The following is a 277,259-nucleotide window of genomic DNA, read 5'->3' on the forward strand; positions in this document are numbered from 1 at the left end:
CATTGAAGCTTGATGGGAGTGGGCAACCCTCTGGTCCATCAGAGCCCCCACACCTTTTTGAAAAGTTCTGGATCTGCCACTGAGATTTGCAGGTTTTCTTAGTAAAGATACCTTAAAATATCACAAACTGTGTGCTTTCCAGACCATAGTTTACATTTTTTTTTCATATTTTGCCGTGTCAAAATGACCTAAATTTAAAGGACAGTTTATAGACCCAAAAATGGTATATCACATTCTACACATCAAGATTTTAGCAGGAAAGACTGCCGTTTGAGTTTTTAACCATTTTGACTTTTTAATTTGATCTACTCCACTAATTAAAGTCGTTGAAGTAGAATATTTATTGGTTGTAAATATGGAATCTTATTCAGTGGCAAAGGAAATAGACACTGACAAGTCTTAGATAACATTTTATATAGTTTTGAATTTTTCTTCGTCAGTTGACTAAAATTAGATGGAGGTGTGTTCTAATTTCTAACAGAGGAGCAATCAACCTATATCAATATGTGCATGAAGCAAATTGATAGTTGCTAGATACTGAATGATTATATCCACAATAAAGGTTTAACCTGTGCATATATACTTAAAACAAGATAAAAAAAAGTCTGTCTTTTTCAGGACTTCTGAATCCAATCATGTAGTATGGAATGTTATTGAGATATGGTTTGGGTGGATGGATGGTCATGAAGGACCTGTAGTACAAAGTATATCACTGGATTTAGCTCTTTGTCTAAGTGTATTATTAAAGTACTTTGCTTTGAGCTCAGTTCATTGTTATGCAATTCATTCTTTGTGAAATTAAGATTTGACAGACAACTCTAATGGACAAGGATTTGTCAAAGTAGTATCATCTCTATGTACAATGTAAGTATTCAGGAGATAAAAGCATTCTATTTTGATTTGAACCATACATTTTATAAAAAAAAGTGGGAACAAATTTACCGGACAATGCTACTCCCACTACTAGCAATATGATGCTAGGTTGTTTTAATACATCTGTATTACCTGCTGATGACTCGGCCCTGAGTGTAAATGGTCCTTCAATTAGGAGGGAAAAAAATTATAAGGCCTATCCAGTCTAATCGATTTCTAAAACTATACTTCATTGCACATGTTCAACATTTTTATACAACCACAAAAAATTTGGGGTCGTAAATTGGTATCCTGTCCGAAAGATGGATGGTTTCTTGATAATAACTTTATTATAAGTAAATAGAAATCAACAAAATTATAACACAACGTTTATAACCACAAAAGGAAGCTTGGGATTGATTTTGGGGGTTATGGTCCCTAAGGTTTAGGAATAAGGGGTACAAAGGTGCCCAAAACAAGCCTTAATCTAGTGTCGGTTTAAAAAGTTGTGTATAAGTATTTCAATTGTTCTGAAATTGTACCACAATGTTTAATACCATAAGTAGAAGGTTCGGATATATTGTGTGGGTTATGGGACAAACAGTCTAATAATTACGGACCAAAAACAAACATTTTTGTAAATTCAAGACCCTTAATTGGAGTTTGTCCAGAATGGTTGTTAAATTACCTAATACCAATGCTTTATGAAATCTTCTTTGAAAATTGGAGTTATCTTTCTTTGTTCAGACAACTTAAATCAATTATACAATATACAATGCAATATTCACTTTATTACCAACTGATAAATTAAAGCAGTCATTAATAACCATTCAGTGATTGAACACACTTTCTAGGGTATGCCCTTTTACAAATGGAAAAATTATACATTTTTTTAGTTTCTGATCTCTTAACTGAAGTTTGTCTCCTCTAAATGTTTCTCATTTCAGAAATTAAAAAGAAAATTTCTTCAGATATTTTTGTTTGAAAGGATTAATATTCAACAGCATAGTGAATTGCTCCTAACCCAAAAGCAAAAAAATATTTTAAGTTCATTAGACCACATTCATTCTGTGTCAGAAACCTAAGCTGTGTCATCTATTTAATCACAATCCAAACTCAGAGCTGTTTCCAGCTTGAATGTTGTGTCAATACTAGCCCCAACTGTTCAGGCTTCGACCTCTGCAGTCATATAAAGCTGGGCTCTGCGGAGCATCTGGTCCATTCATTTGTTTATTTTTCAATTTGTGTGAATTAACATAGTTACAGTAAATGCTAATTACTGCACTTTCATACCACAACAAATATTGTATTGGTACATGTATCACTCAAATGTGTATCCATATAACAAAAATAATGAAAAGGAATAATTTTGCATTACCTTTTGAATACTATGACTTTTTAGATATGTAGACATATTAAGACTCATTAGTAGATGTTGATAATATTGGCTTAAAATGCTTGAAATTCTCTCAGATTACTTTTGGAGCAGTTATGAGTTTTGAAATTAGAAAGATCATATCATATGCAACAAGTGTACTTAGGTTCAAGTTGATTGGACTTCAGCTTCATCAAAAAATACTTTGACCAAAAACTTTAACCTGAAACTCCCACTTTCATTTTCTATGTTCAATAGACCATGAAATTGGGGTCAAAAGTCTAATTTGGCTTTAAAATTAGAAAGATCATATCATAATGAACATGTGTACTAAGTTTCGAGTTGATTGGACTTCAGCTTCATCAAAAACTACCTTGACCAAAAACTTTAACCTAAAGCGGGACAAATGAACGAACGTACCCACAGACCAGAAAACATAATGCCCATCTACTATAGTAGGTGGGGGCATACAAAATTTAATAAATAACACTCATAATGCTCAGATTGGTTGTCATCGTGCAACATAGTTAATAACACCATATAGAAAAAACATAGAACTCATTTTGTCATAAGACACTGTCAAACATCCATACATACTATCCACACTCATCTGTGTCCACACTTGTATTCTTCTATAATAAAAGAGCAGTTTAATGGTGCTGTTCTTTTAGTAAAGCCACGTTGTAATGGATTTTGATATTTTATAATGTCAGGATTAATTTTGATCTTTAAAACAGCCTCAATGAGTTTGGATAATGTTGGAGTAATTGTTATTCCACGATAATTTTTACTGTCTTTACAACTTCCTTTATTCTTAAAGAGCGGAATTACTATCCCCAATTTCTGTTGGTATATAACAAAGTCTAAAAGTACTATCCAAGAGTTCTTTAAGGTGATAAATAAGAGATTGTCCTCCATATAATAAGTTTTCAGTTGAAACTCCAAATATATCTGGTGATTTATTTAAATTTAATAACTTCAAAGCTTCTACTATTTCATTTTCAGTAATACTTTGGTGCTGAAACATAGCTCTACAAATGTCAATTATATCAATATATTCTTTTTCGATCTTTTGTTGATATTTGTTATCAAAATGTTCATGAATAGAATTTTTTGTTACATTTTCAATATGATGTTTCCATCCACTTAGAATGTTGTTTTCTGTACTATACACTGTGTCTCCTACAGATAGTTCATCTATATGATTACTTAATCTTCCCCTCTGTTTTTTAATAAGTCTATAAAATGAATTTTTGTTTTTGATATTTGCTTCCATTATTTTTTCTCTTTCATCGATTCTATTCATCGCAACTGCCTTGCGACAGTGTTTACGTAAATTATAAGTAAATTATAACTGTATAGGCCTACTCTTGTTAATTACCATTTCTTGGAGCACACAACTGTCGGGGTTCAAATCTGACTGTCAAACCAAACATATTATGCAATTCTGTTCCATCTTTATGAAATAAGTTCCACAATTTACCTGAAATTCTTCTGGGCGTTGTGAGACTTTCAAGTGTTCGGAACTTCCTTATCTGCTGAAATAAATTCGTTTTCTCCCTTACTTTACTGGGGATATTAACAAAATAGAAAAGGTACAAAGAAGGGCTGTTAGATATGTCACTAACCGACACAGAAACACCTCAAGTGTTAGTGACATGCTAGATCATTTAAAATGGAGAGACCTTGCTAACAGAAGAACAGATGCACGCTTGGTCATGTTCTATAAAATTACATATCATCTCATTGCTATCACAAAAACACAGATTAATTCAACCGCTCAGACAGTCCAGGAACATGCACACACTCTCATACCAAATTCCATCCTGCAGAACACAAATAAGACAACAATCATTTTTCCCACGCACAATTAAAATCTGGAACAGCCTTCCCCTGAGTATTGTGATGAGCGACTCTATAGAGTCGTTCAAAGTAGCCGTCTCAAACTACACCTACAGCCCATAAATTCATCATGTGTAAATAGTTTTATCTTAATATTTTAAAAATGATGAATTAAAAATATGCACTACCACTTTGTAAAAAAAATATTTGTTTTGTTTATTATCACAAATTTGTTATATTTCACTGTATATATGTCTTCACAAAGCAATGCGCAGGACAAGTGACGTAAACTTCAACGTGTTGAAGGCGGTCATTACATAGTAGAAGTAGAAGTAGAAGAATTATCATGTTCCGCTGGTTATATAAGCTATTACGCCATTGTACGTTTAAACATTTAATATGATAAAATACTAGTTCTTTTTCCTTCAGGTGCCCGTTGTAGAGCTACATAACTGTTGTTGTCTCTTTCATGCCTTAATATAGGTCCTATCCTTGTCCACCGTCGCCTTCTGATTTCAGAACCGATGTTTCTGGTGTTAGCAATTTCATTTACTGTTTTGTTTGTTTTTTGCCATCTTAATTTTAGGAACTTTCTTAGGCATTGGTGTTCTACAGTATTTAGTTTCTCTTTTTCAATGTTTGTTAGTTTCCATGTTTCGCATCCATACAATAATACAGGTCTTACTAATGATTTATATAGGTGTATTTTTGTTTTTTGACCAATTCCTCTTAAATACCATATATTTCTAAGGCGATGGAATGGCCCTCTTGCTTTCTGTATTCTGTTCTCGATGTCACAACTTCCTCCTCCCTCTTTGTCCACGACTGCTCCAAGGTATGTTAACTTGTCTACATCTTCTACTTTCTGGTCATATAATGTTATCAACTCTTTACTCTTTGTTTGCTTGGATCTCAGAGTTTTACACTTTTTGGGGTTAAGTTTCATTCCAACTCTTTCAGCTTCAGTTGCTAATTTCTGTGTTTTTTCAGCAAGGTCGCTTAATTTTTAGGAAAGAAGTGCAATGTCGTCAGCAAAGTCCAGATCTTCTAGAACAGTATTAAAGTTGTGGTGTTAAGCAAATGTTTAATTACCGGCCAAACTGACACTAATGAGTCAGAAAAAGAAGAATCAGAAAGAAAATATAGCTAGTAAAGACAACGTGACTAGTAATTTAATTAAAAGACATGTAGTGACAAAAGACAAAATCAAGTGTATTTGGAAAATGTGCCATGAAAATTTAGTATTAGTATAACACCCATGTCAGAAAACCAGGAGAAATGCCGCATAAAACACAAATAAATATGACTATGAATATATAGTAAAAAAACAATTCAAACGAGAAAAACGAACAGCCTGATTTATAAACAATAAACCGTAAAAACATATAATATTAAATGGTATGAATTACAACAACAAATGACAACCACTGAATAGTTCACATTGAACTCCTTTGGGCTAGCCTGTCTGATTAGTACATCATTTGTTAGATAAGAACGTATTTATCAGCCTTAAATTAATTTTCCTTAAAATCGATTTGGACATCGTTCATTTAAGAAGAAATCTATTTCATTTTGCCTTTACGATTTGTTCGATGCTGAACCCAGATAGCATTCATTCAATTAATTCTTTCTCTTGTGATAAAAAGTAATAAATTGTTAAGAAGATATAATTTACTTTAATCCTTCACACTGGATGTAATTGAATGAAGTCTTTTCTGCACACAAGACTGCTATAAAATATCCTTTACACATCAAAAATATTTCCTGTCTCTGCAATGCTACTATGTATTTTTAATTTTTATTCAACAATAATTCTTCTAAAAATCTCTAAAATATTTCTACAGTCTTTAAGCAGTTTAATTTATGGCTTCTTCTTTGGAAAAACTGTGTAGAGATCATACAAAATTCTTGTTTATTACTAAGACCATTCCACAATATCTCATCTACGAACCCAAGCAATATATACAGTGCATAACATATATACAAACTACATAGTAAATACATATTGAACAAGCTATACAGTAGTTAATATGTGAACCAACTAAAACGAATAATATGTAAACAAGTTATACAAAAAAAACAGAACATAGAAATTAAAAATTAAGTAACACGAATCCCATCAAAAATGGGAGTGATCTTAGGTGCTCTGGAAGGATAATCACATCCTGTATTACATGTGGTACCCGTCGTGTTGCTCATGCTAGGATAAATTTGGTATATTACATTCAGGGAAAAGTGGAGGGGATTGTGGAACATGTCCTTCGTCATCTGTAAAACAGACAACCAACTTGTGATGGCGTTCGTAAAATTAACGAAAGATGATTTCAACTTCACCACTTGGAACTCTCGGTTTCATAGCTTCCTTGTGAACAGCTACCTTCTATCATAGAAATAATGATAGAAAATATAAGCCCGCGAATACCGTATCAACTAAGAGATATATAATCCGTTTGCAGGTGCTGCTGGAATGATGCCACATAAACATGGAAAGTTCACAATTTAGAAGCTGAAATGATCTACTAGTATTTAGTCATTTTAACGTGTTTTTTCCATTGGAACCTCAAAGTCAATTTCTAGATGTAAGTCAAAATATAAGACAGACAACTGTATCTGTTTATCCTAATCTTAAGTTTGATAGGATACTAGTAGATACTAGTAGATGCGTTCATCATAGTCACTAAATTTTTATTTATTTAGTGAAAGAACATTTATATAGCGGAAAGTGGAGATAAACAATACTGCTTACTTCATTTCTTTGTTCATAATAATTTCCAGTCTGAAGTCAGTCCCATATGAATAATGGAACGCAAGAAGAGAGCACTGTTCAATAGTTATAAAACAATGAAGAAATCGGAAACTGAGGGAACACAACAAAAAACAACGACACAACGGCACAACAGAAACACTGCAAACTAACCATCATGGCCGACATGTTTAAAAATAGAACATAGGGTTAAAATGCAGTTTTTGGCTTATCTCTCTGAAACTAAAGCATTTACAGCAAATCTGACAGATGGCAAAAATGTTCATGGGATATGAATTCATCTGCCCTGAAATTTTCAGACGAATCCGACAAGTTGTTGGGTTGCTACCCCTGATCGAGTTAGTAATTTTACGGAAATTTTGCAGTTTTATGTCATTATCTTAGATATCATTTTAATATTTTAATTACTTAATACTATTCATTACGATTCTAACCTTATCATAAATGACTTCCAAAGCATCAATAAATATAGGTGAGCGACACAGGCTCTCGAGAGCCTCTGGTTTTAGCTAGCCAAACCTCCTGCTAATATTATCTAATATGACAATGTTAAAAATACTGCTAGAATGACAACACTACGTTACATACAAATACAAGAATACTCAGCACACATACACGAATAAATAATATACCGGTAATAGTTTATTATAACATGAAAAACACAGAATAACGAAGGACACCTCCCTCGAATTTACGATAACACGCAAGGACACCCAATACGCTAATTAGCTATATATAAACTGCGCTTCACATGAAGACTGCGCTTTACATGAATGAATCAACGTGAAAAAGTAAATTTCCAAAAAATGAAATGTTTTATTTCAAGATGTTTAATTAGGATATAGATTGAAATGGTGATGAAGGGAATTTTAAACGACCAGGACTAGCACATTGAGCTCGTGGCTAGAGGCGATTGTTGAGTATTAAACAGGTGAAATTTAGGCGCCATTTTGGTTGGCGATCATCTTGGTTTATGTGAGTTGTTTTGGTTTGATTGTTTACTATTTTGATGTTTCTTTGCAGTATGGCCTCCACAACGGCTACTTTCAGTGCAAGGTTGATCAGCTAGGCAGTTCACTAACTACGACGATGTGTTGCTGGTGAATGAATTATTGACTCAGTAGTAGATATAACTGCATATCGCACTAAAATACGATACAAATAGATCTCGGACGTCTGTACAGTATATGACATCCACTCATCCATAATCATGGGTTTCAGAGTTTCGTCGCTGACGATGATTTACTGTTCAGGAGCCTCTATTAAACTAGTTTGTCGTTGAACTATCTGATCAGCATAACCTATTGTAGTAACGGATAATCATGAACTGATCCAGCATGTCCTTAAAACTGTAAGGACTGACACGATGGTAATGGTGTTATATTATGTTCTTTCTAATCACAAGACATATATCAAGAGGGTCTCAAGCGCCTGAATCGTTCACCTGTAGTTTCTTTATTTCAATTTTTCATCAAAGTTTTTCACTTAAGTTTTTAATTTATAATTAATAAGCGTGGACACAAACCAGTGTGATATAAAACTGATATGAAAGTTACGAGCATTCTGAGAGTATTGCATAAAACATTTTTAAAACACATTTAGTAATATGAAGATCTGTCTTTGCTGAACCGTCTTTGCTGAACATTTTTACTGATCGCAGTGTCACCCTATTTATCTATTATTCAACCGTTATGTTCTATTTAAGCCACAGTGACCATTTGTTTCTTGACGTTCAAGAAAATAAAACATATAATGCATTCTAATTAACCTCGGGTTCATTTAACCCAAGTTTGGCTCATTTTGCTTCAATAGTTTCAGAGAAGATTGCTGAAAGAAACAAAAATGATGAACAAATTATATAAAGTTACCTTTAAAGATCGAAACACCTTAAGGGGTCAATTGACAATTTTGAATTATACTGAACATTTTTACTGTTTACAGTTTATCTTTATTTATAATATTATTCAAGATAATAACCAAAGTAAACAAAGTCACGTTGTTGACCCAAATAATGACCCGTAAGGCGAGGTCACTATGTGTAAAAGCTGCATGCATTTTTAACTTGAAAACACTGTGTAATATAATTTGCTATAATATCGTTACATTAAACATTAAAGATACTGTGTATCTATTTATTGTGATAAAATGTAAACAATATTCAATATGTTTTCATGTAGGATCATTACCTATAATAAAACAGTGGGAACTACGTAGAAAGTATAATAAATTTATAGTTAAAAGTACGTCAAATCTACCGATAATTATTCACCTGTTGAATATTGAAGTAAATACGCGTGAACTAGTAGAAGAAAGCACAAAATCGATAATTGACACTATAAATAGATGGGGGTTCCCCAATCATACTCTTACCTTTAAATAAAATAATAATGGCTGATCAAAAACTACACATCTGTACAGTCAATGCTAAGGGACTTCAGCAAACTGAAAAGAGAAAACGACTAATTGAATGGACAAAACAACAAAAATGTGATATTCTTCTAATACAAGAAACACACTTTACAGACAACTTAGAAGAATCTTTAAAAAAAGAGTTTGAAGGTGAATTATTTTTCAGTAATGGTCAGAGCAATGCTAGAGGGGTATCAATATGGTTAAAGAGTAGGCTTAACTACAAATTTATCGACTATTATAAAGATAAAGACGGAAGACTTCTTCTGATAAATATAGAAATTGACGAAAGCATACTTACAATTGCAAACGTTTATGCACCAAATAATAATAAGTTAAGAAACACTTTTTTTAAAACAGTCAAAACTTTTATTGATAAATATAGTCTTGGACAACTGATAATAGGAGGAGATTTTAACGATATTTTGTCTGAAAAAGATACAAAAAATAAAAATAGAAGAACAAAATTTGATAAACCAGTCTGCGGACTAAAAACTTTAATTAAATCTTTTAAATTAACAGATATATGGCGTGAAAAAAACAGAGATAAAACTCAGTTCACCTGGTGTAAAAGAAATAAAACAGAGGCCACAAGAATTGATTACCTGCTTGTCAGTACTGAAATTAAAAAAAATTGCTCCTCTTGTGATATCAGACCAATTGTTATTCAATACACTGACCATAATAGTGTATCTTTAAAATTACATATATCAAGAAATAACAAAGGACGTGGATACTGGAAATTAAACAGTAACATCTTAAACGATGAAATCTACTTAAAAATAATAAACAATCTCATTAACAACTATAAAATCAAAGCATTTAATTCAAAAAATCTAGCTCTTTTATGGGATACTTTTAAAATAGAGGTTCGAGACTGTACAATTCAGTTCTGTAAATTGAAAGCGTTAAACAAAAAAGATTCAATCAATGTATTAGAAAATCAACTTATACAACTTAACAATGAAATTCATAAAACTAATATCAGAGTTAATGAAACAAATACCTACTTGATTGATAAAATAGAGAAAGTAGAACAAGAGTTAGGAAATTTATACAATGCAAAAGTAAAAGGCAATCAAATTAGATCAAGGGTAAAATGGATTGAAGAGGGAGAAAAAAATACTTCTTACTTCTTAGGTCTTGAAAAAGCCAGGCAGTGCAAAAAAACCATCACTAGATTGTATGATGTAAACAATAATATAATTACTAATCAAGAAAAAATACTTAACCTTGAAGTTAACTATTACAAAAATTTATATTCCTCTACTAAACCAGATAAGGAAGATACCATAAAGTACTTTAACGATATTAAAAAATGTCCAAAATTAAGTGAAAGTGAAAGTGATATATGTGAAGGAAAAATTACAGTGCAGGAATGCACAGATGCAATATTCAAAATGAAACTAAATAAAGCTCCTGGTCTAGATGGACTTAATGTTGAATTTTACAGAAAATTTTGGGAAAAAATAAAAGATTTTATTGTATCAGTATTCAACTTTTGCCATAAAAAAGGAGAACTGTCAACTTCACAAAAAATCGGAGCAATATCATTAATATATAAAAAAGAAGATCCACTTTCTCTAAATAATTATCGTCCAATAACTCTGTTAAATTATGATGTAAAATTGTTAGCTTATGCACTTGCTCAAAGATTAAAACAAGTTTTACCAAAAATAATTCATACTGACCAAAAAGGTTATATAAAAAATAGATACATAGGTTTCAATATTAGACAAATACAAGATATAATTGATTACTCAGAGAAATTTAAAGTAGATGGAGCCATACTTTTTGTTGATTTTTCCAAGGCATTTGACTCCCTTGAATGGAACTTTATGTCAGAAACCTTAGTAAAATTTGGCTTTAAAAGTAGTTTTATAAGATGGATTCAAACAATGTACACAGACATAAAAGGTTGTATACTCAACAATGGTTGGGTGTCTAGCAGTTTTAATATTTTTCGCGGAATTCGACAAGGATGTCCAATTTCTTCGTTAGCCTTCGTATTAGTAGTTGAAATTATGGCAATTAAACTAAGACAAGATAATAATCTCAAAGGTTTAGAGGTGAAATTAGATGGTAGAAACTGCTCACTAAAAATATGTCAACTTGCAGATGATACAACACTTTTTCTGAAATCACCAAAAGATGTTAGTTTAGCAATGAACATAATTGAAACTTTTGGAAGTTTATCAGGATTAAAACTTAACAGAAATAAAACAGAAGGATTTTGGCTAGGAAAACTTAAAAATAGCAGAGATAAATTTGAAAGCATAAATTGGAAAACAGATAGCATTAAAAGTCTTGGTTTTTACTTTGGTTACAACAATCAAGACTGTCAAAAACTAAACACTGATAAACAGCTAAAAAAATGTGAAAAAATTATATCAAATTGGATGAAAAGAAATTTAACATTAATAGGTAAAATAATAGTAGTAAAATCACTAATTCTTCCAAATTTAACTTATATTGCATCAAATATGTACATCCCAAAGGAAATAATACAAAAGTTTAAAACTCTAGTATATAAATTTATATGGAATGGAAAAAAAGATAAAATTAAACGTGCAACCCTTTGTAAAGACTATTTAGAAGGAGGGTTAAAAATGATCGATATAGATTTGTATCTCAAAGCACTTCAATTACGCTGGATTTTAAAACTTAAACAAAATTCTGGTGAAAATTGGTCAATCTTACCCCAAGTTTACTTAAACAAATTTGGTAAAAACCTTTTGATATTTCAAATGAACATTAAAAATGTTAATATGTTAGACAAAAAAATATTTAAATCCCTTCCTGAGTTCTATCAGCAATTGATTAAAACTTGGATTAATGTTAAGGGGGGACAGACAAAGACCCCGCAAACATTTCTAGACATAAGAAAACAGATTTTATGGGGTAATCATAACATACAAACAAAAGGAAAACCCTTATTATTTACTAAATGGATTGAACAAAATATTTTGTATGTAAATGATATACTTGACGAAAAAGGTTATATATCAGAAAATAGAATATTAACCAAAATAATAGATAAACGTGATTGGATTCGAGAATTATCCTTATTAAAGAAAGCTATTCCAAAACATTGGCAGAATATTTTAAAGCAAGAAAGCTCATATAAAACAACAGTAAATATAAATAATTCAAAAAATCTGCAAATACTACTCAATCATAACATTCATCCAGAAATGAGTAATAAAGAAATATATTCAATACTATTTGTCCCCCATAAGCAAGAAAAACCTGTAGGTTTTCTAAAGTGGGAAAGAATCTTTGAAGAAAATATAAAAATAAAATTTAAAAGCACTCTTGATTTTATTTTTAATTACCTAGATAACAACAAATTTAAAATGTTTAAATGGAAATTGCTTCACTTCATCCTTCCATGCAATGAACTGCTAGTTCAGTGGAAAGTATTAGAAAACAATACTTGTAATTTTTGCAAAGAAATTGACAACTATAAACATTTTTTTATTACATGCCGGTATAATAATACTTACTGGCAAGAAATAAATAAGCTTTTACTTTATCTTCAAATAGATAGACACATTCTAAAGATAGAAAATTTAATAACTGGCTATAAAATTGCAGACAAAAAATATTCTGATATAAACACCCTGATTACAGTTATATTTTTCTCAATATATAAGGCACATTTTGTCTCAAACAAAAAAGAAACAAAGATAGAAATCTTTAAAATTTTTAAAAAAGAAATAAACGACATAATAAAATTAAATGCGATAAGAAACATTGAAACCGGAAAAATGTTAATAAAGACGTCAACATATTGTAACCTGTAAGTAAAAGTATTACTGGTTGACAAATTAACATATGCTAATTACCTTGGCCTAGTCTAAATATTATACCACGAGGTGCCACAAACAAACAAAATAAAGCTACGCAAATAACCTTTTGATTTGAGTTAACATAATTATTCACTTACCTATATGTGTATTTTCCTAAATAAACATGATCAAGAATGTAAGCTAGGAAAAATAAATCCATAATATCACAATATAAAAGAATATTAACAAGTTGGGCTAACTCCAATACACTATTCTCGAGACACTCCTACACACGTTACCTGTACATGTAAGAAAGTAAATACACATAATATAATAACAAAACGGCACGGCGTAGAACCGTAAATTTTTCCCGATTCATTAACAGAAACACACAATTTGATTTTTAAATGAATGAATCTATTTGTATTGATGTTTATTTATATAATGTATTATGCTTCATTGTAAAACACTAACATTAATATAATATTTTATTATATATTCTCCCTGGATGTATAATAATTGATATACAGGGATACTTAGCCTAAAGCTGTAAGCTAGGTAAATTGTTAAACAGCATTTAGTGCAATAAAGATGATCTAATTGTTTCAAAAAAAAAAAAAGATAATAACCAAATCGGCAAAATTTTCTTGAAACTATCAATTCAGGGACAATAACATAACAATCAGTATTCCAGTTTGACTGAAATTTCAGGGCAGGCATATCTTGTCCTCATGAACACTTTAGCTCATTGTCAAATTTGTTCATATACCTTAGATTTTGATGTATCAGGTATAAAAGGTCCAGTATTTTGATAACATAATCTACACTGTATTGCTGATAGAATCAGTGTGAATCTTCACACAATAGAATTATTATAACTCATAACATCAAATTCATATCTCACCGTGTAGAACTCCACATGCGGGGTGTCGGCTATTTTTGCCACGGGGTGGCAATTTCGAAGCGAAGAAAAACTATCAAAGTAAGTTCAAGTATCAAAATTTCTTTTTTTAGAATTCTTAGTATTATATAATGTATTGCACGGAAGTAACTGTAACACAATCTATTTCCTGTAAGCAGAAGCAGTCTATTTCAGTGCTCTGTTTTCTTAAACACCTCTCTCTCTAGTTTTCCGTGTTGCAGATTTTGAGGCTTCATATGTCAATTTCTGGATAAAAAAACTACTTTAGACGAACTCTCCCCGTATCATTTATGTTCGTGTTGTTTATTCTTTGGGTTTCTATGTTGTGTCATCTGTACTATTGTTTGTCTGTTTGTCTTTTTCATTTTTAGCCATGGCGTTGTCAGTTTGTTTTAGATTTATGAGTTTGACTGTCCCTTTGGTATCTTTCGTCCCTCTTTTATATAGAATTGAATTAATATCATGTAATTTAACCAAATACAATCTTCTTATTTAAAGTTGATCGGTTTTAAAACTAGTTTTTCATCAAAATATAAAGTGTCACTCGGGTTGTCAGATCTTGCATCTCAAGGATTAGAGGCTTTTGATAAAATAAAAAAAAGAATAAATTTGCATATAAATCGGTCTTCATCTGATACTCAAACAAATCTACTACTAGTATATTATGATTACAAATTACAAACTGATGGTACTTTATTTTGCCTGTTTTTTTAGTTTTATAAGACATGTGCTTTATTTTTAGGTAAAAAATAAAAAATGACTTTCCAGCTTTTGAAACAAAATATATTTTATTGAAATATTTTTGTTTCAAAAGCTGGAAAAGGATTCCCTTTCCCTTTCAGTCACTATCATAGTCAGAAAAAAGTCTCGGCTGTAGCTCAATGCGACGAAAGATGGAGGAAAATCACAGAGCAGACCTCTATAAAAGATTTGGCCGAAGCCACCAACTTTCTAATTCCATCATTGACATCACTAGGAATCCTCTCAAAAGCACTCACGCACGCCACGGAAAGCACTCTCTCCACACGAATTTGATTACTCTCTCTAATGAAACACTCACCGGCATCTTTATCATCAAATGACAATACTGCTTTAAAATATTCTCTGAAACTGACATTACCACTATGCTGGATTTCTTGATTGACAACATATTTGTTACTTTTAGAGGACGTGTTTTTCAACAGACTGTCGCCATTCCAATGAAAACCAATTGTGCCCCACTTATTTCTTTATTATTATAAGGCCTCATATATTGATAACACCTAGAAATGAAATTGACAATGAGGGTCGGTTGAAAACAAAACTTTATGACAAACGAGTATATATATTTCCAAATTGATACGATATTCCCGCGCTTGTATTTCCTATCATGCTTTCTTGATAGAGGGTTGCTGCTTACAATAAAGCTATTTAACCAAGAGTTCCAAATGGTGAAGTTGAAATCATTTTTACTTAACTTTTACCGACGCCATCACGAGTTGGTTGACCGTTATGGAATAACCGTTTCACAGATGATATCGGATATGTTTCTCACGTCGTAACTACAATCCCCTTCCCTATTTATGAATGTGACCAATCGAAATAATCTATTTACCGAGTTTGAAATAAATTGAGCAACACGAATCTCCTTTTCCTGGACTGAGATGATGAGATTTATGTCAAAATAATAACATCGGAGATGTGGTATCGGGAAACAAAGAGGTTTAGGAAAACTGCCTACAGTCTTTTTCACGGTAAATTTTTATAATTTATGGTTGGACCAAAATGTATTGGACACGTTACAGAAAATTTTTGTGTGCGCAGAATGGCCGATCCCTAAGGCTCATGAATTAATTTGGAGTTCCAAGTCCAAAGATCATATTAGCCTGCATCCCCATGGACCTTGATGTCCTAAAGTTTGACCTCTGCTTTAGATATCTTGGTTCTAACGTTGAAACATTTCATCATGTTCCAATAGAATGACATGGTTTCATTTATACGAAATGTCTTCTGTGCTCTCATTAACATAACGTGATTGTATTCCGACTACGTCACTTGCACTAGAAAGAATTGAGTTGATACAAAAATGCCATTTCCCACAAATTCTGTTACTGAAACAATGAGGAATGTAATCCACTGATCACAAACACAAATCTCAATTAACGCTAATTGTCACCTGCCATTCCTTCAAACTTTTGAACACACAATTTCTGGCGTCTTACGAGCTCTTTACAGTCTTTCAATCGTAGACCTATCACTTTAAGAGCCTCCTGTACCCTTTTACAAAAAAAAAGTTCCAAAAACTTTTCCGTACCCAATTAGTGTTTGACTAGTAAAAAGTTAGTAATAACATTCAAAATACTTATTTGGTCTTCTAGTAGTGGGTTTCTTTCCTTAAATACTATCCCATCTTCAAAAAAGAACATATCTACATCTCCTTCCTTGTCAAGTTGTCATCTACCCCTGGTTTTTGCCCGTCAGCAAATAACATAAACTCATCATTTTGTAAGTTACGTAACATATTCAATACAGCATAAAGAATGAATGAAAATTTGAATTTAAGATATCAAGGTCCATGGCGATGAAGTCTGATAGTATCGTTTGGCTTGGAACTGCAAAATTAATTTCTGCATCTTGGGGATCGGCCATTCCGCGCTCACACATGTTTTCTGTAATGTGTTCAATACTTTTTGGTCCACCCACAAATATAAAAAATAAACTTGAAAAAGTATGTAGCCAGTTTTCCAAAACCTCTTTGTTGTTACCCGATACCACATTTCCTATCTTATTCTCCTTGACAAACATATTATCGTCTCTAGGTAAAGAAAATTAGAAATATTGTCTAAAGGAAAACAAATTTTACCATTTGGATAAAAGATAGAAAATCAGTGGCCTGATTAACTTTTTTAAGATTTTGAATCGCTATTTTGAAATTGTTAGGAATGGTAGTGTCGTCGTCTTCATGTCTCCTTAAAGCTGTATCGTCATTTGGTGATAAAGATGCAGGTGAATGTTTCATTGGAGAGAGTAATCGAGGTAGTTTGGATTGAGTGCTTTCTATGGCGTGAACGAGTGCTTTTGAGGGGAACCTGGTGAATAAGTTAGATGCCAATGATGGAGTTTGACATTTGGTGGCTTCGGACAAATCTTATATGGAGGTCTACTATGTGATTTGTATCCATGTTTCGGGTTATTGAGCCACAATCGTGACTTTGGATCTGACAATGATATGGAAAAGAAATCCTTTTCCAGCTTTAAAACAAAATATTTTGAGTCATTTTTTTACTATTTAAGAAATCAAAAGTACATGTTTTATAAGCCTTAAAACAGGCAAAGAAAAGTACCGTTAGTTTTTAATGTGTTTCCATAATACAGCAGATATGTTTGAGTTAAAAAGTATCAGATGAACACCGATTTATATGAAAATCTATTCTTTTTTTTTTATCAAAAGCCTCTACCCCTTGAGATTCAAAAGCTGACACTTTATATTTTGATAAAAACTAGTTTTTAAACAGATAAATTTTAAGTGAGAAGCTGGTATTTGGTTAAATTCCATGATATGAATTCAATTCTATATAAATGATACGGGTAGAGTTCGTCTAAAGTATATTTTTATCCAGAAATTTTCATATGAAGCCTAAAAATCTGCAACACGGAAAACTAGGGAGAGGCCTATGAGAAAACAGAGCCCTGAAATCGACTGCTTTTATTTGCAGGTAATAGATTGTGATGCAGTTCCTTCCGTACAATACATTATATGGTACTAAGAATTCTAAAAAAAAAAGAAGAAATTTTGATACTTGAACTTACTTTGATAGTTTTTCTTCGCTTCGAAATTGCCACCCCATTTCAAACATATATAGCCGACACCCCACATGTGGCGTTCTACACGGTGTATCTACGATACCCATTTTTACAACAAAAGCTCTGTTAAATGAGATGGGGAAGTCATTCTTTCAATAAGTGAATAGTGATGTAAATAGTTTACACCGGACGGACGACGGACAACAGACGCCAAGTGGTGGCAAAAGCTCACCTTTCCTAAAAGAGGTGAGAAAAGGAAGAAAGGTGAGATAAAAATGAAATTTTGTTTGTTATAAGTGTTATTATTGTATTTTCTAACCATGTCGGTTTTAATTCTAAATCAAAACTGTATGAAGAAAAAACTCCTTTTTCTTTCTTGACCAGACAGCGAATAGCATAAGAACAAATTATACAGTGAATAACATATAAACAATGTATACAGTGAATTACAAGATAAACAATGTATACAGTGAATTACAAGATAAACAGTTAATAACATTTAATCTTAAGCTATATCATTAATGAAGTATATCCACTGTTATGCTATTATACTTACTTAATAAGTTATTAGTTCTGTTTTCGTATGAGGTTTCTAAGCCGTTGTTTATACTATAAATGTTTGTCTCATTATCTCATACTCATTTTAAGCCCATATTAATATAATTTGATTTTTTTACCAGTTTTGCTGATTTCCAATGCTTATTTATAAATAAATGAATTTTGAATAAATGTGATTGGAAATACTTTCTTTTCGAAGTTTATGTGCTTGAATGTATCAATCAACAAGTCGCTAAGACTTATTGTAGCTAGAAAACATGTAAATGAAATTGGTTTTTGCAGCCTATCACTTGCTCAAAGGCTAAGTGTCTGACTGTTTATTAATTTAATCGAGATTTCTATGGGCAGAAAAAATGCTCCCGCTGAAGAATACAATGTGAGAAACCATTAGAATATGGAATGAATGTGTGTAATGGATGTAATAACCTGGCTGACAATAGGTAAGAATATGTTTAAGCAATTAATAGAGAAGTCAACGCACAAAAATATGACAAATAAATTCGGATGTAAGAACTAAATTGAAGTACATTTCCGATAAAAAAAAAATGTAGTCTTATCATTAAGGAAAGATGCACAAATTTAGCAGTATAATCTTTCTATTTTGTTTTATAACGTTACAATTGCTGAGTAAAACTTTCGCTTTTAATATTGCCATATTGATTTTAATGGATACTTTGACATTTTTAAGGTTCTTTTACTTTTGATACTGCGAGTTTTGATAAACAGTGAATGTCTTTTGCAAACAATGCGCGAGTTACACAGACCTTCTGTGTGATTTATGTTTGTATTGAATGAAACAAGTTTATTCCAACTACATACGTTCTATTGAAGCATGCAGAAAGTTAGCACGTTTATAACATATGCCCACCCCTCATCTGAGCAATTAATGATGGTCCTTTTTAGCACAAAATAGATGTAATTATAGCAAAAATGTGTCCCTCGTACACGGATGCCCCCTCCGCACTATAATTTTCTATGTTAAGTGGATCGTGAAAAAAGGCATAATCTCTATTTTGGCAATAAGATTAGAAAGATCCTATCATAGGGAATATGTTTCCTAAGTATCAAATTGATTGGACTTCAACTGCATCAAAGACACCTCGACCAAAAACTTTAACCTTAAGTGGGACAGACGGACGAACGGACGGACGAACCGACGGACGCACAGACCAGAAAACATAATGCCCATACATGGGACATAAAAAGTCGTTGACAGTTTTGTGTTATACTGGTTTACTACTCTATTACAAATTTTATAAATCGGAGAGTATACCGTACTTGTTACTTATTCATGTTGACTTGCAACACTACTTCTTGATATTTGACACAGGTTAACAACTAGTCACTAGGGTTTTTTTTAAAGTCGGCAATCTTACAATATATATGAGGAATACTCTTTACCTGTGAAGATTTTTTCATAATTAAGAAACACATTTTAGCACGCTTAGCATTGTGTCATTATATTTTCAGCTCTAGAAGCAATCTGTTTCTTATACAAATTGCAAAGCTTTTCCATTTAAGAGTTTGTTTTCTGTTGGTTTATAGAAATCTAAGCCATCAAAGTATAAATTGACTTTATTGTCATATATAACGGAAACGCAGCCTACATGCAAATGCATTTTATCTTTCCATTTAGTTTTTCTAATGTTTCTTTTTTAATATCCAGATTAACTTGAAAAGAATCTGAACAGTTTTATCTACTAGAAACACAAGAAAAGGTTATCAGTAAATTTTGAGTACTAGTATTAGAAAAAGTCATATAAAAATCCATGGTTTGATTTCCTTCATACAACAGACGTTTCTGGTGTAATTCTCAACCCCTTGTGACCGAAAGGAAAGACAAAAACGAAATCAAATGCTTTGAAGCATAATACACAAAATGACATTTAAAAACTGCCATGTTCAATTTTCTTTGTGAACACCAACACAATGGCGTATGTTACCTTCGGTGAAAGATATTACTTTTAATCTATGCTACATGCACTTTTGGATATGTTATATTTGCTAGTATTTGCTAGTATATTTGTTCTATAGTTTAATGACCAAATTGATTAAAAGGATCATATTAAATTATATTTGCATCGTTTCTTTTAAGTTTATAAATTTTATAGAGGTTGCACACTTGTTAATTTCAATTATACTGTCTCAAGCTATTCAGAAACATCGAATTTACAAAATGTGAATTAAAAAATATACAGTAATATATTTTATTTTAATAGTTGTAAATTTAATGTAAATCGTGATTCTTTACTTTCATTTATTTTCGTAAAATATTCATAAATTATAGTTTTAACAATGTTGGAGAATACATGGAAGCTATTGAACTCTTGAGACAAATATCTATTCCTTTGTTTTGTAAAAAGTGTATTACGTGAAAACAGGAAAACTATAAGACTGATTAAGATGTTTACAGAGAATCGTCTTCCGGTATTTCAGGTAAATACAAAAAAATCCTGGATTTTTCCCGACACTAATGACTTTTTAAATGCGATATTTCGATTATTTTGTCACCGAATAGAAGATGATTGGAAAATAGCAAATCTTTCAAATCATTCTCCATAATTATGTACATGATAGCGGAAATTGTCCTGTGTAATTTTCGATATTTGTTTAGTACATATACGACCATATACAGATGTTACAGTGCTTTTAGAAAAGTGACAGAATATTTCTACGTTTGTCTCTGTCAAAAATAGGTGAATTTCATCTTCTAATAAATCTTTTATGTAAATAAATGAAATTAAATCTATAACAATTTTTGAGGAAGATCAACAACTTTATTTCTGAATAACTTTTCCTGCATTATAGTTGGACTAGGGTAAAGCTACCCGTTATATTTTAAATATATAGGGAAAAGCTGCTCATTATGGATTGGTTTATCCAACTAGGGTGAAGTTACCCATTATAGTTAATTGAACTAGGGAGAAGTTATTCGTTAAAGTTTATCTAACTAGGGTGAAGTTACCCGTTATAGTTTATCGAACTAGGGTGAAGTTACCCGTTAAAGTTTATCGAACTAGGGTGAACCATGGAAGTATTATATTGACAGGTGTCAATATAATACTTCCATGGGTGAACTAACCGTTATAGTTTATCGAACTAGGGTGAAGTAACCCGTTAAAGTTTATCGAATCAGGGTGAAGCTACCCGTTTAAGTTTAACGAACTAGGGTTAAATTATCCGTTACACTTTAACGCACTAGGGTCAAGTTACACGTACTAGTTTAACGAACTAGGGTGAAGCTATCCGTTCAGGTTAAATGAACTAGAATGAAGTTATCCCTTGTAGTTTGGAACTAGGGCGAATCTACCCGTTAAGTAGAACGAGCTAGTTGAAGTTATCCGTTACACTTTAACAAACTATCATGGCGTAGCCTGAGGGTGAGCTTACACGATATAGTTTTATGTTTAAGGATGCAGCTGCTTGTTATAGTTTAACAAACTAGAGTGACATTAACTAGTCAGCATTTTAGATGGACGTTACACTATCAAGATATGTTATAATCATCTGTCAGATCATGAAGAGAAATCGTTTTTTTTTGGTTTTTTTTCAAAAGTTAACCTTTGATGAATTCTTTAAGTTCTTTTAAATCATATAGCTCTTTGTACAACCTTTGCTATCCAATTATAATACAATTGTCAAGAAAATAGCTTCAGACGCACAAACTTTATTGACAGAAATTTATAAAATGTTTTGAATATCATTGTAGTGGTTTTTCTCAAAATAGTCAATGACAATTGTAGTCTTAAACATAGAAAGTGACAAATAAAAATGGTTTTAACGTTTTCTTTCCCATATAACTCTAGGGAAAATAAAGACAGACATACTAATGAGTATCAGACGATCTTATCGTATAATTAGAATGGAAGATTTCAGTAAACATACCAAACAAAGATGAGTGTATATCATCAAATTCAACACTAAATATATAGAAAGTAACTTTGTTTAATAAATAAAATAAGGGAAATAGAAAAGGAATTAAATTGACTGTATAACAGAAGTTTTTGTCTAGGTGTTGTTCCCCTGAAAATGCAACAAATCTAATGAACAGGCAAATTATCAGCTTAAGTGAAATAGGCGTTGCACTATTCTATGGTCCTATATTTTGTTCGCAACATGATTAATATTTATATTGTTTACATGTCATTGATTAGCTGACATTTGCTGATAATAAATAATTCATGAAATGAGGCTACAATCATCCATTGAACTTTTATATTAGAAAGTCCTCATAACTTGACTTGCATTGACTATGCAGTGACATTACATCTGCTTCTCACAAACCAGCGATATGTCTAGAAATATGATCATAAATTTATATGACGAAAGGTTAAAAATATAAGGCGAAAAGATATTGTTATTTTTTTACCAAAACAATATTGCAGCTACTTTTATCTTGATCTTCCCGAAAACGATAGTGATTCCTCTACCTCGAATATAAGGGTACTTGTAATTAAAAAGATATTAGGAAACACAATATTCTTCGTCTATTTAGAGCAGGTGGCACCATTCTCCTTGACTTCAAAGTTACTGATTTCTCTGCTTACCCCTGCGGGCATTTACTCAAAAAATATCATTAATAAATAAAATGCTGACGCCCGGACGAACTTGTATCCAAATTTATGATCAACACTCATAAAAACTGCTGTAAAAGCCTACAAATGTGCTACACATTTTCACATATGGTGTATGAATTGGTTTTATCATACCCCTATGAATCTTGTTTGAATATAAATATGAATTCTAAATATGCTTGACGGGTGAGCTTTACGTCGCAATTTGTTTTTCATTGCAGTAATGACAATTAGACATGTATTTACACTAAGCTGCTGGAACTGCATCGGAACTTTTTGTGAACAACAAAACACAAATGATAATACAGAAAAGAAAACATGTCAAGAAGGGGCGTCTTGTCAGGTAAGTGCATTACGAAAAGGATTCTCCAATATCATTGTTTAATTCTTTAAATCTGTAGTTCTAAGCTGCTAGTAAAATAAAATCGGACAGTCAAATGATCACAAATAAAGGCAACAGTAGTACACCGCTGTTCAGATGTCATCAATCAAAACAATCTTATAGCATTTTAATGACTGCTTGGATGTTTACACAGCTACTTTTGCATAGGTACTATGTCTGTACCAAAAATTGGTTGTACTGGAAATCTACTTCTAATGATCAGTACTATTTTGTTACTCTAAAATTCTTGTAATATTTAGGTATCTGTATTTAACAGTACTTGATTTGTACTTGAAAATTTAAGAACTACATATTTTTGGTTACAACGTTACATTTTCAGCATTTTGATAGTATGTCTATTTCAAATCTCTTAAAATTATGATTTTCAAACATGGAATATTGTGATCGCTTTTGGAATTATTTCTGAACCACAATTTTAAGTACAAATCAAGTACTGTAAAATACAGGTACGTAAATAGTACAATAATTTTAAAGTTAAGAAATAGTTCTTAAAGTCATAAGAAACCTCAAATTAAAAAAAAAAATATGCATATGTTTTTTATAACTAAATGGATAGTTTCCATTATACAACTTATGTAAATATACTTTTTTCTGAGGAAAGTTCTTTAATTTGTCCACATTTAGAAAAAGTTTACTTATTTTTAATTGCTTGCTTCCAGGAACAATTCGCCGACATATTTTCCGTATGCATAGTGACCCGAACGTAACCCTCCTCGTAAAAATCCGGTGACCACAATTCGCATGGATCTGTCATTAAAATAAACAAATATCTGATTATACACATGTTAAACACGTGCTCAATACCCATGCTTTTTGTGATTTGTTTACTATAAGGTGACAATCGGTAAAACTCGGCTTCAAAACACGGCATTTAATGAGCAGCCATATTTTTTAAATCATAACAAACAGAGAGAGAAAAAAATGACGATTATATGATATATTTGCGAAAAAAAATGATAAAATCGTGCACAGAGGACTAAGTTCATGATGTATACATGCATTGGTTCAAGAAATGGACAAACATTATTTTTCAGAACCCACTCGTTTCATATGACTTTAATATCAAAAGTAAATTTTCAGTACTACAGATTTTAAGTACAAAAATAGTACCTATGCAAAATTGGCTGTCTAACATTACAAACAAAACTATATGTATTTGATCAAAGACAAAAAGAAAGATTTATATATGACTTTTGTTCATTCATAAAATGACGACTGAAAATAGAAACTAAGTGCAACTGTTTTGCGTAGATTAAAACAAATGTCTCACTATGATCTTTAAAAATACCTGAACTTAATCTAATTATATATTAATGGATGGATTCTGAAGTATAATGTGAAGGGTAAGGCGTGCGACAACGCTAACCATACACATGCAAAATTTATAGTGTCACTGATGAGCCTTTATAGACGAAACGCACGTCTGGCGTGAACAATTTTAAGCGTGGTATCTATGATGAGTTTATTTACAACCAATGGGTCGATGCTGGTGGAGGTTTCCTCGACGTGGATATCGCCAGCCCAGTAGTCAGCACTTCTGAGTTGACATGAAATATCATTAATATGGTTATATTTATAAATTTTAACTTGAGTAATACTTTTTTTTAACATTATATCAATTCGGTAGATACCACAAGCATATTCAGTTCATTATGTCATAGATTAACATTCTACTTTTCCATTTTTCCTTCTTAAATTGTAGATGAAGAATTTTAAACCGATCAATGTGATGGGTAATATATCCATATCGAGATTGTAACAAAACGATGAATTTATTAGACCACCGATAATTTTTAGATGATAATGTTTTTTTAACCTATTATTTTTCCAGATTAGTAACTACAAAATAATGTTCATTACCGCATAAAACCGACGTATACTTGTAATCTATACCAGAAAAAAATGAATAACCGAAAGGTCAATATAACATGTTTGACGTTGGTTTCAATCTGTTTATTTAAATAAATCGACAATTATAGACGGAGGTATAGTTTGTTCTATGGACATGATTGCGCTAAGTAAGGAATATGACAGTTGTTTTGCATTCGTTCCTTTCCTTGTTTAAGTCTATCGTTTGGTTTTGTCAGTTTGAGAAGACTTCCTTCCCCCTTGATTAGTTTGCCTTGGAGTTCGGTATTTTTGTATACTTTTCTGATTAAATTTAATGAAATATTATCAGTTACCATCTATCAATTTTATAAATATAAATCATAAGGTTCGACGTTTCAGGGTGAATGGTTTAGCCCAACACAGTGTCTATAGAATGGCACGAAATCAATTAAACAACTGAATATATAACTGTGTTTTGCTTCTGTTTGAGAGATAACGACTTACAGCAGATTTCGACATAATTCATCATTAACGTTAAATGTGTCTAGATGGAGATAACCTTTATACCTACATTACTCGTAAAACACAAGTGTAATGAAATTGAACTTACATAATTAAGATTTATCATGGTATATTCAGCAATTGTCAATGTGTATAAGTATATAACATTTAGATTGATTGATTGATTGTTGGTTGCTTAACGTCCAGTGGCAAATATTTCATGCATATTCAGGACGAGAACAAGTTCACAATAAATACAATAGGTAGGTTGATACAATAGAGGCCATCTGGGATGATGGTCGGGGAAATTTGGACTGCCCCTGGAAAATGAGGGTATTTTGGATAGGGACAGAAATTTTGCCTTGCAATGCTTCCTACGGACCCCTCAAATAGTTGTTGCAAGGGTTCTTAACGTGCAAAGAACGTGGCACTCTCTTTACACGAGGCATCGGATTTAACGTCCCCCTTCTGACAGGACGTGACTGCGAACTTGATACATCCCGCACAGCTTTACGGACGCCCCACTTCGGCAAGCGTCTTACTGCCGGTCTGGATAAGACCAAGTGACCATATTTCTATACCCCAGTCACCCTTGGGGGGGGGGGGGGGATAAAATTTAGAAGATTTGCCATGATTGGACAATGGTTGCAAATAAGACAACTATCCTACAAGGTTCAAATGATGTTCAAAACAATTATAGACAACCGTACGACGTTCAACAATTAGAAAGCACATATAACGAAAAGTCGTCCTTAAAAGACCACAGCATAAAAAATATAAAATATTTTAATTGAGAAAACTATTAAACAACGACCCAACTAAAAAAAAAAGCAACCCTCCAAACAATTATGACAGACATGAACCAACGACAACCACTGAACTACATGCTCCCCAGTTGGGACAGGCACATATGATATAGTGGGGTTAAACATGATTAAAGGCACCAAACCTCCGCTAATCTTGGACATTGGGGTCATCAGGTCATTTTTAAGGAACTAAGTTTTATTTTGCAGTTGTTTATATACTTCTCTGATACTGATAAATGATTTTTAACCATACATTTACTTCTTTTGACATACAATAGTTGAATACTATTGAATATCAGTCAGAATGTATAGTAAGAAGAATGTCATTCAAAACACCAGCAGTTATCGTTTTTTTTTCTTCTCATGGGAATTATTTAATCACTAAACTATATATAAATATTTGTCAATTAAGGTATTGTTTTTTTAATTACAGAAAGTAATCTACAGGATGGAAGAATACAATTCATCAACCATTTACACATCAGTAGTGAAATCCTGCTCAGTTGGGACATGCATTCCTACAAACGAGTCAGATAACTTATATTGTGAAAAGAAGGACCGTTTATATAAAGTGTACGGTTGTTCATTCAGAACTTGTTGTGATGATAAAGATTTCTGTAACAGCGGTCATCTGAATTCACCGTATATTCAAACTATCTTCTTGACATTATTAGCATGCGTTCTCATCCATAGACTTGCTCCTTACACATGACTGTCACTCAACTTATTCTCAATAATTTTAAAATTAATTGCTCAAAATAAAATGATAACACTTGTACGTTATAGTGGTTAATTCACATAATCTATTTTTCCTGAATCTGAGCAATAATTAATAACGTACGATTATTATCAAAATCTTTGATTTGAGGATAAGGGTATCATTCAAATCACAACTGAAACTCTAAAGACGAGAAAATGACAGTTACTGTAATATGAAAACAGTAAAATTTCCTGAAAAATTCGTATTGGTCTATATTTTTCTTTCATCCTGCTAAAAAATTGAATATGAATTTCATAGTTACTAGAAAATATCATTTCAAGCATCTTAATTTTGTTACAGATGGTATTGATTACGTTGCTTTTCATCAGAGCTGCATGGAGTTGTCATCGGTTGGGGTTTTTTTTTGGGGGGGGGGGGGGGGGGGGGTGATGGAGAAGGCGCAAAATGTATAATGGCTTTACCACACATTAACTAGCTGAAACTTTTAGAGCCCAGGCAATAATGATCCCAGTCGTATTTAGAACAACGCTTTTTTTGGGTCATAAATGCTCTTCAACTTTGTATTTGTTTGGCTTTAGAACTATTTTGATCTGAGCGTCACTGATGAGTCTTATGTAGACGAAACGCGCGTCTGGCGTATTAAATTATAATCCTGTTACTTTTGATAACTTTTTTTCAACTTTTCGTTTTTAAGTATCTTTAAATTCGCAATTGATTTGACTTTGCAACTATTTTAGTTAGGGTGCTACTTTTGGCGTACCAAATAGCACCCTTTTTGCGTACCAAATCAAAAGTCTGATATCTAGATGTGCTTTACAATCACTTAGTCGATGCCAATGCTTGTGGACGTTTTATCACAGAGGTTACCACTATCACCAGCCCAGTAGCAGCACTAATTTGCTGACATGAATCATTATTGAAAGTCAAATTTATAAATTAACTGTTTATAAAACTTGGAATTGATAGAAGTACTTAAGGTTGTCTACCCCATGAATAGATTATCTTAAATGTACTTGACAAACACTTTCGGAATTGTTGGGACTGAATGCTTTACCTTTGCACTGGGACTGAATGCTTTACCTTTGCACTTTATTTGACTTTGAAAATTATTCTGATTTGAGTATCACTGTTAATCCGTCTGTAAACGAACCTGGTATCTTTGACAAGTTTCTTATAGTAAGCACTTTTGTGCTGACATGAAATGAATGCAGAGGTCGTTTTCTGTAAGTTCACTGTTTATAACATGTTGAATTACTTAGGACACCAAGATTTTTCTACTGCAGGCAAAGATAACCTTGGTGATATTTTGCAATCTTGCATACCAAATAATAAGCTTGCTACCTTTATAGATGTTTTTTTTATTTATAACTTTTGAACAGCAGTATACTAATGTTGCCTTTATGTAACATCACCGGATCAGAATATCTACAGGTGGACATTCTGTCCCACGAGGACTTTAACAGTCTGGAAGCCTTACAGCATGAAATCAATTTAGGACATTTGAACAGTTGTATACTAATGTTGACTTTATTTACATATTGGTTTTAAAATATAAAAATTTAATTTATAGACAGGAATGAATTTAGTACAATATGAACTGATACAAGCCCATGTGAGGTCTGTAATAAATTAAAACTAGATTTTTCATCAACAACATAATTTTTATTAACAAAATTATAATCAACAACAATCATTGTAAATATATATATATATTTATATACAAATATAAACAGTATAAAAAAAACATATTAAAATTCATATTGAAAGTTTGCCCAGCATCAGGTGTTACATTCTGCATGTTTATTTGCTTGTTTGATGGGATATAACACCACAAACAGTTAAATTGTAAAATTTGTGAAATGGTCTATTGACGTTGGAAACATTCTTGTTGTCACTGTAGCATAATGTGTTAGGAAGTAAATGATAAAATGATCACCTACTGATAAATAAATGTGTAATTATAGAAGGTGGGAATAAAGGGTTAATATTATTGAAATAACATCTTAGTAGGCCTTTCATTAATGCTAAATACACAAAGATCTCACAACATTACATTCAGGATCTCATTGCAATCATACCAATTTGATTATCTTTTTTTCCACATATCTATCAGTTATATTAGTTTGTGCAAGTTACAGAATATCATTAATGAATTGGCTTCTGATACAAAGATCTTTATATAATATATATTCATGACTTCTGTCATGTAAATGAGACCAAGAATGTTGTAAGATGTGCATTAAGTTAGCACTGTAAAAGGTTGAATAAATTCAATTCGAACTGAATTGAGATCAAATGTAATAATGATGTTCAATTTCAAGTTTTGGATGGCATATGTTTTATATGTTTAGCTAGTTCCTTCTGTTACCTTTGTTTTTATTGTTTATCGTACCAAAATTATAAAGTATTTTTTCCGAACTTAACAATTGCTTCCTATTACTTAATGATTTTTTATCAAAAGGTTAAGGGAGAGAACTAAAAGGAGATATTTCAGTTTAACATAAATCATGTCTGAAAATTAGATTCAACTGTAGTTTACTGATGTTCAAATCTCCTAAATAAAATTGTTAATGCAAATGGGGAACATGGGGAATATGTCAAAGAGACAACAACCTGACCAAAGAGCAGACAACCCTGTACTATGATGCAAATCATGATGAATAACAAATTTATTGCAACCTATTCAAAGATAGTCCTGTTAAAATGTTGTTCTTCGTGCAATTTGGCACTGTGGTCAATTATTTGATATCTGTCACATATTTTATGTTGCATTTTTATGACTAATGATAATAAGATACTTCCTTCATAACTACAATGTATTATTATATATGACTCTTTTTTACATTTTTATATCTGTTCCTTCATTAAAAGTTCACAATGTTAATGGAGGTTTACGTTATATTTGAATTTTCTCTTCAACCTTTTCTTTCTGTTTTGTTTTCTACATGTAATTGGCAATATGATTATCATTCTAATTATTATGACTAAAACAAATGACAAGTAACAACCTATGCTGTTCTGTTTAAGCAGTGAATTAGTCCAGGATTCTCAATCAAATCCATAAGTAGCAAAAATAACTACTGGTATACAGTTATCACATCTTTGATTTTGTCAGCCAGAAGAAGTCCTAAAAAGCAAACAATGGGTCATTACTTTTTTTAAATATTCTATTAATAATAAATCTCAAGCTTGTTCAGCTTTAACCTAGGTGTATTGAAATGGAAAACTTTTGTTCATGTATGCCACATATATCTATCTTAAAATGCATCTTTTACAAACAAAAAAATATTGTAAGTCTGATGAACAAAAAACGTCAATACCAAAGTAATCCATTTAGATCAAGTATGCCACCAGTATTAGTATGTTCTGAGGTGTAACAATACCACAGGTCATGTATTGCCTGCTACAGAAATGTATCAAGTAACTACATTTTCAATACCAAAGTGGTTTGGTTTAAGTGTAATGAAACAACAACTATCCTCTTTCTTTTAAATAATAAAGGAACATTTTAGTGTATATGAGTGGTAGCTATCATCCCTGGTCCTACACCAAAACATCAATTGAGAGGTTTCATCAAAACTGAATTATAAGACAAAGTTGATAACCTTTATTTTTCCATTGTAATTGTTGTTAATTTATGTTTCAATATTCCAGCCACACCTGCATAATGAGTTAATAATTTCCAGTTGATAAAGATAATCAAGAATTAGTCGTATCTATCAGGTAAATTGGTGTTTAAGGAAGATCCAAAAGAGGGACGAAAGATACCAAAGGGACAGTCAAACTCATAAATCTAAAACAAACTAACAACACCATGGCTAAAAATGAAAAAGACAAACAGACAAACAATAGTACACATGACACAACATAGAAAACCAAAGAATAAACAACAGGAACGCCACCAAAAAAATGACAGAATAAAACATGGACAACAGGAATGGTCATTGGTCAGAGAAATTATGAAAGCAATAATTAAAATGCATTCAAAATAAAACATATTGACAGTAAGCACTTACCTGGGGTTTTCTCTGAGCTTGTGGACTTATCATCACATTTATCAGAGAGATTTGGCACTTACCTGGGGTTTTCTCTGAGCTTGTGGACTTATCATCACATTTATCAGAGAGATTTGATCCTTGCTGTTTAATGCTGTAGTTAGACTAGATTTTAATTCAGCTGCAGTCCTGACAAAATATCCTTTGCCACCAAAAGCTTCTATCATTCTCTCATAATGAGCATCAACAGTCAAACATGATGGAGGAAGACTAAAACATTTTAAATATAAGGATACAATACTAAAATTCACTGTACAATATACATTGTACATGTTTTGGATATATTACACTTTCATGCTTTTTTCATGCATCATTGGTTGCATTATCTTTTATACATAAAAGGACAAACATTAAGGTGAAGATTCTCAAAAGATAATTGCTTATATACAATACTAGCGAGTTTTCCCCTATCAAACTGTAGTTTGTCAGCCTTATATTTATCCATTACACATCAGACATACCCTACCATATCTATTTCATTTTGAAATGTGGAAAAATTAATGCCATTTAAAAAAAATATAGATTAGACTTTGACTTCACTTATATAGCTACATAAGCCAGATTAACCATAACATTTGAAAGACATTTGTTTGGTTGTAAATGATCATTGAATTACATCAACTAAATAAAATGTGAAGACCATTTCATACACTAAGGCTACATCACTCTGATGCATTGAAGGCCCTATGCAGTGTGTGCATTATTATTGCCATTGTTCATAAAATAAGGAACACAAATACAATTTTTGTTTCTGCATTTTCAGGAAATTATCATTCTAAATATCAATGAAAGAAATTAAGAAGTGCTGCTAGTTTTTCTTTTCTTTTTGGTACTAGTATTAAACATGTATTTTATAACTTACTTTAAAGGAAGATCTGTATCCTGTAGTGATTCCCATGACTCTCCATCCAATCCATTATAAATGCCATTGTTGTTCATAATTATCATTACAACTGGCAGTTTGTATCTGAAAGTGTACTGTGTTATAAATAAACAGCTGCGCCATGAGCGCATGATACGCCCGACGTCTTGTGTGGAAGTTTTATGCAATAATCATAAATAGTTTCTGAGAAAGTTTTAAGCAATAACCATATATTGTTTTTGAGACATGGTGGGACATGTGAAACCCCCAACCCGTTTTTTTTTATACTAAAATAAAATTTTGAATCAAAAACAAAAAGTATACAGATCTTTAGATTAATATAACGAAGAAGTGTGTAAAGTTTTAAGCAATATTCATAAATTATTTTTGAGATACGGCGCGACATGTAAAAAAAACCTCCCCTGTTTAACAAAATACTCAATAACTCCAAAATAAAGTTTTGAATCATCACCAAAAAGTATACAGATCTTTAAATTAATATGACAAAGAAGTGTGTAAAGTTTTAAGCAATAATCATAAATTGTTTTTGAGATACGGCACAACATGTAAAAAAAACCTCCCCCTTTTTTACAAAATACTCAATAACTCAAAAAGGAAATTTTGAATCATCACCAAAAAGTATACAGATCTTTAGATTATTATAACAAAGACATGTGTAAAGTTTTAAGCAATAATCATAAATAGTTTTTCAGATATGGTGCGACATGTAAAAAAAACCTCCCCCTTTTTTACAAAATACTCAACAACTTAAAAATAAAATTTTGAATCATAACCAAAAAGTATACAGATATTAAGATTAATATAACTAAGAAGTGTTTAAAGTTTAAAGCCATAATCAAGAATGGTTTTTGAGATATGGTGCGACATGTGAAAAAAACACACCCCTGTTTTAGTTACAAAGTACCGTAACTCAAAAAGTTTTAATCTTATTTCACCAAAAAGTATACAGATCATTTGACCATCATAAGAAACAACTATGTTAAGTTTCATGAAATTTGGATAAGTCCTTCTCAAGTTACAGTGTGACATGTTTACGCCAGACAGACAGACGGACAGACAGACAGACAGACGGACACCAGACATTTGTTTACCATAATACGTCCCGTCAAAATTTTGACGGCCGTATAAAAATGTTGACATGAATTTGATCAAACTGCAATGAGGAATGTATTTGTGATAATGACAACAGTTACATTGCATATCATCTACATTTCCATGGTGCATTACACCCAGAAAATATTCAATTAACTTAGATTGAAACAAACCATATTAAACCCAGAAGATAACTGTAGGTGTTAGAGTTCTTACAATGGCGATTTCGATATTTACAGACTTAATTGGCATACATCCCCAAATATAATCAATTCACACTAGATTTCTAACATATCTGAGATATAACTGATGTTGACACTTGACACAAACTTTTATCCATTTTCAATGAGAAAAGTTGGATGGAGAGTCCAAGTGCTACATAATTCTATACATTTTGATACTCTATATTCACATTACCAAAATGCATATATCTTCCCAGTTAAAATAAGAATCAGTCCTGATTATGAGATATTTATCAAGTGAACTTCAAGACATTTATTTGATTGAAATCTTCTGTTAACTGAATGTATTAGAGAGCCTTGGATATCAATTTGAAACATTACTGTTAATTGCTACGGTCATTTTCTGTAATCACTGTTCATAAACCTTCACAATATCAAATGAAACACTGATGGTATTAGCAAGAGCATATCTCTTCCTAAATTATCAAGCGACCTTAACTTCAAATGATATATTACTGGTGTGATATTTTGATATTACTTTTATTGAAACTTGACCTTTGGTATGAGAAAGCTTATAATTTCAATCGGGCATCAGCATTTTCATATTTCTGTAAACCTTTAAGGCAAGGGCAATGAACATCTTTGCCTTAAAATGCAGAAAGTAGAATTGGTGAATATGTACTTACATCGAAGAAATCTTTATTTCTTACCTACAAATCGTCTCCAACTCCATCCCAGAAAATCCAAAAGCTGAGTCTCCTTGAATGGATACAACTTTTTTATTTGGGGTATGATCCTTACACCAAGCTGCTGCTGCAACAACAAATCCAAGTCCTACACCCATTGTTCCATATGATCCAGCATCTAATCTTTAAAGTTAAAATAAAGGTGTTATCAGCTAATTTAAAGCTCTAAATAGGTATCAATATCTTAACTTGAAGGAAACTGCAATTTGGAATATCAAATTTATTACATCACAATCGTTTTATAAAAACTATAGATATACATTTATAGTAAATAAGCTGGGCAAATTTCAACTTAAACATATGGAAGTTGGTATGTGACGGTTGCGGTACAATACAATGTCCTACTGGTATTTAAAAGGCTGTAAACCAATCAAGAAGCTATACAGTACACATAATGAAAGTTCAAGTGTCACATATAACTTAAACATTAACAATGAACTATAACAAATGAGATCATGGTCAGAAAAAAACCTGTCAAACAGATATAAAATTGAGAAAGGAAATGGTGAATATGTCAAAGCGACAACCACCCGACCATAGAGAAAACAACAGCCGAAGGCAACCAATGGGTCTTCAATGTAGCAAGAATTCCCGCACCCGTAGGTGTCCTTCAGCTGGCCCCTAAAATATGCATAATAGTACAGTGATAATGGACGTCATACTAAACTCCGAATTATACACAAGAAACTAAAATTTAAAATCATACAAGACTAACAAAGGCCAGAGGCTCCTGACTTGGGACAGGCGCATGTTCACTTTAAAATCCTCCCATTTGCCAAATATCATTGACATATTGTTCATAGTATCCAAGAAGCTTTGACTACACTTTGAAAACTATTGCTTGAGGTGAAGCTGAGGACAAAATTTGGTATCATAGGGACAACTAGTTTGCTATAACACTCAAAACCAGTCATTAACAATAGTTGTCGTTTGTTTATGTAATTCATACATGTTTCTTGTTTCTCGTTTGTTATACATATAAGACCGTTGGTTTTCCAGTTTGTATGGTTTTACACTAGTAATTTTGGGGCCCTTTAAAGCTTTTTGTCCGTGTGAGCCAAGGCTCCGTGTTGAAGGCCTTTCATTGACCTATAATGGTTTAATTTTATAAATTGTTATTTGGATGGAGAGTTGTCTCATTGGCGCTCACACCACATCTTTCAATAAGAAAACAACTTTATAAAAAGTTGATCTGCATACACCACTTGGAAAAACATAGTCTATCTTTTTATGTTGGGTATACTTTACGAAAACAACCCTAAGATAAATACCTGTGTCTAGGCAGACTGTTCAGTATCATGGTCCTACTGATATCCATTGTGTTAGCTCCCTCACTGACGATAATGCAGTCTTTTGGTAGTAGTGATCTTATCTAATATACAAAGTAGTAAACAAAAATATTTTTTAAGCAGATTAGTATGATAAATTCATGATTGCACAATTCTACAATATTTTTCTTTTAATAAACTCATGAACTGATGGAACTGTGTCAATCACTTGACTTTATGTAGTGAATACCACAGTGATAACACATGGTTGAAAATGTTAAATGTATAAAACTAAGAACATACATTATTTGAGAATAGCACTTTTATAAATTAACTCAAAATGTTGATATTTCTTTTGGGTTTTAATTTATAGAAAAAGAAACTTAAATAAAACAAACGAAATATTTTTGGCAATATTTAAACTGCTGAATTATTTCCTATCCAGTTATCTGTATCACATTTGGAAATCAAATGTTTCTGCTGAAAGTTGAGAAATGTAAGAATTCCAGACAATACATGGTTAAGGAGGTGTATCCTCCAATTACCATAGAAACTTAATATCAAGGAAGCCGCTGCAAAAGCATGCCATATAAAAAAAATCAAATTATTCAAATTCAATTAGTAAAGATGATAGGCAAGCCTGGTGATGGTAGGGAGTCATCAACCATAAGTCTTTAGGGAGATTATATTTCAAAAGTTTTTAAAGATAAACAGCTATCTAATTTTATATATAAACTAACCTCATCATAAGCAGCAAAGTAATTCATTGGAACAGATTTGTCATCTATCATTTGCTGAAAGAAAGAAAAAACTGTCTTGAAAAATCTGTAAATGATGCTTAAACAGAAGACATACTCATATAATACAAGTAACTTTTAACAATTGTTTGATTATTTAGTTTGGAGAAAAATATTAGGCTGTAAAACTTTATAAAAAAAAAAGCAATAATTGTATTCATGATTCAACATTAACTGAAAGGATTCATGTCATATAATGTGTGTTTTTCTATTAGTTTAAAACATATTCCACATGGTACATGTATTGTTACCTCATTTTCTACTGTATTAAAAAACTGTTATAATACAGAATATGCTTTTACTAACTCTATAGAAGTCACTCTGGTAAAGAAAAAATTATTTAGCTGTCTTAAGAGCAAGAGGTCATAGGTTCAATTGCCTGCATGTCAAGGACAAATATATAAAGTCTAGGAGTGATGATTGAATCATTTTTAACATTTTTAACAATTAATGATAGGAAAAGGTGGTGATAAGGACATAACATTTGATGCACTTCAAAGGTGTTACAATTGCAATCTCTGGCCATATTACTGACAAAAACATTACATAGCATAAACATTTTAGTTTAAAAGAGAAAAAAATGTGGCAATACTGTACCAGTAAAAAAACTTATGTTTAGTACTGAAAATAAATAAATCAACCAACTCAGAAATCTACCTTTTTTATTAGTAAATATTGTTAAATATGCACTGGTTTGCAAGGTTGTGTACCTGTACTGATTTCTGATTAGCTTGAACTTTAGAATTCAATGTTTTCCACCAAGGTGATTTGGTACTGAAAGCAAATCTTCCTGGCATTTTTCCATAAACATCATTTATCTGAAAAAAGATAAATCATTATTTTTAATCAGAATATGCTGCAGTTTAACTATTTTTGGGAGTTTTATTTCCTTTGTTTTCATATATTAAATTAAGGCAGTCAGATTAAGAGATCCTATTAAAATCAACTAAGATCAAACTTGAAAAAAATTGTAATAATTGAAAATGATAAAATCAAAATGTCAAAAAAAGAAAAGAAAATAAGAAAAGATTTTCACCCAGTTAAATGCTTGTTACCTGTTGAATTATAGCACCACAATCTCCAACAAGAGAGACAGCTGACTGTACATTGTTTCCCATCTGTTCTGCACATATGTCAATCTAAAATCATAAAACAGTCTTATTCATTCAGCCTTATATTAAAAAACAACCATCACATTATTCAAAATGTTTATTGCACTCTTACTTAGACCCAAATGTGAAATTGAACTAACTTGCTTTGTGAATATATTTACTTTTTCTATCTGTTCTACCCCGAATTGTGTTTAAGATGGTACCCAACACCTTGACTCATATTAATTTGGCTCATTTAATTTTCACAAAATTTTGACAAAATGATTACTTTGACCCTTTGACAAAAATATAAAAATTTCAAAAAATTTGAACCAACCACGTTATCAGAAAAAATTCCATGGTTATAGCAGTTTGACAAACACTTATTTTTATCATTGAGAAGCTGAATATTTCCTTAACAATACAACATGATTAAGGTCATATGATACAGTTTTGATCCCGTATTTACAGTTTGATGAAAATTTCCATATAGGCTATTTTTTGCCTGATTAAATCAAATATGTAATAAAAAATATACCTTCATACGTTACTTTTTGAGTTAAATGAGGTCGAAATTTTGTATATTTGCTCAAAATTTGGATTTGTGGCCGTATTTTCCCTTTCGAAAGAAAGACATAACTTTTTTGTTTTAAAAGATAAACAGTATATATATATATCTTTATTCTTTATTGTTAAATAATTTGTAATTTCTGTATTTTATAAGTATCCTAAAAACTTATGCATTTTTTATTCAGAAATAACTCATATACACAAATGGTCATGAATTGAGAAAAAACGTAATTTTTTGCTGTATACTTATCAACATTAAAAAAATTGCACTATTTACAGTTTTATAAAATTTGGTTCACATAATCTCCCTGCAAAAGGAAACAAAATGTCGTTTTAAAAAATAGGGGTTCATGCACTCGTTTTCAAATTAAATCAGTTTGAATGATAAAAATCAGTTGAAAAATGCATCTTTTTCGCAAAAATAACATTTTACGTAAGCAACGTCATTACCTCCCCTGTAACTGTATCGTATGCCCTTAAAATGTTTAGCTGATTTTTACAGAGTTATCTCTCTGTAGTGTTAGGTACCACCTTAAAGCATGATATAACTGTATGTATTTCATTTAAAAAACTATTTCTTTTTAGTGTTTATTTTTTTAATTAAAAAATTATATTTATTAATTTATTCTACAAGCATTTCTAGTCTAATTTTATACAATTTCAAAAAGATGTGTAGATAATAAAAAAAAATCACCTGGATAATTTTGACTTTTGGATTGAATCTTGGAGGTAGACCAAAGTGCAGAATCCAGTTAAGCCTAGCACCAAGTAACACTATTACATCAGCTTCTTGCAATGCTCTGAAAGAGACAATCAAAGAACTGTGAATTCTATTTTATTTAACATTGTTGTCTTGTACCTATTTTTGTGTCTTCTGTAATGCTACTATTATCACACTCATTGCTTGAGATGGGTTGGGTATTCAATAAACTAAGTTAACCAACCCAAATGTCTTTAAGTCTGTAATCACAGCATGATTTTTATCATATAAAAGTAGGTCATGATGAAAATTTTGATATGTAAAATGTTGGTCTTCCATTTTATGTTGCAGAGTCTATTTGATTTCTTGCCATGTTTTTTTAAAACCTTATGCAATAAGCATCCACATTCCACAAGGCCATTTTTCTTGTGAACCTCAAACCTGAAGACCAAAAAGCCATCTTCAGTGCTGCCTAAAATGTTGTCTTAATTATAATGCATTACTTTAATTGAAATATTAAGTGCAAAAAACAGCAGTGGAACTAGGAAGAATCAACACAACAATGATAAATAGTCATGTTTTCTTCTTACTTTGATCTAGCTGGAGCCACACACAGTGGATGGTCATCTGGTAGTACACCTTTACCCATTGGTGTTGGTAAGAATGGCAGTTTACATCCTTCCACTAGCTCTCTGACAGAATTTTCTGCTTGTGCATATGCAGCTCCTGTGAAGTAGATTACAACCAATAAAAGCCATGATAGTATTGGGGATAATTTCTTGAGGTTGAAAAAAATTATAAAAGTACAAAATAAACAGATTCTTCATGGAGCATGAATTGCTAGTTTAGTAAAAATATGCAATATAGATTATGAAATAAAATTGTCTAGTTTACATCTAGAAATGTTGATAGATTATTTTGTTTACAACATCTGTCTATCTACTATAGTTGCATGTCTTAAAAGACAATAGGAGAAGACCATGTCTAAAAAATAACATTTCAGGATAAAAGCATTTATAAAAGCCTATAGGAGTGATGGCCCTTTTGTACTATCATTAGCCTTTTTTTTTTTAGTGAACATGTATACTATATTTAAATATAATGTGAATGCTACTTCGTAGTAAATTATCTTAACCAAAAACTTTAATCTGAGAATGTACTATGATATAATATCAAGCAAAAGTAATATAATATTCAGTGAACCATGAAATCAATGTCAAACACAATTTTTCTTAAAATTTAAAAGTTTACATTATAATATACATGTAAACCTAGTTTCAAATTGATGTGAACAAAACTTCAGGGTGAAGTTAAAATTCATCCAATTATGTTGTTTAACAAATCTAAAAAACCCTCAGCCAATGTGATGCAAACAACAACAACCCTTTCTGAGGTATCTCTTTGTAACTTTACCTACTTTCTAATTGAACCCATGTTAAAAACATATATAGTTAGAAAATTAGTATTCCTACCTTTCCCAATAATAACAAGAGGTTTCTGGGCATAGTACAATAAATCTGCAGCATCTCTCACTTTGTCAGGGTCAGCTAAGGTCAATGGAGGTGGTGGACATACAACAAAAGGACTGAAAGATAAAAAATAGCATCAGAGTACATGTATCAGTTGTAATCATCACAGTGGAATTGCCTCAACTTCCTAGTAAAATTATGCTGCGTTATCTAATAATTTTGGTGGTGTTAAGGGTCATAAAAGAATTAATTTTAGAACATGGCAAACTTACTCAAAACAGATTTATTCTCATGTGCTACTCTTCCTATGAGTAAAAAAAGATGCTCTACAGTGTTGTGCTGTAACAACCATCTCAATCATCCATGACAAGTGAGAGAATTATGATATTTGATTAATGATTTTAAATTCAAATTTACACATTTTAAAACATTCTCCTACTTACCATTCATTATTCATTTCATGCAATTGGTTAATGAGTAATTTAACAAAAACAGGCATAAGGAAACACAATCATAATAATACTAAGAAAAGAGTTTGAGTCTATGAACTACCTTGGTATGCGTATGGTAAAGTGCTTATCTGGTGGGCAGGAAGTTGGTGATTCTCATGACAGGGGTAAGAATACTAAAGTGTTGCATTAATATTTTATCATCCAGCCCTTAGCATTCACAAGTAGGAGCAATGTCAGTTAAAATAAAATATATGGATTCACATGTCTGCCAGCAGATCACTTTATATGTGAGTTAGCTGGTTTAATTGACCTAGGATTGATGGCATTAACTGTCATTAAACAATCTTAAAAAAGAACAAAAGAGTTTTTATAAGTTGCACTTTGTAAATACAGCTGTTTCTGAAAACACGCCTCTTTTGGGGAGAAATTGAATATTCATAGAAAATTAATTTTGTTTACATACTGGTTCCCAGTTTAATATGCTCTCTGTGTTCCATATCGCAGAGACATAACTTGGGAAAGTTACCATTAAATAAACATGTGCATATTGTTTACATTGAAATCTGTGGTAACCTTTCATTCCAGGTAGGGGTAGTTAAGAAAAATAGTGTAAGTTTAAACTCTGAGAAGTTCAGGGCATATCAACGTTATATGCCGCATAGCCCTATATTATGACCTTTAAAAAAAATTGTGGTGCAAATGAACTTTCAATTCTAGGATAAGATTTTTTCAATACTTCATAGTAAAAGTGGTACAGTTTTAGCCGTAAAAGGAGTTCCTATGGGAAATTGCATTGTCAATATTTACAGAAATGCAACCTATAACTTGTCACATTTACCTGATATTTTTTTCAAGGACATTCTGATTAATCATGTTGCCTGGAAAATCTAAATACACAGGACCTGGTCTACCAAAGGTACTAAATCTCACTGCCTATAAATAATACACTATCAATGTAATTTAAGGTGGTACCTAACACTACAGGGAGATAACTCTGTAAAGTCAGCTAAATGTTATAATTATATTGTGTTGTAGAAGGAATATTAAGCTTCTCAATGATTAAAATTGGGGTTTGTCAAACTGCTATAAAACCAGTGTAATTTTTCTGACAAAACGGCTGGATCAAAATTTTTGAAATATTTATATTTTTGTTAGATTTACTTTGACAAAATATTTTGAAAATTAAACGAGCCAAATTAATTTTAGTGAAAGTGTAGGGTACCACCTTAATATTCCAACTGTTAATTAAAACAAGTCAATGTTGAACATCCATGTTTCCTACTCCATTATCTTATTTTTTTGTATCATCTTTCTACAAGGCAACTACAAAGCAGAAGCAACTTCATTTAAGAATTTATTTTTATTATCAAACTTCAAGAAGTTAATGATAGAGATATTTTGGAACTGAATTTATTTTCATAATGTTCGCATATTTAGCAGTTGAAATAACAACACCTTAACCTTTTCCCAGGAAAAAGTTTTACATGACAAGCATCTTACTTTTACCTAATACAATAAAAATCATTTACATGAAAGAAAAAAACATATACTGACCAAAATCACATTATAAAAGACTCTTCAATCTAAATTCATTGCAAGCTTAAGTTATCATCTAGCGAACATATTGCAATAATTGCTATGCTTATAGTTTAAACATAGGCTAAATTGAAAAATTGAACTCAATTCATGTTAGGTATTAATAATATAAAATTCTTATATGAAGAGTCATTTTATGGGCATTTTGGCCCCTCGACTTTCAAAATAAAAATTACTTTGAATCTATCAAATATCATCCTTCAAATGTTTTGTCACATTACGAGATATCTGTATTTCTATTTTTGAATTTTGTATTAATACATATCTGTAGAACTTCAAATTCTTACATTCAATGCCAAACTTCCAAAATCGCCTCATTTCTATAACTTTCATTTTGGTCTCTTGTGGAGAGTTGTCTCATTGGTAATCATACCACATCTTAAATATGAGACAAGGGCTTACCTTTTCAACATAGAAAGGAATTCTTCCTGTTGAATTTGGTCTTGCTGTATATTTTGAGAAAGGACGTGCAATATCAACCTACAAAAAAATTATGTCACATAATTAAAACTTCTTATGCAAAAATCAAAAATGTAGCAAATAACTTTTGGTTGAGATTTACAACAATAAGTTTTTCAGAATGTTTTTTTTTCCTCATTAAATGTGCAGACTTTTAATTAATTTATACATGCATTCCCCCCTTTGCCACAAATTAAAACATCAGAAACAAGTACAGTGGCATCCAAAATTTATGACAGTAAGGATCAACTAAGCATACTTTTAAAAGAAGATCATCAATGTATCATTTTACAAATGTTGAAAGCTTTGAGACTGTGTAGTTTTTTTTTCATGATTTTTTTTTATCTATTTTTAAAATCAATTCAAGCGCCAATTAGACACTTAAGAGTGGAAAGTTAAAATAAAAATCATAATCTATTTCTACTTTGTGGTATGTTGACATATATTCTTTACAAAAAGTATTGCAAATTTATAGCAAACAATAATGTGTGTTAATAGTACAAGTTTGCCCCAATCGCACTATCATTTGCTAGTTCAGTGGACCTTGAAATTGGGGTCATAACTCTAATTTGGCAATAAATTTAGAAAGAGCATATCATAGAGAACATGTGTACAAAGTTTCAAATTGATTGGACATCAACAACTTCATCAAAAACTACCATGACCAAAAACTTTAACCTGAAGCAGGACAGACGAACGGGTGAACAGACGCACAGACCAGAAAACATAATGCCCATAAATAAAGCATAATAAATGGAGCATAAAAAACAAATCCTGCTAATGTATTCTGAAAATGATTATACTGTTAGTTTCAGATTTTTTTTTATCTCTCTGATATATCAATTATTACTATATTTGCTGTTGTTGTTACCTGAGGACACTCCTGAAAAGCATCCATCCCTTCCTGGTCTTGTTCACTTGATCCACCAATCACAATCATTGGCCTAATACAAATGTGGTCAAAATTATTATCTCAAACATCATGCATTCGTTTTAAAAGAGACAATTTTATTGTATTTCCAACTAACAAAGCATTGTATTGATACAACCTGTGTTTTATGTCATGACTGTTTTGCACATTTTAACAAAGTTTTAACTATACATAACGAAAGTTGAATAAAATACATTAATGATTATTAACTATACCTAAAACAAATTATGAGTCAAATTGCAGATTGAAACTGCTTTATGCAATAAATTGTATCAATACTAAAATTAAAATCAAGACAACACAATGCAATAAAGGAAAATAAGTGTCCTTATTTTAATTTTTTCGTGTTTTCAATATGTAATCTTAATATTACAGAAATGTAGCATGATCAACATCAGAAGAGAATTCCACTCAAACTCATATAAATAATAGTCTTGAACTGCAGTTAGAAGTGAGTGTCTGCTCCATGTTAAAGGTGTCTATGTGACTTTCTGATGAAGAACAGCAATAATAGTGTTGTTACTTTTGGACTTTTAATTTTCATATGATCATGTTAGTGTTGTGAGTAACCATGGTTGACATATCTCCTTACAGAACTTTGATGTGTTTGGAAAATAAACAACAAAATAAATTTAAAGGAATGTCAACATTTTTTTTTCTTCTTCTAAATACAATTGACTCTTGTTATCTCAAAATATCAAAACAAGATGTCAGTCCAAAATGAGAAAAAAACACATTATATTTACTCCTGATATCTCAAAACTTCTGTTTTCTCAAATTATTTTTCAGAATCAGTTCAAGTTTAACATAGCAAAAGTTGAAAGTATATCAACTTTATTTACCAGCAGTTTTCCATAGCATTTGACATGCCAGCCAAGGCATGTACCAGTCCTGGTCCAGAGACAACCAGACAAACAGCAGGTCTAAAAGTAAATGTTAGAAATTATAGTGTCATAAAAACTGCAACAGATAATTGTATAAACTAGAAGAACAGCAAGCAAAGCTTACAAAAAAAATAAACTGGCCCAACATGAAGCAAATCCTTAAACAAAAGATAATGGAATAAAAACTAGATGTATCACTGTCAACATATTTTCATTCTGCCTAACAAATCAGTGGAAAATATATTTCAGAATATTTTTTTCATTTGGAACTTATGTTATGAAGGAACTTCTATTTTGTGAAGGTGTTAAGTAAAAATGTCTGTTCAACCAATATTTTCATCTAATTTTCAAAACCCAAAGTACAAAATGCCTGAAAAATTCAGCAGAGTGCAACCAAACTTGATATAGTAGATTCTCATTCTAAAAAAAAGCTCAAAGTGTGAAGGGCGTTAGTAAAAAGGCTGTATAACTATTCTTTAAACAAAGCAAAAATCAGCCGAGAAGTTCAATCTGTAACTCATGAAAGTAGACTAAGATACTAATAATCAGCTTAATATGTGCAGGCATGTTGAAATTAAGTCTGTATAATTGTTCATTGCAGATTGATGAAATGGTAAAATGACAGATAAGGGTTAATATGTTTTAGACTTTTTATTTGTGAAGGATTTTTATACTACATGTATTTTGAGACAAAAGTTACTATGCATATCATAAAGAATACCTACTTTCTTGTCATATAGCCAATGATTGAAGCACCATAGGATGCCTGCAAAAAATAATAAATGAGTTTTATCTTCTTTTTTTTTGTCCATTAGAAATGCTTCAACTCTACTGTACAGAATAAAGACTTTAAGAGCATGAATGCAGTTATAGTGACTATAACTAATCATAAGAGAAAAATAAACCCTTAAAAAAAATTGAAAGTGGATTAAATAAAAATCAAAAGCATCTCTAAAACTGTAACAATAGTTACTGAATACTGTGATAGTACTTTAATTTGTGGGTATCAATTTTCGTGGTTTGAGGAAAATTTATATGTTCGTGGGTTTTTAAATTCGTGGATATAAGTTTCTTAAAAATAAAAAAAAATAAATTAAAATTAAAGCCAGGTTACAAATAGTTTGGATTGAGGAAATTGCAAAGTAAACATTGATCCATGTAAATCGTAGTGATAACACTAATAAGCCCATAAAAAAGTGTTCAACAGATTAAAGACCAGTGAAGGTGTTAATTAGGCCATAAACATGTCACCTAAAGAAAACAGTAACATAAACAAATGCTACAAACGTATCTTGAATTGTCAAATAATTCTTATCAAAATCAAACCCAGCATGAATTTATAATTTCCCTTATGTACGAGAACTACCAGGATATAATGAACACTTTATCATATCAATACTGGAAATCTGACTTTCATCGATCTTAAATATTTTTGAGAGAAGTACAGTTTAGGTTATTTAAGCTTAAATGGGTATGATCATGCACATGGTTGTAGTTCTATGACTGCTATTAAAGAATTCTTAGATTTGGCGTTATTCAATATATTCTCTAGATCATATCAGTAATCAAACCTACCGATGGGGATCTTCCTATGACTTGATTTTCTCAATGGTTGTTTTATTTTGTTGGACACTTAAATTCGTGGATAAAGTCATCCACGAAAACCACGAAAATTGATACCCCACGAATAAAAGTACTTTCACAGTAGTATACAAAAAAAGTTTTTGAAGTAGAATGTGAATATCTTTAACACTCTCCAATCTTCTATCTGTGATACCTTATGTTTTGTGCAATTGATTATTTCCTCAATCTATTACCTCAAATCCACATTAGTTTAAACTTATCTATTCATCATAAAAACAAATATAAATATCATCATACAAAAATACATGTGCACATTAGTAATGGGATTCAGAAATATGCAGTACTAAGCTGAAGATATGTAAGAGTTATTATCACCATCATTAATACAGTATTAAAATCAAGAAAGGAAATGGGGAATGTGTCAAAGCGACAACAACCCAACCATAGAGCAGACAACATAATCTGTTTATGTAATTACAATACAATTAGATGTAGTGATCAAACTTTTAGCATTCTTGAAACACCATTTGCATGAAAAAAAAATCTTTGATTGATTATATACTCACTGCTTGTTCATTTCTCATCCCTATGTATCTTATTCCAACTTCCTGTGCTGCCATTGCTATTTCTGTGACAGGAATTCCAACAATTCCAAACATGTACTCAACTCCCTGCAAAAGTATATATAATATGGGGACGAAGTCCCCAATTACGGTAGAAAAATCAATAAAAAAAAAAAAAAAAAAAAAAAAATTGGGAAAATTTTCCGAATTTTTCATTGTACTAATGAACTCAAAATCGTTAACTTTTTTTTTCAGATCTAGTTCCTGTTCCGGTTTTCCCGCATTTGCGCAGAAATCTGTCTTGTTTGCATGAGACTGAAAAAAAATTATATTGATCAGTCTAGTAAAATATAAGATTGGAACTCAATAAAATTTTAATATGATAATTGTTTGATTTGAAAAAAAACAACGTTACCTGATGGAAGGGTTTCTTTTGTTTACATTGGATATGACGTCATAACTTAAAGAACGTCACAGCTAAACAACAGAACCAAAATCGGGAACGTTACGGTATTTCTGTATCCTTTATTAACATGTTTGAAGTAAAAAAAATATACATACAGACTTCGTCCCCATTCACAGGTTATGCCTGCCTCATATTAGACTGCATAAATATGTGTATTTTTCTTTGGGGGATTGAAATTATACTGATTTAACAAAGGGTTGGTACTACATATATGCTAATTTTTTTAAACATAAGCAACAACCATGGTAAACATGGTAAAATCAATAAAAATTCAAACCCTCATGATAATTTTTTGGTCTAATAAGACTAAAATGTTACCTATAGTTAAACAATCTGTTGATATTGACTAAAAAGACAAAGAAAACCAACAAACGTCGAAAATTTAACTATTAAAAGGGGGGTTCCGGGAATGGAACCCCCTTTTTTTGGACGATCAACTGGATCAATGCATTGGGATGAGGACATGTGGTTGGAACCAACCAACCCCCTTTTGTCCTGGGTGGGGCCCCCTTTTTAAAATGGCTGGATCTGCCCCTGGTGTTAAATGGTGGTCCAAAAGTTTATGTCGTCTTGCAAGGCTATTTTAATTTTTACATCGTAGAAAGGCGCCCCAGAAAAAAATTAAATATAAAATAGCCTTGCAATATGGCATAATTATTTGGACTAGTTAAATGGGTGCAATTTAAAATGATTTGGGCACTATGACTTAAACTTCATTCTAAAGCAAAACTTGCCCAAAAGGTCAAAAGATAGAACTTCATATTATCTTGTTGAGCACGCACCGTCCGGCGTCCCACATGAATACTAATTTTTAAATTGTGAACAAATCAATTAAAGGTATCCTTTTTATTCTAGAAATAATTATCATTGTGCAAACCTGAGCTTTCAGTGCAGTACAAAGTATATGAGCACCGTCCATGGTTTTCGTGTCGTCTGCCATTTTGTAAGTCACGTGGGAAAAGACAAGATCCGACTATTCACCTACAAATAAGACACATACAACAAAAACATACCCAAAATTAATTTTTGTTCATAAAGATTTTTAGACCAAATTATTAATCAATAGAACTGTTGTTATGGTTTAGGCGATGTCAATGATGTTAAACTACGCCATATAGACTTTTATAGGATTGTAGAGAAGCCCTTGATAAACTGGCTCCATTACTCTTTATGGACTTTAGTTTCAGGCATGATGGACTGCTAATCTCTAAATACCTCATGCCAGTTTAATAGATAAACTGTCCTTTATAGTGTCTCTTGGTAAATAATTAGAAAGTTCGAAAAGTAGTTATGCAGCAACCGTTCGATTTTCTGGGGGGGGGGGGTATAGGTTACTATGGGGTTTTTTCTGGAAAAAATGCTTGTTTCAAGTTTTTGGAAAAAAATAGATTGTTTTTCGCCAAAGTCGTTAAACAAATAAATTGTCGGGGAAATAATCCATAGCCCCCACCCCCCACCACCTCCCGGAAATCAAATGGTTGCTGCCTTCGGCTGATAATTATCCCAAAAGATGTATACCATGTGCAGTGTTCTATTCTAAATAGATATAGGAACTAAGGAAGATGTGATAAGAGTGCCGATGAGACAACTCTCCATCCAAGTAATAATTTATAAAAGTAAGCCATTTTAGATCAAGGTACGATCTTCAACACGGAAGACTTTTTTTTATTAATGTGATTTTATAATATATATTTTATATAGAAGATCTCTTGGCGTGACTACGGAGATGACAACACTTTGTAGTCCTCAGTGATTTTGACAAGCTTCATTACACGATGCATAGGCGGATCCAGGGGGGTGGGGGCGGGTGGGCTTGGGGTTGATTATATAGGGAATCATTGAATCATGACTGGAGCGGGCCCCACTCTTAGGTCAGTCAGCGCCCCCTGTTTGTCCCTATTTAAAACATTGTTTCAGTCTTTGAATGCTTGGTATTTTTTTCCACTTCATAATAGTTCTCGGAAAAATTGGTTGTTTGTAATTTCCACACACGGTTTGTGTAGCACTTAAATCATAATTTGTGTGTCTGTCTATTATGAACAGGACTGTTCATTATATATAAATAGTCTTGTAATTTAAATAATTACTGTTGAACTGATTTTTTTTTTGTTTTTAATTTCGGTGAGGTATAGTGTAGTAGTTTTATGGCAAAAGTCGAATATTAACATTTTCTCTAAAGCGATAAATTCGACTGATGAAAAGGGGACTTCTTCGTTGTATTCGTTCATTTTTTTTTCCATTGTCAACATTTATATGTACGGCTCTCAAATCACACCCCTTCTCAAGTGTTCATCTATTCAGTGAGAATCAGATGCAGGAATCTATCCTAAAAGATGCAGGAATATTTCCTAGAAGATGCACACATTTCTTAGGAGAAAGCCGAATGTTGAACTAGCTTTGCTCGAGATACTATTCATGTGTGTCAGTGTTCCATTTCAATTCTTCTGAAATCATAATTCCGAGGTACTATGTTGGGTTTTTTTTTATGATTGGCGGTCGCAGGAGTATGTGCTTGTTGTTGTCTAGTTTATAAAGGATAATCTTGGTTTTGATGACTACCTAGCGTTTTTTTGTGTGACATTGAAGCACATGACACACTTCGTTGGCTTGCCCGTGTTTCTAGATGAATGAAAACTTCTTGGAGTTCCAGGTAGTCGTCCATTGATATTATTGGCCGATACGATACAATAAAGAAAAAACAATTTAACTTCAAGGGATATATTTTTTTCTAAGTCAAAAATTTATTTTTTTACTTCTTAGACGCTATCAATCATATTTTCTTTCTTTCAAAATTTAATACTATATTAAGGTATGGGGGGAATCTGGATTCAGAATAGTTTTTTCTTCATCTGCTAACCCCCAAAAAATATTTGTCTTCATCAAATTGGGAATCAGAATATTTCTAAGTTAAAAATCATATCCCGGCTCCCCAAATTGTAGTTCCCCAAACCTCGTAAATAAAATGGCTGCTTTTGATTCAAACCATAGGTCTTTGATGTGACAAGAAAGAAAACAAGAATGCACACGCGCTTACGTGTAATTGTCTCGCCTTCTATACTAATCATTGATTTATGTTGATAGTTCTAAATATATAGCTTTACTACAAATATCACAAAAACTTAACATGATTCAACTTAATGAGGCAAAGTTCAGATAAACCAAACAAGAATCAAGGAATGGCATGTACACCTTACAATCATTCAAAGAACAAAAATATAGTTGACGTTTTCCTTATAGATTCTAAGAAATAGACTTAACCAAGAAGACTTAACATTGACCAATGAACAACAAATTAGGTCAAGGTCAGAATTGCCATCCCAGACAGACATACACCTTACAATCAATAATTATATATAGTACCTATGAAACAAACTTAACCATGAAAACTTAACATTGAGCAATGAACCATGAAAATGAGGTCAAGGAATACTAAGATAATACCTTACTGAAAGACATATACACATTACTACCATTCAATCGACAAAAATTAATTGACCTATTGTTTATAGTTTATGAAAAACAGACAAAATCACAAACACTTAACTTAAAACACTTCAAGCAGTGAACTGTAAAAATGAGGTCGAGGTCAAATAAAACAAGAGAGACTGACATGTACATCATTAAAATTTCCATACACCAAATATAGTTGACCTATTGCATATAGTATTTGAAAAAAAAGACCAAAAATCAAAAATTTCACTTTGCCCACTGAACTATGAAAATAAGGTCAAGGTCAGATGACACCTACCAGTTGGACATGTACACCTTACAATCATTCCATACAATAGAAATAGAAGACTGATAGTATCCGATATATGGACTTGAACACCAAAAACTTCACCTTGTTCTCTGATCCATGAAATGAGATTGAGGGGAAATGAAAACTGTCTGTTGGTATTGAGGACCTTGCAAATTACGCACATACTAAATATATTTGCCCTATTATTCATAATAAGAAAGAAATTAACCTTTCAGAAATAGTTTTTTTCAAGTGGTCACTTAACCATGAAAATGGCAAGGATAATGGACTTATGACAAACGAAAACTTCGTAACATAAGGCATCTATATACAAAAAAACAGGTCTTCAACCTTTTTTAAAAGAAGTGAACTAACGCCGACGCCGGATCATTATCCTTATATTGAGATTTTAGCGACCAAGGTAGCAGACACGGAAAAAAATCAAGAGCACTGTTATAAGGTTATTGTCATATTTCAACACTAGGTCGTCGATGTTGGTGGAGAGTTGAGTTGCTCATGCATATCCGCTTCAAATTCCATGGTTTAATGAGGTATAAGTATTTTTATTCTGTTCAAGATGGTAATGGCACAGGAAGTGGCGATCAGTATGATATAGTGGCATCTGGAATATATAATGTTTTGGCTCTACTATTCTAAGATGTTATCTTCTCAGGTGTTGCATGATTTTTTTTAATACAAATGACAAGTTCATAATGGGATTTGGTTGAGTTTTTTTTTCGTTGGTCATTTTTAAAGTTTAGAAACAGTCAACCCAGTTAACCCAGATGAGCCCAATTGTGAGACATTCACAAAGATTCAAATAGGTTGAACACACGTTCTTCTTTACATAATATAACAACTAGAACAGAGCATGTACAGTTCAGTAGATCTAACTTACAGGTAAATGTAAAATGTATTATCAAGAGCGGAATCATCGGATGCAGACCAAACTTGCCCGACATATATCCTTTATTCCTAGTTCAATCATCACTGGATAGATGTGATAAAAAGTAAGCCATCTAACTTTGGTTTGATGAGAGAACTTCATCTACACAGCAAAACGTAAAGTTTAAAGTTAAAAGCTGTCCTGCTTCTTTTCAATCTTCCCGAGACATCTCTGTGTGATGTCTGTATTTTGGGAATAATGGAACAAGTCGTTCAGAATAGGTCGTCCTATAGCAATGTCAACTGTATGTTGAAAAACATGTCCATCAAACGAAAATAAAGCACCTTGATGTATTTTATTTTAGAAGAGCCTTAAATATATTTATGTATTGCTCAAAGGCTTCAGAGAACTGTTTGTTTTGTGTCAAGTCTATAGGAAGATTAGTTCTGCATGTTACACTTATATATCAATAATTCCAGATGTGCCTTTTGCATATATACAACTGCATACCAAAAAGCTTTTGACCTATTCAATATTTTATATGGTTCCTAAACACATCATGGTTTAATCGAATCTTTAACATGGCAACTATGCAATTTTTACAAATCATTCATGTCACTATTGTATGGTAAACAGCATACACAAGTCCAACTATTTTACTACATTAAGGGGAGACAATTACCTTCATTATCCCAATAAAATGTGTTGTCACAGACCCCATTGTATGTTCGGATCAAACAAGAGTGCACAGTTTGAATGTCTTACCTGCTAAGCAGACCATCAATTTTATGTTGACAGTCTTAAAAATAAAGGTTTTACTTAAAGTATCATACAAAGACCCCTATAACCTTAGCATTTTGAAGATCTATGAGAATGAGGTGAGATAAATCCTGCAAGACAGAAATATCCACCGTACTAATTTTTGAACACCATATATAGCTGACCTCGTGCTTATGATAATCTCAAAACAAACCAAAACACAAAAACATCAACAATGAACCATGAGAATAAGGTCAAGGTCATCTTATACCTGCCAGATGCACATGCTCTTAGTACACCTTTATACAGTATACAGTTAATCCATACAACAAATATATCTGACCTAGTACTATAATTCTATAATTAAAAGTCAGTTCAACAATATCTGCCAGACTGAAGAACTTTTAATCATTCCATACAACAAATATATTTGGCCTATTGATTATAGTTCTTGAAAAACAGACCAAAGCACAAAAATGTTATATTGAACCATGAAAATGAGGTCCAGGTCAGATGAAACCTGCCAAACTGAAATGTACCCATTAGTCATTCCATTCACCACATAAAGCTGATCCACTGCTTATAGTAGAAATGGACCTTGATCACTGATCCATAAATTGAGATCAAGGTCAGGTGAACCTTATCTGGATGACATGTAGACATTGCAAGGAACCTATATATCATTTTTTTTTAAGCAGTCACTGAGACATAAAAATGAAGTCAAAGACAATGGATGTATGACATATGGAAACTTAGTATATCCATACATAATATGAAGCATCCAGGTCATTTATCTTTATGATGTCTCCACAAGAGTGCATACACTGAAATGTCTCGCCTTCTTTACTAATCATTGATATTATGTTGATAGTCCCAAGTATAAAGCTTTATTACAACTGTCACATAAACTTAACATTAACCAAGATAGCTAAACAAAGACTAGTGAACCATGAAAATGAGGTCAAGGTCAGATGAACCATGCCAGGCCAGACATGTACAGCTAACAATGCTTCCATACATTAAATATAATTGACCTATTACTTATAGTTTAAGAAAAATAGACCAAAACACAAAAACTTAACTATAACCAATGAACCATGAAAATGAGGTCAAGGTCAAATGACATCTGCCCGCTAGACATGTACATCTAACAAGAATTCCATACAACAAATATAGTAGACCTATTGAATAAAGTATAAGAAAAACAGACCAAAACACAAAAACTTTACTATAACCACTGAACCATGAAAATGAGGTCAAGGTCAGATGACACCTGCCAGTTGGACATGTACACCTCACAGTCCTTCCATACACCGAATATACTAGCCCTATTGCTTATAGTATCTGAGATATGGACTTGACCACCAAAACTTAACCTTGATCACTGATCCATGAAATGAGGTCGAAGTCAAGTGAAAACTAACTGACGGGCATGAGGACCTTGCAAGGTACGCACATACCAAATATAGTAATCCTATTACTTATAATAAGAGAGAATTCAACATTACAAAAAATCTGAATTTTTTTTTTCAAGTGGTCACTGAACCATGAAAAAGAGGTCAAGGACATTGGACATGTGACTGACGGAAACTTCGTAACATGAGGCATCTATATACAAAGTATGAACCATCCAGGTCATTCAGCTTCTAAAATATAAAGCTTCTTAGAAGTTAGCTTACGCCGCCACCGCCGGATCACTTTCCCCATGTTGAGCTTTCTGCAACAAAAGTTGCAGGCTCGACAATAAAACCATACATTGAGGACAAAAATGTTTAAAAGAAAAATATGTTAGTGCTTGACATATAGGGTGACAGACTGACACATTATACTATTAAATAACTGTAGCTGGCTGGCATATACAAAAACAAAAAGAAACTGTTCCCATTTGGAATATTCTTTCTTTATTCAGTCTTCTTTAATCATTATTTGACTCAAGACAACTCTTTTCAATTTACTCAGATACATCTCAACCCCACCCCATCCCCATTTCAAAAAGATCTTTAAACACTATTACTCTCTCAAAAAAAATTGAAGCATATCTCAATGAATGCTTGTTTTCTTGGAACTGTATTTCATCAATCTCTCTAAATATATTTGTCTTATGATTTATTGTCAGAATGAAATACAGCCTGTTTTGCTTTACTGTAATGTTTGAGTGACTTTCTTTTTAAAAACCACCAATATATTTCACTGTAAAAAAAAAATTGTACCTCTTGAAAAAATTTCAAGATATCAAATATGCTATGATAAATATTGGATCTCTTGTATTTTGAACTTTCTTTCATACTGTAAAGTGGTCTATTTTGCAGTTTAAATCTGGATTTATAGGGCCATTCTGGTTTTTAAGGTTTTTCATTCTTTGTTTTTCTTGTTTCTTATCATGATCTGCTATAAAAAAAAAATATTTTCCCCAGTAAACACATACATTTTTTGAGCTTAGGTGACAAATCCTCTTTCTGTGAAAAAAAAATATGTTGTATTTTTAATGTATCTTTTATACAGATTAAAATTAATTTATTCCCGTACATTTCATATGCAAAATGAAGAGACAACTATATGGCATAATCCCTTATAACAGATCTCAATGGATAGCAAAGTAAACTATGGGAAATTCTTAACATTTCTGTTTAATAACAACTCTTGTTCATTGTTGAAATTCATGATTTAATGTAGGTTAAACACAGAAACCATTATCATTATTTTAACCCAAAAGCCATCAGATATAAAGTAGAAACATCTACTTTGAATTCCTGGCTAAATAATATATCAAAGTAATGAGATAAACACTTTCAATATTCTTTTACATATATATTTCTTAGCAAAAAAATATGGTGGATGCAAGATCTGATTACCTCAGAAAATATGCTGTTTGCGTTAAAGAAATAATTCTAAGATTGACAAATGCTTACATCTTCATTTATATTAAAATCATTAAATGACTTATAATCTATTACCAAAAGCTTGTATCCTTTGTTTAGTAACATTTCAAGAAAAGCATTTCTTACATTGTTTAACATAGATTTACCTTAAAAGAATTAAATCAAGAGTGTGTTGAAGGGAAATAATATAATATTGAAATCCCATTGTACTATATTCCTTCAACTTCTGATGCCTGAGCTTTTTTAGTAAGAAGACTGGACATTTTGCCATACTTGTATTCTCTGTAAGACCTTTTAGAATGAAACAAGTATTCATACAGGTTCCACCTGTGTTTAGGTGTACATAAAGTCACAGTAACCATGAAACATTTCAATAAGCAATACTTTTCTGAAAAAATCTTTGGGAAGGAAATTCCTGTAAAACTAATTTCTTTTTCTCTCCTCTAAAAATGATCTCAAATAAACAGTGGAGCATTACAACTTTGTAAAATTGAACACTTTTAGTAATGTATCAAAACAATAATAACTCTTACAAATCTCCAAGTTGCATACACACAGATGTTCCTAAAATTTATTAAAACCAATCTGATTTTGTTTTGTAATTTATATAAAACCAATCTGATTTTGTTTTGTAATTTATATAAAACCAATCTGATTTTGTTTTGTAATTTATATAAAACCAATCTGATTTTATTTTGTTTTTATTTATAAGTAATAATCATCATTCAAATAAAAAAATGCTTTGTTTCATTGGTTCAAATATTTTATCCTCATATATAAATAAGGCAATTCCACATTTATTCGTGGATTTTTTTTTATATAAACAAGGTTTTTATAAAAAAAAAATGCTGATAAATGTTATGTTTCAAATTATCAAAACCTTGTTCATTACAATTGAGTCATTTTAACGAAAGTTATTTCCCTTTGTTCATGATTTAAGACTGGTAACTGTGGATGGTGACATAGATTTTCTTTGATCTCTCTGTGCCTCGTCAGCTACATGCTTTTGTATCTGTAAATAGAAATAAACAGCAGGCTTAGTATTTGATTTTTATTGTTTCAATGCCACTTTTATGCTACTTCGTGGCTGACAATTTATTTTTTTGAAGGAGGAAGCTGGAGTGCCCTGAGAAAACCACTAACCTTCCTTAGGAAAACTGATAAACCTAGTCAATTAAGATTGGAGTCTATTGCACATGCACAAGCAGGGTTGGAACTCACAACCTCATTGTAGACTTGCTAGTGATTACAGTAGTAACTACAATGTACGTAGACCACTTAGCCACTGAGTTTGATAAAGCCCTACAATAAATCATCTGACCATTTTTCTGGTATCTGTTATACTTTTCAAGATTAAATAAATTGTATGTTATCTATATGGCCAACTGTTTTGCCTTAGCAACCCTGTTTCTTGGTTTTGGGACAATGAAAAGACATCTCAAGATTCCTATTAAGACAAGCTAGGTTGAAATTGGTTGAAATTGGTTCAGTAGTTGATTGAACAGTTGCCAAGATATGACAACAGTTCACACAGTTCCAATAATACTAGACTCTGTGACAAACATAAGCATAATACAGGATGCACAAATAAGAAATTTGAGAAGACAAAGAAACTTAAATAAAGATGCATACCTGTCAACTTTTTAAAATGCCCATGGGGGTTTTGCGTGCAAGATTGCTCTTACAATCCTAAAAAACCTATAAGGGAGCATACAAATGCATCTTTGTGTTATTTTTTGGCTTCTTCATACTTTTTAATGCCTATAGTCATTGTACAATTTACTGTTTTGTTTAAAATTATGGACAAAATTGCTCTTTCAAAATTTCCATTTGGGAGCTTTCATAGGGGAAATCCCCCTAGATAGTGACAGTTGGCAGGTATGAAAGATGACACATGTACACATTTTGGCTTTTGGTATATATCCTCAGATTTTTGTTAATAGTACATTGTACTTAAGGTGGTATGGGTGTCTAAAATAAAAATGATAGAATTTGTGCATACTTTGCCAAAACGTAGTATCTATTGATATATGTTGAAATATATACATGTAATAAAATTGATAGGTCACCGCGCATTTTCTCAAACTACAGGATGCGACAAAATGACACATTTTGTAAGGATTATACAGGAAAAAACACCATTGTGTGGTTAGAAACTAAACAAAATGATAGAATTGGTAAATATGTAAGGAAAAGATAGCTTTCAGACAATGCTTTGAGAATTTTAAAAGAAAATGTAGGGTCACCGTGAGTTTTTTTCCGGCTAAAATACAAAATAGGAAAATTCCATGTAGAATCCTTCAGGAAGTGCACTATTTTAGAGTTACCTCCCCTTAAAATGGCAATTTAAAGTAAATAAAAAAACAAACAAACATAATCAACATTTGCAAAAATATTAATTTTTATAAGTTATACTCTTATAAATTGGTTCTTTTAAATGAAAATTCATATTAAATATCTGCATTCTTGCATCAAATTTTGCTAACTTAATAGAAAATCTGGACCTTTGGTTCACTGTTTTTTACAATCCAAGATGGAGAAAGACACCCATACTTCCATCATACAACTTAATGTAACCATGGTAACAAAGGTAATTTAAGTTTACTTATAATAGTTCAAATTGCTGTATAGGATTTTCATCTAATGATGCAAGTTTAGGGCATATTTTGTAGGGACTAGATTCCCATGAAACATTTATAAATTAAAAGAAAAATGTGTTTGATGACACAAATGCACCTGCTGAAGCTTTGAAAATGGAACAGACAGATGTAAGTAAAGACAGAAAAGCTTATGGTAAAAGGTTAACTCTGAATGACCCTATCTCCTCAGACAGGCCCAGTCTGCACCAAAAACTTTTTCAGCTACTAGTCCGAAGACCAATATCCTGATATTTTTCTTATTGGTCCAAACAAAGTTTTGTAAAAACTTAGTTGTCTGAAAACAATTTACTAGTCTGGGGCATCGGACTAGCGGCTAACTGTACAGACTGCAGCCCATACAAAGTTGGTACAAAATCAGAAATATTCAAGTTGTATTTGATAAATAACTTACTATTTTTCTAACATGATTGAGTACTTGACTTCCTTGTTTTCCTTGGCAATCATCTACTCCATAAGGAGGTCGTATAGTCACTTCTTCCATCACAATTATATTTTTACCTTCCCATCTCGACTCTGCCAACCTGCAATATTCTTAACATTTAAAAATATGTATATATCAAAGAATAAATAAGTAAGATAAGGTATATCAGAAGTTTCTTATCCCATATCATCAATGTAAATTCTTTAGTTAATTTCTGTATTAAATGATTTTATGATTAGGATGTATCAACAGCAAAAATCTAGAAAAGATGATAAAATAATGAATTTTGTCTAAACCCTGAATATTGATATGATAGAACAATGTTTTAAATACCAGAATATCACACTAAAATAAAAGTAGCTGCAACATTTGTCAGAGGACTGAATTACAAAAGTTTCAATAGAAATGCATAGGACATAAATGACCTACATGTAGCAGAGGAGTGTTGTGCCAATCTAATACATATGTTTAGGTTAATTTCTAAGTCTAGTAACAATGGCAATCATGTTCATTTGGACACTAACATATAATAGTATGTCAGAAATCCATTGTTTCTACCTGTGTTTGAATTTGCATATAAAACTTTTCAATCATGCACACCACAATATATACTGCTGTTCAGTTATCAGTTCTTTTAAAACCTGGACACAAACAGTCTCCAAAATGCTTGGACAACTCCTCCAGTTTCTTTACATTGATGAGACGGGTCAAGTAGGATATACGGTACTGTAGTTCCATCGGAAGAAAATAGGAGTAAATTGGTTTAAATTAGAAGTAAATCGGTTTACATGTATATATATATATTTTAACATATTAACAGGTCGACAGGTTGACAATGAAAAGGTCGACAGGTCGACAGGTTGACAATGAAAAGGTCGACAAGTGTTAGAATTTAACCAATCATAACGTGATAATTCATCTGTGGTCCGATACAGTCCTATACAGTGTATAGGTACATTGTCAACTTGTCAATTTGCCTACCAGTTATACATAACGCTATTATCAATTGGTCAACGTCTTATTAACCTGTCGACCTGTCAACCTGTTAACTATAATTTGTTTTTACATTTTTAACATTAACAATCTGTCGACTTGTCAACCTGTCAACCAATTATTTGAACGATAATATTTTTAACATTGTCAACCTGTCGACTTGTCTACTTGTCAACCTGTCAACCACTTATTTCAACCATAACATTTTTAAAATTGTCAACCTGTCGACTTGTCAACCTGTCAACCACTTATTTCAACGATAACATTTTCAAAGTTGTCAACCTGTCTTTCACTCATTAATTTTACTAGAATGAAAAATTCAAACAGTTTTACCTTTATACCATGAATACATACGCGTAGGAATTTACGGCAAAAAAAACGGAACTATAGTACCGTATATCCTACTTGAGCCGATGAGACTTACATTGATGAGACAACCATAAAAATTAAGATGAATGTTAATGACTTACGTTTTAACAATAGAGTTAAACACTTTTTGTGCTTCATCAGAAACACCAATACCAATGTAGTTAATACGTTTTCGTTTCTCTTCTTTACTTGCATTTAGTCTGTTATTCAACTGAAAATATAAGTACACTAAAATTAAACAAAATTATTGGATTGCACATACATGTATCTTTAAACATTGTTTATGCACCAGCGTGATTGAAAAAGTCCCTGCATTAGCTGTTCTCATGCAAAGCCAATGCAAGTGTGTCTTATCATGCTTATGTTGATAATAATGTCACAGTAACTAGATCATATATCAGGACAGTTAAAATATTTTGGTTCTTTAACAAGCACTCAAATGTCACTATGATAAAGTTCAGAATTTTGAACAAAATGGTTAAGTCATATAAAGTTGAACCTTTGGTGATATCAATGTCACATGCCAAATATAAAATTTTACATTACAGGGGGTGTTCTTTTAGAACTGAGTTGTTATCTTGAATAAATGTCTCTAATGGTTGAAAAATGTTTGGTGAAATGGACTGTTTTTTTTCCATTGAAGTACAAAAAATGTTTGGAAAGTGACTGCCTACTGTCATGATTGTTGTTTCATTGTTATTCATTGGATACCTTTTTCAGTGGATGTCATGGGTACAGGCCTATTGAACAACTTGTGTAAATGGTAATTGATGTACAAATTTTCTATAGGCTTGTATGTAGACTTTTGTAAATCTATAAAATCACATGCACATACCCACTAAAATACACTTTTTTTAAACCACAAAAATAAATTATTTTTGTATTTGGCCATTTCACTTTTATACTGCTAAAATAACTTGATGATTTTTTGAAGTGGCTTAATGTGCTAAATTCTCAATTTTTTTTATATTTGTTATATGTTTATTTGGTGCAATCCATTCATGATTTCACAAGCACAATACTGAGGAAATATATTTTCATTTCGATTTCTCTTCCTACAGAAATAACTTTTTCTGAGGCTGAGCTTTCAAACAGCAAGTACACAAGATATTTCTTAAAGTGTGTCCGGAGTAAAATTTTGCTTCAAGTATGTGTTTGATGAAAATATTTCAGTATACTGCAGTTTGTATATATAGCCTACTACACTGAGACTAACTACAATTATATTATTATACAGAATTCTAGCTAAATACCTTCTGTAAACTCAAGTTAGGCAGTGCAGGTGGAGGGTCATCAGATTCTTTAACAACTTTAACTTCACTACAATAATTGAGATTAACCATGCGAACATCATGGACATTGTGTTTACCGCTGGCAGCAGATGATTCTAACAAACAGTTAAGGAATATACAAGAAATGATAGTGGGTAAACAACTTAACATACATAGGATTTTTGTATTTTGTATGGTTGAAATTCAAGTTTCTTTCCAAGACAATACACAGTGGCAAGTAAATTTTTATTAAAATTCCAGTCAGATTAGTAGATATTTTTTTTAAAGTATAAACTGTGCATTCATTTATTTTCGTGGGTATCAATTTTCGTGGATTGCTGAAAACTTGCATATTCGTGGATACTTGAATACATGGTTTCGCCATTATCCATATACAAAGCCTATTGAAATTATGACATTCATCGTACATGTACATTTGAATTCGTGGTTCATCTGTACCCACGAAACTTGGTATACAACGAATAATAATGAATCCACAGTTCTCCTGGCAATATCTTTAAATTTTCCTCAACTTAAATCTTATTGCTGTTGTCAACTTGATATTGATGATGTTTGTTTTGAATAATTGTTCAACACAAAAACTTTGTCAAAGTGTGACTTTATTAGGAAACAATGAAAATATATATGTAAAGCAATATACACCATGTGCTTACCAAAATTTCACATAAAACACAAAAAAAGGGCTTGAAACAATGTGAACAGACTTTAAGTGCGAAAATTAAAGTGCTGAACATGAATGGGAGATAAGGTGTTTTTTGGCAAATGGACCCAGATAAGTAAAAAGCGGGTAACAATAAATCGTTAATAAGAACTCATTAACAACTATGTCTAAAGCTAAATAAATATTAGCAGTTGTCATTCAAATAACATCCTGATGAATATTATTACTGAATTTATATGGGAACGAAGTCCCCAATAGCAGTTGAAAATCAATAAAAAAAAAAAAAAAAAAATATGGGAAAATGTTCCAGAAATTTTCATTGTACTATTGAACTCAAAATCGTTCAAATTTTTTTATGTCATGTTTTGAATTCCAGCATCTGCACAGAAATCTACAATGTACTTCCTTGTTCCGGTCTCGTTTGTATCAAACTTTGAGTAAAATATATATTTATCAGTCTAGTATGAAATAGAAAGGAACGCAATACCAATGTCATTTTTAATAATTCCTTGTACCTGATGATAGCGTTTCTTTGTTTACATTGCATAGGACGCCATAACTTAAATAACGTCACAACTAACATCCCTAACAACTGAACAAAAATCGGAAACGTTACAGTATTTCCGTTTCTCTTTTTTAACAAATATTTAAGTTACAAAAAATAATTCATACAGACTTCGTCCCCATTTACAAATTACAGGTAATCTGGTAATGCCTGTCTCATATTATCAGCCCCATATTATCCTATTCCTAGTCTTTCAAATTACATTACAGAGGCTTTAATGTCAATTTGTAATTTCAGAATCATACAACAATCAATTTCAAACTACGTTGTGTTTTGCCACGTTAAAAGATACGGAAAGTTCGTGATGACCTATGGACGATATTTATAAACAAAACATAATTTCGCAGAAAAAAAGCGAGATCATTTCCATAACAACTCGTCATATATTGAAGGATACTGATTGCAAGCATTTTACTTTCCACATCGAAAGCTAACACTTCCCCTTGCAATTTTTGATTGTAACATGTCGTACACGACACAATACTTCCTATATTGAAGTATTCGCCCTCTTGGGCCATAATCTTCATTTTTCTGCCACCAAGATGAGTGAATATGGAGTAAATATTTTGTTTACCTTTGATTGGCTGCTAGAAATAAAAAGACTAAACTATTAGTCGAATGTCGGTCAAATATCCGGTAAACATTTCGTCAGATAATAAAAATATTTAACTTTACCTTATAAAGTTAAAAAAAATATTTTTTACTGGCTTTGACACAAATAATTTGTTTCTCTAACCCCGCCATTTTTGGGTAGCACAAATAATGGCCATGCTCAGTCCTGACAGAGTCAAAACATATAATAAAAAAAGTAAAAAAATCTTTAACCGAATAAAATTCAAAGAAAGTTGGTTACTGAGCTAGTTTAGAAAGCAATTCTGGGAAATGTACCAATATAAAATCTGGCAATACATTAACAACTTACAGAAATTTCAAAATATTTTTTATGTTTGAACCATATTTAACATTTAATTAAAAAAAAGACAGGCAAATAATTACAAGACTGTAAGAACTAGCTGCATGTCCACGTACGGTGATCTTGAAATAGAAAGAGGGAGGTATATTGGTATTAAAGCTGAAGACAGAAAGTGTAAGCTATGTAAGATCGCAGCTGAAGACGAAATACATTTTCTTTTAAAATGTCCTGTTGTAAAAAGATACCAGATAGCAAAATCTAACATTTAACTGGCTTTCTAAATTCATTCTTTTTTAAAGATTAGCTGATGAAATGAAATTTGTCAAATTGGCCGGATTCTTTCATCTGAAGATTTGTTTGTTACATCGAAATTTTAACTCATCTAATTTATTACACCCCCTTTTGAAGAACGAAAGAAAATCATCATAGAAAATGTCATTGTTGTTTGAAAAAAACGAAGGAGATATATATATGTTGTGTACAAGTTATCATTTTGTACAAAAAAATTGTACAGATTATAATTTGTATTTTGACTTTGTACAAATTGTAATTTGTAAAAAAAGTGCCTCTACAAATTACAATTTGTACAATATTTGACGAAAATTCACTTATAACTTGTACAACACTGAATTTATAATATTGATTTTGGTGGAAAAAGCATTGATACACACCACCATAAAATTGTTAATAAGTGACCATACAGTACCTCTTATGTACAAAATAAAAGCTAATGTATATTACATAAATAAGGCCGTTAGATTTCTCGTTTGAATTGTTTTACATGATTTCGGGGCCTTTTATAGCTTACTATGCGGTGTGGCCTTTGCTCATAGTTAAAGACCTATAGTTGTTAATTTCTGTGTCATTTTGGTGGAGAGTCACAGGGGCGTGTCCAGGATATTTTAAGGGGGATATAATATTGCGATGAAAATTTTTTGGACCTTTTTTGGGCTTAAAAACATAAAATAATAGTGAATTGCACTAATGTAACGGTTCCTGACTTGGAGCATGTATATTTTATAGTTAAAGTGTCAAGGGTGTGACATTTTTTATGCCGAGTTCTCTCCATTAATTGTCTATGTATATTAAAATGATTGGATGGATCTTAACAGCAGTAGACCAATAACGAGAAATTCCAAACTCAAGGGTATAAGGAGTAACCAAGATTTTATGAACGAGAGGCGTGATTACGGTTGAGGGGTCATGGGGAAGACCAGAAGCTCCTGAATTTCAACAATTTAGCATCAAATTATGAAGTAATCCCTCTATTTTTGATTAAGTTCGGGTTTCGTTGAACGACACACATGATACAAGACAAATAAACACTGAAGAATAAAGTTCTTTCGTTCTGAGTATTGCTTTAATGTGGAAATATACATATTTTTTTTTTTATTTTTTTTTACCCCCATTACGCCCTTACCTGGACCCGCCCCTAAGTCAGGCTCATTGTCAATCAAACCACATCTTCTTTTTTTTTTATAGTTCCCTTTTATCATTAATTTGAGCGGGTGAGTCACCGTGAGTGAATGATAGCATCGGGAATTCAAACCTTCGCTTGTCGATTTTCAAGGGAAAGGTCAATTATGGCAAGTGGATTCGTTTTTTTGGGCTTGTTATTTCATTACAATGGTAAAAATAAAATTTATATCTCTGACAGATGACAATAATTTTTATTATAAAGCTTCATTTTATGAGCTCCAGAGTAGTTATATAGAAGAAAAAAAAATAAAAAACAACCACACACTAAAAGTATATCCAGTGAGCTCTTAATTCAGAGACGTAGCACTCAAATTTATATTGGTACGGCAGGAAATTTTATGGGTCGCGAAGCGACTCAACCCGACTCATTGAGTGTTCCAGCTAGGCCATTTTCAGAGGGGCACCCTGTGCCCTTTTAAAAGTTTCCAGGGCGCCCTGCCTATTTTGAAGATCGATTGTATATTAATTTGTTCGTATTGATATGATACGCTAATTACTAAATTTTACCTGGGGAAAAGTTTATGGCTTTGTTTACTACCCCTACCCCAAGCTAATCAGGGCGATATCTTTTTGCGCCAAAAAGTAACTCATTTGCGCCACAACTTAATTGCGCCAATACTTCTTTTGCGCCACCTAATTTTCAAAACTATAGGTATCATTTGCGCCAATAAAATAATCCTCTAATAGCGCCAATTTTATTTATTTTTATATAACAACTAAATGATTGACTAGGTACCATCAGCAAAAAATTCCTTTGACATTGTACACAGAAAATGGCCACGCATCCTTATAAAATTAATCAACGGTTACAACTGGTGTCATAATCTGTTGTTATTGGTAATCCGTTTTTGGGTGGGTCATTAATGATCATCAACATTAATTCATTCAAATAGAACTGTTTGTATGTACATTGAACGACAAATTTATGTCACATATATATGACGTATAAAATTTTCTGACGTCAGACACTCAAATCAATTAATGCTGTTCGTAGATAGAAGATGTTTTTTTCTACGGTTAAATTGTCCCCTTTTAAAATTGTTATACGATGATGACTGATGTACCCATATTTTGACTATTTTATCAATTGTGACTGTTTATTTAATGCATCATGTAAATATAACGGAATTTGATGAGACTGTTATTTAAGTGAGAGGGTTAGCGCTATAGAACCAGGTTTAATCCACCATTTTCTACATTTGAAAATGCCTGTACCAAGTCAGGAATATGACTGTTCTTGTCTATTCGTTTTTGATGCGTTTTGTTATTTGATTTTGCCATGTATTATGGACTTTCCTAATTGATTTTTCTCTGAGTTCAGTATTTTTGTGATTTTACTTTTTACATATTGTCAAATATGTCTACATACTTCTTGCTTAAGAATATATATGTTAAGGTATTTATTTTGAGTTATGGGAAAAGTTAAAGAGGGTCTTAGTAGCAGTGTTGGTAGGGTGCCTTGGTCATCTTTTTCTGTATTCTTTATTTTTGATTCAATTTTTCACTGTTGCTATATATCCTAAAATTGTGCATTTACTGAGCACAGCTGTCTTGTGCTGTATTGCCATTAAGCACAGCAGGGGTAGAAAGGTGAAACTTGTAAAATGTGGCAGACCATAGAACTTGACAGAATGAAACAGGTCACCTTTCAAAACATACTGCATATATAAAGTTCAACTGTACCAAGCAATGATAAAAAAACTTGTGTGACAAGTTGCTTGACAAGTATTGCCTCCCGTGGTAAAAAGAAGAAAGATAGAGTTCTATATGGGCTAATGATGTTCTTGTATAACCTGTGATTCAACAAATAAACACAATGTTTGATTAATATCTTTTATTATTAAAATATGCCCTTTTCATATTATCATATCGCGCGTTAAATGCCCTTTTTCAGGATTGGCACCCTGCCCTTTTGAAATCATAGCTGGAACACTACAGTGAGTGAGTCAACGAGGCGGAAATTCGGCAGGGGTTCGGGGCCGCTCAAGGCCCCGAGAAATTTTGGGATAAATGGTGCAAATTTTTTTTTTTGACTTTTTGTGCTCAGAAACATAAAATAGGCGTAAAATGCACTAATTAAACAGTTCCTGACGTGGGGCATGTATAAAGTTATAGTCAGTATATAAAGGGTTAAACAATTGATGCCGTATTCTCGAGATCCCTTTAAATGTCTATTCAAAATGATTTGATGGATCCAAAGCTATTTACCAATATCATTGAATATATTATACGGGATTTGTAAGTAAACATTAGACATGGAAAAACTCTCCCTAGCTAAGTCAGTCACTGAAATAGAGGTCATAACTAGTAACGGAAGAATGCGTTGCGAATTTCCGTTATTAAAATTTATTTAGAGTTTTCTAGAGATGACTTTTGTACAGATCTTTCGTCAAAGCCATAGGGTTCAACATCACCAGAAGAATATTCTTCTGATTTCGTCGAGAAAATCGTCAATAGTTCTGTCGTAGTCAAGTTCAATGTTTTAATGGATATACAAAAGTAAAAGGGCGTTTAATCGTTAAAAAAGATGCATGTTTTAATACTTTTGATGCTAAATAATTCTGTTGGAATTTTTTTTCTAATAGCATAAAAATGGACAAGATTATTATTTCAACCCAGGTACGACGGCAAAAATCAGGGCCTGATTTGTTTGTGTCTCATAAATATATGCTGTGACCCCAGCCATCGAAAATCAAAAGGGCCGTGCCTTAGATTTTTTTTATCTATCTATAATTTGCTGACTGGGGATCATTATATTCAGCAATATTTTAATGGGCTGGGGAGTGCGGGGTTAAACATGTTTTTGTAGGTTATAAATATGTTATAGCTGTGGAACGTTTTTATCATATAATTGTAAGAGAGTATTCATGGCTTGTTGCTGAGTGGAATTGTGAAAAAGAGGAGTCAAAACGTTCTTGTCTATCCTTTGTTGCTTTGAAGGCGTCACGCCTGTCATCCTCAGTCGTAATAATGTGTTACTGTAATTTGAATTTTTAAATGACTAAATGCCGTTTTTTTCGACTTATTGGTCAACTCTACGGTAGCGAATCACGACGACTTTGACATAGTCAATAATATAAGTAATACGAGCGAATTATATCTTTATAACTTAAGTAACGAATTGTCGCAAAAATATTCTAAAAGTGAACGTAATCTAAGCTGCTTTATCATTTTGCAGTCGTGTTTTTTTTAAAGTGCAAGTTAAAGAGGGGCGTTCACCATCTAAGTCCCCTCTGGATCTGTCACTGGCATACCCCGCTTTGAATTTTTTTAAAAGAAAAATGAGTGCAATTTTGTATTTCGGTTGCAGGAAATTAAGGGACTAATTTAAGACTGTCAAATATTCGCAAAATATAGTCAGAGGGTTTAAGGAACTACTACCAGACGTCAGTCAATATAGAAAATGATACTCATTTAACTTGAAATTGTGAATTGTCGAAGTTTAGAGATCTTTAGATATGGTCCATATTACAATTTTATTACGGGGACCTCAATACCCGGCGCCCACGAAAAAGAGTCTAAACACGTTTCGTAAAAAGGGCTGTCTGAAATATCAATGATAGATAGGAAAGTGTCTTCAGGTCATAAAAGACGCCTTTTCCTCATTTTGTAAAAACTGGTGTAAACAGGGAAAACATGATAAAAAATTTGTTGTTTCTTATTCAAATTTATGTATGAATGTTGTGGATATTCGAATATCAAATTTTGAAAGTAATTCAGGAAGAAATAAAAGAGTGCATATATACATGTAATAAAATTGAGAACGGGAATGTGTAAAAGTGACAACAACCCGACCACCGAACAGACAACAGCCAAAGACCACCAATGGCTTTTCAATGCAGCGAGAAAATCCCGTATCCGGACTGGCGGAGGCGTCATTCAGTTGGCCCCTAAACAAATATGTTTACTAGTTCAATGCTAATGAACGTCATACTTAACTCCGAAATAGATAAAAGCAGAGAAAATACAAAATCATACAAAAGTAACAAATGGCTACACAGCCCTTGCACGGTCGGCCCGAGCTCGCACTGGTTTTGGGCATTTAAATAATTTATCATTTTCATTGTCGGTACCCCTTTTCTTAGCTTGCTGTTTTGTGTGACCCTAGGCTCCGTGCTGAAGAGCGTATTCAATTTGACATGTTTGACCTGTAAAAATTGTTTACTTTTTACACATAATGAGACATCGATTGAGAGTTCAACTTGTCTCATTTATTGTCTACTAGTCTACCATGTCTACTACATCTCCTTTTTTCTATTGAACCAGTATTAATGATCATAAAGGTCTACCGTATAGATTGCTTATGACTCTTAAATGAGATTTTCTATCTTTGTTTGTTAAGTAAAAACCGGCCTAGGTTTTTTTAAATAAATTATAATTTTTTTAGGTACGGCAGTATCGACCGCTACGCCCCTGCCTTATCCATACCATTGTGCATAGTAGTCCACATTCTGTTTTCTAAAACGTATTATCTTTTTTAATTTTAATTTCTTGCCGGTGTATAATTTGGAGTTAAGTATGACGTCCATTATCACTGTACTAGTATATATTTTTTTAAGGGGCCAGCTGAAGGACGCTTACGCCGGTACGGGAATTTCCAATCTCATTAAAATCCAAAGTTCTGATACGCTATCCTCCACTGGAGAACGTGGAGGGTAGCGTATCAGAACATCGGATTTTAATGAGATTGGGGAGTTTCTCGCTACACTGAAGACCCATTGGTGGCCTTCGGCTGTTGTCTGTGCTAAGGTCGAGTTGTTGTCGCTTTGACACATCCCCCATTTCCTTTCTCAATTTAATATAAATAGTAATTGTAACATTCCTTTCTTGTCGTGTGCACAATTCATTTTGTATATTATGTATTATTATTTTATTCTTTGTACCAATGTGTATACAGTGGTTTTTAAAAAGAATAAATTGTTCTAAAAAAGCTTCTACTAGAATTTGAATTAAAATTGGACGCGAACATGTAGAGTGCAAACGGACCTTGGTGCGAACGTGCGAGGTGCGAACGGGTATGGTGCGAAAGTGTATTGGGCGCGAACGGACCTGATAAAATCATAGCTGACATATAAATATATGTCTCTGCTAAAAAAAAAATACACACAAGTTAACTTGAATGCTTATGCATCGTATTGTTACCTGGGCATTTTTTTACTAATATGATAGTCCCAGCTTCTACTTCTACTTCTTGTAAATTGTTTATTAATTTTGAGACTTTTTTAATTTTACATTTAAATAAGATAGATCTACACTGAACTTGAGTCGAACAAGAGACATAATTTAGTAAATCTAGATATTATGTCTCTGGTCGAATATGATAATTTTAGTCAAATCGATCACGTGAACATGAATTTGACGACAACTAAGCTTCAGTATCCTCGAACATGTTTTCCGAAAAGAAAGCAGTTCCATACGGAATGTCTTTTTAAAACTAGTATACGAAAAGCGGGAAATAATGTAAATAAAAGTTTGTTTGAAGTCCTTTGAAAGATGTGATCGTTAGCTATCTTGCATTTTAACCGTTTTAGGTTCCAAATAGTGCCAGTTTCAGCCAAGCGACCCCAAAAGATATGGATGATTCCTACTGCAGAGTAGGTCATAATATTATAGTCATACAATGCCTGTTGCAAGTGTTGGTTTTTGATTTTTTTTACCATGCTTGCTTCCTTTTAATCAGAGACACTCAGACAGTCTGTAACTAATTTAGAATAGACTGTCCCTTGCTCTGAGGTCCCTTGCAGTAAAATAACTTACTTAACGATAATATATAAGCTTTTGTCGTAAAGATTTTTAAAGGGGGGGGGGGTGTCCTAACCCAGAACAAAGGGGGTTCCAATAGGGCTCTTCACGGTTAGTTCGGCCATATTGGATAGGGGGCAGATTTTCATTATAGAGGTAAAAATGGTGTGAAGAATAAGGGAAAACATCATTAAAACAGAGCTGTTGCTTGGAAACACACATAGTATTTCCCACACTTTCATACTATTTCCACCTTCTTCCAAAAAATCTGCCCCCTATCCAATATGGCCGAACTAACCGTGAAGAGCCGTATTACATATTCCCATTCAAATGCATTGATCATCCAAAAAAAAGGGGGGGGTTCCAACCCCCAGAACCCCCCTCTGTATCCGCGCCTGAGACTAACAGTTCTCTAGCAAAACTGATCTTTGATGAAAGCAAAAATATATGCATGTGTAACAGGAGGGACGGGTACTTATGTGTCACCATCCCCTCTTGTAGGTTAAATGTCATACAAAGATTTGTTCCTCTGGGACTGAGCTCTTGCAAATGAGACCATATACAGATGTTCCGATACTTTATTAATTATTCTATATACATAAATTTATATTTTGTTAAGTAATTTACATGTTAAAGTATCATGCTAAAATAGTTTTTCACTTTCCATGACAAAAATACTTTATCAAATATTCTATATATGCATAAATTTATAAATTTTGTTGAAAAACCATGACAAAATTGATTTGAAGCACATATAAAATTATGCCAATGTCATTTTGAAAACTGTTTCCAAAATGACAAGCGCAAGCAAAATCACAGTATGATGTCATGCACTAATCCCATATGAACCTGAATTCAGTGGGATAAATTCAATTGATGGACAGATGAATCCCTTATTACCCTTGAACATTGGAATGGAATTAACAAAGTTTTGAACGAATGGGGATAAAACAGTAAAAGGCCAGTTAAAAGATTTATATGTGTGCTTTTTTTTACAAGAATATAATGCAAAAGTCCTTTCAAGCAAACTTGAACGATAAAGGAATTTGCAAACTTCATATAATTTTGATTTTAAATGTGCTGTGTGGTGGCATCTTTGATTACAGAGGTCCTAGGCATTTTTTAATGACAATTTAGCACAAGCATTCGCATACCTGCCAACTTTTGAAAATGCCCATGGGGGTTTTAGCGCGCGACAACAATTTCAAAGTTTACAATTCTTTGCGACGACTATTTTGTGTGTGCTGTTTTGTAGTCTAGAAAAGTGTCATATTTGTAAGATGAGCTTACATGCCTTTTTCTTAAGTTTATTTGCATGATTCTAGTTATTGTATCAGCATATGAACATGTAGCTGTAAGACCAGGAATTATTTTCATGTGTAAGGATACTAAATAGTTGTTGACTTTTCCAATTTAAAATTATACACAAAGAAGGACCTTTATCAGGTTAGGAACAACACCTAGGGACCCCCCCCCTCAATGTTAGAATGTTAGGACATTAAAACCCACTTTCTAAGTACAAATGAGCACACCTTCATATTATTTGAAGAAACTTTTCCAAAGAACTATACATCTTATGATCTATCTGTAATTATATGGTCAACACATGTCCAAGAATTTTGATATGTTCTTGGCCTTATATCTTCTTTATTATTCAAAATAATAGGACTCTTGATTTAGAAAAGCTGTTCCAAATATAATGTCAGAATTTCCCATTTTTAAGTTAATAAGTCAAGGGTAGTCCCTCATTTAAGGGATTCCTCATGTTAATGTGGGGGGGGGGGGGGTCCATGTGAAAAATAATGAATAGTACATTATACTTTAAATGATTGAATACATAAATAAAATTATGTTACAGCAAGTGTACATGTAATGTCAATAAATTAGTGAATAAACTACTATTTATTATCTTCATGGTAGTACTGCATCATTGAAGTTTGTCAATCAGCCATGCTTTTATTCTTATTCTGTGTAAGAACCTCCTTGCAGTTGAAAAATCATTTGCCATGTTCACGTTTTTACAATTCTGACCAACAAACAGAGGAATACAACACAAGTTCAATATCTAGCATGTTAAAATAATCTTGAGAGAAAACATTTTTCATTGGCTGATTAATTTGATCATGAGAAACACGCAATTTGATTGGCTGAACACGATTTTCCTCCATTGGACACAGTTCAAAATCGGGAACAACAATATTTTTCGTGTAGATTTTCACCAAATCGTGTTTTATAGGGTTATTCAGGATCACGATCGTGCAATCGTGACAAAGGGTAAAAATCGTGTAGTACACGCCTAAATCGTGAAAGTTGGCAGGTATGCATTCGAAACAAAACATGGCCAATTTAATTTTTCAAAAGAGGTTCTCATGAAGATTAATTTTGATGTAAATAGGAATGGAATCTCTAGATTAATTGTTCAAACAGTAAAGGATATAATTTGGATCCCATTACAACGACAATTAGAAAAAACTATGTTGTCATTAATAAGAAAAGAATGTGTAAAGCACAAATAATATTCAACATATTAATGTCAGTTGTACATGTATTCTTATATCATTTTTAGTAGTTGTTACCTATGAAAGATATTCTATTTTTAACCTTTAATATGTGTTTTGGGCATAGAGATGAAGAAAACGGTAAACAGAAAGATAGTCAGCAATACAAGTTCAGCTTAGATATGTCAAAAGAGATTTTTTTCATGGTTTATATTCTAGTCAACAATGTTGGAGAAAGTCCATTGTATACACATAGACCTACATTTTCTAGTGAGCAGCACAGACTCTTTAGAGCCGTTAGTTTAAACTCTTGCCTTGTTTTGATGTCATTGTTGACCTGCTAATACTATACAGTGTACATGTATACCATACATATTAAATTAAATTTTGCAGGAACTAACCAGTTCTCTGAAGCTGGAATTTGATACAAAGAGAAGACAGCTGCTGGAAATACAAGCTGAATTCAATAGATTGATCAAACCAAGTGAACTACAGTGAGAAAAATATTGTTATTGAAATTTAGTCTGTGTAAAAAAGTCTTCTTTGGAATTGGTATTTTAAATGTCAGAAATACAGTATATATTTTATGTGTTCTAAAATATAGATTAAAAGCAGTAGATCTTCTTTTTTTAATGGAGATAACTGCAGTAAACATGGAGTCTTCGTCTTATTAAATACTGTCTGATAATTGACTAACAGAAATTTATCTATATGTAATTACTTATATGTTCATGTATAAAGTTCAGGACCATATGAGTATTTGGACCATACATGTATGGTCATGACCATATACCGTTACTCATATGGTTCGACTATATCATAATTTAGTGATTACGATACTCTCATGTGAACTCTGTCACATTTTTCATATTAATGCCATACTTTGAATCGTTTCTGATTTAACAGTTTTTAAATCAGCATACCTTTAAAAAATGAAATCCACTCCCTTTGTTCACCTGCAGGTCTTTATTTTTGTCGTCAACATTTATAAAGCATTTTGCATTGGCATCCTCACATAAGCAGCAACATGATTTTCATCTGCTATACATGTAGTACATGTACCAGTATAATATGTAATGATTTTATAAAAAATAGTTTTTTATCCATTTAATTTCTTTTTCAGAAAAAGTGAAGCTTCTAGTGAAAAAACATCTGAAAATAAGCTGATTCTACTAAGTATTGATGAACAAATGTGTCTCCGTCATAAATTAGATAGATTGGCAATGAAATTAAAAGCTGTCAACACAGCAGGAAGTCAGGAGCATATGTAAGTATATGTATATCTGTGTGCAATCCTCTTTTTTTAGCTCACCTGGCCCAAAGGGCCAAGTGAGCTTTTCTCATCACTTTGCGTCCGGTGTCCGTCGTCGTCGTTAACTTTTACAAAAATCTTCTCCTCTGAAACTACTGGGCCAAATTAAACCAAACTTGGCCTCAATCATCATTGGGGTATCTAGTTTTAAAATTGTGTCCGGTGACCCGGTCAACCAACCCAGATGGCCGCCATGGCTAAAAATAGAACATAGGGGTAAAATGCAGTTTTTGGCTTATAACTTAAAAACCAAAGCATTTAAAGCAAATCTGACATGGGGTTAAATTGTTTATCATGTCAAGATCTATCTACACTGACAATTTCAGATGAATGGAATAACCGGTTGTTGGGTTGCTGCCACTAAATTGGTAATTTTAATGAAATTTTGCTGTTTTTGGTTATTATCTTGAATAATATTATAGATAGAGATAAACTGTAAACAGCAATAATGTTCAGCAAAGTAAGATCTACAAGTAAGTCAACAGGACCAAAATTGTCAGTTGACCCCTTAAGGAGGTATTGGCCTTTATAGTAAATTTTTAACCATTTTTCGTAAATCTTAGTTATCTTTTACAAAAATCTTCTCCTCTGAAACTACTGGGCCAAATTAAACCAAACTTGGCCTCAATCATCATTGGGGTAGTTAGTTAATAATTTGTGTCCGGTGACTTGGTCAACCAACCAAGATGGCCGCCATGGCTAAAAATAGAACATTGGGGTAAAATGCAGTTTTTGGCTTATAACTCAAAAACCAAAGCATTTAGAGCAAATCTGACATGAGTTAAATTGATTATCAGGTGAAGTTCTATCTGCCCAGTCATTTTCAGATGAATTGGACACCCTGTTGTTGGGTTGCTGCCCTGAATTCGTAATTTTAAGGAAATTTTGCTGTTTTGGTTATTATCTTGAATAATATTATAGATAGAGATTAACAGTAAACAGCAATAACGTGTAGCAAAGTAAGAGTTACAAATAAGTCAACACGACCGATATGGTCAGTTGACCCCTTTAGAAGTTACTGCCCTTTATAGTCAATTTTCAACATTTTTTATAAATTTTTGAAGATTTTTCGAAAATATTTCCACTGTTATTACTGGGCCAAGTTCATTATATATAGAGATAATTGTAGCAACAAGAATTTTCAGTGAAGTAAGATCTACAAACACATCACCATCATCAAAACACAATTTTGTTATGAATTTATCTGTGTCCATTGTTTAATATGCACATAGACCAAGGTGAGCGACACAGGCTCTTGAGAGCCTCTAGTTTAGCTCACCGGAGCTTTTCTCATCACTTGGCGTCCGTCGTCTGTCGTCCGGGGTTAATTTTTACAAAAATCTTCTCCTCTGAAACTACTGTGCCAAATTAAACAAAACTTGGCCACAATCATCATTGATGTATCTTGTTTAAAATTTATGTTTTTTGACCTGGCAAACCAACCAAGATGGCCGCCATGGCTAAAAATAAAACATAGGGGTAAAATGCAGTTTTTGGCTTATAACTCAAAAACCAAAGCATTTAGAGCAAATATGATGTGAATAAAATTGTTTATCAGGTCAAGATCTATCTGCCATGAAATTTTCAGATGAATCAGACAACCCATTGTTGGGTTGCTGCCCCTAAATTGGTAATTTTAAGGAAATTTTACTGTTTTTGGTTATTATCTTGAATATTATTATAGATGGAGATAAACTGTAAACAGCAATAATGTTCAGCAAAGTGCGATTTACAAATAAGTCAGTTGACCCCTTTAGGAGTTATTGCCCTTTATAGTCAATTTTTAACCATTTTTTGTAAATCTTAGTTAACTTTTACAAAAATCTTCTCCTCTGAAACTACTTGGCCAAATTTTACCAAATTATCTTGAATATTATTATAGATAGAGATAAAGTGTAAACAGCAATAATGTACAGCAATTTAAGACTCCAAAATAAGTCAAAATGACCAAAATGGTCAATTGACCCCCTTAGAAGTTATTGTCCTATATAATCAATTTTTAACAATTTTCATAAAATTTGTAAATTTTTACCAACATTTTCCACTGAAACTACACGGACAAGTTCATTATAGATAGAGATAATTGTAAGCAGCAAGAATGTTCAGTACAGTAAGATGTACAAACACATCACAAGCACCTAAACTCAATTTTGTCATGAACTGTCTGCTTCCTTTGTTTAATTCACATATACCAAGGTGAGGGACACATGCTTGTATTGTTTTTCGCTCATTTTCTTTGACTGATAGCAACATATTTACCATTATCTGACTAATGATAAGTTAAAATTGGACTTTGAACTAGTTTAGTCAGGAGTGGTACTTAAACAAGTGATTTCAAAATCACTTCTTTGAGTGATTTTGGCTTTGAAATATTTTTTGCACAGACTTTTCAAAATCACTGAAACAAGTTATTTGAAAATTTAAAATTTCATCACTTCAATAAGTGTTTATAACATTTTTTGGATATTTTTCCCACAAGCTTGATTTTTTTATTGGTAAAAAGACCTGAATTCCATTGAAAAAACAACTATGTACATGCAGAAATTGTCATTTGCTTGATAAGCCTGCCAGTTTTTACAGTTTATTTGAATATGCAAAAACTGAATTTGTAGATCAGGACATAACCTTAAAATAAATCATTCTAATTCTGAAGGAAACCAATCAGGTCACCTAATATTGTTGACCTTTGTCTGATAGTTAGAGTATACGTAGTTAATGCATATTTGATAACAGAACAATTCCCAATGGTACTTTTGAAGCCTTAGCGCACTTACTTACTGTCCAAGGCACTGGTGAAATTGATATCCAAAGATAAAGCGATAATTGATTTATGTAGGAAAATTATAGAAAAGTTTGTGAAAATATGGAAAATCAATGAAATTAGCATTTGAAGATCAAAGAAAACACCAAAATTACTTAAATAGGTGATAACTGAATATAAAAAAAATCACTGAAATAGGTGATAATGAAATCACTTGTTTAAGTAGCACCCCTGACTGATATAACGTGAAAATTTTGTGGAAATCTGCCCACCTATTTGGAGTTATTGCCCCTGAAATATTCATTTTAACTCTATTGGCTTTTTTTGCCCTTATTGTTACCACAGGATCAAATTGAGAATGAAAATGGTAAATGTCAAAAAGACAAAAGCCTGACACAAGAGCAAAAATCAGCCCAAAAATGGATCTTCAATGCAGAAGGTGGGTGGCTTCAGCTGGCTCCTTAACAACAATGCATACTTATTAAGGGAAAATGGACATCAATTGACAACATATAAATGAACCAAAAATCAAAATCATTATAAAGGCAGCACTTAAGATAACTTTAAAGTGTAAATTACTTAGGATGACAAGAGGAATCCACCCTGAAAGTTGAATAAAATCTAGCTTGTAATTTTGGAGTTGTTGCCCCTGAAACATTAGAAAAATATATTATTTTCAGCAGTTATTGGCATTTACATGTATCTAGATGTATCTACCCTGAAAATTGATAAAGCAAATCTTTCAAGCGGTTTTGGAGATATTGCACCTTAAATATTCATTAGGGGCATTTTTTGGGCTGATATATTTTAAACTATCTAAAAGTGCTATTTAACAAGTGTAAACTAAAAAAAATTATAAGAATGACAAGGTCTATCTACTCTTATGAAAGTTTCACAACCCTTTTTGAAGTTATTGCCCTGAAATTCGGATTTTTTACTGTTGGTTTCAGTTTTGGCTGTTCACTTACAAACTATACATGAAGGAGCTAGGTTAAACATGTTAACTGCAGAAGTAACCATTAACACAAGAGTAATTATAGTATGCATCTACTAGTCCAATTTAGCAAACTAGTGATATTTTCACACTTGATCAGTGATACAGACACAGGTATGCCTCTTGTTGAATCAGATTTAATGAGGCAGCTAAATTTATATCGTGTTTTTCAGCCATTTGAATTCTGTGCATGAGGAATTAATAGCCTTACATAGGAGGAAAGATGTGAACACTCTCAATACCAGTTATGATTTCCAGAAGCTTGCACGTTTTGTAACAGGTATAAGTACATTCAAATATTATATAAAACTTATGATGAAAAGTTATTTAATGTAAGAAGGTTTTTTTATACATCATATGAACTTTATAGGTAAAATAATGATTTGGTCCAGTTCAAAATGGTCGAAAATCAGTGTCTGCCGATGTCAAAGATGTTATTTTAATAACAATAATCACAAAAGCATAGATTTTTAGAAATGTTAGAATGCAGCATACAAAAAAGACACTATGTCAAGCTCAGATTTGGCCTGAGGTATTTTTTTTTGCAATTGGTTCATTATATACATGAATGTTAATTTATTACAGTAATTGACAAGTGAAGGGCACTAGATTTCATATGCTTTCAGAATGTTATTATTTCATGGTTTATATCCCACATTATGTAGGAATTTTATTTTGGTCCTGTCTGTCTGTTGTAGGAAAAGTTTGTTGCCTGAAAATCTCTTTTAATGTACCCCGGTATATCAAATATGATTAAAATGACTTTTTTTATCATAGGCTAATACTTTATCTTCCCAAAGTATTTGCAATCATTCTTATTGATGGTATATTCTGTTGTAAATTGTATGTAATTTAATAGTATGCTAATAATTTCAGATTTACAGTCAGACCATGAATGGAACTGTCAGCTAAAGGGAGAAATAGAAAACCAGATAAATAAAGGTAATAGGTATTGATTTCTCATAAACATATTGTATAAAAAAGAAGATGTGGTATGATTGCCAATGAGACAACTATCCACAAAAGACCCAAATGACACAAACATTAACAACTATAGGTCACCGTACCGCCTTCAACAATGAGCAAAGCCCATACTGCAAAGTCGGCTATAAAAGGCCCCGATAAGACAATGTGCTTGTATTTTGTTGTGCCTAAAGATATTGACATTTGATATTTTATAACCAATTAACTTCATCATTATAGATCCAAATTACTCTACCCCCTTGCTTTCTCCTTTTTCCTGCCCCTGATGTGTAGTTGTAGCAGGGATGGATCCAGCCATTTTAAAGGGGGGTTCCAACCACATGTCTCCATGCAAATGCATTTTTTTTTTTAATTTTAGAAATAAAAAAGGGGGTTGGAACCACCCCCCCCCCCCACCCCCCCTGGATCAGCCACGGGGTAGTATGCTCACATGGACTCTGTGATAAATCCCCAATCAAAGACTATAACATTTGTATTTGCTGCTTCTGTTCCAAGCACAGCATAAAAAAAAAGTGAGAGCAAAGACATGTTGGCTCAGGGTCAGAATAATGTTTCAGGGTGAAAACGCACACTAACTCTGTGTTTATGTAATACAAGTAGGGCTCATATTAAAAATTGTCACTAGATTTTGAAAAACTTCCCATCATTATCTGACATGGGGAGTATATATAGTGATTTGGGAGTTTGTGTGTCTATAAGTTTATTCATTCATTCATGTCTTTTATCATCCTTCTGTCCCACTTTTGTAAATGAAACTGTTTCTGAAAGGTGTGTCAGAAATTGATGAAACTTTCACAAAATTTTACTCATATCAATGTTCTTTTAATTGACTTCCACTAGGTTTAAATACATTTTATAAATTTCATTTCTCTTTAAAGTATTGCAAATAATGCAGCCTGCAAGAGTTATTAATGTGTTGAATTGTGTTATGTTGTTTGTTAACAGTCCTATAGACAAACACCAACATAACTTTGAATCATGTCTTTCCACTACTCAGTTTTCTGCGATTCCCCAATGGCCTAGTTTACAGCATACATACTTTTTAAGGTATTCATTAGTAGCCACTCATTCAGTGGAATTATGTCACTGAGACTAAAACAACTTGAAAACAATCCAGATTTTCAGCACAGAAAAGAATTGTTACCAGTGGTCCTTTATTACTGGTAGACTACTGCAGATTCATAATTGATTCATTATTATTTGTTGGATACCAATTTTCATGGATTTCAGGGGGAACAGGGGAACCACAAATTAAAACGTTCAACAAATTACAACTTTTCTATAGGAATTATGCAGACTTTGCCAAGACCAATTTCTTTGAAAATGCAAGTTTTCCTCAATCCACAAAAAAATGGCAACAAAGCAAATAAATGAATCCACAGTAACTAAATGATGTCCTATTTAGTGATAATGATACAAATTTTAAACTCTTATTTAATATATTCCAGCATATAGAAAGATTGCTAAGCAGCAAGTGTTATTGTCTAGAAGATGTAGTGAAAGTTCTGATCCAGTAGAAAAGGAAAATGCAGGACGCTTATTGGATGATTTTGTTAAACAACACATAACTTCAAAGAAGCTACCTTTCCAGGAAAGTCAGCATCAAATCAACACTCAGACACAACCAGTTTCAGAATCACATTCACATATCAGCATTCAGGAAAAGCCTTTTTATTGCAGTCAGCAACTAGGTAATGCCCAGAAGAAACTTTGTGGGGAAAACCAAGCAGAGGTAGATCAGATGAAAAATAATGTACAAGGAACTAGACCAAGGAAGATTCCTTTTAAGGAACAAAATTAACATTAATGTATAATCTTTGTCTGTCTCTCTGTCTGTAACAAGGTGTGAACACTGCTTCAAAAGTATGTTTTGCTCAAATGCTTTTATATTTTTATTGTTTTGATTTTGAAGTCAGTCCCATATATAGTCCATACAATACACAATTTAGATTTGACCATTTGTTATAAATCTGCTTGAATTATGTCTGTGAATAGATCAGTATTATATGCATTCTGCATCAAACAGAAAGTTCCAGAAATTATCAGATTGTTCTTATTACTGGTATTAAATTCATAATTTATCCAAAAAGATATTTTTAATAGTATTTTGGGTTACAATGCAGAATAAGACATTTCTTCAAATGTATAATGTGGATTCATCAATTTTTGTGGATTAAGGAAAACTTGCATTTTCTTAGATTTTTGATTTCATGGTTGTGCTTATCTCTATATAGAGCCTATAAAAAATTTGTAATTCCACGAATATTTCAATTCTATGTCAACCTTTACCCAGGAAACCCACATAAATTGGTATCCAACAAATAATAATGAATCCATAGTATGTAAAATGTTCAACACATCAGTAGGTATACTTACTGACACAGTTGTAATGTATATCTATAAAGTTAGTCATCATTTTACAAATGACTGGTGTTCTATGTACTGTATAATCCTTTTCATAATATTTATCAAATAATTCATCATCTTAATTTATTTCAAACTTGCAGTAACTTTCTAGTTTGTACTATCATAGAAGTAATATTTTAAAAAGAAATTTAATATTACTTCTATGGCATATATAGTTCAATTAGAAAATAGAATCTGTATTCATCCAAAGTAAAATTTTAAATAGTAAACTAAGGTTTTGTCTTTTTGAAACACCTTGCTTTGCTTTACATTCAAAATTTGCTTCAGTGTGCTCAGATAAAAAAAAATTATGCTTTGCAGGACTACTGTTAAATTTCAATATTGTTGCAAGCAAACACTTGATGAATGATTTTGATGTGGCAGCTACTTTTATTAGAGAGATATCCTAGTATTTAAAACATTGTTAACAAATCATATCAATATTTAGGGTTTAGATAAAATCTTTATTTTATCTTCTCTACAAATGCGGCAGCTTCTTTTATCACGAGTGATGTTCTGGTATTTAAAACATTGTTAACATTTCATATCAATATTCAGTGTTAAGATAAAATCTTTTATTTTATCTTCTCTAGATATTTGCTGTTGTTCAGCCGTCCACTCTTGAGTTTAAATAATAGCAATTTAGTTATTCCCTCTTACTCATTTTTAGCTCACCTGACCTGAAAGGTCAAGTGAGCTTTTCTCATCACTTGGCGTCCGTCGTCCGTAAACTTTTACAAAAATCTTCTCCTCTGAAACTACTGGGCCAAATTTAACCAAACTTGGCCACAATCATCCTTGGGGTATCTAGTTTAAAAAATGTGTCCTGTGACCTGGCCATCCAACCAAGATGGCCGCCATGGCTAAAAATAGAACACAGGGGTAAAATGTATATTTTGGCTTATATCTTTGAAACCAAAACATTTAGAGCAAATCTGACATGGGGAAAAATTGTTGATCAGGTCAAGATTTATCTGCCCTGAAATTTTCAGACGAATGGGACAACTTGTTGTTGGGTTGCTGCCCCTGAATTGGTTATTTTAAGGAAATTTTGCAGTTTTTGGCTATTATCTTGAATAATATTATAGATAGAGATAAACTGTAAACAGCAATAATGTTCAGCAAAGTAAGACCTACAAATAAGTCAACATGACCAAAATTGTCAGTCAACCCCTTAAGGAGTTATTGCCCTTTATAGTCAATTTTTAACAACTTTTCGTCATTTTTTGTAACTTGTACAAAAATCTTCTTCTCTGAAACTACATGGCCAAATTTAACCAAACTTGGCCACAATTATCATTGTGGTATATAGTTTAAAAAATGTGTCCGATGACCCCGCCTACCAAACAAAATGGCCGACATGGCTAAAATTAGAACATAGCGGTAAAATGCAGTTTTTGAATTATATCTTTGAAACTAAGAAATTTAGGGCAAATCTTTCAAGATTTAAATGTCCATCAGAATAAGATCTATCCCCTCACAAATTTTCAGATGAATCCGACAACTCGTTGTTGGGTTGCTGCCTTAAAATTGTTAATTTTAAGGAAATTTTGCAGTTTTTGGTTATTATCATGAATACTATTATAGAAGATAGAGATAAACTGTAAACAGCAATACTGTTCAGTAAAGTAAGATCTACAAATGAGTCAACATGATCAAAATTGTTAGAGGACCCCTTTAGGAGTTATTGCCCTTTATAGTCAATATTGAACAACTTTTCGTCATTTTTTTAACTTGTACAAAAATCTTCTTTTCTGAAACTATGGGCCAAATTTAAACAAACTTGGCCACAATCATTACAAGGGTATCTATTTAAAAAAAGTGTCTAATGACCCCACCTACCAACCAAGATGACCGACATCAGTAAATACAGTAACAGGTGAGCGACACAGGCTCTTGAGAGCCTCTAGTTTTAAAATTGTACAATTATGTTATGTATTCCTTATTTATCATCATTGAAAATAGACCTAAGAAAAATGTTTTGCCTGATAAGGAGATACTTTCAGAATTGGATGTGTTTTTTATATGGCCTAAATTGTACTTAAGATATAACTCTTTTTTCAGCTTCATTTTTATTATTTTGAAATCCTTACTTCTTTAAAAGAACATCTTTATCATGTTTAATAAGTCTGTAAGAAGTTTTTAAAATATATGGTTCAAAACATATAGGGCTATTTAAAATTATATTATATAAGGGGTTGGAAGGCTCCAAGGCACCTAAAAAATGATGGGATAGTGGAATAAAAAACACTGTTTATGTACCTACCACAGTGGACAGGGTATTAAGTGTTACCTTTGTCCTTCCGTCCATACAACCCAAACTGTTTCTGTTACTCTCTTACTTTAGTTTGCTTCAAACAAATGTTATAAAAAGTATTTAACAGTTAAATTTGTTTTCTGTGGACATGCAGTAGAATACTTCATCTTTTAGTCAATAGAAATTGCAATGGATACAAAAATTTTAGTCCCATTTTGATGTTTAATTTTTTTTTATTATATTTTATTTTTATGTGCCTTTTATATATATATAGTGCTAGTCTTAAGCTTATAACCTGCTTTACACAGGCTATTTTTAGATTGTTTCGAATGATTAATTCTTAGTGATTTGAATGATTAATTTTTAATGATTTGAATGATTGATTCTTAGTGTTTTGAATGATTATTGTGTGATTGTTAAGTTTGAATAATGAATAAATAACAAGTAGCTTTACTGTTGTTGTTTTTTCTTGCTCTGATTTTAGTTTTGTCTTGATGATGTTAAAAAGCGAGACAGGTATGTTGTTACAGACAGTGCATCAACAAGGTATTAGTTTGTTATAAGGTCAGCTTATGGGGAACCACTAGTGGTAGGTCAATGATATTTGGTATGCAGTGGGCACATCTCATTTATATGGAGAATATTTGGCCCACCACCCTCAGTCATGGTCTATTGACTTTAAAACTTTTGCTTACTGTACATGTATTTGTTGGTAATTAGATCAGTTCGTGGAGATCACTGGGAAACTACTTGCGGTAGGTCAATACAATTTTGAATCTTGATATGCAGTTGTGTTAACATTGACACATTTCATTTCCATGGACATTTCATTTTGCCAAATGAGGAACAAAGTTGAAGAGTATTGAGGACCCAAAATTCTGAAAGATTTTGCAAAATACAGCTACTGTACAGTAATCTGTTCATCAGGTCAAAAATACATTAGTATTTCAAAAATATTCAAAACAGTTTTGTAAACAGTTAATAAACAATTATGACCATACCAATGATAATTCATGTCAACACAAATGCTGACTTCTTGGGTGGTGATACCATTGTGTTTGAAACCGCCATTTTGGTTAAGACATCCTTGGTTGCTTTCTGTATTGGAATTCACTTTATTTATCCTGTCTTATCCAACACTATGACAGTAATATATTTTTTGGACGGCCACCAGTTATAGGCTTCTAGATGCTAAATAAAATAACAAAAAAAAAATCTCATTTGAATTTGTGGTTAATTTGTTAGTCATTGTTAATAAAAAATAAAATTTAAATAAGCACAGAAAAAAGGGTTTGCTAATGATAACTAAGGGAGCTCACAAGAAATTGAAATTTAACCGGAATACATGTATTTGGTTGAAATATTAGGGAAAGAGAGAGAGATCTGAGGATTGTTTGTTTTTCATGTGAAAGGGAAAGAGATAGATCTAAGGATTGTTTGTTTTTCATGTGAAAGGGAAAGAGATAGATCTGAGGATTGTTTGTTTTTCATGTGAAAGGGAAAGAGATAGATCTGAGGATTGTTTGTTTTTCATGTGAAAGGGAAAGAGATAGATCTGAGGATGGTATGTTTTTCATGTGCAAGGGAAAGAGATAGATCTGAGGATTGTTTGTTTTTCATGTGAAAGGGAAAGAGAGAGATCTGAGGATGGTATGTTTTTCATGTGAAAGGGAAAGAGATAGATCTGAGGATTGTTTGTTTGTCATGTGAAAGGGAAAGAGATAGATCTGAGGATTGTTTGTTTTTCATGTGAAAGGGAAAGAGAGAGATCTGAGGATGGTATGTTTTTCATGTGAAAGGGAAAGAGATAGATCTGAGGATTGTTTGTTTGTCATGTGAAAGGGAAAGAGATAGATCTGAGGATGGTATGTTTTTCAGGTGAAAGGGAAAGAGATAGATCTGAGGATGGTATGTTTTTTATGTGAAAGGGAAGAGAGAGAGATCTGAGGATTGTTTGTTTTTCATGTGAAAGGGAAAGAGATAGATCTAAGGATTGTTTGTTTTTCATGTGAAAGGGAAAGAGATAGATCTGAGGATGGTATGTTTTTCATGTGAAAGGGAAAGAGATAGATCTGAGGATTGTTTGTTTGTCATGTGAAAGGGAAAGAGATAGATCTGAGGATGGTATGTTTTTCAGGTGAAAGGGAAAGAGATAGATCTGAGGATGGTATGTTTTTTATGTGAAAGGGAAAGAGATAGATCTGAGGATTGTTTGTTTGTCATGTGAAAGGGAAAGAGATAGATCTGAGGATGGTATGTTTTTCATGTGAAAGGGAAAGAGATAGATCTTAGGATTGTTTGTTTGTCATGTGAAAGGGAAAGAGATAGATCTGAGGATTGTTTGTTTTTCATGTGAAAGATAAAGATAACAATAACTGCAAACCAGCTTTGTCCTTTCATTAGCAACATGACAGGTGCCTCATATGGAGCAGGGTCTGATTACTTTGCAAAGCAACCGAGATCACCCCAGTTTAGTTCTGACAACTTTTCATGAAGCAAATGCTTGAGATTTGGCCAAAATTGTAAAGATCAAAGACAAAAAAAACAAAAGATCAAAAGAAAATGCCGCCAAAAAATCATAAAAATGCATGAGTGGATTTGATGCTGATCAGTCTTTATTTTTCTATGTTGTGTTTTGAACCTTACATACTTTTTTCTCCTCAAATATTAGGGTTAGACAGGGTGATAACCTAAGCAACCACCAACATTCGTGTTGGGTCAAATTTAGGTAGCCTAGCAATACTCAGTCTGTATCATTTGTCCTCTGATGATAAATTAATTTGATTATTGAATAATGAGGTAATATCATTAAATTGTATGTTACAAACTTTATTTGCAAAGAGAGAGGAAATATTAAAACAGTTAACATAGTTCATAAGGTACCAGTCTTGTATTACAACTCCAGTTCCTGGTGCATGTCAAAACATGGAGGGAAACAAAATAGTGCATTTTTTTCTTAACTCAATTTTTTCTGTTGGATTATAGGTTTATGCTGAATTGAAACATATATATAGACCTTAAAAAAATCTTGCATCTTTTAGGGGATATCAATCCAGGAGAGTGGAAGGATATCATGTTTACTGGAAGTGGTTCGGCCTAGTAAAAACAGCAAACAGAAAGAAGAAAAATAAATGATTTGACTTCAGGTTTACACAACTTTTTATTTTTCGTGACATGACCCACTTTTTTATTCTCAATTAAATCACAATTTCACATTAGAACCTTCATTATGTGAACATGAAATAAATTCTATGAAGCATTTTTAATTTTTAGTTTCAAAGATCAGCTGTTTTGCATGTAAGCTTGGCGCAGCCAATTTATACAAGACTGCAACCACTGAACTAGTATATATTTGTTTAGGGGCCAGCTGAAGGACGACTCCGGGTACGGGAATTTCTCGCTACATTCATGATTGAAGAACTGTTGGTGACCTTCTGCTGTTGTTTTTTTTTTATGGTCGGGTTGTTGTCTCTTTGACACATTCCCCATTTCCATTCTCATTTTTTATCAAAACTATTTAACTCATTCATTCATAAAGTTCCCAATGCTAGTGTGGAGTATGAGTTGTCTTCCCTACTACTGGTAGAGATTGCTAGTGTGGAGTATGAGTTGTCTTCCCTTCTACTGGTAGAGATGCACAAGTTACCTAAGCTAGTGTGCAGTATGAGTTCTCTTCTCTACACTAGTAGAACGATTTCAGTCTGAAACGGTCATTTTGGTCTGATCACATCTTGATTGACTGAATTTACCGCTAGAGAAAATCGTCCAGACTTTTTAGACCGTTTAAGACTCCGTTACGATCGATAGTCTCATCAGGTAAATCAGTCCGTTAAGGCATGTCAAGATTATCAAGACCGAATCTCCTAGCGAGCTGTTAAGATCCGTTACGACAGTGTCAGACCGAAACAGACCATGGATACAAAATTACGTTAAGATGTTGTCAGACCGTGTTTAGTCGTGTTCCGATTTTATTAATTTGGACAGAAAACGGGTAAAACTTTCCCAGTGTTTATCAGGGGTTGCTCCCCTTTTAAGAATAAAATTTAAATTAAAAAGAAGACGGTTTATGTTAACTGAAAGTCTGCCATGTTTTAATTAAGTAAAGAAAATAATCAATTCTAATTCATACCTTTTCCTATTTAATTATTTAACATTTTCTATATTAAAAAAAAAAACATAAATGGTTCAAAGTCATACTGCTGCGCAAACGGTGGTGAATTGAGTTTAAAATCAACAGATTGCCGAAATTATATTTAATAATTATTCATTGAATATAAACATCAAAAACTTTATATTTAATGGTTTACAAGTGATTGTAAATAAATATTTATGCAAATACAGACTGGTGCCGTTGGGGAAAATGTGTCAACTTGACGTTACAGATAATTTGTATACCCTTAAAAATTTCGGATGTCGGGATTAATACTTGAAAACGTAATCTAAATATGTTTAATTTATTAAATTGTTGATGTTACTTTTCTTTAATATTGTAAATAATATGCTTTATCATTTAACTTTTCATGTTTTCTATATAAATTTCATTTATTAAAGTTATTGTAAACTTAAGACAGGGAAAAACAGTACTATGTATGTCTTTTGTCGTTTTCTGTTTATTGTTCATTTTTGCCAGACTTGTGCGTTTGATTTCCATTTTTTTTTTATTGTGTCTATAATCCAAAAGCCATTTATAACTTTCTTACATACCAGATTTAGAGGCGTTCATTAAAAAATAAAGGTTTAATATTATTGCAAAAGTATGTGAATTATTGACGTTCCGAAAACACAAGTCGCTATATTAAATGCTTGTGAATCTCCGTTACATGTGGTGCGCTTTTATTCAAATACCTTTCTGTTACATAATAAAGTGTAAAAACAGTTATTGGAATCCAGCTGAAAAAAGGGAAAACGAATAGTGACTATCTAACTTATTTTTAAAATATCGAATACACAAATAAATCTCTAACCATCAACGCTTGCAATTTGTTTTACTGACAGGTGTCTGCTGGCATTCGATTGGATATCAGTTTTATGTAGGCGTAACAATTCATCACACTTATCCAATCAGCTGGCTTGTGTGCGATCTCATAAGGTCCACATAGTTTAGTTTTTTATACATGTACTGGTAGCGGTAAAAATTACTCGTGCAGAATATACATATACTATGAAACTAACAATATCCTGTCCAAAAATTATTTACGTGACACCATATTATACCAAATAACTATTTAAAAACTAAGACAGCATACATAAAAAATATTATCATTCATAACAATTACTATTTAAAAGTTAAAAATATTTTACTATTAGTATCATGGTCCCAACAATTTAAAAAATATTATAAAAGGACGTTGTTGCAATGGTGTGACAGGGACTTTACGGTGCGTCTAAAAACAACCTTGGCCGCCGTGGTGCACTAAGCTCTCGAAACTGCACTAAGACCATGATGGAACACTATAGCGAACTTTCTATACTTATGAAATGTCCATGTGTGGAAAAGAGATCTTACCATACACTGTACGGACATGTAGACTTATTCACTAGCTGTGATATACAGCAAAAGATTTAGCAAGGATAGCAAAGATACAAAAATTACGATTTTAATAATGCTAGAAATTAAAAGGAAAGTATACGGAATTCGCCAAAAAAAAACAACGTATTTTAGAATCACGAAATAATCGAAATCGAATTTAGATTAGATTTGTGATCGTTGGAATTTATTAAGACTGTTTAAAATATCGATCTCTTTATAACTATCTTGTTTAGATCGAAATTAATGAGGTTCATAATATCATATATCTATATCATATAGCAAAACTATAAATAGTGAAAAGAATTCTATGCTAGCTTCATGTATACATAAGAGTAATTTGCATATATTAGGGTTGGCCGAAACTCACCTGGTTGGTCAATCAGTTGTTGATATCGAAGGTTACACGTGGTTTGGACATAACCGTAAACATATACACGTGCGTGCAAGAACGGGATCGGGAGGTGTTGGTGTATTAATACGAAACGATGTTTTAGTGAATTATAATGTTGATAAAGTGAGCGATTCTGTTGATGGGATTTTATGGATACGTTTCTCCGAAAAAAACAACCCGGACTCGTCCTTTTATACATGTGTAATATATTTGCCTCCAGAAAACTCCGCACGATCGGTGAATATTTATGAATTTTTAGACTCGCTTTCTTCCGATATATATACAATCCCGAATGGAAGCCCATTTTATTTGTTTGGAGATTGGAACAGTCGAGTATCCGATATGCCTGATTTTATAGAAGGGATAGATATTTTACCCGAGCGCAATGTTGTTGATTTCACAAACAACAGTTATGGAGACATTGTCTGTGAGTTTTTGAGTAATGTGAATTGCTGTATTTTAAACGGAAGGAACTTTTTAAGCAATGATTATACATTTATATCTACTAGAGGAACATCTGTCGTTGATTACTGCATAGTGCCATATGAATATTTGAATAAATTTGTAGATTTCGAAGTTATTAGAGCTCAAACTCTTGTTAATAGTACTTTTACCACAGGAGCGTACGACCCAAAACATATTCCTGATCACTCATTGATATGCTGGACATTTAATACTTTAGTTTATGATGATCAATTTATGGTTCGTCATGCTCAGTCGACCGATAACGAAACAATTGAACATGTGAAATTTGATACACGAAATGTGCCAAATGATTGGTTAACAGATGTTGAAGTAGTATCTAAGTTAAATCAACTCATACTTGATCTTGAATATTCAGAAAACAATCAATTAGAAATAGACAATAAATACGACGAGCTTGTTAATGTTATCATAGTCAAGATGAAATGAACTCCAAACTAGAAAAGCGGAAGGTGTATTGCGCGGATGGTATCAGTAATAAGAGAAGGAAGATGAAGAAGCCTTGGTGGAATGACAACCTTACAGTACTATGGAATGAAGTGTGTGCAGCTGAACGTATTTGGCGTAAAAATCCTAATTGTACCGAAAGGAAAAGTGCACGTCATGTATTTGTGAAGAAACGTAAAACTTTTGACAAAAACTGCCAACAAGCGAAAAGACAATACTGGTATCGTAGTCAAGAAGAACTTTGTGCCGTCCAAAATGGTAACCCCCGGGAGTTCTGGAAGAAAATAGGAAGAATTGGTGTTGGGAATGAAAGACAGAAGAACATTCCGATGGAAGTGTTACACGATGACGGTTCAATTTGTACTGATACTGATGTAGTTTTGAATAAATGGAAAATTTCTTTTGATAATTTACTGAATTGTAAAGATAAAGATAACTTGCCTAATGAAAGTATAACAAATAATAATTCAGATGATTTTTTAGATTGTGAAATTACTATTGACGAAGTTTTAAATGTATTGATTAAAGCAAAAAATGGCAAAGCGCCAGGTATTGATTTGATACCTATAGAATTATATAGAAATGATTTACTTTTAAATGTTTTACATAATTTATTTAATAAGTGTTTTAAATTTGGTAAAATCCCCTCCATGTGGAGTAAAGGGATAATAACACCTATACCTAAGTGTTCTACAACAGACACTAGGGATCCTTTTTCATATCGGGGCATTACATTGTCACCATGTAGCTATAAATTATTTTGTAGCATTTTAAATAATAGAATAGTAACTCGGTTAGAAACTAAAAATATTTTACACGATACGGATTTCGGGGGGGTAGAAGTACTATTGACCATTTGAGTACGCTAACATCGATTATTGAAACCAGAAAATTACGAAAATTATCTACGTTTACAGTGTTTGTAGATTTTAAAAAGGCATATGACACAGTTAATAGAAATTTATTGTTTAATGATCTTAATGATCTTGGTATAAGTAAACATTTTTTGTGTGTTATTAAAGCTATTTATTCTCAAGTTGAATGTGCTATTAAATTAAATGGGCATATGACTGAATGGTTTAGTGTAAATTCAGGCCTAAAACAAGGCTGTGTTTTGTCGCCAATTTTATTCAATATTTTTATAAACAGCTTAGTTACAAATATTAAAGCATTAGATATTGGTATTGATATTGATGGTGAAAAAGTTGGCATTTTGTTATATGCAGACGACATTGTACTGATTGCAGAGAATGAAAGCGATTTGCAATTACTCTTAGATGTTTTAAATATATGGTGTAAAAATAAGTTATTAAATGTTAATCACGAGAAAACTAAAATTGTACACTTTAGAAATCCTTCTGTACAGCAGACAACAACAGTGTTTTTATTTAATGATAAGCAGATATGTATTGTACAAAGCTATCAATATCTGGGTTTACTATTAACTGAATTTTTAAATTATGATGTAATGGCTAAAGCTGTAGCCAAATCAGCAAACAGGGCATTAAGTTTGATTATTGTAAAGAGTAAGGCCCATGGAGGTTTCCAGTACAGTACATTTACTAAATTATTTGATAGCCTGGTCTGGCCAGTAATAAGTTATGGTGCAGCCATTTGGGGCACCAGAGATTTTTCATGTATAAATGCTGTCCAGAACAGAGCTATCAGGTCTTTTATGGGTGTGGGTAAATATACCCCAAACGATGCAATTCAAGGGGATATGGGCTGGAGACCTCCAAGTGTTAAGCAGTGGACTTGTGTTTTTCGACACTGGGCTAGATGTAACATAATGTGCACAGATAGATTAAATTATAGAATTTTTAAATGGTGTTATAGAAATGCTCTTAATAAGAGAAGAAATTGGTGTTTTAGGATTATGTCTAAGTTTAAAGAATGTAATTTAGATTTGTATACTGATTTAAATAATGTACTGTGTAAACAAAATATTATGCAGATAGAAGAATTTTTACTTGATAAGTTTATAGAAAATTGGCAAAATAGAATATTAACACAAGATGTTGGTAAAAAATTGCGGACTTATAAATTGTTTAAAGACAGTTATGGTAGTGAATTATATTTATCTAAAACATTATCTTATAGATATAGAAGTGCTTTTGCTAAATTTAGATGCGGAGTAGCTCCGTTGAGAATTGAAACAGGGCGGTATGAAAATAAAAATGTAGACGAAAGAGTGTGTTTTATGTGTCATGATAACATAGAAGATGAAAAACATGTAATACTATCATGTCCTTTATATGCAGATTTGCGCTTTTGTTTATATATCAAATCTAAACTATGTGAAAAAGATAAAAATGAGTGGGTTGAAAAATTGTTTAATGACAGAAATCAATGTAATGGTAATAAATTACGTATTTATAGAGAGTATAAACATGTTTTAGAATTTAGTTCTTATGTAAAATTAGTTCGTAACAGGCAGCATAGACGTGTTTTGTCAAATTTTAGAAGTGGCTGTTTACCACTGGCAGTTGAAACGGGTAGATACACCAAGCCAAAAATTCCTTTAAATGAGCGCACTTGTATATATTGTACAGAAAATTGTGTAGAAGATGAAAAACATTTTTTATTAGGCTGCGATTTTTATGCAGATTTAAGATATGATTTAATGAAAAAATCTGGTGATATTTGTGATTCTTTTAACGATCTTGATTTACAGGAAAAATTTATTTTTTTAATGTCAAATGATGCTATTCAACCATTTTTAGCTAAAACTTTATATCAAATGTTTTATCGAAGAAGGTATTGTGTATAGTTATATTTTAGTACATTAGTTTTAATTGTTTTATAATATATGTGATATTTTTAAAGTGTCTCATAAGTCAGTAATTTGGCTGGGTACCAATATTTTAATTGTAATATTTAATAATTTTTAATTGCATATTATGTAATTATATATATTCATTGTGTTTTATATTGGTATGTGACACTATAATAAATTATTCTGATTCTGATTCTGATTCTGATATATAGCGAAGCTATGAAATATAATGTAGATTTTAATGATTTGTCTGATGATGATAAATTTGTTTATTTATTTAAAAACATTAATTGTTATGATATGGTTGCCAAAACCTGCTTTGATATTTTAAGTAGAAGAAATACCTTTTTATATTCTTAAAATGAAATGATTTTAATAATCGTATGTATTTTAACTATTTTTATATATAGAAATGGTTTTATAGTCTCTCATAATTCTTAATAGAATGGTACTTGTAATTTATATTTGTGTATTGTCTATTTTATATTGTGTATATACTCTGTATGTACTGTATATTTATGTATTGCAAGTAGTGAGACTTTAATAAAATATTGAATCTGAATCTGAATCTATATATATATAAGTATGTGGTACAGTTCACACCTATTAACGTATATATTAGTATTGAATTGGTCTATACTCATGCAAATAACCCTTTCAATTATAAATACTTATAAACTGATTTTTAAGTAATCAAACGAAACACATACTACATGAGATGTGGGATATATTTCAATTTGACAGCAACTAAACGACAAAAAAACATAGATGATTCAAGAGCGCATGTTTAGTCTTCAACAAGAAACAGGTGTCTATGCAAAAGGTCACGGTCTGAATCGTCATAAGTTTGTATAAAATTTGTAAATACAATAAATAAAAACAATTATATGAAAGAGTCTTAACAACTTAATATTCATTATTTACACAAGTTCGAATGATCTAAATAATTTACATTGTTTTTATCGTTAGAGACACGTTTGTAAAGCTCATTTTCTGTTCTCTTAATTTTTTTACGGTCTTCTCTTTTTTCATTTATAACCCACAAAAGATGCTCAACCTTTCATTCTGACAGCGTGAAAGACCAGAACCAAGGTAACACACTTATATAAGTCAATGTACACACAATGTTTTCACAAACCGGTAATTTCTTCGCCAAGGGATATGAATTTGACATTTAAAGTCCCTCAACAGCTTTACAATACCCGACCGTGTCACTTCCGCGTATATTGTAGATGGAACGGATAATATACACAATGAATTTCATACACCAGATCAAGGACGTATAACTTACATACGTCCATGACCAGATATACTAATACAGGGGAATTTTACCTTTTTGGAGGACTCCGAAAAGGTGGTGCATTGCATGTGCGCTAATTTTGAACAAAAGTCCAAATTTTTATTTGGGGTACGTCTGAACACCACTAATGACCTCCTTAGTGCACTCAGGACATACAATGTGCACTCAGGATCCTTTATATTCATCCTATTTGCACACGGGGCGGGATGGGTGAATATATTCATTACACGCTGCTTATTTAAGAGTTTAAAAGCTTTTTTTTTATATAAGATGACCGATAGTGCTGTCTCAATTCAGAGATTGAACATTAAAAAACATGATTCAGTTTGTATATAGTCAGAGACATATAATACAAGAGATTGGCAACTCGGCGAAATCCCGTGATTTCACTCGGCCAGATTTAAATCTCGCGAGATTTCTGTGGTTAATAGAGTCTTTATCAAAGTATTAAAGGTACTCGAAGAAATGGTGAAGTTGAAGCATGAATTGACTGTTTCAGTGTTAAATTTGGGAGCGTCTAAACACCACCTAGGCCGCCTTGGTGCACTAAGCTCATAAAACTGCACTAAGCCCATGATGGGATGGTGCTATGGATAAAATAAACATACCATCGGACGTAGTTTTTCATGAAGATAATGTATCTGAATTTCTTAGTCATTAAAAATTGTAGTTAAGTTGTAATTGGATTTTTTCTGTCATCAAAGGTTTTGTCCGACGGCACGTGCCAGTAATTAACCAGGTAATAAAATCAGTGATCCATGAAGAAATAAAGAAACATAACAATTACACGGCTTATATATAATTACACCTTCTAATCTTGTTTGTCGTGTTATATATTGTGTTAATTAGAAAGTGCACAATGAACGAGTATTTTCATAAAAACATTAAATAAGAGTCTTCCCAGTGCAGAAATAATCAAATCAAATCAAATCAAATAATGTTATTGTCATATAAATCCACTGGGGTAAAGCTGATGACCGTAACTGCATTCACGGTCATCCCAAGATGTCGGATGAAAAATTAGGTCAGTATCTGTATTGTCTGTTTAAGTGTTTTTAAAGCATTTTCTTTACAAAGCATACATTGGTACGATGTAAATGTATAAAAGAATCACACGGAAATCACATATTGCTACCGAGAAATGTGTATGAAACAGGAAATTGGAATTGTAAAAATCGCTAGGATGACCGTAAATCGTAAGTAAAATATTTTCAAGATGACCGTAACATAAAACAAGGATGACCGTGATTGGTAAATAGATGACCGTAATTTGTAAAGGATGACCGTAATTTATAAAGGATGACCATCGATTCTAACAGATATCCGTATTTGTATTACCTTTTTTGTATCAAATTATTAATTGTGTTGGTATAAAACGTATGTGTAAGACTGCATTATCCTATAGGTAGAAGAAAATAAGACTTGCTTCAAATACATAGTTCACCAACTGTATTAAATCGTATCCGAATGAAAGCCTGAGAATCTTGCTAGCTTTAAACATGAGGGTTGAATTGTTCAACAATTTTTACATTTCTAAATCTATCTGATGTACAATGTATATAGTACTGAAAAAAATCTAAATTATACAAGTGAAAACCAAAAAATAAATTTAGAAGAACTAACTATAGCATTCAAAAGATGTTCCTCCAATTTTAAAGTCAGTGGCGATTATGTCCAAGAAGGGTGTCCAAATGAATTAAAAATGAACTTTATTAGGTCGTTAGTTTTCTCGTTTGAATTTATTTTACATTGTTATGTAGGGGGTCTTTTATACTGACTTTATATGCGGTATGTACTTTGCTCATTGTTGAAGACTGTCCGGTGACCTATAGTTGTTGATTTCTGTGTCATTTTGGTCTCCAGTGGAGAATTGTCTTTTGGAGAGTTGTCTAATTGGCAATTATACCACATCTTTTATTATATTTATGAACTATTACCAAATATTGAAGCAAAACTAAAAGAGATAGGGCGATACGAAGACTTCATTTCCTTATTGAAATCCTTATCTAATGGAATATTTACTGAACATATTGCTTTTCATTTGTTACGGATTGTTTAATCTCAGTCAAACCAACTGAATGCGGAATAAATTTTGCAGTTCCATCGGATCCGGTGTTGTCAATGGACTGTTTGTATATTTCAAGGCAGATGTTAAGATTTTAATCTGATTCCGCTGGATAATCTTATGCTTAATCAATGTGTTTTTTTCTTTAACTTTTCGTCGCATCGCTGTCAATTTGTATTATATTCTTCCCTACACAGTTTGGAGTTATACAAGGAGATGACACAAGTCCTAACCTGTTTAAGATTTTCATCAATGACCTTCCCAGCTAATCGGAAAAATCTCTAGACCATGTAAATATTAATAGGCATATTATCTCTAAATCCTTAAAAACTAGTACTGTATGCATGTTTTTGAGCATGCTATTAAGCTCATTCCTCTATATGAAGTGAAATTTAGAGCTCATTCAATCCCTTGATAGCAAAATTCAGATATGGAAAACAACTAATTTGCATGGATAAACGGGCGCATTTCATTTGCGCCAATTTTTAAAAAATCAAACCTTTCATTTGCGCCACAAGGTTATATATCATTTGCGCCAAAAAAAAAACCTTCATTTGCGCCATTTTACAGGTATGACAGGTAATATAATGGAGAAGTTAAATATTATTTACGATTTATTTTGTTTTTTGTTTGTACATAACTCCCCCTGGATATATATATGTGTGAGTTCATACTCAGTTCTAATACAAAACTGAGAGTCACTAAGGTTATAATTATATATATAGTGTTCACATGACCAGTCCAGTGTAAGGTGTCAAGATGGACATAGTCAAATCTGAGACAAACAGAGGAAAGAATTCTGTGATATTTGATGACCACATATATACTTCTGCTTCTGCCAGGTAATGACCACAATCAACGGACTGATTATACTGCCATGGTTTGGTGCGCATATTCGACCACCCCCCGGTGGAAGAGCGTTCTAATCCCGGATGGTTCTTGGAAAGAATGAGTGTTTTCGGTAAATACAGGATGCTGATGGTACTTGGAAGGATTTATTATGCATGTTTCGTGTCATTTTTTTCGGTGGTGTAAGACGACCTTCCTTTGACATGGCCACTTTGTTGTTTTCTATTTTGTATAGCATTGTGAGTCTCGCTTCCTTTCTTCTTTGTTCTAGAGATGTCCATTTCAGATGTTTTAGCAACAAGTTAACGCTGGAGTGGTTATGATGTTTGTTAGACACGTAGCGAGCTCCTCTTCTTTGTACCATCTCAAGTCTATCTGTCTCTGTCTTAAGGTATGGATCCCATACTGGACTGTCATATTCAACAATTGGACGTACCAATGTTTTATAGGCATTCTCCTTAACTGTAGTTGATCCTATATTCAAATTTCTTTTTAGGAAACCAATTGTTCGGTTTGCTTTATTGCATATATTATTTACGTGGTCGTTAAATCTGAGTTCGGATGTAAATGTGCAGCCTAAATATTTTGCACTGCTGACTGACTCAAGAATATGACCATGTAGACTGTATGAAGTCGCAATTCTCTTGTTTTTCCTGCTGATGGTGAGAACATTGCATTTGTCAGGGTGGAATGACATTTTCCATTTTGATTCCCATATTCCAAGTTTGTCCAGATCTTGTTGTAAATCATGTGAATCTTTGTCTGATGATATCGTAAGGTACGCTATTGTGTCGTCTGCAAATAGTCGGACTGTGGATTTAATTCCATTTGGCATGTCGTTAATGTAGAACAGGAATAATGACGGCCCCATTATTATAGGTTATACATATAGACTTTGAACAAGCCATGCATAATGTTATTTTGCGAATGTTGCCAGGATCGAAAATCGATTGCTGTAGATTTCACCTTGGCCAAAATTGGTGGCGGAAAATTCAAGATCTTGGATTAAGTACCGAGTACAAGGAAAAGACCTGCGAAATTGGTAAATGGTTATCATCATTTTTTGGGTTACCATATCTACCCCCAGCTGATCAAATTGAAAACTGCTTCGTAGATGACATCATGACTGAATCCCCAACTGATAGCAGATGCATAAAGGTTGCAGTCTTGTAATTGACTGCTCCATAGGCTTACATGTTAAACAGCTGATCTTTGAAAATAAAAAAATAAAAGATGCTACATAGAAAAAAAAATCATGTTCATATCATGTATGTACTAATGTGAAATTGTGATTTAATCGAAAAAAAAGGGGGTGTTGCCACGAAGAATAAAAAGTTACGCAATCCTGAAGTCAAAACATTGTTTTTCTACTTTCTGTTTGCTATTTTTACTAGGCCGCACCACTGCCAGTAAACATGATATCCTTCCACTTTCCTGGATTGAAATCCCCAAAAGATGCAAGATTTTTTTTAAAGTCTATATATATCTTTCAATTCAGCATAAACCTATAATCAAACAGAAAAAATTGAGTTCAGAAAAAAATTCAGAAAAAAATGCACTATTTTGTTTCCCTCCATGTTTTGACATGCACCGGAAATTGGAGTTGTAATACAAGACTGGTACCTAAAATTTGCTGACTATGTTTTGGAAACTTATATAAGCCCGGAATCTAGATATTCACTGTCATTTTGGGCTGCTACACCCACTGCTGATTTCAAACGAACCAACAATGGACCGGAGTCTTTTCTGTTTTTATCAAGGTTTTAACATTACTTTCATGATTTTACCAAGGTTTTATTCAGGTTTTAACATTACTTGTATGATTTTATCGAGGTTTTAGCATAACTTGTATGATTTTATGATAACTGATTTCTGAGGAATATGTTTCTTCATCATTAAAAGACTTTTTGAAAATTTTTATGTTTTATACTATTATTTATAAAAAAGAAGATGTGGTATGATTGCCAATGAGACAACTGTCCACAAAAGATACCTGTATTTCTGAGGAATATGTTTCTTCATTTTTAAAAGACTTTTTGAAAAAAAAATATGTTTTATACTATTATTACCTGTATTTACCTGTATTTACCTGTACTTACCTGTAATATTGGCGCAAATGAAAGATTAAGTTTTTGGCGCAAATGAAATATGGTTTGTGGCGCAAATGAAAGATTTTTTTGGCGCAAATGAAATGCCAATTGGCGCAAATGAAAAGCACCGGGATAAACTGTATTCAAATTTAACTTGTGAAAAGCTACACAGTAAATTTTGTAAATTCATTCTGGTCGGCACAAACAAAAACACAAATTGTGCAGCCTTATTTTAACTTGGTCAGTTTCCACTTTACCTAAGTGAGGTTTATATTGAATTATTGGCTTAGACTAAAAAATAAGAATAATTTCCTTTATTACAAGATGCATACCAGCATTCAAATCTCTATATTCTCAGTATAAATCGTCATGGTATAGCTTTCTCCAACACATTTTAAAAACTCTTCCTGGTTTTGCAAATCTAAACGATGGGAAAAATATTTCAAATAATACCATCAGAAAAATATTGAAAGAGACGTGCATACAAATTTTGGAAGGATCAACTGACCTAGAAATCAGAAGGAGAGCTCCGCACTTATGTGAAAGTTAAGGATATTTATGGTTTCGACAAGTATCTATATAAATATCATAACAAAATTTTAGCGTAGGAGATCATTAACGAAATTGAAGGTGTCATCTCACCATTTGCAGATTAAAATAGAACGATACTAGGGAACTCCTCCAAACCTTAGACCGTATGTCAGCAATGTTATTCTGGTAATATTGAAAATGAAGTTCATTTTCTCTTTTATTGCACAAAATATAACGAAGACAGACACTATTTATATCACATCTGAATCATGTTCCAATTTCATTAACTTAAATTCCTAAGAGAAATTGCTACGGCTGCTGTCTTGTGAGAACTCAACTGTATGAAAAGAGTTGTGTATATTCCTGGTTAAACACTGCAAATAGCAGATTTATATTCCATGTTTCGCAAAATTAGTTCTTGTTGTTATTTAAAAAAAACATTATTTAAGTGACAGGATTCAGTTTCTCTATTTATTTTTGTTCATCTGCTTCTGACACGAGGAGGATTGCTGTTATTGTCTATCGCAATCAACAGTATATCCTACAGCACCGTCCCTTGAATTGGTGTCTCCTATACAGATGAACAAATTTATTGTCATTTGTCTATAATAATATCTGTCACTTTATATAATTTTCAATGTTTGTTGCATGTACTTTCATTATTGGTAATTCAATGTATAAATGCCCGCTTTGGGACCCTGATTGGAAAAATAAAATATTTGATTGGTATTCAAATTTTAACGTTGTTATTAATAAATAATTTAATTTTGGATGTAACGCGTCTTTTGATTGGTTGACGTTATTTTGTTGTGAGCCCATAGACATAATTTAGTCATGTGTCCGTAAGTCATCAACGTTTTTTCATGGTTTACTATGGTTTAAAATGGAATTTAGAATTAAATTTTAAGAAAAGACTGTATTTTTTTTCTGTCTTTTCGAAATAACATAAAAAAATGTGATGCACACTGTTAGATAACCCGCTACGCGCGTTATTCAGTGTGCACCAATTTTTTTATGTTATTTTAAGAGAAAAGTGTCTGTCGTCCTCTATCTCATTACAGAATTTGCAATATCTCTGATCTCAAGGTTATGTTTTAGGTAAAATTCTTGTTTCAAGTTTATCTTAATATTTTGTATATGAAAATTTAATTACTTGCATTTAAGTCCTTCATCTTTTTTCTAATAGTTATTAAAAAAGACACTGCAATTAACTTTAATTTGCTTTTTTATGTTATTTAATGCTGTACCTGTATTTAGTACAGTTGTTATTATTTCTGTATAAATATCTAATTATGTTAAAATATCAGTAAGGTAAGTATTCCATGTGTATAAAAATGGACCAATGAATATGGGAAGAGGAAGAACTTTTTGTTTTAAAATTCTATGGAAAGGTTCACGTGATTTATTTATTCAGGAAACCGGAAATTGTTTAAGAAAAATATTGCTTTTCCCTATATATTCAATGTAATTTAGTACCCTATCGGAACCTTTCAAAAATGGCTTTTTCTTGAAAACGAAGTCGATGACATTTTTTTTTTTACATTTTCTGATATATATTTTCAATATTTAATTGAGTTCTTAATTCGAAAAAAATCTATTGACTGGTCATGTACTGATTCTTGACCTTAAAAACATACATACTAGTATACAGAAAGTACCTTAAGCATTTTGTGAAAATATCTCTCTAAAAAGGGCCGGATTCAGATTCAATATTTTATTAAAGTCTGTACACTTGTAATATAATCATTTTAATAAAAACATTGAATAAAACAGCAATTTTGTAAATTAAAATACAAGTGCCATCCTATAAAGAATTATGAGAGACTATAGAAATTACTCTATAATTATCATTTAAGGTTGATGTATTGCGCGACCTTTATTTGCTTTTATCTTCGTCATTCCATCTCTGGACAGTGGCGGATAGTTGTCTTATTGGCAATCATAACTATCTATGTATATGAAATATAAATTTAATAATTACCTCTTGCAAAATTTCAAGTGGTCCATCATACTTGTTGAAAATGGGTTGCATTAAACCCCAATGACGCCACATTTAACTCTAATATTTGAAATAAGTCTGTATTAATTTAGATCTATTCGTGCAATTATTGAAACACTAAATGGGGAAGAATAAAAGAAAAGAAATAGACTACAATATACTCCGCTTCGAGTAAAAGCGAATTTCTATTATTTTTACTATTATTTACTCATTAGTAAAGAAGCCTCACATACATGGGACTGAAGTTTGAAAATAATGTTAATTTCAAGACATCCAAGATATCATAGTTTCACGGAATATGTTTTAATATGTAGGAACATCGGGTAAAAAAGGAAAAACCAGTACTGAAATTTTATAAAGTGTTTAGGTGTTTAGGAAAGTGTTTCAGAAGTGTTTAGATGCCATTTAATGTTTAGCTTTATGATAACATTCACTGATAATAACCCTGAAACACGTTTAAATTCTAAACACGTTTAGGTTTTTATGTGTTTAGATAAATATCCGTTTAGATTCTAAACGCTTTCCTAAACACGTTTAGACCTAAACGTGTTGTAGATCCGTTTCAAATCTAAACGCTGTTTTTACAGTGTATTAAAGCTACCGTTTAATCTATCTTTGAATTCAATTAGACATGTTACGAAAAGGTATATTCACGACGCTGATGTTGACAAATTACATTTTAAATGTGGGGTTGTGTCAAAACACAAAAAAGATTACCTGTGTATACATTGAATATATATATATGATTTAAAACCTGAATTTATCCTTTTGGAGGAAATTCCGTATGGAACGAATATTCAATAACATTTTTACCATAAGAAATATGAGAAATAGATAGCAATTCAAAAATGAGAGAGGGGGAGGGGGCGTTCATGTAAATGCAGTAGATGTACGGGGCAAAGGAGACACGGGGTACATACGTGTGTGAATTCTTCGGCGAGCCCTTAACAGATCTTTCACAAAATCTGGTATTATACTACTCGTGAATAAGTTTCTTACGGTAATTTTAATAAAGTTATGAAAATAAAAAAAGGGGTGTATGCATTCCGATCCACTTGTTTACTACCTATTTTTTTATTTAACGGGGTCTATTTTAAAACACCTTAAACAGGATTGTGTTTTACAATTTCAACTTAAAACATGTTGCATTATAGTTTTAGGAAATTTTCTTGCGATCATATAGCGTCGAATACATGTATTTTCCCCTTTATTTCCTTACAACTTTGTCTTACAGCTCAATTTGTATTTTCTTTATAAGGGGTTTGTGATTTATTAATTGTTGCTTTACATCCAGTGTCAAATATTTCATGCATGTTCAGAACGGTAAGAGGTTTGTGTAATACATGCCCCACTACTCACCAGTTGACCATCCCTGCAGCGTTACAAGAATGGTTTGCATGATAGCATAATGACTTTGCATTTACACTTTAACACCACTTTATGCAGATATTTTGTATTTATAAATTCCTGAAACGTTTTGTGGAAATTCGACAACCGTTTCATTAAAAAATGACGATAGTAAAATCAACACCGATGACCGATTGGTCTTTTCTCTTTTAAGATAACAATGCTAGGGGTTCTCTAAAATATTTATATGGCGTTTTTATATCAAATCTGTTGGATGTGTATCTATTACTAATCTACAGAGGTACCTTTTTCAGGGAGGGGGAGGGGACAAGGATTCAATTTAAAAAAAGGAGTTTCGAGATTTAAAAAAGTGGCAGAATGAGCAACTTCACACAAGATAGGCAGGATGGCAATTCATGTCAAATAAGGCTGAACAAGCTAATAAAAAGTCCGGATAGAATAGGGCGATAAACAGGCAGGACATATAACAAAAATGTTAAAGCTTTTCATAGGCCTGTCCTAAGATCTCCTAAGTCAGGGGCCTGTAGTTCAGTGTTGATCGTTAGCTACTGTCTGTCATATGTGTTCCTCGAAAATGTTTACCCCTACAGACGCCACCAACTTGGAAGCTTACCCACGAATAGACAGGGCCGTAGCGTAATGGAGGCAAATGAGGCAAATGCCTCACTTTTGAAACGACGACCAAACTTTTAAAGTGTCATTTTTTTTTTAATTATATATTTTACATTATTAATATGCGAGTTTCGGGTTTCAAATTATCTACCAGAACACTTCTACATACAATATCTCAAATCTGCAGCAGCGATTGCAGCTTTAATTATTATAGCGATGACGGTAAAAATAATAAATGTTCCGAATACAATTCAAAATATAAAGATTGAAACAAATCTTAATGCCGTTACAAAACTGGTTGAAGATGGATTCTTTAAAGAGGCAAAATATGAAAAAGGTAACTCATGATTATAAACACTCCCTATTAGTATAGTCTATACTAATAGGGAGTGTTTATAATCATGAGTTAGTATGCTGGCTTAATACTTTCCTTGGTTTATTTTTAAATCGATAACGCTAGTAATTAATCTTTACACCGTAAAATAATTCATTGGCCAAAAATATAATAATTATTCATAATTAATTTAAACAAAATCATGAAGCGCCTTTTCTATGGAAGTCTTTAATGTATAAGGCAATTTTTGATTTTGATTTATCTTTAATAAAAGTATGAAATATATTTTCGGTATTGTTTGAAAATATTTTTTTCGTGTTTCTTTTTCTGTTAATGATCAGCATATATTGTCTGATTGTATGCAACCGTGTTCCATTGATTCTAGTGCGGTAGGTCGTGGGTTCGAACCCCGGTAGGTCAAACCAATGACTTAAAAATTGATAGAATAATGTGTCCAGGTATAGGTCTTCCAGCAGAATAATGTGTCCAGGTAGGTCTTCCAGCGGAGTGTTTACAGATAACTTGGCATCACTTGTGACATGAGAACGTCAAAAATCCGGTTAAGTAACAATGTTGGTCTATTTTTTCTCTGTACCTATTCTTATGGTTAATGATTATGTATAATAAATATATTCTTATTGATGTTCGTCTTTTAGAAGCTTATAACTTGCTGTTGGACATACATATATATCCATATATAAATATACAACTCGTCTAAACATCAACCCAACAATGTTAGATCTACATGTAAATTTGCTTTCGCAAGCCAAGGTGGTCGTGCGGTCTAGCGGGACGGCTGCAGTCCAGGCGATTTGGTGTCACGATATCACAGTAGCATGGGTTTGAATACCGGCGAGGGAAGAACCAAAAATTTGCGAAAGCAAATTAACAGATCTAACATTGTTGGGTTGATGCTAAGACGAGTTGTATAAACATTATGTACACAGCCATGTATCACCATCATTCATGGCGATCCGATGGATACATCTGTTGTAGAGTTGTACAAACAACAAATGGAAGTTTTTAACGACCTTGACTGGCTATACAGCCCTTGCACGGTCGGTTATAGAGTTGTCACTGACTCAGACGTACATATATATATATATATACTTTTTCACTTTTTTGGTCTTTTTGAAATGTTGTTTGTGCTGTTTTTAGACCCTTTTACAACGAAATTTGTTTAACATGCACACGTATAAAAATTGCGGTTTTTATCCAACGCAATCAAAGGTTTGAACGTAGTTTTCAATTTAGACTCTTATATATATATATATATATATACATAAGAACGTGTGTTGAAGCTTTTCGATAGTACAGGTCACAGGAGAGTTTTAGTTGACCAACAGAGATTAACTTTAATATTGAAACTTGATTTGTTACTTACTAGGCTAGTTAAAAAAAAAACGCATTTCTGTAATATTTTTATATTTTTTATTATGGATGGTTATGCTGGAAAAAGTTTCTCCCGTTTCAGGCACCCGAACCACCCTAAAAAAAAAGCCCAAAAATTTTTCGCCTCGCTTCGCTCGGCGAATTGCCTCACTTTAAATGGACATGCCCTACGGCCTTGATAGAAAGTAGAAAGTGGAAAAAAATGAATGTTCTACATCAGCGTGTCGAACACGCTATAAAGCACTAAAAAAACTTTCAGTCATTGGAAGCTTACGACGACACCCGAGAGAGAAAAATCAGTCAGACTATAGAGCTCTGTGTATGATTAGTGGAGCGACATAATGAACTGTTTCAGGGACTGTTATATAACAATAAAGCTAATATCTATTTAGCTTAATATGTATATAATATCAATCTATAATCGAATGAACTTGTTTACCTCTCAGGTCCCCTTTTTCTAGCCCACCCACTCCTGCACGAATACACTTTTCATGTCTTATGATAGCCAGAAATGATATCACAAACACAATTACCATCATAGGATGTTACATTATGATGTTCTAGATAAATGTGATTAGAATTTACCAAGACGCACAAGATTTAAAGTTTACCTGTTTAAATTATAATCAATGTTTTGACACCGTCCCTCAATTTAAAGTCTAATTTGTCAACCCCAGCGTCGAGAATATACCTTTTCGTAACATGTCTATTAAAAACAAATTCACATTTTTTACACCCTGATGTAACCGTACTTTCAAAGCGTAGTCATCCGTATCAATAAATTGTTTAATATCAAAATTGAAGTGCATGACTATTATTAACGTCTGGGATGAATGTGAGAAATCTCTATTGATGGGAATAAACAAAATTTAGCTGAATTTGTATTATTCAAATTAGTGAAAAGGCAAGCTAGTGTGTGTGTTTAAAATGATATTGTTGGAATGGATTTATAACATGAAAAATGTGTGTAACCGATTTAACGTTTACTTGGACTGCGAATTTGAACATAATATATTTGTGAAATCACATTCTACAAGATGACATATTTTGTAAGTACTTTAACCTTTGATTCTAATAATTCTAATACTAGTATCTTTGAATTGCATTTTATAGCTGACTATGGGCTTTGCTCATTGTTGACGGCCGTACGGTGACATATAGTTGTAAATGTCTGTGTCATTTTGGTCTCTTGTGGACAGTTGTCTCATTCGCAATCATACCACATCTTCTCTTTTATATTTATAAAGCTATAACTTAAAACTGTCATGTGTACATGTTTCAGGCTCGTGCCGCTGAAAGAGGTCTCCTTTCAAGTTTGAAAATATGTTAATAGGTTGGAAAAACTATCAGAAATATATATATGCACTTATAAATTAAATGATGAAATGATGTAAAGCAAGACTTTAGTTAGCGTGCTTGCTTTTTTTTTTTTATTGTACAATCATTTTGATAACACCGAATTTAATTCAAATATAATAATTATATAAATACAGGTTAAACTATGCCGATACATATTGTAAAGATGTCAACCTTATTAACAAAGTTTGTATAAACAATTATACAAAAAAAAGCAAGCACGTAAACCAAAGTTTTGCTTTGCGTGCATTAGGAAACTAGCTGTAAAGCCTTAATTTAGCCGACTTGCTCAAACAATAGATAAAGTAAGAGACAGATTTGATCAAATTTAACATACGGAGGAAAGTTTGGGTTTAAACACTTTAAATAAATTCAATAGAAATTTCGTTTATTTCAAATGTATTCCATTTAATTTCTTATAAATCGTATAGGGTTCTTTATCCTTGTTTTTTTTATCCATTTCCATGACACTTCACTACTAATTACGTACATCTTGATATAAATTGAATCTTTGGTTTTCCCGTTTAAAAGGTTTTACACTGGGGCCCTTTATAACTTGCTGTTTGGTGTCAGCCAAGACTCCATGTTGAAGACCGTATTTTGACTTATTTTTATTATATACTATTATAAATTGTGACTCGGATGGAGAGTTGTCTCATTGTCACATACGACATCTTATCTATCTATGGCTCAAATCGAAACGAGACGGGACAAAAAGGGATAAAAACACCCTTTTTTAATATATTTATAATGGGCTTAATATGAGTCAGAAAAGAGTAGAATAGTGGGTCGCGTTGGGGTATAAGCGTGACGCTGAATTGCCGATTTTTTTTGTAAGCGTGACACGTGACAGTTAAATGATTGTGACAGGACACGGAAAAATTCAAAAAATGAGAACTGCATAGTATAAGCGGGATACGGGAATCTGACAAAGCAGTAAGTGGGATCAGGTATCAGACCCCCCCTAAATGATACCCCAGAATAAGATATTTATTTATCTTCATCATATTGTTACACTCATGCCTTCAATAACAAATGTATCCCATGCATGCATTTTCATATTTTGGGTCCCTTTTTCAAGTTTGCGGTCTCCAAATTTATAGACAAAAGTCCTTATGGATATTTGTGGTTCTTTGACATGCTGAATCTAACCGTGTATCCAGTTTAGGGATTTTTTGCCAAGTTGTCGAAATAGCCCACATAGAGGTCCAAAGGGTCTAAGATCATCAAACATGAATTGTAGCATGCATGTCGTGTACAATTACCCAAATGTGCATTGCTTGACCTCTGTGGTAGTATCCACTCGCGGATTTAGAAATTTTCATAAGTAGGGCCCAATAACTGCCTAAGAGGGGGCCCGGCCCGCTCCAGTGATTCTATAAAAGTAACCAAATGTTTTCCCAAAAAGGGGTAACCTCCTAGGCCTGTCTCCCCTAAATCCTCCTCTGGTATCGAGCTGTGCATTACGGATCATTTTTTTGTATCAAGGGTGCTCTACGTCACGTACCAATGCAAACAAAAAAGTTCGCCCACACACCTTACATTTCATGTTTTAATGACTGTGGATAATTTATGTCACATACCGTTTCACCTTATACAGTAAAAATCATGCAAACAACAATCGAGTCAAAAACATTTATTCTACCAAAAACTGTCTTTTTTCAGAATATGGAAATTAAAACAGTTGAGGGTACAACTGGGAAAGTTAATCTTTTATAAGCTTTTCTGTCACTATTGCGTTTTAAGATGCACATTTCTCTGTTCGCAATGCAAGTGAATGTATTGCGTGGAAGATAACGTCCTCAAATGTTCTCGTCTCTATTTTACACAGACTGCACTGAAACTCCGCAATATTAATCTTTGACTTAAAAATAATACAGAAATATCTTTTAATTATTTTTTTTTAATCAAGGTAAAAACGTAATTTGAAGAATACAATATGACATTTTGAGAAGCGTTTTTGTTACAAGTGTGAAAAGCTATATATTTGATAAAGAATGAATGAGGAGTTTGTATTTCAATTTGAAAATACATTTATCATAAATTCTAAAGTCTTCAACTAAGTGTATTCATTTGTTTCAAGTGCATTTATCACATAATTCTACAATAAAAATTCCTCGCATCTTCGAAAATTCCACATCAGAAATGATTGCACTAACAGTGATAATTCATCGCATCTATAGTTAAAATGGATCGCTTTCAATAATCGATATAATATATTTTATACGTATATCGAAATGTGTTCATACCAATTGTACCGCTTAATACCAAACCCGCGTAACCTTAAAAATTAGGACAGAACACTATCAAAACATTACAGTTTTGTTCATTACAGATATTTTATCATATCCACGGTTGAATGCACAATACCCCCACCAAGAGAACCGTCTATTGTCTGTTAGAGGAGGGACGACAGCATAGATGTCGTGTGCAAAAATAATAATCACTTGGTACGGTCAGAGACATATATACACATATATATGTGTATATATGTCTCTGGTACGGTTTTAGCTTGCATATTGCAATTTTGAATAGTATAGATCGATTCGTGTTTTAAAATCAAATAAACGCTAAGTACTGCATTCCTAGATATCAGAGCTATGCAAATTCTGTAATGAGATTGAGGACGAAAAACACTTCTGTCTCAAATGCTCTAAATATAACTTTTATAGAAAAAAAATATATTTTAACTCAACGAAAATCAATTCGGAGTGGAAAAACACTGCTAAAGATGACACATTTAAACTTAGAATATTACTAAACCCCACATCTCACAGTCAATCAAAAATACAGTTTCCTTAATATGAATCATTAGAACTGAGGACGGGAGACCCAAAACAATAATTTGAACTGCTTCATTTTGTATTTTAATATTGTACTGTTTATACTGTATTCTTTTGTATATATGTTATGTTTGTCAGAGATCAGGTTTTTTTTTTATTTATATGACAATAAAAGTATTTGATTAAAAAAATACAAGGCAAACGTTTTGTTAATATTTCGTTAGACATCATTGAAATATATAACAATTTTAAAGAATATTATTCATACACACAAAAGTCATTATATTAAAATTGAGAATGGAAATGGGGAATGTGTCAAAGAGACAACAACCTGACCATAGAGAAGATGTATATATGTTATGTTTGTCAGAGATCATTTTTTTTTATTTATATGACAATAAAAGTATTTGATTAAAAAAATACAAGGCAAACGTTTTGTTAATATTTCGTTAGAAATCATTGAAATATATAACAATTATAAAGAATATTATTCATATTATTCATACACACAAAAGTCTATGAAAATGAGTGTTATTTGTGCAAAGGTCGACTTCGTTCTCTATTTCTATTTTTGTGTGTGAATAATTAGTACAATACAACTGTTTTTGTGTCAAATACAGGTGGGTACGAAATAATAGCTTAAAACCTTTCAAACTATTCCAGTAATCTCTCCATGCCGTATGGCATAGGTTATGATTAGCCCTCGGGGAAAACAGTCAAATGTTGGGATAATTATGACAAGTACGTGTATTCCCGACAAACAATGAAATTACCACATTCGTTTATTACGTGTACATGAATGCATTTTGTATAACCATTTAATCTGTATCTATATATATATAGTATAACTGTATAAATCACCCATGCAGGAACATATTTATAAATAGTTAAGATTTACTGTTACCAGATTTACCTTTTGTATTTCTTGACACGTGTGTTGTGAGGTTGATTTATTTTGAATAACTAAATAGATAAAAAAAATTAACGAATAATATTACATAATTGTAGATAATACAATATTTGGCTGTATGACATTATAAGTAATAACACGGGCCATGCTTGTAAAAACTGTGTGATAGTGGTTAGTTCGTATAATAAGTCAACGTTCGGTATAAGTCAGGGACTCTCTGTTTTACACAAGGAATGGTGAAAACTAAAGACATCCAAAACCTTTGATTTTAAAAAGTTAACATGGAACTATTTTATTGCCAATCAGCCAATTATTGTACAACAAAATAATATTTTTGACTCATTGGCACTCATACAACAAAGTAAAACTTCTTATAAGCGTGATTTTTTAATCAGCGTGCGCCACTCGGCACGTGACCAACGGCTTAATGCAAATTCCCAATCATCACAATAAAAAGGGTGAAACAGCTTGTATACTTTGAGCTTTCAAACTAAATGGTAACCCTAACCCCCAACATAGAATGGTTCAAATTTTGAGTTGAAGCCGTTAGACTGCTCTATAATTTGATATAATTTGTCTCGGTGGATCCAGGGGGGGGAAGGGGTTCCGGGGGTTGGACCCCCTTTTTGGCCGATCAATGCATTGGAATAGAGCATATACTTGGACCACCCCCCCCCCCCCTTTACTCTGGGTTGGGACCCCCCTTTTTTAAAATGGCTAAATCCGCGCCTAATTGCAGTACACTGCACTGTGAGTATTTGTTAGATAATCACGCGCGATTTTATCATTTAAAGCTTCACGAAATAACTAAAATCAGTTTATTTGTACTCGTAACAAAAAGGAGAAAATATTGGGCTGCCTCTCTTCAATTGTGTCTAGTTACCAAAGTAAAATCAAAATTTATAATTCTCTGACAATGCACATGGTGATATATTGTATATGTCATTCCAACACTTACACTTGTTCTTTTATTTGTGTGGCTATTTAATGACCATGTTAATTCAAAGCTTGGATTTGCATCCTTCATTTCCCAGTACTCTAGAATTTCTACATACATATCACAGTAAATAATTAAAGTTGTGTGTTAAACGTCAATGCGAAAGCAAAAATTCCATAAAACAATTTAGAGGGCACAATTGTTTCTTTCGTCTGACAGCAGGTATACACCACAGTTATCGTAAATTATAAAAACATATATAAAAAAAAACATTATTTATTTTAACACAAAACAGAGAAAAGAACTGATAAGTGCGGGTAATCCATGCGCCTTTCCTCCCTGATGTTTCGATATTTTAAAAGATAATTATTCTTTTATCCATTTTAACACGTGAAAACTACACCAGTGAGTTCCATGTATGTCACAAACTTACAGCTGGTCCTGAATATGCATGAAGTATTTGCCACTGAACTTTAAACAACCAACAATCAATCACACTACAACTTATAGTATATATAGTTGTGAAATACAAAATGTTTATTATAATTATACAATTAGCCAAATAAATTGAATACAATGATACACACTACTTTATATAACTGACACAATTTAAAGGAATACTCTCTAAACTATACAAGTAGAGAAGCGAAAAGTTTCTTTTGAATAGTAAACAAACTTCCAAACAGTACATGTTTTTAATGGTTTTCCCTGCGGCGCTCAAATATTTTGCATGGTCTTTTAGTGTTTAGACATATATGACATTTTAAGAACCATTAACGTGTAATAGATTCAAATTCGTTATTTTGCTCAAGATAAGAAAAACAAAGACATGTATATTAAAAACTGACGGTCAGACATCACTATTTAAATACGTGTATACACAAATTCATTAATTCTTTATTAACGTTTAGCCCTACGACACCTTTTTATTAAGAATGATGATGAAAGTAATTGTAAAATATAATAGGCATGTTCTTTCTTACGTTATGGATCATTGATTTTGTTACCTATTGACCCGGTTGATTTCTAGCACGTGCCATTGAACTCGACCATTTTAACTAACACAGATTTTTTTTTTAAATTAACGCCATTCATATATACTAAGTACTATATACATATTATATGAATTAGAAAATAAATATTATAAGGATACAACATTGTTTGAATGAACATTTTTATACGGTGATACTTTAACAAGGTCCCGACAAAGACTGAATGCAGTATCATGATCAGCTTTCGGGATCCGGGAAGTCTTTTATTTTTAATTCCCGGATGTCGAGAATATTTTTTTCCAAGTTTAATAGAGAAACTCGCACGAAAAAAAATAAACATAAAAAAAGCAACAGATTCACGGTAAACTATGACATATATCAACAGATAGCGAATTCAAGCAACTGTAATACATAAAACAAAAATATGCATGTGTTAATTTGCCTCCGTTGCATTTCTGTGGATTGTCTCATTGGCAATCATACCACATCTCCTTATTTTTTTTAGGTTACGTTTACAATTTTCCGTTACTATTTAATCTTCAAATACGAAAAACATTTTCACCGGTGTTCACAACATTTTAAGGTTAAATTTATGGCATACATTTTGGTGTGTATACAATAAACATACGTCCTTGCATTTAATTATCAATATATATTTATATAAACTTATATTTATTATAAAATAAACAACATATATAGAAGAATAATTTATTAGTTATTCCTCAACAAAACAAGAAAAGAAATAAAAAATCAACAGAAGATTTAATCTTTATTTTTTTTTTTTAATTAATCAAAATATACTTCAAATAATAATATTAAAATACATCTATATATATTAATCTAAAATGCATTATCGAGTAGAAGGGGCGCAACTCGTGGTATCAAACCGGTATACTGAACGGATCCAAACAGGGTCTGAACATTTTGAACGTAATTTTGTATCCATGGTCTGTTTTGGTCTGACACGGTCTTAACGGGTCTAAACAGCCCGCTAGACGATTGAGTCTTTTCCGTCTTGACATGCCTTAACGAACTGATTTACCTGATGAGGCTATCGATCTGAATGGTGACTTAACGATCTTAAATATCTAGACGATTTTCTCTAGCGGTAAATCCAGTCAATCAAGATGTGATCAGACCAAAATGACCGTTTCAGACTGAAATCGTGCTACTAGTGCTACTACTGGTAGAGATGCACATGTTAAAAATGCTAGTGCGGAGTATGAGTTGTCTTCCCTACTACTGGTAGAGATGCACATGTTAAAAATGCTAGTGTGGAATATGAGTTGTCTCTCCTACTACTGGTAGAGATGCACAAGTTACCAATGATATCGTGCAGTATGAGTTATCTTCCCTACTACTGGTAGAGATGCACAAGTTACCAATGCTAGTGCAGAGTATGAGTTATCTTCCCTACTACTGGTAGAGATGCACAAGTTACCAATGCTAGTGTGGAGTATGAGTTGTCTTCCCTTCTACTGGTAGAGATACACAAGTTACCAATGCTAGTGTGGAGTATGAGTTGTCTCTCCTACTACTGGTAGAGATGCACAAGTTACCAATGCTAGTGTGCAGTATGAGTTATCTTCCCTACTACTGGTAGAGATGCACAAGTTACCAATGCTAGTGTGGAGTATGAGTTGTCTCTCCTACTACTGGTAGAGATGCTTAAGTTACCAATGCTAGTGTGCAGTATGAATTGTCTTCCCTACTACTGGTAGAGATGCACATGTTAAAAATGCTAGTGCGGCGTATGAGTTGTCTCTCCTACTACTGGTAGAGATGCAAAAGTTACCAATGCTAGTGTTTTAGTATGAGTTGTCTTCCCTACTACTGGTAGAGATGCACAAGTTACCAATGCTAGTGTGGAGTATGAGTTGTCTTCCCTACTACTGGTAGAGATGCACATGTTAAAAATGCTAGTGTGGAGTATGAGTTGTCTCTCCTACTACTGGTAGAGATGCACAAGTTACAAATGCTAGTGTGGAGTATGAGTTGTCTTCCCTACTACTGGTAGAGATGCACAAGTTACTAATGCTAGTGTGGAGTATGAGTTGTCTTCCCTACTACTGGTAGAGATGCACATGTTAAAAATGCTAGTGTGGAGTATGAGTTGTCTCTCCTACTACTGTTAGAGATGCACAAGTTACCAATGCTAGTGTGCAGTATGAGTTCTCTTCCCTTCTACTGGTAGAGATGCACAAGTTACCAATGCTAGTGTGGAGAATGAGTTGTCTCTCCTACTACTGGTAGAGATGCTTAAGTTACCAATGCTAGTGTGGAGTATGAGTTGTCTTCCCTACTACTGGTAGAGATGCACATGTTAAAAATGCTAGTGTGGAGTATGAGTTGTCTCTCCTACTACTGGTAGAGATGCACAAGTTACCAATGCTAGTGTGCAGTATGAGTTCTCTTCCCTTCTACTGGTAGAGATGCACAAGTTACCAATGCTAGTGTGGAGTATGAGTTGTCTCTCCTACAACTGGTAGAGATTGCTAGTGTGGAGTATGAGTTATCTTCCCTACTACTAGTAGAGATGCACAAGTTACCAATGCTAGTGTGGCGTGAGAGTTGTCTCTCCTACTACTGGTAGAGATGTACAAGTTACCAATGCTAGTGTGGAGTGAGAGTTGTCTTCCCTTCTACTGGTAGAGATATTCAAGTTACCAATGCTAGTGCGGAGTATGAGTTGTCTCTCCTACTACTGGTAGAGATGCACAAGTATCCAATGATATCGTGTAGTATGAGTTCTCTTCCCTTCTACTGGTAGAGATGCACAAGTTACCAATGCTAGTGTGGAGTGAGAGTTGTCTTCCCTTCTACTGGTAGAGATATTCAAGTTACCAATGCTAGTGCGGAGTATGAGTTGTCTCTCCTACTACTGGTAGAGATGCACAAGTTACCAATGATATCGTGCAGTATGAGTTCTCTTCCCTTCTACTGGTAGAGATGCACAAGTTACCAATGCTAGTGTGGAGTATGAGTTGTCTCTCCTACTCCTGGTAGAGATGCACAAGTATCCAATGATCAGTATGAGTTGTCTTCCCTACTACTGGTAGAGATGCACAAGTTACCAATGCTAGTGTGGAGAATGAGTTGTCTCTCCTACTCCTGATAGAGATGCACAAGTATCCAATGATCAGTATGAGTTATCTTCCCTACTACTGGTAGAGATGCACAAGTTACCAATGCTAGTGTGGAGTATGAGTTGTCTTCCCTACTACTGGTAGAGATGCACAAGTTACCAATGCTAGTGTGGAGTATGAGTTGTCCCCCCTACTACTGGTAGAGATGCACAAGTTAACAATGCTAGTGTGCAGTATGAGTTGTCTTCCCTACTACTGGTAGAGATGATCAAGTTACCAATGCTAGTGTGGAGTATGAGTTGTCTTCCCTTCTACTGGTAGAGATGCACAAGTTACCAATGCTAGTGTGGAGTATGAGTTGTCTCTCCTACTACTGGTAGAGATTGCTAGTGTGGAGTATGAGTTGTCTCTCCTACTACTGGTAGAGATGCACAAGTTACCAATGCTAGTGTGGAGTATGAGTTATCTTCCCTACTACTGGTAGAGATGCACAAGTTACCAATGCTAGTGTGGGGTATGAGTTGTCTCTCCTACTACTGGTAGAGATGCACAAGTTACCAATGCTAGTGTGCAGTATGAGTTGTCTCTCCTTCTACTGGTAGAGATGCACAAGTTACCAATGCTAGTGTGCAGTATGAGTTGTCTCTCCTTCTACTGGTAGAGATTGCTAGTGTGGAGTATGAGTTGTCTCTCCTACTACTGGTAGAGATGCACAAGTTACCAATGATATCGTGCAGTATGAGTTGTCTTCCCTACTACTGGTAGAGATGCTCAAGTTACCAATGCTAGTGCAGAGTATGAGTTATCTTCCCTACTACTGGTAGAGATGCACAAGTTACCAATGATATCGTGCAGTATGAGTTGTCTTCCCTACTACTGGTAGAGATGCACAAGTTACCAATGATATCGTGCAGTATGAGTTGTCTTCCCTACTACTGGTAGAGATGCTCAAGTTACCAATGCTAGTGCAGAGTATGAGTTATCTTCCCTACTACTGGTAGAGATGCACAAGTTACCTATGCTAGTGTGGAGTATGAGTTGTCTTCCCTTCTACTGGTAGAGATACACAAGTTACCAATGCTAGTGTGGAGTATGAGTTGTCTCTCCTACTACTGGTAGAGATGCACAAGTTACCAATGCTAGTGTGCAGTATGAGTTATCTTCCCTACTACTGGTAGAGATGCACAAGTTACCAATGCTAGTGTGGAGTATGAGTTGTCTCTCCTACTACTGGTAGAGATGCTTAAGTTACCAATGCTAGTGTGCAGTATGAATTGTCTTCCCTACTACTGGTAGAGATGCACATGTTAAAAATGCTAGTGCGGCGTATGAGTTGTCTCTCCTACTACTGGTAGAGATGCAAAAGTTACCAATGCTAGTGTTTTAGTATGAGTTGTCTTCCCTACTACTGGTAGAGATGCACAAGTTACCAATGCTAGTGTGGAGTATGAGTTGTCTTCCCTACTACTGGTAGAGATGCACATGTTAAAAATGCTAGTGTGGAGTATGAGTTGTCTCTCCTACTACTGGTAGAGATGCACAAGTTACAAATGCTAGTGTGGAGTATGAGTTGTCTTCCCTACTACTGGTAGAGATGCACAAGTTACTAATGCTAGTGTGGAGTATGAGTTGTCTTCCCTACTACTGGTAGAGATGCACATGTTAAAAATGCTAGTGTGGAGTATGAGTTGTCTCTCCTACTACTGTTAGAGATGCACAAGTTACCAATGCTAGTGTGCAGTATGAGTTCTCTTCCCTTCTACTGGTAGAGATGCACAAGTTACCAATGCTAGTGTGGAGAATGAGTTGTCTCTCCTACTACTGGTAGAGATGCTTAAGTTACCAATGCTAGTGTGGAGTATGAGTTGTCTTCCCTACTACTGGTAGAGATGCACATGTAAAAAATGCTAGTGTGGAGTATGAGTTGTCTCTCCTACTACTGGTAGAGATGCACAAGTTACCAATGCTAGTGTGCAGTATGAGTTCTCTTCCCTTCTACTGGTAGAGATGCACAAGTTACCAATGCTAGTGTGGAGTATGAGTTGTCTCTCCTACAACTGGTAGAGATTGCTAGTGTGGAGTATGAGTTATCTTCCCTACTACTAGTAGAGATGCACAAGTTACCAATGCTAGTGTGGCGTGAGAGTTGTCTCTCCTACTACTGGTAGAGATGTACAAGTTACCAATGCTAGTGTGGAGTGAGAGTTGTCTTCCCTTCTACTGGTAGAGATATTCAAGTTACCAATGCTAGTGCGGAGTATGAGTTGTCTCTCCTACTACTGGTAGAGATGCACAAGTATCCAATGATATCGTGTAGTATGAGTTCTCTTCCCTTCTACTGGTAGAGATGCACAAGTTACCAATGCTAGTGTGGAGTGAGAGTTGTCTTCCCTTCTACTGGTAGAGATATTCAAGTTACCAATGCTAGTGCGGAGTATGAGTTGTCTCTCCTACTACTGGTAGAGATGCACAAGTTACCAATGATATCGTGCAGTATGAGTTCTCTTCCCTTCTACTGGTAGAGATGCACAAGTTACCAATGCTAGTGTGGAGTATGAGTTGTCTCTCCTACTCCTGGTAGAGATGCACAAGTATCCAATGATCAGTATGAGTTGTCTTCCCTACTACTGGTAGAGATGCACAAGTTACCAATGCTAGTGTGGAGAATGAGTTGTCTCTCCTACTCCTGATAGAGATGCACAAGTATCCAATGATCAGTATGAGTTATCTTCCCTACTACTGGTAGAGATGCACAAGTTACCAATGCTAGTGTGGAGTATGAGTTGTCTTCCCTACTACTGGTAGAGATGCACAAGTTACCAATGCTAGTGTGGAGTATGAGTTGTCCCCCCTACTACTGGTAGAGATGCACAAGTTAACAATGCTAGTGTGCAGTATGAGTTGTCTTCCCTACTACTGGTAGAGATGATCAAGTTACCAATGCTAGTGTGGAGTATGAGTTGTCTTCCCTTCTACTGGTAGAGATGCACAAGTTACCAATGCTAGTGTGGAGTATGAGTTGTCTCTCCTACTACTGGTAGAGATTGCTAGTGTGGAGTATGAGTTGTCTCTCCTACTACTGGTAGAGATGCACAAGTTACCAATGCTAGTGTGGAGTATGAGTTATCTTCCCTACTACTGGCAGAGATGCACAAGTTACCAATGCTAGTGTGGGGTATGAGTTGTCTCTCCTACTACTGGTAGAGATGCACAAGTTACCAATGCTAGTGTGCAGTATGAGTTGTCTCTCCTTCTACTGGTAGAGATGCACAAGTTACCAATGCTAGTGTGCAGTATGAGTTGTCTCTCCTTCTACTGGTAGAGATTGCTAGTGTGGAGTATGAGTTGTCTCTCCTACTACTGGTAGAGATGCACAAGTTACCAATGATATCGTGCAGTATGAGTTGTCTTCCCTACTACTGGTAGAGATGCTCAAGTTACCAATGCTAGTGCAGAGTATGAGTTATCTTCCCTACTACTGGTAGAGATGCACAAGTTACCAATGATATCGTGCAGTATGAGTTGTCTTCCCTACTACTGGTAGAGATGCACAAGTTACCAATGATATCGTGCAGTATGAGTTGTCTTCCCTACTACTGGTAGAGATGCTCAAGTTACCAATGCTAGTGCAGAGTATGAGTTATCTTCCCTACTACTGGTAGAGATGCACAAGTTACCTATGCTAGAGTGGAGTATGAGTTGTCTCTCCTTCTACTGGTAGAGATTGCTAGTGTGGAGTATGAGTTGTCTCTCCTACTACTGGTAGAGATGCACAAGTTACCAATGATATCGTGCAGTATGAGTTGTCTTCCCTACTACTGGTAAAGATGCCCAAGTTACCAATGCTAGTGCAGAGTATGAGTTATCTTCCCTACTACTGGTAGAGATGCACAAGTTACCAATGCTAGTGTGGAGTATGAGTTGTCTCTCCTTCTACTGGTAGAGATGCACATATTTGAAGATAACATTGGTTTGTAGTATTTCTACTCCATCATCTTTAATATTCAATCATAGAACAAAATATTTTGATTATTTATAAATTTGATCATGCTTATTGATTATTCTGCTCTATTCAAGGCACCGCGAACGGCGTAATGAAATATGTATACATCTACATCTCCCTTCATACTCCGCTTAGGTCAAGATGAATGTTCAGTTAACTTAGATGATTCTTTGATGAGATCACAAGCGTAGTTTTAATTAAATCTTTAGACTTCATTACATTAAATGTTACGATAAAGATCTGGCTAAAGTGGTCATTATTGAAATCGCAGGTCAAATATATTTTATTATTAATGGCATCCTCTATAGATCTTAAAAACTGCGGCGATGTCTCTACACAAAGATATACATCATTTGTCAATTATACATACACATTTACAAGAGGCATGAAGAGGCAGACCATATAAAATCTTAACAATGAAGAACTAATAATGTGAACTGTATATTGAACATACTGACCGCAATACAAGTACAGTGTATTAATATTCCGGATTAGACACAAGTGGCACATGGTTGTATACAGTTAATCCCTGTGGTGTGTATTGCCGTGATTCAGTTTGTGGTTTACTTATATCTGAAACAATACATGCATATGGTAGTCTCAACTTTCATTCATTTTTAAAAAGGATACGTAAAACGCACTTTGGAGAGAAAGTTCATCAATATATGTATGTAAAAAGCTTTTAGACTTAGAGATAGATCATAATCATTTTAGGGAAATGCTAAATTCGATTCACGATATAATAGAAAAGTAATCCTCTAAACTTGCCAAGAAGATTGGAGGTAAAACACAAACACACATAATATATATGCAACTAACGAAGATATTTCTGGGCTTCTGCGGGTACCTTGTCTGAAATAGGCGTTTTGCATAATTATCCAGTACATATATAGTGAAACAAAACACTCTTTCATATAGATTTTCTATAGTGACCTATATTTTGTAAGAACAATGAAACGTACGAGTCTATTTGAATACGGCGTAACGAGAATATTCGATGACGACATTCTATTATCGATGGCACTTAAATATGCAAAATTATTCACGGTATCATATATTAGCAATGACAGCATTGTATTTTGTGATACATGTTTCAAATGAAACAACTTTGCTACATAACAATCAGATTTTTGCCCTCTTTTTAGAAAAATATGTTATAAAAACTAGTAATGAAGTTACTATAAAAAAATTGCCAAAGACAGCTTACAGATTTTTTTTAATTTCTCCTTTAACATGTTTAAAGTCATATGAAATAATGTAAAAATATGTAAAAGTTGAATAAATTTTATATACTTGAACGGCTAGGTGTACGTGACTTTCTAGCAAAAGAAACTCACTTTTATTATCAAAATCTTCATAAATTATATACTGCTATTGAATAACTGTCTTTTCGTACACTGATTCGTTTCATATTACTTTAATTTTGATTTAAGTTATGATGTATATCAGTCTATACCTCATAGCATGCGAAGCGTATAACACATTTATTTGATTGTCACTCATATATGCATTTGAAACGGTGCATTCATGATGAAATACTTTAGACTCCATTTGTAAAAAATCTGTAGAGCATAGAATTTTGATTGTTTTTTTTTTTATTTATTTTTTATTTTAATGATTTCATATGAATTATGTAGATTAAAATATTTTTCACTTCAAACAGTAACGTAAAACATCATCAGAATTAGTAACGGATGTTTAGTTAAGTACAAGCTAAAAAGAAGCCAAGGTAAAGTGTTTATCTTTTTTTCACAATAACTTATTCAATTGAAGGAACCGTCGGAAAACAGTTTTAAATATGTAAATGATTGATATACTTTTTCACTTTATATATTATGTTTCTCAGCTTCATTTATTTTAGGGGGCAGCTACATCTATGATAAATGCATAGACATTTTTTGAATTGCCACTCCTAGCGTTGTCATTGTACCACTCTGGTTACTTTATATTTATGTAGTATTTGTATAACATCTAATCAGCATTTTATTAAAACCAACTGTCCCTACGAGTATAGATACACGCACTTCATTTGTTTACCCTTTAAGAAACTTGTGTTCTATGGAACCTACACTATATTATAGTTCGTGACATATGAAGGCAAAAACGTGTTAATGACCATACGAAATTTTATACAACGTATAAATAGATTATTGTTAAAGGCGTTTATCTCCGAAAGGCAGGGGCCTCGGGTGGCCGAGTGGTTTAAAGTAGTTATACTGTAATCCCTCGCTAGTCAACACTGAGGTTACTTCGAAACCTGCTCGTGCTATCGACTCCAAGCCGGCTTAATTTGCTAGGATTGTCAGTTTTCATAACGGTTTTCTCCGGACACCCCTGCTTCCTCCATCAATAAAAAACTGGCCGCCGGGAAAAATAAAAAATAAAGCAGTGCTTAGAAGTGGCATTATACCATCAAATATGTTTCCCGATTTTAAAAGCTTCTCTCCACAATTAACCACTGTTGTTTTTCTAAGAAATATAAGGAAAATTCAAATTATTCCTGATCGTCGTAAACTGTAAATGTTATGGGACTCGATCTAACATGCATTGACCAAGAATGTGTGAGCAATTTCAAAACTGAAATGATGAGAGCGTGACTTTGAAATGACATTTTTTGATTGACCGAAACGTAGTGCATTTGAAACATTTCGAAGTTCAAATAAATAACGAAGTAAAAGAAAACCAATTGGCAAAGGGTCCAAAAGATTATGCCACATCTGTTAAAAGTCATATATGAATGCATGGAGGTAAACAAATCTACGTTTTCTAAACAAGAAAATATCTTATATATAAAGAAATTGTATGAATTGTATAATTGTAAACTGATGAATTAGTATATCATAAGTATAACTAGAGGCTCTAAAGACTCTGTGTTTAGAGCTCGAGTGTCGCTCACTTTGGTTTATGTGCATATTAAACAAAGGACACGCACGAATGCATGACTATATTGCGTTTTGATGATGGTGATGAGTTTGTAGATCTCAAGTTACTTTACTGCACATTCTTGCTGCTTACAATTATCTCTATCTATAATTGGCCAAAATGTTTTGCTAAAATTTAACAATTTTACGAAAATTATTAAAAAATGTCTGTAAAGGGCATTAACTTCTTAAGGGCATACGATACAGTTACAACCGGGCTGAAGTACGGTCACTATTCACTATTCACTATTCAAAATTCATGAATAGTGAACTGTGGTGGTTTTTTTTGCACTATTCACTATTCAAGTTTATGAAATTGAATAAATTTAGTATCAAACTATGACATATCGGGAAAAGATGCATATTTTGACTGATTTTTATCATTCAAACTGATTTAATTTGAAAACGAGTACATGGACCCCTATTTTTCAAATGACATTTTGTTTCATTTTGCAGGGAGATTATGTGACCCAAATTTTATAAAACTGTAAATAGCACATTTTTTTAATTTTGATAAACATGCAGCAAAAAATGACGTTTTTTCCTCTATTCATGAACATTTGATAAATATGAGTTATTTCTGAAAAAAAAAATTGCAGAATTTTTAATGATACTTATAAAAAACAGACATCACCGATTATTTAACAAAAAAACAATTTGTGTTTATCTTTTAAAACAAAAAAGTTATGTCTTTCTTTCGAAAAAGAAAATACGGTCACAAATCTGAATTTTGAACAAATATACAAAATTTCGACCTCATTTTACTCAAAAAGTAGCACATCATAAGGTATATTTTTAATTACATATGTAATTTAATCAGGTAAAAAATAGCCTATATGCAAATTTTCATCAACTTGTAAATACAGGTTCAAAACTGTATCGTATGCCTTTAAGGGGTCAATTGACCATTTTGGTCATGTTGACTTATTTGTAGATCTTACTTTGCTGTACAACAATACTGTTTACAGGTTTTTTTCTATCTGTAATAATATTGAGGATAATAAAAAAAGAAACTAATGGATTTTATTTAAATGTCGTTTTCAGGGGTACCAACCCAATAACGGATTGCCTGATTTGTCTGAAAATTAAAGAGCATTTATGAACAATTTTACCCCGTCAGATTTGCTCTATATGCTTTAATTGGGTTCAGAGATATGAGCAAAAACTGCATTTTACCCTTCTGTACATGTTTAGCCATGTCGGCCATCTTGGTTATCGGACAGGGTGATCAGACACATTTTTAGTGATGATTGTGGCAAAGTTTGGTTAAATTTAATCTAGCTGTTTCAGAGGAGAAGAGTTTTGTATAAGTTAACAGACGACGATGGACGACGGCCCCATGTGATGAGTAAAGCCCTTTGGGCTAAGCAAACTAAAAAAAGAAGATGTGGTATTAATGTCAATGAGACAACTCTCCACAAGGGCACACATGACACAGAAATTAACAACTATAGGTCACCGTACGTCCTTCAACAATGAGCAGAACCCATACCGCATAGTCCCCTATAAAAGGCCCCGAAATGACAAATGTAACACAATGTAAACGTAAAACGAGAAAACTTACGGCCTAATTTTAATACGTACACAAATGAAAGCGAAACAAATCTGTAACACGTCAACAAAACGAAAACCGCTGAAAACTCCTGACTTGGGACAGGTTCATACCTACAGAATGTTGCAGAGTTAATCATGTGAGTGGGATCAGAATCAGTTTTCAGAAGTATAGAACTGAAATTAATCAACATCAGTATGTTGCACGGTCAAAATAATTCGATTTCATCAGAATATACAGGCTTTTGTACTGATAATTGTTCAAAATGCTTTACATGTGATATTCAAATTCAAGTAGGCTTAAACAACTTTTGTGAATAACAGAAGTACAAGGGGATACTCATTTCTTTTGACCGACACTAAAGAAGTTTAAGACACCTTTTGGGTCTTTTAAACAGGTTTGATTTTTACTTATGAGCACACAACAGGCATTTGTTTAGGAAAACAACCCATCTTATATACCTATATGACGTGGTGTTTTTTTTCAGAGACAAGTGTTTGTGTATGATTATCTAATAATACAGATCATGTCCTCAGCATTCCAATAGAACCACATTTGATAAAATTGCTTACAAGGTATACAATTTCCAAATTTATAGTGTTGAATATATTTTCGAATGTCCGAAGTAGGAGGAGTGACAGTTGTGGATTAACTTTTGGTTAAGATTCTGCCTCTAATTATATATATTAAAATTATAGCCTCGATTTATCGCTGCGTGTCTTGTGTTTCTACCTAACGGTTGCATATATATATGTGTGTGTATTCTGACAGATTATTTATTTTCAACTGCTGATAAGGCTGGCTGATTTATATTGTTACTTTTGTCAGAAGTCCATTGGACATCTCCTTTGTACAGGATATTTTTTAATACTAGGAATTCATTAAAATATCGTACAATTCTTGCAGTTTTCAGTGTTAAAGCGTGACACGACTCTTTTAGAAACTCTGAAAAATACGCCAGTAGAATACAGAATCAATATACTCATATAAAATAAAACAAACCAACGAAGTGAGCACTGCTATATAGCGCACATACAGTGTATTACTAGGTGTATTATTTTTAAGATAACAGATCAAAAGAGGTATTTTCCTTAAAAAATTGCACACACCGATTAGAAAATTGTTTACATGCAAACATATCATTGAACAACTGGGGATTATTCTTGCGGTCAACATGACATGCATCATGATGCATATTATATTATGATTTGAAATGGTTTGTAAATATTTATGGCGTTAAATATGTCTTTTATTTGGATTATACACAGTCGTGTAATCGTAAAGGTAAATGAATATTTTTATATGCACATGTCACACAAAGATATGAGATAAAAGTCTATACCTATTTGCTTATTACGTACCGTTACTTGTGTGATGGTCTCTGAAATAAAATTAACTGTTTCTTCATATAGATATATATACCAAAAGAATAACTTAATAGGTTGCTAGGTATTCCGATTCGAAGGAGTAACCAACTACAAATTTAATGATGTTTACTGAAAAATAAAAACCATGACCATCGCCATTTTTTACAGAATACTGTATTTACCACTTCATATATTGAAGGTATCAATTGTTCATCAATTTGTAGACTTTTATTCAAATAAACAGTTACATCACCATGGTCGAATAATCTGTGGAGAGTATATACTTGATATATATGGAACTTTTTTTAGGGGGGGGGGTACTATTACCGTATATCACCCGATGTTTTCTTTTAGAAAATCGGTTAGAAAAGGCTCGACTCGTCATATCAAAATTGAGATTCAATGACATAGAACCATAGTAACCCTATTTCGTAGCAAAGATGTCACTGAGATTCGTATATGTCTTCAATTATGCAAACAGCAACGGTCCATTAAAAGCTTCGACAATCTTCAATATACTGCCAACATTTAACTCCCTCGGGCAAAATTGACCTTCTTACATACTGAAACTGAGATTATAGTAGTTTCAGACTGAAAGAAAAAGTCACACTTATGACAAAATTGTGGAAATGCAAGGACGGATCCAGAACTTTTTATAAGGGTGGACCCAAATGACTGACCTAATGGGGGACCAACTTCAGTGATTCCATATATAACAAAACACATTTTCCAACAAAAGGGGAACTCGGGTCAACAGCCCCCTCCTTGGATCAGCCTATGAAATGAAAGTGTGATGAGTCTATTTCTGTATGTACTTGAAACATTATTTATACAGAATGTGCAATGAAATTTGTTTAACATTTAACTTAACAGAAGCTTTTATTAGTATTAAGTAGTAAATTTTTTCAATATTTTTTGGTATTTAATTTTTAACAGTTTACCACACATACATGTATGATGTTAAGCGTAACAGTTTCAGAAGTTGTTTACAAAATGACACATCAAATATGCTCGGTTTAACACATCGATGCATTTGAAACGTTGCCCGGTATTTAATTATTAATAATAATCTTATTATAATTTGATGATGAGTACAGGACTGTATAAACTCTAATAGAGATAATTTTGAATTTCTAACCCTTAGAAAACTTGCTGATACATTTATGCAGGATAAAGTATTTTTCACTTTTCTTCAGATTTATGTAACTAAAGCAAAGTGTTATACATTTTCAATAAATACTTCGAAACAACTATTAAACATCCATTCAATTGAATCTAGATTAAAATGAAGGAACTATCTGAAAACAGTCTAAAGTTTACTTACGTTCAATTTATGAATTATTTTCCCCAACTTATGAAGAACATTATAATATTTAAAATCAACCATGCTTATATCCCCTCATATTTTTTTTTAATTCTATGAGTAATATAACCATGTATTGCTTATGGATTTTGTATTTACTATTAATATATCATATTTATATTTGGAGGTTTTGGGCTCCACATAATACATCACAAGTCTTGACGTCTTACATGCACTGACTGCATCTAACGCAGATAATATAATTCATCTTAATGTTCAACCTGGTCTGTTTCAGTTATTATGAAAACTAACTAGATTCTGTTTTCCAATTTATGTCGGCAAAGGAGTTGAATAATATGTAAAACCAGTGGCGGATCTATGGGGTTCCGGGGGTTGGAACACCCCCTTTTCAATACGATCAATGCATTTGAATGGGGACTCATGAATGGAATATAAAAAAGAAGATGTGGTATATATGATTGCCAATGAGACAAATCTCTACAAGAGATCAAATGACACAGAAATTAACAGCTATAGGTCATCGTACGGCTTTCAACAATGAGCAAAGCCTACACCACATAGTCAGCTATAAAAGGCCCTGACATGACAAATGTAAAACAATTCAAACGAGAAAACTAACGGTATAATGTATGTACAAAAAATGAACGAAAAACAGATATATAGCACATCAACAAACGACAACCACTGAATTACAGGCTCCTGGGTAGGGACAGGCACATACATACATAAAGTGGCGGGGTTAAACATGTTAGCAGGATCTAAACCCACTCCTAACATTGGACAGGGGTGTAACAGTACACCATAAGAACGAATTATAAAAATCAGCTGAAAAAGGCTTAACCTATATATCAGATGGACACAAATAGAAATACATCTAACAAAAAAACAGTGGACGTGGGAACCCCCTTTTATAAATGTCTGGATCCGCACGTGGTATGATTGATAATGTTACAACTTTTCAACAGAGACCAAATGACATGGAAGTTTAAAACAGCTATTTAAAGTCACCGTATGGCCTTTAAGATCTTGAACAATGAGCAAACCCCATATCGCATGAAATACTATAAAAGGCCCTAGCTGATATGAAAAATGTTAGACAACTTAAATAAGAAAATGATAACGGACTGATTTATATACAAAACAATAAACGAAACATAGATGCGATATTCAGTATGATAACGGCACGAATTGTTCAAATAGCATATTCTGTCATTATTTAATGGAAATTCATTTGGTCAAGCTAGGTGACCTCTCCACTCAATTGAGTCACATTCTAAGACAAAAGTTTTGTTTTTTGTAGTCTATATTGAAAACATTCATATGGCAGTTGGTGTTATAACCATCATAGACGAATTTGAATTAGAGACGCTGTCATTATGAATAGGCCATAATTAAGTTTGCACATATGTTAATAATTAGGGAATGATATCCCTCTCTACATGATAAGATCGAGGTCAACTCTCAAGTAACCTCTTGATTGGTTTTATTCAACAATTGATTTTGTATTCAGATATCTGACATATCAGTTACATGGTTTGTAGACGTAGGGATGATTGAAACGAGGATTGAAAGTTCCTATATATCTGGCAATTTTGATAAATTAAGTTTAAAATATTAGAAGATGAAACGATAGGAGTTTCTTAAATGTGAGTATGAATGTTCATCCCGTAAACATGTTTTGAAATTATGCAACATTTAGACGATTTCATTCAGAAATCCCGTACACATGTGCTTCAGTTCAATTATGTTTCTCTTTGGTTTCAATTCTTGCAAGGAGGTTATATAACCTCATTGATTCTACTAACAAAATGACAATAGACATAAATTGTCGATCTTAGAGTAATCGCTGCATGTTATCTGTTTTTTTCTCATAATTAATTGAATATTCTATACATATTTTCGAACATCCTGGCACTTTAAATTTCTAGGAGGTGAAATTCTCGGGAATTTTTAATTCCAATTTAAAAGCAAACGGTAAAAGATATCACAAAGATTTTAAAAACACATGTCTAATATGATAAGGAGATTTGAAAAAAACCGATCTCAAATTTAATTTTAATGATTCAACAAAAAATAAATTGAGTTTTAAGTTTGTGTACCTATATATGGTAAAACCCGAGGATTTGTCACCGCTTCAACTCCAATATTCAAATAGATAAACACAATCTAATTATCTGATTGGTCAATCTTCAGCTGTGATGCAAACACGAAATTATGTATAGACTTATTCGATATTAATGTTATCTTATTTTTTACAAGAGAACGAATTTGGGAATTATAACCATACAAAAATACAAAAGGACCAACGGAAAATCACTGTCTAAAAAATGGTAAAACCAAATAGGGGAAAATGATCTCGATTGTTGCAATTGTTTGTATTTAGAGTTCTTGATTGAATCGGAAATATCTATGTATATTATAAAGTGTTATTATAGATGTATACACCTTATATCTATGGTATTCACTATGTCTTCAGCAAAAAATATTGTTTGTTTGTTTCAGAATCCAGCTATTAAAGCGATTTGTATAAGTAACCGGTCAAGTTAATACTGCGGCCTGCATACATGGTATATAAGTGATTGAAGATAGTTGTAACTCATCCTTTAAAGAATAGTTGTATTGTATTGTAAGTAAAAAATAGGACAATCCCAACAATATTGAGATCACGTTTTACACACATTCTTAAAAAAAACATGTAATCCTACAATTTTATTGGATCGAAAATTCAATTTGTTTTTAAAGATTTACGTAAATGAATATAACTATCCCTTTCTTCATATGTATATTGAGATAGATGAGTAATATTTAACCATAAAATTTGATTTAAATGCATCCAACCTAGCAAACAGTTATATGTCTTATTTTATTTATAAATCGAAAGCTGATTATCTATGCTTCTAGTAGACGAATCGTACCGTGTAATTTCCTTCAAATCAAAATCAAAGATCAAGGGCGGATTTTTGTTTTATTCTTCGTCTGATCAATAAGAATAAGATAAACGTATAAGACGAGAGGTAAGCAGTCACTAACCAAACTATTTATAATGTGTTCTAAATAAACAGCACATGTTTAAAGAATTCCAGGGAAAATGATTTCTATATACTTTATAAGGCAATGCAAGAGGAATATTATAAGAATAACTTGATATATAAATAATAATCTCTTCTAAAAAGGATGAAGAAAAACAAAACTTGACAGTATTTATATCATTTATAACAAAGAGCCTTTTGAAAACTGTCCCTTGCTCTAAAGTTAATAGGTCAATTTTACACCTGACATATTTGGTTATTTTGTTATATATAGCCGCCGGTGCTGTATACATGTAAACAAAGTGTACGTCTATAAATATAAATACACGTTTCACCTGTTTACTCTTTGTAGATAACCTTGCACCTGAAGAAGTAAAAATGGTGAGTTTTTTTATATAAATATATAGTTTTAGGGAAAAGGGGGCCCATGAAACATACATTATCTCACTTGTTGAAATTGGTCAGTACGAAACCTGTAACTGAGCAATGTATAATAAAATAAGACGACAACAAAATTTATACGTAGGTACAGTTGGACTTCAGAGGGTTTTTTATGACGGTTTTCAGTACTTTTCGGTACATGACTTGTATTGTAAACAATGCTGTACAAATTCATGGGCATATAGCATGTATAGGGAGAGTATTCTGTGCACGTTATACTAAACAAGTTACATTAGACATATACATGATCGAATTACCTTTGAACATTTTAAAAGAAACGTTTGAATATAAATAATCCACTTGGATTCTCTTTTATCGATGTAACATTTAAATATTTCTTTGATAAAGAAAGATATGTGCTATGAAAAAAACATAATTCTTTACTTTTAATCTTCTTTGCTTTTATGGATATTTTGATGCACAGGGATATATGTAGGTGTAGAGACAGTTACTGTTGTTGAAAAGATCTATTGAGATGACTCAGCTGGAACATATCACTGATGTTCCTAAATTTGTTCTATTCGATTTTCTTGTTTAAAACCCGTGACCGAAATCGCAAATTACAAATCCATACTATTTTATTTCTTTAGATTTTTTATGTTGTAGGTATACGTTTCCGTTTTAATACTTTAAATTAATTTCGTTTAAATGGTACATATATAATTAGAGGTGGCGATCTAGGGAAATCTATGGTCAAAATAATCAAAGGTAGGTTGTAAAACGTCGATTTTTTTTTTCGACAACTATATAACAGATTGATTGATACACACAACCCCCTCCCCCAACACAAAAAAAAACGATGACGGTATATGATTACTTTATATCTTTAAAATGAAAGTTTATGTATCAACAATTGACTTATAGTTGTATAAGAAAAATCTATATATTTGAAATTGGAAATTTTATGATTTAAAGATAAATTCGGAACTTTTTCGCCGATTTTATGTGCTTTCTATTTTTGACGACATTTTTGGCACTGTTTATCAAGATTTTGCAGTTCTGAAACATCTGGACATCGCGACATGTATTTTATCAGTGACTGTCCAAATTGTAGCTTTTTAAGTAAAAATCCTGCATGTTTCCTGTTCATAATTCGTCTCACCAATTGGAATATAGTAGTGTAATGTTTTTTTGTCGAGCCTTCGACTTTTGTCGAAAAAGCGAGACTAAGCGATCCAACATTCTGTCGTCGTCGTTGTTGTCGTCGTCGGCGGCGGCGTCCACAAATATTCGGCACTCTGTGGTTAAAGTTTTTGAAATTTTAATAACTTTCTTAAACTATGCTGGATTACTTCCAAAAGTGGACAGAAGCTTGTTTATGATCATAAGATAGTATCCAGAAGTACATTTTGTAAAAATAAAATTCCATTTTTTCCGTATTTACCTATAAATGGACTTAGTTTTTTTGTGGGGAAACATTACATTCACTCTGTGGTTAAAGTTTTTAAAATTTTAAGAACTTTCTTAAACTATCCTGGGTTTGTACCAAACTTGGACAGAAGCTTGTTTATGATCATAAGATAGTATCCAGAAGTAAATTTCGTAAAAATAAAATTCCATTTTTTCCGTATTTTACTGATAAATGGACTTTGTTTTTCTGCGGGGAAACGTTACATTCACTCTGTGGTTAAAGTTTTTAAAATTTTAATTACTTTCTTAAAATATCCTGGGTTTGTACCAAACTTGGACAGAAGCTTGTTTATGATCAAAAGATAATATACAGAAGTTTTTGTGAAAAAATAAATCCGTTTTTTCCGTATTTTACTTTAAAATGGACTTAAATTTTCTACCAGGAAACAACACATTCACTCTGTGGTTAAATTTTTTTAAAAACTAATAACTTTCTTATACTACTTTTAATTTGTACCAAACTTAGACAGAAGCTTGGTAATGATCAAAAGCTAGTATTTAGAAGGAAATTTTGTTAATATTTTGTACCTGTGTATCTGTATTTTACTTATAAATGGACTTTCTTCCAGTTAACATTACATACAGTATGCAGTTAAAGTTTTTAAACATTTATTAGATTCATAAACTATCCTGGATTTTTACCAAACTATGACAGAAGCTTCTTACAATCAAAAGATAGTATCAAGAGAATAATTTTTATTGAATTTTTTCCTCATTTTTGTTGAGCCTGTGATTTTCAGCAAAAGTAGGCGAGACACTGGGTTCCGCGGAACCCTTACAATTTTTTTATCGTAACATATAAAAGCATAAGTCTTAAAATGTTGTTTTTTTAACGCTAAAATGTGTTTTTTTTTTGTATTTTGAAGTCGGTCGTAGAGAAAGTAGAATTGCAGATCCAACCAAATGACAGTAAAGAACAGGATGTGACCGTGGTTGACAGCTATAAACCAGTGTATGGCGTAGAAGATGTTCCACCATGGTATCTCTGTATATTATTAGGATTCCAGGTTTGTAGTGCAGTTAGTTTAATAATAAACGGTAATCCGTATATATAGGTCAAAACAAATAATAACACCGAACAATTCTTGTTTCTTACAAATATATTATATATTTATACTTCATACAGGTTCTTTTCAAGAAAAAAAGAAAAGAATCTAGCATTACGATTTTTAAATCAGCTTTAATTGATGATAACCTCGAAATGTCATTACTCGAAGTTTGATAACTTTTGATAGCATCGAACCAAACGTATTATTAACTTAAAATACCACAGTTACAGTTTAGTCTGCTTTTCATTCCTGAACTGACAGTGATGGTTTGGTGTAGACCTAAATTTACAACACATTTTCCCATTATGAATTTTCCATTTCTGTGTATCAGCATTCCTGGATTTATGATATTCCAGGTCTGGCGGTTTTTATCATGACTTCTATTATGGAGGGATACTGCATACAAACAAGAGGCGGAATAGTATAACAGAATAATTGAAAACGAACTGACAATGTCATGGCAAAACCATAAAACTACTAAAAGACAGATAACAGTGTAAGAAACACAACATAGAATACTAAAACTGAGCAACACAAATTTGACTAAAAATCGGATGAATTTCAGGTGATCCGGAAGTGTATGCAGATCTTGCTCCAAATGTGACACATGTCAAGGACCAAATGCGTCAAGGGCTCCTAATGTATACAATATAGTCTTCCCTTTGCTTTTACGTGTTTTGTTTTTAATTTTAGTTAATTTATATGTTTTGGGGTTTAGTGTGACGTCAATTTTCATCGAACTAGTGCACATTTTGCAAAGGGGCCAGCTGAAGCCCGCCTCCGGGTGTGGCATTCTAGCTGTGTTGAGGACCCATTGGTTGTCTTCAACTGTTTGGCTTGGTTGTTGTATTTTTTTTTTTAAATTCACCATCTCCATTTTCATTTTTAATTTCATTTACATACATTATCATGATTTGTTTGATAAATATTGATGACACAGATGGATGCTACTTATCACCATATTTTCAGTTGAAATGTTTACCGTCCAAGAGCGCCTAAGTTCACTCCATATATCTGAAAGAGTTATCAGTGCTAAATCAGTAGTTGTCTATGTACTGTCTTGTCATGATAGTTTCCATGTAGTCGTTTTTCGTTATGGCCATAGTGATGCCGGTATTTCACAACAAGTGTTTCATTGCTTCCTTTGCATCTTCTCTCGTTGGTTACATATCTCTTTAGTCATATATTAATCATAATCCCATTTCCTCCCTAACATTATTTGTCTGTTATTTTACCAGGAATCGACCATACTCACTTATATTATAATAATAAAGCCATATTCATTTTCAGCACTACTTAACAGCTTTTGGATCAACTATAACAGTTCCATTTGTTCTGTATCAAGCATTATGTATCGGTGAAGACGGTGTTGGACTCAGTCAGCTTATCAATACGATATTCTTTATGTCTGGGTTGAGTACCCTCTTACAAACCACATTTGGTATAAGGCAAGTATCCGTATGCGATTTGACTTTCTCATTATAAGATCTTATAACATTCCTTTGCATTTGCTCTGTGAATATCAAATATGTATTCCACGATGGAAGCTGATTTTTTGTGCTTTCTCTGCATGGACCTTTATACAATTCAGTAATGGATTCCTTTATATACAAATGTTAAATGCAAACATGTTTATCGTAATATTATTTCCGTCTATTCCTTTGCTTATTGTGTTATATTGGTCTTTTCCTCAAAATCCTGAATTCTCCACCGCCAAAAAAAATTAGATCTATAAACTGAATGTTGTTACCAAAGCCACTCAAGTACGACTCACTGGCTGGTGAATAGGGTGAATAGTACTGCATAGACATTTACAGTAAAGCAGCCAGTAGAAGTAAATATTAAGCGATATACATATGTATAAGATAAATCAAATAAGCAAATCGAATAAGGACAAATCGAAGATAGTGACAATGATAGTTGCTGCATAATTTCATTGAACGAGGAAGGCTCACTTCGTCGCAACGCTTTTTCACACCATGTCCAAATTCTCCCTAATTAAATACATACTCAAAAAAGTACTTGAATAGTACCTGCAATTTACAGTGTAAAAGCTTCCAATGTGTACTTTGAGATATTTCAAAATAATAGTATGTGTAGATGCAACAGGAGTATATCAGTGTTCATAAGTCATAAATCGATTGAGAGAAAACAAAGCCGGGTTACAAACTAAGACTGAGGAAAACACATCAACTATAAGAGGAAAACAGAAAAACAACAGGAACACTTGAGTGAACAAAATCAAAAGACGACTACATAAAAACGAACTAGTTGAATGTAGAAATCAAGTTTTTTGTCTGACGTTTCAACGACAAACGTCACATGAAATCCAAAATTTTCAAGACAATGATTGGAAAGGCAATTTTATAATTTTTTGGACATCAAACGATAAGAAATAACAGATTATACAAACCAAAACCATAAAAGACAGCATCAAAAATAAATACATGAATTTGGATGTACGACATACATGTCATTTTGGGGAATAAGACGATCATAGTTTTGAAAGGCAATTTTATAATTATTTGGACACCTCACTATAATACGTAACAAATTATTTAACCGAAACCATAACGGAAATATAAATAAAAGATAAATACATGAATGTAACTATATAAGTAAACTTCAAAGGACTCACATGTGGCATGTGACTTCAATTTTAATAAACTTTGGTAATGTAGAATTTCTATGATTAAGGTCTTCTTTGGTTCCCCGAAATTATAAAAAGATAATAACATTCTTTAAAAAAAATCATGTGAATTCTATTATTATTATTCAATTAAAGATAAAATCTGAACACTTATTGGCACTCACACCACATCTTCCTATATCTACTCAGAGGGACGTAATGTAATTTGTAATGTTATTGTGAAGTCATTAACAAATGGAAATTGACATAAAAATGTCATCTAATATGCGCTTATGCAGAAATTTAACTTCTACATACTACATCTTTGTTGTAAGTTCATTTTAGATGTAATAATGTTTTCATATTTTCACATTTCATATTAATATGTAAACATATAGTATATCAAAGTTTTTATCAATTTACAGGTTGCCTATAATTCAGGGAGCTACATTTGCGTTTTTGGCTCCCACCACAGCTATACTTGAACAAATGGGAGAATGCTCTATGATAAAAGGTGACAGGCATTATTTAATTGGAAGAACACATACCTTATGATAAAATACTGAATGGTGTTAAAATATTTATTTTCCAAATATTCACAGTCATGGAAAAAAAATCACGAAATCAACACACAGACACAAGTGCTTGAATGACACAATCTAAATCACTTTGAATCAAGACAAACATCGAATAAATTGAAAAATCTCCCGCAAAATTGTTTTAATTTTCCTAAATAAAAATGCCTTCCGAAAAATAAATGGCGAAAGGAAGAGAAAATACTTCTGATACTGTCGTTTTGATTAGAAAGTAATATTATTATCCAAAGCATACCTTTTGTTAAATTCCGGCTTGTCAATAAAGATCAATAAATACTTCTACAGTAAATACATATATATTTGTGATGATACTTTTTATCAAATTTAAGAAAATCACAATGATAACTTTTATCTATGAATGAAGTAACTTAATAATAAGCTACACTGTATATATCATTGGATCCCCAAGGGTGACTGGGGTATAGAAATATGGTCACTTGGTCTTCTCCCGACCGGCAGTATAACGCTTGCCGAAGTGGGGCGTCCGTTTGGCTGTGCGGGATGTATCAAGTTCGCAGTCACGTCCGGTCAGAAGGGGGACGTTAAATCCGATGCCTCGTGTAAAGAGAGTGCCACGCTCTTTGCACATTAAGAACCCTTACAACAACTCTTTGAGGGGTCCGTAGGTGGCCTGTTGCAAGGCAAAATTTCTGTCTCTATCCAATATACCCTCATTTTCCAGTGGCAGTCCAAATTTCTCAGACCAACGTCCTCTATTATAACAACCTACCTATTGTATTAATTGTTAACTTGTTCTCGTCCTGAATATGCATGAAATATTTGCTACTGGACGTTAAGCAACCAACAATCAATCAATCAATGTATATATCATTGGTGACATCGGTATATTTTGAAAAAAACGTATTTTTTATACAGTGCCGCGTAAAGTATACTCACTATCGTTATAAGACATTGGCGGAAAATTCCACGCTCAGTTGATGTTAAAATATAAAAGTATCGGAGAACTAGCCTATTTAAAAATCGCTAACAAGTAGATGCATGGTACAACTCTATGAAGGCCACAGTGGTATACCGTTGTTCAAAATTGAAATCGATTGAGAGATCACAAATCTGGGTTAAAAACTAAAACCGAGGGAAACAACGAAACAACGGAAACACTGAAGTGCAACAAAAACAAACAACTGTGCAACGAACTATTATATAACAACATTCATATTAGGAATTTTAACATAATACCAAACACTTCCGAAATAAAGAAACTGTAATAAAGCTTCCACTTGATTGTCAAGATCATTCGATCATACCCCCACTTTTTATTGGTGTGCGTTTTTTTGGGATCTATGTAAATTAAGTTAAAGAAACCACTTTTACTGCTCAAGATACGAATATGAGATTAAGACGTTTTCTGCCATTCAAAGCACTACCATATTAAGTTCACGATGGATGACATGTGCACTCTGGTGGACTATTGCCACGCGATCATACAACGTTTCCTTAGATCAATCTACATATCACTTTACATGATTCTATATATCAACAATTAACACGGATAGTATTAAACAAACGATACTTTTTTTTGTTGTGTATCCGTTTATTGTTATCTGAGTAACCGTCTGTACTTAAATTACCTTTGTTATTGCTTGTCCATACTCAAATAAAGGATGTTTGTTTTAGACAACAACGTGACCATAGCTGTTGGTAGTGATGAGCACAGAGAAATCTGGCATGGGCGATTGAGAGAAGTATGTCTTTTGATTATTTTATGATTTCTATATAATTAAATTGTCTTTTGCTTTATAATAATTGTGTTGGATAGTTTTATTGTCGAGCCTGCAACTTTGTTGCAGAAAGCTCGACATAGGGATAGTGATCCGGCGGCGGCGGCGTTAGCTCACTTCTTAAATGCTTTATATTTCAGAAGGTGGAAGACTTGGGTGCTTCAAACTTTGCATATAGATGCTTCATGTTACGAAGTTTCCGTCAGTCACATGTCCAATGTCCTTGACCTCATTTTCATGGTTCAGTGACCACTTGAAAAAAAAGTTCAGATTTTTTGTAATGTTGAATTCTCTCTTATTATAAGTAATAGGATAACTATATTTGATATGTGCGTACCTTGCAAGGTCCTCATGTCTGTCAGACAGTTTTCACTTGACCTCGATCTCATTTCATGGATCAGTGAACAAGGTTAAGTTTTGGTGGTCAAGTCCATATCTCAGATACTATAAGCAATAGGGCTTGTATATTCGGTGTATGAAAGGACTGTAAGGTGTACATGTCTAACTGGCAGGTGTCATCTGACCTTGACCTCATTTTCATGGTTCAGTGGTTATAGTTAAGTTTTTGTGTTTTGGTGTGTTTTTCTCATACTAAATGCAACAGGTCTACTATATTTGTTGTATGGAATGATTGTAAGGTGTACATGTCTAGCGGTCAGATGTTATGTGACCTTGACCTCATTTTCATGGTTCAGTGGTCAAAGTGAAGTTTTTGAGTTTTGGTCTTTTATCTAATAGTATATGCCATAGGTCAACTATATTTGGTGTATGGAAATATTTGATGATCTTTATGTCAGTCGTGCAGGTTTTATTTGACCGTGACATCATTTTCACGGTTCATTGCACAGTGTTAAGTTTTTCGTGTTTTGGTCTATTTTTCTTCAACTATAAGTAATAGGTCAACTATATATGTTGTATAGAAGCATTGTTAGCTGTACATGTCTGCCTGGCTTGGTTCATCTGACCTTGACCTCAATTTCAAGGTTCATTGGTCTTTGTTTAGTTATCTTGATTAATGTTAAGTTTATGTGACAGTTGTAATAAAGCTTTATACTTAGGACTACCAACATAATATCAATGATTAGTACAGAAGGCGAGACATTACAGCGTGTGCACTTTTGTTTTATTTTATCTCTTGAAATTTCTAGTTTCTTTAACTCTTGGAAAATTTAAGATCTCAGCTAGTTTTTTTTTTTTTGTAACCAAGTCTTCATAGACTTAAGGTAATCCTGTAAACTGCCGCCATCCCAGAATACTCAAGATTGTTTATCTTTAGATAAGTCTAGAAAAAAATCATCGCCATCACGAATGCATTATTATTTTTATGTTAATTTACTATTTCCTTATTTTTTTATCATTTTAGCACAACGTATAGCATGATTTAATAAATCATAGATAACAAACCGTTTTAAAATTTTCAGGTTCAGGGTGCTATAATGATTGCCTCTTTGACACAAATTATAATTGGTTTCAGTGGAGTCATGGGTCTTTTACTACCTCATATTGGTCCTTTGGCCATTGCTCCAACCATTAGTTTGATCGGATTAGCATTATTTCCAGCAGCATATGACTTTGCCTCCACTCAGTGGTACATTGCTCTTACGTGAGTACTTTATTTAAACTGTTAAACCTAAGATAAATTACTCAGTCTTGTGTTTCATTGAAAATACCTTAACTGCAATTTCAGTTATGATTTCAGATCATTGGTAGCAAAAATGTTTTGTAAGATATTTTTTAATAAAAAAAAAATTATATTATCCTTCATTAATGCCGTTTTACGTTACAGGACGGTATTTTTCATAACCCTGTTTTCCCAGTACTTGCAGAATGTTAGTATTCCTATCTTTAACTATAACAGACAAAATGGTTGTAAGAAGCAAAAACTGTTCATCTTCAAACTATTTCCGGTAAGTAACTTCCATCATATGAAATAATCATCTTTGTGCATTACTGTCATTAGAGAAATCAAACTTTAATAATGGTTATATAACTAATACATGTATATTTTGATTTATGAACATACTTCTTTAAAATTTTTGGAAGTATTTGGATGATAAAATTGCCCAGCTGATAGTATGGTAACCTTTTGGAAACTTGAGATGCTTTTAGATTTAAAGTAAAAGTCATTGTTTCGCATTTTTTTTTATCAGGGTTACATTTTTGTTCAATTGCTGACAATTTAAACAATACATAAATAAAGGCAACAGTAGTATACCGTTGTTCAAAACTCTTAAATCCATGGACAAAAAACAAAATCGGGGTAACAAACTAAAACCGAGGGAAACGCATTAAATATGAGAGGAGAACAACGACACAACACCGAAACGCAACACACACAGAAACGGACCAAGCATCAGGCAAAATCCCACGAGAATAACAAATATAACATCTAAACCAAATACATGAATTTGGGATAAACAAGTACTGTGCCACGTCTTATCTTAATATCTCAAAAAAAGAGAAAACAAACGACACAACATTAAAATGCAACACACACAGAAACGAACAATAGTATAACAATGGCCACCTTCCTGACTTGGTACAGGACATTTTTAAAGGGGAGTAAAAATGGTGGGTTGAACCTGGTTTTGTGGCATGCCAAACCTCGCAAACACAAATATTTTTCTAAAATAAGATACATGAAAATATAAGGATTTCCCAAATGACTTGGTAATTATGTTTATATTATGGAGATATATTATGCTGCAGTTTTCAGTACATTTTTAAAAATTCACATATTATTTTCATCATTAGTCAATATCTGGTATCCAAGAAAAAATATAAGCAGCTTCAATGTGAGTGTTTATAGCTTCGTTGTTGAATTTTTATCATTTCGTTTGCACTTGGCATTTTTCTTTTCTTTTTTCTTTCGTTCGTTGTGCTCTTAATAACTCCGTCGTACGTTTTGAAACAAAAAATGTTACTAACGATGCCCAAAAATATCACTTGTAACTCCCAGCTTTGCTTCATACGCTTTCACTTTGGTTTAATTTTCTTATATCTCAATTGTTTGTACATTATATCATTATTTTAGAATTTTATTGCAACAGCAGTGTACCAATTCTCAAACTTAGTAATTCCTTCAGGAAAATACAAATTAAGATATAATAAAAAGAAAAAAAATCAGGGATACTAATAAATTCTGAAAATAACGAGACCAGGTTCGTCGACAACGTAAGCTTCTCTTGCTTATATTTTTTGCAAGAAATTGATGGTAAATGAAAACCTTCAGGCTTGATCAAAAGTACTTTCTCAAATCAGAAAAGTAAAGGCATGCTACAATACTTTTATTGAATTTGTCTATCTTGAAAAATCCCTCCATGTACATTTTGAAAGTTGAAGTAAAACATTGTGAACTTTATAAACAAATATGTAAGAAGTAATGCAAAAAAATGAATTTAATATTACATAAATAAAGCCACATAAAAAGATACATGGCTGGAGAGAATAGTGAAATATGGTTGAAGGGCATTTCCCCCTTATACAGTCATTAGTCTCTGAACTGTGAACACGCTTTAATATCTTTTTATTGCGATAAATCTGGCCTCACAACTTTTTTGAACTTTTGGTCCTTGGCGATCTTCAACTTTTTAGTCGGTCTGGCTTTTACAATTTTTACATCTGAGCGTAGTTTTGTGTGGACGTAGCGCGCGTCTGGAGTATAAACATATTTTGTAACTTATTACATTTTGATAGCTATTATTCGTTTGTTTCTTTGTCTTTTATTTTCTCCCATTTATCTGATTATTTATTGTAACCCTGTCGTGTAATGTTGTTATTTTAATGTTATAATTAACACTGCCATTAAAGCGAGAGGTTTGGCATGCCACAAAACCAGGTTTAACCCACCATTTTTTTTCTCATAAAATGCCCTGTACCAAGTGAGGAAAATGGCCATTGTTACATTATAGTTCGTTTCTATGTGCGTTACGTTTCGGTGTTGTGTCTCTGTTTTGTCGTTGTTCTCTTACATTTGATACAATTCCCTCAGTTTTAGTTTGTATAAACCCCGATTTTATTTTTTTCTCTATTGATTTATGAATTTTAAACAGCTGTATACTACTGGTACCTTTATTTGTTGAGAAGAAGAAGTCAACACAATTATAATACAAAAATACGAAAAAATAAACAAATTGTTTATAAAACAAACCATATTCGGTTCCTAGGAAGGGTACACCTTTCATTTTCAGTCATAGTTAATACAAAAACAACCAAAAATGTGCTAACAAACAATACTAACTGGCATTTATGACATACAAGCGCGTGATGCATACAATATTCGTTCGAAATTTGACAAGACATGCCTCACTACTTAAAGCAGTTGCATTATGTTTTGTTCGTTGATATGCAAATTCTGCTACTAAGCCCATCGCAAACTCTTGATTCCATTTTCACCACAATTCTAGGAGCAAGGTCATAATGGCATTTCAATATGATTTCATATAATAATGTTAGTTTTCGAAAATAATTATGTTTTGAAGTAATTAACTTGTATATTCCTTTTCACTCTTCTAGTTCGGTTTCTCTTGTTTTGTTGCTATGGTTTTTTTTTACATCTAAACCCGACAATTCCGTTTACTCCTTTTATTAATATATAAATAATAACGGTTATACGTTTTTTAAAACCAGTTACTATTATTTTATGTTCAGGTGTTGTTGGCCATGCTCCTTTCTTGGTTATTGTGTTACATTTTGACAGTGACAAATGTTCTAACTGATGATGTGAACGGATGGGGATACTTAGCTCGAACAGATACTAATCCTGGTGTCCTTTCAGATGCACAATGGTTTAGATTCCCTTATCCAGGTAAATAAATGAATGAATTGGCATGATCGAAAATATAGTTATTTATTGCATATTCAATGTGCGCAATGAATATACAACTACAAATCCGGTAAATAGTCTAATTCTATAAATTTGATTCACTTATGAAGAAAGTGAACATTTTTGAACATGTCCTTTAACATGATTTAGATGATTCATTTACGGGATAACCTCCAATGTCGATATCACCACTTTTGGTTATAGCTTTTTAAATCATATTTTAAAACTTTTACTCAAAAATTATGATGTTTATTTAGGCCAATGGGGAACTCCAACGGCTAGTGTTGCAGGAGTATTTGGAATGCTTGCTGGTGTATTGGCATCTATGATAGAATCAGTAGGAGACTATTATGCATGTGCAAAGATATCAGGCGCACGACCACCACCAGTGCATGCAATAAATAGAGGTAAACATTTCACATATCAATGGTGTTGACTACTTAAACACCTTTAACGTTTTTTAGCATATATCAGTTAATAAATGTTTTATATATAAATTTTATCAGTGTCATGTTCTAAAATCTTTTCAGAAATATTATTTCAAAAACTTACGTTTGTGCTGAGTTTTTGTATGAACACTTTTACAGTTGTCTTTTGACTAAATGAGACAATTTCATTTAATCCACCATTTTCTATATTTGAAAATGCCTGTACCAAGTCAGGAAAGTGACAGTTCTTGTCTATTCGTTTTTGATGCGTTTTTGTTATTTGATTTTGCCATTTGATTATGGACTTTCCGTATTGATTTTCCTCTGAGTTCAGTATTTTTGTGATTTTACTTTTTCCATAAGAATGGCATTTAGTTTTTTTCGGTTTTAAGCTTTAAAATTGTCTTTCGCCTTGACAGAAAATCGTGAATTCTGCATATTTCTAGAAATCGTTGACCTGATAGGATGGGGGTAAAGTGCATGAAGGTGTCTCCTTTTTCCAAATTCATAGAATGGAATATTAAATTGTTACTTGTGTAGAACCAGTATGCTATAGCTTTATGATCAGAGTTTTTCAAACAAATGTATTCCCTAATTTTGCGAAAAAAACCTTTGTGAAGAGCAAACATGCCTTGTTGAAGTTACAGTTTGATATTAAGTGCAATAGCACAATGGATAAGTATGTGTTTTCCTTGTGAGTAAGTTCAACAAAAAATAACAAACAGTCATGTATTTTAGGTATTGGCATGGAAGGAATAGCCTGTGTATTAGCAGGTGCTTGGGGATCTGGTAATGGAACTACGTCATATAGTGAGAATATAGGAGCAATTGGCATTACAAAGGTAAGAATTGTCTTAGAAGATTTCTGTATAATTTGTAATTTATGAATTTTAAGTAAAACGTATTTTATCTAGTGCATATGCTTAAAACAAAATTGAAACGTTAAGGTAGATTTTTAACGAATCTCTAATAGATTGACAGTATAAGTAAATTAACAAACCTCCAAGTCACGTTAAAAGATGTATATGTGCAAATTCCAATACTGTTATTTAAATACTAAAGTCCTAAACTAAATGTTTAAAGGATTATCAACAATTGTACATGATATGAAAATGTGATTTTGCGCTACATATTACTGGTTAAAAAAGTCTGCAATAATTTTAACAACTTAACGTGAGTTTGTAAAAAAAAATGTTGAAGGACCCAACATGAATTAATTTATTGTTGAAATAAACTATACAATAACATTTTATAGCTCTTCTCAAAGGAGACATTGAACATTTGGAATAAGTTTTAAAAAATCTAAATTTAGGTAACTTTCTACTCACTCACTAGTGTCTGAGCAGTTGATGAACCAGGGGTATGTCAAAGGTACTTGTACTTCCCGTCATTGTGTTATTGTAGTATGGTAAAATTTTGTATTCTTGTCTTTCTTTTTTGCTAATTTTCTTTGTCTATATGCCTTCTTGTTTATCTTTGTTGAAATATTTGCTTGTTTTTAAAATTGATTAGGATGATAACACAATGTTGACTGTTGTACTCCAATTTTTGACATTTTAAGCTATTATGTCTGTTTGTTTTGTTCGCACATTGGTAATCTAATGGACTTTTATGCGACTGTCACACAAGTGAGAGGTTAAGCTAGCTATAATATAACAAGGTTTTATCTATCATTTTCTACATAAGAAAATGCCTGTACCACGTCAGGAATATGACAGTTGTTATCCATTCGTTTGATGTGTTTGAGCATTTTATTCTGCAATTTGCTTATTGAATTTTATTTTAGAATAGTCGGAGCTCGGTATTTTTGTTATTTTACTTTTTGTCATGTGTATAATAAGGTTGTCATGTTGTTCAGTGTATAACAAGGTCGTCATGTTTTTCATACCTTAAAACAACACACATGAAACTGTTATACTATGAATTTTGTAAGTAAAGATTATAAGAAATTTTACAAATGGCCCTTGATTAAAGTTAATTCGAGTGAAATTGGCAATACGTCATTTATTAGACGCTTCTGATAAAGCGCATTAGGAAGCCTGATATATATATATATATCTTTTTATCTTTTGATAGGTAGGAAGCAGGAGAGTTGTCCAAGTAGGTGGAATAATTATGATTTTGTTGGGATGCCTTGGGAAATTTGGAGCATTGTTTGTAACTATTCCCAAGCCTGTTGTAGGGGGAATGTTTCTTGTTATGTTTGGTAAGTATTTACAATGGAAGAAAATTATATATGAATGATTTATTTATAAACTCAGTTAAAAGAAATCAATAAAGGTTAAAGAAATGTTGTTCAGTGCTTTTGAGTTAGTTTTTTTTCATGACTATAAAATGCAATACAAATGTAATGGTAATCATATATTTATATTATGTGTAGCACGAATACAGTACTTCTTTAAATTCTCTACTTCAAATGGACTCAGTCTAGCATCACATTTGTCTACATTTTTCAATTCTGTGAAATATTTTAACTAAACATGAATATTTTCCTTAACACAGGTATGATTACAGCTGTTGGTCTGTCTAACTTACAGTATGTCGACATGAGATCTTCAAGAAACATATTTATCTTGGGAGTTTCCTTATTTTTTGGATTATGCTTTCCATCATGGATGTCCGCAAACCAAGATAAGATTAACACAGGTAACACTTGTAGTACAGTACATTTTGTGACAGATAAACCAGAAAAATACATCCAAGTATGGCAAAATAATATTTAACATGTCATAAGATAATATAAGGAAATGACTAAGTCCTGTGATGTTTTGAATGTGTCTTAAGTAAGCATGAATCCTAGAATTTTAAGGTAGAACATAAAAATATGTGTCAAATTTGTCATCATTAAAAAAGGCGTCCTTATCTAAATAACACTTAGCAAAGCCAAACAGTAAAAACACACACATAGTTGCATTACTAAAAGTGTATTGAACAACTGAAAAATGCCTTTTTTCTTTGCCCTTAATTCTGGAACTAAGGAGTTGTTCAATTCGTAATGACTTTGTGTAACATATGATATTCAACCTTAATAGTATATTCACTGTAACTTTCAAGAGGATCATAAGTTTAGTATTTATGAAATTAATTATCATTTTTGGCTGGGATGATGCAACAGGAGATTGTAATATTACTTTTTAAAGACTATACAAAATGAAAGTGAATGATTCATTCCAACATTTATATTATCTATTAATTACTATCTTCAGGTAGTGAAATCTTTGACCAAATATTAGCAGTTTTACTTAGTACAAGTATGTTTGTTGGTGGGGTTGTTGGTTTTGTGTTGGACGTAACAATTCCAGGTAATATAATTTAGTTTATAAGCTATACATTTATAAGATCGTTTTCCTTAATTCTTCACTGACTTGAACCACCTCTGTGGTATGCTGATAGTGTGTTCGCTACAAGTGCGAAGGGCATGGGTTCAAGACCCGGTGGGGTCAAACCAAAGGCTTTAAAATTGTTACATGGTTCTTCGTCGCTAAGCTTTCGGTTGAAAGGCGTTAAAGCAAAAATTGGTCGGAAAGAAGCCATAAACTATTATCTTGTAAACTTAAGCACGGAAAGGGTCTGGCTCACCTTTTCCGGTACGTTTTTCTGAGAAAAAAAAATCCACTGCATACATTATAAACGTTAAAAAAAAAAGAGTTAAATCACAAAAATACTAAACTGAACAAGACTGAAATTCAAAACGGTAAGTCCCTAATCAAATTGCAAAATAAACTGATAAAACAAATCAAACGTTACACTTTTACATGATCTATTTCAATCAGGATTTCGCCCAATGCCAAATATCTGAAATCCTAGGATGTATAAGAAACTAGACTATTGAAGAGGTGTATAACCAAAAAGGACTTAAAAATATAAATATAGCTATCTAGGGTCAACTTTGTCTGATGGAGTTTTTTTTATAATTATTTAAATAACTGTAATGGACTTGTTATTTATCATGTCAATACGGTCTACAGAACTTATTACTAGTATACTTTTGATGGAATTTTATGTTACTGTCATACAAGTGAGAGGTTAAGCTACCTATAAAAACTATTTTTTTCCATCACTTTTTTTCATTTGAAAATGCCTGTTCCAAGTCAGGAATATGACAGTTGTTATCCATTCATTAAATGTGTTTGAGCTTTTGATTTTGCCATTTGATTAGGGATTTTTCATTATTAAAATTTCTCGACGTTCGGTATTTTGATATTTTCCTTTTTACTAGGTTTCATATTCCACCATGTTCCTTATACTAATGTCAAAATATATGTCTGATTATTAAACATATCTGTTTATTGTATGTGGCTATTCTATTTTATATTGAAAGGAACATGGGAAAAAATGTTTTGGTTAAAAATGGTAATGAATTAATGAAGTAAAAAATATATGGCCGATTTTGCCATTCTTGCAAAATTCAAAATATGTGTACTGGATATTAATGTAATACGAACATAAACCAAATGACTACATGATTATCCAAAATCGATTTCTATTGATTGATATTAAAATCAAATTATTTGGAAAATCAAATCTATAGTATCAATTACTGAAAAGTGATTTTAAGTTCATAATACGCAAATTATTAACAAATATTATATTTCACTGCTCTATCAAAGGCCAAAATAGCAGTCAAAGACTGACACAATTCAATGAAAATACCTGCATCATGTGTATGAGCGGAAACAATTAACCTGGTATCAGTTACAAACAAATTAATTTGGCAGTTTCGAAAAAGATCTTTATTTTTTTTCTTTTAGGTACAGTTGAAGAAAGAGGAATCCATAAGATGAGAAAGCATGATGTTGATGTAGATGATTCGAAACGTGACCCAACATACGATCTTCCTTTTATTCAACCATTTTTGGATAAAATCTCATTTCTGAGACACTTACCATTCTGTCCAACATATACACCTTTACAATGCAACTGTCGCAAAAACAATTTAAAGAAGGAAAAGATTGAAACTCAAACAGACGGCATAGATAATGTCACATGTGAAAAACTTTGATTAAGTTTTTATCTCTATTTTAAAATTCAAATCATGCTGATGGACAATACTGGTTTAAGGCTGAATATTCGATTAGAAAACAAAAGCTATGTATAGTTAGAGAAAAGGCAAAGAAGAGGATACGATAAGGATCTTACTTGCATTTTATTTTACTGCATTGTTACGAGGTGAAACATTTGCATGTGTGACTATTCTAAAGTTGAAACGATGCAAATCTAAACCAAATACATAAAGTGTAAGTTCCACGATTTTATGAATTAATTGTTTTGGCGATTTTTGCATGATTTTGCAAATATAATAATGGGAGCGAAAGTCAATTATTTAGTATAGTTTGATCAATTGTAACAGCATCTATTTTTGTAAATATTATATTACTTGCTATGGTTAGTAACTCAACAAATATGTAATCAAATTATTGATAAGTATCCTTATGTTGATTCCGTTGTTGTACCTTGGTTGTGAAATACCAGGAAGTAAAATAAGGTTCTAAATTCATCCATCACTTCGAAAACTGTCATCAACGTGTTTATAATGAGCATAACGTATTAAAGATGTATTTAACTTTTATTTTATATGCATGATAACATATCACTAATAAACTATATCATCAAAACTATATTTAGATATATTATATACATTCTGTATACATATCTATACTATTAAACAAGAAGACCTCATTTTGGGTGTCGCTTCTCTTCTTTCCACAATAAATTAATCAACACGCCTCTGTGTCCTATAGGTACAGTGCATAGTGCCATTTGTCATCCATTCATATGAATATTCAGATTGAGTTATTTTTGGAGAAAAACGAGAAAAAAGGCATCCGGATATTGTCCAGTCATTGGACGAAATTTTAAGTCAGATTAGACTTCCGGTTTGCGTTTTTCTGTATACTTTGAACATACATATACAAAGAATGGATCGATTAGTAAACTTAGAATTGAAAGATAATACAGGCTATATTTATATAGTAATGAATGTTCATAATAACAGATAATCGCTAAAAATATTCATGTGAACTTTTGATACCTTTTCTGAAATTCTCCAGTCATTTAAAATCAATTACAAAATTCATTGATTACAAAAAAAAAATGATGTGGTATGATGGCCATGTTGAGACAACTCTCCACAATTAAGAGACCAATATGACACAGATATTAACAACTATAGGTTACCGTACGACCTTCAACAACGAGCAAAGCCCATACCGAATATATACACAGCTTTAAAAGGCCCCGAACTGACAATGTAAAACAATCCAAAGCAGAAAACTAGCGGCCTTATTCATGTACAAAAAATGAACGATAAACAAATATGTAACACATAAACAAACAACAACCACTGAATTACAGGCTCCTTACTTGAATGTTCATAACATACTTAATGTATGTTCATATTGAAATTGATAGTAAACCAAAAAATGGGAATATTGGAAATAAAGGAGGAGGGATAAAAAAAAGCATTTTCCTGTCCCCAATAACCTATGACTCATGATACTTTTGCTGAAATTCTCCAGTCATTCAGTATTTTACAAAATTCTTTCAACAACGCGTATTTACATACTTTAAACTACGTTCTGAATGCCCGCGATTTCGCGGGTGTGTTCTAGTATATTTGAAAATAACATAAAAAAAAGCAAATTTAAATACACCAGATGCGCAGTTCGACAATTTATGTCGCTTCAGTGACACTCGTGGCCAAATGATATGACTATTCAATATCAAACCAAATAGGATAAAACTAATAGCCAAATCCTGACAAGAAATTCGAGACTTCCACGAAGGAGATTTGTTACTTCTAAATTTGGTACCTCAATGTTATTTTTAATGTTTCCTAGATTGCATATTTGTACATTATTAGTATAATGCTGTTTGGTCGACTCATATTACCTTCAGCGTTAGATTTAGTTTTATAATAGAGCCTTTAGGCAAAAACCTCAAGTGCAAAATGTTTTTAAATGCTTGAATAAAATGAACATTCGACAATCAAAATCAAAAAATAACGTACTGACTGCAGTAACTTAGAATATAGATCCCACAAGACCCTACAACAAATCGTCCAGTGATCTCAGTTCAGGCTCTCCAATTTGATTCCAAGTGTGTTTCCAATCAGACAGTATTTTGCGGTTTTAAAACGTTTGCTTATCTCATTCCTTATCCTGAAATACTGCACGTCTTATACGCCTAAGTACAAATTATATATCTCGCATTGAATAGATTTTCAAGGGATTGTACTTCCTATTATGATTTCCTTGATAGAGGGTTGCTGCTCTCAAAGAAGATATAAAACCAAGAGTTCCATGTGTCGAAGTTGAAATCATCTCTTTTGTTAATTTCATGGAAGCAATCATAAGTTAGTTGACCCTTATGCAATATCTGTTTCACAGTTCTATGTTCTAATTTTCGTAATCCCAACCCCGTTCCCTAGCTTGATCCTGAACGTGACCTATTTGATAAAACTTATCGCCGGGCTTTAATGTGCATGTGCAACTCTGGTATTTCGTCATACACGTTCCCTTCTTGCATTTGTGTAAAATATGAAAATGAGTTACAGAACATATTATTGATTATAAATAAAAAGAACTAAACTACTCAAAATCAGCACAATGGGGTTTAAAGACAAACAACAAACAATGTTAATTGTGTTCATTCATATCACAATAATTGTAGTTTTACTTCTTTTTGGTTCTTCTTGCGTCAACATTAACGAACTTGTACCCTCGATTCTTGTTTGCATCTCTCCTTCTTCAACATCTGCATCGTGTAGACATGTTCTTGCCGTTTCTAGTAACATTTTATACTTAACATCTTCTCTAGCAGTAACAAGCATTTCAACATTGTAAGACACATCAAGCTTTTGTAAATATGGAAGAGATTTTGTTGCAACTTCTACCATTTTTTTCAAAGTGTCAAAGTCATTGATTTTGTTCCGATCCAAAATAATTGTTCGTAGAGATGGACATTTCGCAATCCCATCTATCAAATCGGCTGCACCTTTCGGTCCGATGTTATTTGAGCGTAGCATGAGAGACTGAAGCCTTGGTAATGATGACATTGACTGGCCAATTGCAGTTGCATGTTTATCTTGCAATTCGTTTGCCTGTAAAATTATTTCAGTGAGCTCAGTAAAATCTGACAGTACTTTCTGATTATCGAAGATGCTTGTGTTACCGATGCCACACTGCCATAGACCTAAATATTCGATTGACTTTGCACAGGACTTCAACATGTCTACAAATACTTCACTAACTTCATCTGATTCATCAACCGGAACTGCAACGGCTCCTGTTCCTATCTGTCGATGTACTATCCCAACTTCGTTTTTACCGAATTCGAAATGATTCAAATGTCTGCTTTCTTTGATTAACCTGAAGAACTTTATAGCGCCTTTTTGACTTACATTGTTACATCGAATATTTATTTTTTTCAACGGTTTACTTTGTAGGGCATTTGCTAGATCCTCAGTACCGTCATCCCCTAATCCACAATAACACACATTGATTATCTCAAGGAAATGCAAACCTTCAACTAACATTGAGAGAATCAATCCACCATTAGGACCAAAATTGTTTTCGTGAATTCTCAAGGCTCTGATGCCAGTGTTATTCAGCAATGACTGGCATAAAGTTTTAAGTCCTACATCAGTTAAATCATTTTTTGAAACGTCTATGCTTCTCAGTTTCCTCAACTGTGCAAGCTCTGGTTTCATTGCCGCCATACCTTCATCCCCTAACTCGCAGTTGCGCATTTCCAACATCTCAAGACTTGTTAGGTTCCTTAAACCCAATTCTTTGTTATAATCAATTTTTCTTGTAAAAAGTTTATTATCATTTAGAATCAGCTGAGTGATATTACTTGACATAAGAGCTTTGCATAACGGGTAAGCTTGTAAAACATCAATTCCAGTTTCAGACAGATTCAGTTCATTGACGTCTAGTCCATTTATAAATGCATTCTGCAGTGATACAATATCTGCGTCTCTCACCGGAACAGAAGTAAAATCCATCATTAACGGACCGACCGGTTTGAAAGTGCTTCTTGTAGAATATTCGGACTTTTTGCTAGACGACTTATCCTCAGACTCATCCTTAGATGGCACGGACCCAGTAATGCCATTGACGTCATGACAGACGACACGATAGCTGACAACAAACACTTGTCTAAAGTGTTCATGTGTTAGTGACAATTTTGTTGATTTTCTTTCAATTCTTGCTGGATCTATACAGATTTCTCCTTTAAGTTCTCCCGATCCATGCAAGTTGATTCCTTGTGCTATGGCTAACATGAAAGGCATGGTAGTGTCTGTATACTCAGGTAAACAGATGCGGTTTGCAATGATTTTGTTATCATTAAACCAGAATATTTCAATTTTATCAATATCTCTGGATGTCTTATTCAAAGTAATTGTTGGAAATTTATTAATAACCTTACCACCTGTGTTTTCTGATGCATGTTTGACAGGCTCTGAATTGGATTTCTTGATTATGCTTGCCTTTTCTGGTGCGTACAGTAATGTTTTGAATGTGGTTCCTTCCCTCATGATACGGTTAAGGAGATATACCGTTTCCTTCTCTAGCTCAAAATTGAGACAATCCAAATTTCCAAATGACTCATGATGTATCTTGTCACATAAAAGTAGCTTGTAGAACATGTATTCAAAAATAGCTGAATGCGTCAAATCGTCGTTTTCAGCCAGGCTTGATATTCGGTATGGTTCCAAAAGTGCCCCTGCAATTATAGGGAACATCTCTATTTTTGACAACTTCAACCATGTAACATTCTGATTGCTTTCAGTAATAATTTGACTTACAAGCTTAACAGCAAGGTAAGTCATAACTAGCGTACTGTTGAATCTAATTCTGTTGGAAATTACCATCAAATAGTTCAAACAAGTCTTCCATTCAGCTTTATCAAAGCTAATACGCTGATCTTCTACCAGAAGTTCCACATTGTCGCCATTATAAGTAAATTGACATTCATAATTGTCAGTGCAGCCAAGAATGTATGCCAGATTATATACCTTAAGGTTTCCTAAATCACTCTTGAACTCGGTTTCTAACTTGTCAATAATTGACTGATAAAAAAGCTGCACCGCCTCAAATGCACCTAACTTCGCCAGCTGTACTAAATATTCAGGTATGGAATCTCGAACAAATGGATCATCGAACATTTGAAGCATTCTAGAAGATAACATTCTTTGGTATTCTCTCAGTGCTTTGTTTTTGTCGTGTTGTGTTTGAAAAGAACTGCCTGTCCCATGAAGAATGACAGATTCCATTGTATTTCTTGGTCCCAATGGTGCTGGAAAAAAATAAAAATATGTTAGCAAACGCAAACTAAGAACAACTTCCTCTCTAAAAGGTCATGAATGTAGAAACTTAAATGCAACTTTAAAATAAGATGCCATATTCTAGCGTATTTAACAGAAAACTATAGGTCTAGATCCTTAATGCAATGTGTGAGTTTTTGAGAGAAAAATGTAATTCATATTTAGGACCTGAAAAGATATTCTGATTGCTTTCAGTAATAATTTGACTTACATGCTTAGCTGTTGAATCTAATTCAAAATGGTCACGCTGAAGTGCGATGGTTACATTGTGACGTTTACCTGTTGATATTTACGCTGAAGTGCGATGGTGGTTACGCAATAGTGCGATGGCCAACTTAAGACTTTGAGTAAAAGCAAAATGCACCTGGGCTGTTGTAATAAAATAACACCATTAATATTTGGCTGCTAGCCTCTTATTTGGAAGATGTTTTGATTTCTGTTTAGACCAAACCAAAGACTTAAATTTTTGTTTTAATCTAATTTTCCAAGTCTCCAATTATTCTTTTAACACGCAAAAGTATGGAATAAGGTGTCTCATTTACTAAAATATTATGATAAAACTTAGTAATTGCTCACATTCTTCTTCAATTTATATTTACATGTTGTACCTTGAATGTCGGAATGGTATCCACGAAGTAATAATACCGACAAGTAAATTTATTCTTTACTAATAACGAAGCTTGTCAATTATTTCACGAAAAAAAAGATGAGGATGATAAATTGGGAAGTACACGTAGGGTTTAGTCAGGTTAGTTTCTGTCTGACATGTTAAACATGTAAACATGTAAAACGAAAATATATCGGGTATAAATCAACATTGTATGAACTTGATATAGCAAATTCATTGAAACTTTGCAAATACTATCATATTTTTTTTTTAACTTTAAATTGCCCACATAAAATCATGTGACGCTTACCATAAGATAAATAAAGATTAATATTTAGATTAGTATACTGTATTTATCGTAAAAAAAGTCTGTGACATAATTCAGAATACTGGTTAGCCCATTTGGTGACCAAGTTCATCTTTCAGCCGCTTTGCTGCCTCAAATGTTTTAACCTATTTATTTAACCTCAATATGTAATGCTTAAAACTGTTCGGGACTTGAATTGTTTGTTTCTTTCTTCTTTCCTTACTTTTCTTTGTTGGCATGAAACCTTCATCTACAAAACCTTATTTTCCTGCCTGCGAATTCATGTTGTATTTTGAAAACGTAATATTATTCAAACGTCATACACAAAACCATCGGACTTCAGCGAAAGGACCATCGTACTTCGGCGCGGACCATCGCACTTCAGCGTGGCCATCGTACTTCAGCGTCCCCATCGCACCTCCGAGTCCTACATAATGTTAAAAGTTGATGTGTTATATCTAATTTTACAACTGTGTTAACATAAACAGAATATTTTTTGTTTGAATGGTTTTTTTTTTTTCGCTTTATAAGGAAATATCTCAGATAATGTTACTTGTTAAATGCGTTCTTTATTTTCTGAAAACATATTTAGAATAATTTTGCATTTTCTTTTGCTTAACCGATATTTGTACAAATTTGAAAAAAAGAATATATAAACTATATTTTGACTTATTACTAACATATTATATTGCTTTTAAGTTCATCTTTCTATCTTGACGGGCTGTTTTTTTTTAACAAGATTAAAACAGTAGCTAAATGATTCAAATGGTCAACGATTATTAAACTGCAATAATGAAAATCTGAAAACATTAAAGCTGTATAGAATTTCAGGAAAATTTAAAAAAAAAATCAGAATAAAGAAAACCTCATGAATAAAGAAGGGAGATGTTATATAGTGTCATATATGATAACTTACTATTGTTATTTCAAATCCATTGTAACAAAGTTTTATAAGTTCTTTATTTCCCTAAAACAATCACTGCTAAAAAAAAATTAAAGGGCTTGAAATAAAAAAAAAAAAAGTAGTACACCGATGTTCAAAAGTCATTAATCGATTGAGATAAAACATATTCGGGTTACAAAGTAAAACCGATGGAAAGACATCAACTATAAGGAAAACAAATAACAACAGGAACACTGAGACGTAGCAAAAACAAACGCCAACATACATAGAAACGAACCATTTGATAACAGCTGCCATATTCCTGACTTGGTACATGACATTTAAAAAATAAGGGTCGGTTGTACCTGGTCTTGTGGCTAGCCAAACCTCCAACTTATATTACCATGTTAAAAAAAATTACTAAAATGACAACATAACAGCACTATTAATACAAGCAAAAACACACATCACAGAAAAACGCACAAACAATAGAGATAATGGTCGACACAACCGCAGAACAACGACAGACACCAATTGACATCACAAACAGTGACGCACTTAGAAACTACATTTTGGCTAATTATTGAAATATTGTATCGATTTAAAGATTGACCTCCCTCTACCCTTATGGACTGAATTCAAATAGCTTGACAAACATCTTCAATATCACAAGCTTTCGAATATATGCAAAGGAAGCTTGTTGCTAAACTATGGACACTGAGGTTTTCCTAGCATTAGGATAACGTATGACCATGTCGAACTGCGATTTGAGTTGAATTTATTCGGAAATCATTCCGTATGTTGTTAAAAGTAACCTCGAACATTCGTATCCACTGCATTTAAATAGTAGAATAGAATACGACTTTGAGCATTCGATGTTATCTTACCATTTTTGTGAGTCAGAATATCACGTACAAATATGTAGTCACTTTCTTTGATATAAACTTGAATTTGAAAGTCCTCATCTGACAGTTCTATGCCGTTACTTTGTGCCTCTATAATCATCTGTTGGCGCCTCTGTTGTGTAAGAATATCTCGTGCTAAAGCCGATACGAGTCCTCCTGAGTGATATAAATTCCAGAAAGCATCTAATTTCTCTACTGTCTCGATCCTGAACGATAAAACAATACATTTGTGGAGTATTTCGTCTATGTCTGCAATCATTTCTTTTGCCAAACTCCTTATCTCTGGAATGTCGTCTCTAGTTTCAATCGTATCAAACAATTTGCCATACAACTTTAATATCACACGCTTTCGAAGATCAGCAGTTGGTTCTTGTTGCTGACCGGTGGGCGGTAATTCCTTTGGCTACAATGTAGTAATTGATTCTTTTTTTAAAATAATGAAAACAGTGTTGTATAAGCCTAAATTATATCAAGATCTAAAAATGTTTTAATGTGACTGGTCCGTTAGAATTTCCTACTTGGAAAACAAATTTTCTTGTGTTTATTTCCTATGTAAAAAACATTTTTTTTTAAATTAGTTTCAGATTTTGTAATAATCAATTCAATAATTTTAGGCAAATTCGTATAATGAGACATAGACCGTGTATTACATACAATGGTTTAAGTTGAATTATCCTTGAAAATGAAAATCATTCCGCATCCACATAAAGCTATTGTTGATGGTCAATAAAGATGAAATACTTATACCAGACACATTAAAAGGGTAAAATATGATTCTTTGTGAAAGTGAAATAACCCCATAAAAGTAACCATAAGTTAAAACTTCAAACTTAATATTCCGTTCGTTCCATATAGGAAAACAGAATGGTTATTTTGAAGCCAATAAGTTATATTTGACAATATTCGATATTGTATATGCTTTTTATTAATATTTATTCTTCGTGGCATTTCACTTGCTGTTCGGTATATCTTTCTAATCTTTATTTATTTCATTCCACATGGGTAAACAATTTGGCTTCTTAAATGGTTTCAATAGAAAAAAGCACAAATATTAAAATAAAAGGCACAACATATTTAGATTTCAATTATCCCTTCACTTCTCACTTTTCTCATTATGAAGGTATCTTACTTAAGGTACTATTTGTTGTCTGTTTGTCTCTTTCATTTTTAGCCATGGCGTTGTCAATTTATTTTCGATTTATGACTTTGACTGTCCTCCTGGTATCTTTCGCCCTACTTTTAAGCAATCAAGATGAATTAATAGCACACATATCACAGCTGGTTTTTGTGACATTGTTGAATTTTCAATATTTTGCTAATACTTGACTTATAACTTGACATAAAGCAATACATTTGCGGATTATTTTCTCTTTCATTTTTGTGACGATTTGATCTTCGTAAATAAAGGCAACAGTAGTATACCGCTGTTCAAAACTCATAAATCCATTGACAAAAAGCAAAACCGAGGGAAACGCATTAAGGGGGCTCGCGGGTCTAAATCATTTTTTTTATTTAATATAAGATTTCGCTATATTTTTCTATAAATGAACTTTATCTTATATCTAATAGAAAAATAAAATAAAAAGATGGGGTCACCGTCCATTTACTCTCACAATCTGCTTTCGAAAGAAGTATACATTTTTGTAAAAGTACTTATTTTCTGTTGAACTGATAGGAGAAAAAGAGTTAATATCGAAATAAAAAAAGGAACTAAATTACAGAAATCGATAAAATTTTACAATTATTTAGTTTATGTACAGCTTATTCGAAAACAACAATAAAAAATATAGGTCACCGATGAGTTAAAAAAAATATTTCAATTTTAATGCCAAAGAAAGGCATTTTTGCACCAAAGGGAGATAATTTAGAGCTTTTTCAATGATATCTACATTTTAAAAATCACCTGGGGCGAACACGAATTAATTTTTTGGAATAATTTTTGTACCATATGATAAAGTAACAACTACTAAAGGTAATCAATAAAATTTGTAGTGAAAAATAAATGTTTATTTTTTTCTGAAAATCTTATACCCGCGAGCCTCCTTAAATATAACAGGAGAACAACGACATAAGACTAAAATGTAACACACACAGAAACGGACCGAGCTTTAGACAAAATCCAACGAGAATAACAAAGATAACATCAAAACAAAATACTAAAGTACATGAATTTGGGATAGACAAGTACAGTGACACGTCTTATCGCAATGTGAATTTACACTAAAAAAATAAGAGAAAACAAACTACACAACGTTAAAATGTAATACACACAGAAACGAATTATAATATAACAACGGCCATATTCCTGACTTGGTACAGGGCAATTTTAAAGGATAACAAAGATAAAAAAAAAGTTGTGCCAAAAATGGCAAGGGTTTTCTGTTAATTACCAGAACATCTCTATTATTTAGAATAATTTATACTTTTCCAAACAGTAAATTTCATAAAATGACTATACAAAAGATGTACATGATAAAACTGAAGTCTTTACTAATTACAGGAAACAACTGAAATACATTACATAACCAGACATTTGAAACACAAATTATTTTAAAGCAGACACATTCGAATAAGTTTAAACCCCAACGCCAAGTGACGCCATATTTAAAACTTGCAAAAAAGAGAGAGAAAAAATGACGTAACATGAGAATGAATAAGATAGAATTAGGATTGATTTAAAATTATATATTTGAACTAAATACTGATATTGCATTCAATAACAAAGCACATTTCAATACTTATTAATAGCAAACTAAGGTAGCAATTAACTATATTATAAAGCTATGTCCGGTTTGTTTTGAATCTAACTTCAAACGTAAAATATCGTACTGATTATATACGTTAAACGAAATCAAATCTAATAAATGAAGGTAATTCATTACCTCGGGCGTCATACGTCCTTGACATTCTTGTTGCTGTTCGGTGTGCAGTAATTCAACTGGCTACAATATAGTAATTAGTGCTTTTCAAAAAAATGAAAACAGTGTTTTATCAGTCTGAAATTATATCCTTAAACTATCTAATTGACTGGTTCATTAGAACTCTTACTTGGATAACAACTAACAAGCTTCTTAAATGGTTTCAATAGAAAAAAAGCACAAATATTAAAATAAAAGGCACAACGTATTTAGATTTCAATTATCTCTTCACTTCTCACTTTTCTCATTATGAAGGTATCTTACTTAAGGTACTATTTGTTGTCTGTTTGTCTCTTTCATTTTTAGCCATGGCGTTGTCAGTTTATTTTCGATTTATGACTTTGACTGTCCCTCTGGTATCTTTCGCCCTACTTTTAAGCAATCAAGATGAATTAATAGCACACATATCACAGCTGGTTTTTGTGACATTGTTGAATTTTCAATATTTTGCTAATACTTGACATAAAGCAATACATTTGCGGATTATTTTCTCGTTCATTTTTGTGACGATTTGATCTTCCTAAATAAAGGCAACAGTAGTATACCGCTGTTCAAAACTCATAAATCCATGGACAAAAAGCAAAATCGGGGTAACAAACTAAAACCGAGGGAAACGCATTAACAAAGATAACATCAAAACAAAATACTAAAGTACATGAATTTGGGATAGACAAGTACAGTGACACGTCTTATCGCAATGTGAATTTACACTAAAAAAATAAGAGAAAACAAACTACACAACGTTAAAATGTAATACACACAGAAACGAATTATAATATAACAACGGCCATATTCCTGACTTGGTACAGGGCAATTTTAAAGGATAACAAAGATAAAAAAAAAGTTGTGCCAAAAATGGCAAGGGTTTTCTGTTAATTACCAGAACATCTCTATTATTTAGAATAATTTATACTTTTCCAAACAGTAAATTTCATAAAATGACTATACAAAAGATGTACATGATAAAACTGAAGTCTTTACTAATTACAGGAAACAACTGAAATACATTACATAACCAGACATTTGAAACACAAAAGCAGACACATCCGAATAAGATTAAACCCCAACGCCAAGTGACGCCATATTTAAAACTTGAAAAAAAGAGAGAGAAAAAATGACGTAACATGAGAATGAATAAGATAGAATTAGGATTGATTTAAAATTATATATTTGAACTAAATACTGATATTGCATTCAATAACAAAGCACATTTCAATACTTATTAATAGCAAACTAAGGTAGCAATTAACTATATTATAAAGCTATGTCCGGTTTGTTTTGAATCTAACTTCAAACGTAAAATATCGTACTGATTATATACGTTAAACGAAATCAAATCTAATAAATGAAGGTAATTCATTACCTCGGGCGTCATAGGTCCTTGAAGTTCTTGTTGCTGTTCGGTGTGCAGTAATTCAACTGGCTACAATATAGTAATTAGTGCTTTTCAAAAAAATGAAAACAGTGTTTTATCAGTCTGAAATTATATCCTTAAACTATTTAATTGACTGGTTCATTAGAACTCTTACTTTGATAACAAATTTTCTTGTGATTATTTCCTTTGGTAAAACTTCTTATTTTGAATATATAAGTTTGAAGTTTTGTAATAATCAATTCAATTATTTTAGGTAAATTTGTACAATCAGACATAAACCGTGTATTACATACAATGGTTTAAGTTGAATTATCCTTGAAAAATCAAAATCATTCCGCATCCATGCAGATAAATCTATCGTTGGCCAATAAAGATTTTTGATTCTTTTTAAAATAATGCTTACCAGTTACTGGTATATAAAAGACTGTTGCAAACCCTATACAAACTGGAAGCTATAATTTCGGATATTGCAAGTCACCGACTTTTCAAGCCAGTCCGCGTTGGAAAAGATGAAAAAGAGAAAAGATCTTTCCTTAATCTTTCCTTTGCCAACAAAGGTCTCGATGGCATCAACTTAGGCTATATCCTTTATAATAAATTAGTTCAATCGAAAATACCTCTGTATTTCAAAGACCAGTCTGTAGCAATCATTTCTAATACCTTTACCAATGCTATTGCAACTAAGATTTTCAATTACAAACACGTTTTGCACATTCACATATTATCTTGCTGGCCACGCTATTACCGGTGACCTCAACATTGTTATAGCACTTCTATTCGAAATGTTTTATCGAAAGGTTCGAAATATCGTGAGCCTAAATCCATCAATTGGAAATACAACTTTAAAATTTGGATGGATTCAGTCGAGGATTATGCCAGGCAATGAGCTAAGCGGGAGAAGGAAGACGTAATGGGTCTATCAATGCTAATGCTACGTCAATCTTTAAAGACCTAAATGTTGAAAACACCTATCCTACCTCCATGACAAATATGTTGTTGTCCTCGCAGATAAAGCCCCAAACAACATCGTTTTTGTGTGTAAAACTCATTACATTAACAGCTTGATAAACGATTTAGGTATTGACAATTCATATGGAAACTCAACATATACCCTCACGACACTTACTAAAGAGGAAATCCTGGATAATCAAAGGTCTGTTCTGTGTTCCTTTGGAATTTCAACCAAAGATGAAGAACTGGATCTATCATCACTGTATTGGATATCTAAACTACATAAGTGTCCTTACAAACAACGGTATATTGCTGGGTCTTCCAAGTGCTCCACGAAACCTCTTTCTAAATTATTAACATGTATTTTATCAGCAATCAAATACAGGCTTCAAAGTTATTGTGAAACTGCCTATTCTAGAAGCGGCGTGAATCAGATGTGGATACTTAAAAATTCCAAAGATCTTTTAGAGTACATACAATCTAACTCTCTGTCATCTTGTAACAGTATTAAAACATTTGACTTTTCTACTGTTAACACCAGAAGTCCACATTCCAAACTAAAAGACAAATTGAAAGAGTTGGTATTCCTTTGCTTCATAAAAAGAATGGCCAACGTAGATACAAGTATCTTGTCTTAGGGAGGGATAAATCTTACTTTGTAACGGATCACTCTAATTCAAACAAACAAAAATCTCTGAAACTGATATTACCAAGATGCTTGATTTCTTGATGGACAATATATTTGTTACGTTTGGAGGACGTGTTTTTCAACAGACTGTCGGCATTCCAATGGGAACAAACTATGCCCCTCTACTTGCCGACTTGTTTCTTTATTATTATGAAGCTGACTTCATGCATGAACTTCTTAGGAAGAATGATAAGAAGTTAGCAATATCCTTTAACTTTACTTTCCGCTATATAGGTGATGTTCTTTCACTAAATCATTCAAAATTTGGTGACTATGTGGAACGCATCTATCCCATCGAGCTAGAGATAAAGGATACTACAGATACAGTTAAGACGGCCTCATATATTGAATTACATCTAAAAATAGACAATGAGGGTCGGTTGAAAACAAAACTTTACGACAAAAGAGATGATTTCAGCTTTCCAATTGTGAACTTCCCATTTTTAAGTATCAACATTCCAGCAGCACCTGCATACGGGGTATATATCTCCCAATTGATACGATATTCCCGTGCTTGCATTTCCTATCATGATTTTCTTGGTAGAGGGTTGCTGCTTACAAGGAAGCTATTAACCCAAGAGTTCCAAATGGTGAAGTTGAAATCATCTCTTCGTACATTTTACGGACGTCACCACGAGTTTGTTGACCGTTATGGAATAACCGTTTCACAAATGATATCGGATATGTGCCTTACGTCGTAACTACAATCCCCTTCCCTTTCATGAATGTGACCCACATAATTAGACTACTTACCGGATTTTTTATCACATAAGCAACACGACGGGTGCCACATGTGGAGCAGGATCTACTTACCCTTCCGAAGCACCTGAGATCACCCCTAGTTTTTTGGTGAGGTTCGTGTTGTTTATTCTTTAGTTTTTTTTTGGTGTGTCAGGTGTGCTGTTGTTTGTTTGTCTTTTTCATTTTTAGCCTTGGCGTTGTCAGTTTGTTTTAGATTTCTGAGTTTGACTGTCCCTTTGGTATGTTTCGTCCCTCTTTTGAGCTATATTTACGAATGCTGTCCTCATACCGATGATGAAGTTTAGTAAATGTTTTGACGAATTTGTGATATTGATAGTCAACATATTACAGCTGGTTTTTGTGACATTGTTGAATTTTCAATAGTTCGTTAATGTATTTGACTTATAACTTGACATAAAGCAATACAGTACATTTGCGTATAATTTTGTTGTTCATCTTTGTGATGATTTGACCTGCGTAATTTATTTCCTCGGGTATCACACGTTCCCGAAGATCTACATTAGGTAGGTAGGTATGACAAAACTGGTTTGTGACTGTTGTATTTTCAATATTTTGTCATGAATTGACTTACAACTTGACATTTATATCATTTATTATAACAAAGATAAGTTTTTAAAACCTTTTAAACCATATAGGTGAACATCCTAAAATAATTTATATGTTAATACGTGAAAAGTTCGTGTAAATAAAAATACCAAAAAATCGGTATGATATTTCATAAGAAATTTTAATGCAATATCACTGGAATCTCTGGAATTATATGTCTCTACTCCAACCACCTTCAAACATGGTCCTCAATTGTACTTTGTTAGTATTTATTAAGACCTTGGAGATAAAATGTACTTAATTGTCTTTGTTTTCTTGGCACGTTTTTTCTATGATTAAAAATTTGGCTCTACATAGTCCCTGTTATACTATTTTATAACATTTTTTTTTAGATCAATGCAACAAAATATTTTTCCATGGGGAAGATTGACATATTGTGAAAAGAACGTTTAGAGACTGCTAGAGACAAATACGACTGTAAAAAATACTGCATTGGTAATTAACTTACCTCGTCTGTTGGTGGTAATTTAACAAGAGTTTGTTCTTCTTTTTCTCCACATCCATGTCCATTTATGCACTCTCCAATTGCACCAACTGTGACACTCAATTGAGCTGCAATTTATTATTCTACTAAATTTCAATAGTTAGATATCTTTAAGAAAGATAGCACTTTCTTAAAGGCTTTGGGTCTCCATTGTAGCTAATCTTTTTGTTAAAAAAGAACAATAAAAACAAAACACGCTTGGCGAACCTGAAGCGCTTTTCTTGATTTGCTTTCATCTGTAACGCTTTTACGCTAAATTTTTAAAGCAAAGGGTTTGTAAAACCATGAAAACGTGAGATTTATGAACAAAAGGGACATAAAAGAATGGTAAAATGAACATATGTCAATTTCAAATTTATGGTTGATGCCTTCTTACGTCATAACGCCGATGCCATTTTGTCGATTGCACTTTTTATTTAGAGATTATTTTTCTCTCAACTTCGAAAATAAATTTTGGCATGAAAAATCTTCACCAACGACCAGAATTATGCAAATTTTAGACTTTTAGTGTGCTTGTTAAGGAAAGCATTTCTCGGAAATATCTAAAAGTAAGGATACAATAAGCTACAATATAATCCGAGTTTACGATAGCCTATATCCTTTTTTCATTAGTATTGCCTTATTTATTCATTACTGTTGAATAAACTAATGACACCTTGATAATGGAAAACTTATTATAAAAGTATTTCCACACAATATTATCCGATGCATGTTCATACTATACTGACTTCATATACTTGGTCGTTATCCAATCTCTATATTTGTTATTTTGCAGTCTCTTAAATACTGGCTATATTTGTATAAAGGCCCTCTTTTGAATTTTTCAAAATTAGCATATAAGTCAAAGATGTCGATTGTACCTTCTCATGTGTACCTTCAATAAACACATTATTCAGTTTCTAAAATTCATTCGTTTTGACCATGTTGTCAGAAGGAAAACTCATATCTGTAGTGAAAAGAAAGTACACGAAAGATATGGAAATTATCTTTTCTCATGTTTGTCAGGCGAAAAGTAAAACAAACTACGCACATATTCCAAGTTAAAAAAGGAATATAAACCTGAGACTTATACAAAGTTAAATATCTCAAAACAATAACGATGATTAGACAGTTATGTAAATTAAGAATTTCTAACCACAATTTACACACTGAAAAAGGCAGATATTATAATACGCCTTTGGATCAAAGAATATGTAAATTATATATAAACATTGTATTATCGGATAACAAAATTGAAGATGAGTTTCATTTTATATGTGAATGCAACCTCTATCAAGACGTGCGGAAAAGTTTCATGATGACATTTTTAACCGGATTTTTGTGACAAAAAATGTCGGTTATTAATTTGGGGATGTACGGCGGGCGGGCGGGCGGCAATCAAATGTTGTCCGTGCATTAACTCATGAACCGTTCAACCAAAGCTTATGAAATTTTATATGTTGTAACTGACAACTAAATGAAGGTCAAGTTCAATAATGGCGATTTTGACTTTTACCGTTCAGGAGTTATGGTTCTTGAAAGATTGAAAAATGGTGTTTCCAGTCGTGTTTGACATTTTCTCATGAACCATTCAACCAAAGCTTTTGAAATTTTTATATGTTGTTACTGATGGCAAATTAGAGGTCAAGTTCAATAATGACGACTTTGACTTTTACCGTTCAGGAGTTATGGTTCTTGAAAGATTGAAAAATGGAGTTTCCAGTCGTGTCCGCGCATTTACGCATGAACTGTTCTACCTAAGCTTCCCAAATTTTAATATATTGTTACTGATGACAAAATGGAGGTCAAGTTCAATAATGGCGATTTTGACTTTTACCGTTCAGGAGTTATGGTTCTTGAAAGATTGAAAAATGGTGTTTCCAGTCGTGTCCGTGCATTTTCTCATGAACCATTCAACCAAAGCTTTTGAAATTTTTATATGTTGTTACTGATGGCAAATTAGAGGTCAAGTTTAATAATGACGACTTTGACTTTTACCGTTCAGGAGTTATGGTTCTTGAAAGATTGTGAAATGGCGTTTCCATTCACGTTGTTGTATTTACTCATGAACCATTCAATCTAAGCTTTACAAATTTTAAGATGTTGATACTGATGACAAAATGGAGGTCAAATTTGATATTGACGATTTTCACTTTCACCATTCATCAGTAATGGTTCATGTGATATTGCCAGGACACAAATAAATATAAATAAATCCGGTTTGCTGTCGTTGTGACAGCCTCTTGTTAATATTATACCATGTTTTTGTAATTTAGATAATTTTTATAAATTTAAATATTTAATGAACTGTTCGGAGACTGATGTTCTCAACAGATTTCTTTTGTATATAGACAAATGTATTTTGATTAGACATTCATCAGTGGGAATAATTGCATAATATTGAAGTGGATGTTTTGTCTTTTGTTTGTTATAAGTGCTGTTATGTTTTATTTTTGTTTTGTTTTTTATATGTGTTCATGTGTTTCAGCGATGATCCTTTTGAACTGGATTTTATACTGAATAAAATTAGTAAGTTAGTTAGTTATTTTATACAGGAGTGTGCATCTTTGCACATTGGGTCGACATTTGTTACACTTAATAATTACAGTTTTGTTTTCAGAAATCCAATAAATGAAAACAGCAAAAATTAAGGAAAAAACCACCACAGTTTTGAGTTACATGACGTTATTAAACCAACTGAGACTTGAGGAAAGGGCAAATTTACATATTGTCTTAAAAAATAGTACGTTACACCACCATTTTCCAGGTTAGGCCGGGATCGAGGATTGGGAGTCAGCAAAAAAGTTTAGCCCCGCCACATTCTGTAATTCATTGGTTGTCGTTTGTTGCTGTATATCATATTTAGTTTTCTTTCATTGTTTTATACATAAGTCATAAAGTTTTACATTTTTTTATTTCGCTGTCGTTTATAGTTGACTATGCAGTTTGATTTTGCTCATTCTTGAAGGGTGTACTTTGAAATATTGTTGTTAACGTCTGTGTCATTTTATCTCTGGCAGAGAGTTGGCAATCATACAAGATTTTCTGATTTTTATATATGTCGTGTTCAAGTTGCGATTTTGTACAGGTTATAACATGTACAAAAATATTGTACATGTTATAACTTGTATAATGCAAAAATCCAAGTTATAACATGTACAAAAGTACCTCATACATGTTATAACCTGTACCAAATATTGCTTAAAAATGGTTTTAACTTGTACAAAATCGAAAAATAAGGATATGTTTCAGTTTTCGCAACAAATGTTATTGACCTCAATAATATTTTCATAACTTTTTTATTATTCCTTCATGTTAGTGTGTTTTGTCCTTTTATGATACAGGTAATGTCCAGGGAGCGGTACTACGAAGCATTTATAAGCATTTCTAAAACTTAAAAGACAACAACCCGCCCATGGAGTAGACAACATTCAAAGGCCTCATATACATGCTTTCAAAGTAGAGGATATATATTCAAAACATCAAAATGACATTTGCCTCATGCAAAAATCTTATAGTTTATAAAAAAAAAACAATTGAGTTATAAATTTACATAAGTTATGCTGAAGGCCAAAAATGTTTAAGAGTAGATCCAAAGATATTTATAATAGATAATGAAGCGTGGTGCAATGAAAACTAATTCAGCTCTCTCTTGCATTTACAGAGTAAGCATATAAAACACTTTTTTAGTCTTTGTGTGCTTTAAAATGAGAAGGAGGAGTATTACTCAAAACTGTAAGGCATGGTTCTTAAATTTTTTGAAATTTTTTTTGTTACTAGTATCTATAGTATTTGTCATTGTGGAAATGCAAGCTTTTAGTAAATAGTGTCACACTTATTTAAGCCATGATGGACTACAAAAAACTTCAATTACACGAAAACACATTTTGCCTACATAAGTCATGAAACATATATTTCTGAAACTTTGTGATCATTGTCCTCTACAGAAAAAGACACGTTCTGGCCTATTTATTGTTGTTCTTAATGCATTGGTGAATTTAAATGTATATTTTACTTCATTAAGATTTATCTTAAATTTTGTACAAGTTAAAACCATTTTTAAGCAATATTTTGTACAGGTTATAACATGTATGAGGTACTTTTGTACATGTTATAACTTGTAGTTTTGCATTATACATGTTATAACATGTACAAATGTTTTGTACATGTTATAACCTGTACAAAATCGCAACTTGTACACGACATATATATTAGATGCGTATATGACATTTTTCTATAATTAACTAGTATTGTAATTAAAACATAGGCCTTTGCAATATGCACTAGGATGAAAATTTACATACAACATTTTCTTTCTAATTTTTCTCCAAAGTCTAATAAACCAACATCTGGAATCAGCAAAACTCGTATAAGGTGAAATAACCAATCTGGACGTCTAACAAGCCTCTGTAATAAGATTTCAGCGGCATGTATTGGTCCTCTCTGTTTCTCTACTGCTTGAACCTCTTCCTGAAATTTATACAAGTAATAATAGAATTTGTTCAGTTTTGACTTATTTATTCATTGCTGTATGAATCTGAAGACTCGAATAAACTGAGACCACTTGATAATTGAAATCTTGTACTAAAAGTATTTCAACACAATATCAACAGAGCATGTTCACACTACACTGACTTCATATACAGGAGTGTGTAGAAACAGCTCCAACAGAGTTATAAGGAGGTAAGATTAGAAATGACACTCCGTAAATTTTATTAACACCATCACAAATTGGTTGATCATTACATCGGATATAAAATTGAAAATGGAAATGGGAAATATGTCAAAGAGAAACCAACCCGCCCAATAGAGCAGATAACAACCGAAGGGTACGAACTGGTTTCCAAAGCAGCGAGAAAAGAACGTACCGGGAGGTGGGCCTCAATTGGCCCCTTAATATAAATATGAAACATGAAACATGAAAACTTAATTAAACGCCTATTTCTACATATACAATACGTATTCAATGGCGTTGTACATAAATGACATATAAAATACAAATATACAATATGTATGTACTATACCAAAAATAAAAAATATATACTGTGATACACAAGAAAAAGTCAGAAAAGTTCAAAATAATTTTCGAAATACAATGTTTTCAACCGACATTTAAAATATCCAAAGATTCAGAGTTTCTTACATTTGTACCTAGTTCATTCCACAATTTTGTCCCAATAGTACTAAAGCTTCTATCTGAAAAAGTTGTCTTTTTGTTATATGGGACTGCATAACAACCAAAAGATGACTCTGACGACCTTAATGAACGTTTCGACACTTGAGGATTTAACAATTGATCAAATATGACGGTGCATTACTTACATGACAGTTGTACATAAATGTTAAGATTTTGAATGTAATTCTGGCTTTGATCGGAAGCCAGTGTAAGACAAACAATGCCTGCTTGGCACTATCATACTTAGAACGGTTTAACACAAGTTTGGCACACATATTCTGTATACGTTGCAATTTATATAAATCAGTTTGTGAAATTCCAAAAAGTATAACATTGCAATAATCTAAATGTGATATAACCAAAGATAAGACCAAAGTTTCAGTTGCTTCTTTCCATAGATAGGATCTTATGCACTTTATTTTGTAGTAGTTCATCATTGCTGTCTTACATTTTTTAGTAATATGTTCTTTGAAGTTTAGAGTCACATCCAGAAAAGCTCCTAAGTACCGTATACATGTTTTTGATTTTATAACATCTCCACAAATGATTATTTCTTTTGTCTGACATTTAGAGAGTTGTTGTCGACTGCCAAAGAGAATAAACTCTGTTTTCGCATTGTTTATTTTTAGTTTGTTACTGTTCATCCAGGTGTTTATATGAACAGCGCAGTCTTGTAAGTCACGAATTGCATCCATCTCATTCGTTAATGTTGGCACGAAACGTTTATTAGCAGTATGGTCGTCGGCAAATCCGTACACAGTTATAGATGGTGGAATAATGTCAAATAGAGTTCCGGCGTAGACTAAATTAAGCCAGGGATCTAAGCAACTGACCTGTGGTACGCTACACTCAAGTTGTCGCTCTGATGATGTTGTAGAGCTGACATTTACACGACAGCTTCGAGGTCTCAAATAGGAATCGATCCATTTGAGTGCGGTTCCATTTACACCGTACTGATATTCGAGTACTTTTATCAAAATACTATGATATACAGTATCGAATGCTGCACTTAAATCAACGGCGATCATAGCGGTGACTTCTTGATGCTCCATCCCATCGAGTATGTCATTAACGAGTCGAAGAAGGGCCGATTCGCACGAATGGAATTGACGAGACGCAGAAATATGTACTAGTTCAGTGAAAATGGACGTCATGCTAAACTCCAAAACATAGAAATGAACTAGAAATAAATGATGCATAAATCAACAAAGATCTACTCGCATTTACTGACATGCCGGCTAGTTCTAGACCCTAATTAAACTGATTGGAAGATTATGTTTTCATCATATGGAAATCAAGGACAGTATCTCCCGTTAAGGTTCTAGTATCATACCATCATACAATATATGAGATGAACATAACACGTAGTATGCCAACAACTGATTTTAGAACACTAAGAAAATGTTTTTATTTCCAATGCAAAGATGCTAAAAGGTATTTCACATCCAATTTTTTATGAAAATATTCTTTATCAAGCACAAAGGTGTCATTATTCACCGCAGAAACTAATAAAACCTTTGAATAGACTTATTAAGAAGGGATACAGTTACGATACTGTTGTCAGGTCATTAAAGATTGCATATTTTGGCGTTAATATTGATTCACTTATAGGGTCTTTGCATCGGAACTAAACACATTTATTCAAAAACCAGTTGTTGGCATGACACGGGTTATGTTCTTCTCATATATGTTATGATGGTATGCTGTTCATATGAGGAAATCATAATCTTTCAGTCAGTTTAATTGAAGTCTGGAGCTGGCATGTCAGTTAACTGCTAGTAGTCTGTTGTTATTAATGTATTATTGTCATTTTGTTTAATTTTTTTTTGTTACATCTTCTGACATCAGATTCGGACATCTCTTGAACTGAGTTTTAATGTGCGTATTGTTATGCGTTTACTTTTCTACATTGGCTAGAGGTATAGAGGGAGGGTTGATATCTCACAAACATGTTTAACCCCGCCGCGTTTTTGCGCCTGTCCCAAGTCAGGAGCCTCTGGCCTTTGTTAGTCTTGTATTATTTTAATTTTAGTTTCTTGTGTACAATTTGGAAATTAGTATGGCATTCATTATCACTGATCTAGTATATATTTATTTAGGGGCCAGCTAAAGGACGCCTCCGGGTGCGGGAATTTCTCGCTACATTGAAGACCTGTTGGTGACCTTCTGCTGTTGATTTTTTCTATGGTCTGGTTGTTGTCTCTTTGACATATTCCCAATTTCCATTCTCAATTTTATAAATACTAGAAATGTCATTTTACCTCGTCTTAGATTATTGTTTAACATCTGTGTCGTGGTCTGCTGCGTACCGATCGTGACCTTTTACCGAACACAACTGTGATATGATCTTATATCGAGTGTCATTTGCGTTGATATACAACGTGTCTAAGGCCGTGTTCACACCAAACGCCGTGTAGAGTAAACATGTTTACAATTAGTTTAGTGTAGTGAACACTGGTTTCACATTACATTTGTTCACATCTATACACCTTGTTTAGCTACCTGTACATAAGATTTGTTCCCACTTGTAAACTATATGTCATTTAAATGTTCATTACGTATAATTCAAAATTTTTGGACAATTTATGACTCATTTATCTAGCGGTAAGGAAACAGCCATTTGACTTCATAAGAGGGGTGGGTGAGAATGGAAATATTCCGATCCCCATTTTGCATGATAAAAAAAAACAACCAAAAATGGTCATACAGATGATAAAAAAAATATTCTGAATCAAGAGTTTCCCCATACATTATAGTGTTAAATATTGAAAAAAAGTATTTGATCACCAGCATCGAAAAAAAGGAATAAAAACGTACGCGCGAAAAAAAATCTGACTCAGATACAAAAAAAATAACCCTCCCCCTTTTTTTAAGTTAAGTGGTTGCTACTTTATGAAAGCCATTTTTATAATTTGCATTAGTTTGAATATACTACAGATGATCATTTCTCGATTACGCACTAGAAAACGTTAGCTGCAGCAGCGTGTTTACAGCCGAAAAAAAAAGGATTGAGATATTAGGGATCACTACATTTTTATCTTTTCTGTTTGTTTCAAATGGTATTTCTTCTCCAAGGAGTATTTGGTAAAGGAATAGGGTAACGTTTTTTTTCAAATTTATTTTATGTGTTATTTAACGGATCTGAGATACTAGACAAACATTTCATTTACCTCACACTTTTTTTAGTCATGCAGTTATGCGTGAATCGTTGTTTGAGTAAAGACCAGTGGCGAATATTTCTGTGTACGTCAAGTCGATTCGGGAACACCTTTTCAAATGAATAAGGTAGCAACTATTTACTTCATTTTTCGGTGAGGGAGAGGGGGAGCGGGGGGATAGGGATGCGTGGGCTATTGATTTTTTTCAGGACAAATTTTGGTAACAAGTCGAAATCAATTTTAGCATTTACATAGTGGCATCTGAAGGTGAAACAAACATTATTTTTTTTCAGGGCCAAAACCTTGAAACATTTTTTGTTTCCAAATAAAATCCATAGCTCACCAACCCATCCCCTTGCCTTTATGTTTTATACTCAACTACAATAGCCCCCTCCCCGGAAAATCAATTGGTTGCTGCATTATGGGTTCGGCAATGAAGCTGCTTTGAGTCTTGATCAGGGGTTAATAAAGTACGTTATTTTTTTTTAACAAAAAAAAAATCTGTTAAATTTAGACAACAATTTCTGTAAAGAAGTTCTGTAAAGAACTATACTATTAATTATCAAAAATATCAATTTTACTCAAAAAAAGTTTCCTCCTTAAATACACGGTAAAACTAATGTCCTAAATACCTAGTTTTGTGTACACTTAACCTACACAAGGCCTACATTGACTATCGACTGTGTGTAGATAAAACATGATTTAAACTACATGTAAACATTGAGTTTTATCAATGGGAACGCAATTGTGTTTAGTTTACGTGTGAGTTACACTAACACAACACCGAATTTAGGTCAATGTGAACACGGCCTAAGTATTTGATACATCCATCATTCATGTATAATTGTATTTTTTTTTATGGTTTTGTTATGGTTTCCGCGGTTGGATAATGTTGTATGTCTAATCGTATGTAGTCCAAATAATTATTAAATAGTCTTTCAATACCATCATTGTCATGTGAATTGTTTGAACAGGTAATAGTATTATGATCTATTATGGAAAATAATAAGTTCGAGATTGCCTGTTCGTTACGTATTACTTGATTGATTTCACTTGAATGTTCGGGGTTTAACCGGTTCACTTATTTGAGACCGGTCCATCTATAGACAGGTGTGTCGGGATAAACTCATCAATGATGTGTCCAGTTATAATTCGTCCCATATCATACACTCAACTCAGTTCATTTGTAAATCCGTTTAGTGACACGGATAGGTGATTGGAAATCAATTATAGATATAACGGACACCATCCTTATCACACACATCTTTTTTTCACAGTTCATGACCATTTGATAAATATGAGTTATTTCTGCAGAAAAAATGCATAAATTTTCAGAATACTTATGAAATGCAGAAATTACAAGTTATTTAACAAAAAAAAAATTGTGTTTATCTTTTAAAACAAAAAAGTTATGGCTTTCTTTCGGAAGGAAAAATACGGTCACAAATCCGAATTTTGAGCAAATCTACAAAATTTCGATCTCATTTAACTCAAAAATAGAACATGAAGGTATATTTTTTATTACATGTTTGATTTAATCAGGTAAAAAATAGCAAATGTGCAAATTTTCACCAACTTGTAAATACGGGATCAAAACTGTATCGGATGCCTTTAAAACGTAAGCTCCGCCCGATCAGTTGAAATAACATTGGTAATAAGTTTGACACAATTTGTGCATATATTGTGGTGTCTGTCGTTGATGGAAGATGTTCTACGGTTTGCCTGTTGTGTCGACTAATATATTATTAGTTTGTGCGTTTCTCTGTGATTAGTGTTCTTGAGTGTGTATAATGCGATATATTTTTAACATTAAAACGAGGGTTAAGATGTTCTGTACCAAGTCAAGAATATGGCAGTTGTTATCAAATGAAGTCGTTTCTATATATGTTGGCGTTTGTATTTGTTGCACTTCATTGATCCTATTTTCCTTTGCTTCCCTCTTATAGTTAATAATGTGTTTTCCTCAGTTTAAGATTGTAACCTGGATTTGTTTTCTCTAAATCTATTTTTTTTTATTCTTCAACCCGGTATAATAATGTTGCCTTTGCTTATCGTCATTTTCAACTGACTTTACATTTGATTTTAACGACATATCACAGCCCTTAAGAATCATAATTATTTCACCTATTTCACAAAGACCGGGATGACAAACTACCTTGGTTTTTCAGACCTATGAAACATGAATGGATTTCTAATCATAATTTGCAATTTGGGAAAAAAGTGGCTAAAGATGTCAAAGGGACAAGTCAAACTCATAAGTCGACAAAAAATTAGCAACGCCATAGCTAAAAAATAAAAATAACAACAAGACAAAAGTACACAAAACACAACATAGAAAACTTAAAAATGATCCCGAATAAAATTGTTATCAAATTGTAGATTTTGAGAAGTGGTCCGTCAGACACGGTCTTGGTGTCTAAAATGTAGTTTTTCTCCAAATTTTTAGGCCAATCCTTACTTATGCTCAAAACTTTGTAAATCTCTTCTATTCCAGTAAGTATTTATGTTTGGTGTACAAATAAGATACAAATGAGAAAATACATGTTTTTAACAATCAGAAGCACATTGTTTGTTTGTTCTACACTGAGCACGAGTACATGTCTATTTCTATTTAGTATATTTAAAATGTTTTACTCTGTGGGTGTTACATACCGTATCTTGGTCGGTCATGCATGTCAGATATCTAGTTATGCCTGATGGTATCACTCGTCTACAAAACTCTTCTTTTATTTCATTAGCTATCTCCTCTTCCCGTGAACACATCTTTAACTCAATACCCACGATACAGTATTAAATTCAACTAACAATGTCTAAGAGTTACGTAAATTCTCTGAAAATATTAAAATATACGTCGTAACTGTTCAATATGTAAACAAATACATTATTTATCATAATTATGTTATTTTTATTTTCAAATAGAATATAAGATGATTATACTTCTGATAAACAAGATAATGCTCGATATGATTTTAAACGAATTTTTCAAAGTTTTGTGGCATAATAATAAGTCGCATCTATCCTATTCAATTTCACGAAATAAACAATACACCACCGATACAGCTTGGTCAATTTCATATATGTTACCGAAGTCTACAGTTACGGTTGGTGTAAAAAGAATGTAAAAGAAAAGTGGCCTCTGCTGGTGGACTATTAGTCTCCGAGGATATCACCAGCCGAGTAGCCAGTACTTCGGTACTAGCATGATGAAAATACGGATTTTTTGTGTTATTAAAATTTGCTGTTACAAAATATTAGAAATTATTATAAAAGAAGGTATGTATCTCCCTCATGCAAAGCTCTGATTCCTTTCACGGATTTGGCTATTCTTTTTGAACCTTTTGGATAATAGCTCTTCATCTTTTATATAAGCTTTGGATTTCAAATATTTTGGCTACGAGCATCACTGAAGAAACATGTATTGTCGAAATGCGCATCTGGTGCAAGAAAATTGGTAACGTTAATTTTATTACTACCACTGGGTCGATGCCTCTGCTGGTTGACTATTAGTCCCCGAGGGTATCACCAGCCCAGTACTTCGGTACTGGCATGCAAATACAGATTTTTTTTGTGTTATTAAAATTTGCTGTTACAAAATATTAACCAGATGCTTCGCAGGGCGTAGCTTTATACGACCGCAGAGGTTGAACCCTGAACGGTTGGGGCAAGTATGGACACAACATTCAAGCTGGATTCAGCTCTAAATTTGGATTGTGATTAAATAGTTGACACAGCATAGGTTTCTGACACAGAATGAATGTGTTCTAATGAACTCAATTTTTTTGTTTTCTCTTAGAGCAATTCACTATGCTGTTCAATATTAATCCTCTCAAAAAAATGTTTGAAATTTTCTTTTTATTTATGAAATTTCAAATGAGAAAAATTGAACCCAAGTTTTTAATCACATCCCCCTTTCCCTTATTCCAAAACTAATCTCAATTAAAATATTCTAATGGAGTTTGCAACAATAACTACTCATTTAAATACATCATAAAATATTAAAATGTAAAAAAACTGCTTGTTATCACTGAATGGTAAAGATTATTTAAATTTATCAGTTGGTAGTAAAAAGTGAATATACATTGTATATTGTATATAACAAAGATTTAAGTTGATTCTGGACAAAGAAAGATAACTCCAATTAAAAAAAAATCTTGCAATAAGATATTTCTTGCTTACTATTTTGGACAAAGAAAGATAACTCTAATTAAAAAAGAATTTGCTATTTCACAATATTGTGAAATTATATATTTCTTGCCATTGCACAATACTGTGCAATTGAAAAGACTTGCTATTGCACAATACTTAATATAATAATTTTAGATCCTGATTTGGACCAACTTGAAAACTGGGCCCATAATCAAAAATCTAAGTACATGTTTAGATTCAGCATATCAAAGAGGCCCAAGAATTTAATTTTTGTTAAAATCAAACTTAGTTTAATTTTGGACCCTTTGGACCTTAATGTAGGCCAATTTGAAAACAGGACCAAAAATGAAGAATCTACATACACAGTTAGATTTGGCATATCAAAGAACCCCATTTATTCAATTTTTGATGAAATCAAAAAAGTTTAATTTTGGACCCAGATTTGGACCAACTTAAAAACTGGGCCAATAATCAAGAATCTAAGTACATTTTTAGATTCAACATATCAAAGAACCCAACCGATTCATTTTTTGTCAAAATCAAACTAAGTTTAATTTTGGACCCTTTGGACCTTAATGTAGACCAATTTGAAAACATGACCAAAAGTTAAGAATCTACATAGACAGTTAGATTCGGCATATCAAAGAACCTGAATTATTCAATTTTGATGAAATCAAACAAAGTTTAATTTTGGACCCTTTGGGCCCCTTTTTCCTAAACTGTTGGGACCAAAACTCCCAAAATCAATACCAACCTTCCTTTTATGGTCATTAACCTTGTGTTTAAATTTCATAGATTTCTATTTACTTATACTAACGTTATGGTGCGAAAACCAAGAAAAATGCTTATTTGGGTCCCTTTTTGGCCCCTAATTCCTAAACTGTTGGGACCTAAACTCCCAAAATCAATACCAATCTTGCTTTTGTGGTCATAAACATTATGTATAAATTTCATTGATTTCTATTTACTTAAACTTAAGTTATTGTGCGAAAAACAAGAATAATGCTTATTTGGGCCCTTTTTTGGCCCCTAATTCCTTAACTGTTGAAACCAAAACTCCCAAAATTAATCCCAACCTTTCTTTTGTGGTCATCAACCTTGTGTCAAAATTTCATAGATTTCTATTAACTTAAACTAAAGTTATGGTGCGAAAACCAAGAAAATGCTTATTTGGGCCTTTTTTGGCCCCTAATTCCTAAAATGTTGGGACCAAAACTCCCAAAATCAATACCAACCTTCCTTTTATGGTCATAAACCTTGTGTTAAAATTTTATAGATTTCTATTCACTTTTACTAAAGTTAGAGTGCGAAAACTAAAAGTATTCGGACGACGACGACGACGATGACGACGACAACGACGACGACGACGACGACGACGACGACGCAGACGACGACGCCAACGTGATAGCAATATACGACGAAATTTTTTTCAAAATTTGCGGTCGTATAAAAATTATTATAAATTAAGGAATGTATCTCCCTCATGCAAAGCTCTGATTCCTTTCACGGATTTGGCTATTCTTTTTGGACCTTTTGGATTATAGCTCTTCATCTTTTATATAAGCTTTGGATTTCAAATGTTTTGGCCACGAGCATCACTGAAGAGACATGTATTGTCGAAATGCGCATCTGGTGCAAGAAAATTGGTAACGTTAACTTTATTACTACCACTGAGTCGATGCCTCTGCTGGTGGAGTATTAGTCCCCGAGGGTATCACCAGCCCAGTAGCCAGTACTTCGGTACTGCCATGATGAAAATACGGATTTTTTAGGGTTATTAAAATTTGCTGTAATAAAATATTAGAAATTATTATAAATTAAGGAATGTATCTCCATCATGCAAAGCTCTGATTCCTTTCAAGGATTTGGCTATTCTTGTTGGACCTTTTGGATTATAGCTCTTCATATTTTATATAAGCTTTGGATTTCAAATATTTTGGCCACGAGCATCACTGAAGAGACATGTATTGTCGAAATGCGCATCTGGTGCAAGAAAATTGGTAACGTTAATTTTATTACTACCACTGGGTCGATGCCTCTGCTGGTTGACTACTAGTCCCCGAGGGTATCACCAGCCCAGTACTTCGGTACTGGCATGAAAATACAGATTTTTTTTGTGTTATTAAAATTTGCTGTTACAAAATATTAAAAGTTATTATAAATTAAGGAATGTATCTCCCTCATGCAAAGCTCTGATTCCTTTCACGGATTTGGCTATTCTTTTTGGACCTTTTGGATTATAGCTCTTCATCTTTTATATAAGCTTTGGATTTCAAATGTTTTGGCCACGAGCATCACTGAAGAGACATGTATTGTCGAAATGCGCATCTGGTGCAAGAAAATTGGTAACGTTAACTTTATTACTACCACTGGGTCGATGCCTCTGCTGGTGGAGTATTAATCCCCGAGGGTATCACCAGCCCAGTAGCCAGTACTTCGGTACTGGCATGATGAAAATACGGATTTTTTTGTGTTATTAAAATTTGCTGTAATAAAATATTAGAAATTATTATAAATTAAGGAATGTATCTCCCTCATGCAAAGCTCTGATTCCTTTCACGGATTTGGCTATTCTTTTTGGACCTTTTGGATTATAGCTCTTCATATTTTATATAAGCTCTATTGGGTTTCAAATATTTTGGCCACGAGCATCACTGCAGAGACATGTATTGTCGAAATGCGCATCTGGTGCAAGAAAATTGGTAACGTTAACTTTATTACTACCACTGAGTCGATGCCTCTGCTGGTGGAGTATTAGTCCCCGAGGGTATCACCAGCCCAGTAGCCAGTACTTCGGTACTGCCATGATGAAAATACGGATTTTTTAGGGTTATTAAAATTTGCTGTAATAAAATATTAGAAATTATTATAAATTAAGGAATGTATCTCCATCATGCAAAGCTCTGATTCCTTTCAAGGATTTGGCTATTCTTGTTGGACCTTTTGGATTATAGCTCTTCATATTTTATATAAGCTTTGGATTTCAAATATTTTGGCCACGAGCATCACTGAAGAGACATGTATTGTCGAAATGCGCATCTGGTGCAAGAAAATTGGTAACGTTAATTTTATTACTACCACTGGGTCGATGCCTCTGCTGGTTGACTACTAGTCCCCGAGGGTATCACCAGCCCAGTACTTCGGTACTGGCATGAAAATACAGATTTTTTTTGTGTTATTAAAATTTGCTGTTACAAAATATTAAAAATTATTATAAATTAAGGAATGTATCTCCCTCATGCAAAGCTCTGATTCCTTTCAAGGATTTGGCTATTCTTTTTGGACCTTTTGGATTATAGCTCTTCATCTTTTATATAAGCTTTGGGTTTCAAATGTTTTGGCCACGAGCATCACTGAAGAGACATGTATTGTCGAAATGCGCATCTGGTGCAAGAAAATTGGTAACGTTAACTTTATTACTACCACTGAGTCGATGCCTCTGCTGGTGGAGTATTAGTCCCCGAGGGTATCACCAGCCCAGTAGCCAGTACTTCGGTACTGGCATGATGAAAATACGGATTTTTTTGTGTTATTAAAATTTGCTGTAATAAAATATTAGAAATTATTATAAATTAAGGAATGTATCTCCATCATGCAAAGCTCTGATTCCTTTCAAGGATTTGGCTATTCTTGTTGGACCTTTTGGATTATAGCTTTTTATCTTTTATATAAGCTTTGGATTTCAAATATTTTGGCCACGAGCATCACTGAAGAGACATGTATTGTCGAAATGCGTATCTGCTGCAAGAAAATTGGTAACTTTAATTTTATCATTACCAGAAGTCACGCTATTGGTATCTACAACAGACTCAAAGATCAACGATTCGCAGATTAAACTTTTAAACAATTTCATGGACTCATTTTTTTAAAAATGATATTCGGTTTGATAACATATGAAGATTATTTGCATCACATGTCATGAAAAAATCATTGATGCAAATTTTTTTTAAATTTGATATATATATATATAGCAAAAACGAAAGTTTTTTACTACATTCATGAACATTTGATAAATTTTAATTAGTTATTTTTAAACAAAATATTTCATAAATGTAAATGATACTTATATATAAAAGAGAACTTATAATAAATGATTTAACAAAAACCAGCTTGTGTTTATCTTTTAAAACAAAACTTGATGCATTGCTGTCGGGAGGGAAAATACGTGTTGATGTATCAATCCGAATTTTGAGCAAGTACCTGCAATTTCGACCTAAATTTACTCAAAAAGTAGAACATGGAGGTACATTTTTTATTACATATTTGATTTAAGCAGGTACAAAATAGCCTATATATCATAAAGGGAAAAATTCTCACCGTCATTAATAAACTGTTGGACATGCCTTAACAGAATATTAGAGATCATTAGAGAGTTGACCATATTAATATAAAGAGAAATATCTATAGGTTGAATAACTCGTGAGAATTGGATATTGCTCAATATCAGCCTTGGTTACTAAATTCAAGTAGTAATAATATACTGGCCACATGCTCGTTTATTGTTACATTGAGATTAAACTCGAGTTGATGTCAATCGATATCCAATTCTCACTTTTTATTAAACTTTTAAGGGGGCTATAAATATGTCTATACCTGTATTGGTTAACCGAAGTATGTCGCTTACATCAAAGTGTAAACTTACTTATAAGTAACGATCTAGCGATTTAGTTTTCAATAAACCTATTTTGAAGATACGTGTTACATTTAATATAGTGATACAATATGAATAAACCAATCTTTGAATCACGATTTACAAATTATAAGAGGTTACTTTCGATTAGACAATACTTCCTGAATCATCGGAAAGCTCGACTATACTCAACACTATAACTTCTCAAAAGTTTGTTTTTTTATAAATCTGAAAAAAAGTCTATTTCGCATCCAAAACACATTGAATTAAAAAAAACACTTACTTTAATCAAGGATTTTTATAGTTACTATACAAATCCTTGCTTTAATTTTATCAGTGTGTATAATGATACACACATTTATATTACATGCATACACAACGCAAACTTCCGGATTGATATAATTTGGTGTCAGACCACCAATTAAAAATCCCTATTTGTTCAACCAAATTTTGCAATTTTCATAGCTTTCTAAATATTTTACCTTAAGTTTAACTTCAAGGAAACCAGGTATATCCTGAATTGTACATACATCACCTTTCTACATGCCAATTTTCAACTAATGTTTAAAGTCTTGTAACAAATTTCTTAACTTGAAAAGACAGGTACTACCAAAATAGCTCCCGGTTTTCTGGAAATCTTAAATTAGTGTGCTATGTAGCGCATTAATCCTGAATTTTTAATGCAAACTCATAGACAAGTGAATTTTGGCTCAAAATGGTCTAAATATATTTCCCTTTCACCAAAAGTTTCATTTCTGCAAATTTGTTGGTTAGTTTAAGTAAACAATGACATCAAAAGCACTATTTTGTGTCAAAAGTAGGACTACTTATACTACGTTCTAAATTGGAAGGAGTAATTAGTGGTCTGACACCTAAAGAAGGACTGATAATGTGAATTATGCTTGAAGGATTTCCCGATTTCTAAAAATATCATATAATTAGGTTTTTTTGCATGTTTGACAAAGTATTTGCAATTTAAATCAGTTCAATTGTAGTAACAATGCCTACAATGTAACTGCCCATGCATGTTATAGAACTTCAGTTTGAAAGGAATTTTTATTCATTAGGCAAAGTACTGACGTACTGTTTACTCCATTCTAATTGAAATCAAGGCCTTTAGATATGCACTACACACCAGAACGGAACCGGGGAATTAATTTTAACTGTCTACTTGGATTATTTCAAGATTGGCAGGTGATAGTCATCTTCACCGTCGAACTCACAGGAGCTTGTCTCACAATTTACATTTCTATAAAGCTGTGAAGGTAAAATTAATTCAGGGCAGAAATACTCGAAGAAAGTGAAATTTATAGGTTGATAAAAAATATATATATTCTTTGCTGTCTTCAATCATTATACAAACTGGCAAATCAGTCACTCGCATGTCTCCTAGAATTTTCATGGTGTGTATAGAAAAAATTCACTGTTTGGTATATGTAATAGCACATTAGATGCCTTGTTCAATAGTCCTGAGTGTTTGTATGCAAGACAAATGGTTATTATCTGTTAAAATTTGGACTAGAGAACTTAACAGGTAGTCTTTGAATTACTCAGTCACGGCATATTTGACAGCAAGAAGTTGTAAAAAGGAAGAGATTCGTTTGCTATATAAAGGCAACAGTAGTATACCGCTGTTCAAAACTCATAAATCCATGGACAAAAAACTAAATCGGGGCAACAAACTAAAACCGAGGGAAACGCATTAAATATAAGAGGAGAACAACGACACAACACTGAAATGTAACACACACAAAAACGGACCAAGCATCAGACAAAATCCCACGAGAATAACAAATATAACATCAAAACCAAATACATGGACCGTGACATGTCTTATCGCAATGTGAATTTACACTCAAAAATAAGAGAAAACAAACGACGCAACGTTAAAATGTAACACACACAGAAACGAACAATAATATAACAATGGCCATCTTGAACCTGGTTTTGTGGCATGCCAAACCTCGCACTTTAATGGCAATGTTAAATATAACATTGAAATTACAACATAATATAACAGGACTACAATAAAAATAAATAGAAGAACATATTAGACAAGGAAACACATGATTAATAGATAATAAAAAGCATCAGGTTTAAAATTCAATTCGCCAAAAACGCGCCTCGTCCACACAAGACTAAACGACACAAGAAGCCCAGAAATAAAATATCGAAAGTGAACAAAAGTACAAAGTTGTACAGCACTGAAGATCAAAAGTTGAAAAAGGTTGTGTCAAATACGGCTATGTTTTATGCTTAGGATAAGAACATCCTTATTATTTAGAACAATTAAAGCTATTGCAAACAGTAAATTTTATCAAATGAATATAAAACAGATATACACAATGAAACTGAAGTATTAACTAATTACAAAAAAAACTAAACCCGAATACATAATGCTAAGACCAACACAGAATAGACACACCCGACACAGTCCAGGCCTCAACGCAATATCATAAAAATGACGTCACATTCGATGGCGAAAAGGCACAACAAATACGTCACATTTAAATTTATGAAATTTCTGAAACAGCGCAAAAATGACGTCACAGATGAAAAACTATAATTCAAAAGTAAGATGGAATTAGGATAGATTTAAGATTATATTAGAACTAAATACTGATATTACATTTAAACACAATGTATATTGCAATACTTATTTATAGCAATTAACTATAATATATATATAGATATAGAAAGATGTGGTGTGAGTGCCAATGAGACAACTCTCCATCCAATAACAATTTAAAATGTAAACCATTATAGGTTAAAGTACGGCCTTCAACACGGAGCCTTGGCTCACACCGAACAACAAGCTATAAAGGGCCCCAAAATTACTAGTGTAAAACCATTAAAACGGGAAAACCAACGGTCTAATTTTGTTATGAATCCAACTTCAAACGTAAATTATCGTACAGATTAGCTATACTGGTCATAAGGTTCTACTTGCTTAAGAAAGGAACCTGTTTTGTCCTATTGGTCTTGGTCCAATACAGCACCTAAGCCGCCTTTTAAATAAGTGCCATTTCCTGAAGAACTGACCAACTAAAATCTTCATAGGCTAAAATTTTAGTTTGAAGAAAATTTCTTTTTTAAGTTTGTCTTAATGTAGATGCAGAGTTCCCATCCCAACATTTTTGTAATTCCTTGTTCAATTTTGTGTCTTTTTTTCTATTTTTCATGATTGTAAACGCCAATCAGAGTGTATATTGGATTAGCGATATGAGCAAATTGTAATCCAAAAACCCGGTAATAACAGACAAATTCATTAAATGATCATTGAGAATGGTAAATGATATGTCGAAACGTTCAATGTGTTCTTGTATGTTGATGATAATTAATATATGAGAAATTCAGACGGATAAAAGGTGTAGTGAAAGCAGTTTTCTGTTGTACAGAAGGATTTATAGAGATCTGATGAAATCCTGTAGCTATGTCTAGCGTACTGAAAAAAAAAACCAATTTACCATACTTCAACAATGCATGCGAGGTAATGGAAAGCTTCATGCAAAGTCTTCATATTTAATTCACTAGAGTCTACACATCGCCGTATTGGTTTATCTTATTCTACTACTACAACAATTGGTTCTGCATAAGGACTATCACTCTTTTTTATGTGTTCAGTATTTTTTAGCATTTTTTGTGATTTTAATTGTTACTATCTTTTTGTTTAATAAATCCCGAATATGATAATGGCCGGGCAAAATGTGGCGGGACAAATTTATTATAAAACCAGTTGGTGGCATGATGCAGGTTATCTTCTTCTACGATATAGTTTATAAAAGTATTATACTAAACCACTTATGACAAGGATTCTGCTTGATATTCACATAACGTATCCACAATCTCGAATAGCTTTCGGATCTCTTTTACATACTTTCATCCGTTTATTTATTAGATCGTGTGAATATTCGTGAATAAAACTATCTATCTTTTTGGCAACATTGATGAAAGTCTGAAAGCAAATCTGATATTTTCCTAAATACCTCCCTTGATATACCAAATACATCTTCAAGGGTCATTCTTCTCTAAAGCAGAAAATTGCCTTTAATATTTTTCACTAACTGGTCCCTCTAATAACTTATGATAAGATCTTTCTATTTCTTTATTGGAAGTTGATCTAGTTCCCAGTAGTTCAACCTCATCAATTCATTCCTCAATGATACGACCATCCTCTTTATGTGGCCAGAAACCCAGCCTTGCAAGGAATATCCCCTCTGTGACTAATAATGCTGCCATGATAAGAGTCTATTCTTTTGAAAATAATAACTGTAGCTCTGATTGGTTGCCGTTTATTTCTGCCATTCTCAGCATCCCCTTTTCGGTCGTTCAACCTGGGATCAATAATCAGAATTCCTTCAGAAAACCTGGTTAGAAATTAGTTGATATATATATATAGGTACGGCCTAACAAGGGACAACTATACGAGAGATCCAGCCAATGAATCAGCAGTTAAGGTGATGAATGGGCAAAAACATTAACTGCTTTTGACAACTGCGAATTTTCGTTATGAGCTTTTGATTTTGATTATGGTCTTTGAAGTTCGGTATTTTTGTTATTTTACTTTTTTTCGCAACAAGAAACAATTCGAAATTGCATAATATAACTTCACAGCAGAAATTGCATGTTATACCTTCTCAGTCAATGGGGCTTTGAAATTGTCAAACCCTCCATCAGATTGACAACACATACTTTAATAAAAACAATTTTTCAAAGATGTTACTCAATTTTTTCATAGTTCATTCGTGCATGTAGACATAGATATGAGAATTGGAAAAAATTATTTCAGCGATGAAGAAGCTAACACAGCTATATCAACGTTGGTGAAGTGATGCCTTCAGACAGAACGTTTGCCCCAATAACAGTGTTATCAATTGTTGTTTAAAAAGTTTGGTGTATTTTCGATGAAAGCATTGATATTAACTCAAAGTCACTGAAATGTTTGAGCCATTACAGAATTCATCATAACATATACCAAGGTGTGTCATGATTCAACTCAGTTAGACAATAGAAACATTACAATTTTTTTTTAATTTACAGTATTGTGCAAGATTGAATTACGAAATAATCAAATGTCCATTACCAGGCGAATTTAATGGTCTCGTTATAAAAACCAGGCTTAACCTTTCCAGTATTTTCCACTCTCTTAAAAAGATATACCTTGCTGTCAAACAACTCAAAACTCATTTTGATTACATAAAATCAGGTATGGTATGAATAATAAACTAGAGGCTCTAAAGAGCCTGTGTCGCTCACCTTGGTATATGTGAATTAAACAAAGGAAGCAGACAGTTCATGACAAAATTGTGTTTAGGTGATTTTGATGTGTTTGTACATCTTACTTTACTAAACATTCTTGCTGCTTACAATCATCTCTATCTATAATGAACTTGTCCGTGTAGTTTCAGTGGAAAATGTTAGTAAAAATTCACAAATGTCAATTGACCATTTTGGTCATTTTGACCTATTTTTTAGTCTTAAATTGCTGTATACTATTGCTGTTTACAGTTTATCTCCATCTATAATAATATTCAAGATAATGACCAAAAACAGTAAAATTTCCTTAAAATTACCAATTCAGGGGCAGCAACCCAACAACGGGTTGTCTGATTCATCTGAAAATTTCATGGCAGATAGATCTTCACCTGATAAACAATTTTACCCCATGTCAGATTTGCTCTAAATGCTTTGGTTTTTGAGTTATAAGCCAAAAACTGCATTTTACCCCTATGTTCTATTTATAGCCATGGCGGCCATCTTGGTTGGTTGGCCGGGTAAAAAAACACAAATTTTAAACTAGATACATTAATGATGATTGTGGCCAAGTTTGGTTTAATATGGCCCAGTAGTTTCAGAGAAGAAGATTTTTGTAAAAGTTAACGCCGGACGCAGGACGACGACGGACGACGACAGACGCTGGACGCAAAGTGATGAGAAAAGCTCACTTGGCCCTTCGGGCCAGGTGAGCTAAAAAAAGACATATAAATGATGTTTTGTTATTTTTATATTTATATACATAATAATCTTGTTTAAATTCATTATTCAAATTAAAATTAATATACAATAAAATCTGTCAGGAGCAACATATTAACAATATTGGAATATGAAAACTGTACATGTACAGGTATGATAAAGTTTCAGAATGAGAGTCTGTATTTGTAAGATATACATGTGTCTACAATATATATCTATCTATATGATCATACATGACAATCCAGGTACAATGATCAGAGGACTCATATAAACTTCAGAAATATATTTCATTGAATGCATAAATAGCCTGCTGATACAGGTCAATTGTTATCTATGAAAAATTAAAAAAAAAAAAGAAACAAATATCAAGATTATATTTTAGATCTGGCATAACTTGAATAACATTTTCATACTCATCATCTTAAAAACCAAAACTTGACCAAATTAATTAAGGAAAACAAATCAACCTCTCCTCTTATGGAATGTTTAACATGATATGTTTTTTAATAATACTAATGAAACATTTATGTTCTGTTTTAACAACATTATGAACTCAGTGTTTCACACTTACTGCAATACTGGAGACACAATACAAATGTCTTTAGCAATTTATTTACATGACTTTCATGAGTATATGAATAGTTCTAAAATATACCATTGCCAATTAGTTTCTGTTATATGAATACATCTGGTATATCGACAGTAGAAAATCATGAAAATAAACCAATGTGAAGTATAATAGAATAGGACAAACTTGAAAAAAATATTGACAAAAATTAGTTGGTTTACAGTATTACTTATCTGAAAGAACTGCTAAACAATTTAAGAACATTGAAGCTGTTTGTGATAGTTATTAAGGCCTTACTTCAGTTACCATAACTTTTAAACATAAAAGATAGCACAAAAAATGAAAGAACAAATCAAATAAACTTATAACGATTGATACTAAAAATCAAAGTTTGTAGAGTTGACAGTTGTAGATATATATTCTGACCACAAGAAGACAGTTCTTCTGTAATATGCCATTAAATAAGAAATTTAAAAAAAGTGAAACCGGGCTCACATAGTCATACTCTCAACTTTAAAATTTTCCTGAATGAGTTTGTAAAGAATAGGGGCATTAGACAAAAATACATAGATGAAATAAAATAACAAATAGAAGATCAATCATTGTACACCAACCACTTTCTGTGTTGGCATTTCAACTAACAATACTTATAGACAGATGAATGTAAGTTTGAAACATATACAAGAATGTAAATATGAACACAATTTCAGCTCAAGAAATATTGAAAGTTTATCAGTTTATATGAAATTAAAGGTATTTTATTTCCTTAAATATTAAAAGTTGCTATGCTTATACCTCAGATAAAACTGTTCCTGGTCTATTTTTAAGAGCAGCTCACAATTCCAAGATGTGTAAATTATTTGTGAACAACATTTTATTTCTTTATACACAATAGATGTTATGTTTAAAGAGAATGAGAATTAAAGCAGATTCACAATATTTATTTAGGATTTTCATTTTGCAAATCGACTTTTACACATCTCAATTGCTTATGCATACAAAAGACTTTTCCTTTAACCTTTGCCACTCCAATATAGTCTGAAATCTTAATCAATGAGCTTCTTAGCTCAGGGTAGGAAAATTGTATTGTTTCTTTGTTCTTATTCCTATTTTTACTTCTGAGAACTGTGACTAGAACAATTCTGAACAAAAATCTGTGACTAAAATTCAGTAATCATCTCAGACCTTTTATAACTTTGATTCTTCTCTGACTCTACTTACTTCATGTTGACAGAAATGTTTTGAATGAAATAAAAAACAATTGTAGCTACTTTTTAATGCCATATCTATTTCCTTGTACAGGTAGTACATGAAATTACTGAGAACCAATGATTGAACATCAGAAAACAAAGTCTGAAAGTACACATATCAGAGACAGATATCAGAAAATGAACAAACAGTGTTCACCAAAGAGAATTTAAAATAGTTTCATCAAAAGAATATGAAAAGTTAAGCAAGGCAAATCGGATTTGTCAAGACATAAAGGTAAGCTATATTTTGGGAAAAAATAAGTTATGACAGACTAAAACATTGAATCCCTTGCCTACGTTTTCCAAAAATTTACAACTTAAATTGATTTAAAGTATACTGAATGGTTCATGACTAACAATCAATTTATTTTTAAGATTTTTTTTGTGAAATGCAGGCCAGTTATTTTGTTACATGAGATATAAATTTCAATCTTAAACCTGAGTAAAACAATATAAAAAAGATATCTTGCAATTAGAATTGTTCCAAAAATCTTTTTTTTTTCTTTTTAACAAGAGAATATTATATTTTGATACTATAACAACTTGAAAAGTGACAGTCAACGCAAATGAGGTTATAAAACCTGGCTAAAAAATTAAAATGAGAGTCTTTACATATAATTATTTATAAACAAATACCTCGTCCAATGTGTTCCTGGAATGTGAAGATTAATTTATATAATGATTATAAAGGTGTAGGCCAATAATACTACCGCTAGATTCTGTTCCATACAATGAATTAACTGCCTCGGTGATAAGCTCACACACTCCTATGAAGGATATTGTATGAAGCATCCTGACTTGGTCAGTACTAGGATAAGAATTCTAAAATTTCTCAATTATCAGCTTATTTGAGTGGATCATCTCTTAAAATTTAGGTACTTGGATAAGAAATGAAATTTTGTTCCTGGAGACACACATAGGTGAGTTATATATTTTAAATCCAACTTCCCTTCCAAAATGGTTGCCCATTTGATTTGTTTGGTTGGGCTATAAATATGGTACCAACAGACTCATTACAACCCAATGTATATCAAGTCTTGTATGACATACTTCTTTTTTCACAACATTTTCTTTATCCTGGAATGATTATCTAAAATTGGAATGATCTATATATATATTTATATATGTGACATAATATATGTATGTTTGTCACATTTAACTATTTTGTATAATATAATGTTATAACATATCACATCACTTTTACTGAGTAATAAATCATTGGTCATAAAGAGATATGCTGTTTATCAAAGTGAACAAATGAATGTTTAGGACAAGTATTGGGATTGTCACAATACTGTTTATTTGAGCAAAAGCTCACTGAAAATACTAGGTATAACTGTCTGGGGGTAAAAGATATACCAATGTAATATTTAGAAGCAGTTTTCAAGTGTTCATTTTTTTTTATGAATTTGAAATTTAATTAAGAAACCTGGATCCATCAAAACATAAAGATATTTTACACCTATAGCAATTTGTAATATATATGTTTTATATTTAATTAACCTAACTATGTAATTAAAAAAATAAAAATCAAGTATCACAATGCAACATTACCAAACATAACAATATACATGTTTACCTATATAAATGATAACTTTTCTGACAAACATATATCTGCTGTATAAAACTCTGTTTATAAATTATGCACATGTGCAGGGTTGTCAATATTAATCATGATATTTTTGTCAATTCAAAAACAACTATCAAGTATTCTATATAAAAATTATTTTAAGTAAGCAACATTTACACAACATAAGTATAACTGCATTTGCCTGTCCTTATCTTTTACCTGTCTGACAATTTTATGGATTGATTTTTATTTTGCGGTAAAAAGTCATTGTAGAAATTTTTTGGGGGGACATTCTTTTTCAAAACTTTCCTAAAATGTACACTACATGCATGAAAAGGAATCCAGGAATTGAAATAATATGATCTTTTTCTCTGCACTCTTAGTGTAAATAAAACTTTACTCTATAGGATATAGAAAAACTTTAATGTTATAGGTCAAAAGCTAGAACATGTCATACCTTGTTGACACTTTACCTTTTTAAAAACCTGAAATTTACCCTTGTTAGTACCAATGACAGTTTTATTTTCATTTTGGACAAATGAATGGATGCTTAAAATTTAGCTGGCAATCTTCCTTCTATAATCAAGATGAAAACATAACAATAAAGCAATATGAATATATGTACTGCTTTTCATAAGATTAGAAAAAGTTTTAAGGTTGATTGGATCTTTCCTCTATCTATGATTGTATAAATGGAGAAAACAATTCAGGTTCAGATCTGTTTAGAAAACAAGAATGCTAGTCAATCGTAAGACTTTCCATCTCAAAGATGAAAATTCATTTCATTAAAAAAAGATTTTTTTTAATTAATTTTTTATTTCACCCTACCAATATGATGCGGAGATAGCTTGAATACTTAAATTTTATCAAGGAATGGACAGTTAATTGATATGTTTTGTTTTACAGCTTAAAACCAGATGCTCCGCAGGGCGTAGCTTTATACGACCGCAGAGGTTGAACCCTGAACAGTTGGGGCAAGTATGGACACAACATTCAAGCTGGATTCCGCTCTAAATTTGGATTGTGATTAAATAGTTGACACAGCATAGGTTTCTGACACAGAATGAATGTATTCAAATGAACTTAAAATTTTTGTTTTCTCTTAGAGCAATTCACTATGCTGTTGAATATTAATCCTCTCAAAAAAATGTTTGAAGAAATTTTCTTTTTATTTATGAAATTTCAAATGAGAAAAATTGAACCCAATTTTTTAATCTCATCCCCCTTTCCCTTATTCCAAAACTAATTTCAATTAAAATATTCTAATGGAGTTTGCAACGATTACTACTCATTTAAATACATCATAAAATATTAAGATGTAAAAAAACTGCTTGTTATCACTGAATGGTAAAGATTATTTAAATTTATCAGTTGGTAGTAAAAAGTGAATATACATTGTATATTGTATATAACAAAGATTTAAGTTGATTCTGGACAAAGAAAGATAACTCCAATTAAAAAAAATTCTTGCAGATATTTCTTGCTTACTATACTGGACAAAGAAAGATAACTCTTAATTAAAAAAAAATTTGCTATTTCACAATATTGTGAAATTAGATATATCTTGCCATTGCAAAATACTGTGCAATTGAAAAGACTTGCTATTGCACAATACTTAATATAATAATTTTAGATCCTGATTTGGACCAACTTGAAAACTGGGCCCATAATCAAAAATCTAAGTACATGTTTAGATTCAGCATATCAAAGAGGCCCAAGAATTTAATTTTTGTTAAAATCAAACTTAGTTTAATTTTGGACCCTTTGCACTTTAATTAAAACCAATTTTAAAACTGGACCAAAAATTAAGAATCTACATACACAGTTAGATTTGGCATATCAAAGAACCCCAATTATTCAATTTTTGATGAAATTAAACAATGTTTAATTTTGGACCTCGATTTGGGCCAACTTGAAAACTGGGCCAATAATCAAAAATCTAAGTACATTTTTAGATTCAGCATATCAAAGAACCCCAAGGTTTCAATTTTTGTTAAAATCAAACTAAGTTTAATTTTGGACCCTTTGGACCTTAATGTAGACCAATTTGAAAACGGGACCAAAAATTAAGAATCTACATACACAGTTAGATTCGGCATATTAAAGAACCCCAATTATTCACTTTTGATGAAATCAAACAAAGTTTAATTTTGGACCCTTTGGGCCCCTTTTTCCTTAACTGTTGGGACCAAAACTCCCAAAATTAATACCAACCTTCCTTTTATAGTCATAAACCTTGTGTTTAAATTTCATAGATTTCTATTTACTTATACTAACGCTATGGTGCGAAAACCAAGAACAATGCTTATTTGGGTCCTTTTTTGGCCACTAATTCCTAAACTGTTAGGACCGAAACTCCCAAAATCAAAACCAACCTTCCTTTTGTGGTCATAAACATTGTGTTTAAATTTCATTGATTTCTATTTACTTTAACTAAAGTTATTGTGCGAAAACCAAGAATAATGCTTATTTGGGCCCTTTTTTGGCCCCTAATTCCTAAACTGTTGAAACCAAAACTCCCAAAATCAATCCCAACCTTTCTTTTGTGGTCATAAACCTTGTGTCAAAATTTCATAGATTTCTATTAACTTAAACTAAAGTTATAGTGCGAAAACCAAGAAAATGCTTATTTGGGCCCTTTTTGGCCCCTAATTCCTAAAATGTTGGGACCAAAACTCCCAAAATCAATACCAGCCTTCCTTTTATGGTCATGAACCTTGTGTTAAAATTTCATAGATTTATATTCTCTTTTACTAAAGTTAGAGTGCGAAAACTAAAAGTATTCGGACGACGACGACGACGACGACGACGACGACGCCAACGTGATAGCAATATACGACGAAAATTTTTTCAAAATTTGCAGTCGTATAAAAACGGTTGGATGATTTGAATTTCTGTTTTAATTTTCTATTAACACATTATAAGATCTAACTTCTCATGTTTTCTCAAAATTCTTGTCTTGCGTTTTCTTTCTGATCACACTAGTTGGTTTTCCCATATATCATCTTTACAAAATTTGACAATTTTAACAATCTTTAAAGTGAAAAAAGCTCCATGACCTTTACCTTTTAAAATGTTTTTTTTTCAAAATGGCAAGATATGAACACGTCTTAGCAAAGTATTAAAAAATTCTATGGTTTTCAATCTATTTTAAAAGGCTAATAAAGTAAGTCTGAAGGGAGACTTTTCAGTCTTGACACAAAAATTGGGATTCTTAATCGATGAAAACAGTATATATATTCATGTCTGCATAACTTCTTCCTGATATGAACATGTATGAAAAATCAAAAATTCTAAGTCAACTAACATACTAAGGAAAAACCTACACTGCTTATAACTGCAGCACACACACACACACAATAGTACATATCTTTGTATGATATAACATGATTGATAAAATTCATAGTAAATTCAACAACAAAATTAACAAATATATAAACAAAATTAAACCATCAACATGGGCACCATCAGAAAAAATGAACCAGCATACCAAAAATTCAAAAATGTATGCAATATAATATATTTGTTACTTATAGCATTGTAAGCAAAGCTCTTCCTCAATCTCATTAACAGCAAAGAAACGTTTCATTAGCACTCATCTAAGTATTAGAATAATGCTTAAACTTTAAACTAACCCTCTACAGCCATAATTTTAAAAAAAAACGTGTGTTACAGGTTACCTACTGAAAAAATATGTAGGATCATTTTTTTTAATTGATCAGCAAACCCAGGAAATATTACAGATTCTGATTTGGTTTCACTTTCAGCTACATTTTCAATTAAGCCATTTGTAGAAGCCTTTTTTTGTCATTCAGATAGTTTTAGTTGATTTTTAATTGTTGACAATTTCAGAATTCAGGTCAGCGATTATACTCCAAAAAAAACTATCACTGTCAAGAATAATACCTGTGAAAACATTATTTGCCCAATTTTCAGTGAAAAATCCAGGTTGCTCAGGATGCAGTAAACACCATTTATTATTGTTAGTTGCTGTGAACTAGATACCAAATATTACAAATTTAATCCTTAAATCCAATACATCACTAAAGAGTGCATTTTTAACGTTAATTCCATAGATCACACAGTATGTACTTATCTGGACTGGAATGTTCTCATTTATATGTATCTGTTTCAATAACACCTTAAAGCATTAATACATTAAAATAAGGCTTCAGTATAAATTTAAAGCACATAACAAACTTGGGTACTTCAAATAATATTTCTTCTTTGCTATCATTGAATAATGCTATAAAAAGGTTAGACTTTTCTTCCATACACACATTTACTCTATACTTTGTAGATTGTCCCTGAATATCAATCAAATATAACCTTTCTACTTTCACCTGAAGATGGCCTTACTTTCTAACAAACAATATTCAACGATTTTACTTTGGTAAACCATGTTCGTAGCTATACAGTGATTATTTTCATGTTGTGGCCAGATCAACGTTGGACCAAATACAATGGCAATATTCTGTACTTCCATCCGATTTTCTTTACTCAATTCTGTCACCCTAAAATTTCAAAAATAATAATATCATTCATTAAGACAATTCAGAAACTTTAATATTTTTTAAAAATTATTCACAAATGATCCTCTTATATACCCAGTAGTCGTATGCCAAAACAGGCATTTTAAGTAGTCATGATTGGTACTTGAAATATACTTGTACATATAATGTATGATAGAATACAATAAACATTCACTTTATAATATCAAAATGTTTCGCACAATGATTTACATCTATTAATAACAAGAGTGCACATGCTCAAAGTCAGGCCTGTCCTACTTATCATTAAATTTATGTTGAAAGTCTGTAATATGAAGGTATTACAAAAAGTATCAAATAAACTTAACATTATCAATGTTCTTTTAGGTCAAAATTATTATATACACCAAATAAACTTGACATGTTTCTTTTTATAGTATCTGATAATCTGACAAATTCATAATAAATTTTGTCTATCAAAAGGTAGTGCACATGCTCAAAGTCAGGCCTGTCCTACTTATCATTAAATTTATGTTGAAAGTCTGTAATATGAAGGTTTTACAAAAAGTATCAAATAAACTTAACATTATCAATGTTCTTTTAGGTCAAAATTATTATATACACCAAATAAACTTGACATGTTTCTTTTGATAGTATCTGATAATCTGACAAATTCATAACAAATTTTGTCTATCAAAAGGTTTGTAAGAAATTATCTGACAAGGACAATTAAGACTGATTGGGCAATGAATTCTGGTGACCTATACAACAGATTAGTAATCACAACTGAAAAGGTTAGATGTCACAGTGTAAAAGGATTGTTGTCTGTCATCAATAAGCCAAGTGTTACAATATGCACAAAAATAAAAAGTAATGCAATTTCAGGAAGTGCAGCAAAAACCCAAAATCATATCAAATTCATGTGGTCTAACAATTCCAATAATAGCACTTTCATATTGTAGACAATCCTATAAACATTGCAGAAATTTCTGATTTTGTGTAGTCACAAAAAACGTATACTTACTTTAACAGATGAGTACAAAGACATTTAAACGTTTCAAAATTACATTTAGGTAAACTGTGTATATTTTCTCTAAATATCTTCAGCCGTTCTGCAGTAGATTCTCTTGCTGAAAAGTGTAAAAAAGACCTGTTATTGCAGAGATATATATTTTCTATATACTGTACCTTTTGCATGAAAGATCAATATTAATTAAGAGCTATCATAAGACTAACTATTATAAGTTATATGGTTCGCTACTGACCCCCTACAAATCCATAGAGGGTTAGTAAAATCTATAGGGGTAAGGCTGTAGGCCTACAGTCTCATTGGGGGCCGCCATGTGACTGTGTTAAACCAATCACAATGTGATAATTTACCCGCAGTGCAAAAAATTAACCTAGTTTTTTTCAGAACAAGATCTACTGTGTGCATGAAAGATTATTGGAAACTGCAAAAGTAATACAACAAAGGTATTATGAGAAAACGAATTTAAATGAACACTCAAACTCCATACAATCAATAATTTAGGTAAGAATATTCTGCATCTAGAAAACAGTATGTATATTTGATTGATTGATTGGTGTTTAGCACCACTTTCAGCACTATTGCCCTATTTTATGGTGGTTAGTTTTTATGTTATGATATGAAAGTACCAGATATATTCTGTAAAAGAAAAATGAACACAGAATGTAATCATATGATAAATATTAAATGTTGACATTCCTTTAGACAAAGACTTAATTGGTTTTGACCAATTCTGTTACATACTTTTGATAAAACTGCCTAAAACATTAACTGGTACAACAAATGATGTTAATGAAAATTTTAAAGTGCTTGAAATCCAATTAATACATTGCACTCTGGGAAGACTTTTTTCTGGTCTAATCGTTTACAAGAGGCTCTCAATCTGAATCGCTCACCTTAATTTTTTTGGTTAAATCTCTCATCAATGATTATTTTGGCTTTTCAATTTATTTAAATGTTCTTTGAATCGTCCTATTTTCTTCAAAAGCCAAAAAAAAATAATCATTTTCTCCTATGTTCTATTTTAGCCATAGGAGCTATGTTTCTTGAAATACAAGGAAATCAAATATAACCAGATGCTCCGCAGGGCGTAGCTTTATACGACCGCAGAGGTTGAACCCTGAACGGTTGGGGCAAGTATGGACACAACATTCAAGCTGGATTCAGCTCTAAATTTGGATTGTGATTAAATAGTTGACACAGCATAGGTTTCTGACACAGAATGAATGTGTTCTAATGAACTTTAAATTTTTTTTTATCTTAGAGCAATTCACTATGCTGTTGAATATTAATCCTCTCAAAAAAATGTTTGAAGAAATTTTCTTTTTCTTTATGAAATTTCAAATGAGAAAAATTGAACCAAATTTTTTTAATCGCATCCCCCTTTCCCTTATTCCAAAACTAATCTCAATTAAACTTTCTAATGGAGTTTGCAACAATAACTACTCATTTAAATACATCATAAAATATTAAGATGTAAAAAAAACTGCTTCTTATCACTGAATGGTAAAGATTATTTTAATTTATCAGTTGGTAGTAAAAAGTGAATATACATTGTATATTGTATATAACAAAGATTTAAGTTGATTCTGGACAAAGAAAGATAACTCCAATAAATAAAAAATCTTGCTATTGCACAATATTGTGAAATTAGATATTTCTTGCTTACTATTCTGGACAAAGAAAGATAACTCTTATTTTTAAAAAAAATGCTATTTCACAATATTGTGCAATTAGATATTTATTGCCATTGCGCAATACTGTGCAATTGAAAAGACTTGCTATTGCACAATACTTAATATAATAATTTAAGATCCTGATTTGGACCAACTTGAAAACTGGGCCCATAATCAAAAATCTAAGTACATGTTTGGATTCAGCATATCAAAGAACCCCAAGATTTCAATTTTTGTTAATATCAAACTAAGTTTAATTTTGGACCCTTTGGACTTTAATGTAGACCAATTTGAAAACAGGACCAAAAATGAAGAATCTACATACACAGTTAGATTTAGCATATCAAAGAACCCCATTTATTCAATTTTTGATGAAATCAAACAAAGTTTAATTTTGGACCCGGATTTGGACCAACTTGAAAACTGAGCCAATAATCAAGAATCTAAGTACATTTTTAGATTCGGCATATCAAAGAACCCAACCGATTCATTTTTTGTCAAAATCAAACTAAGTTTAATTTTGGACCCTTTGGACCTTAATGTAGACCAATTTGAAAACGGGACCAAAAGTTAAGAATCTACATACACAGTTACATTCAGCATATCAAAGAACCCCAATTATTCAATTTTGATGAAATCAAACAAAGTTTAATTTTGGACCCTTTGGGTCCCTTTTTCCTAAACTGTTGGGACCAAAACTCCCAAAATCAATACCAACCTTCCTTTTATGGTCATAAACCTTGTGTTTAAATTTCATAGATTTCTATTTACTTTTACTAACATTATGGTGCAAAAACCAAGAAAAATGCTTTTTTGTGTCCCTTTTTGGCCCCTTATTCCTAAACTGTTGGGACCTTAACTCCCAAAATCAATACCAACCTTCCTTTTGTGGTCATAAACATTGTGTTTAAATTTCATTGATTTCTATTGACTTAAACTAAAGTTATTGTGCGAAAAACCAAGAATAATGCTTATTTGGGCCCTTTTTTGGCCCCTAATTCCTAAACTGTTGTAAACAAAACTCCCAAAATCAATTCCAACCTTTCTTTTGTGGTCATAAACCTTGTGTCAAAATTTCATAGATTTCTATTCACTTTTACTAAAGTTAGAGTGCGAAAACTAAAAGTATTCGGACGACGACGACGACGACGACGACGCCAACGACGACGACGCCAACGTGATAGCAATATACGACGAAATTTTTTTCAAAATTTGCGGTCGTATAAAAATTATACTAGATACTCTGAAACTCATTTAGCCAAAGTTTGGCTGAAATTGATACAGCAGTTTCAAAGGAGAAGATTTTTTAAAGTAAGTCAACATGATGAACAAATTGTGAAAAAAGTCTTTAAAGAGCAATAACTCAATTGACAATTTTGGTCAAATTGACTTATTTGTAGATCTTACTTTGCTTAACATCTTTGCCATTAACAGTTTATCTGTATCTATAATAATATTCAAGATAATAACCAAAAACTGCAAAATTTCTTTAAAATCATCAATTCAGGGGCATTATACCTGAAAAACCAGTTACCTAATTTCAGGACAGGTAGACCTTGACCTAATAAATACTTTAACTTTCTTGTCTTATTTGGTCTAAATGCTGGAGTTTTTGAGATATAAGCCAAAAACTGCATTTTACCCTGTGTTCTATTTTTAGCCATGACGGCAATGTTTTTTGACGAAATAGAAAATAAAACACAAACTTTTATTTTATACACCCTACTGATCATTCAGTTGAAGTTTGGTTGAATTTGGTTGAGTAGTTTTAGAGGAGAAGATTTTTTAAAGTTAGCAAATATGATGGGGTCAATTGACAATTTTGGTCATATTACCTTATTTGTAGATTTTACTTTGCTGATAATTTTTGCTGTTTACAGTTTATTTTTATCTACAATAATATTCAAGATAATGACCAAAAACTGCAAAATTTCCTTAAAATTACCAATTAAGTGGCAGCAACCCAACAATGGGTTGTTTGATTCATCTGAAAATTTCAGGGCTGATAGATATTGACCTAATGAACATTTTACACCATGTTAGATTTGCTCTAAATGCTTTCGTTTTTGAGATATAAGCCAAAAACTGCATTTGACCCCTATGTTCTATTTTAAGTAACAGCGGCCATGTTTTTTGACGGATCAAAAATCGAAGCACAAACTTTGTGCAGGATAATCTAAGGAACAATCATGCTAAGTTTCATCCAAATCCATTCAGTAGTTTCAGAGGAGAAGATGTTTGAAAATTTGTTAACGACGACAGCCGATGACGGACGCCAAGTGATGAGAAAAGCTCACATTTCCTTTTAGGAAAGGTGAGCTAACAATAGAGAGATACACTTACTTAATGCTGGAACAGCTTTATCAAATAAATTGAAAGTAAGTAATGGTTCCTTCAATTCTCTGAAGAATAGTTTGAGAGCACCGGTTAATGTAAAAACATCCCATTCCTTACAATCAAGGTCATATTTATCTACAATATAAAATTATTATGAGGTTAATATTCAATAGGAATTTTACTTAACAAAATCACATTTCCATTTCCAGATTATGTGTCTATAGTTTTTATATAAATTAGTTTGTAAATAAGCCACATTCTCTTTATGTCTGTGCCAAATCAAGAGGCTGTAGTTAAGTGGTTGCTGTTTGTTTATATCTGGCTTTTTTTTTTTTTTTTTTTTTACCCTATTATGTGGATATTTATTTTCAATGAAAAGACTATTCTGTGTAGTTTAACTAGGATTACAGGTGCAATATGGTAAAAGATACAGTTCTATAATCTATTCACGGTCTATGGTACCATGCTGAAGTTAATGTCTACATATACTATACCTTGATCCACCTGACATCTAAGTTTCTGTATTGTAGCCTGATTACCACTTATTCTATATATACCATCATGTTCTAACCCTAATTAATAAAACAGGAATCATTAAACAATTCTTTATGATCAAAACTATCTAAAGCTATGATATAGGTTCAAATATATTAATCAAACCTTAAATCTTAAACAAATGTACCACATGCTTTTCGAAGTACAGTCAAACTTGCAGTTATTTGAAAACAGTAATATTTGTATATAATATTACAAAACTTAAAACATATTACAGTAAATTATAATTAATATAATTTATCATGTACCACTGTTGAAATTTGCAGTATAGCAATGTCTGTGTAAATCACCAAAGGACCTATATCCTTCTTCAGAAAATGAATATCCAAATAAAATGTGTTAAAAAGTCTTCACTAACATATTGAAAAAAGTCAGAAATAATTTTCATGTATTCTGGAATTGTTTAATAAGAACCAGGGCTCACGCTACCAGGCGAAATGGGCGAAGAAGTCGCTTTTCCGACCGTCACTTCGCTTTCCCCGACCCCCAAAAGCGAAAAGAAGTCGCCCTGTTCTTGACGATACTCGCTTTCAGTCGCTTCTGTCATCGGACATTTTCAATTTTTACCAAGTTGATGAAACATCAATTTTTAATTGATATTAAAGAAATTTAGACATAAACGATTCATTATCTTAAGAAAAGAGGTTGAAGCATTGTCTTTGAAGTCTGTAGCAGGTTATTTGATAAAAATACAACTTGTTATCACTTCGTTCATTTCCGCTTGTTCCGGTGCTTGTTACTCGAAAACGTACATCAACCTATATTTCGGCGGCAAATTAAGTTTGTTTCTTCATTTAAACGTGATACAAGTTGCCTCCAGTAAGTCTTTAATCCATTTATTGCATTATAAACGTTATGTTCCCTTCCAAATAACTTGTCAATCATCGTTTATTTTTGTAAATTTTCTTGCATTCGTCCGCCATTGACCGATTTCTAAACTACGGATCTCAACCGGACCAGCTATGACCGAAATCCGTACTTTTACAATAATTACTACGGACGCTTGGATGGAACAGCTGACAGAAGAATATTGATTCCAAAGGGGAAATTTACGTATTCTACACAAATTAAAAGACTTTTGGTTACATCTAATTGATTGGTGTATATAGTTCTCTATATTTTTTATGGATTGTTTCAAACTATTGATTAAAGTTGTTTAACTCTGAGACTATCATGACTATTATACTATTATCAATATATTATGGCCCAGCTTAATAACTTTTATTTTTTTTTATGAAAAACACTGATTTTCATACACAAGATAGTCATGATAGTTTTGAATTAAATTGTAATTGAAATATTATAATTTCTTTACCTTTTTAAGATAAAAAAATATTTTTTTTAGTGCTAGATACTAAATATTTAATTGGTAGTTTCTCACAAGAACCTGAGTAAAACTTAACAACTTTTAATTTGAAATGTTGCTTTAATTGTATACTCAGATATGAATTGAACATTATAAAAAGAACATTATTTACATATGACCCTTTATACTATACATGCTATAGTATAATCCAAACATTGTAGCGCACCGCGCGAAAGAGCACTTCTCTTTCAAATCTCACCACTTCTCCATATCAGTTTCAAAAAGAGAAGTCACTTCTCCCTATAATTCTGAAGTAGTGTGAGCCCTGAAGAACTACTGTAGAAACATTAATTTCGTGGTTTTGTCTCTATATAAGATATCATGGGGATTTAATTTGGTGGTTTTTATTAATTGGAAATGATATTATATGAAAGTTAAATTTTTTTGTGTTTTTTTATTTAATGAATAAATTCTTTCCACAAAATAAACAAAATTAAATCCTCTACGAAAATTTCAGCTTTAACAGTATATATTTTCCCATTACCTCTTTTTTCTATAGCGGCCACACATTTTACGACAAACTTTGGTATCTTTGCTTTCTCTCTATCACATATCATCTTTAATTCACCACCAAACATAGCATCTGAAATGAATATCATCTATTGATTAATATTTCTTGGGAAATATTACCTGGAATTTATTAACCTTTAATTTTATCAGAATCCCATTAATGAAATATAGTTTGTTTTCATGGTAATAGACATTTTAAATGAATGATTTTCAAGAATAGTTGGTGTGCAACTTATTAAAATGTGAGTGCACAAACTGGCATAAACTTGGGAGAATCATGTGGCACATACAACGTATAAAGTTATCTCAAGAAAAATACATCATTAATTTAAAACTACAGAAGAGCATTTTGAAACATATATTTCAGGTACAAAAAGAAAAAAAGCAAGAATGTGGCCATAGTACATGGATGTCACACATGCACTATCCTTTTCCATGTTCAGTGAACCTTGAAATTGGGATCAAAACTCTTAATTTGGCATTAAAATTTGAAATATCATACCATTGGGAAAATGTGTACTAAGTTTAAAGTTGATTAGACTTCAACTTCATCAAAAACTAACGTGACCAAACCTTAACCTGAAGCTGAACAAGATTATATGAAGATTAACTTTACCTTTATATGATATGTGATATGATATGAATGAAAATATTCATTTTTGCTAAAAGAAAGTCATTATTGATTGAAATAATATGACTTAATATCAGGAAGAAAATGGTCCATATTCAGTAACTGCAGAAAGACTGTACCCCAATTTGTATTTAGAGAAAACAAGTTTAACAAACGTATACCCACCTTTTATAATTCCTTTCTGTTCCAATAATTCCTTAGATGGTCGTTTAGAGAAAAATTTCTGTAACCATTTAGTTTGTGACTTTTCTAAACTATTATCAGTATTAGATGGAGTTCTAGAATGGAACACTGAAATATAGAAAAAAAAAACTCAAACCGCTTCATTCAGATTTTCTAGCATTTCAATAAAAATTAAATAAGTCATATAAATAAACATACAGCTACTGCTTATTGTTAAAACATTCCACAAAGACATACAAGGCAAAACGGTAAGCACACTCAAATTGCTTTTTAAATTTAAAGTAAATTCCAAATACTAATTTATAGTTGGAAATTACACATATTAAAATACCTTCATAGATAGATTTCAAATACTAAGAACAAAGGTAATTAGTCTTTTTTATTTTATGTTGATCGCATTTCATATACAGAACATTTTTAGAAGTCTGAACATCACTTCTAGTATATTAGTGGCAGGCAATCATCTTGGGAAAACATATCTACATTATCTAGATTATTTTACTTGTGCCTTTCTACTTGAGCCTCTATAACATTGTACATTTATCTAGTATTATTATCATTCACTACCACATACATGTGTTTGCAGTAAGTAAAAAGCTTTCCATTCTTAAAAGCATTCTGCAATTCAACCAATAATTTGCCATTATTTTGATCAAGCCAGTACATAATAAGCTAGAATATCCTAGAATAGCAAAGCCAACCCAGTTCTGTAGTATTAAATATATGAAGCACTAACTTGTTCTATCCTCTATTATTTGACCTAGATTGTGATAATACATATTACAGATATGAATACCTCTGTCACATATCAATTGTCTTCATCTATATACATGTACAATGTTTGTCTTATCAAATACTGTCATATTTTCCTGGATGTCATTTTGCTCTAAGCCACTTTTCATCTGATTAACTTTTGACATTTTATTCGTGAATTCATATACGAGAAGATAACGGCTAAACAATTTTTTGAAAATAGACCATGTTTGAGTTATGTCCTGGATTGGAAATTTTCCTCAATTATGGACACCTTTATGATGTTATTTACCTAATAGAGGGGTCGAGTAAAGCTATCTGGAACATGTATTTATTTCTATTTGTCTTTTCTTCTATGCCATGATTCAGCTGATGGGGGTTAATGTTTTAAACCGTTTTTGACAAAATTTCCTTTACTGCTTTTTATGTACATGTTGAAACATACTGTTTATACATGTAAGCTATCTATTTACTTTTTTTGCAAGGAGAGGCATTCCTTATTTTCCATATAATGAGTATAGCTTATTTCCGAATCCTATTTTAATTATGTACTTATGAATTTATATCTCAATAAGAAACAAAAGATAAAGACAATTGATATAGGTATGGAAGAGAGGATTTCATGCAAGGATTTCATTATAATTGTATAATTTGTCTGTTACAGGGGAAATGTTAGTTTACCCAGTAATCTTTCACTTATCCATGCAGATGATTTATTTGTGATTTGATAGACAGGCCAAGCTATGCCATGCCAACAACTTCATGTAAGGCTGTAAGCTTAACATTGCCATGCACTATCATAGAGATTATTCTTATTTTTAAAACTCTGTTTTTATATCTTTTTGTTCTTATATTTTGCTCATCAACTGCCTAGTTTAGTTGATGAATTGATGTCATCAGAGTCAATATATATCATAACTTAATGTGTACAATGTCCAGTGAAATGCAAGTCAAAGACATGTTCAACAATATTCAGGTGGGAATAAAAAAAATTATGTAGCCTATGCAATTTTCATGTAAAAAGTAAGTTTTTTCATACTTCTTTTTTTTCAATAGACAAGAGTTTAAATCAGAAACGTATAAAACTATCTAAAAAGTAAGAAAAATTATCAAGCTTATTCAATGACAAGTACTGCTTTGATATAACTTATCTGCATGGATAAAAGACAGATTTCAGATTTAGACATTTTAGAGTGGCTTCAGGAATATATTAACTAATTCCCAGGAGAATGGTTATATTCCTGAGTAAAAGTTTATAGAAGCAAGACATAAAAGCCAAAACCATGTCTTGCGGGGCACTAACGTCTTTTAAATGATGTTTTTCGTTTCAGTTTGTCATCATCTTCTTCAGATTCTGGAGGCCCTAAAGAAAATTTTGTCATACCTTCATTTGGTGGATTGCCCTGAAATATAAAAGATAAATAAAGGTTTTTCTCAAGCCTTAAGTATGACTTTATATCAGAATCATGTAAATTGAAGACAAATTAAATAATAACTACCGGTAATATCTTAAAATAACCTCATTACATGATATTGAATTACAATACACTGAGATAACTAAAAAGGCAAAAAATACATCAGAATCAAATAACTTCACTTGCCTGACATCAATACCTAAAGTTATCAGCAGCATAGCAATTATATGTATATAAGTTACCAACTGCAGCACTTTTTAATAATATTACATGAATTTCAAATAAACTATAAAATTACAAATAAAAAAGAGTTATTTCCTTTCAGACTATATTTAGCAAATGAGTTTGAAAGATGAGCTCCTTAGACATACCTGCATGTTGCATTTGATTTGTAAAAATATAGTTCTCTCTTTTAATAAAAATGTATTGTAACTTGAGTATTACAGTGGGAATAACAGTGAAGTAATGATTGATTATTTACTAAAAAAACAAAAACAAATAATATAAAAAAGAAGAAGTGGTATGATTGCTAATGAGACAACTATCCACAAAAGACCAAAATGACACCAACATTAACAACTATAGGTCATCATACTGCCTTCAACAATGAGCAAAGCCCATACCGCATAGTCAGCTAAAAAAGGCCCTGATAAGACAATGTAAAACAATTCAAACGAGAAAACTAACGGTCTTATTTATGTAAAAAAATGAACAAAAAACAAATATGTAACACATAATCAAACGTCAAATAAACATGTTTAACCCCGTCACAATTTTGTGCATGTCCCAAGTGAGGAGCCTCTGGCCTTTGTTAGACTTGTATGATTTTTAATTTTAGTTTCTTGTGTATAATTCGAAGTTTAGTATGACATCCATTATCACGCATCAGGGTGTGGAAGTATCTCACTACATTGAAGACCCATTGGTGGCCTTTGGCTGTTGTCTGCTCTATGGTCGGGTTGTTGTCGCTGTGACATATTCCCATTTCCTTTCTCAATTTTATTAACTAGTTGTACTTTAGAATTTTTGAGATAATAGGACAAGTTATACCTCTCCTCTGTGAATTAGTGGTAGCATGTTCTCCTCAGGTGAGAGGTCATGAGGTTAACCCCATTATAAAGAAAAATCACAGACTTTAAGTCTGAAAAACTGTTATCTTGACAGAGTGACTTACGAATTCATTGATTTTTATTTCCAGCTGTATATGTAACTTCTGAGCGGCTTTGTCATCATCAACTTGTATTAAGTACTGGTCACCATGACTGGTATTCAACTGGTAATAAACAAATTATGTATATGAGCCACTTACAATAATGCATTCCTTATAAGGGGTTACATGAAATAGGGTTATTGCATGAATATTGGGGAATATTGTCCCGAGTAGAATTTGACACGAGCTTGCGATATATGTTCTACGAGGGACAATATTCCCCAATATTCATGCAATAACCCTTTTATTGTATAGCAATATAATATTTAAGGGCATACGATACAGTTACAGAGAAGGTTATGACGTCACTAACGTAATTTGTTATTTTCGCGACATCAAACTGTGACATATCGGGAAAAGATGCATTTTTCGACTGATTTTTATCATTCAAACTGATTTAATTTGAAAACGAGTTCATGGACCCCTATTTTTCAAAACGGCATTTTGTTTCATTTTGCAGGGAGATTATGTGACTCAAATTTTATAAAACTGTAAATAGAGGATTTTTTTTAATTTTGATAAACATGCAGTAAAAATTGACGTTTTTTCCTCAATTCATGAACATTTGATAAATATGAGTTATTTCTGAATAAAAAATTGCATATTTTTTTAGGATATTTATAAAATACAGAAATTACCGATTATTTAACAAAAAACAATTTGGGTTTATCTTTTTTAACAAAAAAGTTATGTCTTTCTTTCAAAAAAGAAATCACGGACTCAAATTTGAATTTTGAGCAAATATACAAAATTTCGACCTCATTTTACTCAAAAAGTAGCACATGAAGGTATGTTTTTTTTTACATATTTGATTTAATCAGGTAAAGAATAGCCTATCTGCAAATTTTCATGAACTTGTAAATACAGGATCAAAACTGTATCGTATGCCCTTAAAAGGAAAAAATGGGTTCAAACTAAGATTTTGCTGTTGATGACGTCATAAATTTTGAAGATTTATTGCACTAGTGCAATATAAGAATTTATTGCATGCTAACTTTTGGTTACTTTCTGTTGGATATATTATATTGCTATACAATAATATCAGTTTATATATTAGTATTTTTCTGTTCTGATTATTTAATAATTATCATTTTTTTTGTAAATTGTATGATTAGGATTTGGACAAATGAATAGTTTTATCTGCATCTGTTGATATATGCATTAATGGTGCCAAAACTTTTATTGATGAAAATAGATTAAGGTGTACTGTTAAAACAACTCATTCTTGCATGCTATTCATTCTTGTGATTTTTATGAGAACAAATTTAACACAAATATAAATCATTTTGAATTTGTCACACTTGTTTTGTTTCAACTCATTTTTAATGTATGTGTTTCCTATGGCCATTTTGTTATTTAACTTATTGAGATGAAAACACCAGGGTTGAGTATTAATAAGAACATACATAATTTGACCTAAAAATGTCTTAAAAGGTTTCAATGCACACCTTTTCTCCTTTTATTAATTCTAAAACTAGTTAGTATTCTTTTATATAAACTAATGTTAATTTGAACAGTACATATATGCAGATGACTTTTTAATATGCTTGTTGGAATGCTGCCTTATGAATGTTTATCATACATCTACTTTTATAAAAAAAAAAATGGGGAATGTCCATGAGACACAGTTGATGCCCCTGCTTGCATATCATATAAAGTCATAAAGGGACATAACTGACTAAATGTAAAAGTGACGCTACCCAAATTTGTACTTGATCTGAGTTTTGATGTTACATAACATTTTAACGAAGCGAACTTAAGTTAGAGAACGGAAACAAACTATTCAGCAATTTATCAATTTGTAAAGGGGCAAAACTCTAGAATGGTTGAAGTGACGCTTCAAAAATTCAAACTTGATCCATATTTTGTGGTTATAAGCATTTTGTATAGATTTATAACATTTGGTTGAGGCAAACTAAAGTCAGAGAACAAAAACCAAATTTGGAATGGACAGATGGATGACCAGGTAGACGTACATACAGAGGAAGTTAAAACTTAATGTCCCATTCGCTTTGATGAACTCAGGAAAAGTTACTATTTAATCAAAATTAAATAAGAAGTACACTGTACTACATGCTATAAATAACTTACAACAAGGACATTGCGTTTACTTGTTACATCTTTCGTTGCTTTTGAAACCTGACAACCTTGCAAAGGGATCATAAAATCTGATTTTCCAAACGGAGATCCTGGCACAGTCTTTGCTGATTTCATGTCTTTGTAGAATACCAAATTAGATGAAGATAATTTAGCATAACAAGTCACCCAGCTTTTCCTAAAATGAACATATTTCATTAATAGCATATTTTAATATCAGCATATAACCACTAGAAAAACAACAAAACTTTATTGGCAGATATAGAATATGGCAGGGTTAAACTTTTTTGTCAGCAGTCAACCCTCCACTTAATTAAGACAGTGATGTAACTGTACAACATAAGAACATACAATTTTTTTTTATTGGAAATGATGGTAACTCATTTAATTGACATTGTGCATCTTCAAAGATGGACATTCTTCACCATTGGGACTGGAATAAAATTTTATGTTTACAGTGTCTTTTCTCTTGTTTGGTTTTTGCCAAAAAACACAAAAAGGGTTATCAAAAATCTTCCTTCCAGGGCATTCCCTGATAAAAATTCTACTCATGATTTCGACAAGACTAACTTAATTGTAGATTTTGTCTTGCTGATTATCTTCCCTATTTAAAATGTCTTAACATTTCTCCTCAGTTTATATAATCTGAACAGGTCCATATATAAAGTATTGACCTCATCAAATGTTATAATTGACAAATAACTTCTCAAAATGTCTTAATAATTCCCTATGTAGCTATGAAGTTAAATTGAGAATGGAAATAGGGAATGTGTCAAAGAGACAACAACCGGACGATAGAACAGACAACAGCAAAAGGTCACTAAAAGGTCTTCAATGCAGCGAGAAATACCCCCACCTGGAGGCGTCCTTCAGCTGGTCCCTAACAAATATATACTAGTTCAGTGATAATGAACGCCATACTAATCTCCAAATTGTACACAAGAAACTAAAATTAAAATAATACAAGACTTACAAAAGCCAGAGGCTCCTGACTTGGGACAGGCGCAAAAATGTGGAGGGGTAAAACATGTTTATGAGATCTCAACCCTCCCCTACACCTCTAACCAATGTAAAAAAGTAAACGCATAACAATACGCACATTAAAATTCAGTTCAAGAGAAGTCCGAACCTGATGTCAGAAGATGTAACAAAAGAAAATAAATAAAATGACAATAATACATAAATAACAACAGACTACTAGCAGTTAACTGACATGCCAGCTCCAGACTTTAATTAAACTGATTGAAAAATTATGTCTTCATCATATGAATATCAGGCGCAATCCTTCCTGTTACGGGTTTAGTACCATACCATCATAACATATATGAGAAGAACATAACCTGTGGCATGCCAACAACTTGTTTTTAAATAAATGTGTTCAGTTCTGATGCAAAGACCCTATAAGTGAATCAATATAAACGCCAAAGTACTTACTTGACCTTTTTATTGCCTTCCAAAATTTTGGCCCTGCTAACTGTTCCTGAAAAAGGTTCCTACAATGGGAATAAACTAAAAATATAGTCTCTGAATTCCTTTTCCAATATATGTCATACTCAAATATACAAAACATTCACCTTATAGCTATTTGCCTTATCGGCGGGCTGACCCGCCACTTGAACTTTTGACGCTTACAACAATTACTTTTCCATTGTGGCGTTAGATATTTTGTTTTATGACGTCAAAATTTTACGGGAACCTGTGTGATATCCAGTAATGGCAGACAAATAGCGATAAGGTGTATTGTTCAATCTTTCATCTTATGTTACATCTTACATGTTATCACTATGCTGATTACATATGTGGAATAATTAATTTATCACCCAATCCAGATTACTTATTTATTATAGGACATGTGCCAAATAATCTGTAAGTACTGCTTTTCCCCTGCTGTATTTTCCTCCATTAGAAAAATTTGAGTTGTTTAATAAAATGAAAGAAGTCTTAATGTTTCTTATAAATTACAGAAATCAAAATATCTTCAGTTTTTTTATTCCATTAAATTTACAATTTACAAACATTAAGACCATACATTACAGATACAGAGGAGGTTATGATGTTATTAACGTCAATATGTGATATGTGATATGTTTGGAAAAGACAAGTTTTTAGACTGATTTGTGCTGTATTTCTGACATGTTGCTTTGTCATTTTGGGATATTTTTTTTTGTTTCACTTGAATTTGGTTTGTAACCTGGATTTTTTTCTTTTAATCGATTTATGACTTTTGAATTGCTGCATACTATTGTTGCCTTTATTTAACTATAAGCTTGAAAAAAAACCAAGTACTATCCAATTCAGCTATCAAATCACTGATGAGTTTTAAAAAAAGATAGATTCACAGCTAAAAAAGCAGATTTTTTCCTAAATTCTGGAAAATCTGATGAAAATCACATGAAATATTTCCAAAAAGTTGTTTCACAAATTTTGAACATATTCAGGTAAAGAAGATAATTGGTATGTTTTCACAAGAGTCAACTTGTGATTATCTTTTGAAATATAAAAGTTAGGTATGTCTGTCCAAAGGATAGACATGCTAAATTTTGGGTAAATGCATAAAATTTTTCCATGGATAACAAAAGGTTGCACATGAGTGTTTTTTTTTTAACTTAGTATACATGTTTGAATTGACTAGGCGAAAAAAAAAAAATTATAAAAAAAAATCAGTTGTAGGATCAAAACTGTATTAAATGCCTTTAACAACTCACAAAAATTGAGTAAAAATTATTTACTTTGGGTTTGTCTACCTTTTAAGGTATCCCACAAACTAACAATAAAAACCTTATTTGCAAATTAATAAAGCATAAAATTAGTTACAAGTTATATAATTCATGAAGGACAGAATAGCAATCTGTGTTCTGATTATACACCTCAAAATTAACTGATATATAATATCACTTGCAGGGACAAAAATCTTAAGTTTAAAACTATGAAATATGTAGTAAAGGTCACCATACAACTCCCTTCAATGATGTAGACAATATTTGGTCAATGAAGTAAAATAAAATATATTAAAAAACTTATACAACTGACTGGACCTAAATATTGCTGCCGAACACATAATGAAGGATAGCTGTATAGCTTTTTCAACACAAATGGAGAGAACCTTGTCGTGCTATATAACTGCCTATTAATAATTGTTTATCAAAGGGAGATAAACCATAAACAACAAGCAAACTACCACTAACCTGCTGGGGTGTGTACGAAGTTTTCTCCGCATTGGAGTCCTATAGTATAAAGAAAAGGTGATCATGCATAATATATATCTTCAAATATTATATACTGCAAGCATATCCTCAATTTTCATAACTTTCTAGGTTGAATTTGATTATTTGAATTCTTACAAAATCAAAATAAAGGTTAATGCTGATAGCATCTCAGTACCACATAACACTTTTATAAGAGAATGGTAAACAAGTTCCAGTATATTTCAAAATCCACTGTTTAAACAACAGGAGCTGGACATAGTACTTTGGTTCTATGTACCTATTTTAACAAATAAGATTTTGCAGTTATCAAATAATTTATTTTAAAATGTGCCTGATATCTCAGCATGTTTTTGTTCTATTATGCTCTGAAGGTATGATTGTATTTCCTGTTCATTTCAGTATGTTTAAATCCAAAATATTCTACCAAATCATTTTAAAAAAAGGAATGAGGCTTCGTATTTTCTTTCATGAAAATCTAGAATTCTTGAGTGGTCAATGCTATTTACTTTATGGCATTCAATGAAGTATGCATAATTTATAATCCAAGCAGATATGTAAGCAAATATTATGTGATAACATTCATATTAAAAGTAAACTTTTCAATTGTTATTATTGACTGCTGATAAACAAATTCATAATTTACTAACATGTTTGTGTCCCTTAGAAATAAACATGCATCATGCATATCATAATGTGCAAAAGCATGCAAAGATTATAGATTTACAACAGACATGTGCAACAAAAAGCATTAAGCAAGGCAATGGCAGTTTGCTTGTTTCTTGTGAGGCAGGGGAAATAAGCATTGCAGACACTAACATACACATAAGGAAAGAAGAAGATTTTGCAGAAGCATTGTACTGAAGAAAGAAAATCAAAAAAAAATATAGGTTTGCCACTGGTCATCAATCTATCAAAAGGGAAAACAAATATTTCATAATGTATACGCTCCTGTTCATTTTACGAAAAAATATAATAAGAAACCCAGATTCTTTAATGTCTTCCTTGTAGCCAAATGTAAATAAAAAGAGAATGTTTCATTGGACACAGATGATGCCCCCACTTGCATATAATATTATAAAGGGACATAACTCAAGAACAACAAATGTTACATCACCCAAATTTGAAACATGATTTGAGTTTTGTGGCAATAAGCATTGTGTTTAATGTCATAACATCTGGCTGACCCAAGCTCAAGTAAGAGAAAGGAACAGAAAAATCAGCAATTCTTTCATTTGTCAAGGGCATAATTCTAAAACGGTAAAAAAGTGACAACACCAAAATTATATCTTGATTTGTATTTTGTTGTTATAAGCAAGGTGTTTAAGTTTCAAAGCATTTGGTTGCAGAAAACTAAAGTTAAAGTAAATAACCAATATCTGGACAAAGTTACATATGGATGGACAAAAGTAATCATTTGCAACCCCTCTGCTACAGCAGGGGCATCAACATATCAACTTTAAACTTAATAAATAGAATAATGCAAGTAAGATTAAAAGCCAAAGCAGTTTAAGAATGCATCTTCAAGCAAATTTAAATTTCAGGAGGTGCAATGCTGAAAAAAGCACTTGCTATTTATTTATTTTTTCTTTCAAAAATTTTTCTTTAAAAAAAACTACTTTTTTTTTATCATAACTAACCCTATATAATGTGGGTTATAACAAAAAAGTAATCATATCTATGTTGTCTGAAGCAGCATTGTACAAATAATCAAGAGTATCTAGCATTCAAAATTGATAAAATTTAAGACAATATGAAATACCAAAATAACAACTGCTACCCAATTCATACAAAGATGGATACCTAGACAACAACCATTGATAACATTAAACATCAAAAACTTACACCACCAGCTTGTGCACTCAAATTGTTTGGCAAAGTCTGTGCCCTTGGTGGAGGGGTTGTTGGAAAATGTGGCGGGGGGGCCTGCTGGAAATTAAGACTACTTTCAATAAACATGGACTTGGCTTTTAAGGAACGTGTAATCAGTGGTGATCTGCCAGTTGTGTTCGATCTTGATGATGACGGGCTTGCTTGAGGACTTGGTAACTCCATTATCACATCCCCATTGGATTTTCTGTTTGTCTGTTGAGGAAGAAAGGTTTGTAAGTAAACACAAAAGCAAACAAAACAAACACAGTTAGCTTATTTTATTTAGTAATTCATGCACGAGGGAAAGAAAATTGTTTTTGAAAACAAAAAAATTGTGATTGAAAGTAAACAGATTTTAATGCATCCTTTTTTACTAGAATAGTGTAAGAAATAATCAGTCTTAACAACAGGTGGATCGTAAAGATAGTAGATGATACTTCAGAATGAAACTTATTAACGATGAAAGGAAAATACAACATATTGCAATCATTTTTTGGTTTAAACACACAAAGGGAATATATTCAAATCAATACCATGTTAAAACATAAATAATATAGACAACATGCAATTTTTGAGAGAGTTAATTTGTTTAAATGCATGTTATTCCGTATTGTTTCTACACTCTGAACCATTATAATCCAAACCTTTGGTAGTTCCCATGCCACTTCAGTACTGCCAACTTTGTAGAAGTATCTTTTACCTTCAGTATTTATACTACTCATCCACTGTAAAACAATAGAAATCATTTATTGAGATTTACCATCATTTGAACTTTCCTAGATTACTGGTATTTGTTTTAAGAATGTTGATTTTGTTTTATTTCTATTACATCCATGCAATAAATGTTAGAAAACAATAAGATCATATACATACAATCGAATAGACCTTTTTATCTATTATGAAATAATATTCGCCTGCACCTGCATACAAGAGCCCCAAGGGTGACTGGGAAATAGAAGTATGGTCACTTGGTCTTCTTCTGACCAGCAGTAAAACACTTGCCAAAGTGGGGCGTCTGTTTTGTTGTGCAGGATGTACAAGTTTACAGCCACATCTAGTCATAATGGGGAGGTTTAATCTGCTGCCTCGTGTTAAGTGAGAGTGCAACACTCTCTGCATGTTAAGAACATTGGCATTAAAATTAGAAGGATCATATCATATGGAACATGTATACTACTTTTCAAGGTGATTGGACTCAACTTCACCAAAAACTACCTTGACTAAAAACTTAAACCTAAAAGGGAACAGATGGCAGAATGGACAGGCGAACTGACTCACAGACTAAACTAGAGGCTCTAAAGAGCCTGTGTCGCTCACCTAGGTATATGTGAATTAAACAAAGGAAGCAGACAGTTCATGACATAATTGTGTTTAGGTGATTGCGATGTGTTTGTACATCTTACTTTACTGAAAATTCTTGCTGCTTACAATTATCTCTATCTATAATGAACTTGTCCGTGTAGTTTCAGTGGAAAATGCTAGTAAAAATTTACAAATTTTATGAAAATTGTTAAAAATTGATTATAAAGGACAATAACTTCTTAGGGGGTCAATTGAACATTTTGGTCATTTTGACTTATTTTTGAGTCTTAAATTGCTGTACACTATTGCTGTTTACAGTTTATCTCTATCTATAATAATATTCAAGATAATAACCAAAAACAGCAAAATTTCCTTAAAATTACCAATTTAGGGGCAGCACTCTAACAACGAGTTGTCCCATTCATCTTTAAATTTCAGGGCAGATAGATCTTGACCAGATAAACAATTTTCCCCCTTGTCAGATTTGCTCTAAATGCTTTGGTTTTTGAGTTATAAGCCAAAAACTGCATTTTACCCCTATGTTCTATTTTTAGCCATGGCGGCCATCTTGGATGGTTGGCCCGGTAAAAAAACACAAACTTTAAATTAGATACACCAATGATGATTGTGGCCAAGTTTGGATTAATTTGGCCCTGTAGTTTCAGAGAAGATTTTTGTAAAAGATCATGGATATTTACGAAAAATGGTTAAAAATTGACTATAAAGGGCAATAACTCCTAAAGGGGTCAACTGATCATTTTGGTCATGTTGACTTATTTGTAAATCTTACTTTGCTGAACATTATTGCTGTTTACAGTTTATCTCCATCTATATTAATATTCAAGACAATAACCAAAAACAGTAAAATTTCCTTAAAATTACCAATTTAGGGGCAGCAACCCAACAATGGGTTGTCTGATTCATCTGAAAATTCAGGGCAGATAGATCTTGACCTGATAAACAATTTCACCCAATGTCAGATTTGCTCTAAATGCTTTGGTTTTTGAGTTATAAGCCAAAAACTGCATTTTACCCCTATGTTCTATTTTTAGCCATGGTGGCCATCTTGGATGGTTGGCCAGGTTAAAAAAACACAAACTTTAAACTAGATACATCAATGATGATTGTGGCCAAGTTTGGTTTAATTTGGCCAAGTAGTTTCAGAGGAGAAGATTTTTGTAAAAGTTAACGCCGGACGACGTACGCCAAGTGATGAGAAAAGCTCACTTGGCCCTTCGGGCCTGGTGAGCTAAAAAGAATAAAGCCCCTAGATGGGGCATAAAAAAGATCTGTTGAAGACCCATAACTCATTTAATAGAATTAGTAGAATCATCATGACTGTAAAAGATGATAAACTATCATGAAAGCAAACAATCCTACTAAATATAAGATATTTCTGTAAAACAGTTTCAGAAGAGTTGCTTTAACAAGGTTTTATTGGGTTATATTAGTCCAAAAAGGTCCCATAACTACAGTAACATCAAATTAATAGCAAGGTCAAGTGATTATGATAACAAATAATCCTAACATGTCTGCAAGCTTTTATTTTCCTATACTGTGGATTCAGTACTATTTATACCAATTTTTTAGGTTTATGTGTGTTTAAATGAACAATGAATTCAAATGTATAACGATTGACATTCTTTCTATATACTTTGTTTGCAGCAAAACAACGAAATCGAATACCCATGAAAAAAAGTAAAATCACAAAAATACTGAACTCAGAGGAAAATCAATTTGGAAAGTCCATAATCACATGGCAAAATAAAAAAAACAAAACGCATCAAAAACGAATGGACAAGAACTGTCATATTTCTGACTTGGTACAGGCATTTTCAAATGTAGAAAATGGTGGATTAAACCTGGTTCTATAGCTCTAACCCTCTCACTTTAATAACAGTCTCATCAAATTCCGCTACATTTACATGATGCGTTAAATAAACAGTCACAATTAATAAAATAGTCAAAATATGGGTACATCGGTCATCATCGTATAACAATTTTAAAAGGAACAATTTAACAGGACACAAAAACATCTACTATCTACGAACACATGGATTGATTTGAGTGTCTGACGTCAGAAAAATTATATATGTCACATAAATTTGTCGTTCAATGTGCATACAAACAATTTTAAAATTTACAAAGGCAATGTACGCATACAGGGTTAAAAAATCAAAATATGTAAGAATAAATTACAGAAATAGACCGAGATTCAAACTAGTCCAAATGTTATACATAGAATTTATGAGAATCCAAAACTTTTAAAAAGAAAAATTTAACAGGACACAAAAACATATATACTATCTACGAACACGTGGATTGATTTGAGTGTCTGACGTCAGAAAAATTATATACGTCACATAAATTTGTCGTTCAATGTGCATACAAACAATTTTAAAATTTACATAGGCAATGTACGCATAAAGGGTTAAAAAATCAAAAATATGTAACAATAAATTACAGAAATAGACCGAGATCAAACTAGTCCAAAAGTTATACATAGAATTTATGAGAATCCAAAAATTGTTAATTCCACTACGCCATTGAATGATTTTGACGTTTGTGGTTCAACGTATAAAGTAATTCATAATAGAAATATATCATAATGACATATTATAGACAAATATCATAATTACAGGATCTTTTAAAGTACAGAGTCGCGTTATAAGCACAAAAGAAATACAAAGAGTCACATATACAAAACAAATCACCAAAAAATGTAATCCAATACAAACACATTGACGAGATGTATAAGTACTGAGCCATGTCAAACGGATATCACACAAAACCATTCAACAGTAAAAGTAATCTTAATAATAGAACAAAAACAAATAAAAGAACAATAAAACATGTTGTTAAGATGATACACAACATCAGTACGTAGAATCTATACATGAAGACCATCGTGTATTATTTGAGAAGTTGATACGGAATATTTATCAACAAGGTCTAGGTACCTTCCGATGAACTTTTTTAGAAAAAGGACGAGACGTTCTTTGACATACCCCTAGTTCATCAACTTTCTACTCAGACACTGATGACGTTTTACAAAGTCTGAGTAGGAGCTGCAAGCTCTTGAATATCGAATAAGTTGGGAAATATATATCCCATATGCAGGTGAAGTTGGTATATTGCTACTAAGGTGGGGGAAATTTATAATTTCAAAATCAAAATCATCTCGTTTGTCATAGATTCTGGTACTGAGATGACTGTGTAAGTCAAATTCAAGATATAAGTCTAAAAATGAGGCGGAGGAAGCCATGTCTGTTGTTTCTTTAATCTCTAGTTCTGGGGGATATATTAATGGAACCCAATCAGAAAAGTTCGGATTGTTTATGGAAAGAACATCATCAATATATCTGAAAGTGAAATTAAATAATCTGGCTTCTTTGATCCTCTTGTTTTTGACAAGTGTCTGGAGGAACTCCGATTCATATGAAAATAAGAAGAGGTCAGCAAGAAGAGGCGCACAGTTTGTTCCCATAGGAATGCCGACAATTTGTTGGAAAAGTCTACCTCCAAACTCAACAAATATGTTGTCGATAAGAAACTCCAGCATACTGACTACTTGTTCTTCTGTGTAGCATGATTTACCTTTTTGTTTGTCACTATTAACGAAATATGCTTTATGAAATCCCAAAGTAATAGATTTATAGCGTATGCTACCATTTTTATGTTGAAAGGCATTGTGAATAATTTCTTTTAGGCGATTTTTCAATTTTACATGGGGAATGGTGGTATACAGGGTTGAAAAATCAAAAGTTTTGATGGAACTTATTTCAGAAAGAGACCGAGATTTGAAATTGTCTAGAAGTTCTTTAGAATTTTTAAAAATCCACATATGGTTAATACCACTACGCGTGTTAACAGTTTCACAGTATTTCTGAAGACCCTCTTTCACTGCGGACAGAATTTTAGTCAATCTAATAGACAATTCTTTAGTGGAACATGAAGATGAGCCAGCAATATACCGTTGTTTGTACGGAATTTTATGAAGCTTTGGTATCCAATACAAACAAGGCAAGTCCTCCGATTTGGTGTTCAATGTAATGTTTATTGAAGCCATGAAGGACTTATGATTTGCTAAAATCTCATCCTTGTCAAATGATATGTCTTTGTATGTGGGATTACCTGAGTGCTCCGTTATACCCAATTCTTTTACAAGACATTCGTAGTAATACGATTTACATACAAAGACAATATTATTTGAAGCTTTGTCCGCAGGAACAACAACATACTTATCATGAAGAGTTGATAGACATTTCATGACCTCTTTGTCTCTGAAAACGGACTTTGGTCGATTGTTCACACAGTTTTTCAACTTGTGAATGCGATGTTTTATCAGAGACCTGATAGTTTTAACCCATTCTGACAAAGTGTCCAGTTCAACTTCTTCTCGCTTAGCCCATGCTCTGGCGTAGTCCTCAATAGAATCCATAATTATTTTGAAGTTATGGTTCCAATTGATGTGTTGGGGTTCTCTAAACTTAGGACCATGAGAAATCACCTTTCGGAGATTTTCATGTTGAATTATATTTAGATCCCCAGTTATAACATGACCAGAGGGGCTGTAATTATAAGGCGAGTGGGAACAGTCACATGTCTGAGGGATTTTAAGGTATTGTTCTAAGTCAAGGTCCTGCAATGCCTGTTTATAGTTAAATATTTTAGGTGCAATGGTTTTGGTGTAAATGCAAGTTTTACTCAATCCATGAAAACTGATACCCATGAAAATAAATGAATCCAGAGTCCCCAACATCTACTATTATTTACAGTTACAAAATCATGCTAAAACAGTTGCTGTACTTAATAAAAGATTATATGCAGTAATTCCATTAATAACAAAACCATAAGACAAATATCACTGTTGAAAACAAACCCGTTCATCTGAATCCTCATTAGCATAAACTGTGCCTTCTTTGGTTTCTTCCACGCACCATCCTTCTGGAATGTTTGTTAATGTTTGGTCTACATTGATTTCTGGTAAAATACCAATCCCTGATCTACTGACCTTGGCATCTAACTTAGCTGCCTGTAAATATACAGTAAAAGTTATGATTTCTGAAAAATGATGAAGATCCAACTCAACTACCTGTAAATAAATGTATACAGTAAAACTTACATCTTATAGGATGATTCAACTTGTCTGCCTGTTAATATACATTAAAATTTACAACTTGCAAATGAACAATGGTGATAATTAGTCTCTGTAATACTATTCCGTATAGCTGTAAATGCAACAACCTGAAAAAAATTTAAAACACCAAAATTTCCACCCATTCATAGGTGACTGCATGTTCACTAAATTTCACCTTTTTATTTACTAGCAGTAGAAATGACGAAAAGTCCCTTATCTGCTTATAATATCAATGGAATATACTTGAGTAAGTCAGAGAGGATTTTGGAGAAACTACAAATATTGCCCACTCTGTGAATGTGCTGAAAAGACAAGAGACCCCACCACAAGTTGATGTGTCAGGCACACTGCTGCTCAGAAGAAAAAAATATTCAAAGTAAATTATTTCAAATAATAATATTGTTTCTATTTTGGGTTTGATATGTTTTATTTTTTGTTGTTTTTTTAATATTAAATTACTCTACCATAAAAACTGACAATGACCTACAGTGTGGTCATTTGAATTTAAGACAATTTAACCAAAAGTTCAATCCATGTATCATTCAATCTTACCTTTGAGAAACCAACAAACACGTTGAAAATACCTTTCAATAATTTCTTAATTATGTGATCCTGTTTTGTCACATCTGAAGTCAATTTTGATATTTCGACTCCAATGTAAGATTGCCAGTGATTAATGATCTTGTACGTTGATGGTGCTCATGTTTTAGATATGTGGTGGGTTTTTTTAACTGATCCAATGTTACAAAATACCATGTGATCATGGGATCTCAAATAAATTTGCTTGTACAAATGCTTGAGGAACTTAAAAAAATCCTCTTTGAGGATTTGTATACTAGACAGTTCTATTTATCTTTTTTTCTCTTTTTTTACAGAAGTCAAATTACAGGAAGTTCTATCTATTAAAAATACATATCGTAATAGACCATAATGAGATCTTACTTTTACTCATTATACATAAATGTACAATTTCATACAATTTCCTATTTTAACTTTATTTATAAGGAAACAATTTTGATGTTCAAGGGTCATCATGATTTTTCCGATACACCTTCTGTTCAAACATTAAAAGTGAGTGTTAAAAACAATTTCCTTATATTCCTGGTATCCAAGCTGGTAAAATTTAACAAAAGTAATTGTGCATAATCATGTTATGCAAAACCTTTTCTTTCAAAATATATGCACAATATCATTATATGATTATTATGTTTCATTAAATTGTAAGAAAGGGTTGAAGAGGAGTTGTAGATACAAAATTGTTATATATCTCTGAATAAAACGTCTAGGGAGTGGAACAGATCACACTTATCTAAATTTAATTGGCAGTTGTTCACAAACAATTTTACTTGGCTGTTTTAGGAGGAGTTGCTGACACATACTGAAAACTCCTTTTAAATAAAGCTATAGAAAAGTCAATGCTTAAGTAGAAAAAGATCAAAAATATTCAGCCAAAAAACAATAAATAGGAGATTCTCAAATGCACATGGCATAGTATAGTAATTTTATTCTGAGAAAAAAGGCATTATCAAAATCATGATTAGAGGTTTGGGGAGCAGAATATAAATTGTGTATAAAAGGTGGAAATCTCACTTGTCCATATCCATGCCATCTCAAAGTTAACCACAATAATCATTCAGATGAAGAAATGAAATAAGAAGGTGCAAGACCAAGCTTTGAATTCTGTGAAAAAATCACAAAAAGTTGTCCAGTAGTTCAGGAGCAGTTTGTGATACATAAGTGAGACAGAATGATGAATGGACGAAAAGACAGAAAAAAATCATCCATCACTACAAATTGATACTTTCTGAAAATTCAATCTCAAAGTCCAAAAGAATATTGAAAATATTCAAATACAAATGATCAATATATATAAAATTGTACAAATGATATATAATGTAGTAATTCTCAAGTGTTTAAAATGAATTAATGTTAACTAAATCATCATGAAACAAATCTATTCCTCTTACCATTAGTAACGGGTGATTATAGGATAAGACTATAGCCATTATTGTACTAACATCCTCTACCAAATATTTCTAACAGGAAGTTACATTTTTGTAAAGTGTATTTTTAAATATTGCGCACACTTTCAATTCATTTTTATCTATTGGTTTTTATGTTGGAGTGATATAGGAATGATTAGAAAAAAATTCAATAGTTATTTTAACAGAACAATGTTTGATTATAAATGTAGATATTAAAAAATAATTACAACAATTGACTAAATACACACACACGCTTTTCCAAATATTTCCTGGATTTTAAAGTAGTCATCCATCAGACAAATTTTAATAACAGATATTATAATGTGCATTTGTTGACTAAGTTAAAGTGTAGTTTAAAGAATAAAATACATTAACGAGACTAATTTTGGATGATGAAAGGTAGAAAATAGGTAAATAATTTCAGTCTATAAAAAGTCTATATTTACTTCAATAAGAGGCAGTACTAACATAGGTATATTATTTTGAGTCATTTTTTGACGGGGTAAATTTTAACTGATAATATTATTAAACTGAGGATTCATTATATATATTCGAACGATTTTTCATGGATGGCAAAAAAACATGCCTTTTTGTGGATAGGTGATTTCGTGGCTTTGCCAAAAGTTGCATACAATTTGTAATTTGTTGAACATTTAAATTTGTTGTTCATCTATTGGCTTGAGTTAAATGAAGGACTTAACGAATGAAATAAAGCATAAATTGAACTTTCGTAGTCTACCTTATTGTACATTGAAAAAATTTCACAAAAGTTGATGAAGTGTAAACCATTAATAAGGATAAGATACGTCACTCTTTATCAAATTCTTCCACGAGCATCACAAAACAGAGTAAGGAATTAGCACCTTTCTTAAAGTTTGAAAACTTTGCTCTCAAAGCAAAATGAAATGTAAGCTATTGCTCCCTTAAAGTTTTGGCAATCAGGAAGTAGAAAGGCAAGGCATTCTTTGAACCCTTGAACAACTTTAGTAGTGCATATTCCATTACATAATTTAATTAACATGTATAGAAAATATATTCTTCAATGGCATTAGCTGGATATAAATTCAAAAATATGTTGCCTCAACCTTTTTGTTTCAAGTCAGCGTAAAAGTGGTGATGCGATAATATAAGAATAAAAGAGCTTGGTCCTCAAAAAAATATCTCTTACATCTAATGTTGTGTTGATATTCAATGTTTATGTTACATACATGTGTATTTGTATTATATATACATGTATATTTATAATGTTTTCCCAACATACTTCCTGTGTGTAACTGAGTTCGATGTAATTGATTATATACATGAATTTGGTCATTATCTAGATATCATATTTTTTTTAATTAAAGCAGTATGTGAAATATATACATGTATATAAAATATATCAGAAAATTCTTAGTCTATCTATTGCAAAGGAAAAAAAAATCTTCTATGGGAATCAGTAGGTTTTGGTTAGGTTATTTAGATTTTAGAAGATGACCTGTCCCATTGAATACCTTGTAAATACATTAACTATTGGTCTCTATGGAGATCATTTGATGGGAACTTTTCATTTTTTTCTGGAAAAAAAACATTTGATCATGTACACAATTCATAGAACAATTGCTATTTTGTTTATTCAATAGGACAGTACATCTTCTAAAAGTGCAAATATTCTGACCAATATATAGTGATTCTCATAGAAGGTTTCATTTCCTTCGCAATCAAATGTTGTAGTACTCCATTTTATGTTTTGCTAAGCACATAAACAAGAGGCCCCTTTGACACTTAATATTCCTACATTTTTTTAATAGCAATTGTAGCTGTTAGGTAAAAGGCATGAATCTCAATTCTTCCTAGGACCACTTTCATATACTGCAAATTCAGTGTTATTTGAACAGGCTTGAAATTATCAGATTCAAGAAGTGACAGTAGTGTTAATAAGTTGGTGAGTTTAGCAAACATAGATTTGCATTTAATTAAATTGACCTTAATTTCTAATAGTTAGCAATCTGGTATAATAAACCTTTATGCCACCACACCAGGGGCGGATCCAGCCATTTTAAAAAGGGGGGTTCCCAACCCAGAGTAAAGGGGGGTTCCAACTATATGCTCCCATTCAAATGCATTGATCGTCCAAAAAAAGGGGGGTTTACGGGGGTTCCCCTGGATCTGCTAATGCACACATCCTTTCAATCATTTGACAATAGATAGTTGGAATCACAGTCATCTATGTCTATATTTCAACAGATTAAACTGTATTAAAATTGGCTTTAAAAAAAATCTAAATAACTGCCAATTTTCTTATGAACATTACACTTGTAACTGTTGTTATGAAGAGCAATTCTAAACACCACTTAAGCTCATCCCAAGATCACATTTTCGTTCCTTTTGAACACTTTTTTTCAAATAGGGTTTATTATCATGTATTTTTAATAAAAACTTCAAATACAATAGTGAATCATTTTTTTCTGATTATATTAGTTATCTAAGCATGCACCACCAATATCAAGCTAAGCTTGAAAGCTAACTTTTTTTAATACATGTAGTTTTATTTCTAACTACATCAGATTCAAAAGAAATATCAACATTTGAGAAATTTCAGCTTGACAGTAATAATGTGTAACAATGGACAATATGACATCAATGGAATATAGTATACCAAAAGAAAAAAATTACAGTACCAATTTTTATGCACCAGATGTGCAATCAAATTAGGATACATGTATCACTATTTACATATCCTGTGCATTTTCAGTCAGCTATCTGGAAGTTATAAAACCTGAGTAATAAATATAAAGTTTAAGAAAATGATATTTTTTTTTCCAAAGTGACTATCTGTTACATGCAAATACTACTGATGAGATATGAATACATGTAGAGAGATACACTTAGTTGATTGTCAAATATGAATGATATATCAAAATTTGAGACAAGTTTACTTATGTTGAGCTCAGAAACGAGAAAGATTTTTCAAATATGTTTTATATATTTTCAAACAAGAATAATGTGTCCATAGTATACCATGCCCCCCTTGTACATTTTCACTATAATGTGTTCAGTGAACCATAAAATTCTAGTGAAATAATAAGTTCACATTTATATATATATATATCAAACAAATCACTTCATCAGGTTCATGATAAAGCCATGTAACAAATTCAAGTTGATGTGAAAACAAGCTACCCTATACCAAATCTTTAACATCTTTAACATGAAAAGGGACGGACAGACATATACTAAATGGCTTAATGCCCCCTCCCATTCCCCCTCACCCCACCCACAATTACTGTAGGTGTGACATAAAATTAGTACATGTACTAGTATAATTTAATAGCAATGATGTATGCAGTATGAAAGTCAATTATTAAAATTTTCATCTAGTTATTTTCTATTCTCAATTTATTACAACAATTATTTTAAGCTAATTTAACATAATTACTAATTACCCAAGATAAAACCAAACATAAAAAGGTTAGGTTGCAAATTTGAGGGAAACTATTTCCTAAATTCCACATTTAAACAATTCATCCAAGTTAAAAAACACACTTAAAAAACAAAACAGGTACACATATCAACATGCTTTCATAATATTTTCCGGGTATATTTTGATAGGAACAACATAAATCCTGAACCAGTTATTATTCAATGTAACAAATTATAGTTCAACCCAACGGATGGGACACAGATTAAGGCTTGCTACATGTAGGTATACTGGTAAGCATGCATTGCCATGGTAACTACTTACTCTAGCTCGTGGTGTAAATGGTCCATGAAGGATCTTCAATTCAAACATAATTTAAGGTTATACAAGCATTCAAACTATTGTGTGATTAGACGCATGAAATGTGATTATAATTATGTGATTACGTATTGGTCAATGGATGGCAACTTCCTAAAGCTGGTCAGAAATGTACTATCCTTAATATATATGAAACTTACTACAAGTACTTTGTTAACCAGTATATGACATTAATCAAGTCTAAAATACTCTAAATCATTGCTATCAATATCACTCATTCAGCATGATTCAAAGATGTCTCCTTTCATGTGTTAAACTCATTATAGATAAAAAAAAAATATATAAATCTATAAAACATGTAAAAAATATTCTAGTGTAGTCTTAAAATTAAAATTTGATTTGTATTTAATAAATTCAGACATTTACTGTTTGAAGCATTTTGGATAAGTCATTCCTAATCCATACAGGATGGTTTGTTCTAATTATAGCCTATGTGCACAAATGATGTATGTATATACTTGATATAGGCACCAATATGCCTTTCACAAGAGGAAATTATTTACACCTTACACAATGTCAATGATTTATTTGTAGTTAATTTCCTGTATTTAAATAATATTTGGGTACATGTATCATTAAAATCTAAATCAAGTGCAGAGGAGTCAAATTTTCATGTAGCGTGTCAAATAATAAGAAGTTTATACATGGGTCAAGTACATTATCAGACAATTAAAAAATATATATAATATCAACTTATCTTTATAACTTTAACATGTATAATTATAACTGGAACATTGTTATACAGCTGTGCTACTAGCAGAAAATGTGAGGAAAAAAACATGACGGTTTAATTCTAGAAAAAACAAATGTCAAATATGCAAAGTTTTCTGATCTATGAAGTTTCTTTTTAAGCTAAATTGATATAATAAACTGTTGACACAAAGAAATGTCTCGCCTGTCTGCAGAAAATTAAAAAAAATAGACCTATCACAAGTAGTACCTATCAAACTGACTTATGACTTAGCAGAATATTTAACATTAGAAATTGCTACATGTACATTAACTCAATGTACCTTGACTGTCACCTATAATGCCTAGAAATAGTAGAAATATAGATTCCACAACTGCAACAAGTGTGTTACGATATTTCTCCACTCGAGACAGTTAAATTTTAATATTTAAAGCACGAGGCTTTACCAAGCTTTTTAAATAGTTGAAATTTAACTGTCGAGAGTGGAGAAATATCATAATGCATGAGTTATAGTGGTGGAATCTGTTTCTCTAATGATTTTTATCCTTTTTTTCAAAGATTGTACTTTTAATGTGACGTCATCAGGCATGGTCACCTTTTATCATGACGTCACAATAGGAAAATTCAGAAGAAACAAAGAAAATTTAACGTCACAATAAATTTCGAACCAATCATTTCTCACACCAGTCAGGAAATGTGAAATAAGTATGAAAATTAGAGAAATCTCTTTCCAAAATTCTTGAGATACATTTGTATTTATTTAACTGCCATCTATTAGTGCATCTTATTTTCTGTCAAACATTCTTATCAATACAGACATGATCATGATATGTTGTACTGAAAAGATTACAAAATATACAATTGTAACTATTATTCATTTCATTATTTGTTTAAATCAACCTTGACAATAATGTAGCATTACCTGTTGTGCTCTTTCATGTTTGTTTGGATGTCTAGGTGGTTTCCATGTTCTCTCTTCTGTTTCTTTATTAATATAAAACAATCTATTTGTTTGGGGATCATGAAACATTTTCCATACATCCAATAATGTTTTAATGTAATCACATTTTTCAATGTCTGGTGATGGTGGTTCATGTTTCGATTGGATTGGTGCAAAATTTGCGTAATCCTGAAAAAGGAAAACCTAATGTCATTAGTTCAAGTGGTTATTTGAAAACTACATATCAAAATTCACACATTCAATTATTCAATAATATATGACAATAGGATTAATTTTATTGGTTTCTAATTAATTTGGCTAAGGTTTGATCTGCAGGAGCTATGTCAATGTATGTACACAATGTATGATATACACTTTGCATGTTTGAACTTTCATGGCAACTCCAATACAACTGGTGCATGTACAATGTATTGTTTTTTTACACCCCTGCTACATTGAAAATTGTAAGTCTCTGCCAATTTTTAAAATCCTTGATTTGATATACATTGATATACTGTACGTTTAAAAACAAAATCCATAAAACTAACATAGAGCTGAAAATTATAATACAATGTCTGTTTTTGATGTGATAATATCAACACATGTCGTACATGTAAATGAAAATAATTTGATGAGTGGTGATATAACACCATTTCTACATGTATATGAATAGTGTATTAGAAAGACAATGAAAGATGCACAAAATTATGATGAAAATGTACACCACAACAAAAATCAGTTCATAAAATTTCAGTTTTTAAAATAAGTCACACTTCTAGATACATTGTACCATTAAAACAATAAATGGTAGTACTGTATCCATGTTTTCTCAGCCTCAAAATAACTAACATGAACAAAGAACTTAATGTGCTGGTCAAGAAATAATAAATAAAATTGCTGTAAAGTGTAATGAAATATATAAAAGTTAACTTGAGCTTTATTTAAATACTGCAAACTGCACATTTGGTATGTGATGTGCAATACTTACACTATCTGTAGCCTCTCCATCATTTTTGTCAGTATCACCTATGCCAGCTTCTGTTCTATAATTATCTAAGTTTACATAATCGCCTTCATCTGAAAAACTCCTTCTAAATGGTACAGTCACCGAAGTAACTGCTGGAATGGTTGCAGAAGGAATGCCGGGGTCTGATATTTTCTTAAAACTTGATTTGCCTTTTCCAAAAGTTATTCCTACTTCACCTGAATTAATATAGTCAGATGACCCTGTATACGCCATATCTGTTTTCACATTCTTACTTCCTGTAACACTTATAATATTAACTTGCTCAATTTTCTCATTGTTGTTGTCACTGCAAGATTGATTTGAGTGGTTTGATCTAGGAGAATGTGTGTCATCATCTAGTTCTTGAACATAAGCAGCTGGTACATAGAAAGTTAACTCATTTGCATTCCCTGAATCTCTAACCACCTCCCACCAATCACCACTTTTAGATATCAAATGATATTCATCCCCTTGTTTCATAGAGATCATGTGACCATCGTCATCTTTATAGGAGTAATCGTATAAGGCCTTTAATCTGGTAATTGGAAAGCCTAGATCAGTGTCGTCTTCTTGGTCAGACATGATGTTGTATTTATTTTAATCTGACAAACTGATTTTTTATTTTATTTGACAGCACTCAGCAGAAGCAATGTTGTTGTTGTTTTATTTAATTTATACAGAATGTTCTATTTTTAAATTGTTAATGACCTGTGGCAAATTTCACAGGTCTACACAAGTCAATGCTACAGGAAAAAAAAACCTTAAAGTTTAGTCGGAGACAGTTGCATAACTTGTTATTAATATGTAGTTCTTTTTCTGACAAAATGTTCTTTGCATTGGTTTATTTAGTGAGTACGAAAGATAATTTAGACCTGTTTCTCACTTTGATCCGATTTAGTAACATGACTTTGTTATGTCTGCCATTAATTAACGTTGTTTTCTAAATTACATTTGTAAGTGTCAAATTAGGGATTAAAACATTGCAGAAATTTTCTTCAGGAAGAAAGTACTTCTTATTCCGGAAGTTGACCGATGACTTCGCCCACAAATCTGTTTTTGTTGTTCTGTAAGTCATGATAGTACGATTTTTATCATTGGATAAATTTGACCTTTGACTTTTGCAAAAGTTTTTGCTAGCGGCAAATACAAACAAATGTTTTACGATTTATAATTCAGACCAGGGACTTCCTATAGGTAACGGACAGAAAGTCACAGGACATAAGGCAGTAAGTTCTAACCATTTAATTTTCGGGTGGTGGGGCGAGGAGTCGAAAACAATTTTTTCTTTCAATATTAGCATTACATTTAGTGGCAGCTGAGGATGAAACAAGCATTTTTTTTCTCAGGGTCATAGACAAATATGATTTTTTTTCTTCAAAAACTGGAAACTGACAAACTTTTTTTCCCAAAAAAAATCCATATCCCATTGTCCCCCACCACCACCCTAGTCCAGCCCTGGCCTCAGTGACTCTTTTTTTTGTTTTTTGTTGTCACTGTGACAACAAAAAAAAAAAAAAAAAAAAAAGAGTCACTGAGGCCAGGGCTGGACTAACCACCACCCCATCCCAGAAAATCAAATGGTTGCTGCCTAAAGTCACAAATATTGTTCTTTCCAGCCTCTGTAAAGAGGGGGGATAGGACCTTTATCGGGACTCCAGGATCGGGTGTTTTTGAGCTTGGGATTTCGGAATCTGGGAATTCTTTTTTTCAAATTTCGGGACCTCGGAATTTCATGATTTTAAGCCCAGGATTTCGGGATTTGGTGTTTTTAAGCTCGGAATTTCGGGATCAGGACCCCTCCTATCCCCTCTCTGTAAATGTGGGCAAGTTGAGAGCAGCAAACATTATTTGCTAGAATGTCATAATTATAGACTCATCAGGGCACAAACCATTTCTACACTACCAATATATAATGTACAAACATAAGTATCAGGTAGTGAACTCATCAGTGATGAGAAAAACGAAAATATTTTAAAGCTGTACAAAGATTTATTTAAGAAACAGGGAGATTTGGTCCATAACAATTATCTTTAGTCGATGTCGATTTAAATGTTGAAACTTTGATTTAATGTTACCTTTTTTTCCGGAACATTTACATATTTCTCAGATACATGAGCCATAATTATATTACAAAGAGTTCATCACATTTTCGATCAAACTGACTTCCGAGTAACGGGCAAACCACAGAATAAACATGTTAAATGTGAATTGAAAATTAGATTATACGAGTTTCTTACATACTATGTTCTAATTTTGTCATTTTTTTTAAGGGAGACGGATTTATATAAGTTTTTCTTGTTTCCGAATCCCTGTATATGATATATTGTATATTTATATTTCATGCAGTTTTTTAATAAATATTGTTTAAACTAAAAGTCACAAATAATGTTTTGACAATTGTTTGAGTATAGAAGAAAAATATCTTGATTTTTTTTTATATACACATATATTCATGTTAAAGTTTAGGAAATGTGTCTTTATACTAGAAAAAAGAAGATTTTTTTTCTAGTATAAAGACACATTTCCTAAACTTTAATATGAATATTTATATGTGTATATAAAAAGAATCAAGATATTTTTCTAATATATTTAAACAATTGTCAAAACATTATTTGTGCCTTTTTGTCCCTGACTTTTTGTCCTGTGACTTTCTGTCCTATATTATTCAGATACAGGAAATACACGTTCATAATCGATAAATCCCAAATCAGAAACATATAATCTGAGTAATAGTAGTCTCAGATACAATATTAATATACATTATTTTATATGTCTGACTCTCTGCACAAATCAAGGATTTAAATAATATTATAATGTAGAACCATACAATCAGAAACATTAAAAAGAAATTGACAAGAAGTCCAGCCCTGGCCTCACAAAATATAACTTGCAGTGATGCCAGGACCGGACTCAATAGACAACGAGGGACTACATTGCCAATGAGACAACTCAGTTCACAAAAGCAAAAATGACACAGAAATTAAATATAGGTTCTCGTACGACCTTCAACAATGAGCAAAGTCAATATCCCAAAGTCAGCTAAAAAAGGCCCCGAAATGACAAATGTAAAACAAAAACGAGAACACTAACGGCCTTATTTATGAACAAATAGTTGAACGAAAAACAAGTGTGTATCAAACAGGTCAACAAACGACAGCCAGACCACTGAATTACAGGCTCCTGACTAGGGATATGTTATACATACAGAATGTGGCGGGGTTAAACATTTTAGCAGGATCACAACCCTCCCCCTTACCTGTGATAGTGGTGTAACAGTACAACATAAGAAAGAACTAAAAAAAAAAACACAGTTGAAACAGACTTAAGGTAGATTCATGGTATACCGCCATCTTGGATTGTACAATCGCAGTACACAAACGGTCCAGTTCTCTGCTATAATCTGCAAATTTTGAGTCAGATTTGCAATTAATTGGTTAGACTATTCATTTATATAAAGAAAAATAGTGATTGATTGCATTTTTCAAGATGTTTTAACAAATATCAAATAATAGTGTATTTTTGAATCAATTATTAAACTTAGCAATCTAAGGGGAGATAACTCTTTTTGTAATAAAATAATACTGGACTGATTTACTTGAAAAATAGCACTGTGATCCATACTTTTTATTATATTTTTGCCAAAAAAAGCATTGTAAAATCTTTATTTTTGCAAAGAGATGGTAAGAAAAGTCGATCTAAGGAAATATATACCAATGACATACCTTAACTCATCAGATGGATACAAATAGAAACCCATTCAGGCTTCCTTTTTTTTATGAAAAATTAAGAAATAGAAATTCAACGAAAATACATTGAAAAGTCCTTTTTACATACTGTGACATCATTTATTTATATCAAAGAAAATCAAAAACAAAATATGCCAAAAAAGCACTTTCTAAAATTGAAACATTTTAAAATGCTAAGGGAGCAACCATTTGACTTTAAGGATGGAGGGTTATGAATTTTTGTCTGAGTTTGAATTTTTTTCTCACTTTTTGTTTTGTTTTTTACGTTATCAATCTTTTTTTAAATTTAACACTGTATTAAAGATATGAGGGAAATCTGGATTCCGAATATTTTTGGTGCGTTATCTGCTTAGTTATTGAGTTACAAGTCATCTGTTATACCACTGTCCCAGGTGAGGGGGGGGGGGTCCCGCTAACATGTTTAACCCCGCCACATTATTTATGTATGTGCCTGTCCCACGTCAGGAGCCTGTAATTCAGTGGTTTACGTTTGTTTATGTGTTACATATTTGTTTTTCGTTCATTTTTTTTACATAAATAGGCCGTTAGTTTTCTCGCTTGAATTGTTTTACATTGTCTTATCGGGGCCTTTTATAGCTGACTATATGCGGTATGGGCTTTGCTCATTGTTGAAGGCCGTAAGGTGACCTATAATTGTTAATGTTTGTGTCATTTTTGGTCTTTTGTGGATAGTTGTCTCATTGGCAATCATACCACATCTTCTTTTTTATATCTGGTTGAATCCTTAACTCATCTATGTGATAGTATTTGATTTCGGGATTTTTTCCTTGTTTGAACCAAACACATTTAATACATGTATTTATGTATATGTCTCAGCATTGGAATCTTTTTACAGATTTCTAAAAACTCGTACAGCTAGGATACCAGGCTTAATCAGGCTTATGTGTTATTGTGGGCACCAGTTGTACTCAATATATATAGACTTGTCTCTTATTTTTTTGGAATACCACGTATGATCAATATCATGAAGGGTTTCTCTGAATTTCATTTGGATGGTGAGTTTGAAAACTTGATGAGATGCACCGTTGTGTACGCCCTTGGTGATATTTCTGCTTTGAATAATTAACTGCATAGTTGCATGTGCTGTGGATGTTTAGCCAAATGGGCTTGTTTTGAACAATTCTGATATGGATAGCAAAGGGTGAATGTCCTTTTTCTGAATTTGCAAATTTTGGTTTCGCGTTTATGCTTTTTGTAGGAATTTACATCGTGGGAACGATTATTACAGATACTGGTGGACAGCAAACGAGTTCGAAAAAAGACATGCACAAGGAGACGTGATTTATTAGAGACATATATCGTTTTGAGTATAATCATTGAAAAAATAGATATTGAAAATATAGAAAAAGACACTAATTGCTGGTCAAATTGAATTTATTGGGGTTAATATTAGATTGTTGGTGATTTGGATTTTCGCCTAACTCACGACCCCCTATAATGAGTACTCTGGCCTTTGTTAGTCTTGTTTTATTTTAATTTTAGTTTCTTGTGAACAATTTGGAAATTAGTATGGCGTTCATTATCACTGAACTAGTATATATTTGTTTAAGGGCCAGCTGAAGGACGCTTCCGGGTGCGGGAATTTCTCGCTACATTGAAGACCTGTTGGTGACCTTCTGCTGTTGTTTTTTATTTGGTTGGGTTGTTGTCTCTTTGACACATTCCCCATTTCTATTCTCAATTTTACTTAATTAATATTGAAGGTTTTTTTCTTCTCAATATTGACCCATATATCATGTGTATTTCGATAAAAATTCATCATCCGTTTATATATTTCTCAGTAAGAGTTAGAAATGCAGAGACATGTCACATGCTTGAGATAGTAGAGACATGTCACATATATTTGAGATCATAGAGACATCTCACATGCTTGAGATCGTAATTGCATTTGTACAGTCATTTTTCCATATAAAATACTACCTCAATGATGAATCAATGATATATTTGACATATAAAAGTTAACCATTCCAGCGACATGTCAGTATGTATAGTGTTTATATATAAAAAATCCTTAATTCTAAAAACAAAATAAGACAAAATATTATAACAACTATGGAAACACACGATACAGCCGAAAAGGGCTGCCATTAAAAGAGCACAACCAAGGCTTCTATATATAAAAGAGTAGTAATCAATAGGTGTTCATAGGAATACAAACACCATTCGAATGTCACATTACCTGCTCTTTGGTCGGTTGTTGTCTCTATGACATATGATATTCCCCATTTCCATTCTCAATTTTGCCATATCGAAGTTCATTTTTGTCGAAAAATAATAGATATTGTCAAAGAGAACATTTACAGTTTTACTGAATCGTATCGAAGTATTTCTACTAGCATGTTTAACCTTTCGCTTACAGAAAGATGGTTTATATTTATATGCAAGTTGCAGCAGATCGAGTCATATCATTTATTCCACAAAAAAATCTATTGCCGAGATGATCTTCTATTTTTCAAAATCTGTATGAGTATCAATTTTGTATTCATGCTGGGACCAAGGATTTGTATACTATAGAACTTTACGATATAATTCCTGCTGAAACTAATAGGCCAACAGTGAATTATTTATTTTTTCTAGAGAAAAAAAATATGACAAGAAAATTCGATGAAATTGCATCAAGGTATCTTATAAAAAGAATATAAAATCATTTAAGAAAAAGAAATTGTATACAAAAAAGAGAGAAAATGTAAAAAATTCTAAAGTAGAGCAAGGATTTGTATAGTCTCACTATACAAATCCTTGAGTAGAGTATGATAAAATGGAAAATTGAATTTAGTAGTTCTTTTTAAAAGTATTTGTACCTGAGATTCCTATAACAACCAAGTATTCGTATAGTGAACACAAAAGGGGTGTCAATTTTGCTGTATTATCAGAACTGGGGCGTTTCCCCTTACATTATGATATTGTAAAGTCAATTGTAAAATACTGGTATAGATTTGAAAATCTTACAACTGAATTCAGTCTATTGAAAGATGCTTATAAATGCAGCCAAGAGCTTCACAAATCTAACATAACTTCTTGGTTCTCATTTGCTAAAAAAGTATTAGAAGTTTTTGAAATTAAACAAGAAGTAAAACATTTCTGAATTTTTGGACATATCTAGCAAATTAATTCACACTAAATATATTAGAAATTGGTATGCTAGCCAAAATAAAGCTTCTCATGGAAAACTGTTTAATTATGTGAAATTTAAGCAGAATTTTGGTTATATATGAAAATTATCTGTCTTTAATTAAGAACTTTGATTTTAGAAGATCTATATGCAAATTACGTATTTCTGTCCATAAGCTTGAAATTGAAGTTGGTCGTTTTTCAAATATTCCACAAAATGAAAGAATTTTCAAAAAATGCTCCTCTGGCTGTGTTGAAGATGAAATCCATTTTTTAACTAACTGTAAAAATTATAAATCAGATAGAGATGCTCTCTTTGACTTTGTTTGCCAAAGAATTCCAAATTTTTCTATACTTGATAATCAGCATAAATTTATTTATTTATTAAACTGTGAAGACAATCAGGTCCTTAATTTTGTTGGTAAATTTAATGCTGTTGGTTAAAGTGAATATGAGTTAGTAATTGTATTGTAACTGTATGTAAAAATTGACAGTTGTATCTATGTATCTATGCAAATCAATATTCTTTTTCCTTATTCAATCATGTATGCTCTGTATGCCCCTTGTGGGTCCTTAATTGGAAATAAAATATGTTCTGTTCTGTTCTGTTTATATATAAGATCGTATAACCAGAGACATACAACAGTAATGTCAGTAATCACAGGTTGTACGAAATTGTATCATTTATTTGAGGAAAGACGGTAATGAAACACTTGCTCGGAACTTCTCTGACGTTATTGGTGAATGCAATATTTCCGAGTATCTCCCCACATGTTGAAAAATGGAAACAAACAACATACCACATGTCCAAGCCAGATTCTTTACAAAACAACCTCAGTAATATGTTAAACAAAATTACTAGTTAAATTTATTTTCCTAATGTCAAAACTAAAGGGGGTATACCCCAGTAGTACCCGTTTAAAACCGATAATTCGATTGATTTTTCTAAGCTCAGCATCCAAGATAATAATTTTTATCACACACATTATTTTCTTCTTTAGATCTAACTGTTAGAATGACAAAGAAAATATCATCACAATTTCTCAGGAGAGTTTTTCCCTGAACAAAACCGATCAGTAAGGGCAGTTCTTTCAGAAAGCAGGAATCAGAAACTTATTTTATGCTCGTTTCAAGAGCATATATATAGAAACTCTCCTTGAAATATGTTTTAATGTACAGAGAGGATTCCCAAAAAATAGAGCATTGCACTATTTAACAAAATGCATAATATTTACTTTGATTTTCAGCTTAAGGTTCATCATAAGGAATTGAAAAATATGGCCGTGTTTACACCTCAAAATTTGCTATGAGTACAGACAAACTGGTACATTTAGGAAAATTTTAAGGCATGGCAGGAACTAGATATATAAAAGTTATATGAAGTCTACGTTTCAGAAAATTACAAACTTACTTGGATTTTGATGTCCAGTTTTTTCCAGTCTGCAGAAGATAGGAAAATAAACAAACACCCAAGTTTTATTTGATACGATCCACTCATTTACACAGTTTAAACCTGTTAAATCACCTATTGTCTGCAGATGTCAATTGTCCATCTATTGTCCATTTAAATCAATACTACTCACAACATATATTATATGAGGGGAGATTCTCAAACCTCTTTCCTAACTTAGTTTATTTTGGCACCTTCTGCAGGAACAAAAAAAACTGAAAAGCAAAATCTAGTATAGTTAATAATTTTTTTAAACATAAAATGCATTTAAAAATGATATATCTAGTTCCTGCCATACCTTAAAACTTTTGCAGGTGCATAGGTTTGTCTGTACTCAGAGTGAAATTTGTGGTGATAATACGGCCATATTAGTCAAAAGGTTATGATGAACCTTAAAATACTAGAAAATGAGGTTGAATGGAAGGACTGTTTGTAATGTATCTTGGGAACATCGAATGGCATTAATTCCTCCTTTAATAACATAATAAAGTCCCTTGGAAATTATGCATTAAAATCTTCATTTTTATGTGTAGTATGAAAAACATGCCGACAAGATTCCAGAGACAACAGTTTGGGGTATTATGTCATTTTAACTAGTTAGTTACATTGCAAATTTGACCTCAAATTTTCTTAGATATCTTGGATTTCCAATATAATTCAAGATACCACTTAATGAAGTTTCATGTTTTTTAGTCGGCTCTTTCAGTTTTATGATTTATAGAACCAAGATAATGTCTGAAAGATCTGGACCTAGATTTGTTTTTTACCAATATTGTTTTATAAATGTTTTATGAGTTGAAATACCAGAGATAATCAGTTGATAACTATTTTCTTTAACAACAACAATGATACTAGTGTAATGACTTAGTCATCATGTTCTCATGCTGCTGTAAATACTGGAAAACCATTCTTCATTGAGAAGCTTGAAATGGAGAATATTTAACTTAAAGATAAAAAAATAGAAAAAATAGAGACATTTATTTTAGCATAAGATGTGAACTTTTAATTTGTTTTCTTTGTTGATTACTACCAGTAGTTATCTATAGATAATCAGTGTTTTCCATTTACCAGGATTTAAATGAGTTTCCTTTTTCTGTGTCAGCATATAGTAAAATCATTAAAGAAAGAATGTACCATAATATTTAGTCAACAGTTTTGTTGCATTAAATTACATGTATTAGTCATTGAAACCAACACAGAAATTCATTTCCACTTCATTTTGAATTTTAATATTTTTTAGGTTTTCAGTTCCATCTGCACCATTTTCTGTTCAAGCACAAGTTGGAACATGTGACCTGAGTTCATTGATAAACAGTCTATTAAATGGTTTGTATGAATTTCAACCTTAAAATATGGAGCATAGTTGATCTTTAACAGGAGTAAAGTAAATTCTGATGAAAAAGTTTAAAAGTGCTTAATATAATTTGTTTTGTGATGCTTCTAAGTTAGTCCAGAAAAATATTTGTATTGAAATAATAGGAACAACTAAATTGAAAACATTTTAACATTGAATATGTGCATGTATGTAACATAGAATCTACCTTCATTTAAATATATCCTGTAACTATGATAATCACAAAATAAAATTGCATGGAAGTGGTCGTGAAAGGGCTGAATTAGAAATAAAGTATCTGGGAAAATATGTTGGTTTACAGTATTATAATATTGAAATTAGATAACCTGTGTTGATATCATACCATATCCAGTTCTCAATTGTTATAAGACCTATAATTAAATTATTTATTAATTAAATAATTTTGTATTTTCAATTTCAGAGGGCGATGGTGAGAAGACAAATGTTGATTTTGATTTTTTAATTGATGGAGAATTTCTGCGACTAAACTTAGATAAGCATCTAGAAAACAAAGGCATATCAACAGTAAGTGTTTTTAAGACATTTCAGTTCAAGTACAGAATGAGTGCCATTGGTCCAGGTTTATATATCTATTAAATGCCTTTTGAAGAAAAATATACTTACACTTCAGGCTCAAACGATCAGAAAATTTGTTTATGTTCATTGTTCACTTTGGAAATAGACGACTGATTGAGATCAAAAGACAATTTGAGTAAATCTTTGATTATTGTTGAATTAATAATACTGACTATGATGGAGAAAATGCTAAATAAGATTTTTGTTCTCTGCTGAACACCTGTCTGTATAAGAATTTTTACAGAGAAATCAACACATAAAAAAAGATTAAATTTGACAAATACCAGAGCTGACATAAGTAGATATATAGAAATTGAATCCTCTGTTTTATAAACTGACATGTATTGGATATGGGGAACAAGGTGCTTTACTATTGGTTATTGCTGTTATCCATTTTAATGTGTTTGACTACTAAATAATGTTTTCTGATAAAAGTCCTTTCTATAAATAATTGGTTATTTTTTTTTTATCACAACTCATTCATCAGGTTGTGATTTTTGGCTTATATTCACACATATATACATCCCTTTCAAAAAAATAAATTATTTCTGTATTAAGGAGTCATTGGTTGATATAGAATACATTGAAAAACAACAAGCTCCAGAACCAGAAGACTCACTAGTACACGATGACTGGGTCAGTTGTATACAGGGCTGTAAAGACTGGTAAGTAAAATGTTACTATGAAAATACAGCAGTGTCCATCATGTCCATAGAAAGGTATCAGCTTATGGCTGTTAATCTTTTAGGAAAGTCCTGCTTGCTGTCTACTGAAAGCTTACTAAACCCAAAATCTTTGTAATTGAATAAAAAATGGGGGGAAAATCTGAATTCACAGTATTTAGCCTTCCACATAGTATTTAAAAGGGTTTAAAAGGTTGTAACATGAGATATGTATTGTATTTTTTGTAAAATGTAAGTGTTGTTTCTTTCTGTTGCACATTATGCTAAAAGTAACTTGAAGTTTACAATGTTTGAAATGTTGGTGAAAAGTATTATTAAAGAAATTCTTGCAGAAAAAAATACATAAGTAAAACTCAAACTTTTGTCTAGTTAAGGGATTATCCTAGGTCTGCATCTGGCTCTACCTGGTTAGGAAAAAGATGTTTAAAATTGCTCTGTTATATTTTTATTCATCAATGATGGGCGAGCAGTAATATCCTACCCTGTTACACTTTTTATGTTTTAAGTTTATGTGAAAGGACTAGTGTGAAATGCTATAAATTTGAAATTGTCACCTATAGTATTCATTTTTGAATTTCAGCATTTTGTCTGGGTGCTATGACAACACAGTTAGACTATGGTCAGTTAAAGGTAGTCCATTTTTGACGATCCCAGGACACTCAGCTCCTGTCAAGTGTGTTCAATGGATAACAGATGGTAAGAATTTGAAATAATTTACCGTCACTATTATGGTATCTATAACACTTTGCAGCTGTTTAAAAAAAGGTAGCTATTACTTTAAATAAAGGGGTAAAATAGCAAATGAGTAGTTGATACTGTCTTGTCTATGAGGAAAGTGGAATACTGTGAAACATTAGGATGCCAATTGGGTATTTTCAATGGGGTTAGATTAATGTTTAAAGTTCAATATCGAAGGTAGAAGAGCTCAGCAATTGAATCCATGTATATATATTATATATAGACTAGAACACACCCACTAAATCACGGGCATTCAGAGCGTATTTGAAAGGATGTAAAGTGTTGTAGGAAGAATTTTGTAAAACATTTAATGTCTTGAGAATTTCAGGAAAAGTATCAAAAGTCATAGGTACTTGGGGACAGGAAAATGTTTTTTTTTAACCCTCTTCCTTTATTTCCAAAATTCCCATTTTTTGTTTTCTATTAACTTCATTATGAACATACCTTTACTGTTCATGTATTATGAACATTCCAGTCAGGAGCCTGTAATTCAGTGGTTCAGTGATATTTGTTTTTCGTTCATTTTTTGTACATAAATAAGGCTGTTAGTTTTCTCATTTGAATTGTTTTACATTGTCATTTCGGGGCCTTTTATATCAGACTATGTAGTATCGGCTTTTGCTTATTGTTGAAGGCTGTAAGGTGACCTTTAAATATTAATTTCGGTGTCATTTTGGTCTCTTGTGGAGAGCTGTCTCATTGGCATTCATACCACATCTTCTTTTTTTTGTAAAACATTTAGTGACTTGAGAATTTCAGAAAAGGTATCAAAAGTCATAGGTAATTTGGGACAGGATAATTGTATTTCTAGCCTGGCTCCTCCTTTTACCACAAAAAAATCCTTTTATTTGTTTCTTTGTTCTCTATTAATTTTAATGACACATGAATAATTTTAGCGCTTATCTGTATGGTATGAACATTCATTTCAGGGGGGTCAGGGCAGAGGCGGATTTAGGGGGCCCGCCCCCCTTTTCTTGAAAATAATTGGTTGCTTATATATAGGGAATCACTGAAGCATGACCGGAGCGGGCCCCTCTTATAGGCAGTCAACGGGCCCCTGCGTATGAAAATTTCTGGATCCGCCAATGTGGAGGGGCCCTGATCCCAATATCCTGAGCTTAAAAACATGAAATCCAGAGGTTCTGAATTTATTATACAAATTAAATATCTTGACATCCAAAATTCGAAAAAAGAAATCCCGGATCCCGAAATGGTCAATCCCGAAAATTCGATCTTAAAAACACCCGTTCCAGACGTCCCAAAAGTGTATTTTCTTTTTACAGTCAATTCTCAGTTTAATAATTGATCCACAGCAGTCATTGATATCTTATTCAGACCCTCTCTATTAAACCCTGCATAGCCAGAAATAAGTAGTGGTTTTGCTTATTTATATTCATAATATGTAAATAAGAATTGTACCACGTGATAGTAGTTTGAACTGGACTGGCTTGATAGGCTTGATATCATTAAAATCTTTAAAACACGGATATTATAAGTTGCCCGCCACAGAGTCCTTATTTACAATCACTATGATATTTCCGTAAAGTTGTCAGGCGGTCAAAATCAAAACAATGAACACGGTTTTAGTGAATTTTTGTGCTTTCGTGAGTTTATTCTTCTTGAAATAGTGACATTTTAATATTACATGGGAACCTAGAGTTCAACGACTACACATACAAGGTTTGGACTTGCTTATTCTTTGGAAATTCAAGTTTCAAATTTCATCCCGGCAACCTGTTTTTGTAATGACCTTGTAAGCCAATTTTCAACACAAAGTTTGCAAATTTGACGTTTCAGCCATTTAAGCCTGTATTTTACACTGCAATGTTAACAGCCTCATGCTTCGATTTTTAAAATAGCTCAGGAACCTGTATTTTTGCAACAACAGTCATTATGTTTCGTTTAAATGGTGTATATTGTTGTGTATATTCATTTTCTGCCCCGGCAACCTGTCTATCACTTTAATTTAAACTAAAACAGACATTTTAATATAATTTCCATGACCCGTATCCCATTTCTTTAGTATAATATTCGAATAAGCAAATTGGCGTTGATTTCTGAAAATGGTGACTGCCGTGGATAGTAAACTTGAAAATGATATCAGACAGAAAATACACTTTATTCGTAGTATATGCATTTGTTTCAAAGTAAAAAGAAAAAATGCAAACCAGAGGTCTAATCTGACTTAAATTTTGTCCAATGACGGATATAAGACAGAAAATACACTGTATTCGTAGTATTAATGTATGTTCAAAGTATACAGAAAAACGCAAACCGGAAGTCTAATCTGACTTAAAATTTCGCCCAATGACGGGAACATATCCGGACGTCTTTTTTCTCGTTTTTCACCCAAAATAACTCAATCTGAATAATCATAAGAATGGATGACAAATGCGATACTGCACTGTACCCATAGGACACAGAGGCATGATGATTTTTTGTGGAAAAAAGAGAAGCGACACCCAAAATGAGGTCTTCTTGTTTAATAGTATAGATGACTAAATTAGCACCTTTGTATTGGATGTATTTTGGTGTTTTAAAAACTTACAGAAGCATTAGTCATGCTGACCCCTGACCAGATGAATGACACATGGGGATTAACACTACTAGTTATTTGATATCATCATCAGACATGAATTACCAGTTGCATTAACAAATGTACTACAGAGTTCTCCAATACTACACACTTAATTTTCAACTATATTCAGACCCAATTGCAGTGCAGTATTATATAAATAACGATAAAAATAGGTTGTAAATGTTGTTTTTTGTAGCTATTGTATTTTGACGGACTGCTTTGATTGTTGACATGGTCTGATGTACCTTCCAGTATTTTTGACTGCCTCTTTTTATCCTTTTTAGCTCACCTTTCCTAAAAAGGAAATGTGAGCTTTTCTCATCACTTGGCGTCCGTCGTTGTCGTAGTCGTCTGTCGTCCTTAACAATTTTTCAAACATCTTCTCCTCTGAAACTACTGAATGGATTTGGATGAAACTTAGCATGATTGTTCCTTAGATTATCCTGCACAAAGTTGGTGCTTCGTTTTTTGATCTGTCAAAAAACATGGCCGCCGTTACTTAAAATAGAACATAGGGGTCAAATGCAGTTTTTGGCTTATATCTCAAAAACGAAAGCATTTAGAGCAAATCTGACATGGGGTTACTATGTTCATTAGGTCACGATCTATCAGCCCTGAAATTTTCAGATGAATCAAACAATCCATTGTTGGGTTGCTGCCACTTAATTGGTAATTTTAAGGAAATTTTGCAGTTTTTGGTCATTATCTTGAATATTATTATAGATAAAGATAAACTGTATACAGCAAAAATGATCAGCAAAGTAAGATCTACAAATAAGTTAATATGGCCAAAATTGTCAATTGACCCCTTAAGGAGTTATTGTCCTTTAATGACAATTTTTCACAATTTGTTCATCATATTTGCTAACTTTAAAAAATCTTCTCCTTTGAAACTACTCAACCAAATTCAACCAAACTTCAACTGAATGATCAGTAAGGTGTATTAAATGAAGTTTTGTTTTATTTTCTATTTCTTCAAAAAACATGGCCGTCATGGCTAAAAATAGAACACAGGGTAAAATGCAGTTTTTGACTTATATTTCAAAAACTCCAGCATTTAGAGCAAATAAGACAAGAAGTTAAAGTATTTATTAGGTCAAGGTCTACCTGTCCTGAAATTTTCAGCTGAATTGGGTAACTGGTTTTTCAGGTATAATGCCCCTGAATTGATGATTTTAAAGAAATTTTGCAGTTTTTTGTTATTATCTTGAATATTATTATAGATACAGAAGCTGTTAATAGCAAAAATGTTAAGCAAAGTAAGATCTACAAATAAGTCAATTTGACCAAAATTGTCAATTGACCCCTTAAGGAGTTATTGCCCTTTAAAGACTTTTTTCACAATTTGTTCATCATGTTGACTTACTTTAAAAAATCTTCTCCTTTGAAACTGTTGTATCAATTTCAGCCAAACTTAGGCTTAATGAGATTCAGAGTATCTAGTATAAATTGTATATTTTATTTCAAGAAACAAAGCTCCTATGGCTAAAATAGAACATATGAGAAAATGATTTTTTTTTTGCTTTTAAGAAAATAGGACGATTCAAAGAACATTTTAATAAATTGAAAAGCCAAAATAATCATTGATGAGAGAATTAATCAAAAAAATTAAGGTGAGCGATTCAGGCTCTTGAGAGCCTCTTGTTATGTTTTAGACAGTGAACTGAAAAGGGAATTATACTTTGACTTGTTTAACAAAAACAAATGTAACTTCTCTGCACAAATCATCATAATTGAAGCCACCCCTATCACAATGCTGAAATATTTGTATTACAAATTATTGTATAATATTTTAAATAAATGAAAATACAAATGAACAAATTATGATATTGTGTGTTATGCATTATTTCTATTGTAGATGATTCCACGGTGAAAACATTTATGTCAGGATCACATGATCAGACAATCCATATATGGCAGTGGGACAGTGAATCTAACTCAGTAGACTGTGTTGCTGCATGTCGTGGACATGCTGGTAGTGTGGATTGTATAAATATTGACCACACTAAACAAAGGGTAGGTAATAATAAACAGTTATACTGCTTTAGGACTTGCAGGAAATGTGGACAGTATGACAGAAGACAATGAAAAAAAAAATGTTTAACAAAATGTCCTTTTAATTTTTTTTCAAGACTTGACTGTCTAAAGGGTAAAGCCCCTTTTTGATTTTTTTTAAATACACTGTAACAATATTTGGCAACAAATTTTGATATTGATATATATTTATTATTCAAAGACACATCTATTTATAAGAAATGTTCAGCTTGTGTTATTTATTTTCAGTTTTGCAGTGGATCCTGGGACAAAATGTTAAAACTCTGGTCAGCAGGTATGTATAATTTGTAAAGAAACAATTTTTGTTTGTTTTATTAACAAAAATAAAGGTGAAGCATCTTGCAAATCATAAAAGGAACTTCATGTTTTAAAAATCACAAATCCTCAAAATATCCTATGAAAAATCAAGAGGAATTCTTTTCCCTTGATTTTGTTTTTGTCTAATGGCTGAATAAATGATATTTTGTCTTCAGTAATGTTTACAAGGATTTAATGACCCAGTCTAATCAGGGACACTACTGTTGAAACCACATAGAATATTTGACACTGCTGTTGAAGTAAGATATGATACATATTGTAACACCACTGTTGATGCTATATCTGATAAATGACATCACTGTTTAAGGGCATACGATACAGTTTTGATCCTGTATTTACAAGTTCATGAAAATTTGCATATAGGCTATTTTTTACCTGATTAAATCAAATATGTGATAAAAAATATACCTTCATGTGCTACTTTTTGAGTAAAATGTGGTCGAAATTTTGTATATTTGCTCAAAATTCAGAAATGTGGCCGTAATTTCTTTTTCGGAAGAAAGACATAACTTTTTTGTTAGAAAAGATAAATACAAATTGTTTTTGTTAAATAATCGTTAATTTCTGTATTTTAAAAATATCCTAAAAAATATGTATTTTTTTATTCAGAAATAACTCATATTTATCAAATGTTCATGAACTGAGGAAAAAATGTAATTTTTTGCTGAATGTTTATCAAAATTAAAAAATATCCTCTATTTACAGTTTTATAAAATTTGGGTCACATAATCTCCCTGCAAAATGAAACTAATAACCGTTTTGAAAAATAGGGGTCCATGAACTCGTTTTCAAATTAAATCAGTTTGAATGATAAAAATCAGTGGAAAAATGCATCTTTTCCCGATAAGTCACAGTTTGACGTCGCGAAAATAACATTTGACGTTAGCAACGTCATTACCTCCCCTGTAACTGTATCGTATGCCCTTAAGAAACATCTGATAGATAATACCACTGTTTAAGTCACATCTGATAGATAATACCACTGTTAAGTCACATCTGATAGATAATACCACTGTTTAAGTCACATCTGATAGATAATACCACTGTTTAAGTCACATCTGATAGATAATACCACTGTTTAAGTCACATCTGAGTGATAAGACCACTGTTTAAGTCACATCTGATAGATAATACCACTGTTTAAGTCACATCTGATAGATAATGCCACTGTTTAAGTCACATATGAGTGAAAAGACCACTGTTTAAGTCACATCTGATAGATAATACCACGGTTTAAGTCACATCTGATAGATAATACCACTGTTTAAGTCACATCTGATAGATAATACCACTGTTTAAGTCACATCTGATAGATAATGCCACTGTTTAAGTCACATCTGAGTGATAAGACCACTGTTTAAGTCACATCTGATAGATAATACCACTGTTTAAGTCACATCTGATAGATAATGCCATTGTTTAAGTCACATATGAGTGAAAAGACCACTGTTTAAGTCACATCTGATAGATAATACCACGGTTTAAGTCACATCTGATAGATAATACCACTGTTTAAGTCACATCTGATAGATAATACCACTGTTTAAGTCACATCTGAGTGATAAGACCACTGTTTAAGTCACATCAGAGTGATAATACCTCTTTTTAAGTCACATCTGAGTGATAATACCACTGTTTAAGTCACATCTGATAGATAATACCACTGTTTAAGTCACATCTGATAGATAATGCCACTGTTTAAGTCACATATGAGTGAAAAGACCACTGTTTAAGTCACATCTGATAGATAATACCACGGTTTAAGTCACATCTGATAGATAATACCACTGTTTAAGTCACATCTGATAGATAATACCACTGTTTAAGTCACATCTGAGTGATAAGACCACTGTTTAAGTCACATCAGAGTGATAATACCTCTTTTTAAGTCACATCTGAGTGATAATACCACTGTTTAAGTCACATCTGATAGATAATACCACTGTTAAAGTCACATCTGAGTGATAAGACCACTGTTTAAGTCACATCTGAGTGATAATACCACTGTTGATGCTGCATCTGATCAATGACACCACTGTTGATGCTGCATCTGATCAATGACACCACTGTTGAAGAAACATCTGGTCATTGACAAAGCTGTTGAAGCCACATCTGATTGATGACCCCACTGTTGAACCAACAATTGATTATAATTAATGAATCAAAACAAATAAATGATAGTGCCTGTGAGTGTTTGAACCTTAGTTTCTTGATAATTTCTTAATTTCTCAACAGAAAGTAAAAAAGTTAGGTTATGAAGTACATGTATATCGCTTTAGAAGCACTTACTACTGAGCCAATGATACTTACAGGCTAGCTGTTCACCATTTAACCATTGCTCAGTTTTCCTCTGAGTAAATTTCCTCTATACTATTGATCTACAGTCATAATGCTGTACATTTGTATGTTGAATTCAGTTTATTTTTTCCTTTATAAGAGTGTGAGGCTGTAGAAGATGAAGATCAAGAAGATGTTCCTCATAAGAAAAGAAAAACATCAAGAAGAAAAGTGCAGACTCGGGTGGGTAGAAGGCAATACTAAGCCATTACATTTTGTTCTGATTTTAAGGAAAGATGTTTACAAGATAAAAAGTAATGATTCTTTTGTGGTAATCTATGTTTATACTTTTTCAGGAACTGATCAATTGAAAATTACCAAAACGAGATATGCTAAAATACCAAAATGACTGAAACCAACAATTAACTCTTTATCAGAGCCATTCCCAACTCAACAATCTCATCACTACTTTTGTTTAGCTGCTTTCTATAGACTTTAGTGTTGATGTAATTTTAAAAGATCTTTGATATTTTCTGTTAAATTTATATTTTTTCGTTCAAAATGATTAGACCTTGACATGGTGTAGACACTGGTCTATGTTTGGAGATCATATGTTGAACATTGAAACCTCATTTGAATGCTGTCTTATTAGAGTAAACACCTTATCTCATGGCTTGAATTCATATTAAAATGTGTTTGTATTATTTTGAAAGACGTGAGAGAATCACAAACTTTTCTTCTATTGTATAGATTACTTTCAAATGATATCCTTCACTAGAAAAGTTTGTCAGTTATATGTAGCAATTTTACCTGACCATATCGGGAAATAGGTACTGTGAAAGTACTTTTATTGGTGGGGTATCAATTTTCGTGGATTTCGTGGATGACTTCATCCACGAATTTAAGTGTCCAACGAAATAAAACAACCATTGTCCATTGAATCAAGACTGACCTCGAAAGATCCATCATTTGTGTATGTTACTGTTATTTAGGTGACATGTTTATGGCATAATTAACACCTTTGATGGTCTTTAATCTGTTGATCACTTTATCATTGGTTAATAAGTGTTATCACTATGATTTACACAAGTCAATGTTTACATTGAAATTTTCAAAATCCAGACTGTTTGTAACCTTTGTTTCTAAAGGCTTTAATTTTTCAATTTTTCTTTTAGAAAACTAAATTCCACGAATTTAAAAACCCACCAACATGTGAATATTGCTCAAACCACGAAAATTGATACCCACGAATTAAAGAACTTTCACAGTATTTAGTCGGATCTTAACACGTACTTGTTATTTGTTTAAACCGGTTTTCGATAAAATTATACGAAGAAATGTCAAAATGTTTAGGACTTATTTAAATCCGTATTTCGGTATTAATGATTGTGCAAGCATACGATTTTTATTGCGTCTTACACTTTGAGAATCGAACAATCTGTAACTACTTTATTCAAATATTCTGTAAAAACGTTAATTTTGAGCTATGAAAGTCAAGTGGCTCGAGAATTTTTCTGAGGAAGTTTTAAAAAAGTGCAAAAAAATATGTTTATAGTGGGTTAGCTTTCATTAGTCTTCACTATCTAAAGATTAACAACTTTTGGGTATATTTATAATTCAAAATCATCATTGAAGGTGGAGCACGATTGTGCAGTTAATTAATTATATGGATGTGCCATTTGTATGATGTGGGTCTCATTGGGGTCTAAGCGTGACGCGGGATTGTCGATTTTTTTTAAGCGTGACATGTGAAAGTCAAATTATTGTGGCGTGAAAACGGGAAATGAGGTCTTAAAATGACAAAAAAAATGAGAATTGCTTACGTACATAGTGTAAGCGGGATACAGGAATCTGACAAAACAGTAAGCGGGATCCGGGATCGGAACCCCCCAATTAGACCCCCTATGATGAGTGACATTCCGTGGTTTTATGTGCCAATTCGAAAAAGTTATACGAGAATTGTCTCCCCTTAACAGGTTCATTTTTTTTTATAATTATGTTTAGGTTTTTGATATAATTTTGAATAATTACAAAATGAATCAATGCAATATATTTCAGTTTTGTTATTGATGTATCAAATCAATTGATGTACGAATATAATTTCATAAATTTGAAACGTTTAAAATTTTTACATACCAATATAAAGAACTTTTTATCATTTTTGAAATAGACTATCAATGAGAATTGCATGAAATTACTTCCCTTCATGATAGATTGATTGGGAATATATATATAAATAAGGAAATGGCCAGTTCACGACTAATCTGAGTGTTGAGAAGGAAAAAAAAAAAAAAAAAAAAAAAAATTGATTGGGAATTGAGCCAGAGTTATCTATTTGTTATCACAGAGAGGGAATAGCAAGCTAATTTTAATTGTAGCTAATTCATTGTTAAAACAATGTTCCACTATAAACGAATGTTATTTTATACAAATATAAGGACTTAGTTGGCTAAATCTACAAATTTTATTTGAAATTATGAATTTTTATTGCAATAGATTAATATACTATTATATGCACCTTTATGGCATCGTTTTCAATATAGAGGTGATCACCTGTATCCCTGCACTCTGTAAGTTCATAAAGTGTTTTCCTAATCGTCATTTTGCAAGATAAACCAGAAAAAATGTTTATCTGTAGGTGCTTGATTACAATTTCCAAAGACAGCAATGCTGATGTGCAATTGTAAGAATATGATTTGCAGAATAATTGATGCAATATAGCATCATATATTTTCAACCACTTGCAGAACATGGAAAAGATGTGACGATGCTCCTAAACGCACAAACAATGTTCACTAAAACCTAAGTTTTTGACAGAATTTCAACGAACAGGAAAATTGTCTATTGCAGGTTAGATAAAACAGCACACAAAATGATAAATTACTTTTGTATAACTTTATTGTTTAATTAGGTACCAATCTTGACCCTGTCTGGTCACAACGAAGGTATATCAGCAGTAGAATGGATAGACACCAATCAAATCTGTACCTCATCATGGGATCACACAATCAAAACATGGGACCTAGAACAAGCCGAGGAAATCTCATCACTGGTAAGGTTCACAGCTCTAAAACAAGCTAGGGAGATAAGTTCATTGATTGCTTTTCACAAAGGAATATGTCTCTAAAATTAAAAATGCAGATCTAGCTGTATATGTTTTTATCTGGATTTTTGCCTTAAGTTATCAAGGAGGTTCTGTTCATTGACAAGTTTGATAACAAGAACATCAGAATCTAATGAGATATTTATACCCTATATAGACTATTAATATATATGTGAAACAATATGATTTTAAAGAATAAACAGTAAAGTAATATATGAAGCTTCACAAGGTCTGCACTATCTTATATAAACTTGAGAAAAAGCCTAAAATGGTTCAGTAATTCAACTGAAATATTTTATTTTTCCAAAAAGGATAAAAAAAAAACAATAGTAAGTATTGGTAAACTTGTTGTCTTGAATCTGTTATTATACGACCGCAAATTTTGAAAAAATTTTCGTCGTATATTGCTATCACGTTGGCGTCGTCGTCGTCGTCGTCGTCGTCGTCGTCGTCGTCGTCGTCGTCGTCCGAATACTTTTAGTTTTCGCACTCTAACTTTAGTAAAAGTGAATAGAAATCTATGAAATTTTAACACAAGGTTTATGACCATAAAAGGAAGGCTGGTATTGATTTTGGGAGTTTTGGTTCCAACATTTTAGGAATTAGGGGCCAAAAAGGGCCCAAATAAGCATTTTCTTGGTTTTCGCACTATAACTTTAGTTTAAGTTAATAGAAATCTATGAAATTTCGACACAAGGTTTATGACCACAAAAGAAAGGTTGGGATTGATTTTGGGAGTTTTGGTTTCAACAGTTTAGGAATTAGGGGCCAAAAAAGGACCCAAATAAGCATTATTCTTGGTTTTCGCACAATAACTTTAGTTAAAGTAAATAGAAATCAATGAAATTTTAACACAATGTTTATGACCTCAAAAGGAAGGTTGGTATTGATTTTGGGAGTTTAGGTCCCAACAGTTTAGGAATTAGGGGCCAAAAAGGGACCCAAATAAGCATTTTTCTTGGTTTTCGCACCATAGCGTTAGTATAAGTAAATAGAAATCTATGAAATTTAAACACAAGGTTTATGACTATTAAAGGAAGGTTGGTATTGATTTTGGGAGTTTTGGTCCCAACAGTTAAGGAAAAAGGGGCCCAAAGGGTCCAAAATTAAATTTTGTTTGATTTCATCAAAATTGAATAATTGGGGTTCTTTAATATGCCGAATCTAACTGTGTATGTAGATTCTTAATTTTTGGTCCCGTTTTCAAATTGGTCTACATTAAGGTCCAAAGGGTCCAAAATTAAACTTAGTTTGATTTTAACAAAAATTGAAACCTTTAAGTTCTTTGATATGCTGAATCTAAAAATGTACTTAGATTTTTGATTATTGGCCCAGTTTTCAAGTTGGCCCAAATCGAGGTCCAAAATTAAACATTGTTTGATTTCATCAAAAATTGAATAATTGGGGTTCTTTGATATGCCATATCTAACTGTGTATGTAGATTCTTAATTTTTGGTCCAGTTTTAAAATTGGTCTAAATTAAAGTGCAAAGGGTCCAAAATTAAACTAAGTTTGATTTTAACAAAAATTAAATTCTTGGGCCTCTTTGATATGCTGAATCTAAACATGTACTTAGATTTTTGATTATGGGCCCAGTTTTCAAGTTGGTCCAAATCAGGATCTAAAATTATTATATTAAGTATTGTGCAATAGCAAGTCTTTTCAATTGCACAGTATTGTGCAATGGCAAGAAATATCTAATTTCACAATATTGTGAAATAGCAAATTTTTTTTTAATTAAGAGTTATCTTTCTTTGTCCAGTATAGTAAGCAAGAAATATCTGCAATAATTTTTTTTAATTGGAGTTATCTTTCTTTGTCCAGAATCAACTTAAATCTTTGTTATATACAATATACAATGTATATTCACTTTTTACTACCAACTGATAAATTTAAATAATCTTTACCATTCAGTGATAACAAGCAGTTTTTTTACATCTTAATATTTTATGATGTATTTAAATGAGTAGTAATTGTTGCAAACTCCATTAGAATATTTTAATTGAAATTAGTTTTGGAATAAGGGAAAGGGGGATGTGATTAAAAAATTGGGTTCAATTTTTCTCATTTGAAATTTCATAAATAAAAAGAAAATTTCTTCAAACATTTTTTTGAGAGGATTAATATTCAACAGCATAGTGAATTGCTCTAAGAGAAAACAAAAATTTTAAGTTCATTTGAATACATTCATTCTGTGTCAGAAACCTATGCTGTGTCAACTATTTAATCACAATCCAAATTTAGAGCGGAATCCAGCTTGAATGTTGTGTCCATACTTGCCCCAACCGTTCAGGGTTCAACCTCTGCGGTCGTATAAAGCTACGCCCTGCGGAGCATCTGGTTTTTATTAAACTGATCCATTCAAAACATTTAAGCTTATATGTCATGTATTGAAAAAAATATGTTTGTGATAAAAATTAAAATATTATTCCAATATAGTAGTGTCTAATATCTCTGTTGTGAATTGTATAAGTCAGTGCTTTAACATTTTTATTTACTGCTAAAATGTTCGTACATAAAAATTTGGTAAAAACTTATGAGATTTTTTTTTATTTCAGCAAGGATCAAAAGTATTTTTAGACATGAGTTATTCTCCATTAAACAGACAAATAGTAACTGGATCATCTGATAGACATGTTAGACTGTGGGATCCAAGAAGTTCAGGTTAGTTTAAACATTGAGGAAATCAGTAACAATTATATGATTGATCTTCTTTGCTTGTCAATTTAAATATAATGAAAATCTTTAAAAAATATTTGGTTGATCTGCATATCTTGTCAAAAACTTAGTCAACTAGGTATATTGTATATTTGGTTTATAGCATGGTATAAAAGGGTTCTAGATCATATGTGTTTTTGACATGATTAATCTATTAAACCATGATGTGACGTCTATTTTTGATTCATTTATCAAAAGTTCAGCTTGCCATATTATGTCAATTTCTTTAATACCATAAGTAATGAGTCAACTATTTAAGGTATATAAAGAGGTTTTTTTAGGGTACATGCATGTCCGAGTCTGACATGATTCATCTGACCATGACCTCTTTCTCATGGTTTATAGATTTAAGGTCAAGATCTTATGATAGGGTTATAGCAAGAATGATGGGTCATCTTTTTTTGATTTTTTTTGTTTCTGTTCTCAAACTTCGGTTTTCCTCAACCAAATGCTGTTAAACTTATACACAATGCTTATTATCTCATCATTGTATGCAAAAATGTCAAAAGAAATCTGTGACATGACCAAGATAGTGTCACTTAACTTAAGGAAGGCATGCATTTAATACCTGCAGTTAAATATTGCATTTATTTTCCTTAGGATCATTGTTCATATGGTGTGTGTATTATCAGTGTTATGAATTCCAAGGCATAATCAGCCTGAAGTTGACTATATATGAAAATTGAATGTGAATATTTCAGATGGTGCTTTGGTAAAGAGTATATATACATCACATACAGGATGGGTGTCTAGTGTTTGTTGGTCCAAAACAAATGAATTCCTGTTTATTTCTGGTTCTTATGATTCAGTAATGAAACTTTGGGACACTAGAAGGTAAATATGTCATTATTTTATTTTGTGAAGGACAACTGCAGACAAAAGCATATTATTTTAACTTAATTTATACATAAAATTCATCCAATGAGTTAAGTTCAGTTAATATACCCACATCTTTGACATGGTAAACAAATATAGTAAGAAATTTCTTAAACTAAAGATTTCGTGTAGAATTTTATGTATATAATGAGGGAAATTCAGATATACTGACAATAGCTGCATAGAATTTGTATTATAGTGATAACTTTTAAAAGTAATTAATATACATGTACGGTTTACTTTTACTAATTGTGACTTTGATGGAGAGTTTTTTCATTTGCACTCGTACCACATCTTCTTAGCATTTATATCATTTAGCCTATTGAGTACTTCAATTGACTAATGCCTTAAGTTTACTAATGAGTAATGATAAAGTTGAAACATGATTTTGTAACATTTTCTTTTCAGTCCAAAAGCCCCATTATACAACATGACAGGCCATGATGAGAAAATCCTAGCTGTTGATTGGTCAATACCATCATCCCTGTTGTCTGGTGGAGCTGATAACCATCTAAAAATATTTCAGTATAAACAATAAAAAATAGTGAAACTATTAAAGTTTAAATATCTTTATTCATTAAAAAAGACTTCAACATCCATTGTGACAGATTATAAAAACACTCAATATCAAGTACGTCTGTTACATTCTCTTTATAAATGAATTGTACAGACTTCTCTATTCAAGGATCAATGAATACATACTAACTTCTTTTGGTAGAGTTTTCAACACTATAAAAAATAAATTACATGTATATATTGCAAAAAAATGTTATGAATCTTGCAACCGTTTTATTTCCAGAAGTTGTGTTCCATGATTCTTTTTTGCCAAACAATTATACTGGGTTGAGGATTGCTCAGTATTTTTACCAGTGTTAACTTTGGATATTTTGGTCAAAGCTGATTAGGTTAGTCTATTTATAAGACAGACTGAAGTATTTATGAAAGTATTGTAATTTATAAACGTTTTTAACCCTAAATGAACCTTCAATTTTTTTGGAAAAAAGAAAAAAAATTTATGCCCAAATGTTCTATACTTGGTAAAACAATACAGTACACTCTAATTTAATGGTGAGATGGTTGGCTTCTTATTTATTGGGTGAAATGGTTGCATATAAAGTTAGATCATTTTTCATATCTGTCCATTTCTTTGATATTTCTCTCTCTATGATATTCAATTGGTTTTCATAAAGGTCAACTAATTAAGATTCTGTAAGAATAATTAAACTTCATATACAATGACACCCATCTATTCAAAGATGAATAACTTCGACAACTGAAAGAAGCATGATCTAATTGGGAAATTTATTTGGAAAGATATTCTCAGACTTCAGTTACTTTTGAATTATTACTCAACTGTATAAGAGTAAATAAAAAGTTTGCAGGGTTGAATTAAATGCTTGTTAATATGGAATCACATTGAAAACATATTTAATAACAAAACAACTTGTATATAATTTTCACTTCGCTCTGTAACAGATTTTACAAATGCTGAATAGCAAAGGAAAAAAATCAGATTGCTCAACCTATGTCCTCTGTGCAAATGTATTTAATCCCCCCTTTTATTTTATTTTTTTGCTTCAAAGCAAAATACCTTTTGTTCTGTTTTAAACATCTTTAACGAAAAGAAATGTTAGTTACAAAAATAACTAGGCTTCTGTATTTCAATAATAAAAATGAAAAAATGCAACTGAATGCATAAAGATACTTCACCCCTATATGACTTTTCTTTAACTGAGATGTCTTGCCTTTTGTAGGATTGCAATTTTAAAAGCTTGAATATTTGACCAAGGAACACACAAGACATTAATTGTACAATATAACGCAGGGTCATTATCACTTATACCCAATACTAAGCAACAAAAATATTTACTATCAAATATAAATTAAATACAACAATAAAAAATATCAACAACAAAATTCTAGCTTTGGTCAGTGATTGTGAATCAAGTCATGAAATGGCTGGTGAATACATCTGAAGAACATCTGTGTTATGTATTCCTTGTGTGTCTTGTGCGTAAATGACTATGTCCTTTCTTCATATTTACATCCCAGGGCAACTTGAATCCTCTACAAAAGAGAAAGTTTAAGATTTATTTAACAGAACTCATATAAAAGATAACATTTGACCAGAAGGTATCATAACATGCAATAAAAGAACAGAGTTGCAATAAGTGTTGCACATATTTTCTCTGTTCTGTCAAAACTAAAAAGAATATTTTTACATTTCCATGGGAAACTCATAAAAAATATGAGATCCACCAGTGACCTTATTTTTGAAGTTGTATGAGACATAGCTGTATTTATGGATTTGATAAAAATCTGGCAAAAATTGTACATGACAAAGCACTTGTGTCAATGTTTCCAAGGGCATAACTCTTAAAAATAAATGATAGGCACTGACTTTCTTTTTAAACTCATCCAAGCCATTGCTACATATAATATAAAACAATGATAAAGGTTTAACAAAATTAAGTCAAGAATTGTACACGTGAACCGTATTAATTAATCAAACTTACGTTACGTCCATTTTTGGTATTCCATGACCAAACACCATCACTGGAATTTTATCTGTGATTTCTAAATGAGTAACTGAAGAAAAAAATAGATTTTTCTTTAATTACATAATCTCTGGAAATAGTCTTGATCAAATGTGAATTGTCAAAACTAAACTGTCGGTAAGAAGAATTTTTGGCTTAAAATAGTAATTTTATAATATATACTATAAAAAAAATTCTAGATAAACGCTGCAAATGATCTGACAAAAATCTGTTCTGTAAACATATGTAGTTTTTTGGTATTTTTGTAGTTGTGGTATTTGAACCCAACTTGTTTATCGGTACATCTATTATTATTTTTGTTATACTTTTCACTGTGTATACCAAGATTTGTAACATATGAGCACTTATAAGGTATGTCAGTCACCTACTTTCTGTTTGCCAATACTTTGAATTTTCTCTTGTCACATTTACTACAACACTGAATGACTTTAGAGCATTTTGACGGTGATTATTTGTTATGTTGGAGTTTATAAGATGAGTGGGCAAGACAACACATGCTGCTTTTCTGTTGGTTTTGCCGACTCAGCAGGAAAGTGTTAGCTAGTAACAACTTACTATTATCAAGAGAAGGATAAAATGATTCCACAGAATTGGAGTTTTCCTCTACAGGAAGAACATCAGCACCTTTTTCTTTTTCTTTCAATTTCTCATATGCAGCCTGCTCTCTAGATCTTTGCAAATCCCATCTAAAATGTATGCAAGTTGTTATAAGGTATTAAATTTACATTGAAGGGGGAAGGAACAAATTTTGTTCAGTTTATGTTTATGCAGTTATTTTTAATGCCCATATTAAGTTTAACCCCTGTCAGTCTGTACATTTATCAATCTGTTTGTCTCAAAATAAGTTTCAGCTCTCTAAACTTTAGTTTGCCTCAACTCAACATGAATTTCATTTGCAATTATAGATTTGCAATTAAAGATAATCTATTTATCACATATTAAGCAAGAGAATACAAATAGCTTAAATTACATCAAAATGATTATGTTTGATATTTCATCAAAAATCAAAAAGATATTTAACAAAAAAAAAATGTACTGTATCACTGTGAGTTAAAAAAAAAAGTTTGTATCACAGTAGGTAAACAACGTTTTGTGAAAAGTTTCAGAAATAATTAACAATAAATATATTAATTGTAAGAATTGCAAATATTAAACGACTTTAAAGTGCTACATTACAAATGTTTAAAAATTCTTAAGAAGAATCCTACATCGCTACTCATTCCAGTGTGGCGTCATATATTTTCTAAATTCTTTATGACGTCAAAATTTTACGGGAACTTTTGTGATTTTCACTGTTGATTTCTACTTTTTTCTTCTACAGCAGATTCATAACTTTCTAAATTTCTTTTCATTGTGTTCAACTTGTTTACAAATAGTCCTTGATTGACTGGTTACCGGAAGTTAAACTCTGGGGCTTGATATGGATTTCGAGGGCTGATATCGATATCGGCCCCGAGGGCTGATAACCAACCTTGACTTCCGGCTATTATTGGCCATGCAAAAACGTACATATCAGTACAAAATATGTGATAATGCTTATTACCACTAAACACAGATCAAAGTTGAGAAATCGGGATCCAATTGACCTAGAATGGAAGACAACACATCAAGGGTAGCTAAATAAGATACTGAAACAAGAATGTGTCCCCAGTACACAGATGCCCCACTCACACTATCATTTTCTATGTTCAGTGGACCGTGAAATTGGGGTCAGAACTCTAATTTAGCATTACAATTAGAAAGATCATATCATAAGAAACATGTATACTAAGTTTCAGGTTGATTGAACTTCAACTTCATCAAACCAGATGCTCCGCAGGGCGTAGCTTTATACGACCGCAGAGGTTGAACCCTGAACGGTTGGGGCAAGTATGGACACAACATTCAAGCTGGATTCCGCTCTAAATTTGGATTGTGATTAAATAGTTGACACAACATAGGTTTCTGACACAGAATGAATGTATTCAAATGAACTTAAAATTTTTGTTTTCTCTTAGAGCAATTCACTATGCTGTTGAATATTAATCCTCTCAAAAAAATGTTTGAAGAAATTTTCTTTTTATTTATGAAATTTCAAATGAGAAAAATTGAACCCAATTTTTTATTCACATCCCCCTTTCCCTTATTCCAAAACTAATTTCAATTAAAATATTCTAATGGAGTTTGCAACAATTACTACTCATTTAAATACATCATAAAATATTAAGATGTAAAAAAAACTGCTTGTTATCACTGAATGGTAAAGATTATTTAAATTTATCAGTTGGTAGTAAAAAGTGAATATACATTGTATATTGATTTAAGTTGATTCTGGACAAAGAAAGATAACTCCAATTAAAAAAAATTCTTGCAGATATTTCTTGCTTACTATACTGGACAAAGAAAGATAACTCATAATTAAAAAAAAATTGCTATTTCACAATATTGTGAAATTAGATATTTCTTGCCATTGCACAATACTGTGCAATTGAAAAGACTTGCTATTGCACAATACTTAATATAATAATTTTAGATCCTGATTTGGACCAACTTGAAAACTGGGCCCATAATCAAAAATCTAAGTACAAGTTTAGATTCAGCATATCAAAGAGGCCCAATAATTTAATTTTTGTTAAAATCAAACTTAGTTTAATTTTGGACCCTTTGCACTTTAATTTAGACCAATTTTAAAACTGGACCAAAAATTAAGAATCTACATACACAGTTAGATTTGGCATATCAAAGAACCCCAATTATTCAATTTTTGATGAAATCAAACAATGTTTAATTTTGGACCTCGATTTGGGCCAACTTGAAAACTGGGCCAATAATCAAAAATCTAATTACATTTTTAGATTCAGCATATCAAAGAACCCCAAGAATTTAATTTTTGTTAAAATCAAACTAAGTTTAATTTTGGACCCTTTGGACCTTAATGTAGACCAATTTGAAAACGGGACCAAAAAATTAAGAATCTACATACACAGTTAGATTTGGCATATTAAAGAACCCCAATTATTCACTTTTGATGAAATCAAACAAAGTTTAATTTTGGACACTTTGGGCCCCTTTTTCCTTAACTGTTGGGACCAAAACTCCCAAAATCAATACCAACCTTCCTTTTATAGTCAGAAACCTGGTGTTTAAATTTCATAGATTTCTATTTACTTATACTAAGGCTATGGTGCGAAAACCAAGAAAAATGCTTATTTGGGTCCCTTTTTGGCCCCTAATTCCTAAACTGTTGGGACCGAAACTCCCAAAATCAATACCAACCTTCCTTTTGTGGTCATAAACATTGTGTTTAAATTTCATTGATTTCTATTTTCTTTAACTAAAGTTATTGTGCGAAAACCAAGAATAATGCTTATTTGGGCCCTTTTTTGGCCCCTAATTCCGAAACTGTTGAAACCAAAACTCCCAAAATCAATCCCAACCTTTCTTTTGTGGTCATAAACCTTGTGTCAAAATTTCATAGATTTCTATTTACTTAAACTAAAGTGTTAGTGCGAAAACCAAGAAAATGCTTATTTGGGCCCTTTTTGGCCCCTAATTCCTAAAATATTGGGACCAAAATTCCCAAAATCAATACCAGCCTTCCTTTTATGGTCATAAACCTTGTGTTACAATTTCATAGATTTCTATTCACTTTTACTAAAGTTAGAGTGCGAAAACTAAAAGTATTCGGACGACGACGCCAACGTGATAGCTATATACGACGAAAATTTTTTCAAAATTTGCGGTCGTATAAAAACTACCTCGACCAAAAACTTTAACCTGAAGCAGGACAAACAAACGAACGGACGGAGGCACAGACCAGAAAACATATAGGTGCCCCTCTGCTATCATTGGTGGGACATAAAAATTAAACCTGAGTGTCCTGACTCCTGATATTTGGTCTTTTATCAACATATCCTAGCTTAAACAAGAGATTTGCTCATACAACAAGATAGAAATTTTATAGTAATTTCACCTCTTTCTTCTCTTTTCTTCTATTTCTGGTTTAGTGTGCCTCTTTGTATAAATTTCATCTTCCATATTCTAAAAAAGTTAAATATTCATCAAACACTTTGTATTATAAACAATATAAAGGATAAATGCTGGACAATGATATATAAAGGGAAGATTAAAAATAAAATAGTTAGGATATGTAATTTTTAACAGATTTTCTTTACTTAATCGCTGTATTAATCAATTGTTGACCTGGCATGACAATGAATTTTTATTGCAATTGAAGAATTTATGCAATAACAAAATAAAACTGTAGGCATAATATAAAATGTTCTTTGTATTTAAAGTACAAAAAAGAAATTAACAAAATTACACATGTTTTGTGATTATAAAATTCTGATATAAAACCATTTAGAATGCGTCACTTTACAATTTCATGAACCCAAACAAGATATGGTACAATATGGTGCAATACAAGAGCAAATAGTTTGTGTTGCCTCACCTCTGTTCCTTCAAGTCCCCACTGATTGGTATACATTTTTACCCTCCAATGTGGACATTCAACTGAAAAAGATATATAACTTATCAGTGACAATGCTGTGTCAGAAGTTAAATCAGAATAAAGCACTAGCTACATGCTCAACTATTTATTACAAACATAACAGCCAATGTGAGATAAAACAGATATCCTAGCAAAACAACTGTAGGAAAATGTATACATGGTCATTTCTATTCCATTTGGTGTTAATCTTTTATTGATAACTACGCCAGGGGGTGAAGTAAAACTGTACAGTACATTAACAACCTTTGAGATGGAAGTTAATGCACTGGTATAAGCTCCTCCCATTCTTTTCTATTCAAACAAGGATTTTATACACTCTTCTACAAATAATGAAGTTACTCACTAGAAGATCAAAGGAAAAATTACCATTCAGGTTACAAATATTACAAATATCAAATAAATAATAAATATTCACTTAAACATGTTCCTAAAAATGTTAAGTTTTTAAGGAATTTGTTTACCAGGTGGCAATGTACAAATTTCAGAGGAAGATTAAGCCATTTTAACCACATGTCCCCATTCAAATGCATTGATTGTCCCAAAACTCAAAAGAAGGGGGGGTTCCAACTCCCAGAACCCAACCCCCCGGTCATAAATAAGTAAATTATCTTATTAAAAAAAAGTCTTGTTTGAGAAATATAATGCTAGTTTGTACCTACAAATGTATGCACATAAATATACCTCCTTTGCACATATTTCAGTCTACTTATATTTTCTATGACCTCCACTTTTGAAACAGATCTCACAATCAATTTAGATTCTGCTCTCATAACATGCAATCTTTTACCATTTAAGCATGCTTGTTATACCATGCAAGGTGCATTAACTTTTATTAAAGACACCTTTTTGCAATTTTTAGTAATTATGACCTTGACCTTGATCATAGTGATCTAAAAATAAATACTCATTATTTCAGTTTGGTTCCAATGTCCTGAGAAAAGTTGAATATATTAACTTCTTTCCTGTACAAATTTCAGTCTATATTTGGTAAAAAAAACAACAGTAATAATGAATTAGCAATCTTTACCATTAGCTTTCAATATCACCTACAGGCACAATGTATGCAGTACCAAAAAATTACCTGAAAATGCCTAAAATCCAGAGAGTAATTAACCCACCTGTTAACTGAGACTGGGCACCTTTCAGCAAATCAGTGTTATTTTCAATTTCAATATGTTCTGCTACAGGTTGATAAAATGAAATGTGATAATTGTCTTTAGTACGCAAAACACTATTGTCTACATTGTCTGTTTTCTTAATGCTTGTTCTTTTTTGAAGTTCCTTAAGCATACTAGGATCTGCAGCTATCTGACCAGGTCTGGCCCTGTATCCCCAAGCATTGTATATTTCCTCGGTGGGTATAGTGAAAGTTCTACTTCGACTTCTGTTAGTTCTATCAACTTTTGGTTGTAATTTAGTGTCTGCTGGTTTGTTTCTACTTTCTACACTGGAATCTGTGACGAAACGCTTACTGAGATTCAGTGGTTCAAAACTGGCTCTTTTCCTGCAATTATAAATAAATCCATTTTTTGATTTGAAAGAAGGGGATACACTGAAATGTCTAATTGACTTTTAAACATGCTAAAAGTCTTTGAGACAAAGGTTGAGTGTCAATTAAAGCATTTGATAGCAGTAATGGAAATTGGAAGTAAAGCAAAAAATGCAAGTGTGTCTTACAGGAAAAGCCTTAATTTGATTTATTCAGTTGTCATTTTAACCATACAATACCCAAATGGCAAATTGACTGACCATGAAGTAAGTATTGAATAAATATATAATTCTATATAAATGAAGAATGCATCCCTGGCTAGTAAAGCAAAGTGGAAAGAGAATTGAAACCAGAACTACAGTATGAAATAAAATTGCATATTAATTGATTTTGTAAATCCACTTTTTATAGTGATGGAGAAGATCATGTGACAAAAGCACTTGAGATTACACTTGGGTTTTGGTGGTTATTGTACTGCTAAGTCTTTAGTTTTGAAGACTACTCTTTTAAGTTTTAGTTGTTCTTTTTCCTGACATTGTCAACAGTCTCTCAACAAGTAAATGAGTTTCAAATGTCCGCTTGGTATCTTTAGCCCAATATCTTATAATCTTAACTTCCGATCATAAACTTTTCGCACACTATTTTTCAAACAATTCTAGTAACTTTTTCAATGAACCCTCTGATGTATGTGATGGTATATTTTCAGACATTACCTTTTCAATGACCTCTCTGATGTATGTGATGGTATATTTTCAGACATTACCTTTTCAATGACCTCTCTGATTTATGTGACGGTATATTTTCAGACATTACCTTTTCAATAACCTCTCTGATGTTTGTGATGGTATATTTTCAGACATTACCTTTTCAATGACCTCTGATGTATGTGATGGTATATTTTCAGACATTACCTTTTCAATGACCTCTCTGATGTATGTGATGGTATTTTTTCAGACATTACCTTTTCAATGACCTCTCTGATGTATGTGATGGTATATTTTCAGACAAACACTGTGAAGAGGGCTGTTGATCACCTCTTTGTCTTTGTGGACTTTCATTCAATTCTACATCAGGTACTCTATGCTTTAGTAGAGACATTCGTCTTTCCATCCTATCTAGTCTACATTTTAGCTGAAAAATAACATAAATATACCAGCATTGATAATCTCCACTGCATATGCACATGCCCTCAGTGGCAACAGAAAAATGAGAGAAATATAAAGCTATCAAACTTATTAAATACTTAATTAATTTCTTACAAGAGTTAGTACAGAAGAATGCTGTATTGCTACTTGTTTAGTTTATATAGGCATTACTGTTACAGTGTAACAGAATGTTAAAAATTGTAATTAACATAATTAAATAAGTCACTCAGTCACAAAAAAAATATTTTCTATGAGTCATGACCTACTTTGGAGCATGCAGAATGTTGCTAACATCTTTTTAAATTACTAGTATACACTGATTTTCCTATAAAATATTAGGCTAAAATTAACAAACCAAGTTTAATGAACTTCAATTCTTGTGGAAGAATTTGTTTAGAATAAGCATTACAACACATAATAACAAATAGTCATAAGACAAAAGTGAGTATCCACTGAGAAAGTGTCTTATCCTTTCAACTTAAATCAATATTTTTCAAAAAAATATTACCAAGTAACTTTATGGAAATTTTTATGAAATAGATACCATAAGATTTAGAAATGTCTGAAGTTTTATTGTTTATTTGGTCAAAATGTCTGTGAGGTTTGTTTTCTTTATCTGATGGGTGAAACACAAATGTAATTTTTTAGTTTTAATTTGGTTAGAATGCAAAGCAATATTTTCAATAAATATTTTACTCTGTATTCACCTCATCAGAAAATTAAAATGAGCATAAATAATATCATGGCCAATCTATTTCCAATTGCCCAATAAAAACTAACTAGTTTTAATAAGTGAGTTTTCTGCAATGAAAAAAACACTTGTATACAAGTAAAAGATGCCCTATATTTAAAAACAATGGAGAATGTGTCCATGGGACACAGATTGACACAGATCAGATGATGCCCCCTGGCACTTGGATATTATGGGACATAACCGAAGAACTGTGAGGCTCTACAAAATTGTTCTTGACTCGAGTTTTGTGGTATAAATAAGCAAATGTGTATAAGTTTCATAACATTTGGTTTAGGCCAACTTTAGAACAGTCTAAGTGATGCTACTAAAATTCAAACTTGATCTTTGTTTCGTGGTTATACCAGTAAGCATTGTGTACAAGTTTCATAGCATTTGGTTGAGGCAAACTTAAGTTAGAGAACGGAAAACAACTTTGCAATGTACTGACAAATGGATTCAAATGAGCTACTGATATTTTTTGACTACTGTACAATGTATAAAAGCAATTCAAATGATCTTTCCATATCTTTGGTTATATTTATGGCTTAAAGAACCAGAAACATGGAATAGTAGTCTCTTATATTTATTTCTTACGTAAAAGTTACTAAAAACTATAGCCTTATTGCTTTCAACCTGCTTTCTATCAAGAGAAACAACTCTCCACCCAAGTCACAATTTAAATTTATTTTGATGGCCTAGTTTTCTTCGCTCATTTTAGTCATTTGGATTGAATTGACAAATCATTAAGCAGCCAAAATTTTACCTTTTTACTACTTGGCAAAAATTATTGAGTCCCTGGACTTGCCTTCAAAAATCCTTTCAGAGACCATGCCATGGTTTCCTACCTATGTCTACTGTAAAGCAGTGAAATTTTAGACATACATGTATTTGTAAGACTATGGCAAACATAGGCGGGTTACCCCCCCCCCCCCCCCCCCCCCTTTCGTGGGAAAAATTTGGTTGATTATATACTAGGGAATCACTGAAGCATGACTGGAGAGGCCCTTAATGAAAAGTTCTGGATCCGCCATTGGCAAAATAAAAATGTTTAAATATCTTTCTTAGCAAAAACTGCAAAACATTCATTTTACTCCCCTTACTATATTTGTATTGACACCACTTGCTTTTGGGAAATCCTAGTTGTGCCATCCGACAAAGCTGTTTTGCAGTAAAAATATTGATCCTTAATTCTGATCTTTAAATTCAAATATGTAATTTCAATACAACAAATATATTACTTGCTCATTGACATGAATTACCAATCCCATAATAGTTTTCAAACATGTATAAAAACGTGATTCATAATGAATATTTCCATTTCCATTCTCAATTTTATTAGGTAAATGCTACTAAATGAAATAAGTCGTTTGTAATAAAATATGCAATGACCCTTTCCCCATTGTTTAATACTCAGCAAATCAATAAAGTGTAATTACTACCTGCTTTTCATTGAGAGCCTCAGTAAGTAACACACAATTTTTTATCCACCCTAAATGGCAGATATACTACATGAATTGTACATTGTGTAAACATTTAAAACATTTGACCTTTCTTTGTTTCTCTAGAGTTGTGTGTACGTACATTGTCGTTGTACATCGATAGGCGATACTACGATCAATCGAACAATATTTACACGAGCTTTACAATAATCTCCACTTCAAAGTTCTAGCAGAATATTTGAAACAACAAAGAAAAATTTATTTTTGATAATTTCCTACAAAAATGTATTCATTGGCTACAATAAAAGTAAATTATATGTATCATCTTTTTGCAGCCATTTTGGACATTTTCTGACCGTCTGCCATTTTTGTTTATTTTGTTCACCTTGCGGTGTTCTGCAGTTTACCTGAACGTTTGATGACCTTGTTAAAATCTTCTTGAAATTCCTTGTGAAATTTTTCGGCATGGAGACAGATTTACCCATATACACAAATTGATGTGATATATCTGTGTGTTGTCAGATCTTGTTTTGCTTTCGTATTCACACACAATAGCGTGCGGTTCGGTCACATGATTCATCACGTGGTTTTACCCTCTATTTTTGCATTTTTGGGCATGAATCACTAATTAGACATGCACACATATAAACGTTTGATTACATATAAGCAGATCGTCCATTTTTTGGTGGGTCATATTAATAAAACGAATAAAACATAACATCAAGAAATTGCTTTTTGTATTAATTAAGTTTGACCCGTATGAAAAATTAACCATTTTTGCATCTTTGTTTACGATATTTCCAAGCGCAAGGCTAGTGTCTTGAAGGTTTTGTCTTGAAGCCAAGTTGTGTCCAAAAACACAATGAAAATATTATTCCAGCTAATATCGCTGCGAACTAAATATGATTAAAAATGGGAAGATTGAAAACAAAAACTATAAAATGAGTAAGGGTACAAAATAAACAACTACGGTGGTTTGGCAATTTTATTCAACAATCATACACATGTACAACTGAGACTCGGTGTAGTAGTCTCAGGTTACAATGACTCATGATCAGATACTTACATTATCCCTCTCTTGTTTAATTTGTTTAATTTGTCGGTCTTTCTGAATAACCAACTCTTGCTGGTGTTGTATTAGATCGATATGCAACACTAAAAGTTCTTTCAACTGCTTCTCACCATATGTATCCATTAGTCTGGATGAGATGGAAGACTTTGTTTCTAGTTCGTTCTTTTGATTTTCAATATTGTTTCTCCTTAAAGACGAATCTTCCATTGGTTTTGGGTCGCTATCCATTTGTTTAGCATACTTCAAACTTTCTTTCAGCGCCAATGCAAGGTCGTTTTCAAATTTTAATGATCCGTTTTCTCTAAGAGAAGTCGGTTTTGCCACTCGACGTCTTGTTACTCCAGATCTACCATCCGACCTCCCGACGTCGCCGGATACATCATGTTTTAAACGATCACCTGTCATTGCTGATCGCGGTTAACAATATTAAATAGCGCTATTAAACAAGTTAACAGGCAAGGAATATTGAAGATATGCAAATAAGATTAGAGGAATGTTTCTTTATTCCCTTCAGTATGAAGAGCATGACGTCATGTACCAACTTCGTACTAATAAATAAAAACACTGGATTTCCAAAATTAAAAAAAGGCAGTGGCTATTCTGACATTTTGCCAGATCTAATTTAGATATTTTAATTCAAGCCGGCAAGACAGCCTATTTCTATAAAAAAAAAAAAAAATATTTGACCGACTTCAGCAATATAGTGAATTTGTTATTTTACAGGTTCCGGCTTTGTGAAAGAGCATGGTGAAATTTCAGTAATACTTACTTTTGGAAAGAACTATGAACTTGAAAATGTGCACGGTCGAGGAATCAAATAATTACTGATATACTAGAAGTTAAATAAGAAAACAGCTTAACATTATTTGAGACACATATAATCGGTTTAAAAACATTTATCAATCAAAGAACAAATTATAACTTTAGAAAAAAATATATTGTTACAATCAGATACATATAATACATTATTGTATTATATGTCTCTGTTACAATGAAATATCTAAACATGTAGTTAAATTATTTCTAAATTCAGCCTATCAGTCTAATGCGACTTGCATGACATGTATGATCATGCATGCATAACAATAAAATCTCATTTTTTACCCTAATGTATGTAAAAATAAAAGTTTAAAATTTGATCAAACATATATTACAAAGTCAAACACAGCGCTTCAAGAATAATAAAAGTCAAGTTATTATATCAAACTTGCTTTTGAAATAAAACTTGAGTAAACTCACAAAAACTGAACTAATAAAAAAAATACTACTAGTCAGTTTAATATATGTGTAAACAAGTTTTTGACTTGGCTTCCGCTTACCTAATATTACAGTAAAATAACATATTTTTATTATTTAGCAACATTTCTACTATATTACTATAGCTAGTGCCGGTAAAATCGCAATTTCTGTAGAAATAGGCTATTTTGTCGGCTTAAATTAAGATATTTTATATTAGTGTCGTCTATCTGGAGATGTATGTCAGTTGAAAGAGAAGTTTTTGATCTCCAACACTCGTTTCAGAGTTGAAACAAGGCACTCAGTTTGAGGGTTATAGTCACGTGTACGAGTGTTCCATATCTTTTCTGACGCTGCAATTTCCATTGCATCTTGTGGAATGTTAGTACATAAACAAGACATGTCCATCGTCGGGAATGTAGTATCCAAAATGTATGAAGATGGTAGTTCTTTCACATGACTCATGAGATCGTTAGCAATGGTTAGTGATGTCTTCAAATTCGGGCATCTGTTCAGTTCGGTGACTTTTCGCTGAAACAACAGATAGATATAGGAAGATTTGTTGTGAGACAGAGTGCCAATGAGACAACTCTTTATCAAAATAACAATTCATAAAAGTAAACCATTATAAGTCAATGTACGGTCTTCAACACGGAGCCTTGGCTCACACCGAACAACAAGCTATAAAGGGCCCCAAAATTACTAGTGTAAAACCATTCAAACGGGAAAACCAACGGTCTAGTCTATATAAAAAACGAGAAACACGACGTATAATTCATAAACAAACGACAACTACTGTACATCAGATTCCTGACTTAGGACAGGTGCAAACATTTGCAGGTCCACCTGGATCACCACAAGACATCTTCGCTGAAAGAAACATCCTTTTGATAATATCATATGTGATTTTACAAACCATAGAAGTCAACACCGAGTGGGAAACCACGATGAGAAGGAGAAGAGAAAAGTTTTGGATCCACCAAATCATTAATTTCTTTAATTCTCTACAAGGCAGCTTAAATCTTGTACAACATGTACAATGATCTGCAAAGGTTTCTTACAAGCCAGAACGGTCTTATAACTGTACACAATTAAGCAAAAAAAAGATATCAATGCAATGTAAATTTACAGGTGTCGGAACCACTCCGTCGAAATGAGAGAGTGTATATTCTTACAACTATCAGCAATCAATCCTGAGTGAATATGAACAAAATAATGCAAAATAGAAGAAATTATAGTACATCTATTAATATAGATTTGTACTTAAAATCTTTATAAAATCCAAAAATCAAGAGTTTGATGACTTTAAAATGAAACAATAGTAAAACAGTTTTGTCGAGTTGAATTTTGAATGAAAAAATCTTTTTTATTTCCATTTTATGAAAAACTGCACCGTACGTAGCAAATGGCTACGACTGTGTAAAAAAGTAAGATGAATGTATTGGCGCAAAATAACAACATATTTTGAGCCTGCAGGTATGACGGTCCATTAAAGTCGTAAAATAAGAACCTTTTTTCTTAATTTGTCACTCCGCTATGATCAGGAGCCTCATCGGTTTTTTTATAATGGATTTCTCGACTTTTTTTTTTAATAAGAAGTATCTTCGTTCATTAAATTTTCCACTGGTATACTATGTAGTTTTAATTAAACCAGAGACATATATACACGTATTTATAGAGAGTATAAACATGTTTTAGAATTAAGTTCTTATGTAAAATTAGTTCGTAACAGGCAGCATAGACGTGTTTTTTTTCCAAATTTTAGAAGTGGCTGTTTACCACTGGCAGTTGGAACGGGTAGATACACCAAACCAAAAATTCCTTTAAATGAGCGTACTTGTATATATTGTACAGATAATTGTGCTGAGGATGAAAAAAAATGTTAGGGTGCGATTTTTATCCAGATTGAAGATATGATTTAATGAAGAAAAAATGGTGATATTTGTGATTCTTTTAACGATTTACAGGACAATTTTTTGTTTAATGTCAAATGATTCAAAATATTTAGCTAAAACTTTATATCAAATATTTTATCGAAGAAGATATTGTGTATAGTAATATTTTAGTACATTAGTTTTTATTGTTTTATAATATGTTATAAATATTTTTAAAGTGTCTCATAAGTCAGTAATTTGGCTGGGTACCAATATTTTAATTGTAATATTTAAGTTTTAATTGCATATTATGTAATTATGTATTCATTGTGTTTTATATTGGTATGTGATACTAAAATAAATTATTCTGATAACCGTAATTGGAATTACGACTATCCCAATATCATATATATTTAATACCAGTGCACCACAGGTATTCTTTAAATATCATGTGTGCATGTTTTGTTGCAATAGCCACAAATTATATATCTAATAATTTTTTAACACGTCTATTAGCAAACTGTACTTATACCGGTATTACTCGGAAAAAAATGAAAATTGGCAGACTGACAATATAGAATTTAACGTTTTATAATATGGATAGAATAGTGTTTATCTGGATGATGAATATTTTTAATTTCAACTTTTTAGCTGGACAAAACGATAAACAGTGCACAACAGAAAAACGATGTCATTGCACGGAAGTAGAATCAGGATTGATTGCTGATTGTTCTGGACTTAACCTTGATTCCTATCCCAGGTTCTTCGATGGTATTGTAACGATAGATGTTAGTTATAATAAACTGAAGGATTTTCCGTCAACAATTGATGTTCCCACTACATTAAAACATTTAAATCTGTCCGGAAATCTACTACGAAGGATCGACACTGACAAGTCGAGAAAATTGTTTTCTCATATCAATGATTTAGCATCACTTAACTTATCTTCGAATCTTATACCGTTGGAACCAAATGTTTACCCTGCAGATATATTTATGAATCTAACAAAGTTAAAAAGTCTCGATCTGACAAGAAATAACTTAACTTCAGTTGAATTCAGAACTTTGGATCACGTTATAAAACCTCTTGTATCATTAGAAATGTTTGCGATAGATGGGACTGAGAAAATTTCATTTGGAATTGGATTCGGAACACTGAAGTATTTATGGCATTTGCGATTGTATGGATCATGTAATAGAAACAGACTACTTACCATAGGGAAAGATTACTTTGATAATTTATCGAATTTAAGAACATTAGATATTTCATCCGAAGTCACACGGAATTTCACGACAATGGATTGGACAACTTCCTTGTGTTCTCTTTTTTATATTCATAGAGGAGCTATTTCAAAATTGTCACACTTGAAGTTTCTTGATATCTCTTATAATCGAGAATTAGGATTATGTGGTTTCTCGAATATAACACATGACCTTCCTTCTACTCAGATCAGGATATTGAGAGCAAATTATTTGCATTGTAATGCTGGTCCTTCGGTCACACTTTTTTGTGACGATATCAAACCCTTAACAAATACTACTCTTGAAGAATTGTATTTTGACGGCAATAATATTGATTTTGCTCAAACTGGGGTTCTGTATTATCTACCCGTGTCACTCAAGCGGTTAACTTTGAGAAGCAACCGGTGGATTCAGAATAGATATACATACTGTAATACATTTGGGCTGACAAATCTTACATATCTTGATATCAGTTATATGAATATACATCAAATATCTTCCGATGAACGGTATGTAGACTGTCTGAATTTTTTTCGCATCATTAACTGTGAAAAACTTCGATCCAGTTCATTTGGAACGAGTTTGAATCCCCGCGTTTGGGAAGCGTGTATTGAAGAATGTCTAAAGCCCAAAACAATAGAAAACATCTATGCTCAGAAGAAACAAGACGAAGTTTATGAAACAAGCAATATATCGTACCCTTTGACATGCAGTACTCCAATATCATTTGCAACAAATGTTAACATGTATTTTGTGCCTCACAATTTGGAACACATTGTGATGAATAACTCTAGATTAGGGCATACTTTAAGTTATATATATTTCGCTTCGTCAAATCTCAAATCATTAGTTTTAAGCCACAATCAGTTTTACTCACTCATTGGGCCTATCTGTAATGCAACAAAATTGAAGTATCTAGATCTTTCAAATAATAAATGCTCGTATTTATCACCTTACGTTTTCCGTGAATTAATAGCATTGGAAAAATTAATTTTAGATAATAATTTGATAGGCAGTGCACAAATACTTCAGGATAAAAATATTAGAGACCTTTTCTCGATGCAATTACAACTAAAAGAATTAAGTTTAGCCTCGAATGGGATAAAGTTCTTGCCGGCAGAAATATTTCATAATTTTAAAAAAATACGTCTTTTGAATTTAAGTAAAAATCAACTGACTGATTGGAATGTTAACCTTGATCATATGAGACATTTGATTTATCTAGATTTGTCTGAAAACCAAATTTTGTTTCTTTCTGACTCTGGAATGGCTTTAATTGGTTCAGGTTTCTCTAAAAATTTTACAATAGATTTATCTTTTAATCCAATTCAGTGTAACTGTGATTCGTACAATTTTATTTTGTGGCTTATCAAATGCAAGGAAAAGTTTAAAAAATTCAAACAGTATAACTGTCCTCTAATGAAACCCAATATCACCGATATCCCAAACGCAAACATATATTTGACAAAGAAATGTTCTTCCTATGTGAGCTTAACAGTTTTTGCAATCAATTTTATAATATGCTTTTTAGCTTTGTTAGTGATTGTTATAATTTACAGGAACCGATGGAGGTTAAGATATTGGTATTATATTGCTAAACGTCAATATTTTCGGGGATACATTAGGGTTGCAGATGAAAAGCGTTACCGTTTTGATGCGTTTATCTCATACGCAGATGAAGACAGAACTTTTGTAACAAAAAGTGTAAAAACAAAGTTAGAGGAAGAATCACGTTTAAGACTTTGCATTCATCATCGAGATTTTATTCCCGGGTGCGATATTGCAGACAATATCATTAATGCTATACACCAAAGCCGAAAAGTTATATTTATAATCACAGAAGCCTTTTTAAAATCAGAATGGTGTATGTATGAATTGCATATGGCTCATACAGAAAACGTGATATCAAGACAAGGGACAAATATGTTAATACTTGTTTTTAAGGAAGATATACCGCAAAATATAATCCCAAAAAAGATTCAGCAAATTGTACAAGAGGAGGTTTACCTAGATTTTCCAGATGATATTGAAGATAAAGAAATATTTTGGAATCATCTTACACGTTCCATACTATAATTGACAATGTTGACACCTAAACATAATTGAGTATGACTATTTAGTTGAATGGTGTTCCGAGTTAAGATTGTGTCGTAAAATTGACATACCTGCACATTGCGCAAATATATACACAGAGGCGCCGATAAATTTTATACGATCAGACAATTTCTTTATAATTTCAGATTATATTGTAGTCAAACCTCAAAACAATATGACCTAAGGCTAAAGTAAATTAAGCAACACTTCAAGCGAGATCAAAGTATATCTGTGGAATATCTTATATAAAACTAGTAGTATACTTATTCAGATTGTGCTGAGAGCTTGTGTTTTTTTATATTTGTAAAAATAGTGCTTGCTGTATACGCAAGATGATAATCAAGACAACTTATTTTCGCTTAGCTATAAACGGCGTCTTTCTATATCTTATCAATATACCGAGATAAAACCAGAAGTTTAGACATTCAAAATACTAGTAGGGGAAAAAAGACATCTTAACAATAGAACAGACCATTGAAACCAGATCATTTAGTTTCACGTTCAGATATATTGATGATGTTCTTGTCATTAACAATGCAAACTTTTCTGATTGTGATCCACTAATATATCCCCCAAGAACTAGAAATTAAAGAATCAGCAATCACGACGCTTCCTCTGCCTCATTTTTAGACTTGTATATATCTATTTCAACATTAGCGGTCATCTCAAAACCAGCATCTATGACAATTAAAAGAGACTATTTGTATTCTGGTTTATATAAATCGCCCTCCCTAGCAACAATATACCAACTGCAAATGCAAAAGTGATATACTTTTCCCAACTCATTCCTTATTGAAGCTATTGCAGCGGCTAGCCCACTCAGACTTTATCAATTGTCATCAGAGTATGAGCAGAAAGATGACGAATCATGGTTTCAAAGAACGTCTCATCCTAAATACGTTTAGAGGAAGATACCAACCCTTGTTGATAGTATTCCGTATCAACTTCACAATTAATACATGATGGTCTTGAAGTCTATATTATAGGTTAAGTGTTGTTTACTTTATCATGTTGCTTATTATAATATTCTTTCAGCGTATTTGTCTTTGTAATTTTCACTGATAAGTCCATCTTTGGTAAATTTTATTTTTGTCCTAGCTCATTTTTTTTATACACTCTGCCTTTGTATTATTGTGCTATGTTTTTTTTTTAATTATTGTCTTTAATTTTTGCTTATATGCTTTGTCTACAAAGTATGCTATTTTGCTTTTCTTTTTTTGCATTGTTGTTTTTTTTATATAATGTTGACTGCTATATGTATACACCCCAATTTTTGACATTTTTACTTACTATAATAGTATTATATAAAAAAGCTGTGGTATGATTGTCAATGAAACAACTCTCGTGCACAAATTAACAAAATTACACAGTAAAGCCCATACCAAATAAAAGGCCCCGAACTTACAACGTACTTGAACAATTCAAACGAGAAAACTATATAACGGCCTTATTTATGTACAAATAAATGAACGAAAAACAAATATGTAACACATAAACAAACGACAATCACTGAATCACAGGCTCCTGGATTGGGTCAGGGACATACATGTATAGACGAGAATGTGGCAGAGTTTAAATAATTTAATAAAAATCAACAGGAAATTCTAAAAGTTCTTATTTATATTTCGACAAAAATAAAGTTCAATTATGTATGTTTTTTTTCATATAAAAAGCAAAGAACCAGACTGATTGTGTACTGCTTTTTCACAACCCAAGACAACGATATACAGTTTATCTTGCTTAACATTGTTCGATCAATATTGATTTCATATAATAAATTTTGTTTAAAAAGTTGCCTTGTATTAAATAGTCTTGAAAAGATTTTTTCAATTTTTTTAAATGAGTGTTTTCTTATTCAAAGAAAAATAATCTCAGAACTCTCCACTGGTTTCGTCGATTTCTTTAAACAACAACTTGTGTAAAATAAATAGCTGGGCGGATAAATGGTTAGTAAATTTTAACCCGTCTAAGACAGAATCCATCGTATTCTCACGCAAAAGCGAACCAGATTATCACCCCCCTTTGAATATGAATGGCGTCATTATAAAAAGAGTTCAAACTCATAAGCACTTGGGATTAACTTTCTCGAGTGATGGGACATGGAATCATCACATTGAAAAAATTATTTCAAAGACGTTACCTCGACTAAACTTACTGCGTCGCCTTAAATTTAGGCTAGACAGAAGATCTCTTGAAAATATGTATTTAAGCTGTGTTCGCCCATTACTTGAATATGTTGATGTTGTCTGGGATAACTGTCCCGAATACTTAAAAGCAAAGCTTGAACATGTAAATTACGATGCTGCACGCATCGTTACTGGTGCAACAAAACTCACCAGTCTACGCTTACTTTTGGCTGAATGCGGATGGGAGACTCTTCAACAGCGAAGAGATAAGCATAAACTTTTACTTTTTCATAATATGGTGAATGGAAAGACCCCATGTTATCTAAATGATATCCTTCCCGATCAGTTTAGAAACATTCATCAGTATAGAACTCGTTCTGCAAATAATTTTCCATCAGTACCCTGTCGAACTACTTATCATATGAATAGTTTCCTTCCATCAACAGTTCGACTCCCCCCAGATATAAAAAATGCTGGTTCTATCGCGCCACTTAAAGCATTTCTAAAGATAAATCATTCTATACCAAATTATTATTATGCAGGCAGTAGACTAGGCCAGATATATCATGCCCGAATCCGTACCGACAGCAGTAGTCTTAGGGATCACTTGTATCAGAAAAATTTGGAATCAGACCCATTTTGTAAATGTAAACAGATAGAAACCTCAGAACACTTCCTTCTAAACTGTCCCAATTATCATCGAACTCGTGAAGCCCTTTTTGTTAACCTAGTTGGTACACTTAACATAGATACGTTACTATATGGGGATCCGAACATTACCGATATAGACAATAAAAAGAACTTTCTTATTGTCCAAGACTATATATTGAAAACTAAGAGATTCACATAATTATTCTTGTTGGCCCAACAACATGTCACCCAATATTAAAAATACTATCTGCATTATATTTTAATTTCCATTACATTTGATTTCTTTTTCCATGATATTATATTATATAATTGTACATTTTCTGTCCATTGTAATTGATTTTGCCATTTAAAAGGAGAGGAATTTGTATAAGTGACTTGTCACTTGTTTTCCAATCCATTGTATTGTATTTATGTTCGCATTTATTTATCTGTTTCTGAATAAAATATTGTTTACACTAATCTCAGAACTGAATTGTTGCTTTTTGTACATTCTTACAGTATACATGTCATGCTGCCAATTAAGGACTCATGATTGGAATATACCATACTCTTATTCTTATTGTATAGGTATGGAGATACACCAAATCTTAAATTTGCAGTGATTGGGTACATACATGATTAGAATGTATATAAAAAGCTTGGATTTTTTGTTTTAAATTATATTTCATTTCTGTTAACATCTCCGTTTCGACTGAATATGAGGTCGCATGACAGGTGAAGCATACATAGCAGGAGTTTCTTGCTAGGGCGGCACACCTGGTTTCGCTCATATTGGAGTTCATCGGATTCATTATTTTGAGCTTTTGAGCTTTTCTCATCACTTGGTGTCCGTCGTCTGTCGTCGTTAATTTTTACAAATTCGTCTACTCTGAAACTACTGGGCCAAATTTAAACAAACTTGGCTACATCATTATTGATGTATCTAGTTAAAAAAAAATTGTCAGCTGACCCGGCCAACCAACCAAAATGGCCGCCATGGCTTAAATATAACATTCATATATATATAGTGGTAAAATGTATATTTTTTTATATCTCTGAA

The 277,259-nt window shown here is 32.2% G+C and overlaps 10 protein-coding genes across 20 annotated transcripts; 5 read left to right on the top strand and 5 right to left on the bottom strand.

Moving 5' to 3' along the window:
• The first annotated feature begins 18,633 nt into the window (after positions 1-18,633).
• LOC134705690 (uncharacterized) lies at positions 18,634-27,122 on the top strand. The gene is made up of 3 exons (XM_063564410.1): positions 18,634-18,736; positions 23,092-23,213; positions 26,844-27,122. Exons 1-3 carry the CDS (start codon positions 18,700-18,702, stop codon positions 27,120-27,122), a joined length of 438 nt encoding a protein of 145 aa, XP_063420480.1. The 5' UTR covers positions 18,634-18,699.
• Positions 27,123-28,878: 1,756 nt separating this feature from the next.
• Positions 28,879-47,887, bottom strand: LOC134706876 (2-hydroxyacyl-CoA lyase 1-like). The gene is made up of 18 exons (XM_063566209.1): positions 47,797-47,887; positions 46,457-46,561; positions 45,032-45,072; positions 44,265-44,345; positions 43,363-43,435; positions 42,435-42,512; positions 41,275-41,369; positions 39,988-40,100; positions 39,106-39,241; positions 38,510-38,615; positions 37,210-37,293; positions 36,865-36,972; positions 36,098-36,151; positions 35,361-35,461; positions 34,054-34,212; positions 32,049-32,153; positions 31,210-31,396; positions 28,879-30,258 (listed from the first exon to the last, which is right to left on the bottom strand). Exons 1-18 carry the CDS (start codon positions 47,857-47,859, stop codon positions 30,226-30,228), a joined length of 1,722 nt encoding a protein of 573 aa, XP_063422279.1. The 5' UTR covers positions 47,860-47,887; the 3' UTR covers positions 28,879-30,225.
• A 6,294-nt stretch (positions 47,888-54,181) lies between these two features.
• Positions 54,182-62,738, bottom strand: LOC134706877 (protein LSM12-like). Its single transcript, XM_063566210.1, has 5 exons — positions 62,541-62,738; positions 60,879-61,012; positions 59,727-59,836; positions 58,234-58,363; positions 54,182-56,194 (listed from the first exon to the last, which is right to left on the bottom strand). Exons 1-5 carry the CDS (start codon positions 62,668-62,670, stop codon positions 56,111-56,113), a joined length of 588 nt encoding a protein of 195 aa, XP_063422280.1. The 5' UTR covers positions 62,671-62,738; the 3' UTR covers positions 54,182-56,110.
• A 7,199-nt stretch (positions 62,739-69,937) lies between these two features.
• LOC134706878 (uncharacterized) lies at positions 69,938-83,240 on the top strand. The gene is made up of 6 exons (XM_063566211.1): positions 69,938-70,129; positions 73,169-73,269; positions 73,899-74,042; positions 78,016-78,122; positions 78,719-78,784; positions 80,275-83,240. Exons 1-6 carry the CDS (start codon positions 70,109-70,111, stop codon positions 80,625-80,627), a joined length of 792 nt encoding a protein of 263 aa, XP_063422281.1. The 5' UTR covers positions 69,938-70,108; the 3' UTR covers positions 80,628-83,240.
• Positions 83,241-121,373: 38,133 nt separating this feature from the next.
• LOC134706879 (solute carrier family 23 member 2-like) lies at positions 121,374-148,653 on the top strand. 6 transcript variants are annotated; one of them, XM_063566214.1, is made up of 17 exons: positions 121,375-121,452; positions 128,398-128,533; positions 129,390-129,513; positions 130,269-130,297; positions 132,634-132,774; positions 134,107-134,264; positions 135,871-135,959; positions 137,677-137,744; positions 139,202-139,383; positions 139,567-139,687; positions 142,431-142,587; positions 142,863-143,012; positions 143,772-143,875; positions 145,110-145,239; positions 145,536-145,679; positions 146,240-146,335; positions 147,785-148,653. In XM_063566214.1, exons 4-17 carry the CDS (start codon positions 130,295-130,297, stop codon positions 148,033-148,035), a joined length of 1,794 nt encoding a protein of 597 aa, XP_063422284.1. In that variant the 5' UTR covers positions 121,375-121,452; positions 128,398-128,533; positions 129,390-129,513; positions 130,269-130,294; the 3' UTR covers positions 148,036-148,653. The 6 variants fall into 6 exon arrangements, with proteins under 6 accessions (XP_063422287.1, XP_063422284.1, XP_063422285.1 ...); XM_063566217.1 differs by lacking the exon at positions 128,398-128,533 and having other exon boundaries at positions 121,374-121,452; positions 129,390-129,454; XM_063566215.1 differs by lacking the exon at positions 128,398-128,533.
• On the bottom strand, positions 148,581-181,294 carry LOC134705691 (uncharacterized). The gene is made up of 8 exons (XM_063564411.1): positions 181,222-181,294; positions 174,815-174,992; positions 168,133-168,298; positions 163,814-163,917; positions 160,347-160,406; positions 158,948-159,007; positions 156,048-156,468; positions 148,581-153,335 (listed from the first exon to the last, which is right to left on the bottom strand). Exons 2-8 carry the CDS (start codon positions 174,923-174,925, stop codon positions 150,685-150,687), a joined length of 3,573 nt encoding a protein of 1,190 aa, XP_063420481.1. The 5' UTR covers positions 174,926-174,992; positions 181,222-181,294; the 3' UTR covers positions 148,581-150,684.
• Positions 181,295-193,171: 11,877 nt separating this feature from the next.
• LOC134706880 (rho GTPase-activating protein 12-like) lies at positions 193,172-229,519 on the bottom strand. 6 transcript variants are annotated; one of them, XM_063566222.1, is made up of 17 exons: positions 228,449-229,519; positions 227,443-227,649; positions 225,776-225,808; positions 219,809-219,961; positions 214,269-214,349; positions 213,598-213,837; positions 211,735-211,773; positions 209,984-210,042; positions 208,544-208,727; positions 206,417-206,515; positions 205,212-205,230; positions 203,057-203,182; positions 202,235-202,333; positions 200,324-200,401; positions 199,836-199,964; positions 195,814-195,919; positions 193,172-194,813 (listed from the first exon to the last, which is right to left on the bottom strand). In XM_063566222.1, the coding sequence occupies exons 1-17, from the start codon at positions 229,046-229,048 to the stop codon at positions 194,639-194,641; spliced, it is 2,427 nt and encodes an 808-aa protein (XP_063422292.1). In that variant the 5' UTR covers positions 229,049-229,519; the 3' UTR covers positions 193,172-194,638. The 6 variants fall into 6 exon arrangements, with proteins under 6 accessions (XP_063422292.1, XP_063422289.1, XP_063422290.1 ...); XM_063566219.1 differs by having other exon boundaries at positions 205,131-205,230; XM_063566220.1 differs by lacking the exon at positions 225,776-225,808 and having other exon boundaries at positions 205,131-205,230.
• Positions 229,520-236,083: 6,564 nt separating this feature from the next.
• Positions 236,084-254,628, top strand: LOC134706883 (ribosome biogenesis protein wdr12-like). Its single transcript, XM_063566227.1, has 12 exons — positions 236,084-236,181; positions 238,035-238,120; positions 238,570-238,673; positions 239,283-239,389; positions 239,988-240,103; positions 244,582-244,739; positions 245,007-245,052; positions 247,534-247,616; positions 250,285-250,425; positions 253,035-253,140; positions 253,896-254,028; positions 254,479-254,628. The coding sequence occupies exons 1-12, from the start codon at positions 236,126-236,128 to the stop codon at positions 254,606-254,608; spliced, it is 1,266 nt and encodes a 421-aa protein (XP_063422297.1). The 5' UTR covers positions 236,084-236,125; the 3' UTR covers positions 254,609-254,628.
• On the bottom strand, positions 254,624-267,490 carry LOC134706882 (male-specific lethal 1 homolog). The gene is made up of 8 exons (XM_063566226.1): positions 266,993-267,490; positions 263,571-263,740; positions 262,239-262,624; positions 261,061-261,122; positions 260,581-260,648; positions 257,184-257,314; positions 256,587-256,659; positions 254,624-256,137 (listed from the first exon to the last, which is right to left on the bottom strand). The coding sequence occupies exons 1-8, from the start codon at positions 267,401-267,403 to the stop codon at positions 256,059-256,061; spliced, it is 1,380 nt and encodes a 459-aa protein (XP_063422296.1). The 5' UTR covers positions 267,404-267,490; the 3' UTR covers positions 254,624-256,058.
• Positions 267,491-270,527: 3,037 nt separating this feature from the next.
• Positions 270,528-274,409, top strand: LOC134706884 (toll-like receptor 4). Its single transcript, XM_063566228.1, has one exon. The coding sequence runs from the start codon at positions 270,705-270,707 to the stop codon at positions 273,423-273,425; it is 2,721 nt and encodes a 906-aa protein (XP_063422298.1). The 5' UTR covers positions 270,528-270,704; the 3' UTR covers positions 273,426-274,409.
• Positions 274,410-277,259: the final 2,850 nt, after the last annotated feature.

The sequence above is a fragment of the Mytilus trossulus genome, chromosome 2 (genome assembly GCF_036588685.1).
Source record: "Mytilus trossulus isolate FHL-02 chromosome 2, PNRI_Mtr1.1.1.hap1, whole genome shotgun sequence".
Classification (NCBI taxonomy): Eukaryota; Metazoa; Mollusca; class Bivalvia; order Mytilida; family Mytilidae; genus Mytilus; species Mytilus trossulus.

What these genes read in the sequence shown, in the direction of transcription:
- LOC134705690 (XM_063564410.1), top strand. Translation starts at nt 18,700, where the DNA reads ATGTGTGTAATGGATGTAATAACCTGGCTGACAATAG. An exon ending in AATAACCTGGCTGACAATAG is followed by an intron (nt 18,737 to 23,091) that starts GTAAGAATATGT and finishes TTTTCATTGCAG; the next exon opens with TAATGACAATTAGACATGTA. An exon ending in AAGAAGGGGCGTCTTGTCAG is followed by an intron (nt 23,214 to 26,843) that starts GTAAGTGCATTA and finishes TTTTAATTACAG; the next exon opens with AAAGTAATCTACAGGATGGA.
- LOC134706876 (XM_063566209.1), bottom strand. Translation starts at nt 47,859, where the DNA reads ATGGCAGACGACACGAAAACCATGGACGGTGCTCATATACTTTGTACT. An exon ending in CAAAAGTCAAAATTATCCAG is followed by an intron (nt 37,294 to 38,509) that starts GTGATTTTTTTT and finishes TTATGATTTTAG; the next exon opens with ATTGACATATGTGCAGAACA. An exon ending in AAGCTCAGAGAAAACCCCAG is followed by an intron (nt 30,259 to 31,209) that starts GTAAGTGCCAAA and finishes TTTGCTTTTTAG; the next exon opens with GACTTCTTCTGGCTGACAAA.
- LOC134706877 (XM_063566210.1), bottom strand. Translation starts at nt 62,670, where the DNA reads ATGAAGATTATGGCCCAAGAGGGCGAATACTTCAATATAGGAAGTATT. An exon ending in AAGTAAAATGCTTGCAATCA is followed by an intron (nt 61,013 to 62,540) that starts GTATCCTTCAAT and finishes ACTGTTTGTTAG; the next exon opens with AATCATCTGCTGCCAGCGGT. An exon ending in TCAATCATGTTAGAAAAATA is followed by an intron (nt 56,195 to 58,233) that starts GTAAGTTATTTA and finishes TTCTATTTACAG; the next exon opens with ATACAAAAGCATGTAGCTGA.
- LOC134706878 (XM_063566211.1), top strand. Translation starts at nt 70,109, where the DNA reads ATGGATGATTCCTACTGCAGA. An exon ending in TGGATGATTCCTACTGCAGA is followed by an intron (nt 70,130 to 73,168) that starts GTAGGTCATAAT and finishes TAAATTTTGCAG; the next exon opens with GAACTAACCAGTTCTCTGAA. An exon ending in GCAGGAAGTCAGGAGCATAT is followed by an intron (nt 74,043 to 78,015) that starts GTAAGTATATGT and finishes CGTGTTTTTCAG; the next exon opens with CCATTTGAATTCTGTGCATG.
- LOC134706879 (XM_063566217.1), top strand. An exon ending in GTATATTATTAGGATTCCAG is followed by an intron (nt 132,775 to 134,106) that starts GTTTGTAGTGCA and finishes ATTCATTTTCAG; the next exon opens with CACTACTTAACAGCTTTTGG. An exon ending in CCAAGATAAGATTAACACAG is followed by an intron (nt 145,680 to 146,239) that starts GTAACACTTGTA and finishes TACTATCTTCAG; the next exon opens with GTAGTGAAATCTTTGACCAA.
- LOC134705691 (XM_063564411.1), bottom strand. Translation starts at nt 174,925, where the DNA reads ATGTGTTCACGGGAAGAGGAGATAGCTAATGAAATAAAAGAAGAGTTT. An exon ending in GCATGACCGACCAAGATACG is followed by an intron (nt 168,299 to 174,814) that starts GTATGTAACACC and finishes TATAAATTTCAG; the next exon opens with GAAGAGGTTCAAGCAGTAGA. An exon ending in AATTACCACCAACAGACGAG is followed by an intron (nt 160,407 to 163,813) that starts GTAAGTTAATTA and finishes ACTATATTGTAG; the next exon opens with CCAGTTGAATTACTGCACAC.
- LOC134706880 (XM_063566219.1), bottom strand. Translation starts at nt 229,048, where the DNA reads ATGTCTGACCAAGAAGACGACACTGATCTAGGCTTTCCAATTACCAGA. An exon ending in ATGAGGATTCAGATGAACGG is followed by an intron (nt 214,350 to 219,808) that starts GTTTGTTTTCAA and finishes ATTGTTTTACAG; the next exon opens with TGGATGAGTAGTATAAATAC. An exon ending in CTTCGTACACACCCCAGCAG is followed by an intron (nt 210,043 to 211,734) that starts GTTAGTGGTAGT and finishes TTCCCATTGTAG; the next exon opens with GAACCTTTTTCAGGAACAGT.
- LOC134706883 (XM_063566227.1), top strand. Translation starts at nt 236,126, where the DNA reads ATGGAAACAAACAACATACCACATGTCCAAGCCAGATTCTTTACAAAA. An exon ending in GATAAACAGTCTATTAAATG is followed by an intron (nt 238,121 to 238,569) that starts GTTTGTATGAAT and finishes TTTCAATTTCAG; the next exon opens with AGGGCGATGGTGAGAAGACA. An exon ending in GTTAAAACTCTGGTCAGCAG is followed by an intron (nt 245,053 to 247,533) that starts GTATGTATAATT and finishes TTCCTTTATAAG; the next exon opens with AGTGTGAGGCTGTAGAAGAT.
- LOC134706882 (XM_063566226.1), bottom strand. Translation starts at nt 267,403, where the DNA reads ATGACAGGTGATCGTTTAAAACATGATGTATCCGGCGACGTCGGGAGG. An exon ending in TCAGAGAGGTCATTGAAAAG is followed by an intron (nt 262,625 to 263,570) that starts GTAATGTCTGAA and finishes TTATAATTGCAG; the next exon opens with GAAAAGAGCCAGTTTTGAAC. An exon ending in ATACCAAAAATGGACGTAAC is followed by an intron (nt 256,138 to 256,586) that starts GTAAGTTTGATT and finishes TCTCTTTTGTAG; the next exon opens with AGGATTCAAGTTGCCCTGGG.
- LOC134706884 (XM_063566228.1), top strand. Translation starts at nt 270,705, where the DNA reads ATGGATAGAATAGTGTTTATCTGGATGATGAATATTTTTAATTTCAAC.